The sequence below is a fragment of the Pleurodeles waltl genome, chromosome 1_2, assembly GCF_031143425.1.
Source record: "Pleurodeles waltl isolate 20211129_DDA chromosome 1_2, aPleWal1.hap1.20221129, whole genome shotgun sequence".
Taxonomy (NCBI): domain Eukaryota; kingdom Metazoa; phylum Chordata; class Amphibia; order Caudata; family Salamandridae; genus Pleurodeles; species Pleurodeles waltl.
The window spans coordinates 475957179-476245536 of NC_090437.1; the positions used below are offsets into that span (position 1 = coordinate 475957179).

Here is a 288358-nt window from a genome sequence, read left to right on the forward strand (position 1 = left end):
AAACATGTCAACATTATTTTAGGGTTTTCTAGGCTAAGTCTAAATAATGTCAGTGCAAATTGATGCAGTATAGCTATGTTAAAAAGAACACGCAAAACGTTACCCAAACTTAAGTAACGTTTCTTATCCTTTTGAGAGCCCCTAAATCATGCAGAAATGTCCGGTATTTTTCTCTGACAAACTTGGCAACCCTTCTTTATGTAAGACAGGGACACAAACTGGCTTACTATCTATCAGAGGAACCTCTTTAGAAATAATAGCCAGATGTGCCCCCGGGGCACCAACAGACAGGTACACCACGGTGTGTGTACCTAATGCTTTTGAAACATGAAAAGGGTGGCTTCAGTACAAGCTTCCCTCCTCCTAAGAATAGGTGCCTCCCGCCATCAGCAGTGCAGGCGTCCTTCACAGAACAAGCTACCGCATCGCATTACCACTGAAGGTTTTCCACTTGAAAAGAACAAGTACACCAACTGCATCAGTTGTCAATCTTCCCATTTTCACAGAACAAGTACAGCATCCGCTTTTGTGTCAGCTTCCCTCTCTCTCAGAAAAGGTACAGTGCACCATCAGCAGGGTAAGAGAAGAGACTCATCCTCGTAGAAAAGGTGCACCACAGTAGCACCAATGCAAGACCTCCGCTCATGGCGTAGGCACAGCTGGGCAACAGCAGTGCAAGTTTTGAATGGATCATGTCTGTAGATGGATGGGTCTTTGTTCAAAGATGGGTGATGGCACTGTGTGTGTATGTGGGTAGATTAATGGTCAGTATGTGTAAGTACGTGTCTGTGCTTCGATGTATGTAACTTTGGATGGATTGTGTATTGAATTTTGAGCACAGATGGATGCGTATGTGGATGGATATGGGTAAACGACCTCTACGCTGGTGTTAGGGTGACCACCTGGCACTGAGGCAACTTCTGGACAGGACCGTAAAAATTTCAGGACAAAGGGTCAAACTTCAGGACAAAAATTCAGGACAAAAATTCAAGAACAAACGTTAGTTTTACAGACACACCCAAGAGAGGCCATGTCTCAGTATGTTGTCAGTGCATTTATTTACTCTTTTTTAACACAGCACTATTTATTCACTGTGGTCTTTTTGTGATTGCCTCCTGGTATGCTAAATTCAGGTGTCACATTACATCCTTGTTCAGTAGTAAATTAATGTCCTTCAGTACTGCGACAAGGCCATCACCCCTACCCAAATCTACCTGATCTTTCCCGAAGAGAAAGTAACAGCAACATTTTGATTATGTTTCCGAACATTTTAAAACCCCTGGCAAACAGTGTAGGAAACATTAAGGTAATTAACCTTATACTAGTTTAAACAAATTGAACAAAAATATCTGTCTCACCCTAACTGCCCATGGACTTTCAACCTAAAAAAGAAAATAATGAGGCAGGGCAGATGGTGTGGGTGACAGTCCCACACCTAATGTCAGGGTGTGAGGTACCGACAACTTGGCTGTAGTCTCACAGCACTAGAGTGTATGTCTGGGACTCTACATTTATCTCAGAAATGGGAGCCCGGACTACCAATCAAAGATAATAAAACAGGAGGATGAAATTGAGATCAAATGGGAGATCCACGGCAAGTGATTCAAAGCGTTGTTGCTAAGAACTGGGTAAATAAGGAAGAGACGAACAAGCTGGGACAATTCCTAAAATCAGACAAGATGGGTCCACCAAGACTATCAGAAGGTACTGGGTACCTGGGGATTTGTCTCTGCACACAGGAGAGAAACAGAAGAGGCACTGTCAAGTGGTTGAACAAGCAACACCCATCCCCCTTGGCAAACTCTTCTGGTGCAATGGTCCGCTGTTCGTGCTTGTGAAGGGTGAGCAGGGTTGCAAGGTTGTGCAAGGCAATTGCCTGCTTCGTCCATGTCTTTAAATGGTTTTGAAATTGAGCAAAAGCCAAACTAGTGATCTGGGTTATCCCTAACTGTCAAGTACATATAGAATCTTCAAAATATTTGGGATTGCACAAACAAAAATTAAAAAGTTTAGAATGTAATTAGTGTTTCTTTAACATATGGCACTGTTTTCCCCTTTATATACAATTAGATCTCAGATTAAACTGGGAACCAGTTACCTTTTGATACCTAGTGATTAATATCTACCAGTCTCCCACTGATTTGCAGGATGGAAATCTCGGCAGAGCATCACAGTCCCTCCAAAGCCTGTTTGTTTTTGGTCTTCTCTTCTGCTTTCTGTAGTGGGCCAAGTGGCACTAGTGAAGATGGTGTGCTACCCCAATGATAGTATTATTTTGCAAACCTCCTGCTCGTCCTTCATTCCTTCTTCAGACATGCTACACATCTGATTTGGTCGATGCTTCACCGTCAGGTGGCTCTTTCCACTGTAAAGCTACCCATGACGGCAGGTGGGTTCGGTCTTCTGGACTTAGAATGCTATTATTCAGCTGCACCAGTCCCATGGGTGGCTCGCTGGCTTTCTGCCACCTCCCTGCTTGAGATGGGGTTTATCAGTAAAGACTTTTAAGGAAGGCTTAATGCACTGCTTATTGTTTCCCACTGACCATTCTACGGATCACCATCCGGAGCTATCACGCACAGCTTTCTCTTGCCTTGCTAGAACCTATAAACTCACTGATATGAAGAAACCCTGTGCTCCTGCACTATCTTTGCTAAGCCTTCCCACTTGCACAGGACAGTTGTGCTCAGAGCAACTCCATCAGTGGCATGCTGCAGGTTCTCTTAAAATTGGGGGATTTGTTTCTGGACAGCAACCTACTAAATTTCCAAATCCTTGTGGCAGACTACCATCTTCCCCATGGTCTACTCCTTACTTACAACCACCTCAAATAATCATTAAATGCCCTATTTCATGTCTGTCACCTAGCACTAACCCTACAAGAGGTGTGCCAGAAGCTATACACCATAGGAACTGGTGGCAACTGATAGAATGAGTATACAGACCTTTCCTGCAACATGGAAACCACTCCAGGTCTTCTCGTCATACTACCTGGGTGATTGATGTGGCCAAATCTCTGCAAGATAAGGACTGGACTAAAATACTGGACTCTCCCCACAAAGTATCCCACGGCTGTCACTTTAAGTACATTCATAGAGCTTACTTGGGAATGAATTCTGCCTGTTGCTTGCCATTGGCCTTGTGTTTGTAACTCACATTTTGTTACTTTCAATTTGCTGGCTTTACTTGTTTTAGGCCATGCAGCTTGAGTTCGTCCCTTTCCTTGCCCAAACCTTATTTACAGTATTCTTTTGAGTACGCCATTTCTGTAAACAGGCCTGTAAATCTTGTTCTTATCTTATCACATTTGCTGTGCATTCAAAGAACAAAGTCAAATGTCAGGCTCTGTCTTCGGTGGGAACGTAGTGTTTACTTTTCTTTCTCTGACTTCAAAGTGAGAGGATTTATGCGACAATCTTGCTGGATACTGGGGTTAGGAACGAGTTTTTTTCTATCTCATGACAACATTTATAGAAGCCTCAGAATATATCAGAATTAGGAGTACATTTTTGTTAATTCTGAACTGTGCTGGAAACAAATACCTTTATATGGTTAAAACAAATCATTGTATTAGGTGATGCAATTTCCACACATTATCGTCTGTGCACAGAATAGTTTGATTTGAAAAACTGTATGTCTGTGCAAATGTAATGGTCATTTCAATCTATGTCACTCTTGACACTGCACCCCTCTGCATTACTGCACTCTCTGCCACTCTATTGTATGCCACTCTACTCCACTGCACTCTATGCTACTCTACCCCATGCCACCCTATGCCACTGCACTCTGCGCTAATGCACTCTAAACAATTACACTGTATGCCACTGCCCTCTAATCTGCACCACTGTACTCTATGTCACTGCTCTCTGTGCCACTACTTCATCACTGCACTGACACTCTACTCTGCAACATTGCACTCTCTGCCACTCTACTGTACACCAATCTACTCTGTACTATTGCATTCTATGCCACTGCACTCTATGCCACTCTACTCTGCATCACTCCACTCTACGCAACTGCACTCAACAGCACTATACTCTACTCTGCATTACACCACTCTACACTACTCCAATGTGTGCCACTGCACTCTCTGCCACATGAGTCTACTCTGCACTCTATGCCACTTCCCCACTCTACACTACTGCACTCTCTGACACTCTGTTGTATGCCACTCCATGCCACTGCACTCTAAACCACTGCTTTCTACTCCAATGCACTCTACACAACTGCACTGTACACCACTGCACTGTATTCTGAACCACTACGCCACTGCTCCTATACCACTCTACTCTACTCCACACCACTATGCCACTAACTTATAGCCATGAACAGCAACCACTCTGGTGTATAACATGGCTAAAACACATTGGCAAAGCCAATAACTCTTGCTTAGACAAGACCTATTGGCTTTGCCAATGTTTGTTAGTACTATGAGGCACTGAGGTCCCTGAAAGAACTGTGAATGGGTAAGTTCTTATTTTAAACATGAATTTGACACCTCGTAAGCGGTAGTAAGCGCTATATAAATACAATTACATCATCATATAGGCTGCTACAAAAATGCGCAAATACATTTCAGTTATACAAAAAAAGTGCTTCTCAAATACAGATTTGAATAATATACAGTTTATACCTAGTACTAACATTTTTTAAACAAAAACCACACACTCCACAGCTCACCTTGGAACACAATTACAGTACCTCTCTAAAAAAAAAAAATGTTGCCATCAGAAAGCTTCAAGTGACTCCTTTGATTAAAGTCAAATACATTTCGGTTAAATAAAAAAAGTGCTTCTCAAATACAGATTTGAATAATATACAGTTTATACCTAGTTCTAACATTTTTTAAACAAAAAACACACACTCCACAGCTCACCTTGGAACACAATTACAGTACCTCTCTAAAAGAAAATATATTTGCCATCAGAAAGCTTCAAGTGGCTCATTTGATTAAAGTCAATGCAGGTTTTCACGCCCCTTTGCATTTGCAGATTTACCAGTTACCTACATTTGCATTTCTTTAGAGAGGGAGACCCCCTGGCAAGAAGGCCTTTTCTTATCTGCCTGCCCCTCCCTCCCTCAGAGCACTGGGGGAAATTATCTGCCCTGTTAATTTCACCCTGCTGTCCATTGTCCTTTTGGTGAAAGGCTAAAATTATGGACAAATGCTGTCCCTTAAGACTTTCATCACTGACAACAGAGGGCAGGGCCAAATTACGGGCAGTCTGTGAAATTTACGGACGGGTGGTCGCCCTAGCTAGTATGCTTCGCCCCTTATACACATACTGAGCTGCAAAAAGGGGGACGGGATGTATATCTCCCTACTGGGCATAGAAGCACTGTAAATGCCTGTGATAGCAGGGCAGCACCTCCACCTAATACAGTTGAGACTCACGATACTGCTAAGTGACTTGAAAATGGGCTTATGTGAATTTAGAGGTCACACTTCAGTATTAGAAAATTTTGAAACCGGCAGACACAATGACTCTGATAAGACACTGGGACTTAGCCAGGGCTTTAAGTAGGATGAAAAAAAACTGGAGGATCTCTCAAAGGGACATGTGCTTCTTTCTGTTGTTGATTCCTTAAATATAATACAACAAATAACATTACACCGACAGCAAGCCAGGACTATTGGCTTTGTCAATGGTTCTTAGTTGCATGAGATAAATAGCAACAACAGTGGCTTCGTTGTATAAAATATTGAAAATGCTTCAGCTCTGAAAAGATGAGGCTGTGGAAGAACTATAATGAGTCCCTTTGAGGTTACATCAAAGGCGATGAATGTTGGTACTGCCGGATAGTTGAGAGTTTTTTCACCGAGAGTGAGGGCAAAAACAGAGAGCCCGGTAGAGACGTGTCTCAGAACCTGCTTTTTAGAACTGCAGTGCTGAGCACCGGCAGGACCTGGCCTACTTAAAGCCCTGGACTCGGTCATGGTTGGCTGTAAGACTGAGATGTTGCAGAAAAAATAGCAGTGAGACACCTCAGAAAGAGATATAATATGTTACCTCACTTAAAATAAAAACCAGCGGTGTGCTCCAGTGCTAAGAACACATAGAGCTGTGGCTCCAACACGAACGCTACCCATGTGACCCAAGTCATTAACAGTAAAAGAGTAACACTGAATGAAGCACTGCAAGAACTAATCATTTATATACTAAGTAACTGTGATTGAAGTGTACCTGCTTGTGATATGATCACAACATTACATTTAGAATGACCAGGCGTGGCCCCATCGCCCCTTATCAAACTGCAAAAAGATAGGACGATAGCCTGCTAGGAGCCCTAGGAAAGTCTCCTGTGCACTGCTGAGGCTTTCTGAAAGTGTTAGGACCAAGAGCACCAGGTAACAACTGTCATCCAATGCCCCTCATGAACATATGTGGGGTTGGTGGAGGTAGACCGATACAGCATCAGAGGACACTGAATTTAAAGATCAAAGCTCAGTTGCTAGAGCAGCGTCTCACAAGTGCCTGAGCGCCTGCCTGGGGTGCCAGGACCCCGCCACTGTGCACAGGTCGGGTCACTGTGCAGTCATCATCCCAAGCAGCACACGGTGGAGTGAGAGGCAGGCGGGGGCAACATTAGACCTGAATCCTGAGCCCTGAGCACTGCCTGTGCACCATACGAGCCATCCTAGGGCCATTCAGCAGAAGAGTAACAGGTCCCAGCATCCCCAGCGGCTCAGGGGGCGACTACTCTAAGGGATCCTCCTATCTAGCCCATGAGCCAAGAATACTTTTGAGGCATAGATTGGCAGGGCCCCCTTCATCACATTCTGCAGCAGGGCCAGCCATAGAATTGTGTGTTACCCGCTGGTACTCAGACCTCCCAGGCCTAGGCAGAAGCAAAGGTGCATTGATGCCACATGCTTGTATTTGAGTGGATTCTTTCCTTTGTAGACTGAACCAAGAGACAAAGTGTAAAACATAATACAGCGTCAGCCAGTAACTTAACTGACCCGTAATAGTACGATCCAACGTGTGTGGCTTATGGGCACTACATTAATTACTGTGAAAGTGAATGTTAATTCATATCAAACTGATGTTATATTTCGAATTCGATAATGCTTTATGTAAAGTTGGTTCCTTGTATAAAGGTCAAGTCAGTAGATCGTTTTCAACCAATCATTCATGACAAAACGATAACACCATTATCTTTAGAGAAATTAAGTTTCATCAAAGCATCAGAAGAAAACTCATTGCATTTTATATTTTGAGAAAACAGTTCCGTAGATAAAAACGTTCTTACATAATCTCATTTCTGAAAGGTTTAAACCGAACAAGAAAAGAACCGCCACAACTGATTATGTACCTGTACTGAAAAAAGGGGATGAATAAAAAGATGATAACACCAGGCCTAAAACTGAAATAGACAGAAGGACAGGGCTGGCCAATGCTTCAGAGGTTCTCTTCATTTGCCTCGTACTAGGGTATAGCATATGTTTGAAGCTCTCAGGTCAGAACCTTCATCTGAGCACTCTGTATACATCTTAAATATAAGATCTCTTTTTGTGATGGGTGAACGTACGTTCACAATTAACTGATATAGCGCAAAAAAATACTTGTGGCTATTTTAATGAAGATTTCTCAATTTATATGCTGTCTGGGAATTTTCTATTACAGCTTGTTGTCAACAGAGTGAATGCCGGAACTAGGGCCCGACTGTCACTGCCACTCCGTGACGCAACTGAGAGAGGTTGTTCGAGGGGTGTACCGACCGGTACCCTGAAACTACGCCCTTGAGAACGAGGAACAAGTCTACGTGTTATCCTACGCATTATTTCCCATCGTTATGATGATGCATGCTTGTTAAAGTTTGATAAAGATTACCCAACGGGTCTTTTGCCACCAATGCTGAACCCGCCGAGTTACCTTTTGACCACTGGAAAATATTTAATATGCAGAAGTCTTTGTTCCCTTTACCTACAGCCTGTAGTTTGCAGTGATGTAAAACAAAATGATGACCTACCCCTCTCCCTCCCCCCCCAGATTGTGATGAGGGGCCCTTAGTCATATATTTTAGAGGCATTCGGTCCTCAGTGCACCGCAGGGGCTGCAGAGGCTAGAGTTACGCTCCTGGGCCCCTGGAACTCATGGGCTCACACGCACCACCTGTCAGGTTCCGCGCTAGCCCCCAACAAATACGCGGAGACCTGTACATGGTGGTATTACTCCTTTATTCAACTCCTACATTCACTCTGCCTTCGCGCCCTTTCCCTCATCTATTTATCCCCTCCCACCAATCGTCACGGTGCAGTCTATTCTACCCCGATCGTAGAGGTAACATCGCACTCACCACTTCCACCTCCGCGTGGTGGTGTCGTCCAGCACCGGTGACGACACTACATCCCTCCCCAACAGGGAAGGGAATGATTTAACCAGAACAAACAGAAATAAAATGGGTAACGCGTTTACTTGGCCTTTGTGGCTCTTTTCAGTAGAACGGTTCTCCCCTCTCCTGGAGGGTGTTCTGGGGTTAGTCAATCACAGGCGTAGTCCTCGTATCATCGGGAGGGACCTGGGTTGTGTCTTAACATGTACCTCCCACTCCTTGTCCGGTCTGACCCCTGAGTCTCTTCTGTCCTCTCTTTGGGTGTTGTCGCTCTGGTAGGTTGTCTCCGCCTTTGCTCTACCGCTGGGTGGGCTGTGTTGTGCTCTGGGTCACCTCCTGCTTGTCTGCTCGTGGATTCTGGGTTTCCAGTGTTCACATCTAAATCTGCCCATCCGTCGGTGCTCTCTGTGTCTCTTTCATCGGATGTTGCTTGAGGTAAATGTTTGAAGAATGCTGCGTTGCATGTTACTGTCTCTGGTCCTCACCGGGCTGTTATCATGGTGCCTTTCCTTGCAGTCACAGTCCATGGCCGTGCCTCGAACGGGAGACGGAATTTCCCTCCTGGGTGGCGGTCTTTTACCAGGACGGTGTCGCCTATCTGTACTGTCACTTTGCGGGCTCTCCGTTTTTTGGAAACCTGCGTGTTGGTGCTGGCTCTTCTGGCTGTCGACTTGTCAGGCGGCAGTGGCCTCGCTGCCTATGATGGGTGATGGCGTCATTCACAGCTCTCCCGAAACAGAGTTGGCTGGGGCTGGCTCCTGTGGTGGCGTGTGGGGTGACTCTGTACTCTCTTAAAAAGGCAAATATCGCCCTCTCCGGGTTCTCGCCTTCTGCCACAGCTATGCGAATGACCTTGTTTAGTGTTTTTACGAACCTCTCTACCTCTCTATTTGCTTGTGGCCATCGCAGTGTGATGCGCCGATGTTTGGTGTTCGTTGACGCCAGGAACTCCGCCCATTCGTGGCTGTTGAAAGGGGGCCCGTTATCTGTGCGCACCTCTCCGAAGAGTCCGTGGGTGGCCATCATTTTCTCGAACTTGGGGATGACTGTGTGGGCAGATGTGGAGTTTGCTACTTCCACTTCCGGATAGCGCGAGTAGTCATCCATCACTATGACCATATGCGAGCCATCCGGGTGGCTCGCGAAATCTGCCCTGACTCGTTGCCACAGTGCTGTGGGCCCTTCCTCAGTAAGAATCAGCGCTGGAGGGTCAGGGTTGCCGCTGGCTTGGCATAATAGGCACCGTTTGACTGTATCTTCCACCAACTTGTCCAAGCCAGGGACCCACACTTTGTCTCTGAGGCGGGCTTTTGACTTTATGATGCCTTGGTGTGCTCCATGCGCTAAGGACACTGTTCTGACCATTAGGCTAGATGGAATAACTAAACGGAGACTTCTCAACAGGCAGCCCTCTTCGCTCACTGAGAGTTCCTGCCATACATTAAATAGAGCATGCAACCGGGCTTGGGCTTCTTGTGTTCGAAAGGTGTCGGGCCATTGGAGGGGCTGCCAGTTTCCTGTTCTGGTGGCTGCTATGGCTATCTGCAGGCACTCGTCCTGGGCAGTTGCCGTGATAACTTCGTTGAGTGGTATGGGCAGGGGTCTGGCACGCTCCACTACCATCCTGACATATTCTTCTGTTTCCCTTGCTTCCTCCACTTCCTGGGGCGTGGCTGTGCGGGCATGTTGGGACAGGAAGTCAGCCGGGTTCTTTGTGCCCGGTTGGTATTCCAGTGTGAAGTCGTACCCTTGAAGCTGCAGGATCCACTTCTCTATCCTCGGTGGTGGTTTTGAGGATGAGCCTTTGAACAGTGGTAAGAGGAGTTTGTGGTCTGTCACCACCGAGAACGGCTTTCCGTACAGGTAAAGGTGGTAGTGACGGCACCCCCTGTGTATGGCAATGGCTTCTCGTTCGATTTGCGAGTACCACTGCTCCGTTGGTGTGAGTGTGCGGCTTGCAAAAGCGATGGGGGCCCACTCTCCGCAATCTTGTTTCTGTGCCAGCACTGCTCCCAAACCTGTGGGGCTGGCGTCGACGACTAACTGTGAGTGGCGTTGTGGGTCAAAAAATGCAAGTGTGGTCTCTGCGCAAAGTGCTCTTTTCGTGGCTTGGAATGCGCTTTCTTGTTCCTCGCCCCATTGCCATTGGCGATTTGCTTGTGTGAGCTGCCGCAGGGGTCCCGTGATATCTGCCAGGTTTTGCATGAATCGACTGCAGTATGTGGCCATACCCAGGAAACTCTTTACCCCTGAAACCGAGGTGGGGGCTGGTGCCTCTTGGATGTCCCTGACTTTCAGGGGATCTGGCCCGACTCCGTTTTTTGAGAAGCGATACCCGAAAAAACAAATTTCTTGTTTCAGGAATTCACATTTGTCTTTGTGTAGTGTCAGTCCTCTGCTTTGTAGTCTGGCAAACACTGCTCGCAACCTCTTCAAGTGTGTTTCGACGGTGGGTGCGTGGACCTAAATATCATCACTCACGTTGAGGACTCCCGGGTTTCCTTGCAGGACTTCTTTGATGACATGCTGGAAGACTTCCGCTGCGATAGAATTGTCGAAGTTTAGCCTCTTCTATCTCCAGAGGCCATTGTGGGTGGAGAAGGTGGTAATGGGCCGTGACTCTGGGTGCAGCATGATTTGATGGTATCCTGACCGGAGGTCCATTTTGGAGAACCAGTAAGACCCTGACAGTTCACCGAGGATGTTGTCCATCGTTGGAGTTAAGTGTCGCTCCCTTTTAATTGCCAGGTTGGGGATGCGCATGTCGACACAGATTCTGATGGCATCCGGTTGTTTGGGCTTCCGCGCGTCTACGATGGGGGAGACCCATGGTGTCGGGCCCGATACCTTTTCGATGACTCCTGCCTGTTCCAAAAGTCGTAGCTCTTGCTCAACTTTGGGTCGCAGATGAAATGCCACTCGGTGATGTCTGAGCGCTGTGGGTGTGACCGATTCGTCGATATGTAGTCGTAGCGGCGGTCCTTTGAGGCATCCGATGCCTTCAAATAACGTCTTGAACTCTTGCGTTAAGTTTTGGAGTGTGTTTTCATGGATGGCGAATGCGAAGTGTACTAGGTTTAGATCTTGAGCAGTTCGGCAGCCGAGGAGGAATCCTGTGCCGTCCTTGGAGACGTAGACTTTTGTGGCTGTTTCAGTGCTGTCGTGGGTGATGTTGGTTGTGAAAACCCCTACAATTTCTAGGGGTCAGCTGTTTCCAAATGCGAATATCTGTATGTTCGTGGGTCGGAGCGCTGGTAGTGGGTGTAGTAAGTTGTTATATACGTCCATGGCCATTAAGTTTATGGACGCTCCTGTGTCCACCAGTGCCGGTGTTGGAGACCCTTTGACTATGATGGTGCATTTGGGTAATAGTCGGCCTCCAACGGCGTGAACGACATGGATTGTGTGTTGGTCATTGTCCATGTCGCTGTCTGAGTCTTGGCTCAACATGGTTTCCACCATTTTGACGGTCTTTCTTATGGTGTTTGTTCCTTGCTTCGGTACTGATTTGCAGACTTTGGCAAAATGATTGAGTTTACCACATGCGCTGCATATTTTGCCCCATGCTGGGCAGTGGTCGGGTGTGGTGCTGGGCCGCCGCACCACCTGCATGGTCTGCCTAGTAGCTTCCCTTTATAGGGTTCCCCTTTTTGTCGCGGTGTGTTTGTTGTCATTGCGTTGGCTGCCTCTGTCTTTGCCTGGGTTGTCGGTGCCTGTTCCATGTGGGCTGCCCGAGCCCGCCCCAATTCTTGGGAGCGTCGTAGTGTGAGGATATCCTTCATCAGCATGTTGGGTTGCTGGAGAATGCGTTCTCTGAGTTTTGTCGAGGAGCACCCCTGTATGAATTGTGCTCGGATTTCGTCCTCTTTGTCGGTCAGAGTGCAGGTGCTGGCTAGGTCCTTCAGCCTGGCGTAGAAGACGGCGACGGACTCATCCGTGGTTTGGCGGGCTTGGCGCAATAGGAACCTTTCGTAGTCAGCGTTGGCGTATGGTTCAAAATGCGCGGTAATTGCACCTTTTAGTGATTCATACGTGCGTGGTTGTGCTCCAGTGACGGATTTGAATAATTTGTGGATGTCTGCTCCCCCAATGTGGAGAAGAAGAGGTCTGCGCAGTTCTGGTTTGATGTCCAGGGCTTCAAAGTATGTCTCCAGGCGTAACACCCAGACTTTCCACCTTGCTGCTTGGGTGGGGGGGGTGCCTGTGATGGTGAAGGGCTCTAATGGCGGTACACCAGCCATGGTGAACAGTGTCTGGTTGGGGTGAGAGGATGCAGGACGTGTTTGGTTTGGGCACTTGTGTCTGGGATTGTGAAGCAAAAGGGGCTCCTGCAAGGATAGGGCTCACTATTTGTGCCTTCCTGATGGGCCGGGTTGGTTGTTTTACTTTGTTGCTTTGTTCTTTTTTTTTTTTCTCTAGGAGCACAATGCTGGAGCTGGCCTGTGTGTGTGTCACAGTCCCCCTTTTTTTTTTTCTTTTCCGACGGCTAGGGTAGCTCGGTGGGAGTGCGCCTCCTAATTAGTGTCCTCCAGGAGGGGTGGGGTGCTCCCTGGTGCTTTTTGTGCTTGCGCCGATCCGCACGTGTATTTGGTAGCCTTTTCGGTGGGGCAGGGCACTTCCCCGATGCTTGCCGCCTTCGTGCTGGGCAGCGCGTGTTCTTGGGAGCCTCCGGGAGGAGCGGGGCACTTCACCGGTGCGTGCTGTCTTCGCGCTGGGCGTTGCGTGTTCTTGAAAGCCTCTGTAAGGGATGGGGCACTTCCCCGATGCTTGCTGCCATCGCGCTGGGCAGCGTGTGTTCTCGGGAGCCTCCGGGAGGGGTGGGGCACTTCCCCAGTGCTTGCTGCCCTCGCGCTGAGCAGCGCATGTTTCTGTTTGGCCGTGGCGGGTACCTTTACTGCGGCAGCACGCCGGCTGCTTCTGCCCCCGAGACGCGTCACTGGAGAGGCCGAGTCCTTTGGGGGTGTGCCGCCCTCGGTGTTGTGTCGATCTTGGCACACCACTTCGAGTAGCACCTGCCGCGGGGGTCCGCCGTTTTTACAGACAGGCAGTCGGTTTCTCCTGCAGGTAGCGAAGCTCTGTGGGGCGGTCCGGCCTTTCTGTCTGCCTGATGGGGTACCGTGGTCGCTGGTGGTGACACTACCACTGGTAGTAGGTCGACCTCGTCGCCAAGTGCCAGGTTCCGCGCTAGCCCCCAACAAATACGCGGAGACCTGTACGTGGTGGTATTACTCCTTTATTCAACTCCTACATTCACTCTGCCTTCGCGCCCTTTCCCTCATCTATTTATCCCCTCCCACCACTCGTCACGGTGCAGTCTATTCTACCCCGATCGTAGGGGTAAAATCGCACTCACCACTTCCGCCTCTGCGTGGTGGTGTCGTCCAGCACCGGTGACGACACTACACCACCCTTGTGTGAAGCCACCCTTGTTATCCGTGTAGCTAAGCGCCTACGCGCCTCACATAGGCACATTAAGTACTATACAAAGGCTACATACAATACCAGCAAGTAGACGAGCTGGTGTGCGGTAACAAGATAATGCTATTATAGCCTTAGAACCCGCCGTAGCGGGCTCTACCGGCTATTAAAGGCCCGCGTTAAATGCCTGAGCCGAAGGCAAGGGCATTTAACAAGGGAAAGGGCCTTTAATAGCCGGTAGAGCCCGCTATGGCGGGTTCTAAGGCTATTAGAACATTCTGCCACTTAGGGCAGAATGTTCTATTAAATATAACAAATTCCTCACAGAGCCCAGGAGATTAAAATCCCCTCGGGCTCCGTGAGGCTTTGTTCACAGCAGTTGCTGTGAACAAAGCGAACATTGGAATTTTGGCGCTGCGGGCTTTTACCCGCCAGCAGCACTCCATTGTTTTCAATGGAGCTGCCAACCTTCCAATGTTCTAATAATATTTAAATGAGGGACGAAGCAAGCGGAAGTAGTGTTTTGGAATTTCCATCCAATACTGCCTTATGAAGGTGGCCATTGTTTGAGGGTTTATAGGATGAGTGAACAATGCAACGGGCTTTCCACTGCTGACCTGATCAGTCCACCTGCTGTGGGGGGTGGGGGGAGGGGGGGAGGAGTCTGCCGAGCTCCGTCCTTATCTCTTCCTTTGAAGCGCTGATTCCCGTAAAATGAGGCTTTTGGGGGAAGCGCTTGGGTTCAGGCTTGTTACACATTGCAGGGCTGCTGATTTTCCAAATAAGCTCCTCGGTAGTATATTAAGATCGGTTAAATATTAAACCGCCTGCATTTCATGTCCGAAAAGAGTACCCCTTTCCTCACCACAGAGGAAGAGCATTCACCATGAAAGCGCTGCAGCTGCTCTGTGTGCTCCTCGGCCTGTCACTGGGCGTCCGCGCACTGGCGGTGACCACGGTAAGTTTGTTATTGTTTGCAACGCAAAAACCTGTACTCTATTCAGCATTTATATAGCGTGTCACAACCAGGGGCGTAGCTTCAGGGGGTTGTTTGGGGATGTTACACCCCTCTAAAAATGCATGTTGGGATGAATAGTTGGGTACAGGTGATTTAAGTCAGGTAGGGTGCGGTGTGTGTCCGATTTCACCGGGACTTTTTACACACACACACACAGACAAAAACGAACACACATTCTCTCCCTCTCTCTGTTTGGAAAATGTTGGTTATTTCACAACATAACGTGTTTTCTCTCACTTAGTACGCTACCAAGCCGCATTCCTATGCTTTTCCGCTGTCCCTTACGACCTTGGGCGCCCTGCTTGCCCTATAATATATTTTAACATTATGTCCCACCGTAATTGTTGGGAAATCTAACCACCCCCCAACCCAACCCCAATATAACTGATCAAGCTACGCCCCTGGTCATAACCTGTATTTTAAAACTGCGATTTACTTACTGTGGGTCGTTGGTATAGCGCTACGTATAGAGCTGAAAGTGTCTGGGCTCTTGCTGAAAATTATCACTGTAAAAACATGAAAGCGCTGTGTAAACTGCAAACTTAGGCAGTGTACAGTCGCGTTCTGGAGGGGTGCGTACTGCGTACTTCAGTCCATCTCGATCAGTTTTACTGGGCGAATTACAGACTTGTCAAGCATGATTCATAAAATATTTGCTTCTGTAGGGGGGGGGGGGAGGGGGCTGCAGACCTGTAAATGAGGTGCTTTGGCCGAGCTGGTTGTGAGGATTCAGCTACTGGGATTGATTGAGACAGGGCTGCAGGACAGGCTGGGGTGGATTATCAATGCCAGAACTGCTTGTGTGTAGTGCAGTTTTTTTTATGGTGGTTGGTCTCCCTACTAACAAAACTAAAACGTTTCTCCTGGGAGCTAGTACATACCGTAGACTCCGGTATTCTCATACCTAGATCTATTGTCGATTATTCTCTGAACTGACGCCCTTTGGTTAATAAGAAAAAAGAGGATTTTGAATGTGCTAATGCTGTTGTGTTCACATTTCCTGCTCGTCTGGAGGAAAAGCCTCCGAGGACTAAGCCCCAAGTGTAAAGAGGAAAAAGTATTTTCGAAAGTGGTGTGTGGGAGTAAAGTGTGGGGTTACAGCAAGCATGTTGAGATACAGAGTGTGAGTTAAGTCTTTCCTACGCAGACTTCTGAGTGTCCCCCAAGGTGTCCCCACCTTCTCTGGTCTATATTACGGATAAGATAGCATTTCGCCTTGTCTTCCATTAGCTGGATATCTGACTAGGCCCGAGGCCAAGTTGAATAAGGAAACCTTAAAATATTGTTTATCCCTTAAGGATACTTAGCAGACCTTAGATAGGAGTGAACTATTCCATACACCAGAGTGTATAGTCAATGTGGACCAGCTGCTTCTTAAAGCCTTTTTCCTACTGCATAGTGCCCTGCGAGATTACAGTTTTCGTTAGCAAAGCTGAAAGTCCGTACTCATTTCTTGTTGAAAAAAGTCCCCGCTATTGATCCCTATCTATCAGTGATAGCAAGCGCTGATGATCGCTTTTTGCTCACAAGATTTAGATTAGACATGTTGTATCTTCTATTAGCAGTCCCTCGGGGGCGTACGTGGAGGCTGAGTTTGGGGCCCTGTGGTTGCGACGGTATGTCTCTGCAGGACCACCTCCATTTTATGATGTTTTGTAAATTCTTTGTGGCCCCCAGAAGGACCTATGTTATCCCCATTTTGAAGCAAGCAAATTTTAACCAACTGCAACCAGCACTTACGTACCTTCAGGTGCTCCCTGATGAAATTATTTTTAGTGTGGTTAGTTTTTAAAAGCCACAGTAAGACTAAGAACCTTCTATGATCTATAAGGTGTTATTTATTGGATGGATTTTATCTTGGTTTTGAGTCTATGAAATGTTGGTTTGTATAGATTTTTAGTGTTTTTTAAATACTTTCTAACATCATGATCATGTGATTTTAGCCTTTTAACGTGAATTCTATTGTCAGTTATTAGTTACACTGCTCTGTATAGTGATGCTTCTATGGTCTTTGCATAGATGAGCATCACTAGAAAGGAGCTTTGGTTTTGCCTACATGTTGGGAGCCAGGATTACATGTTTGGATTGGGAGGAATATGTGTGTTTTCACAAAAAAGTGCAAGCCCTCAGCAGCTGTGATCATTTTGTGAATTTATCTAGCTGACTAAACATGACTTTTAAGGGGCCCACACATGACATTGGAATGCTACTAATGTGTTTTAGATAACATGATAATTTATGTTGTCTTTCTCTTGCAGTATTGGAGATGGGATGAGGTCACTCTTTAACCTGTATGGCTTTTTAGGTCTGGCTTGACAGTGCAACTGTCACATGACCGTTTAACCTACACCAATATTATTCTACATTCTTTGCTTCTACACAAATACGTGTCTATTCCCATGCTATTACCACACAACAGTAATTTAAAGCCAGACCTACTGGCATTGCCAATGCTTATTTAATATTATATAGTGCGAACTCGACCAGAAGATATTGGAGTGCTTTTCATGAGCACCAGTTATACAAGGGCACATTCATTTTTAGGCACGTGGAGACTGTGATTTGTCCAGAATCAAAAGATGTGGAGCCGATGCTACGATATGGTATATGCCATATTATGTTATATGTTATGTATAGGTGCACAATGTACCCCAAGATGTCTTAGCACTGTTAAAACAGCATGATTTGAATTATGGAAAGTAAGGCGGTAGAAAGAACTCGACAATTTACTGATTAAAAGGGAAAATAGACTTTTTCGGACAAATACAAAGACAGAACTGATTGCTGCTTCAATGGAAGCTCATTCCATTCTCTGGCTGCAGCACCGAAAAAGTTTTGACACAAAAGAAACCAGTTTTAGTCCTTGGTGCGTCCAACAAAGAGGGCACAAAGCTTAGGGAAAATATTGTGGGACTAATAGTCATATGACATGCCTGATGAAGTCACAGGAAGTGATGTCATGCCCTTATACTCATCCTCACTTTAAAGGTCACTGGCTTATTTTACAAAAATAAATTAACATAAAGACACTTAGGGGGTCATTCTAAGTCTGGCGGGCGGCGGAGGCCGCCCGCCAGACTTCCCCCCTCCAAAATACCGCTCCGCGGTCGCAAGACCGCTGAGGGTATTTTGGCTTTTGCACTGGGCTGGCGGGCGACCGCCAAAAGGCCGCCCGCCAGCCCAGTGCAAAAACCCTTCCCACTAGGACGCCGGCTCAGAATTGAGCCGGCGGAGTGGGAAGGTGCGACGGGTGCAGTGACACCTGTCGCGTATTTCAGTGTCTGCAATGCAGACACTGAAATACAAAGTGGGGCCCTCTTACGGGGGCCCCTGCAGTGCCCATGCCATTGGCATGGGCACTGCAGGGGCCCCCAGGGGCCCCACGACAACCCATACCGCCATCCTGTTCCTGGCGGGAGAACCGCCAGGAACAGGATGGCGGTATGGGCTGTCAGAATCCCTCATGGCGGCGCAGCAAACTGCGCCGCCATGGGGGATTCCCAGGGCAGCGGAAAACCGGCGGGAGACCGCCGGTTTTCCACTTCTGACCGTGGCAAAACCGCCGCGGTCAGAATGCCCTGCGGGGCACTGCCAGCCTGTTGGCGGTGCTCCCGCCGACCCTGGCCCAAGAATCACCCCCTTAGTATTTCTGGTTTTACCTTTTTTATAACTGTTGTAATTTTTCCATATATTGCGTAACCGAGCTCGAAAATGGCTAAAAGTGACAATATTTTTAAAGAGATGAATCTTGTTAATTACATTTCTAGACTGCTTTCACTAAGAGAAATACTGGGTGGGACTCGGTACGCGTTCGACCCAGACGTGTGCCCTGCCAACAACACTTGATCAGATGCACTCATATATTTATTACTGGAATTTATCTGTCAAGAACGGGTAAAAAGAGTGAATTATGCGATGAAGAAATACCAAAAAGGTTTAAGATTACCCCTTTCCTCCGAGGTAGTCAGTGAAGGTGTTTTAGAATGGGAGTTTCGAATTACAGCAAGCAGGGTGAGTCAGTGCTAGGTCCATGTTAACTGTAACTTGTTGATCAGTGGCAATATAAGGAAGAAATATCCTCAGAGGCTGAATTTGCCGAAAGCGGTGCTTACCACTTTGGAGATCTGAGGCTCCAGGGACAGGCTGGAGACAATATAGATGACAAGATTAGAGTATGGAGCAGGTGGAAGGGGGGGGGGGGCGCATTTTTTCATGTCATGACTTGTTATCAGTGTAATTTGAGGCCATTTATTTGCAGACAAAAAAAAAAGGATATCATGATGAGATTCTTGGGTATTAATGTTAGTTAGAGAATACCTGCTGGCATTAACTTGTTTAAAAATCGTTGCATGTTGTCTGTGTATATAAAAAGTTGCACAACTATGGAGTGAAGGGTGCATACAGGAGAAGGAAAAGCCTAGATTTACGGGGCACACCACAGTTAACTGATTTATTTTTCCTGCCAGATGGTCAGTGAATGATCAGAAAGGATAGGCCCTACCTCCCCAGTGACACTTTTTCTGGGATGATAGGCCAGGGGACAGCAGGGCATGATTGAGGCACATTTGCATAGTTTGTGAGAGCACCCTCATTAGAACAGGAGAGAGACGGTTTATCTGTCAGGACTGAAGCATCGTGTCATAGATATTGTTTACTGAAATATTGTGTTCCTTTACTTATATTGTAAATGAAAAATACATTTTGGAACAAAGGTTACAGGGACAGTATAGTTAGGCTCAGATTTTAAACTTACAAAAACATAGAAATTCATCAATTAGAGTTACCTCAAGTAACTCTAACTCGTGCCTTAGGTAACTGCAACTCATGCCCCTGCCATGCACCTTTTTTTCGTTTTTTTTTATTTTTATTACCAATACTACATTGATATTATCAATGATGTTATCGAAGGTGTCACGAGTGCCGTAATATGTATGTTAATTAGCAGTGCCTGGCGAGGGCACAAGTTATAGTAACCTTAGGGCACAAGTTATAATTACTTGAGATTACTTTAACTATAACAGGTGAATTTCTATGGTTTTGTATGTTTAAAATGTGATCCTAACTACAACGTCCCTGTAACCTTTGTTTTTTTAAATGAATTTCTACTTTAAAAAAAAAAATCTATTTCTGAACTATAATGTCCCTGTAACCTTTTTTTTCAGTGAATTTCTATTTTTTTAACGTATAGTAATTTTCATTACTATACATTAATCCAACCACCGTGGTGCACAGCCTTTGGCTGTGCGAAGCGGCGGTTGGCCACAGGGCTTGGCCTGCAGCCAGACCCTGCGGCCAACCCCCCTGATCACCCAACCCCATGGTGTGCACGGCCCTTTGGCTGTTCGCAGTAGAAGTTGTCCTGGGCCTCTCTGAGTGTGAGAATAGGTGCGAGAGGGTGTATCTGGGGGTGAGAGTGACTGTGAGAGTCTCTTTCTGGGTGAGAGAGTGTGTACATCAATGTTTTTGTGGGTGCATCAGTGTGTGCGCGGGTCTGTGAGTGTGTGCGTAACTATCTGAGTGGGTCTGTGAGTGGGTACGTGAGGGTCTGAATGGGGATGTGAGTGGGTGCACAAGGGTCTGAGTGGGTCTGTGAGTGAGTGTCTGAGTGGGTCTGTAAGAGGGTGTGTAAGTGTCTGAGTGGGTGTGTGAGTGGAAGAAAGATTGAAAGAGAGAGAGAGAGAGAGAGTGAGAGGGAGAGAGATAAAGACCATTTTTTAGGCTTTGATATGTGATATACTTAGAATGAGATATTTCTGGACAAATTGAAAAGAAAAATGAATTTGTCATTTAAGAAGAGTAAGATCTCCTTTCTGAAAGAGCTTTAAACATTTGTAGTTAAAAAAAGGAGGGAAACAAGTACAGCTGGACTCTATCCTTCAACGCTGAGTGTGAAGGTCTCTGACCTCCACACTGACCTATTCTTTTTTTTAAGACAAGGTTTTTTTTAATCCCTTTTTGGGCTATCTGGGCCCACAGAGGATCCGTCAGGCCCTCCCTCGCAATCCCATTGCTTCAGCAACAGCTACATGGTTGCTTGAGCAAACCTTTCATCTCTGTTCCCTGCACAAATACCTGCGTGTAGGGGCAGAGATGAAAGCTCCACTTTCTGACAGCGGGACCTGCATGACAGGTCCTGCTCTCAGAAACTGAAGTGTTTGCTGTGGCTTGGCTGCAGCTTCAAAGCTATGTCCTGGGGTTGGGCAACCCAGGCATAGCAGGAGCCGGCACTGGGTGATGACGGTCCCCAGGGCAATCAGTGGCTCCTTGAGGGGGGTTGCGCGGCCTCCCACTGTTGTGGAGATAGCTCCAGGAGGGGGTGGTCCCCAGGGCTTATCATTATTTAGTAATTGCCTGGGGTAGTGGTGATCCCCGGGGCTGCGGCCTCCCCACACCTTCTTTGTTAATTACCCCAGGGAGGTGGTGGTCCCTAGGGCTGTGAGGGGGCCTGAGGCCCCCCCACACACAATTTCTATAATGCCCCAGGGGGTGGTCCCATGTTTTTTTCATCCGGGGAGATGGTGGTCTCAGGGGCTATAGGGGAGGCCGTTGGGCCTCCTCCACATATTAAAAGCATTTTGCCTTGGTGGGGTGGTGGTCCCTGGGTGACGGGGGGCTGCGCAGGTGATCACACATATTTATTTAATCGTCCGAAGGCAATGGTGGTCCCCGGGGCTGTGGGGGAGGGTGACAGACCTCCCCCAATAATTTGAGTAAAGCCCTGGAGAGGTGGTGGTCCCCGGGGCTACGGGTGGGAGTCATAAGGTCCACCATTAGAAATTAAAATTGCTCGTGGGACTTGACCCACCAGGGGCTTGAAAAAAATGAAATGTGGGAGCCAGCGCTTTAGCCTGGAAGGGCTAAGGTAACAATAACTCATGCCCTCGCCATGCATTTGTTTGTCAAAAATATTACCTCAGATATTATCAAGGATGTTATCAAAGATGTCATGAGTGCCGTAAATTGTGGGGTAATTAGCAGTGCATGGTGAGGGCACGAGTTATAGTTACCTTAGGGCACGAGGTATAGTTATTTAAGATAACTCTGACTGTAACAGGTGAATTTCTATGGTTTTGTACGTTTAAAATGTGGGCCTAACTATAATGTCCCTGTAACCTTTGTTTTTTTAAGTGAATTTCTATGTTTTAAAAACAACCCTAAATCTTAAGTTTTTTTGGGTGGATAATTATGATGAACTGCTCCTGAGAGGTGGATGTCCCCAGAACTGTGTGCGTGGGGTGTGAGGGGGTGGGTGTGCCCCCATATAGAAATTGTGGATTCCCCTGGAAATTGGCCCACGCTGGGGCTTGTAAAAAGCAAGCATGTGAGCCCGTGCTTGCTTAAAAAAAAAAAATTACAAACAAAAAAATGATGTAAAATATATACAAACTTATAAATAATTTCCCCTACCCATTAACATTTCAATAAAGTGGTAATGGGTAGGGGAAAACATAAAACCTAGTACTTGCCTTTATTTAAGGCCCTAACCCACAACACCAGCAAAGTATGCTAAAAACAACATGGCTGCCTTTTAATTCTGTAAAGGCAGCCTTAGCCAATCAAATACTGCCTGGTCATGGGCTAGTACCTCAAAATATTTGTGGATATGCCACAAATGACCGCAGCATGATATATCACTTAGGGCCTGATTAAGATCTTGATGGTGTTACTGTCAAGCCGCGTTGGTGGTGGGCCGAAAACACCGCCAAGTCAACGGTGTTCCCCTCACCTTAATTAGATGTATTGCGGTATCACCCAGAAAGTACAGTGGTACTAAAAATACTTATAAGAAAAGAAATATGTAAAATAAATTAAAACTGCATTGTACTACAGTAAATTTCACAAATATAGTGAACTACAATGTATTTTCAATTTTTTACATATTTACTTAAAAATAAAAATGTTAACGAAGTACTGCAATATTACCTAGAATGTACTGCACAACTTTACACAAAAATTACAAAACAAAAATTGATTTGTAAAAAAAAACTACACTACATTGCATTTCACTAATATAGTATACTAGATTCTGCTTTTCATTTTTTACATATTTCTTTTTGTTAACTTTCATTTAACTACCACGCTACTTTGTAGGTACTATTGCAGGACTGCATAAACTTAAAAAAAAAATACAAATAATTACTAAATATCCATACCTATTTACAGTTTAATAAGGTGGACATACAAGGGAAACAACAGTAGAACCTGCTAGTTACCTATATTTAAGGACCTAAATGCAACCATTAGCCAATGGTCAGCACATACAGCAAAGTTACAGCTGAATATTACAGCACAATATATAACTAAACATTTTGTCACTTATAATTTTAATAGTACTTAATTTACACCTAATACCAAAATTACCCTTTCCACCCCATAATATATCTTCCTACCACATTTCATCTACATCGGTTCAGCCACTTTCATGTTATGGGGCATATTTATGAAAAGTGGCGCTGCACCTAGTGCAGCACCACGTTTCTTGCGCCCTTTGTGCGCTGTATTTACTATACGGTGCGCCATGGCCGTAGATAGGGAACTAGCATCAGAATTTTTGATGCTAGTTCGGCACTTTGCAGGATAAGTGTAAAAAATGTTGACGCTAATCCTGCAAAGCACTGAGAGGCCTGTTGTAACCAACGGAAGGCTCCTTTTTATGCCTGCTCAAAGCATTAAAAGTGCTGAAAAAAAATGACGCAAAAAATCTCTTAGATTTCTGTGCGCCATTTTTTTGGCCCCACTAATGAGGGAATGCCCCCTTTGCATACATTATGCCTGGCACAAGGATAATGTGGCACAAAGGGTAACAAAGTGGCGCAATGTATGCATTGTGCCACTTCGTAAATATGATGCAGCGTTTTTGGCCTTCTAACTCCACATTAGCATAAATAAAATGACACTGATGTGTCGTTAGAATGGTGCTACGCCCTCTTAAATATGGGCCTCTGGGCCTATGTCTCTTTAAATTGTACTCTATTACACCATAGACAACTCCACTCTATGCCACTACAGTCTATGTCACTCCACTCTATGTCATTTAGTTCTATGCTACTCCACTCTACCCCACTCTACCCCACTCTACTCTACACCACTCCACTCTACACCACTACACTGTATGCCACTTCACTGTACGCAACTTCACTCTAAACTGTTCAACTCTATGGTATTCCAGAGATGAAAGGGTAGCTCGTTTCATGTCTTTGCTACTAGGTAGAAGAAGGAATGACCTCTGCATCTCCTATGTCAGATACGGGGGTGAGGGATAGAGAAAGGGAAGAGGAGTAGAGGTATCTGGTGGGCTGATGGAAGTTCAGGCGGTGGTTCAAGTAGGCAGGTACGCAGTTGTGTAGGGCCTTCAACTGGCATCGTTTCTGTACAGGGAGCCAGTGGAGTTCCCTGAGGCCGGGGGTTTTGTGGGTTCATCTAAGGGGATCCAGGACGAGTCTGGCTGCAATGCTTTGTATGGTCTGTAGTCATTGGAGGAGGTGATCTGCGATCCCTGCATAGAGGACGTTGCTGTAGTCCAGTTGGCTGAAATCTGGACATGGGTGATTGTGCATCTTGAGCTTTGGGGTAATCATTTGAATATCTGATTGAGCATGTTTAGGATGAAGAAGCAGGAAATGGAGACAGAGCGGAGCCATCATGGTTAGCTTGTTATCCAGAATGATGCCTAGGTTCCTAGCGTGGTCAGTTTGGGTAGGAGTAGGTCTGAGTTCGGAGGGTCACTAGGATGAAACCCTTGGGGAGCTTTCGTTTCCTGAAAATCATTATTTCTGTCATGTTCATGTTGAGCTTCAGGCAGTCCTCCTTCATCCAGTTGGCAATGTCTGTCATGCAGTCGTGGGTGTTGGTCTTGCTGTTGGTGGTGTCTTCAGAGAGGATGAGTTGTGCGTAGTTGGCCACATGATATGATGTTGAGTCCATTGGTTTTGGTGCTGCTGCCCAGAAGTGTCATATAAGTGTTGAAGAGGGTGGGGCTGAGACAAGATCCATAGGGTACTCCACAGATGAGTTCCCTGGGTTCGGAGGCGAAGGCAGACATTTTAAATTTTTCTGGTGAGGAAAGAGGCGATTGATCTGAGAGCGATTCTTTGGATACATATTTTGTGCAGCCTTGTGATGAGTGTGTGGTGAGAGACCTTATTAAAGGTTGCCGAGAGGTCTAAGAGGAATAAAGCTGCAGTCTTCTCCATTGATAAGGGCTTGGATGTTATTGGTAGCCATGATAAGGGCTGGCTCAGTGCTGTGGTTGCTGTAGAATCAGGATTGGGAGAAGTTGAGATGGAGGTTCCATTCTAGATGTGAGGAGTGCTGTTGGTTGATGGCTTTTCTAATACTTTGGCTGGGAACGGGAGCAGGGAGATTGGTCAGTAGTTTCTGAGTTTGCTGGGGTTTGCCAATGGGTTCTTTAGTAGTGCGTTGACTTCTGTATGTTTCCAGTCCTCGGGGAAGGTGGCCGCGTTAAACAAGGTGGTGAGTGCATGGCTGATTCCGGCTCCGCCTATGTTGAAGATGTGGTGAGGGCATGGGTCAGTTGGCTTTCCTTGATAATGGAGGTGGTGTCCTGTGGGGGGGCTGACTCCATTCTGTTAGTTGGATGTCTGTGGGGTGGTAGAGAGGTTGTTATGCTGCTTGAAGAAGTCATTGGCTTTGAGCTGGGGTTTGAAGTTTCCATTGAGTGTGGCAATCTTGTCATTGAAGAAGCTTGCAAGGTTGTCGCAGAGCTCCTGTGAGGGGGTAATGTTGCCTGTTGAAGCCAAGGGGTTGGAGAATTCTTTGATAATGTAGAAGAGTTCTTTGTTGCATTGGAACTTGAATAACTGGGTGAGGCTAAGCCCTTTTTCTTTGATTCTCCCAACTGTATGTGGTAGAGGATGAGTGCTCTCTTGAAGGCAGTCTTGTCGGTCGTGTCCTTGCTGGTGCACCATCTCTTTCCAGTTGTTTACTGTCATTTAGTGGTTCTGTGGTCTTCAGTGTACCAGCTAGCCTGCTTGGCAGACCTTCTGTGGATGTTTTTGCTGAGGGGAGCAACCCTGTTGGCGTAGTTGGTGATTCAGGTGTTCACATTTCTGACGTTCTGGTCTAGGTTGTTGGAGGAGATGGGGTGGGTGGTATTGCCACTGCACTGTATGCCACTCAACTCTATGCCTCACCACACTATGCTATTCCACTGCCTGCTATTCCACTGTATGCCCCTTTATTCTGAGCTATTCCACTGTAATGTATGCCACTCCATTATATGGCACTCCAGTCTACGCCCCTACACTCTACGCTATTCCACTGTACACTTCTTCATTCTACGCCCTCCACTCTACACTAATGCACTCTACACCACTCCAGTGTTCACCATTTCACTCTTCCCCACTGAACTCTTTGCCAGTCCACTTTATGCCACACCACTCTACGCCAATCCACTGTCCACTACTCCAGTATAAACTATCCTACTCTATGCCACTTTACTTTACACCACTCCACTATATTCCATCACACTGTATTCCCCTACACTCTACGCTACTGCACTCTACATCAGTCTACTGTATGGTGCTCCTCTCTACACCACTCCAATGTAAGCCACTCCACTCTACTCTATGCTACTGTAATTTACACCACTCCCATTTACGCAGGGAACTTCCCAGAGTTCTCCTTTGTTTTTTGCATAATTTATGCGTCACTCTAACCCTGAAAGGGCCTTGGTTTGACATATAACTATATATATAGATATATATACTGAAAAAAGTAAATAGGTGAAAGATTCTGTGGCAACTTAATGTTTTAAACACAAAACACTGGAATTCACCAGCTATAGTTATCTCTAGTAACTATAAATCATGCCCTAAAGTAACCATAACTAGCTTCCCCACCATGCACATCTTGTCATTAAAGATGTCGTTTCAGATGTTGAGGGGTGATGCTATCAATGATGTAATAGAGAGTGTCATGAGTGATGAAATATGGGAGGTAATTAGCAGTGCATGATGAGGGCGCGAGAATCAAAAAAGTGTATGAAAATACACGTGGATTTTGTAGTTTGGGCTCCCTTTTTGCTCTGCCCCCTGCTTGGTGAATCACCTTGAAACTTTTCATCTACCGACTACACAAAAAGTAGCACTTTTCTGGAAAGTTTGGTGAAGATTTGCCAAACTGCGTCAAAGTTATTAGCAAAACAAAAAGGTATTTCCTATGGAACACTGACCTTATCTATAACTACCCAAACGCGATATCCACTAAGTAATATATATATAAATATATATATTCACTTAAAAAAATCAAAGGTTACAGGAACGTTATAGCTAGGCTGACATTTTAAACGTACAAAACCATAGAAATTGTAACCTTTGTTTTTTTTAAGTGAATTCCTATGGTTTTTTAAAATTCTTTTTCCTAATTACAATGTCCCTGTGACCTTTGTTTTTTTCAGTGAATTGTTTTACAGTTCTGTTAACCTAAAGTAATTTTCATTACTATACGTTAATCCAACCACATCTGCGCACAGTTTGGCCGTGCATGGTGGCGGTTGGCCACAGGCCCCGGCCTTTGGCTAGTCCCTGCGGCCAACTCCCCTAACCACCCACCCCGAGAGAGAGAGACATAGAGAAATTGAGAGATTGAGAGAGAGAGCGTTTTAGGCTTTGATAAATGATATACGTAGAATGAGATATTTCCGGACAAATTGAAAAGAAAAATGTTTTTGTCAATTAAAAAGAGTGAGATCACCTTTCAGCATGCAACTTAAATCATTATAGTTGGAAAGAAACTAAAGCAGGAAATGACCACATACTCACCTAAACTGGAACTCTTAACCTTCAGTGTGCATGTCTGAGACCTTAACCACTAGGCCAGAGGTGACTCCTTACTGTGCAGTATCTAGACTTAGCTATGACTTCAGTGTTCCATCACTAGGAATGTTTAACAGTCACAACACTAGAAAATAAACACACACTGACATCTTGCTAGTGTGATGCTTTGACGTTATTGCATGGAATGACCGTTGCGATAACGATATATCTCTTGCTTCCATCTGATAATGAGATAGAAGCAAGAGAAAGAGAGAGAGTGACAGGAACACAGGGGAGAGTTTCAAGGCCCTCGCGGCCCTGGCCAGCTCCCCGCATCCTGCAGGAGCTGGCATTGCTCCAGTTAGCAGGGAGCTGCTTTAAATAGCAGTTCCCTTCTTGGTGGAGCAATGTTTTTATCTGTTTCCCTGCCCACACGTTTGTGTGCAGGGAAAAAGATGAAAATGTCACTTTCTGCAAGTGAGAGCTTTTTGACAGCTCGCACTTTCAGAATGTGAAGTGTTTGCTCTGACTTGGGGGGAACTGTCCCTGCGGGGTAGTATTCCCCAGGGCCATCTATGGCTCCTGGAGGGGGGCTGTGCAGTCCCCTTCCAATGTAAAATAGCCTAGCACCAGAGCTAATGGGTCTGGGTGACTCTACGCTGGCCTCTTTTCTTATTTTTTTACTTTTTTTTGTGGAACTCAGCTGAAGCCAAGTCCCAAGATGGCTGCCAACACTTCCTGCTTGAAGTATTGGCAGTCAATCAGAGCTCTGCATTTCCATGTATGAGCTTAATATTATTTGCAAAGTCGTCGCGGCCACATATATACAAGTTTGGATTTTGTTAAGTTTCTCAACAACTACTGAACAGATTTACACCAAATAAGAAAAGCATAATCTGCATACCGAAAACTATCTTGCTGCCAAATTTGGTGTAATTCCATCCAGTGGGTTGGGCTGTAGTCTTGTTCAAAATTCTATGGAAATTAGCATAGGAAATGCATACTTTCTGCCCTCCCCCCTTTTTCTCAGCCCCTGAGATTTCCTGTGCAAAACATAGTTATCCTTCAGACAAAAGCTCACTCTCAGCAGGTTACAGTTTATTTTGGAGAGCAGCAAAGCCAGTACCATTCAAAGAACTCTTTACACATTTTCCAGGCCTTAAGCGTTTCAGACATCTCGTCCTTGGCTTTCCGAAACAAAATGCAAACTGCAACCTGTTGGGAGTGCGCTTTTGTCCGGGACAACTTTGTTTTGTGTGTGTATGTGTGTGTGTGTGTGTGTGTGTGTGTGTGTATGTATATATATATATATATATATATATATATATATATATATATATATATATATATATCAATATGTGTATTAAAGTAATATCATAAATATATAAAAATCAGATTAAAAATACATTTTTGTAAACAAAATATAAACATTTCAATATTAAATATTATTAAAACATAAAAACAAATCAAATTCAACAATAATATAAAAATAATTCATATAAAACCTTTCTAATCACCACAAGGTACAGTTTTGGACTTTGACGGGGTTAGATGTAATATTTCCACTCCAATGGAAGCAACAATAGGGTCGATGTTGGCCTTTGGAGCGGTTAGATTGACTATTTTCACTTCAGTCTAAGCACCTGCAAGGAAAGTGCTAGGCTTTGGAAGGGTTAGATGTAGCATTCCCACTCTAATCCAAGCACCAGTATGGAAAGTGTAAGGCTCTGAGGAGTTAGATCCACTATTCCTTCTCCAGTTTAAGCAGCAGTAGAGAAAATGGACTTCTGATGGGTTACGTTTACTATTCCCACTCCGATCCAAGCAACAGTAGGGAAAGTGTTGGGCCTGGAAGGTGTTAAAATTACTATTCCCACTCCAATCTGTGCAACATTTGGTAGAAAACATTTAAATACCTAACAATGGAACTTTTAAATCATATTTTTTTATAAAAAATAAATACAGATGATATAATAAAAATAATAATTTAAAAATGCAAAATATAGACCAAAAAAATTAAAAAATTAATTATTCGAAAGGAAATTCACTTCCCTTCCTACAACTAATTGTGAGGATCCTGGTTGTAGAATAACAATCATAATTGGCTGACAGGAACAACTGAGGTGCGTTAGAAGAACAACCTGTGATGGCTGCACTACTGGAACACCATAGAAATGGATTGCAAGATCTCTTTGTATCGCCTACGAAAATCTTAGGAATGTTGTATTATACACACATTTTTGTGCTAGGACTTGTATTTTGATTGAATACCCCAGTTTTAGTGTTCAGAAGCTTCAGCTCAGCGCTTTAAATGGGCTGAAAAAGTGGGCATCACTAAAGGTAATGTACCCTAAGATGCATAAATAAAAAACATACAGGGGATGTGACCACCCTAATTAAGGCCCTATCCTTATAATGAACTCTACAATTAAACTGGCTTTCTCTGCCTCTTTCTTTTTTTAGTCCTCCTTTTGCTTTTTCTCCTCCTCTTGGGCCTCTGTCACTTTCTCCCCCTAATCATACTTTGCCATATGGTTATGTCTGATCTTCCCATATGTCAAAGCGTTCATCATGGACCTCCTCCTACTACTCCTGTTCTCAATCCACTAGACTCTCCAGATTCTGATCTTCTGACCCTGGTCCTTCTTGTCATTGTGGGTCTATGTCTTATAGTGGCACTACTTCTACTAGACACGATCCTTCTAACCTTGGGCAGTATTTTTCATAGGTCACTTCTCAAACCTATTCTGTACTTCTGTGCAATCATCATATAGGTGGTCATTCTGAACCTGGCGGTAAAAACCGCCAGGGCCGGGGACCACGGAAGCAGCGGCAACAGGCTGGCGGTGCTTCCAGGGTCATTCTGACGCGGCGGTGAAGCCGCAGTCAGAAAAGGGGATCCGGCGGTTTCCCGCCGGATTTCCCCTGGCCCGGAGAATCCTCCATGGCGGCGCTGCTTGCAGCGCCGCCATGGGGATTCCGACACCCCTTCCCGCCATCCTGTTCCTGGCGGTAAAACCCGCCAGGAACAGGATGGCGGGAACGGGTGTCGTGGGGCCCCTGGGGGCCCCTGCACTGCCCATGCCACTGGGCCCCACAAAGATTTTCACTGTCTGCTTTGCAGACAGTGAAAATCGCGACGGGTGCTACCGCACCCGTCGCACCCCTGCAACTCCGCCGGCTCCATTCGGAGCCGGCTTCATTGTTGATGGGGCTTTCCCGCTGGGCCGGCGGGCGATCTTCTGGCGGTCGCCCGCCGGCCCAGCGGGAAAGTCAAAATGACCCCCGCGGTCCGGTCTTTCGGCGGTTTCCGACCGTCGGGCGGCGCCCGCCGCCCTACGAAGTCGGAATGAGGGCCATAGTCTTATAGAACTTGGAGTCCAAGTACATTTTAGACTTAATCATTCAAATCCACTATATGCTGGTGTACCTAGTGCCTTAGGCCATGTTTTAATTGATTTCAAACACAACTGTTCATCTGGTTCATAACCTACAAAAGGAGAGCATATGTTATTGCTAGAAGGTCACGGCATCTTCTAAAAATGGCAACTAAATTGAAATTAAAACATTATCCTTCCTTCCGATGGCACATTGTAATAAGTTCTCTCATCCTTAAGTTCATACAATACTTCCTCTTAAAGATCCCCCTGTTTTCAAAAGGTAACCTTCTGATAATCCCAATGTTAAAGCACCAAGGTCAGGGAGATAACTGTTCTGTGCTGGAGTTTACAAACTCTAGACAGTGTCTCCAACCTTTTCTGAAGTAAAAGCAACTTATGTTCAATGAAAATGATCCTGAGCTACGAATTTTATAAGAATTTTAATACTGACCACATCAGACAAATTTACATGTTTGTTATAAATATACACTTTTTAGTTTTTGTAAGCAGGGCTACACGCAGGGGAGCTACTTATGGGGAGCTCACAAGCTACTTGTTGGAGAGACCTGCTCCAGAAAAACTTGCTGAGGAATTTATGCAGTGAAGCAAGTCATCTTTAATTCAGGAACCCCATCAAAGATCATATTTTTTGCTAATTCTGCCTTGGCGCTTAGCAGTTAGGGTGGTGATCACTGCAAAGGGATTAATAAGTGCTTGCTACATAAATGATCAAACTCACACCAGGTTGTCCTTTTCTTGGTCCCCTTGGCCGTGATCCTGTTGTCCTCATATAGGTCCTAGTGTCCTGGTTCCCCTGGTCTTGGTGCTTGTTCTCTCCTTCTGCCTTTATCCTGGTGCTGCTGGGCCTGGCACTCTTGGTTCTGGTCCTCCTTTTCCTACCAACCTTGCTCCTTGAGCTCCAGATGCTGGCCCTCCTTATCATGCTGTTGCCAGTAATTCAGGTCATTCCTATGAGATACACACCCATGTATACGTTCAAGTCTATGCCATACAAAATAAACAAAATAAATAATAATAAGAATAGGAGATCAAGTCATGGTTCTTCATGAACATTCCGAGCTACCTTGGCAAACTCCACTCAATTACTGTGATTTATTGAAAGCCACAAAGTCACTTTCAAAGTTATTTTAATAAATTGAACGTGTACTAGTTTCATCTGGTTTCTCAATGAATTTGCTTTGTTTGTTACCCAACTATCCGCCGTCTGTTGCAACCAGTTGCCTAACTCACAAAATAAGGCTGTCAAAGGGCACCTGCTAGTTTGCGTCCAGTTGCAGGGGCGGAAGAGGATCACTGGTAAACGTGAGTGAAAGTTTAGACAAATACAAGAGGGCATACACCCACACACCTACCCCCCCAGACAGATAGACACACTCAAACACAATGTAGAACCTGGCCAGTGGACAGATTTATAGAAAAGGGGAAGTGTCTTGAGTGACAGAGTTCAATGTAAAGGGCCACCAGTCAACCATTAATTAACTACCCAAATAATCTGCATTGCGCCTGACATTTGGAATTGCTTCTGGTTCCAATAAGTTTTCCTTTAATTTTTTTAATCAATATCTACGTAATACTCTGTTTAATTTTAAAGAACCTCATGAAAAACAATAGGGCTTATTCACAAAAGCACTGGGAGTAGTATTAAAAGAGTAATTTTTTACATACTGCAATATACCTTGTACCTGAAACATCCCACTCCCAATTAGTAGACTGGCAAAAAGACACAGCCCCTCATTATGACTTTGGCGGTCTTTTCAGAAAACCGCCGAAACCACGGGCTCCAGAAGACCGCCAGTGCAGGCGATCTTCCGACCACCATATTCAGGTACTGAAGGATTTCTGCAACAATTTGGGTGGAAATCCTCCAGTGGTCATGCTGGCAGTCGGAGGCGCAGGGGCGGTTCCACCATCAGTTCTGCACCCTCAAAACGACTCCACCAGCCGTACTACGACCTGTAATACGGCCTGGAGGTGTCCTCATGGTGGGGTGCTGCCAGCGGTGGAAGCGTCTGTTCCCGTTCTCTGCCAGACGACCTCCTCGCCCTACAAGGTAAGTCGATCATCTGACACGGGAGTGGGGCGGGAGGGTGCATGTGTGAGTGGGTGTTGTCTGCATGTGTGTATGGGTGTTTGAATGCATGTTTGACTGCATGTGTGTATGAGGGTTTGAATGCATGTTTGAATGCGTGTGTGTATGGGTGTTTGAATGCGTGTATGATCGTTGAAGTGAGTGGGTGTTCGAATGTTTGTGTGAATGCGAGTATGGATGCATGGGAGTCAAAGCGTGTATGTAAGTGTTGGTGAATGAGTGTATGCAGGGTGAGTTTGGGTGTGTGTGTATGCTGGGGTGCTGTACTGGAAGAGGGTGTGGGGGTGCTGTACTGGAAGGGGGAGGTGGAGGTGCTGTACTGGAAGGGGGAGTGGGAAAGGGTGGTGCTGTACTGGAAGGGGGTGAGGGTTGTGGTATGGAAGGGGGTGGGGGTATTGGGTTTGCAGGGGGTGTTGTGGGAGTCATCTGCTGGTAAAAGGAAAGACATTTCCTGTCACTGGTAGCCTTTCTGCCAGGGTTTTCATGGCCCTGGCGGTCTTAGGACCACCAGGGTCATAATGAGGGCCACAGGTTTTCTATTTGTGCTAATTGTGCATGATTTTGTTTTTTAGTATTCCCATATTAGATGTTTTGGGGTAACTTACAAAGGTCTTTAAAAGTACGGAAGAGAGTAAAATATCAGTACTACTTTACATACTCCAAAATACCTTTGTTAACAGGCCCCAGTGTATTTGCATCCCTAGCCCATCACGTGTGATTGATAAAGGCTCTTTCTGTAATAACCAATATTTATGGATTTTGTGTCAATTTATTTTTTCTACAAGCAAAAACAAAAGACAAAGAAATTCAAGTGGCACTGTCCCATTTAACCAAATTGATCATGCCCTCAATCCATAGGAAAGGGCTCTCTGTTTCAAATACAGTCATTTAGTTAAGTGAGAGTGCAAGATTGTGAAATATTTTGGTTTTTTTTCACTTGGACCAAAAATTGCAATAGTATTGCTCACACATTTTCCTCAACTGAACAAAACTGTTGATGCACTGCATTGCACCCTTCCTGTGGGAGACTGAAATTTAGTGGAGTTCTTCATCAGTACCGGGATGCTTAGTTCTTTGCAGTGTAAGCATCACTGGTTCGAAAAAGGGGGGTGGATTACGTGGTCACTAAAGCAGTCTCAAGTCCATTGCCACACATTACATCAAGACCACCATAGACTTCAAAGAAGTGGTCCTTATATAGGATGCCTAAAGATGATTTGGATGCTGTGCAGAAGATGAGGGTCTTCCTGGGGTTATTCCTCAGTCCACGGATAAGATGGGGAGAAGCATTGGACACAGGGGTCAGAGTCCCTTGAGGTCCTCTTTGTGCCAAATAAAGCCAAGAAGCGGCTGGGCAACTGATCTCAGGTCACAGTGGGTCTAGAGGTATCCTTTCATGAGGGCTCAGAACACCACAGCCAACATGAATACCATCTGCTCTGGAGCACCCACAGATCCCTGCTCCCACCACTTCCTCAACCTCGGGAGCAAGGAAATCAGCAGCAAACTCACGAAACCCTCTGCAGACCCAGTGAACTCTAGACCTACCACCCCATCTCTTTTCTCCCCTTCCCTGCCAAAGTCCTTGACAATGTCATCAACCACCAACTCGTCAAACACCTGGAGAGAAACAACCTGCTGGACACTTCCCAATCCGGTTTCTGCGTCAACCACAGCACAAGATCTCCCTGATAGCTGCCACAGATGACATCAGAACCCTCCTCAACCTTGTGGGAAACAGTAGCCCTGACCCTCCTTGACTTTTCAGCAGCATTCAACACTGTATCCCACCACACACTCAGCAAGAGACACCACCACATTGGAATCCAGGAAGACGACCTCAAATTGATTGCATCTTTCTGCATTGGACAAACCCAGAGAATCCTCCTATCATCCTTCACCTCAGAACCCAAGAGCACCATCTGCAGCATCCCTCAAGGTTCATCCCTCAGCCTCATCCTGTCCAACACTTACATGATGCCCCTGACCAACATCATCATGACCCATGGCCCTAACATAATTTCCTTTGCAGCCGACACCCAGCTCATCCTCTTGCTCTCAGAAGGCCCCTCCACCACCATGACCATCTTCCACAACTGCATGACGAGTGTTGCTGACTGGATGAAGACCAGCTGGCTCAAGCTCAACACAGACAAGACAGAAGCGCTGATTTTTGGGAGAAGCACGTCTCCGTGGAATGACACATGGTTGCCCTCTGAATTCAGACCCACACTGACAAAGCTTACCCGCAACCTTAGCTTCATCCTGGAGAGCAATCTCACCATAAAGAAACTGATCAACACAGTCTCCTCCACCTGCTTCCACACCTTCTGCATGCTCCAAAAGGTCTTCAGATGGCTCCCTGTCAGCACCAGGAAAACTCAAGCCATAGTTACCAGGCGACGGGACTATGGCAACAAGCTCTACATAAGAATCACAACTCAACTCCTGAAGAAACTCCAGATGATTCATAATACAGCTGCCAGACTCATCCTCATCCTCCCCAAATGGACCCACATCCCAACCCACCCCAGGAATCTCTACTGGCATACCATCCTGAAAAGATGCCATTTCAAGATGCTAACACATGCCTACAAGATCGTCCACAACCAAGGAACGTTATACATCAGCCAACGCCTGCACTTCCACCAATCCACCAGGCACCTGTGATCAGCCTTTCTCCGCCTCCGCCTCCCTTGTCCTTGCATACATTCCCTGCTTTTGACAAAACTACAGTGGATGACAATCCTTCTCCCACCTCACTGCCAAAACCTCCAAATAGCATCCTCTCTTCCAGAATCCAGAAAGGGACTCAAGACCTGGCTTTTCATCGGATGACAACAAGAACTCAGAATCTGGATACCCTCTCTGGTGATATAGACGCACTCTACTAATCCGAGTTGATTGACTGATTGAGCCCTTCTTGCCAGTTCCAGGAGTCAGCAGGGCTGCCCTTCTTTGGTCCTCTTTCGAGTCCAGATGTGATCTGAGGTTCAAGATGCAAGGGGTGCCATATTTATGCCCAGAAATTGCCCTGAGTGGATGATGTGGTTGCTAGCCAATTGACTACCATGATCTCTCTGGCCTTATGATGACTTCTAGCTATGTTTGCCGTCCAGAAAACCCAAAGAGGGCTATTCTTCCCACTCTCAAGATGCAAACCCTCCCTTGGATAATAGGTGCTTGGTAACCTACCCTAGAGGTGTAGCTACCTGGGGGCCCATGGAAAAAAACAGTTAGCCACTAGTTTTCCCTCTATGTTCCCACCTCCAGCCAGATTACCTGAACAGAGGGCAAGCCCTACACATGTGTGATTGCCACATACCCACCAAAGGTGGCCTCCCCCCTTTGAAACTTGTCTTTTGGGCCAATGCGCAGTTTGGCTTTCTGCCCTGCACTGGGGAGGTAACACCTCCCTCTGTAGCAGGCTCCTATTGTTTCCGGGTCTGGAAGTCATTCTCACTACTTCCCAGGAGGGCAGAAGGCTGTCTTGGGCAAGTAACTGTGAAATGCTTCCAGATAAACTAGACAAGAGTGTGGCAACTTTCTAAAAGTTGCCTTTCTTTAACAGTGACACTCAATTTGACTTAGGCTTCGGGTCAGGTTTAATTCTATGGGTATATGATACCTTGAAGTACCCATTTTACTTGTCCCATTTAGAAGTTAGCAGGACCAAGATGTCAGCCTGTAACTTAATATTAGCTAATGGGGCTATAAATCTTACAACAGTAAAATCAGCAATTTGGAAGTTTCACTGTCAGGAGATATTAAAGTATATTTCCTAATTAATGATGTTCAACTTCCTGCCTTAGGGCACCAAAGGCCTGCCTTCGGAGAGACATATTTTGTGAAGGGAAGTGGGGGCTTTGCCATTGGTTTAAATGGCAAAGTCAAACTAGCAGTTTTAAACCTTTTCTTCCAGGCTGCAGTGGCAGGCTGGGAGATATTTTGCTGCAGTCCTGGGTAGACACTCTAACATAAATACCTTTGGTACCAAATACTAGGGGCTTGTAAATAAGTCAGCTTCATAGCTGCCAAGAATTCAGATGGCTTATGTGTGACATTTCCAGACTTTCAGTGCAGTTATGAGTGACATTCAGCTGCCTAATGTTTGATAGTCAGACTGCCACTTTCTCATAGTTAAAACCAAGTAATGAAGTGCATGGCAACATATATATTTTGTTTTAAGGAATGAGAAGATCGGAAAATATTGTGAAATTGGTGCAAAACCTCAGAAATATCAGGTTAACCCTTGATTTATAACACTAAGGGCCTCATTTCGAGTTTGGTGGACGGAAAAGTCAATCCACCAAACTCCCGACAGGGTGGCTGCCACCTCCGCGGTGACCTCCCTATCGGAATCATTGAGAGTTTCCCGCTAGGTCAGCAGCCAGGAACCTAAATTTCAAGGTAATCGAGCCGGCAGCAATGCTGTAGCCAGCCGGGTGCACCAGCACACTCGCAATGTTCTCTGTCTGCAGAGCACAGTGGGGTCGTCCAGAGAACCCTAGTGCCTGAGAACACAAAAAAGTACAGGCAGTGGGTGACCATTAATGCACAGAGGGTGGAGGCTGTGAGAGACACAGGAGCCAGTATGACTACAGTGAGGAGTCACCTTCTGTCTGAAGATCAGATAGATCCCTGTGTACTTCACCAAGTAGTTGCAGTGGACAACTCAGAGCGCCTGTGCAGAGTGGCACAGGTTCCCTTTGAATGGGAGGGGGTGTCTCAGGTTCCTTGAAGGTAGCTGTGAGTCTAACCATGCCTGTGGATTGTTTGCTTGGCAATGACCTGAAGGATTCCCCTTGGAAGTAGGTGGAACACAGGTCACACTTGGATATGCTGTTTTTGCTTGGGTGGGTATGCGTATCCACCAGGTCAAGGGCAGCCGGTCAGGGTGGTCAGAAGCCCCCAGAGTCTGAAACAGTGGCCCAGGGCGCGCCAGAAAGAGGAAGGGCAAGGGGGCAGGAAACCAGCTCCAGAAGTTCCCGCGGTCCGGGAGGAGGGTGACGCGCCGGAGCATACAGGGGAACAGGTGGCTGAGGTGGGGAGGTCCCTGAGCTGTCACAGTGGCAGCAGGAAGGGGGACCCACCAAGGAGGCCTTCTATGAGGCATAAAGGACATGCCCTACTCTAGTGGGTTTGCGGCAGCAGGCTGCAGACCAGGCGGCTGGCAAGGAGCCAAGATCTCACGTGATTTGTTGGGAGGATGGTCTCCTGTATAGTGAGCCTAAGGTTGCTGAGGAGTGCTGGTGGTACCCCAGTGCTTCATAGTCTTCCGACTGGTTCTGGCTCATGATGTGCCTTTAGCTGGACGTTTGGCGGCAGGACAAGACCTTTGAACGTCTTGTCACCCACGTTTACTGGCCCCTAATGTGCAGGCGCTCAGATGCTCATTGCAGGTCTTGCCAGACTTGTCAGGCAAGTGGCAAGGGTGGGGGGAAATGTAAGGCTTCCCCCCAACCTTTTCCAATAGTCAGTGCCCTCATTGAAAGGGGTGATATTGACATTGTGGGGCCTCTGGATCCCAAGACAGCCACGGGCAACAGGTTCATCCTGGTCTTGGTGGACCATGCCACCCAGTACCAAGAAGCCATTCCTCTGAGGTCAATCATTTCTGCTGTGGTGGGTCGTGCGTTGATGGGGGTTTTCCCCCACATGGAGTTTCCCCAGGAAGTGGTATCTGATAGGGGTACCAACTTCAACTTTACCTGGTAAAGGTTAGGTGCAAAGTTACTTAGTGTGTGGGCACCCTGGCACTAGCCAAGGTGCCCCCACATTGTTCAGGGCGAATTCCCCGGACTTTGTGAGTGCGGGGACACCATTACACGCGTGCACTACATATAGGTCACTACCTATATGTAGCTTCACAATGGTAACTCCGAATATGGCCATGTAACATGTCTATGATCATGGAATTGCCCCCTCTATGCCATCCTGGCATGGTTGGCATAATCCCATGATCCCAGTGGTCTGTAGCACAGACCCTGGTACTGCCAAACTGCCTTTTCAGGGGTTTCACTGCAGCTGCTGCTGCTGCCAACCCCTCAGACAGGTTTCTGCCCTCCTGGGGTCCAGCCAGGCTTGTCCCAGGATGGCAGAACAAAGGACTTCCTCTGAGATAGGGTGTTACACCCTCTCCCTTTGGAAAATGGTGTGAAGGCAGGGGAGGAGTAGCCTCCCCCAGCCTCTGGAAATGCTTTCATGGGCACAGATGGTGCCCATTTCTGCATAAGCCAGTCTACACCGGTTCAGGGACCCCTTAGCCCTGCTCTGGCGTGAAACTGGACAAAGGAAAGGGGAGTGACCACTCCCCTGACCTGCACCTCCCCTGGGAGGTGTCCAGAGCTCCTCCAGTGTGCTCCAGACCTCTGCCATCTTGGAAACAGAGGTGCTGCCGGCACACTGGACTGCTCTGAGTGGCCAGTGCCACCAGGTGATGTCAGAGACTCCTTCTGATAGGCTCCTTCAGGTGTTGCTAGCCTATCCTCTCATCCTAAGTAGCCAAACCCTCTTTTCTGGCTATTTAGGGTCTCTGTCTCTGGGGATTCCTTAGATAACGAATGCAAGAGCTCATCAGAGTTCCTCTGCATCTCTCTCTTCACCTTCTGCCAAGGAATCGACTGCTGACCGCGCTGGAAGCCTGCAAAACTGCAACAAAGTAGCGAAGACGACTACTGCAACTCTGTAACGCTGATCCTGCCGCCTTCTCGACTGTTTTCCTGGTGGTGCATGCTGTGGGGGTAGTCTGCCTCCTCTCTGCACTAGAAGCTCCGAAGAAACGGACGCCCCCTCTGTCCCCAGACGCAATTGGCGACATCCTGGTCCCTCCTGGGCCACAGCAGCATCCAAAAACGCTAACCGCATGACTTGCAGCTAGCAAGGCTTGTTGGCGGTCTTTCGGCGGGAAAACACTTCTGCACGACTTTCCACGGCGTGGGGGATCCATCCTCTAAAGGGGAAGTCTCTAGCCCTTGTCGTTCCTGCAGAATCCTCAGCTTCTACTGTCCAGTAGCAGCTTCTTTGCACCCACAGCTGGCATTTCCTGGGCATCTGCCCATCTCCGACTTGCTTGTGACTTTTGGACTTGGTCCCCTTGTTCCACAGGTACCCTCGACTGGAAATCCATCGTTGTTGCATTGCTGGTTTGTGTCTTTCCTGCAGAATTCCCCTATCACGACTTATTTGTCCTTTGGGGAACTTTAGTGCACTTTGCACTCACTTTTCAGGGTCTTGGGGTGGGCTATTTTTCTAACCCTCACTATTTTCTAATAGTCCCAGCGACCCTCTACAAGGTCACATAGGTTTGGGGTCCATTCGTGGTTCGCATTCCACTTTTGGAGTATATGGTTTGTGTTGCCCCTATCCCTATGTGTCCCCATTGCATCCTATTGTAACTATACATTGTTTGCACTGTTTTCTAAGACTATACTGCATATTTTTGGTATTGTGTACATATATCTTGTGTATATTTGCTATCCTCATACTGAGGGTACACTCTGAGATACTTTGGCATATTGTCATAAAAATAAAGTACCTTTATTTTAGTATATCTGTGTATTGTGTTTTCTTATGATATTGTGCAAGTGACACTAGTGGTACTGTAGGAGCTTCACTCGTCTCCTAGTTCAGCCTAAGCTGCTCTGCTAAGCTACCATTATCTATCAGCCTATGCTGCTAAACACCCTATACACTAATAAGGGATAACTGGGCCTGGTGCAAGGTGCAAGTACCCCTTGGTACTCACTACAAGCCAGTCCAGCCTCCTACACTTACCACCCCCAAAGCAATGGTCTGGTTGAGAGATTTGACCGCACCTTGAAAGGCATGATCATGGGCCCTTAAGGTGGAAGTGGGGTGTCCTCTTGCCATGCCTTCTGTTCACCTACAGAGAGGTGCCTCAAAAGGGGCCCTAGTTACTGTATGGCCACCCTGTTAGGAGACCCTTGAGTCTGGTGAAGGAGGGCTTAGAGAAAGCCCCCAGTACAACTCCTCAAAATGTATTTAGCTACATGCTGGCTTTCAGAAACCAGAATGCCCGCTTCAGAGCTGTAGCACAAGAAAACCTGGAAGCAAGCCAGGCAGACATGAAATGGTGGTATGAACAAAATGCCACTCTGGTCAAGTTTCAGCCTGGGCAAAAAGTGTGGGTAATGGCGCCAGTGGAGCCTGGGTGGTCCAGGACAAGTGGACTGGGCCATTTGCAGTAGTGGAGCGCAAGAGTGAAGTCACCTACCTGGTGGACTTGCGGACTCCCAGAAACCCTTTAAGGGTCCTGCATGTGAACCGTTTCAAGCCACACTTTGAACAGACTGAAGTGTCCATGCTCCTAGTGACAGTTGATGGGGTGGAGGAAGAGAGTGAGCCTCTTCCTAACCTCCTGTCTGCTGGAGAAAAGGATGGTTCTGTGGAGGAAGTGAACCTCTACCCCTCACTGACTTCAGAACAACAGAGGGACTGTTGCCAGGTATTAGGCCAGTTCACCTTCCTGTTCTTCTTGATCCCAGGAGTCACACACTTGTACACACATGATGTGGACCCTGGGGACAGTCCATCCATTAAACAGAAGGTTTACAGGGTGACTGATAAGGTCAGGGCTAGCATCAAAGATGAGGTGTCTAAGATGTTATCCCTAGGGGTAATTGAGTTTTCTAGGAGTCCTTGGGACAGCCCTGTGGTCTTGGTCCCAAAAGCTGCTGCTCCTGTTGCCACCCCAGAACTCTGATTCTGTGTGGACTACCAGGGTCTCAATACAGTCACTAAAACGGATGCGCACCACATCCCCTGAGCTGATGAGCTCATAGATCGGATGGGAGCTGCCAAATACCTCAGCATGTTTGATTTGACGTCTGGGTATTGGCAGCTTGCCTTAACTGAGGGGGCCAAATATAGGTCAGCATTTGCTACCCCAGTTTAAAGTGATGCCATTTGGCATAAAGAATGCCTCTGCCACATTCCAGAGGTTGGTCAACCAGGTGTTGACTGGGCTGGATGACTTCAGTGCAGCATACCTGGATGACATTGAAGTGTTCAGTTTCACTTGGGAGGAACACTTGCAGCACCTCTGCAGAGTGTTAGAGGCCCTGCAGAAGGCAGACCTCACTATTAAGGCAATCAAGTGCCAAATAGGGCAGAGTTCTGTGGTGTATTTGGGACACCAGGTGGGGAGTGGCCATGTGGCACCCCCACAGCCAAACATTGACACCATTCCGGCTTGGGAGCCTCTCAAGACCCAGACTGAGGTGAGGGCCTTTTCTTGGCCTCACTGGCTATTACAGGAGGTTTGTCAAGGGATATGGCACCATTTCTGCCCCCTTGAATGAGTTGACTTCCAAGAAGTAACCAAAGAAGGTGATTTGGACAGAGGCTTGCCAGACCGCTTTTGATGCCCTGAAGGATGCAATGTGCTCAGCACGTGTGCTGAAGGCACCTGACTAGTGCAAAGAGTTTGTTGTGCAAGCAGATGCCTCAGAGCATGGTATAGGAGCAGTACTCTCACAGCTTAATGAAGAGGGCCTAGATCAACCTGTAGCCTTCATTAGAAGGAGGTTACTTCCCAGGGAACGTAGGTCGAGTGCAATAGAGCGTGAAGCTTTTGCTGTGGTCTGGGTGCTGAAGAAGCTAATACCCTACTTATTTGGGACTCACTTCCGGTGATTCTCCTTTACCCTGACTAGAGTGAGGGTCCTTGCTTGGACAGGGGGGTAACCTGACTGCCAACTAAAGACCCAATTTCTAACAACCTGCATGGGGCTGATAATTGCCAAGCATCATTCATGGCAAATAAAGCATAAGTACCATCAATTGCCTGTGTGAATGAGGTCAACCAAAAGCATGTTTTGAGCCTCATTCTTAAATATATATTTTAAAAAATGTGCCTGCCACAGACGTCCTATGCTGTAAAGGCTGTAGCAAGAGAAAATTGACTGGGTGTTAGATCTGGCATCCTAAGAGTGGTCTTACCCCAGACTTTCTGCCTTTACCTCCTGTTTTGTTGCTGTATGGTTTTGTTGGCCTTATGACTCTGAGCACTGTACCACTGCTAACCAGTGCTAAAGTGCATGTGTTTCTCCCCTAAACTTCGTAATATTGGTGTACCCACAAATGACATTCTTAATTTACCTGTAAATCCCTTGAAAAGTGGTATACCATATACCCAGGGCCTGTAAATTAAATGCTATGAGTGGATCTGCCACCAATTGTGCCTCCCACTTAAGTAGCTCTGTAAGCATTTCTCATGTTTGCAGAGACTGAGTGTGCCACCCGACTTGGCATTAAAAACCTCTTGCCCAAAACTCCCCTTTTCTTACATATGTCACCCCTAAGGTAGGCTCTCGCTAGCCCATAGGGCAGGGTGCCATGTAAGCAAAAGGCAGGACATGTACTCAAGTTTTTCATGTCCTGGTAATGAAAAACTCTCAAAGTTGTTCTTCATTACAGTGAGGCCTGTCCCTCTCAAAGGTCAGCATTGGGGATTCCTTACAATACGTTTAAGCTGTATATCCTGATCTGAAAGGAGTAGCTACATTATGTTTAGTACCATTTGAATGGTAATAATAAATTCTCTTTACTGGTAAAGTTGGATTTATTACTATTTCGAACGTGGGCATTTCTATAGTGTCACTGGCCTCCACCTCACAGTTCCCCCACAGCCCCCACCTGCTTTCTTGGTGACTGTGTCCGGGAGCTTCACACTCAGACGCTTTCCGAGAGGAGTGCACCCCGGACATTACCATATTCTGTGGAAACAATGCACACTTGTGCCAAGGATTCTCCAGCACCACCTCTTCTATCCCATCATCGGTTATCAACCTTGTTTTACTTAATTCTCAAAGTGAATATTTAGTCATTGACGAATTGGATCTGTATCATTCTGATCTTGATTAATGCAGATAAGCAAGCTTTATTTTTCTCCATCTATGTGGAGTCTTTGTGTGGTAGATCCTGCTGTGATTACTGTGTCTGTGTTGCACAAATACTTTACGCATTGCAATCTAACATAATCCTGATTGCTCTGCATAAAGCTACCAGAGGGTGAGCACAGATTAATTTAGGTCATGAATTTTGACTTACCCTGGCTAGGATTGTGGTTCCTACTTGGACAAGGTGTAAACCACTGCCAACTAGAGACCCAATTTCTTACACTGCGTAATCAATTTAAACAACTCCCACAGGCATACCTTGTGCTCCTCAGCAGCTTCATCTATGCATCTCACTGAGTGAAGCTTTTCATCTTTACTTTGGCTCTCAGCAAACCAAGCATATTATGTACTTTTTATTTTCAAAGAACAGCCCCAATCTCCTTGTGTTTGTTGTAGAAAATTTGATCTTGGAACAGATACAGCTGACGCTGTCTTACCAATGTTGCCAAGTTTTTTGACAAGCCAGAATGTTTTTATTTGCAACGTTTCTCTACAATGAAGAAAGAGAAAGTCTTTGGGCCTGAATACGACTTTGGTGGTCCCACTACAGGACTGCCAAAGCTGCAGGGAAGACGCCACCGCCATGGCGGCAAAGCCCCCCTGCAAGCATACTACCATGTTCCCGTCCTTGCTGAGTACAACTCAGGCCACCATCACTGTGTCGGAGACCATGCCCCCGGTGGGGACGGTGGTCCCCTCATGGGTCCGCCTGCCAAGGTTGTAATGTGGTAGTCGGACCGCCACAGTTGCGACTGGCACTGCGAGTCCGGCAGTCCTCAGACTGCTAGGCTTTTTATCTATATTCTGTCAGCACTTCGTGATCATGATGGAGCAGCAGAAGACATCCACAGAGACAGATCACTTGCTCTTGGAAATGGCCCACTATGCCCATGGTTTAAGACATACCTTGCTGTTTCTGAGGGCGGTGGGAGTGATCCATGTATGCCAATAGAGCCAATTCAGACAGGAGACTTCCAAATTTTGCAGCAAAAAATGGCTTTATTTCAGCAGTCTCCCACCTGGAATTGCCTCTGCTTCAATATAAACCTATGGAGAAAAGATAACCCTCCCCTTCATATTAAAGTATTGCAGCTTCTCAGCAGCGGACACTACCTACTCATTTAAAGCACTGGGGAGAATGCATTTTCTCCATTGGCTTCTGTTTTGTTAATGCATACAAATTCAGGTTCCAAAGAATGTGTTTAAAACGATTCACTTTTGGTAGCTCCTGATTAACAAAGTATGCTGTCCTCTCTAGTCTGGCCTCTAGCTCCACCTTATCAAATCGAAATGTTGCATGATTACCATTAGACGGAAGGGGAAAGCAATGAGCTCTGTTGACAGCAGGTTAGAGATACTGCTCTCATATTTTAATATTTCTTGCATCCTTTTGGCCTCTAGTTCAAAGGAAAACTGAAGGAAATGTAGGAGGTTTAATTTAAGTGATTTCAGAGTGGGAGGCACTGATTAATCATCTAATCATTATATTTAGGTAGAGGGAGAGAAACGTCATGTGTCTACCCAGTCAGGGCTTGCTCTGTATGGGTTGTGCTCCATAAGATCCTGACCATTACAATTCTCACTGTCATTTAATAGTAAAATTTATAAGTGGTATGCTCGTTCCCAATATCTGGAATGACAGGCAGAAGGCACAGAATGGTTTAGCAAAGGAAAATACCCACTTTCTAAAAGTGACATTTTTAGACTTGCAACTTAAAATTCAACTTCACCATAAGTTGTGATTTTAAATTGTGAGTCCAGGGACACCAAAGTTGAAATATCAATCTTGTCCCAATTGGAAATTACACTTATAAAATGTAATAAGGAAATCCCAATGTTAACCGTTTGGAGAGATATGCCCTGCAGTAGTGGAAAACAAATTGGAGCATTTCCCACTACCAGAACATGTTAAGCAGAAAAGTACAAGTCCTACCTTTTATGTACATTGCACTCTACCCTCTGGATTGTGTAGGGCCTACTTTAGGGGTGAAGTATACGTATAAAAAGGGAAGGTTTAGGCCTGGCAAGAGGTTTATCTTGACAGGTCAAAATGGCAGTGTAAACTGCACACACAGGCTCTGTAATGGCAGGCCTGAGCAATGGTTAGAGGGCTACTTAAGCAGGTGGCACAATAAGTGCTGCAGGCCCACTAGTAGCATTTAATTTACAGGCCCTGGGCACATGTAGTGCATTTTACTAGGGACTTATAAGTAAATTAAATATGCCAATTGTGGATACTCAAATGTTACCATGTTTAGGGGAGAGAGCGCAAGCACTTTTGCCATTGTTAGAAGTGGTGAAGTGCCCAGAGTCCTAAAGCCAGCAAAAACGAGATCAGAAAAATTTAGGAGTTAGGCAAAAAGTTGGGGCAAGACCATCCTGAGGCTATTGGGTCTAACAGGTGGTTTTAGGTATGTCTTCCATGATAAATGGTCTGATTCTTGCCGTGGATCTCATAAAGTATGCATGTCTCATTCAGATGATTGATTCCGTAGGTCCAAATTATATAGGGAACCTTTTTGCCAAATGGTAGTCCCCACTGTCAGAGACTTTTTTAGGATTCACAAAAGGGAGTACTACTGACACTTTTATTTTTCAACATGTATTGTATAATTTTTCATGCATTAGAAAAGGTGTTTTGTCTGCTTCAACGGAGGCCTGATATGTAATTATATAATGAGCATTGATTGGATTTGACTCATTGAGATGTCTACCTCAAATCACTGGATGTGATGCTTCTTAGGAATATAATTTTTTGTACAATTTCCAAAATCCATTCTTGACTCATCTTTGCTGGAGTGACCATTCTGTTTTATTGAGCTCTTAGCCTCTGAACAAAACTTTACTGGTTTTGTTCATTTGGCTAAAATACTTGTCTTAACCATAATAATGCATGCTCCATGTTGTTATTAAGATTGGTGCACATCTGTTCTCAGTTCAAAAATAGTTATTTAAGCATGTTTTTGGGAACCCTCCTATTTAAATTGTTATGTTTAATGCTGCTAGCTCTTCTACAAGTTATACCATGGTGAGAGTTTGTGGATCTGCACAGACGAACCTCTGAGGCAGATGGAGCAAATGAAAGATCTATCTTTCAGTCTCACTCTTCCTATATACTGACAGAGACTGTGAAGACACACATAATATGGGTGCACAACTCTAGTCTTTCATTTGAAGTTGAAAACAACATCGGACTAGAATTATTGAACTGTGCTAATGCCCATTACTCTAACCCCTTCAATGCAGGACATTCACATGACCTGACAACGGCTTGTGGAGGTGCACTGTACACAAATTCAGTTAAACTCAATTCAATAAATGTATTATTCCATTCACCATAAACCATAAAAAACATATATACTAATAAAAACAATCATCCTAAATATACATTACAAAGATGGATAATTCATTCAGTTCTTTAGAGTACTTAAAATAGGTGAGACCTTCAACAAAATATGCACAATAACTGTATAAAATTTAAAATATGAATTCATCTGCAGCATTTAATTTATTGTCTGCTGAAAAACGCTTGCTACAGCTAAAAAGATCTCCAACATTTTTAAGAAAAAAAGGGCAGATATACATTGCTTACTCTGTCTTTCCAGGTAGTGGAGGATAGTACCTCTGCTGCGCTGATGTACTTCCGTCTGTCTAATTTAGAGTTGTCTGACTAGCGCTGAGGGCATCTGTGTCCATTGAAAGGAACTGTTGCCATGGTGGTTCCCTTCAACCTACAAAAAGTTTGGTGGATGTCTGCCATCAGTTTTGACTGCTGTTCACCAAATACTTATTATTATTTTTTTTTTTTAAAAACAAGCCTCCTTGAAAAACAAATATCTAATGGCTTTTTCCCAAAAGCGTGTAGGGCATTCATTTTTTTCTGTCCCTTACTAGCAGGTTTTTTCCTACAGTGATGGACAAAAAAAAGCATCACACCCTCCACCCTAAATAGTGTCGACGGTGCAGTGCCTCTCCTCCTACTGCCCCTGTCCTGTTAGAGGAAGGGGCTCAATTGACAGAAAGCTTATGGTCTGGGGGCGTGGTCTGGCCACCAAAGGAAATGACCACCTGAGAAGAGAGCTCCGCGTGCCGGGCAGGCCACGCTGGAAAACAGAGGGTATCCCCCTGCGTCCCTGACCTCCTGTACAGCCTCCCTGGATAGTGGAGGGGATGGGCCTTCGGGGTAGTGAGTTTGCGGGACACGACCGGCGGCGGCTGTGACTGTGGGCGCCGGAGAGGGTGCGGGCTTCCGATCTCTGCGGAGCCGCGGACTAAAGTGCGGCGCTGATCCGGAGATAGGAGCACGCCGGGAGAGTAGAGGGGCTGCCGCGCCCCGACCGGCCCTGTCCCTCATCGGCTCTTCGGTTGTTGAGACCCTGTTGTGCTACCCTTTCGGACACGGAGTGGGGGCGGGCCCCTGGAGCGAGACGGCGAGGCCCGAAACGACTTCAGCCACACGGCAGGGAACCGGCACATCGGCAAGGAGGCGCCATACCAAGGGAACCACAGAACCCCCCACCCCCGGACCGACGAGGGAAAAAAAAAAACCTGAGGAGCGTCGAGGCGCCGATGCTTGGAGTGGCTCCTGCAACGCTGCTGAGACTCGGCAAGGATACGACCTGCAGTGATTAAGTCACATCTACAGGGGCCCGATAACGGCATACAGAAGCGGAGAGCTACATGGGTGAGATCTCCCAATAATCAATACCCAGCAAGAAAGCCCTCAAGTGAAAAATAAGGGACACACCCCCCCACCCCTCCGCTCCCCTAAACGACCCCCCAGCTCTACTTGTTACAAAGGCCACATACCCAGCCTCAAATTACCGTTTGGTTCTTATAAGACGCGGAAGACTGAGGGACCTGGGCCTACCTTAGTATTGGCCCAGAGAACACCCCTATGAGCGAACATCCTCCAGGACCCCCGATTCCTTGACCTACCAAACGGAGGAAGGAGCAAAGAAAAAGACCCCAAACACATCATCTGCACCTGGAGGGAGAGCGAGGGAGAAGGGAAGGGATGAAAGTGGGGGACAGCAAGAGGACAGCGGAGAGAAATGGAAGGAGAAAAGGAGGAACAAGGGATAAACCCATTAGAAGCAACAAGGGGCAAAGGAGAAAAGAGAGGAGAGGAAGGTCGGAACAAGAAGGAGGGAGGAGGACAGAACAAGAAAAGAGGGGAGCAGGACCCCAAAAGAAACTCTCTCCGTTAACTAACCCAGCCCCTACCTCAATTGCCCCCAAAGAGACCACCGTACTGGGCAATGAAACAGGGGACCCTTCTAAGACAACGCATAGATGAGAAATTCCCCACTGGTACACGCCGCAACTTACCCGAACCCACAGACCCCTCTCCCTATGCCAGTGACCATATTTCCCCCCCGCCTCACCAGTTTTCATCAGCCACTGGCGGATTCTCGGAAGCTGATCATACTATAAGTTGTCTTCGATAGCTCACGCTCTGAGACTTCGAGGGTTCCAACAGGCTAGAGAACCGAGTGGGAACTTTACCCATGGACCCTACAACCCAACGATCAACCCACCCTCGGCAGACGAGGAAACCACAGTGGGTCTGAACAGACTCATACAACCAACGTGCCCTGGTACCATCTTACGTGTGCTTCTTAAAAGTGTCTCCTCTAACCTCCACTCAATGAGAGCAATGCCCAACGACAAGACCGCAGGCAAACATTCCCGCCAATTGCTGTTCTCGGAAGCCATTGCACAACCCAAAACCATGGCGGCACAAACGGCGCCACAGGGGCACGTATCACCCCTGGTAGACCCACCCCTGCTAGAAGCCACAGATCGCATATTTCAAGAGATTGTCTCAACTGGTCGGCGTCTAGAGGTTATGCACCTAAAAATAACAGATCTCACATTAGCCTCTTACTCAATCCGTGCTGAAATAGCTGGCTTCAGAGAGACAGTAACCAACCTGGACCAACGTCTATCGGCAGTGGAAGACCGTGTAGCGGCAATCCCAGATCAGGAAGAGGATCTAAGGTCACTCAGAGCAAAACTCACTGACCCGGAGGACCAAAGTCGTAGAGACAATGTATGCTTTTTCGGTATCCCAGAACAAAAAGAAGGATCCGACATCAAAACCTTCCTTAGCTCGCTTCTGACTGACCACTTCAGTATAGAGTTTTCAGCGCCTCCAGAATTCCAGAGGGTACACAGAATTGCCCCCGCATAAAGCGTCTGCAAATAAACCACACCCTATTATTGCATGTTTCTTGCGCCATGAACAAGCCCGCCAGGTTATCTCTACAGCCAAAACGCAAAGACCGGTATCACTGAATGGACATGAAATTAGAGTGGCAGCAGACTTCTCGAGGATAACGAATGACAGGAGAAGAGCATTTCTTGCTCTTCGCCCACAACTAAGATCCATGGACATCAAGTATGGCCTTTTTGAGTTGGCACGTATGTGGATCACATATCACGGCACATCCAGAGATTTCACTGACCCGAGGACCTCAGCGCTTACTTGAACAACTTGACCTCGCAATCCATGGACACCACCCCCGGACATCTGGAATCCACATCGCCACATACAGAGACTGCTCTCAGCCCACCATCTCCATGGCCTCAGTTTCAGTGCCCCTCTTCACAAAAAAGAGGCCGAATGTATGACCGACCCCCAAAGTCACAAGACGCTCGTGAACACATCCTCCAAGCAGTAATTGATCACACACAGGATGCGGGCAGAGACAAATGCCGCTCCCCCTTGAAGCCCCCACCAGATGATCACCATGCAGAACACTAATGCCACAGTGGAACAGACGAATCGGGGACCCAAACCTGCTCCTAGACCAGTTATCCTTTACCTTCGGACAGCTAAGTGACGAGCTCACCTGCTCTATCTGTTGATTGTTTAGAGGAGGGAGGGGAACTGCCAGAAACACGCCCACTAAATGCTGCTTAATGCAATGTAACGTATAGGAAAAACCACATTCATTGACTGCCAGCTCCACCACAGTAGTCAGGTCAACCCGTATCCCGATGCAGGGCTGGGAGGGGAAGGGGAGGATGGGGGAGAACAGAGGTGGGGGTTTAAAAAACAAGGAAAAGATAGAAATAGGGGGAGAAAAAACATACCAAGAACAACTTTTCTGTTCAATGGGTAACACACCAATAATGACCCCCAACCTCCCTGGCAGGGGGTTCCCAACATGGCCATATCTAAACCATTTGTGTGTCCCCCTAAGGCAGGCGTACACAAACATGAAAACACACATTGCGCTCCCCCGCACCGTATCGTCCCAAATACTATATATCATACATGTAATTCACTGGGGAAGTCACTCTACTACCAGCTACTGTCTCCCTCCCCTCCCCATACCAAGAGCGGACTGGCAGAACATTCAGTACTCTCTGCCCAAGCATTCCCCGCTCATCAGTGCTAATATCACCTCCCAGGCGAACCCCACCACCCCCCTAGGAGAGCCTGCAGACAACTCTAACAGATAGCACCACGCCCCTAACTCTACTGAGGGCGAATCACTGAAGGCACTCCCGTCGAACATCATAGCAAATCCCCCCCTCACATACTAATCATATTAATCATCTTGAAGGGAGTAATAAGATTAGCACAGCCCTACAGGCCTGTGCGCCCCCGTTTGCGGCGGCTCCTGGACTGCCCCGCGGAACGCACTCACGGACAATCACACGGAACTCAGCACCATATATCATAATATACTGCAAGTTTCTATGATCTACAATAATTTAACAATTAGCAAGTACGGAATACCTATTACAACATATCCCATGACTCGCCACTCCCGGGCCCTTCCCCCCCTTTTTAGGCCCCAACGCCTGCCCCGTGCCCGTACTATGACCCCTCAGCTCTCTACACACCCACCTGCACGCTCACATGACTGGGGGGCCCCCTAGGAGGTCTCACAAAACTATGAACAAAGCATGTGCTCCCTCATTACGTCCCAATGATATAATACCTTCCCGGCGCCCGGTCCTTACAGGTTAAGACCCGCAGGTTAGAAGGTTTTAGTAGTGAGTGTTTACTCACCTCGACCAATACCTCTCTCTTATCTTTTTTATTTATTTATTATTATTATTATTTACTCCCTTGTTTTATTGCGGTATTCTAGACCCGCTTTTGTTCCCACCTCTACCCCAGTTCACATCCACGTAGTAATCACTGTTTGCTTTCCTAAGCACTTTGCTCTACCTCCCCTTACCTTCCTCCTCTCTTTCTTAACTATCCCGCTTTTCGTGACTGACGGGGTCCTTTTCAGTATTTTTTTTTTACATCACCCCCTTCCTACATCCCCCTTCCACAACCTATTTAAACAGAAACCTTTGTTGCTTACATCTTAGGCTTGCCCTCATCCACTTCTTAGACCTAGCTCACGGACCTTAACACATCCAGCACACCGTAAACCATGACACACCCTGCATCCATGGAATCGACAACCCCACTCACAGTTCTTTCCTGGAATGTGCACGGTATGACCCACTATATTAAACAACAAAAGATACTGTCTTATCTCCGCTCCAAACATGCCGACATCACCCTGCTACAGGAAACACATCTCTCCCTGGCGGAATCAGAGAAGCTGCGCAGGGACTGGGTGGGAAAGGCATTATACAGCGGAACACCACCCACACTGGAAGGTACACAGGGAACAGGAAGGAGATGTGGAGTGGCAATACTTCTTCGTTGCTCACTGCAATTCCGATAATTAAGACATGGCATGACCCGGAGGGACGATACGTCCTAGCCAAGCTAGTGGTAGGATCCTCCACAATTTGTGTAGGCTCAATGTACACCCCCACCAGCTCCAAGCGCTCTTTCTTCCTCTCTCTTAATCGCTTACTGACACAGATAGGCACCTCACAATATATTCTTGGGGGGGGGATTGGAACATAGTCCAAAATGCTATATTAGTCGGATCAAGTGGTCTTGATATGGGCAACAACGCAGATAGAGCCATGCTAAAATACATCCTCTCAGAACATGGCTTAATAGACTGCTGGCACCTTTCTCATCCCTCCAATAAGGAATATACCTTTGTCTCCTCGGTCCACAGGACCCAATCACGGCTAGACTATTTCTTACTTAACCTCAGATCATTCCCCGGTATTAATAACCCTTGAACTTGGGATGATTACGCCCGGCCGCAAACCCTGGCGCCTCCCTAACCCCAGATAGAGATCCCCAAAAGGGAAGGAACAACTCAAGACTCATATTGCCACATACCTGAACGATAATAGGGGCTCAGTAACCTCACCACAACTTCTCTGGGGCGGGGCGAAAGCAACTATTAGAGGGCAGCTAATGAGAGATGCAGCCATCTCCAATGCACATAGAAGGGCTCAGCAGCGCACGCTAGAAGATAAAATAACCCAGGCCACAAAGAAATATACAAGGCAACCAACCCCCTCAACCGCCGTTACCTGGAACAGGCCAAAATGGAGCTTAATTCTCTTTGTACCTCACAGACAGAATATGCTCTACAAAGGTTGAAGGGACGACACTACGAGCACGGAGAGAAAGCAGGCCGCTTGTTAGCTGCCCAGCTACCTCAACGAGAAACAGCACTGGCCATACCAGCCCTGCGCACCCAAGATAACACGCTCATCACGCAACCCCAGGAGATCGTGGAGGAATTCGGTCGATACTACCAAGCCCTGTACACCTCAGAAACATCTGGGGATACTACCCGACTAGACGCCTTCCTATAGAGGACACAAATACCCCGCCTCTCAGATGAGGGCAGCGCACTTTTAGAAGGAGGCATTAGTAAGGTAGAGATACAACAGGCAATAGCCAACCTATCATATCACAAAGCACGAGGCGAGACATATACCTATATGCGGATGACATCCTACTTACCCTCACCAATTTACCCAACTCCATTACTGCTTTGTGAGAGATTCTAACGGAATTTGAATACATATCAGGATACTGAATCAATTGGGATAAAAGTGAAGCTCTACCACTTTCCCCAGTCACAGTTAGCTCATCCATACAAGGACTACCGGTCAAATGGAAACAATCCCGACTACGATACCTAGGTATTGATATAAATACAGGGCTGGTTAACGTAGTAACAGATAATCTAGACCCACTGCTCAGTGCTATGAAATGGGATTTTGAGAAGTGGAGCCAACTAGGCCTCTCCATGTGGGGAAGGGTACAAGCGGTGCAGATGGTGACCTTACCAAGGTTCTATATGTCCTAGGTATGATCCCTCTGCAGGTCCCCTTACCTGTGCTATGAGAGATAGACCGCTGTATCCACACTTTTGCCTGGGGATCCATGCGCCCGCGACTACCCAGAACCACCCTATTAGCCCGACGTGAGTGTGGCTGACTAAATCTCCCCTCGGTTGAACATTATGCTTACGCATTACACCTCTCACAAATGGTCCTCCCACTCCTGAATGCAAGAGATCCGCCGTTGTGGGTGGAAGTAGAACGAGCACTTACAGGAGCCCCCTATGGCCTCCAGATACTCTACGATGCGGGCCAATGGCCCCCCCGAACCACTAACCCCATGATAGGAGCCATGAGGAAAACCTGGCAACGGGTACACCGATTCCTCAAAATAGACCCTCATTTACATGACAGACTCCACTATGGGGCAACAAAGGGTTCCAGATTGGGGGGAAAATCATTATCTGGAAGGACTGGTGCCAACAAGGTATCATGCGAGTAGACCAACTTATATTAGGGGATACCTGGAAAACATTCAGGGATCTCCAGGTGGAATTCAATCTCCCGGAATGTTACTCATGGCGCTACCTCCAACTCTGGCATTGTCTGATACAAAGATTAGGTTCCCATCCCCGACAACTCCCACGCTCTCCTGTATTAAATTATCTGGAAACTTGGGGACAACTGAAAGGAGTGGTATCAGGACTTCAGACATTGTTGAATCGTCATCTTTTCTCACTCCCACTGCTGACCTCCCTTAAGAATAAATGGCAGACGCGCCTACGAACCGAGTATGACCTAGAGGACTGGGTTGATTTGATTGAAGCCAGAGATCGCGGAACACGTGAGGCTCGCCTAAAATTCTGTCTCATTAAGACCCTACATGACTGGTACTGGACCCCACAGAAACTACATACGGCAAGACTTCTTCCCCATGCAAACTGCTGGAGATGCCCGCACTCGCACTGTGACTTACTTCACATTCTACACGATTGCCCGGCCATACAACCTTTCTGGCAGTCAGTGGGAAATACCCTTCGGGAAGCTCTACCTCTCCCACCACTTCTTACCCCATCTCTCTTATTGCTACACGATACTGGAGAACTCTACAAGGTTTCACGAACACAAAGCAGACTACTACACACCGCGCTAGCAACGGCCAAACTATGCGTCCTTAGACATTGGAGTGCAGCGACTGGTCCCTCCCATGACGAATGGTTGGTAGCAATGTACCAAGCAGCCACACATGAACGACTTATTTATAGTCTACAGGATAGAACAGAGGTGTTTCTCCAGACCTGGTCACCCTTCCTCTCGGGACCCCAGGACTAGATCCCCCTCAAAGAACTCTACACCACACCACACAGCGGGAATATGTCATTCCCGATATCATGCCTTACGCAGCCACCCCCTCCCATACTTATCACGCCTTTCTTCCAGAACTCAGGCGGGCTCCCCGGTAGGAAGCTACCACCTAACTCACGGTAAACCCATTATCCACTGGCCTTTCGCTATAACTCATATCTCTATCTTCATTCCGATCCTTAGCGACATATTGCCATCGCCCATCTCGCTGTCCCGCCCCATGCCCCACAATGCTCTGTAACTTTTCTCTATCTCCCTCATGCTGACACTGTCATTACAATAATTTCCTTTTTGAATATATACGACCCCACCCTCGGTCACTATTATTATTGTTGTTATTTTATTATTGTTCTTTTTATTTATCTGATATCATGGATATTAACATAATCCATATGTATGTTTTTTCTTTTCCTCTGCTTTTTTCTTCCCTGTTTTCTTTTCCTATTCCCTCTCCCATCCCCTTCCTGATTTATATTTTTGCCCCTCCCCACACCCCTATTCCTATTTTTATTCTTACACCCCATCCTAATCATGGCCTCTCCTTATATTTCTCAGTGAATTCCTACTCTTCTCTCCCCACCCCTGACCATCTCCAATTATTATTACGAAACATTGCGACTTATATTCCTCAACGACTAGCAGTACACCTTTGAGAGACTCGAGGAGAAGACTATTAGGCCATCTGACTAGTATTGAGACCGACTGCTACTATAATAGGGCTACATAACAAGAACATCATGGAGTGAATGGGTTCTTGTCTTTTTTTTTGTTTTGTTTAAAAAGACTGTTCTAATGAAACGCCAAACGAACTTCTGTTTGTATTTGTATTGTTATATGAGAACTGTCACTGCTTTGGCAAATAACATGGATGAAGATAATTGAGATTTAGAAATGTAAATACCCGCATGCACGGTTTAAAGAAAGCGGATATGTATATTAATACTGAACCACAGAATTTATACCTGTAACTGTCGCTTACGCTAAGAGAAGATACGATCGGAAATAGGAATGGAACAAAATAATAGAATATTTTCTGTAAACTGTGTAATATGGTGAAATTAATAATAAATAAATACAACACAAAAAAAAAAAGCTTATGGTCTGCCTGTCTCTAAAAGAGACAGGCCAACCGAGAGTTTGGTGGACAGGTACTCCGATGTGTTTGCCACAAAGTACCTCATCTGCCAAACGCTAAGGCCCATAGCTATACTTTTTTTGCGCTGCATTTGCAGCATTTTATATACCAATTTGGTGCAAACTTAACTGCATATTTAGACGTTAGACATGTCTAGACATGTCTAACGTCAAAATATAGGAGTTTGCACCATTTTTTGGATGATTGAACCTATCTTGCGTCAATGAGATGCAAGGTAGGCATTCCCATCCAAAAAATGGTACTAGCCCCATATTTATCCCCCCATGCTACAATGACGCACGGGTGGGAGGAGGGGTAAATAATGGTGCTAAACTTTCTTAGCACCATTATTTAATGCCTGGGTCAGACTAGGTGTTAGGGGACCTGTGGACCAATTTCCATGTGGGACTCCATCCCAGGTAAGTCCAGGTAAGTATTTTTTTCTATATTTTATTTTTTTCATCAGAGGCCCTAACTTGGTGCCTCCTGCATGGCACGGGGTGCAATGCCCATGCCCAGGGGACACTTGTCCCCTATGCTGGCCATTGGGGTGGTGGGCATGACTCCTGTCTTTTTAAGACAGGAGTCACGTTTTAGGTGGTTGTGCACCAGGAAATGGCGCTAGTCTGGTTAGAGGCATTTTTTTTGCGTCTAACCTGGCTAGCGTCATTTTCTGACGCACAACCCCCTCCTTCTCTACCGCCATCCCCACCCCCCTAGCGCCTTTCTTGAAGACGCTAGCCCAAGTTTAGCGCAGCCTTGCGCCATCTAATAAATATGGTGCCCTGCTGGCGTTGTGAAATGACGCAAGCTGGCACTAAAATCTTTGCAGCAAAACTACGTCACCTGATATAATGGGTCTGCCTTTTGGAGGGAGTGCTCGCGTATGGATTTTTGGAAAAATGTACATACTGACCATCTCAGGGTGTTTTATGTAAAGGTAATGTTTGTGTTCAGTGGTAATTAAGCCTTTATTGTGCCATATGTCAAGAAAGTCTAATGACCTTTTCTGAGTGTCCAAAGTAGGATTCCTTGGTAGTTTATTTTAGCAGGTAATGTCATCTATTTGTCGGTTAACTCACTTCAGATAATCTTCTGTGTGGAGAATCACAACATTGCCTCCTTGATGGTTATTTCTGGATTGTATCATAATTCAAATATTGCCTTTTGTTGTTCGTTAGTGAGATTGGATGGTAAGTGCAGCGTCTTACACGATTTAGAACAGAACCTTTCTGTCTCCCAACAGATTCTGTATCAGTGTGACATAATCGCTAGAATAGAATAGAATGAAAGCTTGGTTTAGAATGTTGGAGTTCCCAGGTACACACAGAAGAATAAAGATGTGTGATTTACAGCTCTGTGTGTGAACTAGTCATTGGCGGGTACCAAGGCTGGGGAAGACGCTACAGTAAGTATTTGCTCTCAGATGTATATTTTTTGTACTGCTTTTCCAAGCCCTTTTGAACTGCTGTATAGAATAGATCAATTGAGTTCCCTGGTGGTAAGTTGTCCTAAAGGCTGTGAACTTAGTTTTGCATGTGTGGGAGGTAATGAGTCCTAGTTCCTCTGCTGTTGCTTGTAGGTCCATGGTTGTGCTGTGTGCAGTTTTGGGTTCTGAAAGAGTGGTCAGGAAATGTATGTCCTTTAAATCTTCTATTGTTAGATCACTCTTTATGGGGTACAGTGCCATAGTTTTTGATTTATGTGGTTTATCTGCAAAAAAACAGTCAAAGTTTTAATCTTTGGATGAATTTATAAAGATCTGTTTTCATGCTAACTAGATCTCAAACTGGGATTTAATAACAAAAAAGAACAATGAAATCCTCAAGTTATAGATGAATATGAGGAAGATATCATTAACAGCAAGAACAGAAGATCAAGTCGACTACCAACTGCATACCATGCATTTGGGTTCTCACTAATCAAATGGTAGGAAATGTCTTACAGTATAATTACATCAAAGGAGGGTCTTTTGCATCGATTGACTGATTAGAATTTCTATAATGCCCTCTTACCTAGAAAGGTGTCCTGGCTATGTGACAAACCTGAGCCAGAGAAGCCATTTCGAAACGGACAGAAAAAAACAACTTGTGAGATCTTAATGGAATGGTGATGATTAGGTTGAAGATGCTGCAGCAGAGTCAGCTGATTGCAGTACTTAGCTATACAGAGGAGTTTCCACCAACACAGGATCTCCAGATGATTAGTGGAGGCAGAGCACAATGTGCAAGAAGGGTAGAAGAAAATTTGGCGATGTTGCAAATAGATAAGTCTCCTCTTGAAGAAAGAGCTGTGACACATGCACATAGTTTTGAACTTAGAACACTTAGCAATGGGGACGTAATCCAGGTTCAGAAATTCCAGGATTAGAAATTCCATACCTCTTGTATCATCCATACACTCTATAGGAGGCTACTTGTAATGAGGTTATGAGTTTGTATAGGTAAGAATGGGTTTACTAGTCTTAATTCCACAATCCCAGAGAGTTGCAGGAGCAGGAAAAACTGGCAAGTTAATGCTAGGCGCCCCGACTGTCAGCTTCTCAGACTAACAATAACTCTAGGGATGTCTTAAGAGTCAACCACTTACTGAAAATGTTTTGAGCCAGGAAATAGACATTTTGATAAAGCCTTCATGGTGTGCGAGAATATGAACCAAGATAAGGTGGGTTCTGGTGTCAAAGGCTTCAGAGAAATGTTATTGGAGAAGTCCGCCCAGGTTCCTTAACCTCCATAAAAGCTATTTTTTGATGTCTTATAGGATGGCATCCATGCGTATTTGTAGGCAAATCCTGACCAAAGCCTTTCACATAGTCTTGCACATTTAATGAAATATCTCTTTCCATCATCTGTAAGCTAAGGGAGGTTGGGCAAGGTTGTTACATTTTGTAGCTGCAGGAGGATCTATCATTAATGTCTTTAGGAGCTGTGTACCTCTGCCTGAATTTAATGTACTTGTAGCCAATCCCTGTTTGAGGCAGACCTTGATGACTTTATTGATGTTATGAGAAAAAAATGGGCATGCTCACAGATAACAGTGGCAGAACTTTGATCAAATAATGGGAAATAAATATTTGGTTGTTTATTAGCTGTTGAACTGTATACACTGTCACTGAGGGAAACTACAGCAGAGGAGGGTGAAGTTTAATGAAGGAAAAGGCTTCTTAGAAGGGCTCAGATATGGCTTACTTCTACCACTGGGGTAAATAGCTTTAAAATACGGAGGCAATATCTTTGCAATACGTAGATGAAGGCAGGGGTCTTTTTGAAGAGCTACCTGCAAAGTTAATACCTTGTTCAATAAAAAAGAATTGTGTACTGTTTGGCTGGTCGATAGTGTATCTGCCGGCTTTAACAGTCCTATAGTTTTTACACTATGTTGATGTTTCACTACGGGTCTATGATTGTCTGTTTTTTACCAGTATCACTATACAACTTTACTTTTTGAGCTGATGGAGCTCAACAACCTCCTGTTTGCTTTGGTATTTTATTTTACTTAGATTTTGTTTGAATGATATCTTCTATTGCTTTTATATTAGTGCAATAACAGACACTCAGTAATGTAATGCTGTTTAGAAAGAAAAACCCCAACATTGTATAGATTCCCTCCTCCCCACATCTTGAACAAGATTCATTTGTATCGGATCATAAATCTGCAATTCTCGAAATCAAAGCATACTTCACAAACGTGCAGTGTTCTAGGTTAAAGGTGTAGAGGACTGTTCGGTTTCAGATTCCGAAGTGGTGTTCCCTTCTTCTGATAAGGGGGCATCAGCAGTTCTCAAATTCTCCAGGATCGCATTCCATTGTGTAACATTTTCACTGGGTCTTTGCCCTTGTATAGTTTCTTTCCTCAGCACCTTTCCCTCAGCCTCTGCCCATTTTTTCACTGCATTTTGCCACTTAGTCACTTGTGGGCCCATCGCGTTCTTCCAGTGTGAGGTTATCTCTCTTCTAGCTAGAATCAAGGCAAGGTCAATGAACCTGTAGGCTATTTTGTGAGCCGAGGGGCGGGCAAACCCTCCCAATACTGCCACTATTGGAGAGGGGGGTAAGGTTCTCCCAGTACAAGAGGAGATTTTCCTAAAGATCACTACCCAGTAGTCTTCCAGCAGAGGACAGCTCCACAACATGTGTAGTAGACCTGCTGCTGGCTCAGTGCAACGAGGACAGCATGAGTTAGTCGCACCATAACTTTTAGTTATCATTAGAGGAGTTAGGTAGGCTCTATGGTATATATACAAATTTATTAATTTAAATCTTGCGTTTCTCGACACGGTGTATATATGGGAGGTTATCCTGGTCCATTGTTCGTCTTCTATGACAGTCTCCAGCTCTGCCTGCCACTTGGTTTTAAGCTTGTTTAAGGGGTAAACATGTGCTGTTCAGCAGGGATTTATATATACCTGAAATCACTCCTTTTTGTTGCCCAATTGAGCATACAAGGTTGCAACCCTCATGAGTAGATGGTTCTAGTGTGCCCGCTCTCCATTTCTTATTAATAGCTCTAGTTATTGCGCTATGTATGAGGAACATTCCTGGTGGAAGGGCAAACTGTTCTTGTAATTCTGCGTAGGTACATATTCTCCCATTACTAAACAGGTCACCCAATTTTGTAATATAATATGCCTTTAGTTTAGCAATGCCTATTATTATATGGTTTCCTATGGAGTGTGCCAGGCATGTTATGGGGGCCTCAGGTGCGTATGGTGTCGCAATTCGGGTGCGCTTTAGGTACTGCTCCCAGCAATGCCTGGTTGGTTCCCAATCCATAGGAAGAGGTCGATTCTGCTTTTTGGGGTTCAGTAAGATGCCCAGGATTTGTGCTAGTGGGCCGTTCAGCGGAATCTGCAAGTTCTTAGGCGCTGGGGGTTCTGTAATTAATTTTGCCAACCATTGCAATTGGCCTGCCCAGTAGTAGATCTCAAGGTCTGGGACTGCCATGCCCCCCTCAGTGGTAGGTCTCTGGAGAGTGTGCAACGCTATTCTATGTCTACTCGTTCCCCAAATGAAGCTCGTGACCATGGATTATATGTTTTTGAATACCATTTTTGGAATCAAAATTGGGATAGTAGAAAAATAGTAGAGAAGTCTGGGCAAAACTATCATTTTAAGCAGGGCGACTCTTCCAGAGACTGTCAGGGGGAGTGTCTTCTAGAACTGCATACTTGCTCGGATCCCTCTAAGTTTTCTATGTATGTTACCTTCCAACAGGTCTTCTGTGGTGTGGTATATATTAACTCCTAAATATTTAAATGTATTCGGGGTCCAGAGCAGGCCTCTGGTATCTGTGGGTTCTTTGGTGTTTTTAATTGCTGAGAAGATAGAGGATATTTTCCAATTAATGCAGAGATCGGATGTTACTCCATATGTTTCTAACATATCCATTGCTCCTGGTAGCCCCACTTCCAAGTTCTCATGAAAAAGTAAAGAGTAATATGATGCGTCCAGCGATTAATCAAAATACCCTTATAGTAGTCTCCGGTTCTGGCCGTTTGAGCAAGTGGTTCTACTGCTACCGCGAAAAGAAGAGGTGATAAAGGACAGCCCTGTCTGGTGCCTCTACCTGTGGGGAAAGAGTCAGATACATTACGACCCGTTCAGACTCGTGCTGTGGGATTGGTGTATAGAAGTCTCGTCCAACGGACGAAGCCCTCTCCGAGTCCCATCTGTAGCATTATCTGTTCCAGATAGTCCCACCTCTAGCTATCAAATGCTTTTTCGATGTCCACCGATATGATCGCCGCGTGTGGTGTAGCTAGTGGTATATTGTGAAGGATTGAGAGCAGGCGTCTGATATTTTGTGCAGTGCTGCGTGAGGGAATAAAACCGGATTGATCTTGATGGATCAGTGAGATCATATGGGGTAGTAGCCTATCCGCTAACACTCTGCTAAGTATTTTGGAATCAAGGTTGAGCATGGATAATGGACGGTACGATCGGACATCGTAGGGGGGCTTATCGGGTTTCAATAATGGAATCATTATGGCCTCAGAGGTCGACCGAGGTAGATTATTATTATTCCATGCTTCTGCGTAAAGTATACAGAGTTGTGGAGCTAGTAAGTCCTGGAAACTACGATAAAACTCTACTGGGAGTCGCCACCTTGCCCCTCTCCATGCCTTGAATTGCTGATTTGATTTCTGCAATTGAAATAGGTGTTGCCTGTGTCACGCAGTCCTCAGCTCCCAACTTAGGAAGGGCGAGGGCTTCCAACTCTCGTATCTGCGTCTCAGTAATTATATCAACAGGGGGTGCATACAATGCTGAATAATAGTTAAGGAAGCTCGTGTTTATCTCCCGTTGCCCGTAAACATTATTACCTGGGGTGTCTTCAATCTCCACCACGACCGTTTGTTGTGTATAGGGTCTGGCGAGCCAGGCTAATAGGGCACCCGACTTATCCCCTTCTGCATGCTGCCTGCTCAAAATCAAAGCGAGACAGTCTAATATTCGCCTCAGTTATCTTATTTCTAGTTTCGAGTAGTAAAGGGGACAGATCAGGTTGTGTAGGGTGATTACGTTTGAGATCTCTAAGGGCGTCTTCGAGCCACTTGAGTTCTATTTCTATTTCTAACACTTTCCGGACTCCCATATTTTCGCTAATGCATTGACCCCTAGTGACTACTTTGAATGTTTCCCACTCGGTGGATCTGGAGGAGGCAGTTCCTGCATTTTGTTTGAAGAAGTCCTCAATGTTTTTATGTAGGATTTGTTTAAATGCTTCTTCCAGAGCATCCGCCCTTAGACTCCAGGTTGGTATTAAGGGTCTTTCCCCACTCCAGGCTAATGAGAGCATCAGGGGATTGTGATCTGATATGGTGCGACTGAGATATTCAGCTGTCATCACCGTATTGTGCACTTCTGGCGACACCAAGAGGGTGTCCAGCCTAACATGTAAGGCATGTACAGCTGAATAGTATGAGTAATCTCTGATGTGTGGTTTGAGTTGTCTCCAGCAGTCTTTGAGGTGCCATTGTAGTTGCCAATTTTTGAATAACAAGGCAGTTTTGCATATCGGTGATTGTGTGAGAGGTGGGTGCGACCTATCCAATTCAATGTTAGCTATGCAATTAGTCACCCCGATTATTTTGGGGCCCGTCATGAGTGGGCCTATGTCCCGTGATACTTTGTTGAGGAATTTCCCTTGATCTTGGTTTGGAGCGTATATTCCACTAATGGCTATCACCCTTCCTTCTAATCTCCATGCGACTATTACATATCTCCCATCCTTGTCTATGATCTTGTGCAGCACCTGGAAGGGCACCCCAGGGCGGATCCATAACAAAACTCCCCTTGCAAACGCTGAGTTTATTTTACTTAGATAAACGTTTCTAATTTGCTACTTAAATCAAGAATGGAACAACTGCATAGACATTTGCATCTGCATCAATTGCTACATAGAAAGATGGAAGGCCAATTCAGCCTTCCATTCTTCAGCTGTCAGTAAATTGAGAGGTAATGAACTTTGTGATAGTAATATAGCGCTACTTACAACACTTAGAAACAGTAAATTTGTGTTGTGAAGCACCATATAGTTACAGTTACTGCTGTTGTTGTTAAGAGCACTCATTTTCTGGTGTGGTGGACAGGTCTGCTACGGTCAATGGTTGTTTACAAATGGTCTCTGGCCTCATAGAGCTTGCATACAGGATTCACCACATACACTTGTGTTTCTAAATATCGTCAGAGATGCTGGGCTCTGATATTTAGCAAGCCCTCCACGTAAGGCATTATGAGCTGACTTGCTGAGCATCGCTCTTTAACTGGCCACATACATTCATGAGAGTTCAGTTACATCCTCCTCAAACCTTGGCTTCGCAGGCAAAGTTGTGATGGACAAAATCAACAATATTTTTGTAGAGAATGGGCCATGAATAACCCCACAGATTTCCTCAACCAATATGGCTAAAAACCTGGACTCCCTGAAAAGACTAATTGCTGAATTTCATTAAAAAAGATTATCAGTGTTCTCAACTGACTGGAAATTGTTCAAAGGAATAGTATTGTATTGCAGTGATCCCCCAAGAGAGCACAGGTTGGGCTGTGCATCTCCAACATTTTGTTTGAATGTTGGGTGCAGGCCCCTTCTCAGAGGCCATATGTACATATCTGTATCATTAACGAACGGAAACCCAACCCAATATATATTTTATTTATTTAACTTTTTATATAGCATGAACCAGGCTCACCAGGGCATGATAACACTTAACAAAGGGCGAGCTGAGCATGTGTCCTAATAATATTCTGTTTGTCTTTAGATAGGAAAGAATGAAACATCTGGAGGTGAACAGAGCCACCCTCAGCAGCAGGAGACAGAGGGGGTCATTCTGACTCCCGCCGGACGCGGTCACCGCGCGCCCGGCGGGAGCCGCCAAAATACCGTACCGCGGTCGGGGTATTTTGAGTTTTCCCCTGGGCTGGCGGGCGGCCTTCAAAAGGCCGCCCGCCAGCCCAGGGGAAAACGACCTTCCCACCATGAAGCCGGCTCGTATTCGAGCCGGCGGACTGGGAAGGTGCGACGGGTGCTACTGCACCCGTCGCGTATTTCACTGTCTGCTATGCAGACAGTGAAATACAAGCGGGGCCCTCTTACGGGGGCCCCTGCAGTGCCCATGCCATTGGCATGGGCACTGCAGGGGCCCCCAGGGGCCCCGCGACACCCCCTACCGCCATCCTGTTCCTGGCGGGCGAACCGCCAGGAACAGGATGGCGGTAGGGGGTTTTCAGAATCCCCAAGGCGGCGCAGCTTGCTGCGCCGCCTTGGAGGATTCTGACGGGCAGCGGAAAACCGGCGGGAGACCGCCGGTTTTCCTGCACTGACCGCGGCCAAAGCGCCGCGGTCAGAATGCCCTGCGGGGCACCGCCGGTCTGTCGCCGGTGCTCCCGCCGACCCTGGCCCCGGCGGTCTGAGACCGCCGGGGTCAGAATGACCCCCAGAGTGTTCAAATTGTGGGGGAGCAGGGATATCCCCTCAAGACTTAACAATAGTCCATGTGGACCACGTTCATTCTGTGGCACTGCCAGGACAAGCATGAGCTCAAATAAATTAAATATATTAAAGTCAAAGGACTCTAAAGTAATTATGATAGTTTACATATTTAGATACATAGTAGAACAAGTCTCCTGCTTCATCAATCTAGTCCCAGAATATGCCTTATAAGAAAGTTCACCTGCAAAGGTTCCAGGAAAAGGACAGAGACGTTTTGTATCTTTCCATATGAGGGTGTGTCAGAGGAAGAAAGAGTAGAACTAGGACAAATAAGATATGAGAAGAGCAAGAAAGGGAAGTAAAGAGACTAGGGAGAAGAAAATAAATGTACACATAACTTAGGTAAAAGAGTAAAGGGACAAGATCATTAATAGTATATCACACATTTTCCTTTTTGAACAAAAAGCAGATTGAGCCAGAACATCCACCAAATTTCAACAATGTGCAGTGTCTCCTGTAACATTCACCATGAAGGTTTTGTAATCCTAGATTGTTTTCTGACCTTCTCAGATTCTGGACTTTCAACACCAGTTTGCTGGGCCGTATCAACAGGGTGGATTGCAGTTGGCTATTTTATCATCTCAAAGATCATTAGTAGACACCTGTGCACCCACACTGTCGGCCATGTTGCATGGCATGTTCAAAATGTGTGTCTTCATTACTAGTTGAGTCTCCCACTTCCACAACTTTCCATTGATCTAATATAGCCTTATAACTCTTTGTGGTGCCGTAGACCTCCCAATAAAAGCCTGCTCCAGTGTTACATGTCCTACCTGACATGCAATTGTTCAAATGAAGAGCCATTTTATGATATCCATCCCGAAGAGACCGCAGGTTAAACAGTTAATCTGTGCCATTTTTTTTTAATGCTGGGTGCAGGACCTTTCTCCCTGGCCAAAAGTACATATTAAGCTGTACCATTCATAAACTGAACCCCAATATTTATTTATTAATTTATTTTACACTTGTATATATTGTGAACAAGCCCCACCTGGGCATCAGAATACTTTACAAAGAGAGAACTGAGCATGTCTTTAGTGTCCTATTAATATTCTGTTTTTGTTTAGATAGGAAATAATGAAACAGCTGAAGTTAAAGAGAGCCACCAGCAGCATGACACAGAAGTGGAGGGGGACGAAGAAGACATAAATACAGTGAGTTTTCAAATGTTGGGTAAAGGGGATATTCGCTCAAGACTTAGCAATAGTCAACCTGGACTATTTTCATTCTGTGGCACTGCAAGGACAAGCATGAGCCGCAGTAAAGAGGGCAAGCCATGAACTAGCTTTGGACATATATAATAAAGCCAAAGGACTCAAGAGTAAACATAATAGTTTTAGCATTTGAGGTATATAATAGAACAAGTATCCAGCTTCAACAATGTACCCCTATAGTATTCCTCAAAAGAATGTTCACCTACCAAGGTTCCAGCAAAAGAACAGAGACGTTTCTTATCTTCCCGCACATGGGAGTGTCCACAGATGGAAGGGTAGAAACAGAACAAAGAGGATATGAGAAGAGCAAGAAAGGGAAGCGAAGACAGCAGGGAGAAAAAAAAATGAAAACATGACTTAGGTGAAAGAGGTAAGGGGTAAGACGATGAACAGTAAATCCTATATTTCCTTTCATGAACGAAATAGCAGATAATGCCCGAATGTGCACCAAAATTGAACCATACTCAGGATCACTCCAGTAACATTCACCACAAACGTTTTCTAATAATAGCAGTCTCTGGACTTTCAACATCAATCTGCTGGGCCATATCAACTGGGGGCTTGAAGGGGGTTTCAGTTGGCTATTTCATCAGCTTTTCTCAAAGATCTTTGATTGAAAAATGTGGTCCCACATTGCCTGTGATGTTGCATGGCATGCGCCAAAAATGTGTTTCTGCATTACTAGTTGAACCTGCCAGCTCCACCACATCTTGTTCTCTGATGAACTCTTCTTCTGACTTCAAGAACATTGTCACTCCCGACCACTGCAGCTGGGAGCTGGGCTGAATACCATTAGATTTGCCGGCACAGCATCCCCTTGACGAAAGTATGACTATAAAGGACTCCATCCCCCAGACCACGAGGCTAGTTGCTTGGTACAATTAGTAGTGTACCTGCTTATTAAGGTAGGAATTACCTGTTCTTTCCTTCTTTTACTTGGTAATTAGGATTAGGCCTAGTTTCCCGGATCCTTTTGGCCCTGGTTAATGCCCAGGACCTATTAGACCTTTAGAAAGGGCAGAAACATGTTGGTCTGAAGGGATGGCATGAGTCATTGTTTTCATATACCAGCCCTCAAAGGTTTTAATTATACCTATGGTCCCAAGTTAATAAAGGTGATAACCTGGGTACCAAAAGGAATGTTTAACTCTGTCTGGATCCCCATCACTATCCAGTTTAATTTATCTAAGAACTCCATCCCCGGACATCGAGTTCCCCCCCAGGTGGCATTGTCCTACCCGAGTGGGGAGAGGTTGCTGGTGATGAGCATGATACTACTAGTGTGTGAGGCCTTTTCTTCCATAACACACTTCCGTGTTCTGAGGGCTTAATTATTGCTTTCCTGCATGCCCCTGCACCCTGTTGTGATTCGATGCTCTCAATCATTTGCCATCTTCATTTGTTCACTTTGATCACTACTATAGCGCAGGCAAAGGTTTACACCGTTGTTGTTGTAACTAGGAATTAGGATCCTCACAACTTCTTCCATCTTTAGTCAGGCTACATAGCTTTGTTCGTCCTGTCATTCAGAGACTTTAACTTCAGTTTTTGTTTGTGGTTACAGTGGATTTTTTCTTAATGTTTCCTCAAACATTGTCTTCCCCCAAGAAGATTAAACCTACTTGCTCTTCTGACTGATTACGAACTGATCTATAAGCCTACATCCTTTTGCTTTAGAATGTCTTTTATGAGTATGTGAAGTTGTATTTCAGGTTTTCTACTTCACAGTCATAAACGCCATGTTTATTTGCCCCTTCAAATTTACCGCCTCTCATTTATACATCACTGCTTATTACCAGCTGAGATGAGCATGCATTCAACACCATTTGGCAGTCAACTAGTGTGTCATCTGTATCATTTCTCATACATGTGAACAATAACACAGTGCTGCTAGTTTACTGTTACTTCCAACTATTACTTCCCAGCCCCGTCTTCTACTCATTCTGTTTGGTCTGGGCAAGGCAAATTGTTCAGACGTTTCTGTATTGTGCTCTATTAATTTATTTCTTCTTCTAAAGTTGTAGTGCGTACTTTAGAGTATTCTCCACTGATGACTTTCATTCATTGAGGGTGATTCACCATGCACTTTGAAGCACCACAGAAGTTCTGTAGAAGGAAGATTTCTCAATATATTGAGCGACCATTGTGGCTGACAATGTTAATTGTGTAGACAAACGCACAGTACTACATTATTTTGCAGTGAAGGTGAATGGACTTTGAAATTAGTGGGAGTGTAAATTATCTTCCAGGTTTAATGGTACGAGCAAAGAGAACCAGATAGACATTCGATAAACCCCCGTTGACAAGTTGAAAACACCTGGGACAAATGGTACATTTTAAAACAGGTGTTTCTACAAAATAGCAAAAAAATCCAAGGATTCTGAATGAATCATTCAAGTATTTTTTTTTTCTATTCCAGGCGAACCTTAATATCCTACGAAAAGTTTTAGAAAATTGTTGCAAAGCAGTAGATTTTGAGGACAATTTACATAATTATTAGCTTCAGACAAACTCACTAAAGAGCGTAGGGGCAGATGTACAAAAATTAGGAATAACGATTTCCTAATTGCGATTTAATGTGAATCGCAATTAGGAAATCGCTATTCCTAATGTATGAAACCCAATTGCATTTCATTAGCGATTTCTAATGAAACTCAAATAGACCTACTTTATGCAAGTTAATGAGATAGGTCAAAATTTGCAACCCACTAGGACTTGCTGCCATCACAGGGATGGTACAATACTCATCAATGGGGTAACCCTGTGTTCCTCAGAACCTGAGTATAATATTCAGTTCCTGTCACTCATACAATGGGCAAATTAATTTCTTCTATGCGCGAAGTCCAAAGTCATGGATCAAAAAACACATAGGTCTGTCATACTTGCTTAACAACATTTATTATAGCCTTATAGGCCACCGTAGCAGGCTATACTGGCCATTAAAGCCCCACTCCAGCTTTATCAAGGGAGTTAGTCTTTAATGCCAGTATAGCCCAGCTACGGAGGGCTATAAGGCTATTAGAACATTCTGCCACTAGACGGCAGAATGTTCTAATAAATAAAACAAAGGCTTCAGGGAGCCTGAGGGGATTGGAATCCCCTCGGGCTCCCTGATGCCTTTGTTCACAGCAACTGTTGTGAACAAAAACATTGGAATGTTGGCATTCCGGGCTTCTACTGGCCATTAGAAGCCTGGAGCTCTCCGCTGTTTTCAATGGAGCTCCCAACATTACAATGTTCTAATTGAAACATAAATAAGTAGCATTAAATGTAAACGTGGGAGCTACAAACAGTGCAATGATGTGGAAGTGTTCATAAAGTAGAATAAAATTAAAACATAGACAAAAAAACATACTACAAATCAAAAACACAAATCAAGGGAATGTGCTTAAACATAAGTCTGTCCAATATATAAATGTATCTAGTCTCTACTTAATTGTTGGGCCTATTTATTTAATTTATCAATATGGGCCCAAACCATGGAAATTCACTACAGGTGGATATAATTTCATTGACGTTTCAACCCTCTGAATTTGCGTGGTTGTTTTATACATCTGAGCGGATCTTCATCAGGAGTCAGTAGATAGCAACCTTATAATACGGAAAGGCAACAAATGAGTTTCTTTCAGTCAAACCTGATTTTACCCAGGTATTCCTTCTTTACTAAAACAATCCTGCCTCACAAATGATTCATAGTAAATGCGGATAATTTTCAACTTTCTTATGTGTCTCATTTTCATTTACAACTCATGCTTGTAAATGCCTATGCGATTTAATAAATGCGTTTTAAAATCAATTTGTTGTAAATGATTCATAGTCAATGTAACATATTGCTAAAAGTGAATACTTAATGCTTAATGTACATTGCACTGGTAGGTGTTTAAGAGCTAAGTAAGATGTTGATCTTTAATGTTGCCACTTGTGATAGAAGGTGCATTCCTACACTCTGAATCGGTTTAACAAAGTCATTTATATGAGTAAATCCAAAATACACAGGCAGATGTCTTCAGCTTACCAGTGAACTTCTGATCATTTGACTGATTTGAGATTTTGAAGTCCTGTTCAAGCCCAGTTGTGCTGAAATATGTTTGGAGTAGGATTTAGGATTCTAGGGAAAGGATAGTTCCTGGATATCACCCTATCTCTCTAGCCACTGGACAGTCTCAAAGTAGGTCGTCAGGAACAGGAAATACCCTGGGTATAGGAAGGAAGGAACAACCGTGAATAAAGAATCTTTAAGACCCACTTTTATTGGCCGTGTGGCATGTATAGTACCTGACAGCTGAACCTGACAATATGTACTGCGGTGTGATAAAGCGATGCCTGAAATAGTATTTGTGATGTTCTGTTTCAGCTAGGGTCAAGAATTGTATTACATGTGTATGGTCTCAATTAGTGTTTTACATGGCTAAGTGATGATGCTTTTGCCCTGGAGCAGAAGACTCAGGTCACAGACCTCTGAATCATAGAATAGGATCCTGACTCTTAGTGGGGGCGTATTATTCGATGTTGATGGCAAGAGAAGAATGAAGAAAAGAGAAAAATGATTAATTGATTCAGAAGGGTTTGTGGCTCTCACAATAGATTCAGGAACACAATCAAGCTGTAAGCATGTGTAGTCCAGTTCTGGTGCTCATCAGTGAGGTAGGTAAGCTGGTAGTGATCTGCCCAAACCCAAAACAAATAGAAATTATTTTGTGTAGTCCACTGAAGGCCTAATTTTCAAACCCACAGTACAATGTTTAGTCTGAAGAGGGTGCTGGTGAAGCATGCCAGTGCACAACAGTGGCTGGAACACAAGAACCTGTTTCAGTGTTTGACTCACAGGGTTATTTAGAGGGAAGTTTTGGCTCTATTTATTTAAGACCAGGAGAGGGATTTCAGTCCTTGTGGTTCAGCAGTTAACTTGTTTTCAAAGTGTTGGGCAGAGCCATCTTTAATGGCTCTTCTGAAGGTCAGGTGGTCAGCGACTTCCAAGAAACCAATTTAAGGAAGCACCATCATTCTGTGGTTTTCATTATCTCATAACTGTAGGATTTGGGATTTCACCTTTATATCACTGTCTCAAAGTTTTCATGGAATTTTACTTAAGTTTAATATACATTTCTTCTGGAGTGCACTCTTTTGATAAGGGGATTGCTAGTTGTGAAAGCATGGTCAAAGATGAGGTATCGACTTTCATGGGGAATGCCTCTTTTCTTTAACACTTTACCGTGGATGTTTTTCTCATATTTTTTAAACACCATAGGCTTTAGCACTTTACCGTTGATGTTTTTCTCATATTTTTTAAACGCCATAGGCCATATCACGAAGTGAGCTCTGGGAGGTCTAATTTAAGGCACTGTCTCTGCCACTGTTTTGGACTGATTGGTGTCCTATACAGTTAAGGAGATGGGGTAGAGCTATTTTTTACCACCTTAGATAATGGTAAATCGGCATTTAAAGGGGAGGGAAGGACAGCAAGTCACCTTGACTGCACTCAGTCCAACATACAAATGTGACACCTTCCGTGACAATATTTATGTGTCAAGCCTCCAAAGAAAAACAGAGAAACTTTATTTTGCAACAAGGGGAAGAAACATCTCCCACCATAAGGAACAGACAATGAAGCACTGTTGCAGCACAATCACCACCAAGCAACCATCAGCACGCATAACACAAAATAATAATAGATTTAGGGCCTGATTACAACTTTGGAGGAGGTGTTAATCCGTCCCAAAAGTGACGGTAAAGTGACGGATATACCACCAGCCGAATTACGAGTCCATTATATCCTATGGAACTCGTAATACGGCTGGTGGTATATCCGTCACTTTTGGGACAGATTAACACCTCCTCCAAAGTTGTAATCAGGCACTTAATTACATACCTGGTAATCTGCAATGCAGTACGCCGTCATCACCATGGCCCAAATCCGTACGATACAACCATTCATGATTGAAGGGGCCCCTTCAGCCCAAGCCTCCTGCTGGTGTGTTTAGACAGAAAGAGTAGACATATTCTTCAAAGCAACAATTGTAACCAATGAGAGAAAGTGCACCATTATCATCCACATAGGGGGGGGGGAAAGCAATCCATAAAATAGCCAAAACCCTTATTGAGGACACCCCAAAAACACATCGAACACTCATAGCTTCGCACAATGCATATTTTTAGCCCACCACAAAAAGAGACTATGAGTGTTTCATATTTCACCAGGCATGACAACTACCAGAAGAATCCATTGATACCTTCTACACAAGATTAAAGGAACTAGCCAGAAACTGTGGAATCCAAGACGGAAATAAGGAAATACAAGAACAAATGATCCAATGATGCGTCTCAACGAAGTTGAGAGAACACATATTACAAGAATTTGGTAAACCACTAGCAGCCATCCTCACCATGGGGCGGTCAAAGAAACTGTCTAAAGTCCATGCCTCTCATATGGAAACGGCATTACAGGAAGCAGTGAAAATGGAATCAGTGAAGCAGTCACACCCAAAAGAGGTGTTGACAGGCCTAAGAAGAGGGAGAAGGACTTGTATGGCTGGGTCTGCCCTCCTTATAGCCTATGTAACATTACAAAAAAAGCCCAGCCAAAGGAACTACCACAGGTTGGACAAGGAAAAATGATTTTTCTTTTAGAAAAACCCTCACCCACCAGGGTTACCCCTTGGTGGAATGCTTCATCATTGTGTTTCTTCTCGTTTCATTGTGGAGCGGGCCTGCTGCGACCGATGGGATACGTGGGAGCAACAATATAATCTTGTCAATGTGAATCAAATGAGGGATAGGAGTGGTGGCATCTTGGATAAGTTAAAAATACCTGCCTCCTAGTGGTTCCAATGGTTTAATACATCTCCTAAAGATGGTATGGTTAAAAAGGGGCTATGGAAGTTGGGTATATCATGTACGTTACTTTCTGATCTACATGTTTCAGAGACTTACACCTAGGCTCCTCTTCAAGACCAAGGTTGACTCCCTGGTACCACTCCTAATATGACTACCACTAATGAAAGCATCAATAATATATACTATGCGATACGGTGCAATTCACCTAACTAATGTGGTGTCTTTAAATTATGCCTATCATGTATGATGTCCATCACTGATACCTGTGAAGATATAAAGGAACATAGTTATCATAGCCCTCAATCATATTTGTGCTGCTATATGTATTGCTTGTGGGTGTGAAGCTCCCTATTTGCAAACTACACCCCACTCGTGGGAAAGGCACTCATGATTATCAGAATGAGAGAACCAATGCATTCTCATGATGGACACTACAAGACAAACTACACATAAAAAACACATAAAGCACACAACAACGCACACGTGGTGCATGCGTGTCCTACTCAATAGTATGCTGACTATTGTATTATAGATCCTCCGGGTGGAGGGGGGCATGTAGTCACACTCTAAAGATTAGTGAAAGTGTTAGGATGTACTCATCTTACTTCTTGTCAGCGTCTGTGACGCGGTGTGAAAGTATTTAAATGGCACTTACTTCCTCAAAGCGACATTCCTGCTAAGTACCTAATGCTCACCTCCCCGGGGTCTGAGTCTCAAGGGCCCGTATTGGAGCCAGGTCTAATGAACTGCGGTCTTCGCGTCTCAGTGTGCTGCAACGTGATGACACGTCACAGCACGGGAGCTCTAGCTTACCAAGATGGCGGCGTCCCATGGAACAAAGTGAGGTACACAAGGGCCCTGGAGGATAGGTGTCCCTGAGAGTACCTGTTATGACACAGAGGTCTTTATGGGCACTATTGTGGACCGTGGAAGCAGTAAAAAAAGGGGGGTACCCTTTTGTGTATTGTAATAATATTTATGTGAGAGTAACAGAAATTGCTTTTCTTATATTAATGTAAGGACGATTGATTACTTTTGGTGGCACTGTGAAATGTAAGTGATAACAATAAATGGACAAAGGGTAAAATCATATTAAGCATCTAAGGTATATCTATCACTATCATGGTGTATATCTGAGTAATAGTCATTGTGATGTTAATGCTTCATCAGCTGGCTCCAAGGGAAGTGTTCATTGAGTCCTATTTGTTGTGTGCGTAGTTTGTAGACCCACCGTGGTTCTCTTTCAAACAGTATGGACTCACAATTAATGTCTTTATGATGTTCTAGGATAACCCATTGGTAATCCTCCACTGTGTGTGCTTTTTCTATGTAGTGAGTGGACATTTTAGTAGTAGCCCGTCTGCATCTCAGGTTACTACGATGTTCACAGATGCGAGTCCTAACCTTGCGGGTGGTTATGCCACATAGTGTAGATTACATGGGCAAGTGATCATGTATACTGCTTGCTGGGTGTTACAGTTGGTGAAGTCTCTGATGTCCCATGTTGTATTGTCGTTGAAGATGACCCGTGTGGTAACTTTAGTTAGGTGGCAAGGACCACAACTCCCACATGGATAGTATCCTGTGGGTGGGGGTAAGTAGTTGATGCCGTCCGGTTTCTTACCAAAATGATGTGGACAGGTGTGCACAAGCATGTCTCTAAGGCTTTTACCCCGTTTATGTGAGAACATGTGTTTACTTGATTGGAGGCTATATTAAATGTTGTAATGCATATCGGTCTTTCCTCCTCCTTTTGAGGATAGGTATCCAAAAGGGCTTCTCTGTTGTTATTGCAAGCTCGTGTCATGGCTCGATTGATTATCCTTGGGGGGTATTTCATTGTCTCCAGTTTTGATGCTAAATTCTGGGCTTGCTTTTTGTAATCCGATATCTCTGAGCAGTTTCTTCTCAATCTGATGAACTGTCCAAACGGAAGGTTCTCTCTCAAGTGTCGGGAATGGGCACTATCATACAGTAGCAGGGTTACCAAGGGGTAAGCCTGGTGGGTAAGGGTTTTTCTTTATCCTTTTTCCTTGTCCAACCTGTGGTAGTTCCATTGGCTGGGCCTTTTTTGTAATGTTACATAGGCCTAAGAAGACAACAGCATCTCTTCAAACATGTGGCTACTGTGGAGGACCAATACGCTGGTCCGCAGACTGCCCAGCGAGAGGCAAACGATGTACGATGTGTGGAAAGTTTAACCACTTTGCGAAAGTCTGCCGATCAGGTAAGAACTGGACCCCTCACAAGACTGTCAACACACTATCAGAAGTACCAACAACTACCAGCAACGTGGATGATGATGAAGAAGCCGAACACACTATACACTCCGTGTTTACAATAGGCACCACTGCCAAGACCCACATTCACCTCCCGCAATGCCGGATCCAAGTCGGAGAAAACAATGTCACCACTATTGCGGACACCGGTGCCTCCATCAACATTATGTTGCAATGACCTTTGACACAAGCACTCCTGTGCCATCCCTGCAAGGGCAGCTGTCAGAGTCTTTACACATGAAAAAGATACCCACTCCCAATCCAAGGCAAATTCCAAATGCCAATCACTCACAGATCACAAAGAGTAAAGGCCTACATCTACATGGTGGAAGGAGACAATGGCATCCTGCTGGGTCATCACACTGCTGAAGCCTTAGGGATCCTTTGGTGTCCAGACCAAAGTGTAACCCTAATACTTGCAGAATTTCCCACCATATTTAAAGGGATGGGGTGCTTCAAAGGAAAAGCAGTGAAGCTTCACACCGATCACTCGATCCAACAGGTAGCATTACCTCATCGTTCCATTGCCTTCCATCTGAGGCCACAAGTTGAAAGAGAACTAGCGAAACTGAAAGCTGTAGGAATAATAGAGAAGGTGTCAGGCAACACCCCCGAGCATCGCCCATTGTTGTACACAAAAACCGAAACAGTCAGGCGAGGTCTGCATCTGTGTCAACATGTGGCTCCCCAGCATTGCAATTGAAAGAGAATGACATTTAACACCCACCATCAAGAACCTGATTGGTGAGCTGAGCAGAGCATGTTGGTTTTCAAAAGTCGATTTGAAGTCAGGCTATCATCAACTGCCTTTGGACAAAGGATCGCAATACATCACCACATTCTCCACTCATGTAGGCCTACAGAGATACAAGAGACTCAACTTTGGGATCTCAAGTGGTGCAGAAGTCTTTCAGAATACTATCCAAGAACTACTGGCCGGGCTACTAGGTGTGATAATGTCAGCAATTACATCTTGATATACTGCCAGTCTATGCCAGAACACAATGCGAGGCTCAGAGGAGTCCTCCGTAGACTACAAGACTTGGGACTCACACCACACAGGGACAAGTGCGAATTCTTAATGTGGAAACTACAGTTTTTTGGATATACCTTCTCTGCCGTCGGGGGCATGCCAGACCCGAGAAGGTGAAAGACATTAGCGAAGCACCACGGCTGTCTACAGTATCAGAAGTGAGCAGCTTCCTGGGGATGGTAAACTACTGAGGCCGTTTCATTAAAGACCTGACATCACTGACCCAACCACTCCAAGACTTGACCAAAGTCGGTATCCCGTGGATGTGGGGTGAAGAACAAGAGAGATCCTTCAACGCTATCAAAGACGTGTTATCATCAGACACAACATGTCTACTATGACTCGAGTAAAGAGACCACCATTACCGTAGATAACAGCCCAAAAGGACTAGGAGCTGTCCTGATGTGTTGACCGGAAGGCAGCGAGTGGGCACCAATGGCATATGCCAGCAGGTCTCTGACCCCAACAGAGCAAAGGTATTCCTAAATTGAAAAAGAGGCAATTTCAATCCATTGGGGCTGCTGTCATTTTCATCTATACATGTATGGACGTCCTTTTGTGGTCATTCCAAACCATAAACCACTGATCCCTCTTCTTCTGAGGGACAGCGTTGAAACCACTACCATGTATAGAAAAGTGGAAGCTACAACTACAAGAGTACAATTACAACTACCTTTCAAGACACCCACAAGCAGTGAGACCTGAAGAAGCAAAGGAAGCCAACGAGACAGAGAAGCAAGTCCGGTACGTAGCCAATCGGTCCCGCCCCATGCCTATGTCTCTGGAAGCCATTGCCCAAGCTACAGCCCAGGAACAATGTTTCCAGAAAGCGCTGCATGCCATACAAACAGGGCAACAGCACACTCTCAAGACCCACTGAACACAACGCACATCTGAGGCACAACAATTTCTAGCTAGCCTTCACCACGTCTGACATGAGTTAGCAGCGGACTCAAGCATCTACCTCCTGCGGGGGCACCGGTTTGTCATCTCGAGCATCCTCGCCAACCAAGCAGTTCTCCTAGCACACGTAGACCACCAAGATATGGTCAAGACAACGAGTCGCCTCTGCTCAAAAGTATGGTTTCCGCTGATGGGGAACCTGGTGGAGACAGTAGTGTGATTGTGCCATGGTGCCAAGCGTTGGGAGGACCCTCCCCACCTGCTCCAGTAGTGATGTAACGTGAACCCTAGCAACCCTGGGTGAGAGCAAGTCTTGATTTTGGCAATCTCCCTGATGGCAGGTCCATGCTCATCCTCATCAATGACTAAACCACATATCCACAGGTAGAAATTGTCAACTCTCAAAGTGCACATGATGTGTTACCCAAACTAGAGAAGATGATGGCACCCCATGGCCTGCTTCAAGAATTAAGAGCTGACAGCGGCCTGACATTTCAAAGCCAAGAAGTAGCAGAGTACTTGAAATCCCTCAACATCACCCACAAGAAAGTCACACTGCGAAGGCCTCAAACAAACAAAGAGGTGGGGAGGTTTATGAAGACACTAACTGAAGCCATCTAAATTGCACAAGCCAACCAACAGCCCTTGGAATGGTCCATACGTTTGTTCCTGAGGGGCTATCGTCAAACGCAGCATTCCACCACCAATCAACCTGGTCATCTCCTTAAGAGGAGCATCACCAAGGACTCCATACCACACCTCTCCGAGTGGCCCCCAACTCTCTCTGATGATAAAGGCACCGGTAGAAAATGCAAAGCAACTAACAACAGGGCTAGCCGAAACAGAAATGCAAAGGAATCTACCCTGAAGGAAGGCGACAGGGAGCAAATTTTGCCTCCCTTTTCACCACACCCTTGGGCGATCACCCAACGCAGAGACGCCAAAGTGACAGCCAGAAGAGGAAATGAAGTAATCTCAAGGAATGTTTCCCATTTCAAATGATTTCGTTCACCACCAAAAAGTGCAAGAAATGAAGACAGGCCCAAAGAGAATGACAATGACACTGACAATGCTTTCACAGAGGACGAGAGGTCCGAAGAGAGAGTGGCTCCGGAGGACAGGAATTTCCACACAAATGTCCCGGAAAACATTACAGGAGAACATGATGACTCTGACCAGATGAGCATACCACTGGTCGAAACAATCAAATCAGGTATGTACTGAGGAGAAACCCTGCTCCATCCTCCTAATGAAAAAAATATGTGGTGTAAGGTAATGCTGGAGATGCTGACCCCTGCAATCAGGTAACTGATTATTGTTGTGCCAATAGACTGTTCTACCTTGTGGTGAACCTACCACAAATCCTAAAGACACAAATGACCTGACAGGCAATTGTTGTGTATTGATTCATTTTATGTTCCATATTTTGTTGTTGATTAAAGTAAAGGAGGAATGTAGTGTCCTACCAGTGAGGTAACTGGTGGGACAATCCAAGCGATCTTTCTGGGGAGAGAAGAGCTGCGCATTTTTCCCCGGAGAACAGCAATGTAGTGGCGTACCCCCGCACCACGTGATAACCTCCAAAAATTGATTGTGGCAGTCGGGCAGAGCCTACAGACTGCGGCCGATGACTACTGCATCCTAGAAACTCATTTGTGCTGCATTTTTATGTATAGGCTAATAATTTACTTCATGTGAGTGCACTAAACACACTGTGTGGGACCGACATTACAACGGGCACACAACATCTTTCTCAACAGATATTTATTTTCTAGCATATGCCATAAGATAACTGGTATTTTTTTATCTGCAGAGAAGTAAAGCAAAACAAGCCGCTGGAAAAGAGCAAGGCCCAACGATCAACTTGAAAAGGCTGGACAAAGAATGTTTACTGAAAAACTTTACGCAAGCCTCTTGCCTCAAAGTTTTCTGCCTGCCGTGGGAGAGGTGTGTGGATGGAAAATGTTTATGTAAACTGCCTTATCAGTGTCCGAAGAATGCAACTTCCCAAGTGTGCACTACCTCTGGCCGTGCCTTCCGAAGCTACTGCCAGCAAAAGAGCTATGAATGCCAGAACACCAATGAACGCTTCTCCGTGGCTGCTGGGGACTGCAAGAACGCAGGTAAGAACAAGCGCAATATACAGCGTTTTTCTAAACCTGGTCCATCTTGAGGGCCACTGAGCTCGGTCCACATCCAGTGGTGTAACCCGAAATGATAGCCACACTGCGGAATGTGATGAGGGGCCTCTGAGACTCCGATATCTCACTGATATACGTTGGCTTTTAGCGGAATGGAGGCCCCCTAATGGGTTGAGGGACATCCAGGGTCAGAATGGGACAGAAAAAAGACCTGCGCAACAAAATAAAAGTGGCCCGCCTTAGCAAACAGAATAACTAAAAAAGTGGCCCACATTTGCAAATTAGGCCAGTTTTAAACTTGTTATGACATGCTGTATGAGTATTTTGCAAGGTATGGGAGACTGCATGCAATTGGGAAATGTTTGTTTTAATATCAGGGAAGTCAACAGGAAAAACCTCCCTCCTAGCCATAAAACAGGCCCACAAACTGCCGAAAAAAACAAGCATTAGCAATGCAATAGTTCGCACATTTGCTTGAGTTAGCGTTATTGGTGTTGTAATTGCATAACTGGACTTTTCTAGCCACAAAAATTAGTAAACACTGCCGCATAATTTGGTCCTTTCTGGCAAATAATTCCAGTGGTCCTGCATATAACTAAAGCACTTCCATATACCTTCTTCCTCTATCTGCAGCAAAAAATGAATATATTATTTATTATATTTATATTATTATTTTGGGGTCCCCCTCAATCTAGTGTGGGGACCAAGAGATGACCTAGACAGAAAGAGCACGCTGTGCTGGCTGTTTTGATGGTAGTCCCATTGGCATAGGACCACCAAACTGTGATTTATGGGCAAAAATGTTTTGTAAAAGGAATGTCCCGCAGAGCTTTATGGGGCAAGTTTCCGAGTGCAGCGAATATTGTAGCAACTTGACTGTAGGCCTAGAGGGCACCACAATAAAAATAGCATTTGTAAGAAGCATGGTCATGTAACCATGTAGTCAGTCTCTAGAGAGCATAACCACATGAAAACAGAATGGCAGAACGTAATGGAGTCATAAAGACATCTCTTTTTACATATGGTGCAGTTAATTTTATGGTTCGCCAGTTACTATTAGTTTATAGGCTTTTTTCAACATTCAACCTGTGGGTGGCCTAGAGGTGGGACAGATGCCCACAGGTTAAGAATGTAAAAGAATCCGGATGTATGGGTGACAATATATCATCTGATTAGCTTAAATAGGCCAGGTGTCGGTGGAACTGGGCCTGTTGCGAGCGGACCATCAGAAACTAGCAAATAGGGTCCGCTGTGCTGAGACAACGTTTACAGATCTGGCCCAGGCGCAACAGGAGATTCAAGCCACTGTAGAGCAGCTCACGGACCATGTTCAGCGACTGGAACGCTGGGCCGAAGACGCTGAAGGCCGGAACCGGAGGAACAATGTACGCATAATTGGGAGCTGAGGGTACTGATGCAGTGACCTTTCTTGAAAAATGGCTGCGGCAGGAGATTGCCCCGGGTCTGCTTACCCCTTTCTTTGCCTTGGAGAGGGCCCATCGGGTGTCCTCAAAACTAGTCGCGGTGGGACCGCCCCCGTGAACTGTGGTGGCTAAACTGCTCCACTATAGAGAAAGAGACATCCTGCTGTAGCGAGCCAGAGAAGCTGGTCCCTTCCGAGTGGACAATGGAACAGTGACCCTCTTCCTGGACTTCACTGCAGAGGTACAGTCCAGGCAATATTCGTACGCGGCGGTGAAAAGGGCTATGAGGGAAGCGGGCATCCAATACTCGCTCCTATTCCTGGCTAGGCTGAGAGTAATTCTGAAGGGCCACACAATTTTCCTTCAAACGCCGGAAGAGGCTTGGGAGTGGCTGGAGGTGCACACGGCGACCCGGTGCCCAGCTGGGACTATCACAAAGGCAGGACCACAGGAGAGTAAGGAGGAAGCAGAACAGTTCCCGCCCGAGAACGAGGCCAACTCCAGCCCAGAAGGAGCTGGACAGACATGCTGCCTTTGAGGCGGTGGCATCGCTGCAATGGGTGACCTCAGTTGACAAGGCTAGCGGAGGTGAGTCAGATCACCGATCCCACTCCATGGATTCAGACTCCCATTACTCGGATGCAGCTCCAAGAATGACTCCCCGAAAGGCAGATGATCTGTGACAAGACTTACTGAAGGGCATCGACTCCCCACCTGGGGCCACTGTTTGATTCTGGGCCCGCAACGCCCACGGTCCCCAGCCCAGATTCTCGACCGCTGTTTACTGAATGGCGAGAACTCTATATGACTCAATGTTATTGGCATATTTGCTTTTTATATGCTGGACAACCGCCGTTGCGGTATTGCCCTGGGAAGTGGGAGTTGGGGACTACGGTTTCCTTATCTTAAAATGTGCAGGAGCTTAGCTATTGCAGACCTAACATTTGCAGTGGTGCGTGTGAGACATGGGGTGGTTCTGAGAAATGTACATCACGGGGGAGGCGGCCGCCCTCTCCCGAACTGGTTTCCATCCAACGATTGACTACAAGCTGATAACGTGGAACATCCGGGGGATGGGGTCACCTGTTAAATGCCACAAGATCCTGGCATAACTAAAGAGAAGGGGGGTACATATTCCACTGCTCCAGGAGACGCATCTCATCGCTCGGGAAGTAGACAAGTTAAGGGGCAGCTGGAGGGGGTAGCTTTTTGCCACCACGCACTCAGCGTTTGCAAGAGGTGCTCTGATCTGGGTGAGGGCTGGAGTCCCATTCAAACCCCTCTCTGTAGACTTGGACCCCGACTGCAGATACGTTCTGGTGGAGGGCAGACTGCAGGGTAGACTCATAGTGCTGAGCTGTGTGTATGCACCTAACCAGGAGCAGACCCCCTTTTGGCAGGCCTTCTCCAGGCGCTTGGCCAGATCTTTGAGTGGGCGATTCCTGATTGGGGGTGACTTTAACTGCATACTAGACACTGAGATGGATCGTTCCCTTCCACCCTTGCCTGGGGCTACAGCGCACAAGATGGCGAAATATCTCACTGACTGGCGCACTGGGGGTTAGAGGACGTCTGGCGGGTGCAGCATCCCCGTGATAGGGATTACTCCTTCTATTCAGGACTGCACCAGCTACACACAAGAATAGATTGGGTGCTGTGTACTGGTTCCATCACCCACGAGATCGTAGGCTCCGACTATTTAGGCCGTACTTTATCAGACCACAGCCTGTTGCTTATCAGCTGGCGGGGTGTGGGAGTGAGAACACCTACGCCATCATGGAGGCATCAGCCGAGGGCCCTGGAGGATCCGGTGTATAGGGAGTGTAGGAGGCTGGACTGGCTTGTAGTGAGTACCAAGGGGTACTTGCACCTTGCACCAGGCCCAGTTATCCCTTATTAGTGTATAGGGTGTCTAGCAGCTTAGGCTGATAGATAATGGTAGCTTAGCAGAGCAGCTTAGGCTGAACTAGGAGACGTGTGAAGCTACTACAATACCACCTAGTGTCATATGCACAATATCATAAGAAAACACAATACACAGTTATACTAAAAATAAAGGTACTTTATTTTTATGACAATATGCCAAAGTATCTTAGAGTGTACCCTCAGTGAGAGGATAGGAAATATACACAAGATATATATACACAATAGCAAAAATATGCAGTATAGTCTTAGAAAACAGTGCAAACAATGTATAGTTACAATAGGATGCAATGGGGAAACATAGGGATAGGGGCAACACAAACCATATACTCCAAAAGTGGAATGCGAACCACGAATGGACCCCAAACCTATGTGACCTTGTAGAGGGTCGCTGGGACTATTAGAAAATAGTGAGAGTTAGAAAAATAACCCTCCCCAAGACCCTGAAAAGTGAGTGCAAAGTGCACTAAAGTTCCCCTAAGGACAAAGTAGTCGTGTTAGAGGAATAATGCAGGAAAGACACAAACCAGCAATGCAACAACTGTGGATTTCCAATCTAGGGTACCTGTGGAACAAGGGGACCAAGTCCAAAAGTCACAAGCAAGTCGGAGATGGGCAGATGCCCAGGAAATGCCAGCTGCGGGTGCAAAGAAGCTTCTACTGGACAGAAGAAGCTGAGGTTTCTGCAGGAACAAAAAGGGCTAGAGACTTCCCCTTTGGTGGACGGATCCCTCTCGCCGTGGAGAGTCGTGCAGAAGTGTTTTCCCGCCGAAAGGACGCCAACAAGCCTTGCTAGTCGCAAATCGTGCGTTTGGTGTTTTTGGACGCTGCTGGATCCCAGGAGGGACCCGGAGATTGCAAATTGGACCTGAAGAGAGAGGGGACATCGAGCAAGACAAAGAGCCCTCACTGAAGCAGGTAGCACCCAGAGAAGTGCCAGAAACAGGCACTACGAGGATGCGTGAAACGGTGCTCGCCGAAGTTGCACAAAGGAGTCCCACGTCGCCGGAGACCAACTTAGAAAGTCGTGCAATGTAGGTTAGAGTGCCGTGGACCCAGGCTTGGCTGTGCACAAAGGATTTCCGCTGGAAGTGCACAGGGGCCGGAGTAGCTGCAAAGTCGCGGTTCCCAGCAATGCAGCCCAGCGAGGTGAGGCAAGGACTTACCTCCACCAAACTTGGACTGAAGAGTCACTGGACTGTGGGGGTCACTTGGACAGAGTCGCTGGATTCGAGGGACCTCGCTCGTTGTGCTGAGAGGAGACCCAAGGGACTGGTAATGCAGCTTTTTGGTGCCTACGGTTGCAGGGGGAAGATTCCGTCGACCCACGGGAGATTTCTTCGGAGCTTCTGGTCCAGAGAGGAGGCAGGCTACCCCCACAGCATGCACAAGCAGGAAAACAGTCGAGAAGGCGGCAGGATCAGCGTTACAGAGTTGCAGTAGTCGTCTTTGCTACTATGTTGCAGGTTTGCAGGCTTCCAGCGCGGTCAGCAGTCGATTCCTTATCAGAAGGTGAAGAGAGAGATGCAGAGGAACTCGGCTGAGCTCATGCATTCGTTATCTAAAGTTTCCCCAGAGACAGAGACCCTAAATAGCCAGAAAAGAGGGTTTGGCTACCTAGGAGAGAGGATAGGCTACTAACACCTGAAGGAGCCTATCAGCAGGAGTCTCTGACGTCACCTGGTGGCACTGGCCACTCAGAGCAGTCCAGTGTGCCAGCAGCACCTCTGTTTCCAAGATGGCAGAGGTCTGGAGCACACTGGAGGAGCTCTGGACACCTCCCAGGGGAGGTGCAGGTCAGGGGAGTGGTCACTCCTCTTTCCTTTGTCCAGTTTCGCGCCAGAGCAGGGGCTAAGGGGTCCCTGAACCGGTGTAGACTGGCTTATGCAGAATTGGGCACATCTGTGCCCAAGAAAGCATTTCCAGAGGCTGGGGGAGGCTACTCCTCCCCTGCCTTCACACCATTTTCCAAAGGGAGAGGGTGTCACACCCTCTCTCAGAGGAAGTTCTTTGTTCTGCCATCCTGGGCCAGGCCTGGCTGGACCCCAGGAGGGCAGCTGCCTGTCTGAGGGGTTGGCAGCAGCAGCAGCTGCAGTGAAACCCCAGGAAGGGCAGTTTGGCAGTACCAGGGTCTGTGCTACAGACCACTGGGATCATGGGATTGTGCCAACTATGCCAGGATGGCATAGAGGGGGCAATTCCATGATCATAGACATGTTACATGGCCATATTCGGAGTTACCATGGTGAAGCTACATATAGGTAGTGACCTATATGTAGTGCACGCGTGTAATGGTGTCCCCGCACTCACAAAGTTCAGGGAATTGGCTCTGAACAATGTGGGGGCACCTTGGCTAGTGCCAGGGTGCCCTCACACTAAGTAACTTTGCACCTAACCTTTACCAGGTAAAGGTTAGACATATAGGTGACTTATAAGTTACTTAAGTGCAGTGTAAAATGGCTGTGAAATAACGTGGACGTTATTTCACTCAGGCTGCAGTGGCAGGCCTGTGTAAGAATTGTCAGAGCTCCCTATGGGTGGCAAAAGAAATGCTGCAGCCCATAGGGATCTCCTGGAACCCCAATACCCTGGGTACCTCAGTACCATATACTAGGGAATTATAGGGGTGTTCCAGTAAGCCAATGTAAATTGGTAAAAATGGTCACTAGCCTGTTAGTGACAATTTGAAAGTAATGAGAGAGCATAAACACTGAGGTTCTGGTTAGCAGAGCCTCAGTGAGACAGTTAGGCACCACACAGGGAACATATACATGCACACCTATGAGCACTGGGGCCCTGTGTGACAGGGTCCCAGTGACACATACATATAGGCCACAAACCTATGAGCACTGGGGTCCTGACCAGCAGGATCCCAGTGACACATAACAAACATACTGAAAACATAGTGTTTTCACTATGAGCACTGAGGCCTGGCTATCAGGATCCCAGTGAGACAGTGAAAACAGTGACAAACACCCTGACATACACTCACAAACAGGCCAAAAGTGGGGGTAACAAGGCTAGAAAGAGGCTACCTTCTCACACAACCCCCCCCCCCCCAAACGAAGGACAATAAGGCTAACCTTGGCCAGTTGAGACTTTATTGTCTAAGTGGTGATAAGTAGAGAGTAGCTCTGCAATAGATTGGTTACTCCCTTTATCATCCACTATATGGTTACTTCCCTGTGGGGATGTAAACCACCCTGTTTGAAGTTTTTTAGCTAAGCAACAATGTGAAGATGTATTTTCAGAGTTTCTATCAGTAAGTTTTAGTTTAGAGCAGTGGGAATTGTCCACTGAACCTATTTGTAGTGATGGAAATGCCAGACAGGGATGCTGTCTCAATAAAGCCATAGTTGGGCAAAAACTTTGTCCATTTGGCTGGAAGAGAGAACAGGGATGCTGTTTCTCTTGAGTTGGAGCAGGGCAGGGATGCTGTCCTATGAGCTCCACACTAGGGCAGGGATGCTGTCCTAAGTGTTGTGAGGCAGTGCAGGGTTTCTGCACTAAAGTTTCTCTGGTAGGGTTGGAGGGATGCTCCATGTTAACTAAAATGGTGCTCTTTTTGTCACCAATGTTAGTTATCCCACAGAGAGGTACTTCTACCTCAGGGAGTCCAGCTTTGCCAGCTGATGATTCCCTTGGAACAGGTGCCACCCCAGGAGAGGTTTCTCCCACCACAGGAATGGTATCCTGAATGGTAGGGTGGTTAGGGGATACTGTGATACCCTTTTTACCTGTTGCTGGAGAGGGATCCTGAGTTTTCAGGCCTTCTCTCCTTTGCTTTTTCATTTCAGTAGAAATGAGAGGGAACAATTCCTCAGGGATGCCCAGCATGGCTGCATGGGCATAAAACTCTACATCAGCCCAACCTGAGGCCTCTAGGTCATTACCTAAGAGACAATCTACAGGCAAGCTAGGTAATACCACCACCTGCTTAGGGCCAGTAACTCCACCCCAACTAAACTGAATTATAGCTAAGGGAAGAAACTTAGTGGAGTTATGGACATCAATAATCTTATACTGTTGTCCAATGATGTGTTGATCAGGGTGCACTAGGTTTTCAGTCACCAAAGTGAAACTGGCACCTGTGTCCCTGTAGGCCAAGGCCTCAACACCATTTATTGAAACTGTCTGCCTGTACTTATCCATTGTAAGGTGACAAGCAGCCAGTGTGCCAAGGCCAATGCCACTAGGTGTGACAGAAACTGTCTTGGGACTGACTACCCCAGTTTCTACTATGGACCCAAAAGTGAACCCAACTACACCCTTAACTTGACTGTTGCCAGCAGTCCCACCACTAGTACCACTACTGCTAGGGGCACTAGAGCTTGATGTATTAGTGGTGGTAGGCTCAGGGGGTTTACCTGGACAGGACTTATCCCCTGGCCTATGGCCTCTGTTTTTACACACAAAGCACCAAGGCTTTTTAATGTGTGCAGGTTGAGAAGAAGAGGAAGAATTAGTTTTATCCCCACCCTCTGAAGAGTGTTTAAGATTTGAAGTGGGATCTTTGGTTTTACCCTTATCCCCATGCTTATCTTGAGATTTTTCACCATCTTTCTTCTTATTGCCATCTTTGTCACCCCCTGTATGAACTTTTCTGTTCACCCTTGTTCTGACCCATTTGTCTGCCTTCTTTCCCAATTCTTGGGGAGAGGTCAGATCAGAGTCTACCAGGTACTGGTGCAACAAATCAGACACACAATTATTAAGTATATGCTCTCTCAGGATTGTGTTATACAGGCTTTCATAATCAGTAACTTTACTGCCATGTAACCACCCCTCCAAGGCCTTCACTGAATGGTCAATGAAATCAACCCAGTCTTGTGAAGACTCCTTTTTGGTCTCTCTGAACTTTATCCTGTACTGTTCAGTGGTTAAGCCATAACCATCTAGGAGTGCATTCTTAAGAACTGTAAAATTATTGGCATCATTTTCTTTCACAGTAAGGAGCCTATCCCTACCTTTTCCACTAAATGATAGCCATAGGATAGCAGCCCACTGCCTTTGAGGGACATCCTGTACAACACAGGCCCTCTCAAGTGCAGCAAACCACTTGTTAATGTCATCCCCCTCCTTATAAGGGGGAACTATCTTGTGCAGATTCCTGGAATCATGCTCTTTTGCAGGATGACTATGGGGAATACTGCTGCTGCCACCATGGGTATCTAAACCCAACTTCTGTCTTTCCTTCTCTAATTCAAAAGACTGTCTATCCAAATCCAGCTGTTGCTTTTTAAGCTTCAGTCTGGTTTGTTCCACCCTCAACTTATTGAGTTCCCTCTCTAACATTCTGTCATCAGGGTTGGTGGGAGGGACATTCCTAGAAACAGAGCTATGATGGGAATGAACAGAAGGAGACCTGTCCCTTACAGAAGCCACCCTAACAGCTTGGTTAACAGAAACATTGCTACCAGTATGGTGAGAATAAATGCTTTTGCTATGATGTGAGACAACACTATTTATATGGTGTGGCTCATCATCATTACCATCTATGCTAGATTGTCTAGTAATGGGCAGGCTAGGAAGTTTCGTTCCTGAATCTTTTCCTGGGGGAGTCCCTGAATCAGATTGGGAACTATTAGGTACTTTTTCAACAGATGGGGCACCTATGGCCTTATCCTGTTCTCTAAGCATGTTAAGTAACAGTTCCAAGGAAGGATTTTTCCCTACACTCAAACCTCTCTCTATCCAGAGACTCCTTGCTCTTTTCCAGCTAAGGTTGTCATATGCAAGTTTGGACAGATCAACAGTTTGGCCTGTGCCAGACATTTTTTAGAGAGAGTTAAAGTGATAGAAAAAGAGAAAAAAGTTTTCAGAACTTTTTGGAAAGACAGAAAAAACTTTTTAAACTTTTAAGAACTTTTTGAAAGTTTTAGAAGTACTTTTCAGCACTTAGAAAAGAGTGAAAAGAGGAAATGCAAAACTTTTTGGCTATGTGTATATACACTGACCTTGTTTTGTATATTTTTCTCTTATGAAAAGTACAATGACAAGAGTGGTAAGTAGTCTCAAGCACTTATCCCACCACTGCACAACCAATGTAGGAGGCTGGACTGGCTTGTAGTGAGTACCAAGGGGTACTTGCACCTTGCACCAGGCCCAGTTATCCCTTATTAGTGTATAGGGTGTCTAGCAGCTTAGGCTGATAGATAATGGTAGCTTAGCAGAGCAGCTTAGGCTGAACTAGGAGACGTGTGAAGCTACTACAGTACCACCTAGTGTCATATGCACAATATCATAAGAAAACACAATACACAGTTATACTAAAAATAAAGGTACTTTATTTTTATGACAATATGCCAAAGTATCTTAGAGTGTACCCTCAGTGAGAGGATAGGAAATATACACAAGATATATATACACAATAGCAAAAATATGCAGTATAGTCTTAGAAAACAGTGCAAACAATGTATAGTTACAATAGGATGCAATGGGGAAACATAGGGATAGGGGCAACACAAACCATATACTCCAAAAGTGGAATGCGAACCACGAATGGACCCCAAACCTATGTGACCTTGTAGAGGGTCGCTGGGACTATTAGAAAATAGTGAGAGTTAGAAAAATAACCCTCCCCAAGACCCTGAAAAGTGAGTGCAAAGTGCACTAAAGTTCCCCTAAGGACAAAGTAGTCGTGTTAGAGGAATAATGCAGGAAAGACACAAACCAGCAATGCAACAACTGTGGATTTCCAATCTAGGGTACCTGTGGAACAAGGGGACCAAGTCCAAAAGTCACAAGCAAGTCGGAGATGGGCAGATGCCCAGGAAATGCCAGCTGCGGGTGCAAAGAAGCTTCTACTGGACAGAAGAAGCTGAGGTTTCTGCAGGAACGAAAAAGGCTAGAGACTTCCCCTTTGGTGGACGGATCCCTCTTGCCGTGGAGAGTTGTGCAGAAGTGTTTTCCCGCCGAAAGGACGCCAACAAGCCTTGCTAGTCGCAAATCGTGCGTTTGGCGTTTTTGGACACTGTTGGGGCCCAGGAGGGACCAGGAGGTCGCAAATTGGACCTGAAGAGAGAGGGAACGTCGAGCAAGACAAAGAGCCCTCACTGAAGCAGGTAGCTTCCGGAGAAGTGCCAGAAACAGGCACTACGAGGATGCGTGAAACGGTGCTCGCCGAAGTTGCACAAAGGAGTCCCACGTCGCCGGAGACCAACTTAGAAAGTCGTGCAATGCAGGTTAGCGTGCCGTGGACCCAGGCTTGGCTGTGCACAAAGGATTTCCGCCGGAAGTGCACAGGGGCCGGAGTAGCTGCAAAGTCGCGGTTCCCAGCAATGCAGCCCAGCGAGGTGAGGCAAGGACTTGCCTCCACCAAACTTGGACTGAAGAGTCACTGGACTCTGGGGGTCACTTGGACAGAGTCGCTGGATTCGAGGGACCTCGCTCGTCGTGCTGAGAGGAGACCCAAGGGACTGGTAATGCAGCTTTTTGGTGCCTGCGGTTGCAGGGGGAAGATTCCGTCGACCCACGGGAGATTTCTTCGGAGCTTCTGGTGCAGAGAGGAGGCAGGCTACCCCCACAGCATGCACAAGCAGGAAAACAGTCGAGAAGGCGGCAGGATCAGCGTTACAGAGTTGCAGTAGTCGTCTTTGCTACTATGTTGCAGGTTTGCAGGCTTCCAGCGCGGTCAGCAGTCGATTCCTTATCAGAAGGTGAAGAGAGAGATGCAGAGGAACTCGGCTGAGCTCATGCATTCGTTATCTAAAGTTTCCCCAGAGACAGAGACCCTAAATAGCCAGAAAAGAGGGTTTGGCTACCTAGGAGAGAGGATAGGCTACTAACACCTGAAGGAGCCTATCAGCAGGAGTCTCTGACGTCACCTGGTGGCACTGGCCACTCAGAGCAGTCCAGTGTGCCAGCAGCACCTCTGTTTCCAAGATGGCAGACGTCTGGAGCACACTGGAGGAGCTCTGGACACCTCCCAGGGGAGGTGCAGGTCAGGGGAGTGGTCACTCCTCTTTCCTTTGTCCAGTTTCGCGCCAGAGCAGGGGCTAAGGGGTCCCTGAACCGGTGTAGACTGGCTTATGCAGAATTGGGCACATCTGTGCCCAAGAAAGCATTTCCAGAGGCTGGGGGAGGCTACTCCTCCCCTGCCTTCACACCATTTTCCAAAGGGAGAGGGTGTCACACCCTCCTTCAGAGGAAGTTCTTTGTTCTGCCATCCTGGGCCAGGCCTGGCTGGACCCCAGGAGGGCAGCTGCCTGTCTGAGGGGTTGGCAGCAGCAGCAGCTGCAGTGAAACCCCAGGAAGGGCAGTTTGGCAGTACCAGGGTCTGTGCTACAGACCACTGGGATCATGGGATTGTGCCAACTATGCCAGGATGGCATAGAGGGGGCAATTCCATGATCATAGACATGTTACATGGCCATATTCGGAGTTACCATGGTGAAGCTACATATAGGTAGTGACCTATATGTAGTGCACGCGTGTAATGGTGTCCCCGCACTCACAAAGTTCAGGGAATTGGCTCTGAACAATGTGGGGGCACCTTGGCTAGTGCCAGGGTGCCCTCACACTAAGTAACTTTGCACCTAACCTTTACCAGGTAAAGGTTAGACATATAGGTGACTTATAAGTTACTTAAGTGCAGTGTAAAATGGCTGTGAAATAACGTGGACGTTATTTCACTCAGGCTGCAGTGGCAGGCCTGTGTAAGAATTGTCAGAGCTCCCTATGGGTGGCAAAAGAAATGCTGCAGCCCATAGGGATCTCCTGGAACCCCAATACCCTGGGTACCTCAGTACCATATACTAGGGAATTATAGGGGTGTTCCAGTAAGCCAATGTAAATTGGTAAAAATGGTCACTAGCCTGTTAGTGACAATTTGAAAGTAATGAGAGAGCATAACCACTGAGGTTCTGGTTAGCAGAGCCTCAGTGAGACAGTTAGGCACCACACAGGGAACATATACATGCACACCTATGAGCACTGGGGCCCTGTGTGACAGGGTCCCAGTGACACATACATATAGGCCACAAACCTATGAGCACTGGGGTCCTGACCAGCAGGATCCCAGTGACACATAACAAACATACTGAAAACATAGTGTTTTCACTATGAGCACTGAGGCCTGGCTATCAGGATCCCAGTGAGACAGTGAAAACAGTGACAAACACCCTGACATACACTCACAAACAGGCCAAAAGTGGGGGTAACAAGGCTAGAAAGAGGCTACCTTCTCACAGGGAGGGACTCAGATCTCACCTCTTGGAGCATATTAGTGTTAATAGAGGCTCCACCGCATCACGCTGTGTGGAGTGGGAGACTTCAAAGGTGATGATGCGTGGTCACTGCCTGGGACAATCAGTAGGGTTCAGACGTACCATGGTGCGTGAAGTAAACCAACTGGAAAAGGAACAACATGATAGAGAGGTGGAGTAGGGCCCAGATCTGATCACGCAGCGTAGACTCCACCAAACGCGGGAATTTTTTAATCAAACGTTGGAACGGCTACAATGCCATGATTACCGTCAGCATATGATGTCCATACAAGAGGAAGAGGGCAGATCAGGCAGGCTTCTGGCCTGGCTGGAGCGGACAGAGGGGGGAGTACTCCGATCACAAGTGTGCGGGCGTGGATGGGGAGCATGTCTATGGCCCGTCTGAGATAAATAATGCCTTTAAATCCTACTATACATCCCTCTATATCCAACCTGAGGAGAACCTACCGCAGTCGTTAAACTACTACTTATGGTCCCTTTCACTGGTCACACTGCAGCTGGAAGATCGGGACCCTCTGGGGCAGCCGCTCACCCTGGAGGAGGTGAAAAACGCTATTACACAGTTAGCCGCGGGCAAGGAACCAGGCTCGGATGGACTCCCCATGGAGTTCTACAAGACATATGCTGACCTCCTGGCTCCTGCTCTAGTTGATCTCTATGCAGAGGCTTATGATACAGGTATTTTACCTGTGACTCTGCGGGAAGCATTAGTGGTTCCTCTGCCTAAGACCAGGTCACGAGAAGCGTCGGTGACTGATTTTAGGCCCTTATCCATGCTGAACTGCGACTTCAAAATCCTTAGTAAAGCCCTAGCCAATAGACTCCTGCACCATATTCCTCACCTCATTCATGAGGACCAGAATGGTTTTATACCCGAGCGTAATACCTCTGTGAACCTGAGATGGCTCTTCACACTCCTACACCTGCCACATGAGGAGCGGCACCCTGGGGCCATGCTCTCATCAGTGGACCTCGAGAAAGTATTTGATTTAGTACGGTGGGATTTTCTGCGGGCAGTGATGGCCCGAATGGGGTTGGGCGAGAACTGGATACGATGGGTTGGGCTTTTGTACTGTCTCCCAATGGCGAGAGTACGGGTGGGTGGGGTGATATCGACCACTTATCCAATATTCTGTGGCACCAGACAAGGTTGCCCTCTCTCGCCTCTGCTATTCGCGTTGGGCATTGAGCCTCTGGCGGCACAGTTCCAAGTGGAGGGGTGCGGTAGAGGGGTGCCATGGGGTCGCGAGGAGCACATTATATCACTCTACGCGTATCACCTACTAATTTACCTGCGGGATGGTGTGTCGGGGATTCCTTGGGCACTCACTGTACTTGAGGGATTTGGTGACGCGTCTGGTCTCTGGGTGAATAGGAGAAAGACATATGTTTTCCCACTGACAGAGGCCATGGAGCGTCCCTCCTCCTGTCCAGCTGATGTTCCTTGGGCTCCCCGTACTTTTAAGTATTTGGGCACACAGGTCTTCCATGATCCACATGATCTCCTTGGTGGGAATCTTGGCACAGCGCTCCGATCCCTAAGATCCTGTGTGGTGTTTTGGCACCCCGTGAGGTGCTCAATGACAGCTCGTGTGGCATTGTCCAAAATGATTATGTTACCCCGCCTACTATACTACTTCACCATCCTCCCAGTGACTATATCAGCGGGCTGGTTTAAGGACCTGAACATGCTTCTTAGGGGGCTCCTTTGGGATGGGGGTCGCCAACGGACATCCCTCTCCAACCTCCGCCAAACCACATTGGAGGGAGCCTTGGCAGTTCCAGACTTTGAGCTATATTATTTGTCATGCCAACTCCAGTGGGTGGCTAGATGGCTGTCGGGGAGGCACCGGCTGGACCTGACCATACCCCGGGGTGTGATCCACCCAGACATCCTCCTGGCCGGCTTGCTCGGCGCCAAGTGTGTCCTACCTAAGCAGACCATTTTGCTGATGGCGGCCCTCTCCTGTTGGAGAAGATGTCTGAAGTGCACTGGAACAACGGTGGCTTACTCCCCTGGGATACTACTGAATGGAATACCGTTGGGGATACAGGGACACACCTTTACACGAAGTCGGATGAGAGCCTGGACCCAGGCGGGAGTGCTGACCCTGGGAGACCTCTTCAGCGAGGGAATCCTGCGCTCCTTTGTGGAGCTAGTAGAGGAGAAGGGGTCCCGGGGGGCAGTTTCTGACGTATAGGACACTGGTTTTGGCTGTGAGGAGACTATGGCCTACTGTGAATGCAGAGACACATACCATACTGCACCTTTTACTGACAGCGGGGGAGGACTCACACTTGATCACCAAACTTTACGGGGCTCTTACAGCGGCTACCCTGCCATCTTTACGGACTCTGCGGACGAAATAAGAGGTGACAGTGGACATGGCCCTGACAGACGTGGAATGGCAAAAAGTGTTAGCGTGCCCCCGGAGAGTTTCCAGAAATACGCGCTTTCGATACATTCAGTATAATTTTGTACATAGAACATACCTCATTCCGCATAGGCTCAGAGTAATATATGGTGAAGAGCCCAGGAGCTGTCCCAGATGTAGAACGGTAGACCCGGATTTCCATCACATGGTTTGGGAGTGCCCTGACATACAGAGATGCCGAAAGGGAGTACTGGAGGACCTGGAGGGAACACTTGACACACAATTGGACTTAGACCCCTACCTGTGCCTGCTGGGTTTACATGCAAGGCCAACCTCCAAGAGAGTGGGCAGTAGGTTCCTGGACCTCGCTCTGGTTCTATTCCGGTTGTGGATCACCATGGCCTGGTGATCCCCATTAGGCCTGCATTTAGTGGACTGGAGGCAGGATGTGTCAGTGAGGGCTCAAGCCGAATTACAGGCACTGCGAAGAGAGGAGGATCGGGGAGTTAGGACACGACTCTTGGCACCACTCTGGAATGAGATATTGGAAGACTGGGTGGTTCGGAGGCGGGAGCCAGGGGAGGTGCGAGAGACTAGGGAGGACGAGACGCTGCTGGAGGGGGAACAAGGTGACGCTTAGGGGAAGATGACGGAGCGGGAGAACACGGAGGGTCACAGTGCACACACAGGAGACCTCACTATTCTTCCACATGAGGGTGGAACATTGGACGACTATACCAGCACTACTGTACGTGACCCGATAATTTGACATACTTTGGGGGCTAGCTGAGTACAGCCAGGACTAAATGACACCACTACATTAGGATGGGGGATGGGCGGGTGCCAAATTTGAATCTCCCGGATAGATAGCCTAGTTATGCATGTACAAGCCCCACAGTACCACTGCCTAATAATCCAGCACACTGCTTAGATGTTTGTTTTACTGTTTCATTTTTTTTCTTTTTTTTCTGATTATTGACCAAGTTAAAGGTTTATATGGTACTGCTTGAGATGATATGGGAAACCGAAAGACCGCACTGTAAAACGGCCAATGGAACCAAGTATGGATAAGATGATGTAGGGTACATATTGCTAGACTGTATAAAGTCCATGAGAGGGGCGGAATGACTAAGCCACTGTTTATCATCCAATCATATTACAATGTATAAATCCAGCTCGCCGCCTTGTGTTGAGGGACCCACTTATGTACCGACTGTTAATCAATTACAGAAATACCAATAAACAAAGTTTAAAAAAAAATAAAAATCTGATTAGCTTCTGTCTCACCTACTTTTAGCAGTGTCTGTGAATGTGATCTTACACAGTTTCATCCCTGAACTGTCAGTGTTCATAGGCCACTTTAGTGGCCCACATTGTGATTTACTAAAAAAAAAAAAAAAAACTTAAAATCAGCATAACGCTAACAAGTGCTTGCCCGTTATCCAGGAACTGCTTTCCTGTCACCAACTTCTCGCGGCAAGCAGGTCTTCATGCTCCAGGCATTGTAAACTGGAGACTTCATCAGATGCTGCATATTATACAGCTTTCAATAGCTGAAGTGGTAAAGGAAGTGACAAATCTAGGAGGACAGCAAGAGAAAACAATTTTTATGTAACTTGTTTGCGAAAACAGGTTTTCAGACTTTCGCAACAACTGAAGTTTTGGGTAAATGTTGCAGAGTAAAAGAAGTACTGTCAAAGCCAATCGGACCTACCTTTAGGACCTATTACCTTTTGCTTTGGTTTTTGTCATGCTGTATAGCATCCCTGGTACCGTGCAGCATGATTTAAAAAGGTGAAAAAAATGTCTATCACTTGGCTGCCATGTCATTTTGTAGGTGCATGCAGCAAAAATGCATGTGCCTACAAAATGACACAAGCATTTTTCTATTAGTTTACCCATCTGAATTGGATTGGTCAACAAATGAAAAAAGAGTAGCGTGGGTGGAGTGAGGCAACTCAAAGGTGGAAGATTGGAATAACAGGTTCGGAGAAGCAATACATGGGGTGGGTGGAAGCAACACAAGGGCGTGGGGTGGGTGGAAGCAACACAGGAGTGCGGGGTGAGTGGAAGCAACACAAAGTTTGAGTAAAGAGAAGCAAATCGAGAGAGAGAAATAAGAGGGGGGAGTGGACAAATGGATGAGAGAGCACAATGTGGAGTTGAGAGAGAGAAGCACGCGGCCGAGAAAGAAATGCAGGGAGGAGAAGCATATGAGGGTAAACCCTTCGCGAAGGGGGGGGTGAAGAGAAGCATGCAGGAAGAGAAAGAGCTACATGAGCTCAATGGCAGGGGACACATGAGGGACACCACTGGAAAATATGTGATGTTTGTGGAGTGTTTAGACCAAAAGAAAACCAAAGTGCCTGAAAAGTGAGCAGTGGAAGGATACAATCAACACATCCATGCTTCAGGGGAAGGACAAACAGATGAAAAGGAAGGAAAGCCCACAGACGTTAACCGATGAAAAGCAAGCAAATGAGAGTGACAATCAATCCAACCAATGGTAAGCAATGTGTGGTCTCTAAGCCCACTTTTAGCGGACAATAGTTTTTTTTCGCCAACAGAGAGCTTGCATTGTATGATAGGTGAGACGTTAAAAGTTCAAAAGAGAAAACTACATAAATATTGCATATTGCATATTGCCTATATATAACAGACATTAGGAATTTGTTTAGCAACTCCCTCTTTTTAATATCATTGAGCTGATTAGTCACTGATGTAGTAAAACAAATTAGTGCAACCACAGGTTAAATGTACTTATCCAGCCTGAAATGTAACTAGCGGAAGAAGACAATGGGCCAAAGCATATCAACATTGTCAAATTCCAAGTTTATGCTGCTTTTAAATAATCCTATTTGGATTTCTCTATGAAAAGATGTTGCCATTCTCCACAGAATACAAAATGCAGTGGTATGGGTACTTTTTAAGCTGACAAAATGTGGCCACATTTAATATCAATAAAATTCTTACATGGACTGCAGGTTGTTAAAATCTCTAAGCTTTCCTTGTAGTTTACTATGGGGTAGGTCCAGGTTTTAGTTGATCAAAACTGGCTGAATATGTGCTGAACTGATCTGTCAAATCAATCTATGTCACAATTAAAAGTCCCTACTTCAAAAGAAGCACAGAGAGAGAGAGTGAGCGTGAGAGAGCGTCTGCCTATATTCTTTCCCTACATCTCAACTCAGAAATGGAACAAGCTACCCCTGGAGAACTGAACATCCTCAGTACGAAGATGCCTTTTGGTGACTGCTGTGCTTACAAAATTTAGTTCATAATGTATTACAAAAAAATGCAATATATCATATTAATTGCCCATACACATGTCTGTGGGACAACACTGCAAATAAAGGTTCAGCTTGGAAAATATATTTAGCCTTCAAGACTGGGAACTGAAATCGTAGGTGGTGAGGGAACTGTATTCTGGAACAGAAGCATAATCTGATTTGATGTGATTGTTTATTTGTTGAACAGGCTTCTTGTAACTAGAAAAAAACTAGTGAAAGAGAAAATTACTACAAGCTCTCCGGCTTTTCTTGAGGGCAATGTGGAAGACAATCATTCCTCTCTAAAGAGGCAAGTTATTCCAGAATTTTATGCTCAAACCGCAGTCTGTGGGGTAGTCTAGGTGCTTGAGATATGGTCATAATCCTTAAAATGGCAAGCAAGGCATACTGATGCATTCTGTACACGCTAATTGTCATTCTGCATAGATTTCAGATCCAGGATTTCGTAAGAAAACACTCTTGTGATTGCAGTTGTCAACAGATTTGCCACAAAAACAAACCTTGTGGAGTTGAGGTATTTGTTGAGCTCACCTGCTTTCTTTTTGCAGCAAATTCTTCATTGATTGAGGCCATGAAAACGTTTTCTTACAAGGTTCAGGATTTAATATGTCAATTCCATCTGTCTCCTTGGAAGGCTTTGAAAATCACTTGAAAAGTTGATAGTTGCATTGTTGGTGCCTTGGGGTGAGTGGTGAAAATTGTCTCTCCCCAGCAACTTCAGAGATCTTTCAGATAGGCTGGTGTTCTGTGCATTCATCAAAGGACTCTTTTCTCTAATTAACCACACTGGACTCAGTTTCTTCATCCTATACTCTTGTTTACCTTAGATATTCTAATTGTTAGATATTTGCTCTGAATACTAGCATGCTTCAGCTCAGAAGGTTAAGCAATCACTGCTGAGGTATGTAAATTCTAAGTTACAAGCTCAGATCCGGGATGGTGAGCATATCCATTTATCCTTCCTATGTAACTGAAATGAGCATCAACTTAGATTGCTAATAATTATTGCACACAAAATATAACAAGTAAAGCTTTCAAAAGCTTTACTTGAAGAACATGTTGCAAGTAATTCTCTCCAATGTGAAAGTGTAAAGCTTTTGTTTCCTGTTAGTCATTAAAGCTTATAAGTACCTCCTTCTGCACATTAGAAAGGTAGTGTCATCAGGCTGGTCATCAAGTTGGCCTCATCTTGTTGAGACAAGAATATTGTGAGGGAAGAGTAAATGCTGGGAAGTTCCCTCTGCAATAGTTAAGCTTTCCAATGGACTTGAGACTTTTGAGAGAAAAAGCTGGGGGACTACAGAACACAGAAAGCCACACTGAAAATGCACGTGTTAGCATACAATAATCATACAAGCTAACAGTCTTGATGGCAGAGAACCACGGCCCAGATTTTCTAGGGCATTACAACAGTGCTAGCATGATGCAAAGTGGAGATTGCTATTTACTATCCATAACTAGAGATATTTTCAGCTAGGAAAGTGAACTTTTTACAGTCCAAAATGCCTTTGAACTTCTTTTGTACCACTTTTCATCAAGTGGTACCACAGGGGCAGATCAGTTATAACTTCTATAGATGTTAAGTCAAAGGCTTATTTAAGAAAGCTAGACCAAGCTTTCTGTAATAAAAAGAAATAGTGCCTATTAGAAGCAGGTGCAAAGAGGTGAAATATGTTTTAATTAAAAAATAAAAAATGACACATTACATGTGTACTACAGTGCCATACATGTCAACATATATAAGAAGAAAGTGGGATATTTTGAAAAACAAATTGGGGAAATGTATTTTCCCCAGTGACTTCTATTGAAGCAGAGGCAATTTTAGGTAGGAGACAGCCAAAATAAAGCCAATTTTTACTTAAATACTGGGAGTTTCCCACCCAAATCAGGTCTCTTGGCATGTATGCGGTGCACAGCACACACAGACCCAATATGCAAGAATGTTCTGACAATGACTACACATAGGAATTTGTAATGGAAGGATATGCCTCCAGTATAAATACTAGTATAGACAGCGCTCACTCGTATCTGCACCATGGTGTCATTAGGGTAGACTTATTGGGTACCAAATCAAGGCAGCAAGCCAGTTCAGTTTTAGTAGATACGACTCAGAGTTGTATTTTCCTCCTTCCACAAGGCAGTACCTCCTTACATGACATATTAAGACAACTTGGCCACTCAGGTGAGGCTCAATGTAAAGCGGACATGACACCTTTCCCTTGTGCCCCAGCTTCAGACTGAAGGTGTCTGCATAGCCTCACTAACAATAGTGGCGGGACACCATCTTCTTCCTACACACATCAGAGCACAACTCTAAATCAGTCTGTTATGCAATGTAATATTCAATGGCCTGAACTTTATTTTATCACAGAACGATTCCTTTAATATTTTGAAAATGATTCAAGTAATGGCTGCTAAGTGGTGATAACAGATAAGAATAGTAATCTCTTTTTATTTAAATTTTATTTATGAGGAAGAAATCTCTTTTTATTTAAATTTGTGCTATATTCTGCATGACAGAGAAGTTAGATTATCGATGTGGTAGAATTAAACTTGTCTCTATAGTCTTGCCTGTAGGATATATGCAAAGACTAAGCAATCCTGCAGTGGAGATACCTAGGTATTGCGACTGGTTGCTTGTTCAATTCTTTTATATTTACTGCCTCGTTGTACAGAATCCAATGAAGACTTGAGTGTCTCATTAAAAACCGAATGGACTACATGTCCCAGTAGTAGCAGCTACGTCTGTAAATGGAGAACATGGCCTGCCCCAGCGAGGAGGGCAAGTAAAAACTACAGCCACCCCACAAAGTGAAATCAGAAAAACAACCTCCCCTCTCACCACACACACACACACACAAATATGCAAATCATGTAAATTCCAAAGTGTTCTTCAAGCTCACTTGTGTATGCAGCACTCACGGAACAACACAAGCATTTTCAAATCAATAGGTCTTGTATTTGCAAGAGTTACAGCGACTGGCTATGAAATTACCTTTACAGCCCTGTTTACACAAAAGGGAAAATACAGAACCCTCGCTTCCAAAAGCACATGTTGGATTGGCCTGAAAGAAAAGAAAACAAGCAGATCCTGGGACCCACATTTTGTTAGGTTTTAATGGTGGAGCAGATGTCCGAGGAGACACAGTGAGACGAAGACAGCACTGGGATGAATGCAAAAGAATGTTGGCGACATGGGAGGAGGTGGGAGGGACAAATACTGCAATAAAATTCAATCAGCTATTGGCCAGAAACACCCACAGTGTAAGAGGAGCAAGAAGGAATTGATAAAATAGACCGTCAAAGCAAGCGATAAAGAACCAAACTAGAATTATACAGTAGTTAGTCCCTGCTCTGAAAGATCAAAAGGAGGGACAAAGAGGCAGGACTGACCACTAGCAAGCAAGGATTTTAAAGAACACTGAAACAAAGAAATTAAATTTTTTTAAAGCCTCAAGATGTATACTAAATAATGCAAGAGGTCATATGCATACGCTTAACCTAAAAACTGGCCCACAAGGATGTGTGACAACAGCCTATGGGGCACTGCCTCATTGTTCTACCCCCCAGTTTGACCGGTAACACTTTCATGGGATGGCCCACCCCACCCACCACAGGAGCTTCGGGGGCTCGCGTTATGCCCCTCTGAGCCCGCTAAAACCTAGGAGTGAAGTTATTAGATGTCCTTCTAACATATTGTGAGAAAATGCCTCTTTTTAACATAGTTAGCCCCCACTTTTTGCCTGATTTCTGATGTAGCATAGAAATTGTAGTGCCCAGGGCCCCTGCTAACCAGGTTCCCTGGGCCAAAGCTCTTTCCGTAAGACCAACAAAGAGTCTTCTTAAGGTCCCCAAAAACCTGCACAGGAGGGTGGGCCCAGTGACTCCTCACAGTCCAGGCGTGTGTACAAAGGTAGACACTTTGATCCCAGCATGGCTTGGTGCAACTACTGCAGAGCTAAAGGGCACCAAACTGGAGACAGTGGCTGTGAGTACGAAAATAATGCCTTTAGTCAATCTGCAGTAAATGCAGTTGCCAATCTCCAGATGGGGTCAGAGGTATGGCTTGACCATTTCAGTGACCCCCCAGAGGCAGCATTAGTGACTTAGGGTGGGGTAGAGTTTTCCTGTGCGGCCTGGCCAAGTAGTATGCAGGAATACAGGCAGCACCTTTTGATTCATGAGGAGAAAGTAGAAGCACTGAGGGACACAGGAGCTAGTGTTACCACGGAAACTCAGCACTTCGCTCAAATCAGTTCCTGGTAGGGAAGTCTTATCCTGTTACCAATGCTGACAATGAGACAACGTTCCATCCCATGACCATGGTAACTTTTGATTGGGAGTTGTAGTAGGGCAAAAAGAAGTGGTTGTGTCCTCATCCATCGCTGTAGAATGCCTGCTTGGAAATGACATGGAGCATTCCCCCTGGGCTGAAGTAAAACTGAAGACCCATGCAGCAATGCTAAAGATCCCTGAGTGGGCACGTGTCAAGACAAGAGCACAAAGCAAACTTAAGAGAAAAAAAGGAGAGCTGAATCTTGACATAGTGGACCGGCCTCCCAAGAGAAAAGGCAAGTAGACTGGCCAGCTTCAAAACAGATCCTAAATCAGGACCCCTCTTGTCAGGAGGAGGAGTCAACCTCCTTGGAGGGAACTGAGCCTAAAGAGCTTGGGCCTTACCTCCTAGCGCTCCTGGGTCTAGGGGGACCCTCTAGGGAAGATCTGTGCCAAGGGCAGAAGACCCACTCTTGAAGGGCCGAGGCAGCAAGCTGCTCAGGAAGAGTTAGGGAATGTCAGTGGTACCCACAGGGGTTATTGGACAGATGGGCTTCTGTACACTGAGGCCAGAGACCTCAAGCCTGGTGAAACCAGAAGGGTGGTAGTGCCCCAGACGTTCAGAGAATTCCTTGTCACTCTAGCCCATGACATCCCCCTAGCAGGACATCTGGGCCAAAACAAAACTTGAAGTTGGTTAGTTAACCACTTTTATTGGCCAGGAATCTCCCAAAAACTGAGGGGCTTTTGTCAGTCCTGCCCTACCTGCCAGGCCAGTAGCAAAGCAGGTGGGTACTTAAAGGTCCCCTTAATGCTACTCCCAGTGGTTGGGGTACCCTTTGAAAGGGTAGGGGTCAACATTGTTGGCTCCCTTGACCCTCAAACTGTGACGCCGCGCACTAGTCCATGTCGTCCCTTTTGCGAGCCACGGTCAGGGCGGTAGTCCGTGCCTTGAGACGCCGGAACTGCTGCGGCTCGTCTTTTGTTATTGGCCTGCATTTTTATGCCGCAATGTGGTCCAGGAGTCTCGTTTCAAGCTCCGGTTCGCGCATTGGGCACTGGCAACCTCCCTGACCTTCCTCCCCATTTACCTACTCAGTTTTTTTCCTTTTTTTTCCTTTTTTCTTCTTGTCTTCTTTCTTCTTGGGTCTCCATATTGTCTTCTTCTGTCTTACCAGCATGCATTGCGTCTTTCCTTTTCTACTTGGCTTTTCTTCCCATTCATTTCTATGTAGCCTTTCCCAGTCCAAGATGGTATTATTAGTTTTCCTGTTTTGTCACTTCCTGTTTAATGTCATATAAGCACTGCAGTTCCTTCTTTCTTTGTGTTGCAAACACTTCCGTTTTAGTGGTGATTCTCGCTCCTGTTTCCAGTTTTCTACTCGCTCCTGCTTCTTCCCTGCAGTTTTGACCTCTATTTTTTGCCTTTTTTCATTGTTTTTCCACTTTATCAGGAGTTCCTGCGATAGAGGTTTTTTTCCCATTACTTGGGTTTTTCCTCTGGGACTCCTTCTGGAGGGTACAGTCTGCATTGGCATTTTTTTCCAGTCGGCAGCACCGTGGCTACTAGAAGGGGTTGCCCTTATCTTGGCCAGTCCATAACCAGTAAGAAACTAGGTGTCCCTCCAAGTACTGCATCCTACGGCGGTAAGAGACGTGCGCAACGTGACACAAACAGCATCAGGACACAGATACATACTAGTGGTAGTGGATCATTACTGCACCACTTGCCAAAGCCCCCCTGGGTATCTTCACCAGGGTAAGGTTCCCTAAGGAGGTAGTATCTGACAGAGGTTCAAACTTCATGCCTGCATACTTGAAACACATGTGGCAGAAATGTGGGGTGACTTATAAGTGGACCACCCCATGCCACTCACAAACCAATGGGCTGGTTGAAAGATTTAATCAGACACTTAAAGGCATTATTGGGGGACTCACTGAACAGCTCAGAGGTAGATGGAATGTCCTGCTTCCTTGCCTGTTATTTGCCTACAGGGAAGTGCCACAAAAGGGAGTAGGTTTCTCTCCATTTGAACTTTTGTTTGGGCACCCTGTTAGGTGACCACTAAGTCTTGTTAGGGAAGGCTAGGAGAAGCCTCTCCAAGACTCCAAGCAAGATATTGTGGACTATGTGCTTGGCCTATGTTCAAGAATGGCTGCATACATTGAGAAAGCCAGCAAAAAGCTTCAGGCGATCCAGGAGCTTAAAAAGCTCTGGTATGACCAGAAAGCTGCTGTGGTAGAGTTCCAACTAGGGCAGAAAGTTTGGGTGTTGGAGCCTGTTGCTCCAAGGGCCCTCCAGGACAAATGGTCTGGGCCCTATCCCATACTTGAAAGAAAAGGGGAGATCACTTATTTAGTTGACCTGGCAGTTGGAAACCCCCCAAAAGAATCATCCATGTCAACCACCTATAACCCTTCTATGATAGAGCTGATGTGACTATGCTTATGGTTACAGATGAGGGACAGAAGGATGAGAGTCAACCTCTCCCTGGTCTCCTCTCCAGCAACCCACAAGATACTTCTGTGGATGGAGTAGTCTTATCAGACACCCTCACAGAACAACAGCAAGCTGATTGCAGGCAAGTCCTCAACCAGTATGCTGAAGTGTTCTCTCTGACTCCTGGAGGGACAAACTGGTGTACCCATGATGTGGACACTGGTGATAGCTTACCTGTCAAGAACAAGATTTACAGACAGTCAGACCATGTCAGAGAGAGTATCCAAGCAGAAGTTAAAAGGATTCTGGATTTGGGTGTCAATGAACCCTCTGAGAGTCCCTGGGCTAGCCCAAAAATGTTAGTCCCCAAACCTTACTCCAAAGGGGAACAAAAGGAAATGAGGTTCTGTGTGGCCCTCAGGGTCCTCAACTCTGTGACAAAAACTGATGCATACCCAATTTTAAGAGCCAATGAGCTCATAGACAGACTAGAGGAAGCCAACTATCTGAGTACTTTTGATTTAACATCTGGGTACTGGCAGATTGGCCTGACCTCAGGAGCAAAAGAGAGGTCAGCATTTTCTACTCCTAGTGGGCATTATCAGTTCACTGTTATGCCCTTTGGACTAAAGAATACACCTGCCGCCTTCCAGAGATTGGCGAACCAAATCCTTGCTGGACTGTAAACTTTTCGTGCAGCTTATCTGGATGGCATAACTGTCTATAGTTCCACTTGGCAGGATCACCTGATCCACCTAGGGAAGGTCCTTGAGGCTCTGCGGAAGCAGGCTTCACTTTCAAGGCCAGTAAGTGCCCGATAGGGCAGGGAAAAGTTGTCTACTTGGGTCACCTGGTTGGGAGAGGCCAAGTACAGCCCCTCCATCCCAAGATTCATACTATTCTGGCTGGGGAAGGTCCCACAACCCAGACACAAGTCAGGGCATTCCTTGGCTTGACTGGGTACTATAGGAGATTTGTGAAGGATTATGGCACTATAGTTCCCCCTCTTACAGAACTAACCTCCCAAAAAATGTCCAAAAAGGTTAACTGGACAGTGAATTGTCAAAAGGCCTTTTACACTCTAAAGGAAGCTATATGCTCTGCTCCAGTCCTATAAGCACCAGACTACTCCAGATAATTCATAGTCCAAGCAGATGCTTCTGAAATGGGGTTAAGTGTGGTCCTTTTCCAGAAAAATGATGAGGGACATAATAAGACAGTTGCTTTTATGAGGAAGAAACTACTCCCCAGGGAACAAAATTGGACTGTCACAGAGAGGGAAGCCTTTGCTGTGGTTTGGGCCCTGAAGAAGCTGAGGCCATACCTGTTTGGCTCTCACTTCATAGTTCAGACTGACCACGGGCCTCTCGGATGGCTACAACAGATGAAGGGTGAAAAGCCCAAACTGCTTACGTGGTCCATCTCCGTACAGGGAATGGACTTTCAAGTGGAACACAGACCTGGGACTGCCCATGCCAACGCAGATGGCCTTTCCAGGTCCTTCCACTTCGATGATGAAGACTTACTAGGGAAAGTGTAGGCTTATCCTCTTTCGTTTGGGGGTGGGGAGTAGTGTGAGAAAAGGCCTTTTTGTGACATGGTTAGCCCCCACTTTTTTCCTGATGTATGATGTAGCCTAGAAAGTGTAGTGCCCAGAGCTCATGCCAACCAGGTTCCGTGGGGCAGAGCTCTTTCCCTAATGCTGTTGTGATGCATTGGCACAATTGAATACACCCTTATCTCTCACTACAAGTCCCTAGTGAAATGGTACTCAGGTACTCAGTGCATGGAGTGCTATGGGTAGGCCCCGAGGGCAGCAGCACTGATTGTGCCCCCCTCTAGGGCCATGCATCCAGATGCACCAAGCACTGCCATTGCAGGCTGAGTGTCCTGGTGCAAACCTAAAACACAAACTCAACATGGCACGCTGCCTGTGTTCCCTGTCCACCGCACACTGCATTTACTATGGGTAAGACATCCATCTGGCAGACCTTACAGCCCTAAACCAGGGTGCATCATATTATTTGTGAGGGCATAGCTCCATGAGCAATATGTCCCCTGTGCCCTTGCTAAACCTAAGACATAGTGAGTGAACAGAGCAACCATTTTAATACATGTGCTGGACACTGGTCAACACGAGTTTTCCAGCTACATGATGACCACTCTAAACCCTGTGTTGTTTGGTATCAAACAACCCAGAATGATAAATCCAAACTGGTACCAGTATTGGATTTATCCATAAATGTACCCAGGAGTCACCTTAGAGGTGCTCCCTGCAAAATCTAACTACCATGGCATGGTTGCTGACTGGTTCTATCCAGCCTGCCACCTTGAGACACCCAATCTACAAACCTCTACAAACCTTGGGAGAGAACCCTGTTTCTCTGGTTTGTGGAACAATGCCCTTCCTGGATGGAAGTGCTAACACCGCCGCCCTCAGGATGTGCACTGCCCTAGCAGCAAGCTTCAAAGGGCTTACCACTTTTGAAACTCGACTCCAGGCCTACTGCTAGCAGCAGATGGTCAGCCCCTTTGCAGATCCCTACTTTTGGCGGGAGCAAAGGCGGAAAACCACACAAATAGTAGGGGCCCCACCTGGCATGCACCACCCCTAAAGTGTTGCCTGCAAGGTGGACACTCCATTTAATTTTCATCTTAGATGGAAGGAAAATAGTCAATCAAGGATAGGGAAGTGACCCTTCTCACAGGAAGTTAGCCACCCAATGGTAAGTGTCCTATTGAACACTACCAGGATCCCCCCTAAAATGCCCACTAAATTCAGTATTTAGTGGGCATTCCTAGATCAGATAATCAGATTTGAGGGACACAAATAAGATCAGCAGCAAGAAGGTCCAAAGCATATGAACTGTGGAGCTTCTGCACAAAGAAAAGGCACCAAACCCTGCCTGCTGCATCCAGGACCCGACAGTTACCGATGAGGAGCTTCTGGACAACTGGACTGACCAGCCTTCGCCAATCACCCAAGAACTCCCCCCAGAGTGGAGGTACTACTCTGCAACAAAGAAGATACCAGCAACCCAGTGAGGGTCACTTCACTGACTGTCTGCTAACTCCCGAACCAGAAGTCACAGCCAGACCAGACAACACACCAATGACCTCCAGGACAAACCCTGCAAGTCTGTCAAGTTTGGTGGCACTGTGCCTTCCAGTGGCCGAAACATACCAATACCCTGGGTACTGGTCATCTGACATCAGACACTGAGAAAATCAGTCCGCCTGGGACTGAAAAGAACCAGGAGGAAAGCCCCAGTCGAGGAACTTCAGGAAAACTCTGGACCTTCCACCAGAGTGCCCCAGTTTTCCTGCAAGTGACCCTTAAAGTGACTTACCTCCAGATCCAAGGGACATCTTTGCGCATATCTCCTGGCTCACCAATTCGCTCTGCACCCGGACATCCTGTGCCCTGTAATGAAGAACCTGCTGAACCCACGGGTCCTTCACCCCTTGTGACCTCAACACTCCGAGGGGACCCCAAGAAAACACCTTTAGATGTACCTGTGCACTGGTTTTCCAAGTGGTCCCCTGCAGTGGCCCTGCACCAACTCCAGAGACTTTTCACTGCTGCTCCTGCCAGAACCGGGAGCCACCCAAACTTCTCCAGCTGGCACAGTGTGCTCACCGATGACCTCGACCAACCTGCAAAACAAGAACTTGGTAAAGCAAACGTGTGATTTGATATGTAATTTTTAAAGGTGACTTTCCATTGATTCAGTGGTGCGTAATTACACACAAAAAGACTATGACCCTCATTATGACTTTGGTGGTCTCAAACTGAGACTGCCAAAGCCATGGGTGCCAGAAGACCACCGGTGTTGGTGGTCTTCCGCCGCCATAATATGGTTACTGCTGGATTTCCACCACATTTAGGGTGGAAATCCATCAGTAGCCATGCTGGTGGATGAGGCACCTGGGCGGTACTGCCACCTGCACTGCCAGGCCAGTAGGACAACACCAGCTGTATTTTGACCATACTGACATCCTGGTGGCGTCCTGCTGGCGGGGCGCTGCAGCGGTAGCAACTACCCTTCCTGTTCCCTGCTGGACAACCTCCTCGCTGGACAAGGTAAGTCGGGCATCCGACAGGGGACGGGAGGAGGGGATGTGGGGGGGAAGGGAAGTTGGGGGGTGTTGTGTGTGAGTGTGTGGTGTCTGTGTGTGTGTATGAATGTGTGTGTGCATGTGTGTATGTTACAGTGAGTGCGTGTCTATATGGCAGTGTGTATGCATGTGAGTATGTGTGAGTGAATGCGTGTGAGTATGTGTGAGTGAATGCGTGTATGTGTGAGTGAATGCGTGTATGGATGAGTGTGAGTGAATGCATGTATGGAAGTGGTGGTGCATGGGTGCATGCGTGGTGCATGTGGGTGTGTGTGTGCATGATTGCGGGGAGGGGGTTGGTGGGTTGGGGGCTCTGTGATTCTAGGGGGTGGGGAGTTGGGGGGCGCTATGATTCTCAGGGTTGTGGGGGTGGGGAAAAGGGGAGGCACTATGATTCTAGGGGGGACGGGGAGTTTGGGGGGCTGTGATTCTATGGGGGTTAAGGGTTCCCTTTCACCGGTAGCCCTACCGCCATGGTTTTCGCTGCGAAAACCATGGCTGTAAGCTGGCTCATAATACCGCTGGCAGTAATGTGTGGACCGCCGGGTCGCAGATGCACATCTCCGGCCCGGCGGTTTATACTGCCATGGCGGTATGAGTGGTGATGTGGCGGGTTGGCTGCGGCCAGTCCACCACACTCATAATGTGGCGTTGTACACCGCCAACCTGTTGGCGGTGATACCGCCACATTAACCCTGGATTTCAAAAGACCGCCAGGGTCAAAATGAAGGACTGTTTTTCTTAAACTTCAAAAATCCATATCTCAAAAAGCACTTAACCAATTTTGATAATCTTGGTCTTATAAATTACAAAAAAAGTAGAAGTATTTTCTATAAATTGGTCTTTAGCTATTCCCTCAAATGTGTGAGTTGCAGTGTGATTGATACTGTGAGTACAACAAATGCTTTGCACTTCTCCAATATTGGCTTAACTGCTTGACCAAGACACCATAAAAATTAGAGCATTAAATGATCTAGTTTTTACCTCTGTAAACCAACGTCTGGTTGCCTGGACCCCCTGCACAGAGTGCCTAGCTTTGCAAACTACATAGAGGAGCAGCCTCCTACACAGATGATCTCAGTTGTGGCATCCTGCTTCGGTATGATAAAATGGAAAAGGAAAGTGATTAGATTTCTCCCACATACAGCTAGGAAGATCGTGATACACACCCTCATTACCTCCAAGTAGACTATTCTAACGCCTTTTACCTAAGTGCTCCTGTTAGTCTTATTCAGAAACTCCAGTTAGCTCGAAATGCAGCAGCCAGGCTGTTACTCAGTCTTCCTAAAACTGGCTCAGTTTCAACCAAACCTAGGGAGTTTCACTGGCTACTGTTAGAAGTGGGGTCGTTTGTTGGCAGTCAGGTTACCACATGTCCAAGCAAGGTGTCACGGATTTGGGCGGGTCTGATCAGGACTCTGGTTGGGACACCCCTTGAGGTCACAGAATATCCTAAAGAGGTAGTGTACTGGGGTAGAAGAGCAGCTAAAGGCATAACCGGGAAAGGACAGCTATGGACAGGCACAGGAAACAGGAAAGTAAAAGCAGAGCAACCCTTGTGTGAGCAAACAGGGAACAGATTACTAATGGACAAACACACTGGGGTTGTACAACGGGTAGGGCGCAGAACCTCTCACAGCAACAGGGAATATCAATGCCTCTGTGCAGTTTGCTCTTACAGATAGTCACCCCGCCAGTCCCATAGAAAGGAGGCAGCTGAAGTGATTCTGTCACTGGACCCTAGAGCACCAACAAGGGTAGTTCTTACATACACAAAACTCGCTCATTTGGGTCCAGCTGGAAACACAGTGGCAATTCCTGACACAAATACCGAGAGGAAACAGAAGGAATAAACTAAGAGGCAGAGGCAGGAACTGGGAACAGGCTCAGGCTGAAGCAAAGGCAGGACTAGGACTGGAAAACAGGGCACAAACTTCTGGCTGGAACAAACAGAGACAGGAATGGGAAACAGAGAGCAGGCTCTGGCTGGAACAAGCAAGGACAGGGCTGGAGTACAGGGAGTAGGAATAAGCAGAAAACAGGACTTGGAAACAGAGAGCAGGTTCAGGCTGAAACAAGGCAGGAACAGGACATAGAAACATGGAACAAGCTCTGGAAGAAACAAACCGGTACAAGGCTAAGAGATAGGGAGCAGGCTCTGGCTGGAACAATCAGGAGCAGGGCAGAGAAACAGGAAACAGGTTAAAACTTGAACACAACAGGAACAAGACTGGAACACCATCCGATAAGGGGTCTGTAACAAAAAGGAATCGAACTCCAATGCACGATGAAGGATCTTAAGGAAATTACTGCTTATAAGTGGTTCCAAGCTGCAGAAAACCCCAGGTGGAATCACATGACTGGGCTGCACAGGAGAGGTCTCAGGTGTGTGTGTAATTTCAGACACTCGCAAGTCCTGGAGGAAAGGATCCAGTGAAAAGGAGCAACTGGATTTGTCCCATAGAAAACAATGTAAAACAAAATCTAGGCTTTCCTGGCTACCAGGCTGTGCATTATGGGATTTGCAGTCCCAGGAACGAATGTAATACTACAAAAGAATACCATGGCGAAAAGAGAAACAAACAGGAGTCAGCAAGGGACTCTAGATAAGTGTTCAAGGTGATTCCCAGGCTTCTGCCAGTCCCCTTACAGCACCCCCTAGAAATGGGATGACAGAGTCGTAACACAAGGCCCCTCACTCTAGTCAGGGTAAGTCACACACAATCGAAATTATCCTGTGCCCACCCGCTGGTAGCTTGGCACTGAGCAGTCATGCTTAACTTAGAAGGCAATGTGTGAAGTATTTGTGCAATAAATCATACAATAACACCATATAGCACCACAAAAATACACCACACAGTGTTTAGAAAAATATGTAATATGTATCTGGTTAAATACAAGTCAAAACTATTAAAATGCAATATGTATATGATGAGATATCACTGTAAAAGTGATATAAGGTGTCTTAAGTCTTTTGAAAGCAATCAAAATCTCTTTCAAACACAAAGTACGTGGTTCTCGTGCAAAATCTTCGCAAAGAACTGCAGTGGAGGAGATGCGTGGAAACAAAGGGGGTGTGCATTGATTTCTCTGGCCGCACACGGCGATGGGTCATTTAGTTTTCACGCAGGGGCAGCTGTGTGTCGATTTCCGGCACTCTGTCGTGGATCCCCTTCGGGTTGCATGGGTTTTCGGACATCCCTGGGATGATGCGTGGATTTTCTGTGCTGGCAGGATGAAGACACAGGAGCTGCGTTGATTCAGTGGGCGTTGCGTCAAATTTTCTACTGCACAACAGGCGCTGCGTCGATTCCTCTCTGGAAGTCAGGCTGCGTCGTTCCGGCTCGGTGTGTGGTGAAATTTTCACGGTGCAGGCTGTGCGTCGTTTCTGGCAGGCTGTGCGTCGAATTTCGCCACACAAGAAGTCCTTCTTGTGGAGATTAATTATTTTGGGTCCTGAGACTTCAGGGAACAGGAGGCAAGCTCTATCCAAGCCAGAGGAGAGCACTTCTTCACCATAGCCAGAGAGCAGCACGGCAGCACAGCAACAGCAAGGCAGCAGTCCTTCACAGAAAGCAGACAGGTGAGTCCTTTGGGCAGCCAGGCAGTTCTTCTTGGCAGGATGCAGGTTCTGGTTCAAGTTTCTTCTCCAGGAAATGTCTGAGTTGGTAGGGGTAGAGACCCTGGTTAAATACCCAAATGTGCCTTTGAAGTGTGGGAGACTTCAAAGAGTGGCTTAGAAGTGCACAAGGTCCCCTTTCAGTTCAATCCTGTCTGCCAGGGTCCCAGTAGGGAGTGTGGTAGTCCTTTGTGTGAGAGCAGGCTACTGTCCTTTGACATGCAATTGTCAGGCCCTCCACCCTCCAAGCCCAGGAAGACCCATTCAAAATGCAGAGGTATGCAAGTGAGGCTGAGTATCCTGTGTTTGGGGCGTGTCTGAGTGAATGCACAAGGGAGCTGTCAACTAAACCCAGTCAGACGTGGATTGTAAGGCACAGAAGGATTTATGTGCAGAGAAAGGCTCACTTTCTAAAAGTGGCATTTCTAAAGTAAATTAAATAGTCCAATTGGGTATGATCCAATGTTATCATGTTTTAAAGGAGAGAGCATATACACTTTAGCACTGATTAGCAGTGGTAAAGAGTGCCGAGTCTTAAAACCAGTAAAACCAGTATCTAAAATTTGGAGGGAGGCAGGCAAAAAAGTTAGGGGTGACCACCCTAAGGCTGCCAGGTCTAACATGGCTACTAATAGGAAAGAGCTACCAACAAGACTGCATATTGTCTCAATCCAACCAAGATTTATGAAATAATTAAAAACTTGGCTATTTACTGCATCTTAGCTTTTTGGGTGCTCACTTGGCTGGCCATCTGTCAGAGGTTAGTAAAGCACGCATTAAGGTACGATGGCCAAAGCCATAATGTCATGTTAACTGTCTTTTTTTTTAGATGGAAAGGTAAAAGTATTTTACTTGTGGTTTAGTGGACATGTGTGGTGTAGCTGTAGAGGTGAATGATAATGCCTCTGTTTCAGGTTGAAGCTTACTCCATGTTCTGCAAGACTGTTTGGTGGGTGCAGTGGAGGTTGGCTGCAGGGCCTCTGGCCAGGCCCTGAAGGCATAAACCCACCTTGCGGCTAACCATTGCTACAGGTAACTTTTGGTTGGGTGCGACAATAATTTACCAGAGGCTACCAACCACTTATGGGGCCAATTGTCAGCTGTACATGCAATTTGATAGCTTAACCCAATTATGGTATAAACGATTTGTGCAGATCTTTAGAATGATGCTGAAACCCCTGTACCTCCCCATGCATGAGTTATCTGAAATCTGGGATCTCTGAACTGGGTTAAACATGACATACCACTAAGAAACTAAAAACAGGAAGTTACTGATACATTCTAACTAGATTTATCAATGCTACAAACATTTTAGCATATGAACACATTTGAACCATCTTCAAGCATGCCCACCTTGTTCGATCTGCCTTAACCGCACCACATCAGAAGTAAGCTAACACATGCAGAGTGTCTGCCAAATTTTATTCAAATCTATGAGATGCCACCAAAGGTATTTCAAATAAAATATGTATGATCCCGACTTTATCTTTGTTCCTCCCTTGTCAGATCTTTTTTAAACCTCAAGTCCAGCACTGGGCTTAATTTACCAACTGTGTGCAGCTCCATTAAACAGCACCAAAGTTATCAACCAATAAACCCTTTTTTGACTTCCACTTTTATCGCGTCCCATGGATTTGCATGAAACTGAAACTATTAAGAGTAAGCTAACATGATAAGGGTTTGAAAAGTGTCATGCAGATCTGTGAAACAGTGTCAAAATTGTTACGAAATCAATTAATTTTTAATCCCCAACACCCTTTTTAGGGTCGAGCCTGTGTCGCATGCGCTTGTGCATGCGTTTCGCTAGTGAGAAGCTTTAGGTATTAACAAGCATTTACAATGCGACGGGTCTCGCGTTTGCTCATGTTAGAGCTGATCGCTTTGTAAACTTTTAACCCGACTTTTCACCTAGCGGGCAAAAGTGTATTTATGTACACAACCCGAAAAAGTGAATTCAAGTATGTAAAGCGCTCGACTTCTGCCAAGCGAGATCGCGCTCTAAATTAGAGAAAAAAAAAGTCCACGAGCCTGATGGAAAACAGCGAGCCTTGCATGTTTTCTGTACTTGGTTGCTGCGCTCGAGGAGGGCTAGCCACCGGAAAAGGCATGACATATGGGTGCCTTCGACTAATGAAAGCAAGAAGATTTTATTAGGGAAGCCCACCAACCAATAAAAAGCACTGACATGAAGTTGACAGGGCTCGGAGCCCTTTTCTAAATACAAAAGAGTCTCCCTGCGTTACGCATGCGCGAGCGCATGCAACTCAGGCTCGACCCTAAAAAAGGGCTTGGAGCCCCGTCGGTGCACGTTGGCTTGCCTGTTAGAATCTGCTTGCTTTGATTAGTGGAAGGCACGCATACGTCATGCCTTTTCCGGTGGTTAGCCATCCTCGAGCGCAGCGACCAAGAACAGAAAACATGTGAGGCTCGCTGTTTCCAGTCAGATTTGTGGACTACTTTTTCTCTATTTTCGCAGCGCGATCTCGCTTGGCAGAAGTCGAGCGCTTTGCATACTATCGACCGTGTTACACAGTTAATTTCACTTTTGCAGGTTATGTTCATAATTGCACTTTTGCCGATAGGTATTACTACGAGTGAACTGTAGCAGCGCGATCGTGCTGTTTTTTTTTTGTTTAGGTTGGTATCAACCAAGCATGTGTTTTAGGAATGTTAGCTTTTGTTCCATTTTAACAGTGACATTATGCACACTTCGGGCTGTGTTTTTAAAAAAATCCTAAATCTGCAACCTTAATTGCTTTCTGACTTGAAAGCAAACACTCGCCGTGAACTTTAACCTGCACTGTTCAAGTTTGCGTGTATTTAGCAGCCCTTTTGAAACAAGCCTCCATCATAAGGGATTTATTGTGCACCAGAATGTTTCTTTTTTTCTTATTACATCGCTTGTTGCTGAAAGCCAAATTTTTGGGGGTTAACAAGGCTTTCGCTTGTTTACGTTAAAGGAGAGAGAGGTCTGCGTTATTTTAGAACGAGACGTAGCTATCCCGCTGATGTGTGCTGCTGTGTGCCGCGCGCAGGCACTTGTCTTAGTTCTTGGTGTTTGAAGTGCGCCATTAGACTAGCCCTCTCTTTTAATAAGTACTTGGAAGAATTCTGAAATCTTTCTAGCATTTATTTCCTATGAAATTAATACAGCAGCGACGGAAAATGTTGTTAGGGTGACTAATATTCAGACTTTTAGGAAGGTTAAGGTATCGCTCATTGATAAACTGATGAAGCCACAGAATTATTAATGGAGCCTTTGGGACATGCTTAAAAAATGGCTAATTTAAATTTTAAAAGCGTACGACACTGAAAGCAAAATGTTTGCACAAAGAAATACACTTTGAATCAGTGTATTTCAGATAATACCATAATTACAGGACTTTTTAATGTAGAGTTTGCAGAGTGAAAAATAGCTTTCATACTGGGACACATCAGCAGTGTCTATCTTGGTATGTTCAAGCACACAGTATTCAAAATACAATCTTCCATGTCTTATGTGTGTGATTGCGGTTTGATGTGAAACACCTATCCCAGATATTTTCTAAAGGTTCCTCAGAAGGTACTCAGTGTGCGATGTAACAGCCTTTGTGCATATGTGGGGAAAAAAACACTTTATCCAGTTGTGTGGGAGATATCGAGAGAATTGAACACATCTTTGTCATAAAAAAGAAAATAACATTCAGTTTTTTCCTTTATAATTAGGAGACAACACACTAATTAAGGAGATTTTGTGATAAAATTAGTGTGTTTCTGTAAGCATAGTCTGTATTCATAGTATATTTCCCTTTGTGAATAGCGCTTCAAGGACACGTGAAAACATACTGTTTGCTGCAATCTAGGGGCCATATATTCACCGTTTGCTATGTGAGAATTTGCGTGTAGTTGTAATTAAAACAGAATCCTGTTCGGCAGGGACTCGTGATCCTAAATGCATTTTGGCTTTTTTGAACGTAATTTTGTGCATAATCCCCTTTAATGCTACTTAAAACACTCTCAAAGGGAACTGTATGACAAAGTGATGTGAAACACGCACAGACCGACCACCAATTACAGATGCGCACACATTCACATAGATACAACAAGCATTCACGGACAGCAGAGAATAAAAGCAGAAATGTGCGCACATTTGGAGCAAAAGGAAAGCTTTTCAGCATTTGCCTTTGGTCTGTATTGCCCTAAAATGGTTTTCGAGCTGAACTTTATTGCCCCAATAAGTTTCCTGGGCTGAGGCTCCCGCTGCTTCACACTTCCGCCCACTGTAGAGAATTCACACTGTTTGGGATAGCAAGCATTTGCAATGCAAGGGGTCTCTGGTTTGCTGGAGTTAGAGCTATTAGCATTGTAAATTCCTAACTGGACTTTTGTTGCCACATAAATTGAAAATGAAAAGTAAAACAGTTGACATAAGCAAGCCGATTTCAGGGATACATTTCAGCGAAGTTCTGTTTCCTTTTGTGTGTTTGCTTTGCTCTCATGGTGGCCGTCAGCTCACTTATGTGAAACTGTTTTACTTTTCAGTTTATGTGGCAAGAAAAGTCAGGTTAGGAGTTTACAAAGCTAATAGCTTTAACTCGAGTAAACGTGAGACCTGTTGCATTGCAAATGCTTGTTAACATTGCTTTCACTTGTTTGCTCTGCAAGAAACCTATAATTCCTGCACTAAACTTAACATGCAAAAATGCAAAAAAATCCTGCAGATTTCATGCATATTCACTAAACAGTACCAAAGTTAATAGCACATGAACATGTCCCCCTTCAACTTTGCCCCAGGCCTGAAACGTGCTAAAATGGTAAATTAAATGTCATTCGTAACTCATGTAGATTTGCCAAAGCATGTTCCAGTTAGCAAATGATCATTTTTGTCCACTCCTATTAGCCTTCACCCTTGACAGATATGCACACATTTTAAATACCAGAAGTAACCTAAACTGGGTCAGAGAAATGCTGTGCATATTTGTCAAATGGCACTAAACAATGAACTCGGCGGCAATCACTGCTGACTGCCGTGCTGATGGTGAATAAAAGAGCGCCAGTGGCGGTGACCTGTATACCGCTGTATAATGATGCCAAAAATTCAAACCTCCAAAAATCTTGCAACCTCCTCCCACTGCCAGGGCCAACAACAGTGGAAAGCCAGTACCCCTCACTCTGCCACCGCCATGCCGACAAATCCCCCACCCACCAAATAATGATGCACAAATCAGCTCGGCGGACAGTGAATGTCGAACAACCATTAGAGGTACAGACTGCCACCACCAGCAATGGGACCCGCTAACAAAAAATGCACACAATGGCAAGTTCGAAAAGTGCACACCTCACACACATCCACAACACTTTAAAAACCATACATACACACCCCACAATCCTTCGCAACGCTAATAGAACAGATATTGACAACACAACACGCATACACTGAACTCACCATCACACAAGTCACACGCACACAAAAAACACCCAAACACATATATTGCTCATCCATCATCACAAGCCACACACCCAACCACCAAACAGAACCCTCACCAATACATCTACAACACACCACCCACAACACACACCATGGCACCCCCTAAGCACCCCTGCTTCACAGACAGGGAACTAAGGACCATGGTGGATGAAATACTTGCGAGCCACACCTATTCGGGGCACATGTGCAGCAGACACCCTTAGCCAGGAAGCTGGAGCAATGGCAGAGGATAGTCAACAAGGTCAACACCGTGGGAATCCATCCTCGGACAAAGGGATGACATCAGGAAGAGATGGAATAACCTGTGGGGAAGGTGTGTTCCATGGCATCCCGGCACAACATCGCCATACAGAAGACTAGTGGTGGTCCCCCACCTCCTCCCCCCGAATACACCGACTGGGAGGAGAAGCTCCTGGCGATCCTGCACCCAGAGGGCCTCACTGCTCCCACCCACACAGCAGGACACACACTTGACGCAATTTTCACCTCAAGCCAACACATAACCTACACCCACACCACCAAACTCCACTGGACTGACCACCATTGCGTCCACTTCTCCTTCACCAAACTCCCCACACACCACCAGCAACACACCACGCCCTACCGCATGTGGGAAAAGATCCCCACAGAATGCCTACACTCCCATCTGGCTCACAACCTCCCCCCCCACACCAATGACCCTAACACAGGAGCACACGACCTCTCCAAATGGATCACTACCTGCGCAGACACACTAGCCCCCTCAGAAAACACATTGCCACCCGCAACATCAAGAACACCCCATGGTTCACCCCAAACTCCAAAACTCCAAGCACAAATGCCGCCAAGCGGAGAAAATATGGCGACAAGAACCCTCTACAACCAACTTCTCCACCCTCAAAACTTCCATCCACACCCATCACCAACTCATACGCACCACCAAAAGAGATCACTACAAGACACGCCTTGACAACAACTCCCAAAATAGCAAAGAACTCTTCACCATCATTAAAGAGCTAGCCAAACCCAAAGCCAGCAACATAGACCCCACAAACACACAGCCCCTATGTGACGCCCTCTCCAACCACTTCCACCACAAAATCCTGGACATCCACAACAGCTTCATACCACACACACTCACCACACATAACCCTCACTCACCCAACTCAACCCCCGCTCATGACCCTCCCACCACACTTACCACCTGGGCCCCTACCAACACGAAGAAACCGTAAAAAACATGATTTCCATCCACTCCGGATCCCCCTCCAACCCCTGTCCTCATCGCATCTACAACAAAGCCAGCCCAACCATCGCCCCCATACTCTGTGACATAATCAACTCCCCTTTCGACTCCGCCACCTACCCAGACCCCTGGAAGCACGCAGAAATCACCGCTCTCCTAAAAAAAAACAAAGCTTACCCGGAGGTCCTCTCCAACTATCGCCCCATCTCCCTCCTCCCATTCCCCACCAAGGTCGCCGAGAAACTAGTCAACGCCCGCCTATCCCACTTTCTTGAGGAAAACAACACTCTTGACCCCTCACAATCCGGGTCCCGCAAGAACCACAGCACGGAAACCGCCCTCATCGCATGTACTGATATCATCAGGATCAGAGTCGACAAAGGCGAGACCGTCGCACTCATCCTCCTAGACCTCTCTGCAGCTTTTGACACTGTCTGTCACCAAACACTCCGCACACGCCTCCACAACACAGGAATTCGCCACAAAGCCTTAGACTGGCTCACCTCCTTCCTTACCGACCGGACCCAAAGAGTCCGCCTTCCACCTTTCCACTCCACCGCTACCAAAATCATCTGCGGAGTCCCCCAAGGGTCCTCCCTCAGCCCCACACTCTTCAACATTTAAATAATCCCCCTAGCTAACATACTCCGACCACATGGAATCACTATCCTCTGCTACGCAGACGACGCCTAACTCATCCTCTCCCTCACCCGCAACCCCACCACCGCCAAAACCAACCTACACGCTGCTCACCTCGACACCGCTAACTGGATGACAACTATCCACCTCAAGCTTAACTCCAACAAAACCAAAATCATCATCTCCGGCCCCAACAAAACCATATGGGATGACTCCTGGTGGCCCACAGCCCTAGGCCCCACACCCACCCCCGCAAACCACGCTCGCAACCTCGGCATCATCCTGGACCCCTCCCTGTCCATGACACAGCAAATCAATACACTAACCTTCTCCTGCTTCCACACTCTCCGCACACTGAAAAAATCCTTCAAATGGATTCCCCCAGAGGCCAGGAAAACAGTCACCCATGCACTCATCAGCAGCAGACTAGACTACGGTAACGCCCTCTACGCTGTCACCACACTCAAACTCAAACACAAACTCCAGAGAATCCAGAACATAGCTCCATGCCTCATCCTTGGCCTCCTCCGCCATGAACGAATCTCACTGCACCTTAAATGCCTTCACTGGCTCCCCATAGACAAGAGAATCACTTTCAAAGTCCTCATCCACGCACACAAATCCCTCCACAACACCAGCCCAACCTACCTCAACGAAAGAGTGAACTTCCACAGTCCCACCCGCAACCTCCGATCAGCCGACCGCGCACTAGCAACAGTCCCCGCATCCAACGAACCACCACAGAAGGCAGGGCCCTCTCTTACCTCGCTCACACAACCTGGAACTCCTTCCCACCAACCTCCACAAAACCAAAGACCTCCTGCTCTTCAGAAAAAACCTCAAGACATGGCTGTTCGAACAGTGACACCCCCCCTTCAACCCACCCACAAGCGCCCCGAGACCCTCACTGGTGAGTAGCACGCTCTATAAAACTTTTTTGTTTTTTGATTGATTGACTGTACTCACTGGAGGACTGGACTCGCATAAGTCAACTACAATACCTTAACAGTCACCACATCTGTAATGCATGTATCACCCCCTCCCTCTCACTACCACTATGCCCCATCCCCTACCCAGTCCACAACACCCACACACTCACATCCAAGTCACCTGCATGCCCACAATCCCACATACAAAGCACCTTCCAGTCCCCTGTGCACAGTCACCAACCCATGCATGTAATCCCAGAAGCTGTACATCACCCACAATGCACCATCACCCCACTCAATAAATGCATCAAAATGTACACGAAGGGACCTTGCATGCCACTACATGGGAATTCAACCACCAATTACTGCTGACCAGTGCTGCAATTAACAAGAAAGAGCAGGACACCCACATCTCTATTCTCTCACACACAGGTACCACCACCCATGCCACCTGGATGGAGACGTCAAGGAGTACCAGTCCTCCACCTGAAGATGAAGGCCCCCCTCAGGAGAGTGCAGAGGGATGTCTGGACACGGAGGAAATCCCTGGCCCATCCCACAGCCCTGGACAGTCACCCTCCATAAGTTCCACCCAGGACACCACTGACACCCCTACCACTCAGCCACCACCATCAGCTCTGGCCAAAGGAACCCACACCAGTGTCACCAGGCCATGGACTGGCTGCCAGCATGTACAGAGGCCTGAGTCTCCACCCTCCACCAGGCAGGATGATGAAGGGCCAACTGCAACTGCCAGACCTGTGCAGAGGGCACAGGAACAGGGGGCCAGGGCCAGTGGGAGGGCATGAGAGGCCAAGGGGGTGGCCCAACGAGGGATGCTTCTGCCCATGAAGTGATTTCTGAGGTCTTGGGAGCACACCACCATTTACAGGACAGGATGGGCCAGATCCTGGCAACCTTGGAGCAGAATCAGAGGCTGCAGGTAGCATACCACCAGGAGGCCATGGAGCAATGGAAACAGCTCAGTACCACCATGGCCTCCATTGCAGGGGTGCTGCAACGCTAGACAAACATCCAGCCTGAGCCCTCCAACCAATTGCAGGCCCCTTACACTAGCCGGGACATTGCCCTGCTATCTACATCTGCAGCAGCTACTGGACTGGTGGCACTGCCAGAGGACTCACAGGACACCAGCGACCCCTACCCCTGCAGACCAGCTTCACCCTCGCAAACGTGCCCTCAGACCCAGACATCCCACTGAAAAACCAGCCAAGACCAAGCCCACCGTCAGGAGGTGACTCTGCCCTGAACTGTCTACCTTGTGTGCCACTGAGCTACCTCGTTGACATGCCACTGCCATCTCACCATCTTCTAATGGCCCCATGGACGATACCCCTGTGCAACCAACAGCTGAGCATTTGTACCTGAGTATGTTGGTCACCATGTGCCCACTCCCTTCCACTGTCCCAATACTCATGGATGTTTGGACTTAGAATAAATACACCTGTGCAGTCAAAATATCTGTCCTTAATCAATATGAGCTATCAACTGTGAATGCATTAGCCAGTTACCATCATAATGCCACTTTTATTGCAGGAGGAGGTCTAACAGACTCTAGGGTCTGAAGTATGTCACACTGTACATCCCATTGCGTTAACCAGCACCTGCGACTTCAGTCATGATTTGGCCTTATCACTGGTAAAGGACACCACAGTACTTACTACATGAGTCAGCCTGAAACAATGCAGTGAAGCCATCAGCATCATAGGAAATGTACCTGAGAGTAACTGGAAGTATAACCGGATTAGCTGGGTCCTGAAGGTGATGTCTTCCCCTTCTTCTTCACCATCACTCTCATCCCTCCTCTGAGGTGGCAGGGCTGGTTGGACAGCATCCTCCTCTTCCAGATGTGGGAACGCTTTCCTCACAGCCAAGTGTGCAGCATGCAGCAGGCCACCACTATCTTTCACACCTTGTCAGGGACATAGCACAGGGATCCTCCAGAGGGATGGAGGCAACAAAATCTTGCTTTCAGGAGTCCTATGGTCCAGTCAATCACCCTCCTAGTACGACCATGTGCCTCATTATAATTCCTTTCTGCATCTGTCCTAGGATTCCTCACAGGTGTCAGGAGCTATTGCATGTTGGGGTAGCCAGAATCCCCTGCAAAAGTGGGCAAAAGAGGTTTGAAACACACACAATGTTCTTGCCTACAGCCTAGCTGTCAGCTATGTAACTGATCCAGTGTCATACACACTCACCTATGAGCCAAGCTCTGTCCCCCTGTAGTTGTCCCATCATGTGTGGCACACTGCTGTTTCTCAGGACAAATGAATCATGGACTGATCCTGGGAACCTTGCATTGACATGTGAAATGTACTGATCAGCAGTACACACCGATTGAACATTCATGGAGTGATAGTTTTTACGATTCCGATACACCTGTTCACTTACTTTTGGGAGTATGAGGGCTATGTGGGTACCATCAATGGCACCTATCACATGGGGGATATTTGCAAAGGCAAAGAATCCAGATTTGATGGCGGTGAGGTCAGCCATTTGGGGAAACTGGAGATAACTTTGCAAGTGTTGAACAAATGCATTCAGGAAATTGGACAGGATGTGGCTATACATTGACTGAAATACCCTGGCTGTCATACCCACTGTCACTTGAAATGAGCCTGTGGCCAAAAAATGGAGCACAGATAGTACCTGGACAGTTGTAGGTCTGGCATGTTGATTCCTATTAGCCGGCTTCAGAACAGGATTCATCTCTGCACAGAGGTCTAGGATTGTAGCTCGATTAAGTCGGTAAGTTATGATGATGTGACGTTCCTACATGGTGGCCAGATCTACCAGGGGTCTGTAAACAGATGGGGTTCTCCCTCGCACATGGATCTGTACCTATGGGTGATGAAGGAGCACATCTTGAGTCTGGACATACACTTGCATCACATGGTGACACAATTCATGTTTTCAATGCGACACATATGTAACGCACACAAACACAAAGAACAAGGTAATCCTGTCAGGCTAATGTGTGGTGAGGTGTCTCAGTCATAATGGCATCACAGTGTAGACAGACTTCCCACCATGATTACATGTGGGGGACCAGTACTCATGTCAGTACTCGACTAAGGGGAGAGGCAATGGGGTCATGGGTGAGGGCCCTGGCTAGGCCATGGAGATGTGGTGGATGCAAAATGGCAGCCTCCTGCCATCCAGGTAGTGTAGTGTGTAAATGACTTCATTCCGCTGGCGTAAATCGTCATGGCGGTAGGCCATGTTCACCGCCGTGCACCTGGTCATTGGATAACATGATTGTCAATGGGAAACCTGGGCCAATCATGATCCCCGCCAGCGGTGACAGTGCACAATGCTGCGGTATCTACTGCCATTTTGACAGGCCCTTGACAATTGATTCCTGTACTACGAGAAGGGAAGAACTCCACTGCATGTGTTGCTGTGTCCTGACTCTGGTCCCTCAGATGTACGTGTCAGGGGAATGGGCCCTGGCCTTCACTGCGGAGGAGCTGGAGAAGCTGGTGGATGGGGTCCTACCCATGTATGGCAAGCTGTATGGGGGACCAGAGGAGAAGGTGAGTTGCTATTTGTCCTCCTTAGATGTATTTGAATGTGTCGGATGCCTGTATGCGTTTTTGTTCACTGTGTGCATGCTCACCCGTAGTGTGTCTGGCACTTTTTGGCTTGAAATTTGTCCATATGTATGTCTCCATGGGCCATGTCAGTTTGAACGGGCATGGCATTTGTGTATGGGGCACCTACATTGACGTCTGTTTCTTTACTCTGTGTGTCCCTTGCAGGTCAGCGCCCATCAGAAGAGGGGACTGTAGCAAGCCATTGCCAAGGAGGTGCAGACCTTGGGGGTCCACAACCGGAAGAGCACCCACTGAAGGAAGCAGTGGGAGGACCTGAGGCACTGAGCCAGGAAGACTGGAGAGGCCTAGCTTGGGAAGGCCTCCCAACGAAGGAGGGGTGCCCGTCGGACCCTGACTCCCCTAATAGCCTGGATTCTGGTGGTGGCCCATCCGAATTTGGATGGGCGTTTGAAGGCAGCACACCAGCCACAAGGGGGTGAGTACCAACACTGTTGTGATGCCACTATGATGAGATAGTTAGATGCTAAAGGGTGCATGCATAGTAGTGCCAGGCACATAGACAGGTGTGTCCCTGCAGTCCTGTCCCCTTCCACGTCCGTGGGATAGTGTCATAGCTAGTTTTGGCAGAGTCTGTACGACTGTGAGTGGTCCCCTGTTTGGCCCATTGTATTCAATATAGCCTCATGAACTTGCAGATGTGTTGGCTTGGCATCGCCTCTCACTGGTTCACTTCACAAAGTGTATCAGAGTAGTGGGTCAGCATGGGAATGTAGTGTACTGTGGAGTCATGCCTAATTTTCAGGGGCACATTCATAACATGTGTTGTGTCTGCTGAGGGTTTGTGCCTGAGCTGGGTGGGAGTGTATGTGTCCCCACATGTACATATTTCCTGGAATTGACATACTTGTTTCTTGCTCTGTTTCCCCACCCCTGTGCTCTTGCGTCCCTGTTTACATTAGCATCATCTGGCAAGGGAGCTGTGGCCCCGCGAGGCAGAGTCCACTGACGCCAAGGGAACCAGTGGGTTGGAGGGCGAGGGGAGTACCACGGGGGAGGCAACTACCACTGGAGTTAGTGACTTCGATACATTCTCCGATGGCATCTCCCTGGTGGTGGCGGACCCTACTGGGCCCACCCATTCTTTGTCATCTTCTGCCACCCCCATACCGTCACCGCCCTCCCAGTTGCTCCCCACTGAGTTGCCCGTGCCTGCTCACCCAAGAGGGTGGGCATCTCCTTCGCCCCAGGCACCTTATCCCCTTCCCCAGTCAGCTCTGCTGCCCTCATGAAGGAAGCTATTGACCTCCTGAGAACCATCTCTGTAGGGCAGACAACCATTGTGAATGCCATCTAGAGGCTAACATCCCAGATGCAGCAATGCAATGCATACCTGGAAGGCATTCACAGTGCCATGTCTGGCGGACAGAGATCTTTTCAGGCTCTGGCCTCCTCCTTGATGGCAGCCAGTGTCCCTGGTCTTTCTGTCCCCCCTCCCACCACCACCTCTATCCGTTCCAGCCCCCCGCTGCCTTCACCCACCCCAAGCACACATACAGACAGCCATGCACACAGATCAACACACAAGAAGCACACTGAGAAACAAAAGCACTACACTTCCGTCCACAGGCAGGCACACACCCAACATACCAAAGCACACACAACAACATCCACCTCCCCCACTGTGTCAGCCTCCCCTGCCTCCCTGTCACCTCACCATGCACACCCACATGCATTGCATCCTCAGTCACTGCTGCTGCCCCCATTCTTGGAGTCACCACAACAGCTGACATCCAGTCATGTACCCCAGACACCACACCTACACTCACCACGACTACATTCACATACACTTTCAGCACACTCACCAAACCTGCAGACACCCACACAACATCCATATACACTGGCAGTCTGTCTTCTCCGACTGTCTCCACCCTCCTCCTCCCAAAACCCTCAAGCCCTCATGCTCATCCACACCACACACATTCACCATACATAAGCAGACTAAACACGCAACTGCATCCACGTCCAGCACACCTTCACCTCGTACCACCACTCCCTCAACCTCCACTCCCAGACCTGGCTCCAAATCCCCTCCAACTGCACCTATGAAGCTTTTCCTCTCCTGTGTTGACCTGTTTGAACCCACTGGCCCACCCCGTCTTGTCCCTAAACATTCCCATGCCCTAGCCGAGTCCACTCCTTCCTCGTCAAAGTCCTCCCCGGTCCGCCATTCCCGTTCCTGTGCCCCTTCCCCAGGGAGGAAGGAGCCCTGTGTTGCCCCAGGTCCCTCTACCACCTGGCCAGTCCAGGCCCACTCCCCTTCCTTCCAAGGGCAAGCCCAAACCCTCTCCACCTCTGCCTCCTAAACCTAAACCAAAGCCCAAGACCCCCTTTTAAAGACCTGACTAACCACCCCTGCCACCCACTGCCCCTTCTCAGTGGAGTATCCTTTGCCATTGTAGGAGTCAAATATAGCCTATATTTGGCCTTACGGGACAGGCCTATGGCCTTGTTTGGAGGTTTTATAATATTTCCTATAAATAAATTTCAGTGCCCAGCAGAGCTGTTGGTGCTAAATGGAGCCGTTGTGCAGCGTTTCACTGTGGGGGTGTGGTGCGCACAGGTGTGTGCATTGGTGCAGGTATTTGTTGGCTTGTGTCTGGTAAGTACATCTTGTTATGGTTTGTACGGCTTGGGATGGTGGGAGGGGTTGGGAGTACGTTGCCGTGTGGGTGGGGTGGGTGGTTTGTGTAACTGTGCCCTTTCCTTCCATGTGTACTAGGCTGCGGTACATACCGTTGTTGTCTTCGTCACGGTCCTGAAGAAATATGGCAAAGAGAAGCACTTGGATTATTTCCAACTCTTGCTCCATGTCTGCGTCAGCATTTTCTGTGTGCCTAAGGTGAGTGTTTCCCTTTAAATGGGTAGTTTCCACCACGCTTTGCCTGGCGGTGGTTCCTGCCCCGGAACTGATTGCAGTGTGATGTTTCATCATTTGGTGGGTGGGTAGAGCCTTTCAGCCGGGGTGAGGGTGCCCTCCCCCGTCGTTGGTGGGACTACCAAAATGGCAGTCAGTGGATGGCCCGCTGCTTGTTTCTCATGTGCTTCATTATTTGGCTGACTGGACGGCCAGCCTGTTGGTGGTAGTTACCTTCACTGCCGGCGGTACAGTGTTTACCGCCATGTTCATAATGACCATCTAAGTGTCAAGCTATCACCAACATTTAACTGTTCAAAGCCCACTCAACACCTTTTGTAACACTAATATCTCAAAAACCACTGACCAAATTTACAACAAATCAACAATAGGCACCACTCCAAGTGGTAGTCTCAATCCACATTAAGTGTAATTCTGTTCAGTGTGTTCTGTAGCAAAGATTCTCACGGGACCTAAAGTAAAAAACACTCTTTCTTTGACTGCATTAATTTTGCCCTCAGCCCCAGGACAAACCTGCACAAACCTGGCATGCCAAAACTATGGCTGATTTACTTCTATTTTGGAAACTTTTGTGCCGGATTGCCAAATGGAGTTAAAAATATAAGCAAAGTTAGGGGTTGGGTCTGCCACCCATCCTAGCTCTTCACATACATTAATCTGAAAAGAGGTTTGTGCTTATTTTACTGGAGGTGTGCTACCTGGTCCTCGGTTTCTGGTTTATTAGGGAGGAAGTTTCCATTCGGGTTTTCACACAATTTATGGGGTAGATTTTAAGAGGAAAGGTTTTGTAATGGTATTTGGGACATGACATAATATGATGATAGTCTGTAATTAATGTTTCTGTTTCTGTCTGTATGATTATAGGATTATAGTCCTGTTCCAGCTTGGTGGCTCTTGAAGTATCAGAATAGTTACCTAAAGCAGACCCAACCTTTCTTACTGCTTGCACCTACTGTTTTATCATAGTAGGTGCCCAAAGTAAACTAAAGTATCTTACAGCGAAGCCTTCCCTTATATAGGTCATTTTGTTGCAATGAAAAAGCTAGAGAGTTAAAGGAATATGGTGCAGACAAAAAGCCAACGCTGTTGCTCAATATTATGTTGTATCATTGGCAGCAGTGGTAATATCTTTACTATCATATCAACGATTTGTGCCCCTGTATCAAAGAGAAAGAGCCCCCTTACTTTGTTATGGTATTTGCTGTGGCCCTTTCCAGGAGTTGCAGGTACACCTGATCAAACATATTTGTGAGAAAGCAGTGCAAAATGGTGTATTCTCAGTACAATTTTCATGCAAAATATCTAACAAACTATAGGAGATACAAATATTTAAAAAAAACTACAATTTCACCCATCAAAAATACAATTTCACCCATCATTTAACGAAACATTAATCTATAGCTCTACATTTAACCCTTCCAACTAAATTCTGAATCATATGGTATGACTGACAATATCCTTAAAAGAGTCATGGTGAAAAGTGTATATACATATATATCTATATATATATATAAATAAATATATATATATATATATATATAGATAGATATATATATATATATTTATCTATGAAAGTTATAGTTCTTTCTAGCTTTTATAGAAAACATGTTTTTTGTTTTGCTAATAACGTTGGCGCCATTTGATAAATCTTAACAGAATTTTCCAAAACAATACAACAGTCATTTCAGCATCTGTCTGGAAAGTTTCAGGGTGATCTGTCAAGCGGGGGCTGAGAAAAAGGGGGACCAAAAAACGCTTTTTCCCCATGCATTTTTCAATAGGGATGTTGAACAGGAATAGCGCCTGAACCACTTTCACAGAAAGGTAGCTCTTGCTTCAGAAAGCAACCTTTTGTTATTTGGTGTGAAGGCATTCAGTATGTGTGGGGGGCCCGAGCCCCTACAAAGCCCTGGGGCTAAATTTAAATAAGATACGGGGGCAGTTTCGGGCCCACTCAGCCTCATGGACCACCACATCCCCTGGGGTAAAGTGTCAATTGTGTGCAGGGGGCCACGCAGGCCCCTGGAGCACGGGGATTGCCACCTCCACGGGACAAAGTTACAATTGTGTGCAGAGGCTGAATAGCCCCAATCAGCTCCAGGGACCACCACCTTTCCAGGGCCACAATACAAGAATGAAGGGTGTCCACTGCAGACCCACGGGGATCACCGCCTCCCCAGGTCTACTTCACATTGGAGGGGGGCCTTACGGCTCCCCTTGAGAAGCCAATGATGGCCCTGGGGACCCCAACCCTTCAGGGCAGACTCCTGCTATGCCCCGGGGTGCCCACCCCTAGGACATAGCAGTTTGATCTCACTTGACAGCTCCCACCTAGTCAGAGCAAACACTCCACTTTGTGCAAGTGTAGCTGTCAAACAGCTCCTACTTCCAGAAAGTGGAGTTTCATTTGCTTGATGAAAACATTGCTCCAGCTCTCAGGGAGCTGATATTTAAAGCACCTCCCTGTTTGTGAGAGCAATGCCGGCTCACACAGGAGTCTTGAGCCGGCTAGGACTGCAGGGCCTTGAGGCACCCCCTCCCGGTTCTGTTAGTCTCTCTCTCTCTCTCTCTCTCTTCCATGCCATAAAGTGATGGAAGAGAAAGAGTGAGATTGTTATTGCAATGGCCACTCTTTTCAATTACTTCAAAGCGTCACTCTAGCAGGATGTTTGGCTGGAATGTTATACTTACATTTTGAGGCACTTCTAATGGTAAAGCTCTTGGACTGTCAGTAGCTGAAGGTTCCAATCATTATATGTCATGGCAGTGCGTCTGTTTATTTTCCAGTGTTTTGACTGTTAAACATTCCTAGTGATGTAACATTGATGTATTTTTCCACTCAAAATCTTTGCGCTCAGTGTCATAGCCATTTGGCAGAGTGGTTAAGGTCTCAGGCCCGTACACTAAAGATTGAGGGTTCAAGTGTATGTGTGTCTGTGGTCATTTCCCTGGGTCCTCAGGGCCAAAATTGGCTGGGGTGGTGGTGGACTGCTTGGCCCCTCTTCCCCCAAATAAGAAAATCTTAGAAGGCCAGGCCCCGGGGGGCAGGGCCAAAATTGGCTGGGGGAGGAGGGGCCACATGGACCTGTGGCCAACTCCCACTGTGCATGGTCAAAGGCCGTGCACAGTGTGGGGTTGGGTGGCTAGGGTGGGTTGGGTGCAGGGTCTAGCCGCAGGGAAGGCCCTGAGGCCTAGCCCACCACACATGGCCAAAGGCTGTGTGAGGCACAAGGTTGGGGGGTTGAGAGGGCTGGCTGCAGGGCCTGGCCACACGCCAGGTCCTACAGCCAACTGCCGTCACACAAGCGTGTCCGACCGTGGTTAGATTAATGTATTTAAATGAAAATTACTTTACTTTAAAAAACATAGAAATACACTGACAAAACCAAAGGGTACAGGGACGTTATAGTTAGGAAATAGAATTTAAAAAGACATTGAAATTCACTTAAAAAAAGAAAGGTTACAGGGACATTATAGTTAGGCTCACATCTTAAAAGTATAAAACCATAGAAATTCACCTGTTATAGTTATAGTTATGCAAGAGAGAAAAAAGTTTCACTTTATTAATCTATAATGTCTCTGGATGGAAATGGCATCTGGCCCAATAAGACATCTTGGGCACAATGTCAGACGTTGAATACAATTCTCATGTTCAGAAAAACAACAGCCGACACGTGTTTCGTCAGGGTTGACTTTTTCAAGGCTGTGAACATATACAGATGTAATACGTCAAACACTGATGTTGCTAGTGTATGAAAATAATACACTGTCTAACGAGAAAATGATTTATGAACAAGTGAAGAGGCCCAGCATCACAGACAGTTGACATATATTGTTTATGCCGTAAGTGTGAACATGCTAATTTCGTGACGCCTATGAGAAATAACGATAATCCTATAGTTATTGTGTCAATTGTCTTAAACCAAGAGTGCCTATAAAAACATGCCTCAGTGCACCGAAGCATAATCACCAAGAAAGAGAGCCCCAGTGCTTATATTGTTAAAGACAAAGTCTGTGTGAGAAATGTGATAATGGAGAGGAAAATTATTAGTTTTCAAAAGAGAAAATGAGTAGGAGAAAAGAGAGAAAGAAGAAAAGGAGAGAAACGGTACATGCTGGTCAGTGTATAGTGTAGAAAGGAGCATACCTCCAAAGCATAGAAGTATCACAAGGTGTTCCGAAGTTCCACTGATCGCTAGTCTATTACAGGATGATATGCTGAGTGGTGAACGGAGTATCTGAAGACCATGATAAGCCTGAATATGAAAAAGGGAATCATGCAAACGTAAAAATACAGTTCTGAAATAATGGCCATAGGGGCAGAGGAAAAAAACAAGGATGTGGGTAGTGGGATGCAGCTAGGTCTAATCAACCAACAAGAAGCTAATTATAGTTATCTCAAGTAACTATAAGTTGTGCCCTGAGGTACCTATAACTCGTGCCCTCGCCATGTAGTGCTAATTACCGCACAAATTACCACACTCGTAACATCTTTGAGAACATCATTGATAATATCAATGTAATATTTGCAGTAAAAAAAAATTACAAAAAACTGTGCATGGTGGGGGCCTGAGTAAAAGTTACCTTTGGGCAAGAGTTATAGTTACTTAACATAGCTCTAACTACAACAGGTGAATTTCTATGGTTTTGTGCATGTAAAATCTGAACCTAACTATGGGGTTCATTACGACCCCAGTGGTCTGTGGTATAGTGGAGGTATTACCGCCAACAGGCTGGCGGTACCTACCTCCACTATTATGACACTGGCGGTTTGGCCAAAGCCAAACCGCCAATATACCACACTGACCGCCACGTCGGTAACGACCGCTGGGCTGGAGACTTCAGTCTCCAGCCTGGCCGCCGTCACTAGGCCACCCATGGCATTATGACCCCGCCCACCGCCATGGTTTCAGTGGTTTCAGTACCGCCACTGATACCATGACAGTCGGCACTATCAGTGCCAGGGAATTCCTTCCCTGGCACTGATAGGGGTCTCCCCTGCGTCCCTCCCCAGAGTCTTCCCCACCCTCCCCCTCCCTCTCCCGACCCCCGCACATTTACACAAATACACGCACATAAACACATGCATACACACTTTCAACCACGCATTCATACATTCATACACACTCACAGCAACACTCATGAACATACATCCAGGCACACATGCAATCTCACGACACAACATACACGTACACTCACACCCACTCATGCACACAGGCATTACACAAGCATGTATGCATTCACACACAGTCACACACACCCCACACATGCACACAACACCCCCACCCCCGCTCCTGTCGGAAAACCCGATTTACCTGCTTGCAGGGGGTCCTCCGGCAGGAGACGGGACCGGCGCAGCTGCTAGCAGCAGTGTCCGCCAGCAAAACACCGCCAGACCGTATCATAGAACATGATATGGTATATGGTGTTTTGCTGGCGTGGCGCTGCTACTGGCAGCAGCACCACCTTACCGCCATCCGCCGCCATGACTGTAGACGGAATACCGCCAGCCTTCTAGCGGTATTCCGTCTACGGTCATAATGGCGTGGACGGTCAGTAGTCACGGCGATGGTATGTTGGAGGCCATCGGCGTGGCGGTAGGCGGCATTTGCCACCAAGGTCCTAATGAGGGCCTATGTGTTTATAGTGACGATGCTCTCTTACTGCTGGTGTAAGTGTTGGGGATTGACCACACTTCCCACATTTATTGGTTAAGCAAAAGATGAAACTGCACTCAGAGAAGTCCATATTTCCGAATATTTAATAAAGATTGTCTTTGGCATTACACCAAACACCACCCATGCGTTTCGACTAACGTCTTGTTCACTGTGATTTGCAATTGCGTGTGCACTATACACTTGAAGATGGCTATAATCTGGATGGAGGTGGACTTCAAATACGCCTTGTGACAACTCCACTTCAAGGCCCATCTCACCAGTAAAAGTGGTTGTCCGTGGATTCACATCATTGGTATCGATGTGGCCCATACATTTATCAAATTTTCTTATTTTAATTAAGTACCCACAGACACAACTGCAACACATTGATCTTATGCCATGAATACCTAGAATATGCCAAGAATTGCCAAAATGCCACAAGGTCTAATGGTAATGCATGGTGGTACACAACACTGTGCAAAGAAACAAATAAAATAAAAATATTTAAAATATTATTCTAGGGCATGCAGCAGTTCAAGGGTGGATATCATCACCATGTCATGGATCATCAAAGTATGCCATCCATTAACAATATTAAGCCAGGGCCAGTATAATACCAAGGGTGAGCAGTTAGTATAAATGACCATCTTATGGCATGAATTACCATGAAAAGCATGCAAAAGCAAAAGCATGGGTGGGCACATTCATGATATGGATGTCTACCCTATGCCAAGAATTGTCACCAAAATGCCAGTTTCAGCATTTTGCTAGAGTGGGCACCATTATACTAATAATTACCACATATGTGCCATATTCAGCACTCTCTTAGCACATGCACACAAACATAAAGAGCAAGGGTGGGATTGAGGTAGATTGGGGAATGGATGGCCTTCTTCAATCCATCTCCTAGGTCAGTTTGGATTAGATTCTCAGGCCATGCCACAAGCTGAGACAGGGTATGGGATCTTGCTGTTGCTCATCCTCCAGCTTGTAAATGGTTATGTGGGCCTTTGGTAAGTGCCCTAAGGAAAGCCCAAAATAGGCAAGCTGTCTGCTGTGGATAGTGCCTATGTGAGGGGTTTGATACTGAATTACGCATTAAACATGCACTTCAGAGAGCTACCTGACTAGAGTATTCTTAAACAGCACACTGCAGATCAACCATGGTTCAGACCTTAGCCCCTTCCCCATTATTTCTGGCATGATGATGTTCTTTTGGCTGACATGCACATTGGTCCTGTGCATGAAAACTTGATCTGACTAATAATTTTTTCATTTAGTGCTGGCTGGTTACTGATTCCTTGGTACTGGGTCAACAGAACACTTAGGCAGAACTACCATCCGCAGCTGCTTTTTATCTTTAAAGAGACTGTGATTTTATCACTCCTTTATGCATTGTATTTGTGTGTGTTGCATGTTTTGCAATAAACATTATATTGTTTTTAAAGCTGCCTTGTTTTGATTTCACTTTCTTTAGTTATCTTTTCAGTCCTTTTCTTCTATTATCTTTTTTTGCATAATTTAGTGTAGACCCTATTTAATGTATTGTTAAGTGGTTTGGTGAAAAGTGCTACATTTGACAAATAATACAGCACTGCTCGGTTTAATTTGATGGTATTTTCTATCAATAAATTATTAGAACCATTGATTCAGCCAAGTATATTTCAATACTGTTTATACTAAACCTATCAGAATGCATGTACACATGAATATTTTCTCTCTCCTGAAATTAAATCCATTGTAGGTGTCAGACAGGGATGCGTGATGGCTCCCTTATTGTTTCTCATATACATCAATGGCCTCAAACCAAGCCTGTGCAAACCTGGTAAAGACCTCCCCAATGTGGTGCCAATGGCCTTGCCTGTTTTATTATATGCTGATGATGCAGTAATTATTTTGAGAACTGCAAATGGTTTCCAATGCCTTTTAGACTATTTTTAAAGTTTAAGGGGCAGCTACATTTGCATACCAACCTCAGCAAATCCTTCACCATGAGCATTGGTCTATAAAATGTCAAAACCTGAACATTTAATCTGAGTGGTATGGAAATTCAAATGGTCAAGACTTTTAATTACTTAGGCATCCCGCTTGACCAAAATTTATCTTAGTGCAGCCTATTCTTTAATAGGGTAATTCAGTTCCAAAGAGCCATTGAGGTGATTTTCACCTTTGAATGGTGTGAAAGATGATTAGCTTCGTATAGAGCAAGTGTGTGGGGGGTATAACGATGCTGACCCTCTTGAAAAGTTTGCGAACAAGTTCCTTATAACACTACTTGCTGTTCTGCAAGCCACTTTTATGTGCCACTCAGAGGTGGGATTTACTCTCTGGGGGACAGGATTAAGTTGTCCCTTTGCTACTCTGGGTCACCATTTGGGAAAAAGGGGACTTCTCTTTCCTAGATGCTCAGAAAGTCTCTCCATGGATCATGTTTTTGAGATCCCCGGGTTTAATTATATCAAAGTGGGGTTTCTGGACTTAGGTCTCATAGACCTTTACTTCACCCGAGAGATATTAAACCTGCTGTGATGGCCATGTTGAAAGAAGCATTTAGGAAAAGACAGTGTAGACTCCACCAGATGAACTTTGACAAAGTAAGTAGTAGTGCCAACTATAACTCTCTTAAAACATCGCTGGGTTGTGAATTTTAATTGATGTCAATTTCTGATGCCAAAAGTGGGTTTTTGCTTACCAGGCTGCGTTTTAACCTTCTTTACTTATTAGTAGTCTTCCCCAAGGAAGCACACACCTTTGCCAAAGTGCCCTTGCGATGACTTATCAGAGCAAAGCACTATGCACTTTACCTTATTTTGTCATTTATATTCCCATTTCAGGAAGTGCTTTTAGAGACCACTTGTTTGTTCATTCATGATCAGATCTCATAGAGAAGCGCTGCTTCTCTATAAGATCTGATCATGGATGAACAGCTATGTGAGCTGGATCTCTACGTAGCAGTCTTAAATTTTATTTGTTGGGCAAATAGGATCAGAAACCTCTATGGGGCTGTGTGATGAATGTTCCCGCTGTTATGTATTTTTTGTGTTCCTATGAACTGAATTTGATCCGTTGTAATCTTTTTTTACTAATTGTATGTAGTTTTTTTGATCATACTGTTTTATTCTGTGCCCTTATGGCTCGAATTCAGCGGAATAGAAATCTTTGACTGACTCACTGAATATTTATGTCATTTTGCGACCCATGACTTTCATGCTGATGACGTCATCAAAGTGTCAACAAAAATATGTTTTGACACATGTAAATATATTGTCAGTCACTGAACGGTATCTCATACATCAATGCATTACTACATTTCAGGAAAATTCAGCATTTCTTTGAAAAATGAAGATGAAAGTGCATCAAACAGTATCGTCCAAGTATATTTACCAAAGAATGAACATGCACAATTCATATGCAAGAAAGAATGGACCACTCAAGAGGCAAATGCAGTCTGTAGACAGCTTGGATTCAACAAGTAAGTGTATCTGACTGCCTTATCTCTAAGTATGATTATGCTAACTGGGATAGCCATTGTTTCTTGATCAATAACGTTTTGTATGAGAAAATGAATCCGTTCCATAATGGAGGAGCAAAAGAGAATAAGCAAGGATTTGAAATTAAAGTAAGGACAAAAGCAACAATAATGTAGAAAATGTTAACTGAAAATAACTCATGTTTGGTGAAAATGTATGGTTAAAAAACCGAGATGGACATTAAAGAAAACAACAAATAATGTTAGGAATGTACATATAGCTTTACAGAAAGAATGAATAAAAAGTTATATTTTTGTGCATGGAAACAAGACCATCAGTAGAGACTGCAAGATTATAAATAGAAAAGGAAAAGGCTAAGATTATTTTCTGTACCCCCAAAATATACACATAATGCTGTTTCAGTTTTATTACTGAGAAATTTGCATATGGAAAGGTACAATTAAAATCTGCAAAGATGTTAATTCCTTATCATAAGGAGTCTTACAGAAGGGACAGTGAACCCTAACAAAACAGTGAATGATGATGACAGAATCTTTTCACACATATGGGACAAAGTACATTTTAACACCATATTCTATTGACATTCCATGTCACCAAAGAGGTTTGTGACCACATAGATGAAAGAGACTAAAGGTTGGGTTTGGCAGCACAGCATACATTGTAAGGATAGTGATTTACTATAGTCTTGTAACATAATACATATGATATTTTTTTCCGAATAACCCATGGTCACACCACCCGCTCTTTTTAACTCTTGAGTTCTAGCTTTTTTCACTTAAAGCAACCATGTGAGTGAAACTCAGTAAAATAAATGTGTACTCTGTTATGTGAAAACAAGCAGAAAAATCTAAATTTTGTAATTCATTGCAAAATACATTTTGAGCAGTTCAGTTCCTATAGTTCAGGATGTGCAGCTGCATTGCAGTTTTCTTGTGATGAACTCCTGTAGTGCAATAAAAACAAGTCTCTTCTTTAAACAGCATAGGTTTGACATAGTCACTGGTACTAAGCAACTGATGTAGCTGCTCAAATGCAGTAATATATTGCAGTTGAGCTGTGAAGACTTATTACCTTCTGCTAGAGCCAGTAAGAAGGTATTTTAGCAGAATTAAAACTGATGTTTATACAAAGTGAAGGAGAACCATATTTTCAGCTTTTCTAATCTGTTTGTCTTCAATAAATGCACACTTGCGGAATGGACAACTTTATGATAGAGTGTTTATTTCTTGCACTGCCATAGCTCATTGCATGTAAGCCGGTACGTTTTTGTAGGTCATCACACATTTCAAACCACAACCCTTTTGAAAGACTACTTTCGTTAAACTGCTTATAATATGTTTTTGCAACAACTGCTATCTTTATATTGGCATGTTGAACCCTTCGACTGCTGAGGCTATTCTGCCCTTAGTGCTTTTTTAGGTCTGGTGTTAGCCAAGACCTTTTGATTTAACTTAAGTTATATGCATGATTAACTTATTTAAATGGGCTTTCAGCCACCTCTCGTCATCAATTGGTCTGTGTGTTGTGTTGCACATTTTGCTTCCACCTACTACCCCATATAGTATGGGGCAATGGCTCAGCCTACTTCAGCCACTTGTTAACTTCACTTTGAGTGACTGCATTTTACTCTCTTACAGTGAGCACATCCTCACACGTGGTAGTTAGCTTCAGTGCCAGTGTTTCTGTTTTTACTTTATAATTACTTTAGTGTTGCCTCTGTGGTTAATGCCTGAGGTGGATGCAGGAAGCTTTATAACAGATGTAAGCAGAGGCTACATTCCACACTTTATCAGTTCATTTCATGTCCGAGTGCTGTTGGAAATTCCTTTTGGAGTGTCCTATGTTTATTTGACTTCACACCATTACAGCCTGAATCCATTTGAAACTGTTGTGCAGCTTCAGTATTATATATGTGAACATATATGTACATTTTTAAGTATACAATTCATTTATTATGGACTCAGTTTCTCCAAAGGTTCTTTAAGTATATTGCCAAGGAAGAAAACTGGCCTTTATCATGTTTAATCTGCGGTACTTGTAAAGCGTTTTTTTTATGTATTTTGGTCCTTCCCTCCTCCTTCTTTCTTTCTTTTGCTCTTTCTTTCTCTCTTTCTTTCTTTCTCGTTTCTTTCCTGCATTCTTTTTTCCTTCTTACTCTCCTTTCCTTCTTTCTATCCTTCTATCTTGATTTATTTCCTTCTTTCTCACTTTCTTTCCTTCTTTCTTTCCGTCTTTGTATTCTATTCCCTTCTTTCTTTTGCGCCTTCTTTCTTTCTTGGCAGACAGATTGGCTTTGTTAGGTCTACGTTCGCCTAGACCTTTTGATTTTATAAAATTAAATGTATGACATAGTTACTTATAGGAATCTTCAGCTACACTTTATCCATTTGTCTGTGGTTGTGTCATTCACATTTTTCTCCAACACACTTGAGTATGCATCAAGGACCAATGCAACACCCCACTTCAGCTATTGGCTGACTTCACTATGTGTTATGACATGCTGCCCATTCACAAGGAGCACACCCACACACAAAGTCTGTTCGCCCACGGACCACTGCCTGCTCTCAAAAAATGAAAAATAACTTTTCATTTTGTTTTTGAAATACATCTTGTTTTTCTTTAAGGAAAACGGGCTGCATTTTTTTTTAAAAACTGCTTTATTTAAAAGCAGTCAAAGACATGGTGGTCTGCTGTCTCCAGCAGGCCACCATCCCTGTGAGGGCGGCCATTCCCAATGGGGTCGCAAATTGCGACCTACCTCATGAAAATTCATAAGGTAGGTCAGTTGCGATTGGGAATTGGGAATCGCAAACAGTGTAAAGTACTCTCTTGTACATCTGGTTTTGCGACTCGCAAATTGCGAGTTGCTAAGACTCGCAGTTTGCGAGTCACAAAACCGGATCTTTGTACATGTGGCCCCTGGATTCCATAAATCACTGCACTGTTTCATTCATGACACTTCATGTTATGCTGCACAGAAAAATGTTCTCTGTAAAGCTTATGAAGTCTCTTGGAGCTAGGTCTTTCCTACATTAAATACCTTAAAAAGATACTTAAAGCATCCACATATAATGGTGTGTTGAGATCTCACTTTCGCTAACGAGTCAACGGATATTCTTGAATGGTGGTAAATAATGTTTTTTAAAAGTATTTGATACGTTATTGCTTTTTTGGATCTCTCATTTATCAACTTGAGGTGTCATATCATTGAGTTTAGTACTACAACTGAAAGTATATTTTTGCATTCATAGAGGTGCTTATCCACCAGTGGCAAAAAGCTTCTCCGCAGAGCCCATGTCTGATCTCTCCTGTCTTCAAGTAAGATGTCGTGGTCATGAGACAAGTCTTGCAGAATGTGTTATTACTGATGGATTGAAGAAAGACAGCACGGAGAATCCTGTTGCAGTCCAGTGCTACACAGATACCAGAGGTAGGTGCTCTGCCAGTGCCTAATTTGAGTTGGTGATTGCCAGGGGGGGGCACCTGCACTTATTTTTGAGGGCTGGCACTTATTTTTCTGCATCAGGAAATTACTGCTAGCAAAAGGCATATGGGAAATATGGAGGAAAGAAAGGAGGAAAAGCGTCACAAAGGGAGACAGGAGAAAACTGCGAGAGTGAGATGAAATGGCAGGGGGGCGGTAAATGGATTAAAGGGGCCCAAGGTGACTCTAGGATTACGCTGCCAGAGTATTCTGTTCTCGCACATTTAAATGCAGCAGCCGTCTGTATAGAGGAGAGCTTGGGCACCGGCACATTTTTATTTACAAATTAACCACTGTGCTTTGCTTTCAACTACTCTGAGAGGACATCCACTCAGCAGGCTATAAAACCACAAGCTCTTTTTGCTCCATTGAACAATCGTCAAGAATACCCATAAGAGACTTTATGGAAAACCACATTTCAGAATGTAATATCTATAGTTGTCCTTACTTTGAGCCTTTGAACTACAACATTTAAAATTGTAAAACTTTCTATGCTCAATAAGTTGTAATGTGAAGATTAAGGGTCTGATTATGAATTCGGCGGACGGGATGACCTGCACGTTGAACTTCCGACCGGGAGATTGTTGCCTTACTGGCTACCTTCCCGCTGGGCCCATTCCAGCTTTCTCGCTGGACTGACGGCTGGAGCCAAGGTTTCAGCCTATCAGCCTAGTGGGAAAGAGGTTGCAGCATAGTCGCCTCATAATTGAGCCGGCGGCAATGCTGCCACCCGCAGGGGGCACTAGCACCCTTGCAATGCTCACTGTCTGCATAGCATAGAATGCAGCGGACATTGAACATTGAGAGGGTGCTGGGCAGGGGACCCCTGCACTGCATGGGCAGTGCAGGTCAACCCCTGTGGCTCCCTGCACCTGTCCTTCACCAGCCACCATGAAAAGGCTGGTGGAGAACCAGGTCGTAATCAGCAGGTCAGAGCTGCATTGATCGTCACCCTGGCTGATTGCCAAACCGTCAGGGTCACCGATCCCGATAGAGATGGCAGTACCCAAGCAGCCTGACCGCATGGTCGTAATGTGGCGGTTGGACAGCCACAGCAGCGGCAGTCCTGACTGCCACCACAAGTCTGGCGGTCTAGTGACTTGTAATGAGGCCCTAAATCTGTTCCCTTTCTGTACCTGGATATCTCACTGCTTTATAGTTCTAGGGCTGAATGTGTTGAACAAGCAGAGTACTAAAATAAGGTGGAATGCGTTGCAGGATGATTACTGTTTGGAAGGAGCAGCTGTGATTTTTCTGGATTTCTCTTGTCTTGGTTTTGTGTAGATTATTGCATTTTTTGATTGCTTCACCAGTGGCAAAAAACATGATCAATGTCTGTTTTCTGTGAATAAAAACAATACCTTGTTTTTATACCATGCGTAATACCGTAGAGTTGACAATTCTAAACACTGCAAATAAAAGTTTTCATTACTCCTTTTTGTAGTACTCAACTTATCAGTCTGATGAAGCCTTTGGTTGCCTTACTGATATTCAGGTTGTGATGTGCAGATCACATCAAAAATCACCCACACACACTTAACTTGCTGGGCCACTGTGCTATTTTAAAATCAGAATAGAAATAATGACAATTACAACATGCTCATAATTTGGACTTGTGTATTTATTGAGAAGCCCTTCTACCAGAAACTGTATGTAAGCACATACTTGGATAAATAGTTGATTAAGGGCTTCATTCTGTCTCATGCAAGAATCTTGATTCAGGCACTTTGAGCCAGAATTCAGATTCTGAATTTTGTGGCGATTACCCCACTACTGAGTTGTTACACTGCATGATTTTCTTCAGTTTAAACTCCCATTGATTTTCTTCAGGTAAGAACTACAATAAATTTTCAATAGTCAAAACATGCAGGGACGTATTAAACAAACTATCATGAAGTGCAGCACAGCAAGCAACTTCCCTGCGCTGCACTGCATTTAACATTATACTGCACATTCCTGCTCTCTGCCTGCCCTTAAGCACAATGTACTGCCTGGTGCCAATGCAAGTACCCTTGCAGCATGGTGCAATGGTGCCTGCATTGTAGGCAGGATTGTTCTGTGCAGGAAGGAGCACCTTCCTGCACAAAAACAATCCGTAGAGGCATTTTCCTATTTCTATGTGTGCTGCAGAATGCAGCACACTTAAAAAGAGGAACCAACAAAGAGAAATAAATATACTCTCCTTGTTGCGCTTCTTGGGGGAAGGCATACAATTCTGATGCATTTTCAGGGCCACCACTTTTAGTATATCTGGAAACTTGTCAGACTACATGGGTGGATGCTTGGAAACATCCACGCTCCACTCATTTTTAAAAAAATGTATTGGAGTTTATTGATTTTAAACTACCATCACTATAATAGTTGAAGAACAAAAATGGACAGTACACATCAGACACATTGCAAGTTCAGTATAAAAAGCGCAAGATATGTTCCACTACAATCTCAGTCAGGGTGTGGGAAGTTGTAGATATCTACTGAGTATAAGCTTCAGGTTGCATGTCTGTCCGTAGGTTGAGAAATAGATGCACTGGCTCATAATGAGGTATAAGTACTAGAGTCTCTCAGCTGCGTGCCACTCTATAAAGTATCACTGTGACTCTGCATCACTCTACGTGTCCTGGATGGATAACAGCGGTCCAATAACTAACAACGTTTAAAAAGCGTCCGACAAGAGGTACAGAAGACTAAGGAGAGGGGTAGGGTTTGGAGTTAGGGAAGAGGAACCTGGAGGGGTACAGGCGACAGTGGTGTGATGAGGCAAGGTAAGATGCGGAGGATTGGCGGACCGGGGGACATCACATGGAGGTGGAGGAGTGGGCGTGGGGACAGATGTCTGGGAGGTGTATATTCGAACAGATCTTACAATAGCCATCGTGGGGTAAGGGAGAGGATTAAGGCCTTAAGTGGAAAGGTTGGGTTAAGTCCCTGCAAAAACTTGACTGTGTTGAGATGAGGGCCACAGCAGTTATTAGTCCCTGAAGTACGCCGGAGACTAGTGGTCATTATGTTTGGGGTGGTGTGGAAGGGGAATCCTCCTCGTTTAGGTCCCTAAATTGCATGAGCATGACATCCCAGGGTGTGGAGATATAGCACTGGCGTATCCCACTCTCCGCTCATGTAATGCCCTCACCATAGAGTGTAGCGCTGCCTTGCATTACACTAGATTTACCACGCCATGCAGAGCTGCGCATGGTGGCCTTGCATGGCCTGATGAATCTAACTGTAGGTTTTGCATCACCCTGCATTGCCTTGCGTGGCACAGGGTGACACAAAACCTATAATAAATATGCCCTACAGTGTCATCCTGTGATCCTTCATTTAAAAGAGCAGAACTTGATGTGGTTTGGGTAAATCAGTGTACGGTATTAGCCCATCAGTTTATAGTGGTTTGAATGGTGAGATATTGGTATATTACTGTGGTAACAACGATGCTACATCTCACATACATCAACTAAGTGACATTCCAGGTACAAACTCTAAACACATATTATGTATCAGCGCATCTTGTTTTATTGGGATCGCTCGTAGATATACAATTTTCACATATGCAAAATAGAGCGTCCACTAATAATCTGTGATCTTCCATTTAACAGAGTGCAAGCAGAACGAATTCCAGTGCGTAAATAAGAAGTGCATTCCCTTAAAGAGAATCTGCAATGGCATCAATGACTGCGGAGACTTAAGTGACGAACTGTGTTGCAAAGGTAATTCAACATTTTCCTAATGCCAAAAACATCACTTTCTTGTCTTGACTTGATCACAGAAAATAAGCAGCAAATGGAAGAGGTGGAAAGATACAGTTAGATTTTAAACAATGAAATAGATGCATGAAAACAAACAGAACAATTTTGTGCGCTATGAATATTTCAGTTAAATGCACAGTTTGTGGGAAATAACAAAAAACAAACCATAATTACTCAGAAAACAAAGAAATGTGAGATATGTACATATAAGTGGCAGAGAATCATAGGGCACAGTTCAGTACACATCTCTATGTTTTCTGAATTACACAATTACAGAGCTAATTCAGGATTCCCAAAAAGAAGTAAATGGTTACCACGTTGTGTAAAATAGTTATTTTCTAACCTTAACATAAAGACTCTTCACCCTTCATTGAGTCGTTCAAGAATTCCGATTCACGCTCTGCAGAAGCCAAGGTAAAAAGTTAAAAGCACCATTTGACCAAAATCAATCAACTTAAGACCATTGCTACTTTTTGCTTTTAGGAAATTTTCTAAAGCATATAGGCACACTTTCTCCTATAAATGTCGATTCAAAATACTAAACTAGAAATAATAAATATTAATGAAGCAAGCATATCTTTGATACGAGCTCCATTTTTTTCATCAGGGCACAGGAAAATCGAACCTGCACCATATCCCACTACCAGAATTTGACATGGTGTAATATTTATTTAGTATAATTTTCTAGGCTTCAAGGTTATAGTTTATTATCATCGAGTCTTTTTGCATTTTATTAGGAGGCTAAAGTATGTCTATAATGATAATCTGTGTCTCCAAAATCTTGGACCTTTACATAGGTTTATGTACCAGCTTGTACATTCATAAATGTTATTTTGGGGTGTTTAGGAAGTTCTATTCCTGAGTTTGAACCCACCCTAAAGCTTAAAAATGCCCTTGCCACCCAATCATCCATACCCATCTAAAACCCTAAAAACGACATTGCCACCCAAAAACCCATACTCACCCTAAACCCTAAAAATGCCCTTGCCACCCAAAAACCCATACCCACCCTAAACCCTAAAAACCGTCTTGCCAACCAAAAACCTATACACACCCTAAAACCTAAAAATGCCCTTGCTGCCCAAAACCCCAAACCAACCCTAAACCCTAAAAAAGGACCTTGCCAGACAAAAACCCATACCCACCTTAAACCCAAAAAATGTCCTTGCAACCCAAAAACCCATAGCCACCCTAAACCCTAAAAATGTCCTTGCAACCCAAAAACCCTAGCCACGCTAAACCCTACATATTCCCTTGCCGGACAAAAAGCCTTAGCCACCCGAAACCCTAAAAACGCCCTTCCCACCCAAAAACCCTTGCCCACCCTAAAACCCCAAAAATAAAAAAAATCCCTGCCACCCAAAAAATCATAGCCTCCCTAACCCCTAAAAACGCCCTTGCCACCCAAAAACCCATACCGACACTAAACCCTAAAAACACCCTTGAAACTCAAAAACCCAAACTCACTCTACATATATATCTATATATATAAATATATATATAGATATATCCACAACTACATATATTACTTAGTTGCGGTCGCCACTAGGTAGTTATAGTTACGACCATGTTTCCATAGAAAAAGCTTTTTTTGACTTGCCTATATCTTTGGCACCTTTTGCTGAATATTCAAAAAACTTTCCAAAACAAGTGTGCCAGTGATTCTTGTTGCTCCCAGAAAGTTTCAGAGTGTTCCGTCAAGCGAGGACTGAAAAAATGAAGGTGGGGGGTCAAAAAAGTTGCGTTTCCTATGTTAATTCCAGTAGGACCTTTAGACACGACGACAGCCCAAACCACTAGACGGAATTACACCAAATTTGTCAGAAAGCTAGCTTTTAGAATGCAGATTATGCTTCCACTTATTTGGTGTAAATCCGTACAGTAGTTTTCAAAGAATTTAAAGAAATCTAAATTTGTATATCTCTGCCCACACTGACGTCGCGAATGATGACGTACTCATGCAGGGATTGATTGGCTGCCCACAAAAAAGTAAAAAAGATAAAATAAAAAAAAGACAAGGGACCAGGGTAGAGTCAGCGACCCCTTAGCTCTGAGCAAAAATATTACATTTACAAATATTTTTACTGCAGATTTGCGACAACCTCACGAATTCAGGTAAAAAATAAAAAAAAAAAAAGTGTGGGCTTTCACGCTTGTTTTATTGAAGCCCCTGAGTGGGCTAGGTCCTGGAGGCATTAACAATTCCTATGCAGGGGTGCCTCCAGGCCCTCCTGCAGCCCTGGGGACCACCCCCTCCCCGGAGACGTTCATCAAAATAAGCCCCCCCCCCTCTGAGCCCCGGGGACCGCCAACTCCCGAGGCTGTTAACAAATGTGGTGCGGGGGCTGCATACCACTTCAGGGCCCGGGACCACCACCTTCCCGGGGCTACAATAAAAAAGTTAAGTAGGTTTGTTCCCCACCACCCTGGGACTACTAATGTTGGAGGGGGGGTGCCGTGCGGGCCACCTTAAGGAGCCACTGATATACCTGTGGGCTGCCAACCACCCAGGGCTGACTCCTGCTATGTCCAGTGATGCCCACTCCCAGGACATAGCAGTTTGCTTCAACTTGGAGGCAGCTTTGACAGCTGCCGCCAAGTTAGAGAAAACACACTGTTCGGAATGAGCTAGAACTGTCAAACAGCTTTCGCTTGCTCAAAATGGAGGTTTCCTCTGTTTCCCTACCCGCCTGCATCTTTAGCAGCTCCCTGTCTGCAAAAGTTATGCCAGCTCCTGCAAGAGGCTAGGAGCTGGCTGGGACCGCTGGGGGCCTTGAGGCTTACCCAGCGGTCCCCAATGCACACTGGGGTGATGGGAAGGCCTCGGGGGATGGGGTCCCAAAATCAGCCCTGATTAAAAAAAGAGTGAGGCTGGGCCCTGGGGGATGGGGTCCTCGGAGCAGAAATCAGCCCGGTGAGGGGTTCCAAGTAGCACCCTGCCCCCAAAAAAAAAAAAGTGAGGCTGTGCCCCGGAGGATGGTTTCCCCGGGGCTGAAATCAGGTGGGGTTGGGGACCACGAGGACCCCACCCCCAAAAAGAAGTAATACAAAAATAATGCTGAGGCCTGATCCTAGGTGATGGGGTCCCCGGAGCCAAAACCTGTGGGGTGGGGGGGCCCTCTCCCCAAATATAAAAAAATAAAAGGTTGAGGCTGGGCCCCCGGGGGATGGGGTCCCAGGGCCGAAATTGGACAGGGAGGGTGAGCAGTGTGCCTCCCTCCCCAAATACAAAATAAAATAAAATAAAAAGGTGAGGCCGGGATGGGGTCCCCGGGGCTGAACTCGTCCTGGGTAGGGGGGGCAGCACGTCCCATCTTTCCCAAAATAAATAATTTTTAAAAAGTGTTGATGCCTGGCCCGAGTGATGGTCCTCGGGCTGAGACCAGCCAGGGGAGAGGGCTGTTCTGCTTTGCTTCAAACTAAGAGGAAAATGATGCCAAGGAATGCAGTACTAGTTTGAGTAATGAATTTATTAAGGGACTTCCTAGATAGCAAATAAAAGCACACAAAAATATGAACATGAGCATTTAACTTGAATGCAGTAAAACATGTATAAATGTCAAAATGCTCAAAGCAGTTAAACAATGACAGGCATAAAAAGTGCAATACATCAACAATGAATATATGCAGTGAATATATATGAGTATATATTCACTGAAAAAAAACAAAGTTTACATGGACATTATAGTTAGGTTCTGAATTTACTTGTACAAAAATTGTAGAAATTCAGCAGTTATAGTTACCTGGACTAACTATAACTTGCGCTCCTGTAATGCACTGCCTATGACCTCACATATTACATCACTCATGACATTGTCAGTGACATCACTGATGACAACACTGATGACATCTCATATGACATCACTGACATCACTCATGACGGTCAGGCTCTGAGGCCCACCCTCTATAAGCAACCAACCTTGCACTGCCTTCTCCCATGCGCAGTAGGGTTTGCCCGCAAGGGCTGGCCTGCAGCCAGTGACTGCGGCCAACCCACCCAGCCCAATTTCGTGCATGGCCCTTTGCACATGCATGGCCAAAGTTAGCCATGGCCTCTGTGGGTGTCAAAATAGGTGTAATTGGTGTGAGAGGTTGTATCTGGGGTTAAGAGTAGCTGTCAGAGTGTCTGTCTCGGTGTGAAAGTGCATACATCAGTGTTTTAGTGGTTGCGTCAGTATGTGCGTGGGTCTGTGAGTGGGTGCATCAGGGTGTCAGTGGGTGTGTGAGTGGGTGTGTGATGTCTGAGTGGGTGTGTGAGTGAGTGCGTAACTGTCTGAGTGGGAGCATAAGGATCTGACTGGGGTTGTGAGTGAGTGCATGAGGGTCTGATTGGATCTGTGAGTGACTACGTGAGTGTCTGAGTGGGTCTGTGAGTGGGTGGGTGAGTGTCTGAGTGGGTCTGTGAGTTGGTGCATAAGTGTTTGAGTAGGTGTGTGAGTGGGAGAATTGATTGAAAGAGAGAGAGAAAGAGAGAAATAAAGTTAGAGGGAGGGATAGAGTTTTTAAGGCTTTTATTTCTGATATACTTAGAATGAGTTATTTGTCTACAGTTTAAAAAAAAACATTTATTTGTTTCTTTTAAAGAATACATCTTTTTTTATTAAAAAATGAAAGAAAATGGAAATTAGGCCAGCTGGACTCAAACCCCCATAGCTCGTTGTGAAGGTCTGCAACCTTCACACTGAGCTATGGGGGTTTATTTTTTAAAATCTTTTTTCAATTTATGTAAAAAAAAAAAAAAAAAATTAAAAGCCCTTTAGGGGCTATCTGGCACCACGGGGGAAGCCTGGAGGGCTCCCCCCTGGTCTCTATACATATTTTTAATTATATATATAGATTAAAAAAAAATTAAATGCCCTTTACATGCTGTGTGGGCCCGCGAGGGAGCCCTCAAAGACTCCCCAGCAGTCACTACTGTTTTTATTTTATTTATTTTTTTAATTAAAAACCCTTACGTGCTACCTGCCACTCTGGGGGAAGCTTTAAGGCTTCCTTCGCACTACCAATGCTTCAGCAAGCACTGAGCTGCGTTGACAACAGCACTCCATGCTTGCTGACGCATTTCATCTTGGTCCCCTGCACGCGTGAAGAGGACAGAGATGAAACTTCGGATTTTGGCAGTGTGACCTGCTTTAGAGGTCCTGTTGTCAAAACCCAAAGTGTTTCCTGTGGCTTGGCTGCAGCGCTGCAGCCAAGCCACAGCAAACAGCTATGTCCCATGGGTTGGCACCCCCTGGACACAGCAGGAGCAGGCCTTGGTGTGTGATGGTCCTCAGGGCTATCAGAGGCTCGATGATGGGCCCCCCTCCAACAGGACATAGTCCCGTTGGGTGGTGGTCCCGAGTCGTGGGGGTCCCTATCTTTTTTTTTTACACTTTGTCCCGGAGGTGGCGGTCCCCGGGGATGGGGCCATGGGCCCCTCTGCATATTTTTCAATGGATGCCCTAGGGCCTGAGGGGCCATGGGCCCTCCGGTATTTATTAAATTGAAAGGCCTGGGGAGGTGGCAGTCCCCAGGGCAGCGGGGGCCCACTGGCCCCTCACATATAAAAAAATGAAAGCTCCGGGAGGTGGTAGTCCTCGGAGCTGTGGGGGGCTTCAAGGCCCCTCCACACTCAATTTTTAATGCCACTAGGACCTGGCCCACCCGGGACCTGGCCCACCCAGGGGCCTTTAAAAAAGAAAATAAGCATGGGATCCTGCGCTTGTTTTACTTTTCATTTTTTTGCCACAAATTTGCATACATCACGAACTTGCAGCAAAAAATAGATTTTCAATTTTTTTTTTGCTCAGGAGGGGTCAATCTGGGCCCCACCCCCACCAGTGCCAACGGGTCAGGGTGTCTCTAGCTGCTTCTGTGCCAAGGTTCCCCACCGTATATACCTTAAACAAACTTAAGACGAAGATTCTAGCAATCGACCCCTCCCTTTGGTTATTGATTTCAAATGCTGGCTGTACTCGGTCTGGGTTGAAAACACGCAAAGGAACGGGCCCTTCCCCAATGTGCATTTCAGAAACAGAGGAGCAGTACTTTTCCCTAATGAAAACATTGAAAACATTCCCACGCTAAGACTGTTTTATCACGTCTACCGTCCACATCCCCCATGATATGTTGCTGCACAGTGTAACCCGGTACTGATGAGAAAAAGCGCGAACTCGTTCTATGTGGAAAACAAGCTTGGTGTGGAAAAACCCTGCACCATCGATGTGACAGCAGGCACCTCAAGCTAAGCACAAAATGGAGTCAGTGGTCAAGATGGAGTTGGTGGTTAAATATAGATAGCATTACAGGGGGATACATTGCCCCCACCTTTAAAAAAAAATGTAAATAGTTATTTTGGTCCTGGGGCATGGGGTCCCGAGGGCCAAGATTGGCCTGGGGAGGGGGGCTGCAGCACCCTCTCTACCCAAAAATAATGTATTCATTAGGCTGGGCCCCGGGGTATGTGGTCCCCAGGGCTGAAATCTACTGGGGGAGGATGGCATGCGGACACGTGACCAACTAGCACTGTGCATGTCCAAAGGCTTTGTGCAGGGTGGGGTTGGGTGGTTAGGGGTGTTGGCCGCAGGACTGGCCATAGACCAGGCCCTGCAGCCAACTTCCGCTGCACACAGCCTCCGGTCATGCTCAGCACAGGGTTGGGTGGTTATAGGGGTTGGCCACAGGCATTGGCCACAGACAAGGCTCTTTGGCCAAACCCTGCTGCACATGGTTGAAGGCAGTGAGCAGCGGAGATTTGGGTGGTGCTAGGGGTTGACCGCAGGCCCTGCAGCAAACTGCCACCACACACAGCCAAAGACTGTGTGTGCTGGTGGTTGGGTTAACGTATAGTAATACAAATTACTTAACGTTAAAAAAAAACAAAGAAATTCACTGGAGAAAAACAAAGGTTACAGGGGCGTTACAGTTAGGAAACCGAGTTAAAAAAACATCGAAATTCAATTAAAAAACAAAGGTTATAGGGACATTATAGTTAGGCTCACATTTTAAACATACATAATCATAGAAATTCACGTGTTATAGTTATAGTTATTTCAAGTAACTATAACTCACGCCCTAAGGTAACTATAAGTCGAGCCCTCGCCACTAAGTGGCATAATCATTGCAGGTGCTTTGTAATGCGTCCTTGCTCACCTTTTAATATTATTAAGGGTTCATCCTAATTGGCTAAAATAGCCCTGTTTTTTAACCACCATTTTCTAGGTGTAAATCATCGCCCCATATTACATACCAATACTGCATATATAAGGAAAAGCGAAAACTTTGAAATAGTGTGGCTAGAGGAAATTTTGATATCAAACAGTATTCATATAATCTTTCAGTTATAAGCAACTGTTCATCAATCCCAGTAACAAGCTATAGTATCCATCATGTTTCCACAGTCTCAATTTCCTTTCCGTTAATGACAATCATATCATGTTCATTACATCAATTGAGGCCCTGTATCAAAATTAAAGGTAAATAACTATATGTATTATTTTAAATGATCAAACAACATTGTCACGTCCTACGCAATGCCCAAATCATGATTACTTGCATCAATTCACCTCCAAGAAACAAAAAAGTATATTGTCATAAAAGAACCTCAGACCGGTAAATTAAAATCCACTGCTGAATCCTACATATATGCGGCCAACCCTTTGTCCGCATTCATCCCTTTCGGAGTTATACTTCCGGCTTCTAATATGAATCTTGACTCTGTCCTGCGTAATGCAGCTATCCTGTCACCTACGCTACTAGGTTTTGTTATTGTGTCTATTCCAAAGAATTTGGATTTAGTCCTATCACTATTGTGTTCTTCTATAAAATGTTTAGCTGTCCCATAACATAAATCATTGTAAGAAATCGCCTTTCCTTGCTCCAGAATGTGTTTTTTCACTGGGAATGTGGTGGACCCAATATACCATTAATTACATGGGCAGGTAATCACATAATCAGTTTTACAAGTGATGTATTTCGGAATTTTCCATTTTTTCTTAACTCTCTGAAGTATTGCTTCTTGTACATTAGTTACTGTATTTGCAAGCCATACATTGTCCACATCGTTTAAAATCAACCCCTTCTCTGGTTTTAACCAGTTAGTTTGTTGGGGTGACAGATGGCTATGTACAAATAAGTCTGTCAAGGAAATGTTTCTCCAATATATCACTGAGGGACACAACCCAATCATGTATTTGAGAGTACGTTTCTGTGGTAAGATCTCCCACCTTTTGTTCAAAATTATTTTCACTTTACCTGATTGAGGTGGAAATGCAATAATAAAACAAATTGGTTCCTCTGTAATGGGTTCCACTTTGGATTTAAACAGTATCTCTTCTCTTTCCTATATGTATATACTTCAGCTGCTGTCTTGAAATTTTTGGGGTGATTTGTCAAGCAGGTGCTGAGAAAAAGTGGGGTCCCAAAACACGTTTTACTCGTGCCATTTCCCATAGGGATTTTGAATAAGAGTACAGTCCAAACCACTGGATGGAATTACACCAAGTTTGGCAGAAAGGTAACTCTTGGTCCAGAAAGAGCCCTTTTAATTATTTTGTATAAATTGATTAAGTAATTTTTGAGATATTAAAGGAAAAAGAAATATAGATAACTAGGAACGTTGGATTCTCCTTGGATCTGCCAGTCCATGTGCTGATTTCTGATTGGCTGCCAACGATTCAACCATGAAGTGATGGCAGACATTTTAGGACTAAAACTCAGCCAAGTCCCAAAACAAAAAAAACCTGAAAAATAAAAGAAATGAGGGCAAGGTTGAAATAGTCTGACACTCTAGCCCTGCTGCTGGGGTCCCCCAGTGTCCCTGCTGGATGCCAAAAACCGTTTCCCCCCAATTTTGCCCAGCCATGCACAGTTTTCTTTGCAATAATTTTCTCCTCAGGGAGGTGGTAGTCATCGGGGTCTGCGAGGCCCCCGCATTACTGTTTATTTAGCCCCAGGGAGCTGGTGGTCCCTGGGGCATATTAAAGCCTGCATGCCCCCTCCTTTATTAAATAAAGCCCCACGGAGGTGGTGGCCCTGGGGCTCAATGAGCCCAAGGGAGGGTTATCTGCATGGTCCCCCTCTTTTTTTTTTATTAAAGCCCTGGTAAGGTGGTGGTCCCCGCGGCTATAAAAAGCCCTTAAAGGGGGGTCCCTTTGCGCCCCTCCACTATTTTTACACTTACCCTCATGTCCCTGGGACCTGGCCTACCCGGGGGCTTTTCTGTATACAAGCGCAGGAGACCACACTTCTTTTCTTTTTAACTTTTGCAGCAAATTTGCTGACATTTTGCGGCAATCGTTTTAAAAAAATACTTTTTTGCCCTGATGGGGTACCAAGGGGACCCCAGCACCAAGGCTAGAGGATCAAGGTATTCCTACCCTGCCCCCTTTTAATTTTTTTAAAGGTTTTTTTTGGGGGGGGGGCTCATGTGAAACTGAGTCCCAAAATGGCTGCCAACACTTCCTGGCTGAAGTTTTTGCAGCCAATATGATAACAGCACGGAGACTGTTGATTCCATGGAAGATCCACATTCCTATATATCTATATTTATTTCTCTATTAATATCCTAAAGACTATTGCACAGATTTACACCAAATCACAAGTAGCACGATCTGCCCGCCAAGATCTAGCTTGCTGCCAAATTTGGTGCAATTCCGTTCATCAGTTCGGGCATTAGTCATATCTAAAGACCCTGTGGGAAAATGCATGAGGAAGATGCATTTTGGGCCCCACCCTTTTTCTCAGACCCCACTTGACAGACCACCCTGAAATTTTCAAGACGTTAGCTGAACTGACTGTGGTGTTAGTTTTGAAAGGTTTGTGAGGATTCATCAAATGGCGCCAAAGTTATTAGCAAACCAAAAAACAATTTATCTATGGAAACCACGTCCTAACTATAACTACCTACTGGCATATATGTATATTTATATAAAACACCTATTACTTACCTGTGAAATACTTACATTTACCTGTGAATCTTTTACCACACATATGCCTTTACCATTCAAGCCTTTACAACAAACTTTGTTGTAAATGCATGTGTGGTAAAGGCATATTTGTAGTAAAATCCTGTGTTGTAAAGGCATGCATGGTTCTGACCACGTTGTAATTGCTGGCCCCCCTGATCTCCAAGGGGCCCCCTCAGCATAGTACACTGTACATGGGTGGCATGCCCCTGGCCTAAGAGCTCTTGACTGGGTCCGGTGGAGTGGGGGGACCCCTCCATGTACTTTGCAACCCCCACCCCCAGTTTCGTTACACCACTTCACATGAGGCAGGTGTCAGGTTTGCCTTTCTCACAGGCAGTGGGAATGCAAGCAATCAGACACATCAAAGCACACCGTTATTCAAATCATTGTGTAGAATCCTTTTTTCAAAAGTTGCACTACTGGATGAACCAGCGTCATGTTAAATGGAACTTCCCATCTCCAGCAGCATTTATGAGCACAGGGAACTCACGACATGCTGTTAATATTTCTGTATAAATAAGTGCCGCATGATAATGATGCATTTTTTCTATAGCTATAAATACTGAATTTCCCTTTTCTAAGCACTAAATAATAGTTGTTACTATAACCTCCAATATATAGGTAATCAATTTTCCAACCTCCAAAGAATAGAAGGCCAAGCTTAGCTTGTGGGGATCTGAGCTCATGCAGCTAACACCAGATGTTAACAGCAACACTCATTTCTAGTGATACAGTCTCACGCTTAAAATATTCTCTAGGTCTTGCTACCTGGAACCTTGACAAAAGAAAAACAAAAAATAATTTTGCTTCCTGCTTGTTTCATCATTTACGCAAGGTCTTCTCACTTTTTGACGCTGAGCAGTACTGGTTGCTTTATGTTTCCTTTATTTACATGTTTGCACTTCTCTTCTAACAACATTGTTCTTATATCTAATAGAATGCTCAGAATTGTAAGCTTAAGTATGTAATCACTGGCTACACAGACAGCATCTGAAAAGTAGGTGATTAACATAAATGAAAAGGATCCAACATCTCCTAGAACTAAAAATGGCTCAATCAAAACAATCCTAAATATTTTCTGAAAACGTTTTTCTTATTTTTTTATTGAAAGCCAGCTGGGGGAGTTCATATATTGTGTTTCACTGTGACAAAACAGATGATGAGATCAAAGAAGGTGCCTTTTTAATCTAACAAGCAAGTTATTTTCTATTTGAATAAAACACAAAATAGTTCCTTTCTGTATGTTTAAAGGACGCAGGCTTCCAGTGTGGTGGGGTTTCGGCTGCATGGTCTATTTAATAAAAGGCAGGGAGAACTTCACCTCCCTGTCTCCACTCTTGTGGGAAAGGGACATAAGTTTGCTCTCACCCAGCAGGGTAAGAATAACAAGCTGCTCCTGCCCGGTGTGAGAAATGCCAACCTAGAGATGGTTGCAGTCAGAGGAGCCAGCGGGCCGTAGTGGCCCTAGAGCTCCCCCATGGTCTGCTGCCTCCAACTGATGTGGGTGACCTGAATGGGACTGAGGCACTCACACCATTTTTCTATGTGTTGCGGCTCCGGGATGGGGTCCCCAGGGCTTTGTAATGGCTTGAACAGGGCTGCATGCCCCCTCCCCTTTAATAATATAATGCAGCCCCTGTGATGGGGTACCATCGGCCTTGTAATGGGTTGGGGAGGGGACCGGCACAGCCCCTCCCCTAACATGATAAAAAGTAAACCTCCCCAGCCCTGGCCCAGCTGGAACTGGGAATTAAAACTGAAGAGCGCATAAAGAAATAACATACTGTTTTTACTACCAGGCTAAGGGAGCTAGAGTATTCCTACCCTGGCCCCCATATTAGTTTTTACTTTTTTTCTAAGACAGGGGACTGAGTCCCCGAGTTCTAAAATGGCTGCTGCTACATCTTGGTTGATGTAGTGCCAGCTAATCAGATCTTATCTTTAGATCTGTTGGGCCTGTGAATCCTCCACGGCGAGATACATACATACATTTTGAACCTTAATTCTTAAAATACTCCTGAACAGATTTACACCACAACACAAAAATCACACTTTCTGGGTCAAGATCTAGCTTTGTGCCAAATATGGCAAAACTTTTTTCTGAATGTTTTGTGCAGATTTGTCATACTGCGCCAAAGTTCTTAGCAAATCAAAAAATCACTTTATTATAGAAATGTGGTTCCTTTAACATTTGTTCTTTTTTTGTGAATTTCTGAGGTTTTATTATTACCATCCCTAACTATAACTTCACTTTAACCTTTTGTTTTCTTTTTTTGTTGTTGTGAATTTCTATTTTTTTTACCAGTAATTCCAAAAGGTTGCCTGCACAAAGGGGTTGGCTGCAGGGCTTGGCCATCTGAATACAAAGGGGTGTCTTTTAAAATAAGGCAAACTTACTGGCTTTGTCAAAGGTCCAGAACAGTATATAAATGGTAGGCCAGATCAACATATATAAAGCAGACCTATTTCCTATCAGACGAGTACCACATTTAATGAATCATTTATATGTCATAATTTTCCAATAAAACCAATTTAATTAATAACCATAATTCAGTGCACTCATTATTAATACATACATTACAATGTTAATAGTAATTGTCACTAAAATGTTTCACATACAGCACTCTAATGGCTCTTCCCTCACCTTTGAGTGCAGCATCCATTGTGGCATTTTCTCCCTGGCTCCACCTGGGACGTGGCTTGTTTCCCTCTTGCATGTCAGGTCGATCATGCCCGCACAAGGGATTATGGTGCGATTACCTTACTGCAGGGTGCTGTCTCAAAACACTACACACAGTAGACATTTTATTGATACTACAGTCTTCTTAAATGCCACTAATCACTCTTGATCTTTTAGTGTTATTCTCTACCCATGAAATAAATAAATACATAAAAAAATATATATACATATATTTATATATATTTATATATATATATTCTATTGCTGATATTTTTGCTGTTTAATCTTTACTCGATTCCCAACCCAATGTGTTCAAACCTCTTCTGGATTACATCACAACCTGTTTGCCATTATATAAGGGAAGTCCATTTGACTCAATTTGTGTTTCAATTGTTTTTGTATCACTGCTAGCGCATTGGACTCAGTAGATTCTTTTCCGTCTGTTGCTGTTGTTTTTCTCCTGTCCTTCCCCTTACTGCTTGGCCTGGTCAACTAGAGGTCTTTTCTGAACTTCAGCTTTTTCCCTTCTTGCTGGAATTATTTTCTGCAGTATTATGAAACTCCTAGGTACAATCTGGTCCCTGGCTCTATCTCTGAGGATAGAAGACCATATCTATGTACCAAGAAGGCTCCCCTAGCATCACCAAGAAGACCAGCATTTACAAACACTTTTAAAGAAATATGTGTGTAAGTCTTTCTTTGACATTCTTCAGACCACATGACGCAGCCATAGGATCAACCTCATGGAATCACCAATATTCATATTAGAGAATAGAGCTTGATGTGCTTTGAAAATGATAGAAAGCACTCCTGGGGTCATGTTTTTAATGACCCAGGAGACTTACTGCAATGTTTCTTAAATTTCCTGTGGAGGGGTTACTTTGCCCCGGCAAGTCCTCCCTTAGCATTTGAATAAATCATTAGTGGTGTCCCATTCCCTCTCTTGGGCACCACAAAAAAAACAAAAACATTCAAAGCAAAGCCCTCACATGGCATTATGTAGTACAGTATGTCATTTCTTTCATTTTTTTTGTGGGTGCCCCAGTGCCTCCCAGGCCCCCCATATTTTATCCTTGTGTAAGGGGCCACAGGGGGAGGCCCTAGGTCCACAAGAACTAGCTGGCTGTCCTGCCAGCACTCATTTTGCCTGCTGGTGAGAACTAGTCATACTTTTTTTAGTGAGTACCCTCATCCCACTCAGGACACCGATAACCCTTCTTTATCGTGGAGGCTGCAGACTTAGACTCAGGGCTCCCAGAATGCTTTCAACTCTCCAACCAGCACCAATTATGTGTACCTGTGGGAGCCGGCCATAATTGTTATTTTGTAGGGTGAAGCAGCCCACCTACTTTTTCCTGCTTACTAAAGCTGTTCAGCAAAACCCATTTGTTTTTTAACTGTTGACCCTTGGGGTGCCTCTGATCCTTCCCTCCATGCCCCCACCCCTCCAAGGTTTAGGTGGCCAGGACATCCCTCCCCTGGCGCCTGTGAGTTCCTTTCCTGGACAATGGGACCGAGTCTCTGCGTCCTAAAATACCCACCCAACATCTTTGATCTGCCGGTCCCAGGAGGAGTCCTGCTGTAACAGATACCTATTAATTTTGAGCTTAACTTCTCAAAAACTACTGAATAGATTTACAGAAAGTTAAAAACAGCACACTTTTTGGTTAAGATCTAGTTGTGCTACAAATTTGGTGTAATTATGTTGTGAAGTTTTGCTGTAGCTTTGTCTAAATTTCATGGGCAAAGCATGTTTTAGAATCCCCCCTTTTTCTGGGCCCCTGCTTGATGGATCACCATGAAACTTTCCAGGAAGGTTCTTAGGTGAATGATTATTTTTCAAAGTTTTGTATTGATTCATTAATCAGCACCCGACGTGTTAGCAAACAAGACAAAAATGCCCTTCCTATGGAAAGTCTGACCTAATTACAACTACACAGTTCACTGAAAAAAGCAAATATTTATAGTTAGGTGTTGAAATAAAACAAAAATTAATGTTTAAGAACAAAAACAACACTGAAGTTCACCAGTTATAATTTACTGAAGTAACTATTACTTGCACTCCTGTCATTTAATATGCCCTGAGTGATGTAATATGTGAGCTCATAAGGCGTGTATGGCGAACCGCAAGTTTAGTTGTCTCAGTAAACTATAAGTGGAAAATTTCAGTGTTTCTTGGTTTTTTAATTTATTGTGTTATTTCAACAACTAATTACAACTTTTTCCAATACATTTCTAGGGTTTTATAACCATAAGTTAAGGGCTTATTACAATGCCAAACTGTAACACGACTTTAAACTTTGGTTTTCTTTTGTGAATTTCTGATTTTCTTTTTGCGTAAGATAAGATCTTATTGCCATATCTAACTATAATGTCACTTTAACCTTAGAGATTCTAAGTGAATTTCTGTGTTTTTTTATCATATTCATCCAAGTCCCCTGCTGATTAAGACTTTCAGCTATGTGCACCAGTGGCTTGGAAGCAGGGCCTGCTCTCCAGCCAGGCCCTGCACCCTGCCCCGCCACAGACAGCCAACCACCTGTTGTGCGCTGTCTTTGGGAAGTCGGATTTTGCTTGCAGTGCCGGACAGACACTAATCTCCCCGTGGACCTCCAACCCACCATTCACTTATTTTATTTCACTATAGTCTCCACTATGGTATCGCTAGTCAAGTTTCAACTCCATGGTACCGTGGAACTATAAAAGCCTCATTTAATGAAATACACACAGTGCTGTGGTACCATGGAGGTAAACTTGAGCGGAGGCTCCACAGGAGTGCTGCATTATGTCACAAGAGGGCCATGCCGGATCTTGCAGGAGTACTTTGGTACTACTCACTTGAAAAAATATATTTTCAAAGCTTTTTGCTTTGGGGGGGACTCTGGAGCCCTCCCACAAGTGCTAGTAGGCCAGGATATCCTTGCATTGCCCCCAATACCTTTTATTTTTTATTTCCGGACATGGGGACCAAAACAGCTGCCAGGTGAAAAAACTCTGTTCTACCTTGGCAAATTAGATGACCCTATGTTTTTTAAATTGTGGCACCCCCATGGGGACAACCATCCAGACATACCTAACTGTTTATCCCCTTCATGCCCACCGAGTATATCTTTAAACCCTAATTTCTCAAGTATGGCTGAATGTATTTACACCAAATAACAAAAAGCATGTTTTACGAGTAAAGTTCTAACATCTTACCAAATAAGCTGTAACTCCAGTCAGGCGATTTGTTTCTGTAGCTCCTTTAAAACTTTCCTATTGAATTGATATATGAAACCAATGTTTTGGGACACCTTTTTCTTAGCCCCTGCTTGACAGATCACGCCAAACCTTCCCAGGACGGAGCTGGGGTGGATGAACTTTTCTTTGGAAAGTCTAGTGTAGATTCATCAAACAGCACCAAATTTGTAAGTGAAACAAACAAGCATTGGCAAAGCCAATAGGTCTCACGTCTGTTAGAGCTACTGGCTTTACCAATTTATTTTAGCCATGTTGTACACCAGAGTGGCTGCTGTTCAGCACAGCTAAAAGTTAGTGGAGTAAAGGAAAGTGGCGTAAGCAGAGTAGAGTGAAGTGGCATGAAGTGGCGTACAGTAGAATTGAGAGAAGTGAAGTGCAGCGTCGTGCAGCAGCATACAGAGGGTCATTATGCGTTTGGCAGATGGAAAAGGCCGCCCAGCATTCTCCCGCGGTCAGATTACTGCCAGGGCGGTCCACTTCCCGCGAGTCCCATTAAGAGTTTCCCACTGGGTCAGTGGTTCCAAGAATGCTTTCAGCTCAACAGCCAGCACCAATTATGAGTACCTGGGGGAGCCGGCCATAATTTTTATTTTGTTTGTTAAAGCAGTCCACCTACTTTTTCCTGCTTACGAAAACTGTGCAGCAAAACCATTTTTTTTTTAAATGTTGACCCCTGGGGTCCCTTTGGTACTTCCCTCCATGCCCCTACCCCTTCAAGGTTTATGTGGCCATGACATCCCTACCCTGACCCCTGTGTTCCTTTCCAGGACAACGGGACAGAGTCACAAGTCCTAAAATGGCCACCCAACATCTTTGATCTGTCGGTCCCAGGAGGAGTCCCACTGTAACAGATACCTATTAATTTTGAGTTTAACTTCTCAAAAACTACTGAACAGATTTACAGCAAGTTACAAACAGCACACTTTTTGGTTAAGATCTAGCTGTGCTACAAATCTGGTGTAATTCTGTTGTGAATTTTTTGCTGTAGCCCTGTCTAAATTTCATGGGCAAAGCATGTTTTAGAATCCCCCCTCTTTCTGGGCCCCTGCATGATGGATCACTGTGTTAGCAAAACAAAACAAAAATGCCCTTCCTATGGAAAGTCTGACTTAATTATAACTAAACCGTTCAATGAAAAAAGCAAATATCTATAGTTAGGTGTTGAACTAAAACAAAAATTAATGTTTAGGAACAAAAACAACACTGAAGTTCACCAGTTATAATTTACTGAAGTAACTTTTGCTTGCACTCCTGTTACTTACTATGTCATGAGTGATGTAATATGTGAGCTCATAAGCAGTGTATGGCGAACCACAAGTTTAGTTATCTTAGTAAACTATAAGTGGAACATTTCAGTGTTTCTTCGTTTTTAAATATTAGTTATTGTATTATTTCAACAACTAACTATAACATTTGTTTTTTCCCAAAAAATTCTGGGATTTTATAACCATAAGCTAGTGGCTTATTACAATACCAAACTATAACACAACTTTAACCCCATCGCTGCCAGGCCTTTTCCCCCCTCAGGAGCCAGGCCTTTTTTTTGGCTTTATGAGGCAGGGCGAGCTTAGGACCTCATAACTCTTTGTCCACATAAGCTACCACACCAAATTTCCTTTTCTATCCTTTTTTTCCAACATCCTTGGGATTCTAGAGGTACCCAGACTTTGTGGGTTCCCCTGAAGGAGGCCAAGAAATTAGCCAAAATACAGTGAAAATTTCGTTTTTTTCTTTTCAAAAAAATGGGGAAAAGGGCTGCAGAAGAAGGCTTGTGGTTTTTCCCCTGACAATGGCATCAACAAAGGGTTTGTGGTGATAAATTCACCAGCTTCCCAGCTTTCACGAACAGGCAGACTTGAATCAGAAAACCCAATTTTGCAACACAATTTTGGCATTTTACTGGGACATCCTCCATTTTAATGATTTTTTTGTGCTTTCAGCCTCCTTCCAGTCAGTGACAGAAATGGGTGTGAAACCAATGCTGGATCCCAGAAAACTAAACATTTCTGAAAAGTAGATATAAGTCTGAATTTAGCAATGGGTAATTTGTGTAGATCCTACAAGGGATTCCTACAGAAAATAACAACTGAAATAAATAATTATTGAAATTGAGCTAAAATAAAACAGCAATTTTTTCTCTACGTTTTACTTTTTAACATTTTCCTGTAATGTCAGATTTTTTAAAGTAATATATTGTTACGTCTGCTGGACCCTTCTGGTTGCAGGGATATATAGGGCTTGTAGGTTCATCAAGAGCCCTAGGTACCCAGAGCCAATAAATGAGCTGCACCTTACAGTGGGTTTTCATTCTATACTGGGTATACAGCAATTCATTTGCTGAAATATAAAGAGTGAAAAATAGGTATCAAGAAAACCTTTGTATTTCCAAAATGGGCACAAGATAAGATGTTGAGGAGCAGTGGTTATTTGCACATCTCTGAATGCTGGGGTTCTAGCATGTGAATTACAGGGCATTTCTCAAATAGACATCTTTTTTACACACTGTCTTATATTTGGAAGAAAAAATGTAGAGAAAGACAAGGGGCAATAACACTTGTTTTGCTATTCTTTGTTCCCCGAGTCTCCTGATAAAAATGGTACCTCACTTGTGTGGGTAGGCCTAGCGCCCGCGACAGGAAATGCCCCAAAACACAACGTGGACACATCACATTTTCCCAAAGAAAACAGAGGTGTTTTTTGCAAAGTGCCTACCTGTGGATTTTGGCCTCTAGCTCAGCCGGAACTTAGGGAAACCTACCAAACCTGTGTACTTTTGAAAACTAGAGACCTGGAGGAATCCAAGATGAGGTGACTTGTGGGCCTCTCACCAGGTTCTGTTACCCAGAATCCTTTGCAAACCTCAAAATTTGGCCAAAAAAAAAAACTTTTTCCTCACATTTTGGTGACAGAAAGTTCTGGAATCTGAGAGGAGCCACAAATGTCCTTCCACTAAGCGTTCCCCCAAGTCTCCTGATAAAAATGGTGCCTCACTTGTGTGGGTAGGCCTAGTGCTCGCAACAGGAAATGCCCCAAAACACAACGTGGACACATCACATTTTTCCAAAGAAAACAGAGGTGTTTTTTGCAAAGCGCCTACCTGTGGATTTTGGCCTCTAGCTAAGCCAGCACCTAGGGAAACCTACCAAACCGGTGCCTTTTCGAAAACTAGAGACCTAGAGGAATCCAAGATGGGGTGACTTGTGGGCTCTCACCAGGTTCTAATACCCAGAATCCTTTGCAAACCTCAAAATTTGGCAAACAAAATACTTTTTCCTCACATTTCGGTGACAGAAAGTTCTGGAATCTGAGAGGAGCCACACATTTTCTTCCACCCAGCGTTCCTCCAAGTCTCCAGATAAAAATGATACTTCACTTGTGTGAGTAGGCCTAGTGCCCCTGACAGGAAATGCACCAAAACACAACATGGACACATCACATTTTTCCACAGAAAACAGAGGTGTTTTTTGCAAAGTGCCTACCTGTGGATTTTGGCATCTAGCTCAGGTGGCACCGAGGGAAACCTACCAACCTTGTGCCTTTTTAAAAACTAGAGACCTAGGGGAATCCAAGATGGGGTGACTTGTGGGCTCTCACCAGGTTCTAATACCCAGAATCCTTTGCAAACCTCAAAATATGGCAAAAACCCCCCACTTTTTCCTCACATTTTGGTGACAGAAAGTTCCGCAATCTGAGAGGAGCCACAAATTTCCTTCCATCCAGCGTTCCCCCAAGTCTCCCGATAAAAATGGTACCTCACTTGTGTGCGTAGGCCTAGTGCCCGCGACAGGAAATGCCCCAAAACACAACGTGGACCTATCACATTTTTCCACAGAAAACAGAGGTGTTTTTTGCTAAGTGCCTACCTGTGGATTTTGGCTTCTAGCTCAGCCGACACCTAGGGAAACCTACCAAACCTGTGCATTTTTTAAAACTAGAGACCTAGGCGAATCCAAGATGGGGTGACTTGTGGAGCTCTCACCAGGTTCTGTTACCCAGAATCCTTTGCAAACCTCAAAATTTGGCTAAAAACACACTTTTTCCCCACATTTCGGTGACAGAAAGGTCTGGAATCTGAGAGGAGCCACAAATTTCCTTCCACCCAGCGTTCCCCCAAGTCTCCCAATAAAAATGTACCTCACTTGTGTGGGTAGGCCTTGTGCTCGCAACAGGAAATGCCCCAAAACACTGTCTGGATGCATCAAAATTATCAAATACAAAACGACCTGTTTTTGCGGGTGGGCACCTGCGTTTTTGGTCCTGGGCAAAAGCCATCTAGGGAAACCTACCAAACCCAGACATTTCTGATAACTAGACACCCGAGGGAGTCCTGGGAAGTGTGACTTGTGTGGATCCCCCAATGTTTTCTTACCCAGAATCCTCACAAACCTCAAATTTAGCTAAAAAATTATTTTTTACCCACATTTCTGTGTGGGATCACCACGCCAGGAAACATTTCATACCACCCAATGTTCCCCTCAGTCTCCCGGTAAAAATGATACCTCACTTGTGTAGGTGGGCCAAGTGCTTGTGACAGGGAAGAGCCAAAAACATGTCCAAATTGAGGGGGAACCAAAGTGGGTTCAAAAGGGCAGTTTTGAAAAAAAACATTTTTAGGCTGACAAGTGCAGCAGACAGAATTTTTTATCAGTATACGTGAGAAAATGCTGGGTGGTAGGAATTTTGTGTATTCCTGCAGATTCCGGAAGGTTCCATCACAAAAATGTGGGAAAAATGTGTGCTTTCTAGCAAAGTTGCAGGTTTGCAGGGCATTGTGGGTAAGGAAATGGTGTGGGGTGCATGTGAAGCACACCACTCTGGAATCAACTAGATGTTTAGTTTTCAGATGTGTCTAGGTCTTGTGGATTTTTCTACAAGTCAAAAAAAAGTGCAGCCCTCACCATTCCAAGTGGGACGATTTTGAGAGTTACCAAGCTCTCATGGCCCAAATGTAAAACAAAAACCAAAACTAATCAAATGTCCTCTTGCTTGTCATGGGATAAGAGCGCTGGGGGAGCGCTGGGGAGAGCTGAATGACTGTTAGCCCCTTCAGTTTGGGTGGGGGCATAACCAGGCCCATACTGGTTGATAGCACCACCCCACTATTTTCTTTTTTTTTTTTATTCCCTGGCATCTAGTAGACTTTCTGTCCCCCTGGGGCGTGGATCGGGGGTAATTGCCCTATCTGCCCACTGGTGGGCAGAACAACTTTGGCCCCATTTATTTGGCTGGGGTGTGGAAGTTTGAGTAGGTCTGTGAGTGGGTGCATGATGGTCTGATTGGGGCTGTGAGTGGGTGCATGAGGGTCAGAGTGGGCCTGTGAGTGGGTGTGTGAGGGTCTGAATGGGTTTCTGAGTGGGTGCGTAAGTGTGTGAGTGGGTGTGTGAGTGGGAGAAAGGTATTGAAAGAGAGAGCGAGAAAGAGAGTGAGAGGAAGAGAGATGGAAAGTGTTTAGGCTTTGATGGATGATATATTTAGAATAAGATATTTCCGCACAAATTGAAAAGAAAAAAGTATTTGTCAATTAAAAATAGTAAGATCACCTTTCAATATGAGCCTTAAACATTTTAATTTAAGAAAAATAAATAAAGGAGGGAAATTACCAAGGATACGCCTGGACTCGAACCCTCACAATGGAGTATGGTAACAGTAGCCTGCCCCCTTTTCTTTTGTTTTCTTTTTTTGGAGACTCGGCTGAAGCCATGTCTCAAAAGGGCTACCAACATTTCCTGATTGAAGTGTTGGCAGCCAATCAGATCTCTGCCCTAGATCAGGAGTATTTGCGAAGCCTTCGAGGCTCCAGATACACAAATTTGGTATTCTTTTGATATTTAAAAAATAACTGAACAGATTTACACCAAATAACAAAAAGGCTTCTTTCTGGACCACAAGCTACCTTTCTGCCTAATTTGGTATAATTCTGTCCAGTGGTTTGGGCTGTAGTCATATTCAAAATCACTATGGGAATTAAAATGGGAAATGCACTATTTTTGACCCGCCCCTTTTTTCTGAATCCCCCTTTGACGGATCACTCCAAAACTTCCCACGCACAACAAAATTCTCGGGCACACTTTTTTGGGAAAATTTTGTGAAGATTCGTCAAATTGTGCCAAATATATAGGCAAGTCAAAATATATATATATATATATATATATATATATATATATATATGCCACAAACTGTGTCACTACTGGCCATACCTTGTCTGATACTACATCTTCTCTAAACCAATGTAGAACCCGTGTCAAACTTTGTGGTAAAACATATGCTGTTGGAGGTCGCATGTGGTGGACCTGCTGGAAGAACTATGGAGAAAGGACATATTCATGACCATTTGAAGATGGCCACTGCAACTGCTGGATTAACCATAGAGACTTTGTGGTAGACTATAGCATTTAAGTGATTGGTGAATAAATGCAGAGCAGCCCGCGCCCGCTATTCTAATGGCGCTGCTATGTAAGGCTGCTACCTGACTGCCGGAATTCTCTTTTGCAATCCACTTTTTATCCAGGGGAATCTCTGTCCCCGCTGGGACTGGCGGTTGTCTACCGCGGCTACCGACCATAGATCATCATTTGAAGACCCGCTGTGTGTTGGTGACTTGGCATTCCACTGTGAGTTGGAGGCCCTGCAGACCGCTGTGGTTGGGCAGTTCAACTGTAATTTTGTTTTTATCTCCTCTGTTTGCCGCCTCACGCTTTACATGCTTAATCATTTTCATTGCCGGCATTTGCATATTATCTATTGTGCTACTGAGCCTGATGTCCATCTAAGATTTTGCATGCATATTAATTTTGAGTACCTAAGCTTATTTTTCTCGAATGAAGGAGTGTGTACAGTATTGGAAGGTTATTCCTGTGCTGTAATTTTGTGGAAATCCACACATGCCTTTTGTGTGAAACATTATCTGGAAACACTTTCTTTGGAGACATATATTGGCTGAAGTATTAGTACTGCTGGGTCCTTCTGAACCATTATGGTCAAGTATAGATGACTTTTCGTTGATGCTTCTATGTTTTTGGCTATTCCTCTGCAGCAAGAAACCATCCTGGTAACAGAGGTGGTCAAACATTAGTCTGTTGGCAATTATGATGATTACTTTCATGCATTTATTTTACTTGTGAAACTAACTAGTCACTGAAATGCAGTCCAGTGGTGACTAGTGTTTCTAGTGTATTATTTGTTTCTTGACCATCAGATAACATTCCGTATAGGATATATTAATAAATGTGTGTGTTTATAGTTGGGTTTTTTTAACAGCTCTCCTTCCCAGCTCAACCCTCCACAATACCCTTCCCCCGTTTAACTACTCTGCTTTTTCTGTGTATTATATACAAAGCAGAAACAGAGTTGCTAAAAGACGGTGGAATTCTGGGAGGGTGCTGTTCCTGAGGATCCAAGTTCAATTCATGATTACATATATGAGTTAGAGGTACCTCAAGGCACAGGTTATACTTACAGATGAAAACATTGCTCCAGAAGCAACGGAGCTGTTACTTAAAGCAGCTCCTTGGTTGCTGGAGCAGTGGGACTGTGGGGTGTCCTTGATGCTCCCCTCCCCCCGTCCCAGACAGCCCATAAAGGGTTAAAAAAACATAACAGCACTATGCTCATGCTATTTAACTACCCCACAAATTACAGCACTAATGATATCTTTGATAATAACATTGGTAATGTCACTGTAAGATATGCAGTAAAGTTACTGATGAGATAACTGTGCATGGCAGAGGCAGGAGCTATATTTACCTTAGGGCACAAGTTATAGTTACTTGAGATGACAAACTATAACTGCAGAATTTCCATGATTTTGTATGTTTAAAATGTGAGGGGAACTATTACGTCCCTGTAAGCTTTCTTTTTTTTAGTTGAATCTACATAGATAGATAGATGTAAATATTTATACATGTATATATATATACTCTCACACACATGCACATATATATATATGTGTGTATAAATATATATATAAATATATATATATATATATATATATATATATATATATATATACACATATTGATTGGCTTTCGTATCACCTCGTAAATTCACTTTAAAAACAAAGCTTACAGGGACGTTATAGTTAGGCCAAAATGCTTTTTCCCTATGCATTTTTCCATAGGGATTTTGAACAGAAATAGCGCCCAAATCACTGGATGGAATTACATCAAACTGAGCAGCAAGGTAGCTCTTGGTTCAGAAGCGACCTTTTAGTTATTTGGTGTAAATCCGTTCAGTAGTGTGTGAGTAATTAAAGAAAAAGCATATTTGCATGCATAGGGGCGCAAAGGGTCTGCGAACCCTCCCGATCTTGTGCTGAGATCTGATTGGCTACCAACACTTCAACCAGGAAGTGTTGGCAGCCATGTTGGGACTCAGCTTCAGCCAAGATTGTAAAAAAGAAAAGGGATACCCTGACCCCTTAGCCCTAGTGCAGGGGCCCAGAGGGCCCACCAAGAGCAAAAAATTATTTGTAAAAAAATTTCAGTGGGAGACGCAGATGATTCACTGAACATTTTTTTAAAAAAGCATGGGCTCCCGTACTTGTTTCATTGAAACCCCCAGGTGGGACAGGTCCCAGGGGCATTGACATTTTGAATGCTTTATCAAAGGCAGTGGCGCCACCCGCCCCCCCCAGTGACCGCTGATCGGCCTGGGGAAGGGGGACGCTTATTTTTAGGTATTTGTGTTTTTAGGTATATTTGGTTTTAGGTTATATATACATATGTATATATGCTGCGTTCAAAACTCCTTAATCGGCGCCCAAACAGGAGTGGCACATCATACGGTGGAGACAACCGTAAATCATAAATCCAAACAGCCACAAATGTAACTGAAAGACTTGCACTCAGGCATGTAATGCGCATCAAAACTTTATTGTGAGACGCGTTTCGACTATAACAGTCTTGTTCACTACATACAAGTTCGGCCATTGTGATTCATTTATAACACTCAAAAATACAATTGCAAGTGCAAAGGGGACTACATCCCCACGTAGACCAAACCTATTGTTATTTTTTTGGTCTACTTGGGCTACTTGGGGCAGTAGTCCCCTTTTAACTTTCCATTGTATTTTTGATGCGCTTTACATGACCGAGTGCACGTTTTCAGTTACGTTTGTGACTGTTTGTGTGTATATATATATATATATATATATATATATATATCTCAGCTGACGTGTTACAACGGTTGTGGTCTTACTCTTAGCCCAAATCTTTACGGATTCGGACTAAGAGTAAGACCGCAATGGTTGGAACACATCAGCTGATACATAATTGCCAGTAATGGATACACAATAAACTTCTGAGTGAAAGCAGTTTGGAGTGCCGGCTTTCCTTGCTTGGAAAATTGCCCAGACAGTGCAACTGTCTAGGTATGCAAAAGACATCTTGAAGAGTCCCAGAAAGTTGACCTGGAAATACATTCTGCCAGTTGCTTGCCATTGCCTTTGTGGTTTGTAACTAGCATTTTCTTGTATTCAGTTTGCTGGCTCAGGTTTTTCAGATTCACTTCCTCTCTCCTATGCTGAAACCTTAACAACTAGTATCCTTCAGAGCGTGTAAATAGGCATGTAAATGTTGTTTTGATCTTGTCACATTTGCTGTGCATTGAAAGACAGAGGTCAAATGTCAAGCAGTGTCTTCCAGAGAGCTGCTTTCGGCTAACTTCAAAGTGAGGGATTCATAGCAAAGAGGAACGCAGATTTTTTATTAGGCACAGAGAGATCAGTGACTTGCCCAAAATCACAGGATGTTGCAGGGGTGACACTATCTCTGCTTATTATTATTTTCGTATTGTTTCTGTGAAACATGCTGCCATTTATCTTGACTGACTATGGAATGAAAATATTTACTCACTTACATAAAATGTACAATGCCCTCTCTGATGGCATTGTGTTACATGGGTATTTACATATGGTGAGCTACTTTCTGTCTAGCATTGTTATAATCATGCATATCACACACTGGTGAACTCCGGCATGGTTCACTGAAAATAAAATAATTCTGCATAACATATATAATAAATTAAATCTTAACTGCGCAATTTAAGATACTGAACAGACACAGAAGTTGAGGACCCTGGTCTAGTGCGAATGTGTGTATAAAAAACAATTAAAGTTTAATCTATGTTTTTCCTACCCTCCATTGTTTTAGGCCTGCATGTTCGATGCTTCCTCTTCTCCTATTAAACGTCCATGTAATAAACATAAATTTGTCATAGAGACCTATTTAGAAACATTGTCACAGAGACATACTCATGTTTTAATTTCCTACATTATCAATGGAATATCAAAGCCTTCCAGTTAAAATTTGAGACTGGCACCCTATGTCACTGCACCTATGCCAACTAATTTGCAACACTGTAATGTATGCCACTATACTCCACAAAATTGCAATCTATGCCACTGAACTCTATGCCACTAAATGATATGTCACTGCACCATTGCACTCTTTGTCACTGCTCTCTATGCTACTCTATCCTACTTTGCACCAATCTACTCTGTACAGCTCTACGACCCTACACTTGACTCTGCATGACTGCACTCTATGCCAGTGCACTCTACTCTGCACAACTCAACTCTACGTCACTCTGCTACACTCTGTACCACTGCACTCTACCCCCCAACACTTGACGCCACTCTACTTCACTCTACACCATTGCACTCTATGCCACTGCACTCTACTCCACTCTAATCTACACTTCTGCACTTTATCCTGCACTACTCCACTCTTCCCTGCACCACTCCATGCCACTTCACATTGCACTCCTTGCCACCACCATATACTCCGCACCGCTCTACTCGATGCCACTATACTCCATGCTACTCTATGTCAATCCACTCTATACCACTTTGCTCAGAACCAATGCACTCTAGTCCCCCGCACTCATCCCCAGTCTACACTGTGCCACTTCACTGAAGGCCACTCTACTCCACTCTATGATATGCCACTCTAAGATGCTCTATTCCATTACACTCTGCTCCACTGACACTCTACTCCACTCAACTCTATGCCACTCAATTCTATGTCATTCTATGACACTACTGCACTCTACAATGCACCATACAGCTTCCTCTATGCCATTCCATGCAAACTTACTCCACTCTATTCTATGACATACTACACCACTCTACTCCACTCTATGACAATCTACTCTGCTCTGTGCCATTCTACTTTACAGCTGTGTACTCCACTCTACGCAACACTCTCTACGCCACTCCACTCTTCTCTGCACCACTCCACGACATTCTATGCCACTCTACGACTCTCTACTCAACTCTCACACTGTACTCCACTCTATGCCACTCAACTCTACGCCCTTCCACTCAACAACACTCTACTTCCTCCACAACACTGTGGGTCTCATTACTACCCTGGTGGTCTTAAGACATTGGCGGCGGTCCGACCTAATATTATTACAGGGGGCAGAAAACCACTAGACACCAGGGAGTTTTTTGGGGGCATATTTCAAATAAGACGAGCGGCCCCTTGGGCAAGGGCCGCTCCCCAGAGGGGGGAAATTATTTCTAGGCCATTTCTGTCCCCCCTGGGGGCAGATCGGCCTAATATTATTATTATTAGGACGATCTGCCCCCAGGAGGGGCAGAAAATTACTAGACACCAGGGCTATTTTTTTGTTTTGTTTTTGTTAAATACCATTTTTCAGCTTTATTTCGGCAAAACAATACCATAAAAGCATACTGACAAAATTCTTACATTTCTAGAAGGGAACAAAAGCACCTTTGAAGAAGACGATAAAGTCAGATCAAGACCAGAACTCCCTCAGGGCCATACAATACAAATAGGCAAGTTGTGTATATGAGTGTTAAACAAATAAACAATTAATCAATAAAAACACTATAAAAATATAAAATACACATCATCATACAAATCACCATATAAATATTATAAAATACCTATAAATATAAATCTTTATACAAAAACAGTTAAGATTGCTATCCCACCAATAGTGGCAATGACTATGTACTAGCACAAATAGTGACCATTATAAAAATAGGGTTCATGTTTTTAGGAAAAGATGTTTGCGTCTGGCATATCATAATGCCTCTAAAAAACCTGGCAAAGGGCATACCGTCATCAGATGAGGGGTTGTTTAGCTAATTTTTAAAAGGTAATTGACGGCCCCTAGGACCCGACGTTTTCTATCTTTCCTACGTGCCTGTATTCATTTAGAAGCCGTAAAAGGGGTACAAACAGGTAATACAAATGCACATTATTCCAACAGCAACTAATATTCTCTTAGCTACTAAAAACAAATTATCTGATGTAGGTCTTAAAAGCAATAAATAAGAATCAAGTACAGTATTTCATTTATAAAACCCATAAAAAGGTACCTCCCATGCCATCAGGCACTTCTTTGCTTAGCTAAGGGGGGAATTTTTAAAATAAAAGAAAATGAATAACTGGATCCAAAAACTAGTTTCATACGTGTCAAACGACCATTCTAGGTAACTTAAGAAACCTCTCCATAGCTACGGTCCTTGTGCCAATTGTCAGTTTGGGGACCGTGGATTAACTGTGGAAGTTTTGCCTGGGTTAAAGCGCTTACAACCTCAGGCCTGCCTTGTCTCTGATGAATGAAATTGCTAGTAGAAACCGGCTTAGACCAAAAACAACATATGGTAACGTACTGGATCTCAAGAGTCTTGCTGCTTCATTGCAGTTCCTAATTCCAACGTTCCTGCAGATAGGTCGGATCCATTTCCTCCTCTGTTTTTCATAAGCAATGCAGTTTAAAAGAACATGATCCATCGTTTCCGGAGTCTCCATATTACACAGCTCACAGGTCGCCTCATGAGTACTCCCATTCGGGAGGCCCCATTTGAAGGTAAAAGCCTTAACCTGGAGAATCCCATATCGAAGCTTCATATATAAGACTTTTGCTCGTCTAGGTTGGATAGTATCTATCCAATCCTCAGCACTCGGCAATGGTTTGTAATCCAGGAAATTTAGGGTTAGTCTACCTAGATCCTTGTTATAAAAAGGGCTACTAAGAGTAAAGTCCCAAAATACTTGTTTTAGACGGATCTTGGATTGAGTTGTGAGTGTATGCGGTTCATCCCAATAGACTTTCGGCCCTAGATTATAAAAACATTGCCTAACATAGTGAAGCCACGGGAGGGAGATGGCCTTGTCCAAACCCATGATCTCTGTTAGTGCTTGCCTGTATTGGATCAATTCAGGGGTTGTCCAAAGTCTACACCAGTAAAGCAGGGGCCTCAGGGCTGCCAGTTTGCCTATTTGTTTCATGTTAATGTCATAGGCTAAAGGGATCAACGGAGTGGATGGAGGTAGACCCAGTACCCCCCTCATAAAATTATTTTCCTGAGTAACCAATGGGGTTAATTTTGTAAACCCCCAGAGTTCAGCACCATATAGAGCAGCGGCCTGTGCTTTGCACCTATAGAACTCAAATACTGGTGACACAATGCTCGTCCTTGAGCTTTTATATTTTTTACTAATTGCCATGGAGCTATGAGTTAGGGAGATAGCAGCTTTACTGATGTGCGGAGCCCATGACAATTTGGCATCAAGCAGTATCCCTAGGTAATTGAAGTTTTTTACTCGTTCCAGTGCCTGCCCTCTAATCCGAATGTTTCTCTTAAGTGCTTTGTGGGGGTTAACAGTCAGGTATTTGGTCTTATTTGTATTTATTTCTAATCCCTTCGAGCTGCAATACTCACTAAATTTATCTAATAGAGATTGCAAGCCCATGGGAGTTTGAGATAATAGAATGGTATCATCTGCAAAAAGGAGGGCGGGGACTGGAACATCATTCAATCTTGGTGAATCATGGTTACTTTGTTTCAAATGCTGTACCAGATCATTGATGTATAATGAGAAAAGTGTTGGGGCCAGCACACAGCCTTGTCTCACCCCCCTCTTTATGGGTATTGGGTCTGTCAACTCTCCCTTTGGCCCCCACCGAACTTTTGCAAATGTATTTTCATGCAACCTCTCCAGCTGGCCCAGGAGGTTCCTTGGCATGCCCTGTTTACCTAGTGCTGCCCATAAGGAGTCTCTTGGCACCAGATCAGATTGTTTATTTTTTTATGTTTGGGGAGCGACCCCGTAGGCAAGGATCGCTCCCGGGGAGGCCAAATTATTATTAGGCCATTTTTGCCACCCCTGGGGGCAGATCGGCCTTGCGATCTGCTCCCGGGGGGGGGGGCAGAAACCACTATAGACACCAGGGAATATTTATTTTATTCATAGTTGCGCATAAGGGGAGCGGACCCTTGGGCAAGGGCCGCTCCCCAGGGGGCCACATTATTTTTAGGCCTTTTCAAACCACTAGACACCAGGGATAATTTTTTTTGTTTATTTTTATTTTTTTATGTGTGGGGAGCAACCCCTTAGGCAAGGGTTGCTCCCCTGGGGGGCAAATTGTATTTAGGCCATTTAGGCCCCCCTTAGGGGCAGATCGGCCTATTTTTATTAGGCCAATCTGCCCCCAAAGGGGGCAGAAACCTCTAGACACCATGGATTGGTGGGTGTGTATGTGTGTGTTTTGTTTGGGGGGGCAGCCCTTTGGGCAAGGGTCGCTCCCTATGGGGGCACATTACTGTTGGACATAACATAACAGTCTCACAGACCCACTGACAACCTCATGCATCCACTCACAGACCTGTGTACACACTGACCCACCCACTAAAACACTGATGTACACACTCTCACACCCAGACAGACATTCTCACAGCCACTCTCACCCCCAGATGCACCCTCCACACCTATTCGCACACCCAGAGAGGCTAGCGGTCAACTCCCACCGGGCATGGCCAAAGAGCTGTGTGCAACATGGGGTTGGGAGGTTAGGGGGTTTGGCGACAGGGTCTGGCTGCAGACCAGATCTTGCAGGCAACCTCTGCTGTGCACAGGCTAAGGCCATATGGAGGAGTATTGCCCCCTCCTGCTGTGAGCGCAGCAGAAATCATAAATAAAATGGGCATTGCTATTTTATTTTAAAGCATCCCTGGTCCCGTCCGAGTGCGAGCATGCGGCCATTCCTACTGGGTGGCAGCAGGGATAACTCTCTTAAAGTGTGAATTTCGGACTGGCTGGCTGTCTTGTGACAGCCAGACAGACATCCTCACTTCATACCTCATCAATCCGAGCTGTTCTAAATAGCCAAGCTTATTGCAGACACATGTCCCCAGTCTCAACAGGAGCACTGGGTTAGCCCACTCCAGCCAATCCAGTAAACCTGGCATTGCTCCCTTGACGATTACTACTATAAACAGCATGAGAGCAGCTCCAGGAGTGGTTGTTGTAAGGAAAGTCAAACAACTATGGAACTGGATCAGGCTATTGGCTGCTCTCGGAACACATGATCAAAATGATACACAGGTCCGGTGGCAGTATCAATGACCAACTACTTAACCAAATAAGAACAGAAACAGGGAGTCTCTTCAGCAAAAAATGGTAGTGTGGAAAGAGGGGCATTGTTCAAAAACACATCTATGACAGCAGCACATCAAACAAACAGTTAAGGAGACAATACCAGCTTCATTACATGATTTGTGTTGTTAGTGCTTCCCTTTGACTACAGAGTTGATATTGAAGACTTATTCACATAGATTACCAAGTAAAAAACAATTTACTTAGGTGAATTAAAACTACATTGAACTTCTGAGCAATAGCAGCAAAACCGAGCGCACATAAACAAACCTTCATAGGTTTCTGCAATTAGATTTCATAATTAAGTTCAACTAGGCCTGGTATTGTTGAACAGGATGGTGGTTGCAAGCGTTTTAGGGTCTTCTTCTTCCAAATAGTGAGACAGTGGCACTTTAAACATTGTACCATGAGACGCAAAACAGCAAAGGCCATTTTTAGGGCTCAGCTGGATAGCACATGTGCTGTCTCAAAGAGTCATTTTGTGTTCAATCTGTGGTCTTCGGCCCACCCATAGGCTCACCATTTGCTTACTCCATCGTTGCTCCCATATCCTTTATCCCCATTTGTCCATTGCATGCATGCGTCATGCCTCTTCTTGTGTTTAGCCCTCCCCAGAGCATGGACCAAGTGTCCATCCACTGCTTCTGTTTTAGGAGCTACGTTTTTCTTTGTGTTTGAGCACTTCACAGGAGTGCTTGTGTTTTCACTTGCTCCTTCTCCTGCTCCTCTTTTCCCCTCCCATCACCCCCATCGAAATCCCAGCCATATAACTCTCACATCCGAACATGCTGCTTTAACTGCCAGGAATTGATCTTAAAGCAGCAAACAACACCCCGGTCTTAATCCCCTTGTGGCGTCTGGTACAGCCTGACCACTGCTCATCCAGACAATCCACTTTGCTGTGTAATGAAATTGCAGCTGTTTTGTCTGTTATATTCCAATATTCTCTTGCAATCTCTTCATCAACCACAGTTGGGACACAATTCTACCTCTGCAGTCTCACACATTGGTGACATCTCCTCAATTCCCATTTATTATTTATTCTTGTTTGCTCCTTCTCGTGGTCTTCGTTCTGCCCTTTTTTTAGAGAGTAATTTTGGAGATCATTAGGCCGCACAGACGATGGCTTCCACATACCCATTTACTTGTGCCTAGCAAAAGCCTGCAACAGGGCTGTGCCAGTTTTACGTTAGAGTCCATGCCCACTTGTCATACATGAAGCAGACGTAGAAGTGGCTCCACTTCTACGTCCTTTCATACTTCCTGTTTTTTTTTCTTTTAAACAAACAATGCTATGGCGCTTGTTTTCTGTACAGGCTTCGTGTAAGCACACTTTCTGAAAAGAAGAAATACTCAGAGAAGCCAGCTTCGCATGTCCTGGTGGGAATCACTTTTGACAGTCTGATGAAATCAATATTTGAAATGTATTCTGTGATGTTTTAATTACTTATTGTACTAAAGAACAATGAAAGAGTGAGGTGTTTGAAATCTTGCTTTCAGCCAGGGTCCTTAATCGGGCATAGTTTTGCCAAGTAGTTTGTTTTCAGTTTCAATGGTAAACATTTTCGGTTGTATAGAAACTGCAGAAACCCCTTTCGACATCCAAATGCACAGATAAAGACCAACAATTGAATTGCTCCATAATACAGTTTCCAATTCTGTTTTCATTGTTCACCTCAGTCCGAGGATGTGTACAAAATACACTGGAAAACATTACGCTTCACTTTTTTTTGCTTATAGGTGTCCAAAAAACGACCAAGAGGGCATCATTTACATTCAGTTTTAAATTTACTTTTATTCCAGCTTGGACAATGCTTCCTTTCATTTGTTATGCTAAACAGCTTTAAACAATATTTGAGACATGCTCCTGAACCACAACCTAAGCTTTATTCCCCTCGAACACTGCTGCCTTTCAATTCTTATGTCAGACACCTTTAAACGATAGTTGTGACTGCAAAAACACAGGCCGTGTGCAAGATACACTGGAACATGTTACCCTTTACTTATGTTAGCTTATGGGTATCCAAAAAACAACCAAGACGGCAACATTTATAGTCAGTTTTAAATTTACATTTATTCCAATTCCGACAATGCTGCCTTACATTTGTTCTGTTATACAGCTTTAAACATATTTGCAACTGAACCTCAATCACAACATAGGTTTTATTCCCCTAGAACAATGTTGCCTATCAATTCTTAGGTTAGACTTAGACAGCTTTAAACAATAGTTGTGACTGCAAAAAACACAACGTGCAAGATAACTAGAAAATGTTACCCTTCACTTATTTTAGCTTATGGGTGTTCAAAAAGCGACCAAGAGGGCAACATTTACATTCATCTTTAAATTCACCGTGATTACAGCTTGGAAAATGCTGTCTTTCATTTGTTATGCTAAACAGCTTTAAACAATATGTGTGATCGCTCCTGAACCACAACCTATGTTCTATTCCCCTCGAACAATGCTGCCTTTCAATTCTTATGTCAGACACCTATAAATAGTAGTTGTGACTGCAAAAACACAGGATGTGTTCGCAGTACACTGGAAACAGGGGTGGCTCGTCTGCTAGGGTGGAGGAGCGTCACCCCTAGAACACTCCCCCCCCCGCCAGCAGAAGGAGCTGTAAAACTTTTATAGAAACAACATAATTAACTCAGTTTATTATGTTGTTTCTATAAAAGTGGGCACGGGTGTGACGTGGTCGGAGTGGGAGTGCACAGCACTCTCCCTCAGTTCGCAAGTATATTTGGGTGGCCGTCTCCGGCCAGCCAAACACACATGCGCACTGTGGTCTCTCCAGCCTGACACTGTGTTGCAGGGCTGAAGAGAGCCTACACAGGCTCCCAGTCTGCCTGGGAGCGCCCTGGTTTTGAGCAGTGTCAGGGTTGGCCTCGTGGCAGGCTGGGAGCCTGTGCCTGCAATGACGGAGCAGAGCGGATGGAGTGGCATGGGAAAAAGATATGGTTTATTTTTTGGTCTCCCCCACCGTCCCTGCCACGTAACGCCCGCCCCTTTTCCCTCCCGTGAGCTGCGACTGACTGGAAAATGTTACCTTTCATTTATTTTTGCTTATAGGCGTCCAGAAAGCGACCAAGAGGGGAACATTTAAATTCAACTTTAAATTTACAAGAATTCCACCTCAGACAATGCTGCCTTTTCATTTGTTATGTTAGACAGCTTTAAACAATATTTGCAACTGCACTTCATCCACAACATAAGTTTTAGTTTCAACTTTACTGTGCCAAAAACAGCTTCAAGGACACACTTCTGCTGTGCTTTTAAAAACAAAAGGCATTCATTCTTGGCCATGCACACAATATCACATTAGAGGAACTGCTTGCCAGTTATGAAACGCATACTGTAGCATTATTTTTCCTTTGTCATAACAAAATGTGCTTACCACCACTCTTCACTTGCAGTTGTACGTGGGAAATGTCCTTAATCTTTTTTACATGTGCACTTTAATGACTTTGCACCATTGCTATCAATTTAAATTCAATGATTACATAAATTAAATTTAAGCGGTCCTTTCCAATAAACATGATGCATGTTTACTATCACACTAACAGTTATCCACCTTACTTATTACCAACCACTATCCATCCCATTCTCTATAGAAAGCACCACCAATTCCCCATAAAAAAGAGTAGAGTTCACCATATTATAATACTTTTTAAAGATATCTGCAGTTTGGGTTGCTACTTCCCTTCCCTTACATTTCAGATTTTAATTCACAGCTCATACCATCCTTCACACATTAATAAATGACAAAAGAATAATGTCTGTTTCACAGCACGTTAGAATAAAACTTTAAACATACTGTACAACCACAGTACTGTATAACATAGCTAAGATAAAACCAATAACTCTCGAAACGCCTGGACCTGTTAGCTTCGTCAGCAGTTGTTTGAAATATCAATAGTTTTACATGTTGTTTATCCCACATTTCAGTGACTTCTTGTTATGCAATTATTTGCCATATTTTGCCCTGTGTCAGATACTACGAACAAGATCCATTTCTATCTTCTACTTAAAACTCCGAAACTCTCAATTGACAGGAATAATACTGCGGGAACACTGTCATATCTTTTTCAACTCATGGATATGCAGTGTCCCTGCTTTCAAAGATTTATGTCAGACTTTGGTGAAGTGAGGTATTCCACCATTTTACATAATAACATGCCAAACTGGTGTTATTGAGCACATCCAGTGCTCATTCAAACAAACTGGATGCAGCAGAAATTCCTCTGCTGTTTAAAATGCACAAGACGGATTTTCTAACACATTCTGGGAGGAAATCTCCGTCCAGGAGAGAGGTGGCTTATTTTCTGAAGAAGATTATGGTCATCTCGTGGATTATCTTTTATTTAAGAATGGGTGATTTGGGCCCACTCTGCTGTAGCAAATGGTCAGCTCTCAATGACATTTAAACAGACTTACGCTCTTTAACTATATCTAACTGCTCGGTGAGCTGTGGAATTGTCTTTGATCCTCCTGCAGAAACCAAAAATGAATGTGTTCTTGTGTAATGTAACTAGTGGTCATGTGAAGCGCTCTAATAGTATGGCAACATTAAAGGTGAAATGTGGCATACAGCCTCCTTATCAATTAGTTTATTCACAATCCCAGGCCCCATAACATCGGAGCAATTTTTCATTCCTGATCACCCATCCTTTGAAGCGAGTCACACCAGGAGTGCTAAGTGTTTATTCCTCAATTGAGAGCTCTGGAGCTGAGGCTAAAGGCACTCGGAGTTTCTCACAGTGCCTGCCAGTCAGTGTAAAATGTGTTCAGAATACATGACCATCCACTCCTTGTCCTTTCTGCAGAGAGCACAGGGTAGTGGTCACGTATTCCTGCAGTAATTGTGATTCTGTTCAAATGGATGCGATGGAACACCCATCATGGGGGTACACAGTCTTCAAAATAATAAGGCACAAGGGAAAGAAAATGCAGTGCTCGCTTGCTAATTAAAAGTGATCCCTGGCTTTTATTCCCCCCACTTTCAAATGTTACTAGCCGCCACTGCCATCTTTGCTCCAGATGTCTCCTAGCGTGGGCATGCCTTTCAAATCCTATTTGGCAAATCCCTCCAGATGACCCACCTCCTTGAGGGCATCAGTAGTCCAAAGCAGAGTCTGAAGTGTCATTTTTTTATTTTACCCCAAATATCTAGTGGTCTTTTGCCAAACCCTCGTAAGGGTATGTCTCGGAAAGTTTGTTTGGGATCTATTCCTGTATAGCATGGCTGGCACAAACTACACTTCTAAAAGTACTATTGCCATAAAGGTGACAAAACAGTAGTACATGTACTCAAACTCAGCCTTGGAATAAGTCTAGCACCATACTCGGCTACTCACAGGTAATGCAGCATAATGCCATATAAAATAATGGAGAAAGGGACTTAATAAAACCCCCAATAGGAAATAATGTTAAAATAATCAAATTGTTTCACTTCTATATTATGTATATACATATTGTTTTAATCTTAAAAATCATGCAAAATTAATAATTACATATTTTATTCATTAATTTAAAAATTAAAACGGCATTTAAATGCACTAAACACAACTTTTAATTACATTTACTAATTATTAATTGAAAATCAAATTGTTAGGTAGGGAGTTTTGTTTTATTTTGTTTAAAAGATAACCTTTATCAAATGAATTAATAGGTTTCAAATTATGTAATTGTTTTGTAAACATTTAGTTTGAAGTGGTAATGACCTCTAACATTTTATTTTAATAGTTCCAAGGTAAACATAATTATGTTAATTTATTTTGCATTTATATTTTACTGTATAGATATTGTGAGATTTCCACTCCAATGATGAACATCCCCATCAAGTTGTTGGTGTTCTCTGCCTATATATGAAAAGTTACAAGTAGTACATTTGCACTCATATTTAGCTCCACCCCTGAATTCATTAGGTGGACACGTGTAAATCTATACTTTATGTAAATTTACACTTTGAAATAGTGATCAGCCAAAAACAGTAAAGTTACTCCAAAGTGTAAGAGGAAATTTACAGGCATAGACTTACTCTCATATAACTTTACCTTTGTGACTAGGCCCCAGTGTTCGCACTCTCACAACTGTAAAAACTTGAATTTGTGCTAAGTGTTTAAAGCTCATGTATTGGCTATCAGATACTCAGGCTTCATCCTGGAATCCACTCTTTTACCCAAACGTCGTAAAATAAATCAGCACCAGAACCAAAGTTCATTTTAGTGTAAAGCATTTGAGCGCAATTTCTTCATCCAACAGAGCCTTGCATTTATTTGCCACTGAAACCATGGGAAATAATCAAAGGACTTTGCCACATTCATAAACCCATGCAAACCAAAGTACCATTATACGGATGCAATTGTCAGTAGCACACCAAATGAGGATTTGTTCTAGCTTAGACCTCCTCTCATTCACACCAGAGTTTAGATACTTCTTTGTTTATCAGCGGTGAATCCAATGGTATCAGATATCCTCCAAGGTTTGAGTTTCTCATTATGCCAGGAAAGGTAGTATAAAATGCAGACAGGCAACTACCTTTGCAACTTGAGCGGCACTCAGTGAGTTTTTATGGCCATGGAAGGCGAGAACAGACACAAATGTCCTTATTCCAATACAGTGATATTTTGAGCATCATACCTTTAGATTGCATGGAGATGGGCTAGTTTTATTTCATAAAAAGACTGAGGAGCAAGAACTGTTTTTTTCTCCAACAAAGAGCCTATACGCTTTAGTTGTATGCTATCATGTTATGTTATATTATGTTGTTATGTTTTATGATATGTATGTTATGTTGTTATGCTAAATCATGTTATGTTATTTTAGGGTATAATACGGTATGTTATGTTTTATATATATATATATATATATATATATATAAAGCACTACATTGTCACAAGTATAGCTTTGTTTGTGTATGTTTACATTTTTGAAAAATTAAGCCAAGCTACAAAAACCCGCCTAAGCCTTTGTTTTCCAAATGTATGGCTACTCTCCTGAAATGTGACTATATTTCCCACAATACTATGATGTAATATATAGTACTACATTTGTAAAAAAATAAACAGCCAAAGTACATTCAGTTGAAAATACATGTTTAATTTCTTTAACAGAGTGCAGTGAAAATGCTTTCCACTGTCATTCAGACACGTGTATTCACAAGAGGTATCTCTGTAACAAAGAGTTTGACTGTATTAATGGAGAAGACGAAGTGGACTGTTCAGGTAAGACCTAACAATATATTTTTTGTTTGATATTTATTTGTGCATATCATGTCAAAGCTGCTGACTGCTAACTTCTAATTTAAACCTTTCAACTTCTGTGAAGTACGAAATTCCTCGCATGGTAAGAGAGCCTGTGCCACCAGACGCCTCTCAACTTTTTCTGGTCTGCCTTGTGATTTTTTTCCCTCAGTGGTCATTACTATCTGTTAGTCCAAACACAATGCCTCATATTACGTTAAGTCACCCAGTAGTGCACCAGTTTATTCTGATATCAGTGTTTATCCAAAATACACAGTCCATCCATAGAGTAGATGGCTACTTCCCTTTAAACCAAGCTATGCTGAGACTGATGGTTGATGAAATACTACAGCGAGGGCTTAATTTGTGCAGGTTTTTGCAGGCAGTGGGCCCCAGCACTCGTTTTGATCTTTGTGCCTGGTTTAGAGTTTGGCAGACGAGACCCTTTCCACAATATTACAAGTGTATTATATCCTATGACAATTCGAATAAGTTACACAGAATATCCGGCACATTTGTGACAGTGTACCCGTCCTCTGAACTCTTAATCTGGCCCCTATTAGGTCTTGACAGAGACAGCACAATCTCTGTTGCTTGCAAGACATTTTCTTCCTTAAAGAAAACTAAGAAGGGCTTACAACCCACCCATTACTTGTCGTTGGTAGGCTTCCTCATCAGTCTCATTTCCCCTTTTCTTCTCATTGGTCACCAACTTCAGGAATCACTTCTTCTTGGTGTGTTTGTCTGATCCGTATGGATCAAAGGATATTTTCTTTTGGTGCCCGTTGTCCTTCCACTGGGCATGCACTTTCAGATGTACTTTCTTTTTATTTTACTTGAAGCACTCCACAGGAGTGCATATCTTTTCAGGCAGCCTCCTATCCTTTTGGCTCTGTATCATTGTTTGCCCGTTCCCCTTCACCCTCTTCCTGTTGTCCGTTGTCTTTCTGTCCCTTCAGGCCCTCCTCCAAGGGATCTTGTGTTGCTTGTCCCTCCTCTGCTCCTCCTGCTGTCCATTGTTTTGCTGTCCCCTGCCGCACTCCTCCTGCCTGTCCATGTGCTCCTTGCCCCCTCCCACCATCCAGGGATGCCTGCTCAGACTTGCAATAACAAAAAAGCACTATGATGCAGACATATGTGGCCACGTCATAGAGCTTTATACCCTCCTGCGACATCCACATTGCTTGTCCCACCCATCCACCCAAAAAAAAACGTTCACAAAGCCATTTGTCTTTGCCAATGCTGGTTGCCTAATGCTGTCGACTCCTTTGTCACCCCCACCGTGAAGGATTTGCATTTATGCTCTTTATTGCAAGATTCAACACAGGATAGTGCTTGCTTACTCCCAGGCAGACAGACAGGCAGAGCATTTTTTGATTAACAATGGTTAGTGTGTATAAATAGTAGGTAAATGTAGAGGCCCAAAGTTCTAAAGTTCTTATTAGTAACCAGCTGCTGGCACTGCTAAATGCTGGGGCTGCCAAATGTATGCCTCTTTCTTTCACCGCCCTTGACTGCCTGTTCCGTAGGTTCACTCCTGAGGTTTCTTTTTCATCTTTTTATCCTTTGATACTGTGTTCCTCTTTCTTATTCTCCTTCCTTCTCTCTTTCTCTCTTGCTTTGAGTCATCTTCTGATGATGAAAAATGAGTTCTGGTAGGTAGCCAAAAAGGAGTGCTGGTGTACTTCTAGCGCCACTGACACACAACCTCCTCACCTAATATTTTACAGGATCACAGCTCTCTGCTTCTCCTCACTCTGACCATTACAAAAATATATTTTTGAGCCTTTTGACCTTTCGAGGTAGAGCTAGCTCTTTACTCTTTTCTCTTGTTGAAAACAAAAGCTCATTTGTTTTATATGTTTTGTTTGTCTAATGATCAGTATTATTTTGTGCTTTGGCCATAAGTCAGAGTTTTGGGATACCTGAGGTGATTTTACCACAGTGTAAAATTGCAGCACATTTTCCATTTCCGTGAACAAAACTTGCCCTCGTACCTTGCAATTATGAGTAAAACTCCATAGAATGGGGAATCGCCATGTGAGGCCTAGTTTGCCACTTGATCGGTGAAGGAAACATATGTATGCAGGGCTGGTGTGTGGCTTATGGGCGAGGGAAAGAAGTGGCATGAGTAGTCAAGACAAGGCCATTTTTTTTCTAAAGCAGGGGAAAACATTGTTTTCTTCCCCGTTAGAACAAAAAGCTGCATGAGACTTGGCTGCTACTGCGGGCAAATTCTCATTCAATTTTCTGTTTGGAAAAGTCAGGACAAGTTCTTCCACAATCAGTAAATCCGAGTGCAGAAAAACCTAACCACTATTAATAAGGCGGATCGAAATTAAAGCATGGAAGCATGAGTACATTTTTTACCTTACTTGTAACCAAGTCTATGGAAAGATAACTCCGATGATTTATTGCTGTGAATGGTGATTACAAAAATAGTTATGAAGAAGGGAAGATTCAGCTGTGTGAACATTTGAAAAAGGGGTAGAAGAATCTACAACAATGAATTACAAAGATATGGTAAGATGACACATGTATGTTTTTCTCCCATTACTGCAGTCGGATGCACTGGAGGTGGAGTCACTATTTCGGGCAGCTCATGATACTGTTGATACTAAGAAATAGGTACAAAAGCACCGACATCATACCTAAAGAGAAAGGTATGAATCAGTAAGGCAGTGTCGTGACAAAATGATGCTTTCCCTGCTGAATGTGATGAGGTGCCCATGAATCTCCCGAACATTCACTGGTCTTGGGCTCAATGGGGGCCCCTGAAAGGTTGGGACCCGCTAAAGGGTTCGGGACCCCCATGTGCGGCAGGGACTGTTGGTGTGTTATGACTAGAGGCTTCTTTTAGAGTTGGTTTGGAGATTCCACCTTTGGGATTTTCTCAGAAAGCTATGGTCAGAGATTCGAGTACTTCTTCCAGAAATCAGAGGACTTCCCATCACAGCCCAGCTCTAAAGCATGCCAGAGACCTTTGGCAGGTGAACCACTGAGTTACCAAGATATATTAAACATTGTAAATTTGGCAATCGTGCTACATGATGTAACCGACCATAGTGCTGCACGAGCAGGAAGTTCCTTCTCCTTTGGCAACAGGTAAGGGCGGTGGCGTGCAGAAAGTTAAATAAAAGTACTCCCTACTTGTTATTTTCCATCGTGGACGCCAAGGAGTATTTATTTGCGCTAATAATTAAAGGGGATGGAAGCCAATTCCTTAGTCTTTCCCAGGCACTCTCCATGTTATTTAAAAATGTAGTTGATTTATCAAAGGAGTAACAGAGGCTGCAGCTCAAAAGACTAGAGTGAGTCAGATTAGCAAGAGGGACAATGTTTCCTTATTCTCGGTAGGATATTTCCAGACAGAACGAGATTACATTGTTCTTATATTTATTATTATGTTACATACACGAGGATGCACATGAGATTACAGCACCAGGCTTTTCAGCAGCGCTTTCCGTGAACACATAAAATGTGTCCTAAAGCAGATTATAATTGGGAGTTTTGCAGTGTATATTTCTTGCACACCTTTCTTAATTAGAGCAGTTAAGCAGCACTGTAATCAGCAAGTGTAAGTCCACGTCAAATGTCTAAAAGTTTGAAGCAGAAAGGTGCTACAGTAAACTTCGATGATGTCAGAAAATAAATGAATGGGAAGCTAGCTAATGAGAGCCTGATGACTGTAAGAAAAGGTCCTCGAGACTTTACAATTAAAGGCATTGCAGGGCTATTACTGTTGCTGGACGACCATACGGCGCACATGAGGCTGCCCCTGTGCTATGCCCCGTGTTACTGAGTAAACACAATCGTGCACTGCGTGGGCTTCTCTCTACGCTACTTTCGGAGCAGCCGGCAGTGAGTGCAGCACTGATACTCAGAGCAGTGGAAGACTAGTTTCTTTGTTGGGGGCTGCTTTCACGCTAGCAGGGACCCTCAATGCCCACTAATGTGTGGGAAGCAGTCAGACACAGGACCTCATTACGGGTTTGGCGGGCAGAAAAGCCCGCCTGCCAAACTCCTGCGGTCAGGTGGTCAGGTGGCCCAGTGGTGTCCAGAGCACTTCTTTGAAACACGCGGCTGCTGCAATTGAATCTGCGAGCACAGAATACTGAGGCAACGTAATCCTGAAGCCATTTCAGGCCTCTTTAATCCATTTAAATGCGCCCGTCTACGCCAGGTCGGGCGAGGGGTCAGTCCCCCGGTCCGTCCAGTAGTTTGGGTTGGACCTACACGTCAGAAAGGAGTCTCAGACCCTGTCTGCCTGACACTTGCCAGATATGCCCCGATTTAAGGGACAATACATGGTGCTGCCCCTCCTGTAATTGGGCACCTCGACATATGGGATCCATGGTTTCCATGGACAATAATGCCCACATATCCTTCTTGTTGGTAAATTGTAGATCACTACCAGCACATAAACTGGATATTAATATTTTGCTGAGCGATAGTGCCCCCACTGCCCTGTTCCTTGCCGAGACGTGGCTACATGAGGGGTCTGGACCCGATATAGTGCTGGCCCTACCCCCAGGGTACCGGATAGCAAGGACCGATAGAACCACCTCCAGAGGAGGAGGAATCGCAATCATATATAAGCATGAATTTAAGTTTAGCTCTTGCCCCCTGCAGTTAATGGGCTGCGAAAGTATGCTCTTCTCGCTGACTCTGAACCCAACATTCACCTTTACAGGAGTACTGCTCTATCGTCCTCCGGGGTCCAGCGACAATTTGTTTAATACCTTTCCAGACCAAGTAGCCGATCTAATATGTAATAAACCCAATCTTACGATTCTAGGTGATTTTAACATTCAAGTAGACAATCTGGACTTGGTATTGACTAAACGTCTTTTGGCGGACATGGAAGCTCTCATTCTAAGACAATTAGTTACAGGCCGGACACATGAAAAGCGGCATACGATTGACCTAGCCTTCAGTAACCTGTCAGTGCTTTGCCCCATGCCCGCTCTTCTTTGGCTTGGTCCGACCATCTATTAATTCCGCTAAAACTACATATCTCCTCGGTAAAAAGCTCCTCCCAGCTTATAGCTCGGAGAGTGAGGCAGTGGCATAGTCTCATCGCGGATTAATGGATCAAGCTTTTAGACAGCCGTAAATCGACGTATTTCAATCACATTCAGATAGAAATTGAATCCTTTAACGATTGGATCACTGAATGTCTTGACACTCTTCTCCCCTATAAGACAGTAACCGGGCTCCCAAGGAGAGTCGAGGCCCAGTGGTTCACCCCTCATCTGTCAACACTTAAAAGGAAGTGTTGGTGCTTTGAGAGAAAGTGGAGGAAAACTTTAAACCCAGTTGCAAGGGAAGAATATAGGCAATCCATTAGGCACTATCACACAGAAATTAGACTAGCACAAGGTGCATATTATTCTGGTAGAATTGAACAGGCAGCAGGCTCCCCTAAAGAGGTTTTTCAGGTGCTTAAAGAGATTTTTCATTCTCCTAAAGCATCTGACCCAATTGAAGCCTCAGGAGAAAATAGTAACAAGTTAGCCAAGTTTTTTCAACAGAAGATCAACACCATCTACTCTAATCTTCCAAAGGACAAAGCCAAGTCTGAGGCCCAAGATACAACCCCCCTAATAAGCACAGTCACTCTATCACATTTCTCCCCCTTATCTCAGGAACAGACTGCCTCCTATCTTGCCGCTTTAAAGTCAGGTTCCCTGTTGGACCCAGCTCCCCCTCACGTGTTAGCTCTTGGAGCTCCAGCTATTATCCCTGTTCTAATCGAACTACTGAACTCTCTGCTGCGGAGCGGCTGGGTCCCGGGACAATGGAAACATGCGATAGTGAAGCCTTTGCTAAAAAAAACAAATTTAGAGACCAGGGATCTTAAGAATTATAGGCCCATATCCTACTTCCTTTCATGTCTAAAATATTGGACAAATACATTAACTCCCAACTCTCCATTTGTTTGGAAGAGAATAATATCTTACACCCTACTCAGATGGGCTTTAGGCCTTTGCACAGCACAGCATCAGCCCTGATAGTGGTCACGGAGGAGGCTAGGAAACAAATGGAACAGGGCTATATGACAGCTATCATACTTTTCGACCTAAGCGCTGCCTTTGATACGGTAGACCATCATCTCCTGATTCAAAAGATAAAAGCAACGGGAATTGATGGCTCCGCACTCAAATGGGTCTCCTCTTTTCTTGAGGAAAGATAATTTCAGGTCTTAGACCGCTCTCATTTTTTTTGATCAGTACAAACTGAGCTGTGGGGTCCCACAGGGATCATCGCTTAGTCCCACCCTATTTAATATATACATGGCCCCCTTGGCAGAACTAGTGGAGTCCTCTGGACTGTCACTGGTTTCCTACGCAGATGATACTCAGCAGGTGGTGTCCTTTTCCACTATAGAGGGGGCAGATGGATCGGCATTGACGTCATGCTTACAGGCAATATCTAGTTGGATGACCTATAGTGTGCTCCAACTTAATGGAGATAAAACTGAAATAATGATCCTCAGCCATCACTCAAACCCTGGCATTAATTCCTTGGCCATGGCCTCTTTGGAGTCCCTGCCATCCCCCAAGGATCACATCAAAAGTTTGGGAATTTGGCTTGATCCCCAGCTCACCCTGGAATACCAGGCCAAGAAAAGTGCTGCTGCTTGCTTTTGATCATTGAGACTCTTGAGAAAGTTTCTGGGAATACTCCCGCCTTTGGCGAGAAAACTCGCTGTACAAGCAATCATTCTGTCGCGGCTTGACTACGGCAATAGTCTATTTCTCGGCTCCCCCAAATATGTGATCAACAAATTGCAGGTGGCTCAGAATGCAGCAGCGCTTCTTCTGCTTGACATTCCAAGGCATAGTCCGCACTCCACTGGCTTCCGGTGGAACAGCGGGTGAATTTCAAGACTCTTTGTATCACTCATAGAGCATTACATAACAGAGGACCCCATCTGTTAAAATCTATGGCAACTTTTTACAAACCTGCCAGAGCTCTCAGATCGGCATCGACTGCCTTTGCCATATTTCCCATCGTCAAAAAAGTCAGATGGGGGGGGGGGGCTACAATATAATATCTGGGAGCCAAACTATGGAATTCCCTCCCTCTAAATATTTGATTAATTAGTTATGAAATGAACTTTCAGAAAGCTCAAAACCTGGCTTTTTAAACTCTAGTTTCCCGTCCCTGGTTCCTGTTGTTGTTCTTTAGTGCTGCAAGGCCTCCGGGTAGTTTGGCGCTTTATAAGTTCATATAACATAACATAACATTTACATCCACTCCCTGTCCCTTCAGTTCACTCTTGCAGCTTTCTGCTTTCTCCCTTTGTGACGCTTTTTTGCTTTTCCCTTCCTCCCCCTTTCCCATATGTGTCTTTTGCTTGCAGTAAATGCTTGAGGCAGAAAAATAAGTGCGCCTGCACTGGAAACCACAGGCTCAAATTAAGCACTGGGTTTATTCATCAAGACTTTTAGCAATATGCATCTGAAACTGAACAAGAAATGAAAACAATCCACTAGAAGGTCAAACTCTGTAAACTCTTGTGAGGGACAAGAATTAAGCAAGGTTTGCATTTTATCACTCAGGTATACTGAACAACCCGGTCTAGGGGCAGAATTAGGTAAAATGTTTGAAGAAATATGAGTTCTCTAAAAAACAATCTATTAGAAACATGATAAGAAACAGCTCAGTTGTTCTGACGGGCTTTATACAGTATTTCAACAAGGCGTACTCTTGTGTTTTTTATAGATATAGGAACAGTGCTACGTGCTAAGCGGTTCCGAGCGGACTAGCAGAGTAGTGTAGAAAGGGTCAAAGGACAAGTAGAAGTTTGTGGTGCAAGGACCTTATACATGAAGCAACTGTTTTCAAAAGTGTGCAACAAACCAATGCAGTAAACTATGTTAAAAGAAGGGAGCTGCCAATGGATTCTTTGGATGAAGAGCTAGCTAATGAATCAAATATGTCAAATTGCTCACCGTCTGTGTGGCTGTGACTGAAACAGAACTTGAAAATAAAATCAATCACACATGATGATTGTTAAAGAAAAATAACACATCTGTGATTGATTTCTTTACATTGCTGGCTACTAAGGAGTCTTATAATTTGCATCGCTCTCGTTAATAAATGTATATTTTTATTCTGGTCTGGTCAGATCCGAATTATTGTAGCACTTGATATTTTAATTTGGCTGATATGTGGCTGATCTCATTAAAATGTTTGGCTACTGGAGACTTTTTGATTTTGAATCTGATGCTGCTTCTGAGTACTTGTAAGTGAATGTTGGTGTATTTATTTCACCTTTTCCTAGTATAACTTTCTGTAAGGGCATTTTAGCAGGTAGACACAATTTGTTGTGTCACAAGTGGATCTATCTTGTATTTTGTGTTTCTTCCAGAATATGCATGGGTGACCACACTTCCTGGTATAATGGCATTACAGTGAATACCGTTGAGGGAAGGGAACATTTCACGTTTTTGTGTGGTGCTCCATTTAGGATCATTTCTAATTTTTTAGACTTCTTTTTCTAAATTAAAGCTCAGTTGATAAGCGAAAATAACAATTCAAGCAACCTTTCAATTATATTGGAAAGCTGTGATACCAAACCAAGCACAGTGCTTCACAAAAGCTCGCCAGTCTCTAAAATATTTTACCAGATTAGAAAAGAATTGGCACAATGAAGGATTAGCCCTCAGAGGTAGCCACCTTGCAAATCTATCACCTCTTACATCTCATATTCTTCCGTAGGTCCATGCCAGTCACTAGAGAGCAGTAAAGAACAAAGCTAGTCTAAGAAGTAAAGTCTGTTTTCCCCAACTGGAGAACATGGTAGGAAAAATGATAAAAGAATGCCTTGTGTGCCTAGCAGCTGGCCCACATGATACTCCGCTTCTATCACCACTGTCAATCTCACCAGTGGGTTTGAGACACTACTATGTTTCCTGATAGGAGAAACCTCCTAATAGTTATCAGTGAATATTGCAAGTATACAGTATTAGAAGCCAGCCACATCTGCTGAAGAAGTCATTCGGCCGATAGGAAAGATTCTGGCTAACAATGAGTTGCTGAAGAATCTAAGACTATTGTAAACACCTTACTCCATATTCGGATGAACAGTATTTCCAGTCCTGAACTTTTTACCTACAAATAATTGCAATTAGATGAATTACTTTAGTTCAGTCGAAGCAAACCACAGCTGCAATGCCCAGAATGCAACAGGCTGCCATACAAAAGCCAAGAATAGAAAGCGTGTTCATAATTTGAAGTGAAGTAGTCTCCCCAGCTACGAGCTAACAATGGTCTATGATCTCAAACAGAGCTGGCAGATTACCTCCCTTCTCAATAGGATCAATTACCTTTGGTTCACACTCTGGTGGCCTCGGGCCAATTATAAAAATGAGAGCTTCATATAAACTCATACTGAAGGATTCAACCTTGAATCTACCATGAACTCATTCTTGAGTGAATACCACAATACCCCTCATCCAACCATTCAATGTGCTCCCTTCGAACTAAGCATTGGCATGGCATTTGCTGACAGTCTCACATAATCATGCCTGAACTCTGGCTATCCTCACAATTAGGCCACTTTGTAAAGACGACCGTGCCCATACCAGTCTCCGAGCTAGAGTATCTGATGTCAACATGGGCGGTCAAGAGTTAGTCAAAAACAGGCATCTCAGGGACAATTTTTGACTTCCTTATGTGGGTGGTATCTGACATGCAGGGGACACTGATTACCACTAAGGACCAGATCTACAAGAAAGTGGTGCATCGGTCCTGATGCACCACTTTCCTTATGCCGCCCCTGCCCCACCTAACAACACCATGATAACGCTGAATTTACAATACGGTGCACCATGGTGCTCGTTTACACAATAGCTTCATAATATGCTGTTGTGGTGTTTTGCTGGATTAGCGCCATGAATTATGGCGCTAGTGCAGCAAAGCACTATGTAGCCCCGTAGGCTACTATGGGCCCGTTACTTTAATGCCTGCCTCGAGCAGGCGTTAAAAATGATGGAAAAATTGTTGCAGTGAAATCCTGTTGATTTGAATGCGCCATTTTTTTGTGGCCTCCCTGCGTGGGAATGCCCCCCTTGCATACATTATACCTGGTGCAGGTATAATGTGGCGCAAGGGGTTACAAAGTAACGCAATGCCAGTATTGAGATAATTTGTAAATATGGCGAAGAAGAATAGCCTCCTTAACGCCACACTAGTGTAAAAAAAAGTACACTAGTGTGGTGCTTAGAGGCACTAGGGCCTTTTAAATCTGGCCCTAGGAGACAGTTGAAAGAATTATATCCTTCTTCCAGGGATCGATGTGGCCTGCCATCTGACAACAAATGATTTCAAACAAGAAGAAATCATGACCTGGGATCAAGAAGATTCTATGGCTATGTTGCCCTTTCCTCAGGGTCCTATGGCGAGGCATCAGATCCTTGCTGTCCATTTGGAAAGATTACTGCTGAGTAACCATATGACCTTGATCCAAATGACTCTCAAAGGGTTTGTATCATCTCAAACTCATCTCTAACTGTAATTCAGGACTGAGATAGCCAGACTAGACTCGACATGAGATCTAACCCCTAGCCTTCGCAGAAATACCAAGACTTTGAAAAGGTTTGTAAGACTAGGTGGCTGATATATTAAATAATGTTTTGACGTGGTTTGTTTTTTAGGATTTGTTACCTTCTGTTCTAATTTGGGGATGAAGGTGCCACATGTGCACAATAGGTAGATAAACACCTCCAGTGTTGGTTTTGTCCATTAGGCAAGCCAGCTGTGAATTAAAAGACCCAACCAAGAAAATCAGATGTGACATATACTCATTATATAGAACACAAGAGGTCAGTCTGAGTCTAAGTTGCAATATAGGTCTGTGCAGGTCTGATACGATGTCTCATCAAATATTACACACAGGTTTGTGGGACATTGACATAGGAGGCATCACTTTCTCTTGGTTTGCTTCTTTTCTTTCTGAGAGCTCCTTTCAAGTAATTTCTCCGCCGTATAACTCTCAACCCCATGCACTACAGTATGGCATCCCTCACGGCTCATGATTAAGCTCTACATTGTTCAACTTATAAATCCAGCCTTTAGGCCAGGTTGTGGAATCCTCAGGGCTTACGCTGGTATCGTGCAAATGATACTCAGCTTGTACTTTCATTATCGGACAACCAATCGCAAGACAGGTCCAACTTTAAAAAAGGTATGCTTAGGGTGGCAGAGTGGATGACAGCTGTCTACGCTTCAATGCTAACAAGACCGAGATTATTCTGCGAAAACAAACAAGCTCCTTCCTGGGACAACCACTGGTGGAGTTCTTCCCTTAGGCTTCACCCAAACCTAAGTCCTCCATCAAAAACCTAGAAGTTTGTATTGGATAATACCCTCACCTTCGAAGTCCAAGCTAAATCGGTTGTTGGCACCTGCTTTGGACTCTTGAGATGGCTTAAAATGATCTTAGGCCTTTTTGACCCCTGCACCGGTCAAACCATCATTCAGACGGTCATCTTATCCCGATTGGACTACTGTAACATTCTAAACCTAGGAGCCAATAAATCAGAGACTACAGCTTGCTCAAAATGCTACTGCTAGGCTGCTCTTCTCTCTTCTGAAGTTTTGTTCTGCCTCTGACCATCTGCACAGATTACACCGGATCCCTGTGAATAAGCATATCTACTTTAAGACTCTCTGCATCACCTACAAGATTTTTTATTCCCAGGGGGCCCAATCCAATTGTATCATCCCACATGCTCCCTGCATTATTCCACAAACCTTAACCTGGCCATTGTTCCTCGAGGCAGGAGAGTCAGAGCGGGGGACAGTTCCTTCTGTGACCTGGCCTCTCTCTCTGGAATGCACTTCCTCTCTCCATCAGAAACCTCCAGAATCATCTAGTTTGGAGGAAATCTCTCAAGAAATGTGATTCTCCATCAGCTTCTCTCCCCCTTCTTGGGGTGCTGGCTTCTGCAGTTGTGTATTCTATAGGCCTAGCGCAGGGAAGCCGTAATGGTGGGCAGCTACCCACTCTACAAATACTACAGCATAGCATATAACATAGTTTGGCTATGACATTTTCCCAGGACAATATTAAATCCACAACATTCTCATAACGTAACTACCACTGATTCACCTGTCTGATGCTTTTTGGACCTGTGTAGTTTGAGTACAAGTACTGCACCATGGAACTGGGTATTGTCTAATGCCAAATCAGCCATCCCCTATTTGTCTGTAATTTTGAAAACATTGAGGTTCCAGTAAACATTGAGTCAGAGTCTACTTTAAATAATATAGGCTCATCTCTTAAGAAGCAGATGCCCTTTCAACATGCCAATAATCTTCTCAATAATGTAGCCATCGTGAACTCTATCTGTTCAATATCTTTTCCTTTTATCTACCCCAGCCTTCCAGATTGCTCCCAGCCATTCTTCTACCAGTTGAGCATTAACCCCAACCATTTTCTAAAGAAAAATATTTCTTCTGTCTTACCTGATAAAACAGCTGACTCATCACTACCCAACTTTTCAAGAATTTCTTGCAAGCTTGATGATAGATTTTCCTACTAAAGCCAAAAAACAAATTGCCTAGTGCCAGTGGTGGCTGGTGGATTTTGGAAGTGGTGGACCCCTCAAAGTCCAACAGCACTCTCAAAGTCAAATAACTTCACAGGTTTTCAAATCGCGCACACACATACACTTAAATACATGCTTATTAATACAGCCAAACACACACACAGTTGCAGGCACACAAAACAGTCACACGGGCATACACATGCACACTCCAGCAAACACACAAATACATGCTCAGGATTCTAAACACATAAACTTACCTAGCGTAGCCACCAACATGAGCGTCCATGCTCTTTGTCTGCAGGGCAGGTCCATGATTTCTGACTCCCATGTCTGTCTGCTGCATACTAGAAGAAGGTCATTGAGCTTCCACCCAATCAGAAGCTGGGTTGAAGGTACTGATGAAGACCTTTTTTAGGTCTCAGCTAGACAGCACTTGGGCTGTCCCTTGAAGACCTGTTGCATATACTTTGCGGGTTTCAGCCTACCCTTAAGCTTCCCATATGCTGTTTCCATTGTCGCTCTCCTTTTCTTTCTCCCCATTTGTCCATTTTTGCATTTGTCATGCCTGTTCCTGTGTTCAGCCCTTCCTGAGAGCAGGGACTAAGTGCTATATAAATACACTGGTCACCATTTTAACATCTGTTCACGGACAACGTTTTTTCTTTAATCTTGAGCACTTGAGACAAGCACTCATGGTTTACGAGGCTGTGCTGTAAACAGGGCTGTAAATCTTGTTCTCATCTTGTCACATTTGGTGTACATTCAAAGACTGAGGTCTGTTTTCTGTTCTTCCCTCATCCTCTATGCTTCCTATTGTCAATGCTTTCCCGGTTTCACTTGTTCCCCGACCCCTTGTTTAGATTAGACACACACATCGTACTTTGGTTCTACTTCCCTTGCTTCTATAACAAGCTGGTGCTTGTCTTGTTTTTGTTTCTGATTGGAATGTTTGTCGTATCAGCATTGCTTCAGTTTTTTTAATGGTTTGTATCAGCATGTTTCCTGGCCTTTATGTTCGCGTGTGCTGCATGTGTCTTCAGCTGACCATTCACTTAACTTGACCCGGGGTGCACCTGTTACTGAGAGATTTGCATTGTAAAAACAAGCCAAAATTACCAACAACTCCACTTAAACTTTCAGTTCTTTACAGTTAATGATATTAGGGGTCCCAAACGGATGAGTCTGGAGCTTTCCAAACAGATGCTGCACATGCCTGTGTGCTGAGAAGGGAAAGTTTTCTTGGCTGACTCTATTATCCCACTCTCACTCCTCTCATGGCAACAGATGGTCAGCGGTGACAGTGGGTCTCATTTGGATGATCAATTGGGCCTCTATCTCCATCCTCAACAGCAAGCAGTGAGCCCTGAAACTTAAAGAGAGCTTCAAGAAGCAGCCAGACTGTGACTTCCACACCATCCAATGTAAGAAACTGGCAGAACCCTGTCTGTCCAGTGACAGGGCATTGGTAAAAAGGGTAGCATAGCAAGGAAGAGTGTTAAACAACACCTCTTGTTTGCCTCAAAGGTCACATAAAATTCCTAAGTTATTTTTAATGCATTGCATTGTTTTGTACACAAAGCACACACCTTTTTCTGCCAGTGCTACAGCTGCACAGCACTGTCACAGCACTGTAATGCAAGTATATTGCAGGTTTGTCTCTGGATAAGTATTAATTTTTATAGGATGCAGCCTGTGATTTTGAGAGATTGTGGTGTAATGGTCAGAGCTGCCGACTTTGAAACAGGAGAACCAGGTTTGAGTCTTGGTGTTGGCTCAACATCATGTGATTCTGTGCAAATGACTTAATCTCCCCAATGCCTACAGACAATTAATGTGTCCAGGTGTAATGTAACTGCTGCTAATGTGAAGTGCTTCAATGCCTTCAGGGTTGAATTCAAGCTATATAAAACTGCTCAAAAAAGTACAGAGGATTTTTTTCCAGAGTGCTTTTATTAAGAGGGAGCAGCATTGGATTTATTAACCACTGAATGAATGTGTCACTTCAGATGAGTGTTGAACCCTGTGATATTCGTCCATGCTCCTATCTATCTATCAATCTTTCTAGCATCCATTTTTAAGTCACTTAAGCACTTACTGTTTCATGTCCTCCCAGTTTTTGATCAGCTTGAAACAAAGTCCAAAGGTTAACTGTTCGAGCGACTATGGCTAAACATCGCTAAAAGACATTGGCATTGACAGCGCCAATGCCAATACCTGGGATTGCCGAAGGCCAATTGGCTTTGCCAGTGCTTGTTCTCTATTCCAGCTTCTGACAAGGCAGGAGAGAGTGTGATTGAAAAGCGCTGAGGCTGCATTATCTGACATGCTGCATTGCCTGATGCCGTCGCAACCTGTCAGATATGGATCGTATCTGTGTAATGCCTGGATGTAGTAGCCCTGCCTGACACATGCACTATACAGTAAATGGAACCCTTTTCTCCTGGCAAGGTAATATCACAGTCTTTAAATGCAAAAAAATGATACCTGAGACCGTTTGTTTTCATGTAAAAGCTGTAATATGCTAAGCATTAGTGGCACATCAAAGGCAGTGGGTCGATGCTCTGGTGCCCTCTGTGGGCAGTCACCACTGCCTAGTGCACAGAAATCTGAGGCATTAGTACTGAATTGGCTTCTACCTTAGATAACCCTTCCACAGACCGTTCTCTACTGCAAATGATAGATACCACCCATGCCTACATGTCTGTATTGCCTCAATGTTGATATTTTGCTACCACGGGGATGGAGGAAGAGTGGCCAATACTCCAGGTTATCACTACAGAAGGCAGTTATTGTCCCAGTTCTATGTCAGGCAACAGAGACCAAAGTAACATACCTCAGTGTGTGTGACAAAATAAAGCAAGAATGAGTCAAGCCTCTTTTGTGTTTTTTAGATAACACTGAGTCATGATATGAGCTGGAACTTTTCTTCCATCTACGAAGGGTACATGAGGGGGACCTGTGACTACATGTTTCCATCTACACTGCAAACTAGAAAGTGTGCCTGCTCCTGTACAGGTTTGCACCACAAACTAACATTCCACCCTAGAGGGTGGAGGTCCAGAGCAAACAAACCAAGGCTACATTGCTGATTCATGAGATGTCACTCTACTGACAACCTTTCATCCCTCTGTACCGAGTGGTGTACATCTGCTCTGCCCTTCTCTTGGTGTACTTGTTCTTGGGAGTCAGCCCTGATAAAACTCCAAGACTCAAAAGGGCTTACCTCACTCAAGTGCCACTTTTATGTTTCTTACCCCTCTTTTTGCCTAGTTGGCTGCTGTTTGTCTATGGACCATATCCTAATATCATACACATATTTGGGACACGGCCAGCCCCTGCTTACACCCTTAACCCCCAGCAAGCTGGTTAGATGAGTCTCAGGCTCCAGTGCATGCTGAGATCTTCTCCCGTATTGCCTCATGACTGAAATGCACCTTATTGGGTGTTCATTCTCAAGGATCACCTGGCCAGGCCTCCCCAAGCCCTGTCCTCTATGGAAGCATGGCCCAATGTAATTCTGGTCTTGCACACACCGCAAAATGTTTTCCCCTTTTTACTGAGCTTCCAACAGGATGTTGGTTTTTAATAGGGAACTTCTTGGAGGCACCAACTATTCCAACAATAAAGACTTTAAACCTATGTCTGATGGCCAAGGAAATCTAATTTGCAATTGGCTTAAAGCAACTATTAAATAACTGGTCTTCAAGCTAAATGCTTCCAACAGTCTGAGGCCCACTGTTAAATATGCCAGGTGCCAGATTGCGTACATTATAATGATGTAAGAATTTGGGATATTAGTTGAGTGTGGTGTGTACCCACCTCAAATGTTCAACACAGTCCTTGTCAGCGGGTACCCCCAAGGTCAGTAAATCAACTTTAGCTCAACCCCTTGCTAGTTATGGCACAGAGCAAATGGGCTTAACTTTGAGGCAATGTATAAATCATTTATGCAGTTGTCAAACAGAAATAAAGTGAAAGCACAATGCAATAAAAATCCCAAACCAATTAAGATATAGAGTAAATTTTAATAAATAAAAGGGTATCAAAACAACAAAAATCCAATATTTTGAACCAGAAATATGATTTTTTTTGTATTTAAATTAAAAAATTGTGCAAAAAAGCATTAAGCGTCAACCTTAGTCATCTGGTTGCACTGGACTGGTACAAGGGTAAATTTTAATCCAAACGGGGAATTGGTCAGATACAAGGCTCAGGTTCATATTGGTCAAAAAAGTTACCTTCACTCTAACAAAAGTTTATGGAGCAGAAAATCGTTAGCAGATTAAGGGCTTAATTTAGATAGTGACAGACGATTACTTCATCACAATAGTGACTGATACCCCATCCCCCTAAATCTAAATCTCATTATATCCTAAAGGATTTGGATTTTGGCGGGCGGGATATCCATCACTGTTGTGACAGAGTAACTCATCTGCCACTATCTAAAGCCGGCCCTAGGGCAGCATGCTGTGGCCAAAGATGGGCTCATCAGCGACAGGACGCCATAGGACAAGGTCTCTGGGAAGCCACCAACAAAGGCAGGAAAGCTCAGATCTGGAAGAATTCAGGGTTTTTGCCAAAACAGCCCTCAATGTCAAACAGATAGTCTGATTGAAGCTTTCTGCCTTAGTAGTTCAAAACATTTCAGGAATTTGGATTTCCTCTACCAGGTTAATTAAGTTCCTGGGCAAAGCCCAGATGGTCAGCTTGCCAGAATAATAGAACACTGCACCACACCAAAGGCCTGTGCTTTCAATTCTGGAGCTTGTTTCATAAGCAGAGATACAAACATTAAATGTAGTATGCTTTCTTATGAGCCTGCTAAGACTCCTAGAGAATATAGTTATAAGGACTAGGCCATGGGCGGAGTTAACAGGGTCCGACTCCACGCAGTTCCACAGAGTTGAAAAAAAACCTCTGTAGAATTCCGCAGAGGTGGAGTTCTGTGACCCACGGAGCCCCCCTGGATGCACCCAATCTCGGAAGCGCTAAGCTTAGCGCTTCCGAGATCGGGTGCGTTCAGGAGGGCCGTAGTCAGTGAAAGGCGATTCTTTTTCAGCAGCTGCCTCCCTCTGGTCTCTGCTCCATTGCGCGCTGCAGCCCATAGTGGGCTGCAGCGCGCACTGGGTGAGCTCCGCTCCAGTGGCGGAGCTAGCTAAGTTTTTGGATAACTCAGCACTCCAAGCGGAGTGCGAAGTTCCAAAAACTCCGTTAGCTCCGGCAGCGGAGCAGAGCTTCCGGCACACCCTTAGTAAGGACATATTTAACATTAAACCTTTACATGCCCTAATTTTAAATACCATTCACCCTGCCTTATGGGCATTGAGGCCAGCTTAGCGGGGGGGCTTAATAATATTTAAAACAAGAGTTTAAGCCTGTCAAAAGGGGATATTTTGATAGGTCGTATTTGCAGTTTAAACCTGCACAACCAGGCTACTGGGGGCATGCCTGCAGCCATGTTTCTTTTGCAACTAATGTGCATTGCACAGTGTGTGCTGGAATCCACTTGTGACATTTAACTTATAGGTCCTGGGTACATTGTGGTACCATATGCTGGGGATTTATAGGTAAGTTAAATATGCCAATCAGGAGTCTGCCAATTTCATCATGTTGAAAGGAAGCGCACTTTACAGCTGGTTAACAGGGCTAAGGTGTATACAGAGCTCTACAACCAGCAAAAGCAGTCCCGATATATGTCTGTGGTGGTACTAAGCAAATGATGGTCATTTGCAACAACTGGTGATAAGCAATATTGCACCAGGCGGGAGCTGACATTATCACTGACCGAATGGTATAACATTTAGTTTTTGCACTGGTCGTTTTAAATGTCATTTTGCATGGGCCATGTTTGCCACTGGTAACTGAGGCAACTGTCAGTGCTAAATTGTCAGTGCTTTTGCATGGCACCAGTGCGAAGTTGCTCTGTGCAATTTCTTATTGTCTAGCTCGAGAGCTCATACTTACAATTTAAAGTGGTGTTTGATTCGTTGTCCATCAGTTTACCAGCTGAAATTGTCTCATGCTTCAGAACAGACGTTTTCAATTTGCATTGCTGAGCAAAACAACGTGGCTTAAGAATAATTTCAGCTCCTTTATGCTTTTCAAAAGAAGCTTATGTTTACCTTGCAAACATGATTTCCTTCTTTCTCTTCACAGATCCAGAAGAGGTAAAAAGCAAAGGTAAGTGATTACATAAACTTAACGCAATACTTTTGTGAAATTATGAAACTCCAAAATGTTTTTCGAAATTCTGAATGGCCTTTATCACCTCAACAACCTCCTTAGACGCTGTTTTAGGAAATACAATGTTCCACTCTCTCAAGGAAGGCCTGCACACCCCAGTCGCAAACTAGGAGCCAATGGCTACCGCCTCACCAACCCTAACCCTGCTTGATATTCACCAAAACCAACAGGGAAAAAAGTCTTAAAAACAAACTGAAACAGAAGCTTGCCTGCCCAAAAATCAGGCGAGGACACCCTATAGATACCAGCAGAAAGGAGTAATGACTACAGGTTCCGTCAAAACAAGATCCTCTGTTCACAGAAAAAAAGATGCACTTGCAACCAGCTAGTAGTAACAATACTTTGAAAAAAGATACTTCTTCCAGGCCTTGAGAACCCTTTCTTGCTGCACATCAGATCCTAAATAATGTTTAAAAAATGTCGTTTTGCATACTAGGGCTGTCTTGGCTTGTATTGTCCCTATACTTGGTAAAACGCCTTTCTCTAACTCTCCAACTGACTTCTCACTTAGATTACATACACCTCCAGGCAACAGAAAGATTGGCCGCAGAGGTACACGGTTTAGACTCTGGAACAGCCTGAACCCTGTGTCACATTTAGGACTTACCTCAAAACCTTCTGCAACACAAGAGTAGACCAACAAACCACTACACTGAAGAGGCTGTGCTAACATTTATTTAAAATGCCTCTTGAAGGGCCTGCCTGAACACCATAAACTATGTCAAACCTAAATCAATATGTATGTTCTTACTGGCACTTGCTCGCTTCTCTGCGTTGGGAGCGCTGGTCATAATTTTAAAAGAATCCAAGAGCATGTAAATGCGATTGCAATGGAAATTCATTCCATTGAGAAGAACAATATTTGTATTATTACTGGAGTTGTGTTGCCGAGCAAATTTTGGTGACACCCAGTAGAATTCTGTATGCCCGCGTGAGGATGTTCCAACGTACCATCCAGAGTGGGAAAAGCAGACGACAAGCTCTACCAACTAACCTGACATAGATTGATCATAAGGAACAGATAGGCCTTCCCAAAAATAACAACCATATTTTTCTGAGTTCCCCTTACCTTTCCTGGGAGATAACCTGCATCGAAGACATCTGAACTAGTACTATCTGGACAAGTACTGTTAGAGGAATTTACTAGAATGATACAAAACATATGCAAAATAATAACAGCAAATGTCACTGTTAAATTGGCAATAGAGAATATGAACAATGTTATGTCATGTCATGTTATACAATTTGTAAAGCGTGACTGTTACCTGAAATCTGGTAGTGACGTTGAAGGAGATGCCATGCAAGTAGAATCAAGCCTGTGAAAAGAGACAGGTTTTGCATTTTCATTTAAATAGAGCATGGCAAGAGATAGCCCTTGTGGTTGTAGCCAAAGAGTTCCCCAGCTTTGCTACAAGGAATGAGAGTGAACAGCTGCTGGTGCAATTGCGATTGAAACAAGGGGTTACCAGAAGATGTTTGAACGCTGAATGGAGGGGACGAGAGGGAGAAAATTGCATTTATGATATATGGGACCAGTGTTGGTTATGGCTGATCCAGACCAAACTTTCTGAATACTAGACATGTACGGGAAAGACACCAGTATAATCCCTTAATATGAGAGGAAAGGGAAGAATCAGGGAAAAGACTGAAGACGAGGTGGCCGAAGCATTTTGAATAGATTGCAGGCGGTGGGCAAGGTAGGCAGAAATTCCTAAATAGAGAGTCAGTACATAGACAACTGTCCTAAATGCCTCAAGAGGAAGAAATAGCAAGAACTTTTTCAGCATTCTGAGCATGAAAAAGTAAATAGCTTCAACTCGATTTAATTGGTTGGAAAAGGTGAGTGTCTCAATATGGAAATCTAAATTCCTAGCACAGGAACAGGGACAGGGGTGGGCCTAAATCCGAAAGCCATCAGGATAAAGAGCAAAGTGAAGGCTGTTTACCGACTTAAGTTTTGACACTTTTTTCTTCAAGCAGTGCGCCTTCATCCAGTATGCAATTAACGACATACATGGTGATTCCTATAGTCCTGTATAAATATATACATGTCAAACAGCACTAGTCCTAAACAAAACACTATACTGCATTCAATGATGTATGCTATAAAAATCAAATCATACTATCATAATAAAAAATTAGGACACATACTTTACGTGGGTATTTGCATTACTCAATAGAAGCAATAAAAAACTGGTGGCATAGGGCCTCAGGTGATTGGTGGGCACTGATACAAACCAATGTCTAAACACCCAACAGAGTGACCCCAAATATATACCCTTTTGCAAGTGGATCTAGCACGAGGTATGTGTGGTGTGTGCTATGGGCAGAGGCGAGAGGTGTAATAAAGTGGAAAAATATTCTAGCGTTAGGCGTATATTCATAAAGTATTACATTTATTGTTCATTTCATTACAACACTTTTTATCTTTTGCAGATAATGGAACACCAGCAAGGTTGAACATGGATGATGGTGAGTAAACTACTACTTAGTGCAGGGTGCTTTGTGGAAAACTGACATAGCTACATTTATTAGATTGTTTTTTTTTAATATACATTTTTGCATATTTCTTTCTTGGTCATGCATACATATTCTTCATTCACCAAGCATAGGCAGCGCTTCAATTGGCATCAATTTGCTGGGTGCATCTGGGTGCATATTCTTATGTAGACGGTCGTGAAAAATTTGCTGTATACCAACATAGTTGATTGATAACAGCACCTCACAAATCTAAAACAGTTCCTCCCTTTATTGATAAACACCAGTCTCCAAACTCCCCGGTGTTCAAACCATAAATTATTAATTGTATCTCATTTGTATATGTTACATTTAGCAATGTCACATGCAAGGTCTCAACAATTACCCAAGGTACTTAAAGACACTCATTCTTCTGACTCACTCATTTTAACTTTTCTTAAAGAAAAGCTGTTGAGATACTCAGGCCACCTCTTTAGATGACTGTTGCTTCTGTACCCCCATTGTGTTTTGTTGTTCAATCCCTTGTTTTTCCTTTTTGTGCTTCTTCTACACTGCATCCATTTTAGACAAGGTGACTTAGATGTGGAATGGCCAATTGTTTCACTCTTCTTTTTCTTATGCCAGGGTGGTTGTGATATGGGTGGCCCTGGGTATTCCTTTTGTGCCCAGTTATGTGGAGGCTGATGTGTAGGGGAAGTATGTTTAACTTCAGGGTAGGCTTGATGGGAGGGCCCTTACAGTACTCAATATTTATGCACCCAATATGGATGATCCTCGAGTTTACGTTAGGCTGCAGGACTTGATGGGTTCTGAGGTGGATAGCCCTTTTATATGGTTGGGAGACTTCAATAGTTTCCTAGATGGGAAGCAGGATAGGTGTCCTCCAAGGGCTGATACAAAGTCACGTATGACTGAATCATTAAGTTGTCATGCCAAATTTATGATTCCTGGACACATGGAGGGTTTGTAGCAAAGTCGAGAGAGTATTTACCTGTCATTCACTTACCCAACATACCTACAGTCAGCAGGATAGGATACTTGTGGCTGGGTTCCTGATGGAGGGAGTTCCAAGGGAGCATCACTTGGCCCATTTTTTGTTGGATCATATGCCTGTACTTGGGGATATGGACTGGGGAGATGGTATACAAACTCGGAATTGGTGCTTTCTGGTGGATGTCTTGGCTGACGCGTTGGGCAGAGATATATTATGACAGTCTGTGTCAAACTATTTGCAGTCTAATTGGGGTTCCACCAGTACCCGTGCGGTTGACTTGCATGCCATGAAGGCTGTGATCCAAGGGTAGTGCTTGGGGTTGACGTATGGGATGAGCAGGCAGTTGCTGTGTGAGTTATGCGCAGAGAAGGGTAAGGTGGTGGATTTGCAGAGGTTAGACTTCACTGATCCTGAGACCCAAAGGGAGGAGCTATGCACACAGGAGTATAGCACACAAATGGGATAGCTTAGATGCGTATATGCTGCACCAGGAGGGGGACAAGTCCAGCAGGATGCTCACTTGGCTACTCTGGAGGGAGGCCCTCCCATGATACAATTGGTTGAGCCAGATTGAGGATTGCGTCCTCCAGGGTAGGTTATGGAGGCCTTTCAGGGGCACCTTGACGGGGATGCATGGGTAGCTGAGGCCAAACTGAATGGCATGGCGAGCAAAAAAACTGATGGATTAAACCCAGATCTGTGGCTGGGGGTGAATGTTTGATTTGTTCCACATTCCATCCGTCCTCTGATCTTTTTGCATTAGTCGCCCTAAGTGAGAAGGGTATGCCGGACGTGGGTCCCGTACTGGCTATACCACCAGATTCAATCTAGCCTGGCTTATGAGGGGGTGATACCCGAAACCGATCCTAGGATGCTTGTTTGTAGTCCAGGGAAGACCTGGCCTGGCAGTTCAGGCTGGACTGTTCCCATGGGGAGCAGGGTCAAAACTGATTTGCATATAGCTGATTCCAAACTGGAATGGTATGGCAAGCAAAAACAAACTGATGGATTAAACCCAGATCTGTGACTGGGGGGTGAATATTTGATTTGTTCTGCATTCCATCCATCATGTGTTGTTTTTGCTAATATAAAAGTGAAGGCAGCAAAGAAACATGATTCTGAAAAAAGACTAAAACTCATACATGGTGCTTAAGAGTTAGGGAAACACTGAGTTAGGCCTTCCCTTCATTGCGAGTGGTCCCCCTCGGAATCATGAAATCCCTGGCAAACACTGGATCTGTTTATTTTCCTCTGGAGATTTTGGCTGCTTTCTCTGGGTGAAACTAAAAAAGAAAATGAGGAATTATTAAGGGATTCAGATTTGAATTATGAATTGCCTGGCTAAGTCCTCATTTTGCAGAGGCACCTGGGCATTCCATATGTAGTCGCTCTGTACCTGCTGTGGTCGCCTCCAAGTACTGGTATCCACAGTTTCAGTAACTCTGGTGGGGCAGACATTATGGGAAATAATCTGCGTAACTCGTGTTGAGGACCAAAGCAGGGGATCCACTTCTCAATAAATACAGCTAAGTACTGATTGGAGTGACTGGGTGACCTTTTTCTGACCTTACACAATAACAATAAAAATGTTACTTTGAGCAACAAATTTACATGTTTTTTTTTTTTTTTTTAAAGAAAGGAAAATGATAAGGTCGAGCCTGCCAACCTTAACTTGTGGTAAAGAGTTCCACAGAGGTAGGCGTGTCAAAAGAATTATTGGAGGCGACAAGGCTATCAAGGTAAGACACAGAGCACAATGTGTTCACCTGTGAGATTCAACTGCATTGTGTTTTGAGACTGCAAAAACATGTACACCTGGTGCTGATGTAAATGTCCTGAGTGTGACACAGACGAAAATGGAAAACAGAATCCGGTAAGAAAGTTAATGGTGTCAAGGTTATCTTGTGGGAGTGGGAGTACCATTGACATTGAATAAACAGGGCCCGATTCACTTTATGGCAGTGCTTAATTTGTAAATAAAAAGGTGCCGGTGCCCAAAGCCCTCCACTTAAACATGTGGCTTCTCCAATTAAATGTGAGGAACACGGAATACCGAGGCGGCGTAATCCTGAAGCCATCTCGGGCCTCTTTAATCCATTTAAAGCCACTGCCTGCCCCTTCAGCTCACTCTAGCAGCTTTCAACTTTCTCCCTTTGCGACGCTTTTCCGTTTTTCCCTACCTCCGTCTTTCCGATATGTGTCTTTTGCTCGCAGCAAATGCTTTATGCAGAAGAATAAGCGCCAGCCCTCAAAAATAAGTGCCGGTGCTCAGCACCGGAAACAACAAGCACAATTTAAGCACTGCTTTATGGTAGTGATGCTGTGTTTAGCTTCGAAACGACCACAAACGTGTCAGTTTGTGGATCTTCACAAGCACCTGTCTGATACGTTCCCACCCTGGCAAAGGTCAGAGAATTACTTCTCTTCCAGAGCGGGAAGGGGAAAGGAACAGCTCTAACTTTGGAGGAGCTTAAGGGACGTAGTTTCTCCTCTTCCCTGTGGAGAAACAAAATGTGCATTTGCTCAGCACTTTACATTTTCCCAGAATGGACTTGCACCCAAGGCTGGAATGGCAATTTAATGGATCTAGCGTGTGGATGGGTCACTGGAGACACTGTAGGCCAGTTTTTGGCCTCAATCTCTCCAGCTCAACAGATTTACTGCAGCAGCACAGAGAAGACATGATAGGGCGAAGGGCGGAGGAGAGGGTGAGGGGCAGAGGAGCGAAAGAGAAAAGAGAAAAAGAAATAGAGGTGAAGGAAAGAGAAGAAGGAAAAGCCTGAGATGGTGGAGTGACATCAGACCGAGAGTGTGAAGAGAGGAGACAGAGAGAGACAGAATAGGTGGATGCAGAGAGAAAGTAAAAAAGAAAGTGTGTGTGTGTGTGTGTGCGTGTGAGAGAGAGAGAGAGGAGGAAGGAAGTGGGGATGTTTTACATTTTTGCCAGGGGGTGCTTTTAGTGCCCAAACAGCCCCTGGTTGGACCATACATATAACCTTCCATTGGGGAAGAGCGGATGACATAAACCATCCCTCAGCTGGAAAGCTGTGACAACAGAGTGCGGAAGGTGCTGCAGAATAACCTTGCAGGAGTTCAAAATTAGAATTATCAATAAAGAGGCCTTCACACTTTGTTTTTACCTTCTAGCACTTTCTGTGCATTCAGTGACGGAGGTAAAAGTTCAAGCAGTGCCTTCTCACAAATAGCCGCTTATTCTGTTTTCTAATGTGGAGACCGTTGCTTAAATTTCCCTTGCTGTAAAGTGGGTGAATTTCGCAAAGGAGTGCCAATCCTCGTGAGGTACAGAAAGTGTGAAAAAAGACTGCAGTAAGTCAATTGTTTTCTAACACACAAAAACATGAAAATGCTTTTATATGAACTGTACAAATATTTCAAAATATATAATCTGCAAACAAATGAGGATTATTGTTTTGGTAATACTGAATTGTGATGTATACTAAGATTTTAAAATAATTAAAACAAAGCAAGACACTTTACTTGTTTGATAATTAAGCACAGCCACCACATTTCCACAAGTTATTGTTTGTGCTTCATATACGTTTAGCAGTGGCGCTGCATGCCTGACGCAAATTTAACGCTATTTCAAGAAAACATTTCAGTGAAAAATGTGCTCTCTTCATATGGTAGTACCCTACCACTCCATGTTTTCCTCATACATATTGAGCAATGTGCTTCAAATACACAATTAAACACATATTACAACCCTACTGGACGGACTTCGCTCATTTACTACACTTGTCCTTTATGTAGCGCTTTGATCTTGCACAAACTCTATTACTTCGATGGTAGCATCCACAGTTTGAAAATTGCTCCAACAGTTTTCCAGACATACTCCTGGAAGTGTCTGTGAATTCCATACAGTTGTACATTTACATCCATGTAGGAGTACATTTATATATGGGATAGTCTGACTTTTCTTTCTGAATTGGAGCAACGATATACTTACTGTGTTCTTCACTTTTTCAATAGAGGACACATAAGTCCTGATTTAAGAAAAATTGGCATATTTTGGTACTGGGATACAGTGTGGCTAGAAATAACATTCCCAGGTGGTATACCTGCACCTAATTACACCTAGCACGAGTAAATTCCCATGAATGGGGCTGAACTGTGTAAACCTATTTTTCTTAACAGTATTCACTGCGGATTTCTCAGTTCCATAGGCACTGATGCTCACATGTTCTAAGATCTGGAAGAAGTGAGTGAGGTGCTGAAGGGCAAGGACTGGGGAGAGAGGTATGGTGGCTGAGGAAAGAAGAGGACGTTACCTAGTAAGGGGAAGTTTTACGTCCAGTAAAATAAGAACAGTTGTTCCTCATCCATGAAATCCAGGAGTTTGGACATCAGGCCACTTATAATTGAGTGAAGGTTTATCCCGCCTGGGGATTCCGCTCCGCTCGTAATCAGGGTCCTAGAAAGTAAGGATGCCACCAGCAGGAGCCGCACACCGTCTTAGGTCAGCGTCCCTCTATCCCCAGCCAGCTGCCAGACAGCATTCTACCTGGAAAGATAAGAACAAGTGTATAGTATTATTCAAGGCAGATGGTTACCGAGCAAGTCCAGGCACACTTTCCACATTTTGATTTGACTAGTTCGCTGACCCTTGTCATCTCCCCAAGACGATCATCTGCACATGTGTCAAACACAGAGTTATACCATATATTCATTCATGACACGGTGTGGTAGTGAGTAGCATCTTAATAAGTTATGTGATGCAACAGAAGTAAAAAACATCTTGCCAGCTTTGTATCTTCCAACCATTATCCGAAGTGCAACTCTCCCTCCTCTGGTCTATACATCGCACATACATGTCAGCATTGCGTTATTCTTCATGGTTCTATCAGCCATAGCACGCGCAGCACGGGGTATGTTCCTCTACTTTACACTGACTGCCAATGAGCATATGATCATAACTGTCCACTTCCTTTACACAAACCTTTACAACAACTCCACACACTCTCTGCATAACAAATTACCAAGCAGCATCCTGCGCCAGCATCGCAAGACACATAATCAAACGCCTCAACTGGACCCTGAAAACTCAAGACAAACCAACAAACCTCCAAGTTTGTACCACAGGATTAAAAAACTAATACGATCCCCCTTTCGGACTAAATCAACTTGAAAGGACAGCAACACATACAGCAAATGGATCACAAAAAATCACCAATACATACCGCGGTCTGGAAGTTGTGTGAAAGCACACAACTTCCACCTGCAGTAAACACACACAACACCTTTCAGCCTGACTAGCGATGACACACAAATCAAATGTAACCAAATATCAACCTAAATTGTTTTTATGACCGCCTTCGTGCATGCACCCTGAAACATAACCACCCACTAAATGGGAGCCAAGAAGCATCAACACCCCTAAGCACCTCCTTGTTTCTTGGAAAGTACTTGTAACCCTCCAGAATGTTGCAACACAGTGATGGCTCTAATACAGACTCACCGTCGTAACCGGTCCTAAAATTCACATGGAATGGTCCACTGCTATGGTGTGCAACCAGACCTGCAGGGTCCACTCACAGGGCTGCAAAAACACTGCACTTGTGGTACAGTTGGGCTAGTGGAGCTACTTAATAACTTAACTCTATCAAGCACTCAGAGATTAACATATTACTTGTGGTGCCCTGGTGCACACTCACACCACTGCACATTGATAACAGTTGAACAACCGCGCTCTGGCACACAATAAACTAGGTTTTACCTGGAGGAATGTGTGCGAAGCAAAATGGCCTGAAGAGGAGCTTTGCAGCACCGAATGGGAAAAAAGTGTGTGGAGAAATAATCTAGAACATTATTGCCGAAGGTAGTTACCTCAAGGTGAGACGTCGGTATTTTCCTTCTGATTTTACGTCATGGAAATACCACAGGGCATGGAAGGGGTCCTATGGATTGTACTAGAGTAAATGTATTTAAAAAAATACATTATGGTAAACATCTTGCCTTCCTTTTTTAATATAACCTTGATTCTTTTGATTTACAGGATCAGTTTCCATGGCAAGTGGCAATTAAAGATGGAGAGTCAGTAAACTGTGGAGGGATTTATATTGGTGGTTGCTGGGTGCTGACTGCTGCACACTGTGTAAGGTAAACAAGCATTATTTTCTGTCAAATGTCTACTTATTCCTATCTTTGAAATATGACTTGAAATAATGGAGAAACTACAAAGGTGGACTAATCTATAACAATATACAGGGCTCAATGAATTGGCCTTCAATTCTTTGTGAACTACATTCCAGCACTTACCGAATATAAACATATGAACAACTCATAAATATAACACTCTGATTTCTTAGTGTCCAAATAGTTATGGAAAGAGAAGATACAAGTGTTCTAGCTTCACGGTGAACGTGACGGGTGTGTGCAGGAGTAGCCCTCCTTTTTTCTTCTATGTTCTCCCTTAGTGAGATAGGTGCATGGGTATGCTGATGCCAGTCCAGTGTGACTTGCCAACTGTCCTGTTGTCTTTCTTCCTGTATGGCATGGGTGGGACCAACCGGACTGGCAACATAAGGGCTGACAATGTGTATAAGTAAGAAACATTGCTAGTGTTAGAGACATGCCCCTGCGCCTTTTTTGTCCTCCTGATTCCGGCCTTTCTGGGCCCTCACTGAGCCAAGTTCTCTTAAAGGATACATAGACTCACAGGCTCTGTGTTGAGTACCGAGTTATCCCGCAGGTGAAACAAAACTGTTAGGGTCAGCTATCACATGCCAGAGCTATGTCTGGTTAAGCAGATGTCACAGTCTGAGGGTTTGCATAGCAAAGTCATCCTTTAGGTTACAGTGCATCTGTTGGATGACTGTTCAAACATCCCAAAAGTCAATGAGTGGGTCCCCCAGAATTCCCCCACGAATCAGCAAGGCTCGGACACACCACATTTGAAGCCAAGCCGCTAAAGTGCCTCTCTGATCCCTACCATCCAGTCTCAGATGGATGTGATCCTGGGGTTTTCAATATTCAGATTTCACTTGGGGTATTTGATCATGTGTATTGTTTTCCACCATGCAGCAAACCTCGCTCTTGGCATAGTGCATTACCAGTCAGTATCTTTATTTACACATGTGTGGTCATTGGGAGAGCCAACAAATGTTGGCAGCTGTCCCTTCTGCCTCCCTCACGCATCCTCCCACTTGGTGTGCAAGGAATGGTAGTTTTCCTGATTACAGAGCGACTGCCCTGCTCATCAGGAACACACTTTGCTGGGCGTCTGCCAGTGTCCATAGCGTCAGGTGCCCTGCCAGTTTTCTTCAATCTGGGACTGCCATGTGAACCATGACTGTACTGGGTGAGAAAAATTCTGGTGTCCACCAGTGCATCAGGGGCATTACTGTTTTATTTTCTGAATAGAAACCACTGGTCTCGGGTTTGTCTTCAGAAAATAAGCAGTCCTGCGTTCAATATTTCTTTTTTAATCACAGTGCCTTCCACCACAAGGGTGAGCCCCCCCTCGAACAAAAAAAAACAAAAAACTGGCAGACTCAAAAGGTATTCAAAAGGTATACATATGATGTGTGGGATGACAGAGAGGCGGTGTCTGCCTGCCCCAGTCGTTTGACTGCCAAGGTGCCAATCTCTCAATGAGCTCTTCAGTCTTTAGGCGCACTCACTTAATTACCTTATATCTTTTTTCTCATCCTTCTCTCAAAAACAGCGTGATTGACCTCAGGTGCTCTGTGTAAAAGTGCTTCTTATTCGTTTCTTACCATGTATGTATTTTATATTACATTTATATTTTATTTATTTAATTCTTAAAGTGCGCATACACAGAAAGAATTTATGACCCAGGGAACAGGCCACCCACAAAAAAGGAATAGCAAAATATATATGTTTTCAGAGTTCATCTAAAGGCCAAGTGTATCCATGTTTGTGAGCACTAGAGAGTTAATTCCGATATTTGAGTGAAAGATGACGAAAGGAGCAATCACTAGACTGTGGCGTCAGCGCTTGTGTCACAGACCACAAAACTGATATTTATAGAGTCAAAAGCGAGCAGGGATGTAGGACAGAGAGTTCACATTTTTCTTCTTTATAAAAAAGATCCTGTGACTTGTAAATGTTTTTAAAATGCAACTCTGAGCCAGTGAACACCACCCTGAGCTACCAAAACATGGTTCAACTTTTACAGGTTCCAGCAGCCCTTTCTGCAGAATTCTGTTCACGTTGTAAATTAGAAGCAAGTCAGGCAGGCAACCCTAAGAACAGAAATGACAATAATCTATTCTAGATGATACGAAAACTGCCACAACCAGATTGTGTTTGTGTTGGGGGAGAAATGAATTAATATTTCTTAAGGTAAGCAGCACATAACATGAGGACGTTGCAGCCTTTTTTTAGTTAAATATTTTTAATTAGAATACAAGTTAATACATGGCACAGTAAATAGGAATAATCATACAACCTAATATAAGTGAGGACATATGAGCACCATAATAATGGCTAAATAGAAGAAAATACACGTTTATAAATGGAAGGTAAGAAAGAAAAAAGGAAATATAGGAAAGGAAAAGGGGAAGAAAGAAAATATATCGAAATATATGTAAAATATATCAAAGAACCACATTAATAGCCAAAAATGTATAACAATTGCATGCAATATGAAATAAATAATATATAAAAATTAACAATTGCTATTAAAAAAACACATGCATGTTTAGGACATAATATTAAACCTTAGAGAATCTGTAGTAAAAAGGATTAATGGGAGCCCATAATCTGTCACGTTCGATTGCTAATGAAGTTGCATAAAGATGCTATGTATCTAATCTAAGATATGACACATTAAATTCCACCATTGTTGCATTGGTACATTGGTATATCTTCCTTTGTTCTGAAATTTGATGTGGTTATCTGTGGAGCTGTAGCAATCAGTTTTCCAACAAGATGATCATGAGACCAAATATTATGTAACCCTCCCAAAAACATTTTTTGTAATGAAAACGTTGAAACAAGATGGCAGCCTTAGTATGCAGCCTCAGTGACGTTTCCCGATCAATCAGCGTCTTGAGATATGTTGCTTTTGAGACAGGTTTAGGAGTTGGTATGAACTGGCCATGTGGATAGGTTTTATCACGGCAAAGACTGTAACAAGCCTTCCCATCTCCTTAGAAGAGTATTTTTTGGAAGGGGAGACTTTTTTAGAAGTGTTGAATCATATTAGAGACGAACTGATTTACATAAATATCAGCTGAGCCAAAAAGAGAGACATTGTGAGAGGAAGCAAGGCAGTGGAGAGAGACAAGAGTGAGGAAATTAGGCATGTTTTGTTGCAAACATAAACTCACACTCTTCTCTATCATGTGGTGGGCATGTATTCTGTGAAAAAGGAGAGACTTTTGCATGGCTTTTAGGAGAACAAATTGATGACCTACCTACTGGTGTGGCCCTCTGATAGAGCGGAACGTGGTAACAATTTACCTGCGTTCGGATGCTCTTTAGGTCGATGAATCTTTTGGCTAAGTGGGAACTCTCTGTACTCTTAATTGATCAATCACCTCTTATCGATAATCAATAACGAACGTAAGCAACACCTTGAACAACATAACACTTAACAATTAATCCAGAATACATTTCGGCGAACCCTGACCTTTCAGCCAGGAATAACCACACCAGTTTATTGCAAAGTTAGTGAATTTATTTCCCTATATTAACAAAGCTAGCACAATATAAATGTGCCTCAACACCAAATGATAAACATAAATGAACATTAATAGCTGTCCATATCGTCGAAACAAGTGTAATCTATGTAGCATTTGAATCACAAGGCATTCGATAGTGGCAATGCAAAGCACTAATACGATAATCTGTAATGGGCTAATTGCGTACATTTAGTCAGCATAACAAGATCTCCAATTGCATCGTGTGACATATGGAATCCTCGTCTAACCTCAAATTAGCATCAGCATGTGGGACTTCATGCAAAACAATTTGGCAACATCAATTTAGAAAACTCCTAGCTAGGGCCCTTATCAAAAATCAGCAGTTGGTTACCTAAAGGAAACACAATGCAATTTTACAATTTCCTTTCATATTTACCAATTCCAATCAGCAATCAATGAAGTCTTCGTCTCACAGGTACCGTTTCTCGATCAGCATGGGACGGGACAAAGGGGCAGGGGTGAACGGGGCAATTGCCTCACGGCGGCAAGTTAAGGCTACTACTTCATGCAAAGGGACAAATCAAAGTTAAAGTCTCTAGGGCAAGAATCATTAAAGTCTCTTTCTCTCGACTAGAGAAAGCATCAAAGTCTCTCAAAATGGCGTCGCAGCAAAATGGGTCATAGTAGTTACAAAATCAAAATGGCAGGATGTCCGAAGATAGAGAGAGCTTCCCTCTCGTGCACCTGGGTTTTATAGGCAACAGTTCAAGTCCTGTAGGGTCTCCATTGGTGGGTTCATAGGTTAGCTTCAAATTGACCAATCAAAAACGACAGTTCTCAAGCTTTTACTTAAGCATACATTATCCTTGGAGATGGGTACGCAATTTGCAACATTGTTTCTCGATTAGCTTACTCTCAGAGGCTCCATTGTCCGCACCTGCAAGCCGACCTTGAATTTAAGAGAAAATATGCCATGCTGGCACCAACTTTAAGATAAGCATGCGAGCAGTCTCTGTGGAAAAGTACAGCTTCAAGCAGAAATACACGTTTAATAGCACAGTGGAAAAATACGAACGTTTAAACCGTGAGACCAGGCAACTAGGCCAAAGCCTCCGCTAAAGTAATGCTAAGCTAAGGCATTTCAAATAAGCAAAATCGTAGCACACGTTTATGATTATGTCGAATTAGTGCATTTCTAATACACCACGTTATATAAAGCATGCGTATAAATGATGGCAAACTACTCTGAGGGCACATTTTGTCCCCGTACAATCTTTATTAATTCGGTTAATGTCACACATGATTATTTCAGCACTACGTTTATGCATTAAAATCAAAACCTTCATTTTCTGCTTCATCAATCCCTCCTCTGATGACTACTTGTCATCACACAAATTTAGCCCACAAATTTTATCTCATTAAAATTCTGTCAGCTCCCTTTTCCTTTTAGTTCCCCTAGTTTGCTCTTTGTATTCTTCTGCCATTCTTTTCATTATTTTCTCCTCCTTTCTTCTTTTAATTCTCTCCATAATCATTATTATTCCCCTTTTTATTCCCCAAATTCCAAATACACAAATTATCACTATTAATATCCCTTCTATTATTTTCAATAATATTCCATTCCAAATTCCCCCAATCCAATTTCCCACTGAAGCAAGTCCCTTTCCAACCTTCTCCCACACTCCTGGTTCTTTCAGTTCCTTCAAATCTGCACTTTCTTTTGTTAGATTAGCAAGCATAGTTTTAATTTTCACACTATTATCCGGTATGTAGGTGCAGCAGTGACGTGCACCAATCATTTTGCAAACGCCTCCATCCTTGGCTAAAAGAATGTCTAAAGCAAGCCTATTTTGAAGAGTCATAGCTCTTTCCGCTGCAAGTTCAGCATCCATCAGGATTATAGCACCTGAAAACTTTGTCAGCATGTTATCCACTATAGTAGACAACTTCCTTATTTTGATGGAATTCAGCACAACTCCCAATGAAGGAATCATGGCTCCAAATATATCACCTACCACAGCAGCTGCGGTCTCTCTTTTCTGGATACGGTGTGATCCAGGTGTCTTTTTAATCATCGATATGTCATCCAGTTGATAAACCTTCGGAAACACTATACCCAAATAACATCTTCCCCACCATCCCTTTGGAAGACGATAATAGGCATTATGCCCACAAATGTAATACACCCCTGGAATGACAGGGTCAAGTCCGTCCATCATGAATGTCCATTTGGCCTTAAAAATAAACGTATGTTTGCATTCACTCGCTCCTACAAAAATATTGTCATAGTAAGATTCACCTCGATATATACAAAACTTCCCTACATGCCAAGCATCTAAAGCTATTTTCCCTTGTGTCTTTATAGCAGCAAAATCATAATTATCTACTGAAGTCCTCTTATGCAGTTCTTTTTCTAATTTCGCCTTCATTTGAGCCCTTCTATCATCTGTGCGATCTAAAAAACTTATTTCTACAGCAGAGACGGAGCAAGTAAGGTTCTCCCTATGAGCATGAGCCGTTTCAAAAGGTTGCATTGGCTCGAAAAAATCCCTCATAATTTTGTAATCCCAATATTTTGCAGTCTCGCTTAGCTGAGCTATTATAGGAACATAAGCAAAGGTAACATCATAATTTGAGAAAAAATACTGTATGTTAGATTGACCATAAAACCTAGACATTACTATACTACATGTAATTCCATATGTAAGAGGCATGTGGTGATAAGTCACCCCTTCCTTTACTGATGTCGGTATCTGGGTACACACATAACAATCTTTCGCATCCATAGTCTCAATATACTCTGTTAGTAAGCGATAGAAAACGTTATACGAAAGCTCTTTCTTATCATGCAAGAGCCTCTCATCCATTGCTAGTCTTTTCAATGGTGTTAGTTCAGTGACAGTAACAGGAACAATAGTAGAAGCAGTAATAGTCTCATTCTCACCTTTCCCATGCATTCCAAACACAATTGACATTATTATTAGTACACATGTTAGTACTAAACCTATACACACGTATTTACAATACTTCTTTCTATTGTTTTGCATAGCGTACCCAGGCATGATCTGTATAGAATCAGAGAGCTAGAAGCACCTATAAATGAAGCTACTTAGCAATTCAGTTACAAAGCTGAACGAGCACAATGTTCACACCGTCTTCTTCAAAAAGGCCAGTCACTTTTCGGTTAGCAGCATCTGTCTCAATTCGGTTTTAGCAATGTCTCAGCTGGTTGTTTATCTCACGTTAGATTGCAGCAGGCAATGCCATTTACTTCCGTTTCAATCAACAGAGTCTATGAAACTTTTCTTTTCTATTTGTATCTCTCCTTCTTCTTCGTTCTCGATGCTTAGAGATACAAATTCATCAGTCCAATCATCATTGACTGCATATGCCCATTCAGGACCGGAATACCTCTTGTTTGGTATCCTTTTCCTTTTCAATTTTGCTTCTCTCTTTGATTCTGCTTCGCTGGCACTCTCCTCCTTTGCCAAGTCCTTTTCTTCACTTGACGATTGTTCCACGACAGTCACTTCCTTTCTTTTCTCTTTCACTTTTGGCCTTCCTCCTTCGTTCAAACCTTCTTTACCCTTTTCTTTTATCGGTGAGATACTTAGTCTTCTTTTTGCACCGTGTCCGTTTGATGGACCTGCGATCTTTTCTGTAGATGTTTGAGCTCTTTCGTTCTGCTCTTCTTTGTCCCCACCTCCAGGGGAATCAGTCACGTTTTCTTTTTCTTTTTCTGTATCGTCTATTTCTGGGAAAGCCCCTTTCTGTTCAGGCTTTCCTGCCTTCTCACTCTCCTCGAGCCCTCCGTCACCGTTACTTTCTTCAGGCTCTGTATCACTTTCAGCTGCTTCAGGTTCTTTGTCACCTTCAGCTGCTTCAGGCTTTTTGCTACCCTCAGCTGCTTCAGGCCCTTTGTCACCTGCAGCTTCGTCGTCGCTGTCTGAACTTTCTCCTTGGTCTTCCCCAAGTGAGTCGGACTCTTCGTTCCCCAATGATATCTCTTTTTCTCCTGCTGTTGCTTGTTCGCTTTCAGTTCGCTTTTGTTCTGTCTCAGCACTCGGCACCGTTTTATCAGGCACTGGTAGTTTCAGCGCTTCAACTTCCTCATCTGTGGGACACAACACCTTCTTTGTATGACTGGCGTGAATCCAGTTGGGAACCCCCGCACACTTCACAGCGGTTGTTGTCGTCAGGATCACTTGGAAAGGGCCTTTCCAACGGGGTTCCAGGCACGACTTCCTCACGTGCTTCTTTATCACGACCCAGTCACCTGCTTTCAGTGTGTGTCCTGGACCTTGGATCGGTGGCAAGGTGTTCGCCTCCACCTGGTGAGAGAAAGAGCGAACTACGTCAGCCAGACCTTTGCAGTAGTCTAACACCATATCATCTGTAATATTCAAAAGCATGTTTGCGGGAACTGTAGGAAGTCTCATGGCCCTGCCCATGAGAATTTCGTGCAGAGACAATCCAGTTTTCCTATCCGGAGTGTTCCTCATTGACATCAGCACTAAGGGCAATGCGTCAGGCCATTTCAAATTTGTTGATGCACATATTTTTGCCATTCTCGATTTCAGCGTACCATTCATCTGCTCCACCAGTCCTGATGCCTCAGGACGATAGCTACAGTGCAGCTTTTGCTCAATGTTCAGTGCTTCGCAAAGTAACTTCATCACCTCGTTATTGAAGTGACTTCCCCTATCTGATTCTAAAGAGATCGGGAATCCGAAACGTGGTATTAACTCCCTCATTAATAGCTTGGCAACTGTAAGACTGTCATTTCTACGTGTGGGGTATGCCTCAATCCAATGACTAAAAATGCACACAATCACCAACACATATCTTAAACCTCCATGCACAGGCATCTCAATGAAGTCCATCTGCATTCGGCTAAAAGGACCGCTTGCCCTACCAATGTGGCTCGCGTTCACAACTGTTCCCTTTCCTGGGTTCATCTGTTGGCAAGTGACACATCGATGGCAAACTGCTTCCGCAGCTTAGCGAAATCTGGGGTTAAACCAATCAGTTTTGAACAATCTTATCATGGCATCTCTCCCTAGGTGAGCTTGCCCATGATAGAACCGCGCAAGCTGTGATAAGAGACTATTTGGCAAAACAAATTTTCCCTCATGTGAAACCCATAGCTCGTCTTGTCTTTTTATGCATTGTGATTTAATCCAGGAATCTCTTTCATCCTCCCCGACATTACTTTGTAGTGCTTTTAGTTCTTCTATTGTATCTACGACCTTCAAGGCAAATGCTTCAGCTGGTTCGAGTTCTGGTTCACTTATTGTATTCCAATCATCCCTTAATAATATACAGTTCAAGGCACAAAATCTTGCGACTTGATCTGCATAGGCGTTTCCCAAAGACACATAGGCCCTCATTACGAGCCTGGCGGTCTGTGACCGCCAGGCTCGCGGTTGGCGGGAGCACCGCCGACAGCCTGGCGGTGCCCCTTAGGGCATTCTGACCGCGGCGCTTTGGCCGCGGTCAGTGCAGGAAAACCGGCGGTCTCCCGCCGGTTTTCCGCTGCCCGTCAGAATCCTCCAAGGCGGCGCAGCATGCTGCGCCGCCTTGGGGATTCTGACACCCCCTACCGCCATCCTGTTCCTGGCGGTTCGCCCGCCAGGAACAGGATGGCGGTAGGGGGTGTCGCGGGGCCCCTGGGGGCCCCTGCAGTGCCCATGCCAATGGCATGGGCACTGCAGGGGCCCCCGTAAGAGGGCCCCGCTTGTATTTCACTGTCTGCATAGCAGACAGTGAAATACGCGACGGGTGCAGTAGCACCCGTCGCACCTTCCCACTCCGCCGGCTCGATTCCGAGCCGGCGTCCTCGTGGGAAGGTTGTTTCCCGCTGGGCTGGCGGGCGGCCTTAAGGCGGCCGCCCGCCTGCCCAGCGGGAAACTCAGAATGCCGGCCGCGGTCTTCAGACCGCGGTGCGGTATTCCTGCGGCGCAACTTTGGCGGGCGGCCTCCGCCGCCCGTCAAAGTTGTAATGAGGGCCATAGTCCTGTCCTTTCGTGTGAGCACTGCACTTTACCACTGCAACTTCAGCTGGTACTTGAATGGCATGTAACAATTCCCTTATTCTCTCCCCATTTTTCACTGGGGATCCTGAAGAAGTCAGGAAACCTCTCTGTGACCACAGTTGTCCAAAGTCATGCACAATCCCAAACCCGTATTGGCTATCAGTGTAAATGGTGACTTTCATCAATGCAGACAATTGACATGCTCTAATAAGGGCTACAAGTTCTGCTACTTGTGCAGAATAGACTCCTTGGAGCCATCCCGCTTCCAAGACCCCTGTCACAGTACATACAGCATATCCTGCTTTCAAAATTCCCACCCCATCTCTTAGACATGAACCATCAACAAAAAGAATTTGGTCATTTTCATCAAGTTTTGTATCCTTGATGTCCGGTCGGGGTTTTGTGCAAAATTCAGTCACCTGAAGGCAGTCATGCTCGACGTCTTCAGCGTTCTCAATTTCAGCCTGTTCTCCAGGAAGCAAGGTAGCTGGATTCAACGTGGTGCACCTTTTCAGCTGCACATTCGGTGAGCCCAGAATAGTTGTTTCATACCTTGTGAGTCTTGCTCCAGTCATGTGCTGTGTTCGGGAGCGGGTTAAAAGTATCTCAACTGAGTGAGGGACCATGACTGTTACTGGGTGTCCCATCACTATTCTTTCACTCTGAGTGAGGCTGATACCAACTGCTGCTACGGCGCGCAAACACCCTGGGAGTGCTGCTGCAACCGGATCCAGAGTAGCTGAAAAATACGCTACTGGTCTGTTTACGCCACCATGGGCTTGAGTCAAGACAGACAAAGAACATGCATCACGTTCATGGCAAAACAAGGTGAAAGGCTTTGTGTAGTCAGGCATACCTAAAGCTGGAGCCCTGCACATGCATTCCTTTAATTCAACAAAAGCATCCATCTCATCCCCTTTCAGTTCAATCTGATCCAAGGCATCCTTCTGGGTCAATTTCAGTAAAGGCTTTGCTAGAGACGAGAAGTTGGGAATCCACTGGCGACAGTATCCCACCATTCCCAAAAACTTCCTCACCTCCTTCCTTGTCTTTGGTGGACTCATTTGAAGTACACTGGTAATTCTTTCCTTCATTATTTTCCGTGACCCTTTCTCTATCTGGTGACCCAAGTATTTCACTTTCTTCTGACAGAACTGCAGTTTGGAAGGAGACACTTTATGTCCATTCTCTCCCAAATGGTTCAACAGAGCAATGGTATCGGCTGTGCAGCCACTTTCTGTCTTTGATGCAACCAGTAAGTCATCAATGTACTGTACTAAGGTTGACTCGAATGGCAACTCTAACTCTTCCAAGTCTCTCTTTAGAACCTGATTGAATATCGACGGTGACTCAGAAAACCCTTGAGGAATTCGGCACCAACTGTACACTCTGTCTAGGAATTTGAAACAAAAGAGGAATTGGCTGTCCTCATGAAGAGGCACAGAAAAGAATGCTTGTGACAAATCGATGACTGAGAACCACTCAGCCTCGCAAGGGATCTGAAACATTATCACAGCTGGATTCGGTACGACAGGGCAGCACTTGATTATGATGTCATTTATTTTTCTCAAATCCTGTACAAGTCGGACTTTCCCACTTGGCTTTATTAGTCCCATTATCGGTGAATTACATGGGCTGCTTAATACTTCTTTCAGTACTCCCTGCTTCACGAATTCGTCAATAAGTTGGGCAACTTTCATGAGGGTATCTTGTGGCATGTGGTATTGTGGGTTCTGGGGAAAGATCGCATTGGGCTTTACCATCACTTTTACTGGTTCTACTCCTTTCATCAATCCCACCTCTTTCCCTGTCATGTCCCACACTTTCTCTCCGACTGTTTCCCGTAGTTCTGCTGGGATATCTTCTTCAGTTATCATTGGTAAAAGACAAATCAGAGGATACTCTTCGTCAACTGTTTCTATCTCATCCCCCTCTACACTGTCCTCGTCTTCCCCATCATTGCTCGTTTCTATTGTTATTCCTTCGTTTGAACACATGATCGAGCAACCCAATTTACACAATAGGTCTCTTCCTAACAGTGCTATCGGGCTTGAGTCACACACCACAAACTGATGTACCCCTTGATAGTTACCAATGTTGACTGGTATCGGATCTGTTATTGGGTTCGTCAGATGCCTGTTTGCTACTCCCACCACTTGAACTGTCCTCCCTGAGAGTGGCAAATTTGGTACTTCACTGCTCTTAACAGTTGAACGTGTGGCTCCCGTGTCAACCAAGAATGAAACACGATGACCCATTACTCTTCCTTCTACGTACGGACCCTTTTGATCAACTTCTAGGGATGCCGCAAGCACACAATCTCCTTCCTCTTCTGAACTTTCACTCTCCCATACATTGTTTATTCCACTCTCACTGTGTAATGGGAACTGTTGTATTGTGCCGTTTGTGCCCATTACCTGACCCGTTACCTGTGGAGGAACCATCATTTGCTGCTGACTCATTGGTGCCAAAGGTATTTGCATTTGCTGATTAGGTACCATAGGTAACTGCTGTTGCATCGGCTGCATTTGCGTCATCTGCACACGGGGCATCTGCATCTGCTGCGGCTGCATAGGTTGTAATCCCTGCAATTGATTCATGGTCTGAAAATTTGGGTTTGGACCCCTCATTTTCGGTCCTCTCATTGTCTGAAATGCATTGACATTATTGTTTTGCTGACCAACACCTACACCTGCACCTTCCTGCACCACCATTGGGCACTCGCGTTTCCAATGACCTACGTTTCCGCACGCGTGACACGGCATCACTTTCTTCATTGCCTGCACACCTGTCACAACAGTGTTCAAATCCGGACCATTATTCACAAAACCTCCTCTACCTCTGCCTCTGCCCTGTGGCTGAAACGCCATGTTTCCTTGCGACTGCGGCTGCTGTTGCTGAAACACCATGCCTCCCTGCAACTGCGGCTGCTGTTGCGGTACCTGCTGTTGGAACCCTTGCATCCCTGGCAACCCTTGCAGTCCCTGCAGACCTTGCAAGCCTGTCTGAGCCGCCTTAAGCTGCATCATCATCACCTTCTCTTTCAGCCTTTTCTGTTTCACCTCAATTTCGTCGCTACAGTATTTCGCATAAGTCAAGACTTCATCAATCGGTTTCGACTGCCAGCAGATCAAATGTGATTTTATCATCTGACTTATATCTGGTCTCAGCCCTTCCACAAATCTGAACACAAAATGAAGCATATCTTTCGCCTCTATTGCTTCTGTGCCACTGTAATTCTTGAACGCCTTCAACAATCTCTCATAGTAACTATGAATCGATTCTTTAGCCTCTTGGGCAGTTCGATCAATTTTCTGCCAATCCACATTTTTCGAGGCAACTTTCGTCTTCAAATGTTCAATCACCTTATAGTACAGACACATCACCATAGGTGATGGTGCACCCGTCTCTCTGTCTCTCTCTGGTTCACTTGTCGGCCAACCTACAGCTCTTTTGCAATCCTCCCACAAATCTGCCGGAACCACAATCTCGAATAGAGTGTTCAGGTCTTCCCAGAGACATTTTGCAAGCTTCACAAACCTATCAGTCTGTTGATACCACTCAATCGGCTTCTCTCTTAGTTTGGGAAAATCATTCGTAAAAGACTGAATATCGCTCCTGTGCCATGGTACATGTACTAATTTTCCCCCTGCTGTCTCCCTCATTGGTAACATAGTTACTGTATCACTACTCTGTGGCCTTTTCTCATTGTGCTCTGTGGCACTGTCCCTCCTCTTATCCTTCCTCTTTACCCATCTGCTTTCCCATTTGTCTAAACACCTCCACACTTGGGCACTCTGCAACAATTCTCTAAGGTGTGCCTTCATGCCTGCTGATCTCATGTGTTCAAAATCTGTGGTTCCAAAATCCAACCTGTAGCTCCTGCTCAAGTGTTTCGTCTTGCCTATGTCAATCCTGTTCCTGTCTGCCACTTCCTGCAAACTTTTATGTACCTTGTTTACCTCCTTCGTGATCTTTGGACATAGATACCTCAACTCCTCTTCCGTGTAGGATTCTAACCTGTTCACACCCATATTCCCTTCCACCAATTCTTGTGCTTCCATGTTCAGCCTCATCCTGCTCAAGTAATCGTCTCCTTTCCCACTGTCTGAACTTTGTGTTGAATTTAGACTGTTGAACCACTGTGTCAGCTGTTGCGCATTTACCCCCATCAGTGTAGCATTCACATCGACTGCCATCGATGGTTGTGGCAACTTTTCAGTATTCGATGTTAAAGGTATTATCAGTGGGGGGCTCGACCTCACCAGTGTTGATGGAGCGCATACGGGACTAAACTCCATCAAGGACCCAGACCCAGTTGGCTGAGCCACTATCGGGGTTACCCCTGGAATGTTTTCTATGCACCTTCTTTCTGTCCCATTCTGCAGCATCTGTCCCTGACTGCTCATACCTAAGTTAGGCTGACTATACAAAGGTACCACTGGACCTACAGTAATGGGCAGTGATATCGCATCTGGATTTTGTCCATTTCCCATATTCTGAGGCATGTTCATCCCCATATTATGGGCCATCATTGCCGGCATGCCCACCTGACTCCCCGTCATTTGAGCATGAACACTTCCTCCCTGCATTTGCTTTTGAGGCATCATAAACTGAGTTGATTCAGCTTGTGCCATTGTTGGGTTGTAACCATTCTGTACGCCCCTTACGGTTGGATCTAGAATCATTCCTCCACTGTTATCACTGCTGTAGTACCCTGACATCTGCGGCTGATAGTGTTCTGCTGGTTTCAACACGGGCACATCTGGATACATTCTCCTGATCTGCGGTATCTGTGGGGTGAGCAGTAGGCTCGGATCCTTAGATCCCGATGGTGCTCCTGTATTCTGCGTTTCCCTGTTCTGTACCGACGCCGGAGGGGCAGAACTGGTACTTGGACCTTGTCCATTCTCTGCATAAGGTGGTGGACGGTCGTTCAGCAACTCCATTATCAATTCCTCATCCTCTAGCTCCTCTTCTTTTCTCAACTTTTCCTCGTCCTCTCTGTCCCTGGAGCACTTCCTGTCTGTCTTACAGGTAGCTTTCTTACCTGTCTCCTCTTCATCTTTAGTAATTGCGGGGAACAATTTTATTCCCTGCAATACGTCTGACCTCCACACCTTCTGTGCATTATCCCACCTAGCATCCGCTAGTGTCTTTTCTACCTTCCTCATCCTTGTTTCAAACTTGTTTTTCTGTTGCTGCCTAGCCATGAGTTCCCATATTGCTAGAGCCTCAAACTGTGCTGGCCTTGGAGGTACTTTCATGTCATACATCGTAAATCTCAAATTCTCTAGGACCCTTATATTGAATGTCCCATGTATCGGGAATGCTACGCTCCCATGATTCTCTGTCCACTTGTGCCATTGCTTTAGCCAAAGACACGGAGCTACCCCTTTTTCCTCCATTACAATGTAAGCTGGTGTACCCTCGGGCGGCGTCTCCTCTCCTACGCTCGCTTTAATGTAAGTCTCCCCCTTCATCGCACTCCTAAATGCTTTAAGGAATTTCATTTTCTCGTCTTTTAATTCACAAAGTTTATAATCAATAGATCACTGTTATTCCACAAGATTTGTAATCAATAGGTGACTTTAATTCCCGGAATACTCTTCACCTGCCTTTCCCCTTCCAATCGAGTGTCACGGACTGCGTCCAATCCGTGCGCGACCCTTCTCTCCAACCAACCTATCCCAGCGCGGCTCTTAGTGACGTCACACTCACACACACTGCGGCTGACAAAGCCTCGCGGCTAATCCTCCTTCACTCAGTTCCTCCCGTAACAGCTTTTGCATGTATCGCGAGCTACCAAAAACTAAGACAGATCTGTCGGTTTACTACAGGAAGGGTAACACAATTGCTTCAGGACCTTAGGGACTTTTCACTAACCTCGACCACTATTCGATCTCTTTCACCAGCCTCGGCCGCTATTCCGTCTTTCTCAATCCCCACATTCGCAAGCAAATCTGACCCGCAGACCTACTCTCAACTTGTCAATGATCTGTTCTAGTGCACTTAGAATCTTGTCAAAGCCCGAAGTCGAAGTTTCTTTCACTCCCTTAACACACGTACCGACTCGTTGACCACGCCCGATCAACCTACTAAACCGCCCAGACCACAACATAAAACAACATACTCCGGAGTCCCTTGACCTCGCAGGGCCCGTCTCAACAACAACAACCACGTGGACCTTTTTATGCACAAGCGCCAGACGCACATGAAGTTCGACGACTTCCCTACTCTCACACTCGGAGCCGCACCTCCGTTACTTTATGAAGTTCGACGACCTCTCTACTTCTACACTTGGAGTCGCTCCTCCGCTATCCTTAAAAAGAAAATCCTCGCAACCCTTTCACACACCCTGCGGCAATAAGCTGTGCAAGCGCAAAACCCTAACTTCACTCATACCATCACTAGTACCGCCAACGCTGTTTCCACATCTCCTTTCTCTCCATTCGCAAGTTCCGAGATCCCGGGAAAGTCGCGGTGGACCTAGCCCATCATCATCTTGTCAATCAGTTTTATCCAGGAAAATCTAATTCAACCTTTCGAATGGGGTCTCAAAAAATGCGTAACCGTTAATTCGACACCATGTACTCTAATGGTACAGGGTCCCAAAAGACGTAACCGTCCTCTGCTACCATCTACTGATAGAGCGGAACGTGGTAACAATTTACCTGCGTTCGGATGCTCTTTAGGTCGATGAATCTTTTGGCTAAGTGGGAACTCTCTGTACTCTTAATTGATCAATCACCTCTTATCGATAATCAATAACGAACGTAAGCAACACCTTGAACAACATAACACTTAACAATTAATCCAGAATACATTTCGGCGAACCCTGACCTTTCAGCCAGGAATAACCACACCAGTTTATTGCAAAGTTAGTGAATTTATTTCCCTATATTAACAAAGCTAGCACAATATAAATGTGCCTCAACACCAAATGATAAACATAAATGAACATTAATAGCTGTCCATATCGTCGAAACAAGTGTAATCTATGTAGCATTTGAATCACAAGGCATTCGATAGTGGCAATGCAAAGCACTAATACGATAATCTGTAATGGGCTAATTGCGTACATTTAGTCAGCATAACAAGATCTCCAATTGCATTGTGTGACATATGGAATCCTCGTCTAACCTCAAATTAGCATCAGCATGTGGGACTTCATGCAAAACAATTTGGCAACATCAATTTAGAAAACTCCTAGCTAGGGCCCTTATCAAAAATCAGCAGTTGGTTACCTAAAGGAAACACAATGCAATTTTACAATTTCCTTTCATATTTACCAATTCCAATCAGCAATCAATGAAGTCTTCGTCTCACAGGTACCGTTTCTCGATCAGCATGGGACGGGACAAAGGGGCAGGGGTGAACGGGGCAATTGCCTCACGGCGACAAGTTAAGGCTACTACTTCATGCAAAGGGACAAATCAAAGTTAAAGTCTCTAGGGCAAGAATCATTAAAGTCTCTTTCTCTCGACTAGAGAAAGCATCAAAGTCTCTCAAAATGGCATCGCAGCAAAATGGGTCATAGTAGCTACGAAATCAAAATGGCAGGATGTCCGAAGATAGAGAGAGCTTCCCTCTCGTGCACCTGGGTTTTATAGGCAACAGTTCAAGTCCTGTAGGGTCTCCATTGGTGGGTTCATAGGTTAGCTTCAAATTGACCAATCAAAAACGACAGTTCTCAAGCTTTTACTTAAGCATACATTATCCTTGGAGATGGGTACGCAATTTGCAACATTGTTTCTCGATTAGCTTACTCTCAGAGGCTCCATTGTCCGCACCTGCAAGCCGACCTTGAATTTAAGAGAAAATATGCCATGCTGGCACCAACTTTAAGATAAGCATGCGAGCAGTCTCTGTGGAAAAGTACAGCTTCAAGCAGAAATACACGTTTAATAGCACAGTGGAAAAATACGAACGTTTAAACCGTGAGACCAGGCAACTAGGCCAAAGCCTCCGCTAAAGTAATGCTAAGCTAAGGCATTTCAAATAAGCAAAATCGTAGCACACGTTTATGATTATGTCGAATTAGTGCATTTCTAATACACCACGTTATATAAAGCACGCGTATAAATGATGGCAAACTACTCTGAGGGCACATTTTGTCCCCGTACAATCTTTATTAATTCGGTTAATGTCACACATGATTATTTCAGCACTACGTTTATGCATTAAAATCAAAACCTTCATTTTCTGCTTCATCACCTCTAACAAAGATGAAAGCAAATTTGAGAATTGTAGGAGCGAAATTGTTTGAAAATGAGTCAGGAAAACTCAAAGGGAGAGAAAATTGGTCAAAAAGTGGTCGAAACTCAATTCAAAGGTACTGGTAAACAAAAATAACGAATTCAGACTGCTCTAAAGAATGTGTTGTTGCTACCAGCACCTGAAAAGCTGAAAATCCTGTGCCCCAGAAAATGTCAAATGGTGTATTTTAAAATACAGTGGCCGAGTGACATTGGCTCAAAAACGATAGGCTTTAAAGACTACTTTAAATAACCTTTGCGAGACAACCCCCTGGAAAATTTCTGAACAATTGAAACATTCATAATAGCTAGTACGTTGTAAAGTACATTGGGTGAGTAACATTTGTAAACAAAGAACTTAAACAAGCAATATTGCATTTGATATGGAGTATTTTTATCTTCTGCCATAGAAACTAATTAAGACAGTACTGAACATACATAGGTAAGGCACTAGTTTGTATTTTACTAACTATTTTGATTTTCTGCTGATGGCACCCATGAACTCTGCAGTTTGTTTTTGCTAATATTGCGTAAATCGTACAGATAGGATGAATCATTGTGGCATTCAAGCCAAAGACCTCTGCTTGCAATGTTGTACAAACAGTGTAAATAAATTATTATTCCCTGTGAAATGGCATTAGCTATGGTGATGACTAAAGTATGTAGTGCCTTCATTTTGCAGTTCTTCAAGACCACAACAATACCTGGTAATGGTTGGGTTGTTGGACCGGTCGGACTATGATAAAGACGTAGACGCGTTCCCTGTGGTAGAAGTCCGGGTTCACGAACAATACAATCCTTCTACATATCAGAATGACATAGCACTGCTTCTGGTGAAGAACATATATAACGAGGACAAGTGCATTGGAGCAGACAACGTTGTGATGCCTGCCTGCTTACCGTGGTCTGAGTATCAGTTCAGAGCAAGAGACACGTGCAAAGTTTCTGGCTGGGGACGGTCAGATGGTAAGTAGGCAAACAGTGTGTTTTACCCTATCAGTTGCAGTGGGAGCACTGCACGTGTAAGACAATGTGGCCCTGATTTCGAGCCGAAGTGCTATTCACATCACACTTGATAAATAACGATACCACAGGGTAAGTTATTTATCAGGTGCAATAAATGACACCTGTTACGAGTTGATGGGGGATTACGTGGATTTCCTGTGTTTAGCACACCAAAATCCACATGGCAGGGTGCCCAAGCTTTTCCCCAGTTACATTTCAGCATGTTTAACCTGACGAAATTTAACGACGGTTGAGGTATTTAACGCATTTGATGATAACTGGATGTTTAAATACCCACCTATTCGTAATTCAGACCCGTGTGTAAAGAGGGGGTTATGCATGGGTCGGAATACACCGACCGCCTCGTAATCAGGCCCAAAGTGTTGTCAGCTGTATTCTACCGCCAGAGGTGTTCATAGCCGCCATATCTTTCCATACTGTTGGAACTAACACATACCTTGCCTACCACTTGCTCTAACAGGCTAAGCAGTGGTAATTATAGTATAACACGCAATGCAGTGGTAATTATAGTAGAGTGGTAATTTTATAACAACGGTTTTCCCTCATTCACAAAGATAAACAATGAGCCTCATTGCAAGGTATAAATGTCAATAAAGCTCGCTTATTTCCTTACCACGTTTTGTCGGCTTACATTATAGTTACGTGGACATGTAGGATTGTTCAGACCACTACAGACAGCCTTTTGGCCCATTGTTTGCTGTTCTTTGACGGTATATATTCTGACTAAATTAAATGTAATTTGACACAGGCACTAACATTGATTACTTGAAAGTGGAAAGTGTAGTGCTCCGGAGTCTCACAAAAAACAGTCCCTCATAAAAAAAAAATAGCGAAATGTGTTATAACGACAACATGGTGTTTACTACATTGGTTGGATGTGGGGAGGCAAGGATATGTCGAGGGGTAAGGAAGGCATTTATTTACATAGCCAGTTGTTTATTAGTCTGAACTCTGCATTTATGTTGGCAATGTCCTAAAATGTGGCAAATATATATGTATATTATTAACAGCAGTCAACACCATCGTAAAAACCATGAGTATCATTTATAGTCTGGATGTGAGACAATGCAACTATCTCTGCCAAGGCAACAATGTCAATTTTTAATAGCTTATTCTGCCTTACCAGCTGAAGTTTCACTACCAATGTGCCCATATCGGCATGTGAGAAAAACTGGTGGAAAAGCTGCCAATGCCCATCACTGTTGGTAGAATGCCCTCTGTAAATGTGAATGGCAATAATGTGTCCCCAAAGTGGTCACACATGGTGACAGATCAATAACACTAGTTTACCCTTAGCAACAGCTGATGGCCGCCACAGGAGTGTAGGAGTAGCATTTGCATGACCAAGGGTGCACTTACTGTAGGTGATACACAACCACAAGTGCGGATGGAGAATCAACTGTTCTTTAAATTATCCACTACTGCACATTCTACACCAGTCTTTATATTTTGTGTAATTATAATGCAAGGGATCATGATTTGTGAGATAATGCCATTGATGTTTTGGGTTACTGGTTGGACTGCGGCATGTTTTATTCCCAGTGATTCCTGTATGATTCATAGCCCAGTGGGTTCCTACTAGGGACCTCATTACAGGTAGGCAAGGTAAACTGTACAGTAATTTCACCCTGAGGAAAATCCATGACACGCTTTGAGTTTTGCGAAATTACTGCATAGTAATATGCTTTCATGTTCGGAAAGTGTGGAACATGAGTTATTGCCTCCAGTTTGTGCACATTTTCCTCCTTTTCAACACGTTTCCCCATTCATATTTGGCCAAGCGTTATCTTGCAAAATGAGTCCAAGCAAAACCTGCATGTGAGCAGAGGTGTAGCAAGCAATGTTTGCACCAGGTCCTGCTTTTTGTGACCTAGTTGTAATAATTAAAGTGGACGCACCATTAAACCCAATGCGAACTTGGGTGATATAAAGAATACAAGAACAATGGGTTCCTGGGATTCAATCTTAGTCAAATGCATCAGTGATTGCATTATTGAACTTGAAAACATATAGGCCCATATTTATACTTTTTTAGCGCCGCATTTGCGTCATTTTTTCACGCAAAAGCGGCTCCAACTTAGAAAATACCATTGTATTTTCTGTGGCGCCGCTTTTGCGTCAAAAAGCGGCGCAAATGCGGAGCTAAAAAAGTATAAATATGGGCCATAGTCACTTGAAAGACATTATCTTAAGATTCCATTCAAACAGTAACAACAGGCATTTTACACAAAAGTAAAACAGAATCAAATCGTGAATCTAAGGCTGCAGTGACCTGAACAAATCAAATCCTCTATTCTCCAGGTATTTGTTTGTCTTTGCATAAAACAGTCTCAGTTTTACAGTGTCAACGTTTTGACCCAACAAACTGTGTTAAAGGATCTCCTCAGGACATATTGACCTTATGTCTAAAACCTGAACAAATATATTAAAATATACAAAAATAAATGAAGGGTGTAGTTAACGTAAAAAAATCAAACTATTTGTTTTTTTCAAGTTATTCCGCACTAATTGATTGCGTATTATTTGTATACATATTTTTACTATTGTACGTATCACAGAGTGCTGCAACAGCTACACTATTCTTTCTTTTTACAATTCATGATATGCTATTGATTACAAACAGAAACAACTGTCGCTTGTGTAAGGCCTAGGCCCAGTTCGATGACAATCTGTTTAAAGTTCATAATCTGATCTTTGGCTACAAATGAAACTCAGAGAACCACTGTTCTCGAATACTTCTCTGCTTGTAATGAGGGCCCAAGAAAAAGCTAAACAAACAATAGGAGAGGTCCTCGCTATGTTTTTTATCCGAGAGTCTTGGAAGAGTTACCATAGGAAAGTATTAAGTCTTACTGGGAAAAAACAAGATGTGAAAGCAAGCGCAAAGAAATACCTAGACCACTTGTTGGTTCAATAGTCTCCTACTGGAAATTAACATATTAATAAAATGTGGCATTAGAGAGACGAATCAAACTGAAGAGTAGTCAGCATAAGAAATGATAGACATATTGGGAAGGAAACCTTGTGGGCTGGAAGAGACACAATTGTACAAGGAGGCCATTTAGGGCCCATTGATAATGCAGCGGAGTGGAAAAAATGTCCAGATACTGATAATCATGTATCCTTGGATGTATGTGTACGTGTATTACTGTAGCACAAACTGTGCCAAAAGACAACTGAGTACTGCACAGGGTCAAAGGCAAAGCATACAGTCAACAAGTCACAGAGTTGGCAGCTGGATTCTGGAACAAGTGTGCCGTTATTGCATTCTGATCTAATGTTTTTAAAGAGATGCATCTTCCGCTCTTGTCTGAATTGGATCAGTTTTGGACATGATGGATACTGGGTTGTTATTCCAATTCTGGGAGTATAGATGAAAAAGGCCTGCAGCCTTGTTTTTTCCCTTTTTACACTTCATTGTCTCTAGTCTGATAGTTTCCTAGCTTGTGGGCTTGGGGAGAGCTGCCTTAAGTGGTGAGCTAGTCTGCAAGATAAGCAGGGGTACTGGTTGTGATGGCTTTGTAAAGGATGCAGCTTATGTTGCAGCAGTAGGCAGGCAAAGGAAACCAGTGGAGAGACATCAGGATGGGGTGATGTGATCATATTTCATCAGGCTCCGGAAGAGACGTGCTATGACATGCATGATGCTCCTACTTTGGGGCAATAGTGGAGCCTGGGAGGCCACAGAACAAGGTATTACCACTATCCAAATGTGAGATTACAAGGGCTTGAACAGCAGTTCTGATGTTGCTTTCTTGAAGAAATAGTTTCACTTTCTTTATAAGGGGGAGCTGGTACCAGCCCATCTTCTTTTTTTGGCAATGTGTTTCTTGATGGTGAAGTTGGAGATCAGGGTGAATACGAGTGACCTGGCATTCAAGTAAAGTTGGGGTTCAAAGCTGCTAAAATTCATGTCAGTGAGGCAGGTTTCTGCTGCTGTGTGTTGATTGTAGGAAATTACACAACTTCTGTCTTGATGAGCTCAACTTCAGGTCGGTGCTGGATATCCAAGTTTGGATGATGTGCAGGCAGTGTTTGAGGCATTGGATGTCTGGAGCAGAGAATACTTTTAACTAAGTTGTGTATTGTTGGTATATTGGTAAAGTTTGATGCTGCTATATGTGACTAGAGCCCAAGGGGTCACCATGTAGACATTGAATATGAGAGGGCCCCCTAGTGTATCCTGCAGGTGATGGGGGTCTTCTGGGGCCTGGAAATGCCTTTGTTAATGTAAGCTTTAAAAACATTATCAGAAATTTGCAAGTGGAGTAACAGTGATCCCATACACCACCTAGAACTTTTCAAGAAAATCTCCAGCTACCTCTTGGCTCCAAGAGGAGAGATGACGAAACGACTGGTGGCAACTTTATTATTTTGTTTATTCACCTATTTTCCCTGTGGCCTTCTAAATTTGTCTCAAATTGCTCCTCAAATTGGCAATGTTTGACAAGCCTCTTCCTCCATTTTGACAGAGCAGATTCCTAAATTGTGACATAAGAAGCTAATTCATCTATATGGCCATGGATATATGGCACCTCTGTTTTGCCCGATGTTGGTATATGTAAGACATTATCCATACTATTTCAGTAAGGGTCCAGGAGCACAGAGGGGCAGCTCCTGGCAAGTAAAAAATAAACAGATGTTTTTAGCATACATTTTATTTAAGTAAACATTTTAACACAAGGACCCAGTTGTGGTACCTGTCAGAAATGAACACAGACTATCTCTTTTTTCAGGATTTGTCAAAGTATTTTACCTGAAATGGGGCAACATTCATCTAATGGCAAACTGTTCAGACATCTACAAGGAACGTTACTTCGAAAACATGGAATGTGCAGGTAAGACTTTTCACTAGTGCTGTTTTTATAACAATCTTTTATAGGAAATTCAGTGTATGTCCTTGTTTCTAGTGTAAACAAGCAGTGGATCTGAAGGTACCTTTTGGTATCCGTCACTTATAAGTTGGAGACCTTTCTAAACCTCAAATTGTGGAACTTCTAATTATGCTTAGCAAAGACATTCTGAGTGCTAATCAGGTCTCCAGCCATTGATCTGATGCCTACTTCAGATTTTTAGACAATCATTAGGGGAACTATGATGACTTTTTAAACATCAATGAAGATCTCTTGTAAGTGATTTCCAAGGGCCTATGGTCCTTGCAAAAGTCTTAGAATTTATGTCTTGAAAACTGCAAATAAGCGCCATATTTCAATTTTTTCCTAAATATACACACTAGGTGTATGCCAATCAAGTATATTGAAACAGAGAACTGGTAAGTTTTTATGGTCAAAATCTTGTTAAAATAAATACAGTTTCCAAAAGTCAACAGTGCAGTTTTTGGGTGCTGCAATGTTATCCTGTGGGGGAAAATATGTACTGCATTAGGACACTTCACAGAGACTTATGGGACTGTTCTCCAGGACTTAAGGTGAATATGGGGCAAGGTCCAAGGCTACATCCAACATCACAAAATAAAATGATGGGCGGAGTGTTGAAACTTTTTAAACACTCACCCCCAATCACAGATCTGTGTTTAATACATTGTTATTTTGTTTGCCATGTCACCCCAGTTTGGACCCAGCTATATGCAAATCAGTCTTGACCCTGCTCGCTATGGGAGCAGTCCAGCCCGAACTGCCAAGCCAGATCCTCCCTGGACAGGATTCAGGCATCCTGGGACCAGTTTCAGGGTATCACCCTTCATCAGCCAGGCTAGCTTGAATCCCGTGGCACAGCAAGCAAGGGACCCACGTCTGGGCATACCCTAGCCACTTAGGGCACACTAGGCAACATCACAAAATAAAATGATGGGCAGAGTGTTGAAACTTTTCAAACACTCACCCCCAGTCACAGATCTGGGTTTAATCAATCGTTATTTTGCTTGCCAAGTCACCCCAGTTCGGACCCAGCCATATGCAAATCAGTCTGGACCCGTCGAGCCTGAACTGCCAAGCCAGGTCTTGCCTGGATAGGATTCAAGCATCCTGGGACTGGTTTCAGGGTATTACCCTCTGTGTGCATCTATAAATAAATCCAATCACTGGAATCAGTGTCGATTTATTAATACAAAGTGTTTGATACAAAACATCATAGGTTTCAGTAAAGCCATTATGTAGCAAGGGAACTTGTTTTGACCAGTGCCCAGTACAAACATGGCTTCCCTATTCACTTGTACTGTCATTATTTGAACTGGCCAGCACATGGGCATATCTGGTCATGCTGATCTGTCTTCATACGTAATGTAATGCACCCTGCCTTACGGCCGTAAGGGCTGCTTTAGGGGTAACTTACAAATATTACATGCAGTGTTAGGTTACTGGCACACAAGTGTGTGTCATGTTGTGTTTTCACTTTTTATAGCACCTTTTCATGAAGCCTGAGGTGGCAGTCTTTATGAGTTTGGTGCTGGATCCCTTAGAGTGGCACAAGCTATGCTGCAGCTCTTAGGGGACCTCTTTAGTACCTATGCCTTAGGTACCAGAGGTACCACCTACTAAGAACTTACAGAGATGCTGAAGGCAGGCCACTTGGGGATCAAGTGACCTTTTATCTTGTTTTTGGAGAAGGAACACTGGCACTGGGGACCTGGTTAGCAGGAACCCAGTGCACTTCAGTCAAATTTGCATTGAATACCAGGCATAAAGTTGGGGTGGGCTGATGCACACAGAACCCAGTTTACTATAGTTATTGTAGTTCATCAATTGACATACTGATAATGTAAACTAAAGTAACTCTTCGTCCATCCAATTTGGAACTCTCAGGGTGGGAAATGAATTTAGAAACTATGATGGAAAGTTTGAGAGTATGTCAGGACAACACTTTAGCACCAAATGAAATACATAACAGATAGCTTCTCTTCAATGTTCCAAAATGATGCTTACACACACATTCCTAATCAAAATTTCCTCCCATCCACTACCTATATGGAAGTGTCAAAGATCCATACATTTCCGGTCATTATCAAGCACTCCGAGAAGAGGAGTCACACTCACGCTGGCAGTTCCACCCAGCATATGTTGCACACTTGGGCACAAACCCCTCCTCCTAAAACACAAGGGCCCATATTTATACTTTTTGACGCAAAACTGCGCCAACGCAGTTTTGCGTCAAAAAAATTAGCGCCGGCTAACGCCATTCTGAAGCGCCATGCGGGCGCCGTATTTATTGAATGACGTTAGCCGGCGTTAGCCGCCGGCGCTGTCTGGTGTGCGTTAAAAAAAACGACGTACACCAGGCAGCGCCGGCGTAGGGGGAAAATGGCGTATGGGCGTCTAGAAATGGTGCAAGTCAGGCTGAGGCAAAAAATTCGCCACAACCCGATTTGCGCCATTTTTTTACGACGCCCATCCCCCATTGAAATGACCCCTGTCTTAGCAAAGACAGGAGTCATGCCCCCTTGCCCAATGGCCATGCCCAGGGGACTTCTGTCCCCTGGGCATGGTCATTGGGCATAGTGGCATGTAGGGGGGCACAAATCAGGCCCCCCTATGCCACAAAAAATAAATAAAAAAATACTTACCTGGACTTACCTTAATGTCTCTGGGGTGGGTCCCTCCATCCTTGGGTGTCCTCCTGGGGTGGGCAAGGGTGGCAGGGGGTGTCCCTGGGGGCTTGGGAGGGCACCTCTGGGCTCATTCTGAGCCCACAGGTCCCTTAACGCCTGCCCTGACCCAGGCGCTAAAATCCGGCGCAAATGCGGGTTTTTTAGTCCCGCCCACTCCCGGGCGTAATTTTTGCCCGGGAGTATAAATACGACGCATATGCATCGCAGTCATTTTTTAAGACGGGAACGCCTACCTTGCATACAATTAACGCAAGGAAGGTGTTCACGCAAAAAAATGACGCTAACTCTATGAACTTTAGACGCGTCTAACGCCAAAGTATAAATATGGAGTTAGTTTTGCGTCGAATTTGCGTCGAAAAAAACGACGCAAATTCGGCGCAAACGGAGTATAAATATGCCCCAAGGACCTTTCAGCACCCACTTTCATTTACAGAAACCGTAGAAGAATTAATAGTGCAACTCAGTATGGGATTTTTTAAAGTTAGACCTGAAAGAAGCAAGTTGAGTCTGCATTTAGCATTTATCACATCTGGTCCTGAACGAGCAACACAGCTCTATTTGCCTGGAATGTCTGCCTTTTTATGCTGTATCAGAAGACAAAAAAACACTTTCCTACAGTGCCAATGGAGGGAGATTAACCAACAGAAAAAAACCTTGTTGTTTTCTTCCCCCACTGATCCCCCACATTGCGATTGGTTGCTTAAGTACTATAGACATATGTAGAAACTTCTTAAGGACCCATCAAAAAGAAAAATGCTAGCATTCAATAATTGTGTAATGTTTATTTGTCAGGAGCTTTCAAAGGAAGTAGAAAAAAAAACGTGCTTTACCTCATTACCTTTCATCTGGTTTGGTATTCGTTCACTGTCAACTTTGATATCTTAAACTGCTTTTAATGCACTGTCACCGACAACAGGTAGGGACTGTCTACTGAGATGTTTCTATGTACGCAGGTTATAACTGTCTCTGCCTCTCTCCATCCTCCCCCCAACCTCTCAGGTACCTATGACGGATCCATTGATTCTTGCAAAGGAGACTCCGGCGGACCTTTGGTGTGTGTCGATAAGCACAATGTCGCATACCTCTGGGGGATCGTCAGCTGGGGTGAAAACTGTGGAGAGGCTGGATACCCTGGCGTTTACACTAAAGTGGCCAAATACTTTGAATGGATAAGCCGCCATGTTGGAAGACAGTTCATCTCCAGATATAATGTCTAAGGACAGCAGTAGAACATACATAACACATACATATATTAGTCATGGTTGTAGAGTATACAGTAGAAATATTCTCGACTTAACAACACAAACGGTGCCCTGGTGAGTCATTTCATATCCACTTTCTTAAACTCATTTCGAGTCAAAAAATAAACACATTTGCTCATCAAATATTTTTGTAATGAGCTGCTGAAATTGGTAAATAATGTGTTTCTAATAAAGGAATGAGCATTAGACATGTCTCAGTGTAGTTAACCACCTTACATTTCTGGAGGGTAACCAAAAATGTGACACCCCTATCTGTTCTAGCAGATTGGCAAGTCACTACAATGCAGCTATTGAAACAAACTTCTGTTTTTTGTGTGTATCATGAGCATTTCAAATAAATATTTACTCCCAAAAGACACAGATTTTATGCCTCCAAACCGTTAGAGGTAAATTATAAATATACCCACATTGGCTTTTCATTGTTTATTAAACTACTGGTTACATAGCTTACACATAGACACCTGAACAGCCTTCCAGAAGCAAAATGTATTTTGTGACGATCACAGATTGGTCAGGTACATTTGTATTCTTTGAGCAATAGAAGTAACCAGCATTTTAAAATGAATTGAATGCTTAGAGCTTTGTTGCATGGTGAGTAGCTATGTTTCAGAACACTAACTTTCAGTTTTCAGTTTGTTTGTGAGTGTGTGTGTGCTCTTGCACATACACACTTTCTGTTAATCATGGTGGTTATGCATGTGTGTGTTTTTGATTGACCTTCCGTTTCCACGATAGGGTGCAGAGTGAAAAATCTGTGAAGGAGAAAAATAAATAATGAATGTCTTGCTTATATCCAGGTATGTGTGATACTGTTCCTGGTATAGTGTCTGCACCTGGTAAGGTACTCCACCTTACCCCTGACACTTCAAGCAAACTATGGCATCTGGTCGACACTGTGACATTTGGGTTTATTTTTGCCATGATCGGGCCCAAACCTTTCATAATGTTGGCCGACATATTATAGGCCCTTTGTGCATGATGAGTTTTGTGGGCAGCCTGTGACGGCTAGTTTGTGAGAGGGGGGAGACTGCAGTTCTGTGAGGGGTGTGAGACTACTGTTAGTTGTGTGTAGCTTCCAGTTTGTGTGAGGTGGACCATTGCTGGTGGAAAAATTGAGTTGATACTTAATATTTTGTTTTTCCATAAACAGTGTTATCAGTTACTCTCAGGTTTTTCTTTGAAGTCATGCTTAAAGACACACTGCATAGTTATTTAAAAACGGTTGACCCTAAGTCTTGGAACAACTATGCAGCAATCATTTCTAAGCAGAGTTGTCTTTCTCTGCTTGTGAGTACTGGTGATCTGCTTTCCCTAGTGAATCTGCCAATAATGGATGGGGCATTAATGACCCAAGCTGTCAAATTATTTACTTTTCCAAAGCCCTTCTCTTCAGTTTGCCACAGAATTTACTTTGTCACTATGGCCCTCGTTATGACTGCGGCAGTTTTTTGCCAAGACCGTTGTAGACCTCTGTATTATGAATGCCACCGGATATCCTCACCGCCTGCGGTCGGATATCTGGCGGCATTCATCACTGCGGTCGGCAGCGCTTAGGCAGTTCCACCGCCGGCACCCCCACACCAGAAAAAGACTGGCCACAGAATTATAACCAGTAATTCCTTGTGGTGGTCTCCTGGTGGCGTGGCGGTGCCGGCGGTGGGAGCGCAGGCCCCGTCCTCTAATGGAGGAGCACCGTTAAGGTAAGTGCCATCCATGAGGGGAGGGGATGTGAATGGGTGTGTATGGGTGTGTGTATGCGTGTCATGGATGGGGGGGTGTTGGTGCGTGCATGCATGTGTGTCTGTGTGTAAATGTGGCAAAGGTGATGCATGTGTATATGCTTGTGGATGGGTGGTGCGGGTGCATGGGTGAATTTGTAAGGGGGAGTGTGAGTGAGTGCATGCAGGTGTGTGTATGTATGTAGTCGAAGGGAGGGGGTGAGGGATGGAGAGTGTATGCATGCATGTGTGATGTGTATGGGTATGTATGCGTATCTATGGGGGGAATGTTGTGAGTGCGTGTGGGGGTGTGTCTGTGTGTGAGTGTGTGGAGGTGTTTGTGGGCTATCCTGGTGACAGGAAAACAAGTTCCTCTCTTCGGGATACCTTACCGCCAGCATTTTGTGGTGATGACACCACCAGGAAAATGCTGGCAGTGTACCAAGTCGTAATGACCTCAGCAGTCATCTGACTCCTGCTGGGCTGCAGGTGGAAACCTCCAGCCCGGTGGGCCGCTGTAAAGCAGCAGCACGGGAGGGGTCGCAGCGGTTTGGCAGTGGCCAAACTGCCTTTGTCGTAATATGGTGGTCTGCACCGCCGGTCCCGCGGCGGTGAGACTGCCACAGTCATAATGAGGGCCTATGTGTCAGAGTTCACATGCAAAGCCCCTTCCTACTGTGTTTGACACAAAACCTATATTAAAAATGTCTATATCAGTGATGAGCAATGGAACAACTTTATAGGCGGGCTAACACAACTGCTGCCCAATAAAACACCCATAAGAAAGGACCTCGACAAAGGGGTGAAACAAATCATTGGGGCCACCTTACTATTGGTTCCAAACTAGGAACCAAGTGTACTACTTTAGTACTTGGTCCTCAGTTTAGTGAGGCAGAACATTCCAACGTTTTAGTCAGAGAGGTGGAGTGGGCTAGAAACTGAGAACTCCACTAAGTGTGCAGTAACACTTAAATAAATGTCCAACCGCTGACTTTACTTTTCAAAATAGTACTGTAATTCAAACTCTAGTAAATACTAATCACTAAACTACAATGTAAAACCCCTTCTACTTTATTTATCACAAACTAACACATGCAACACCCACTACTACTGTACGTGGTGTGGGATCTCTTGACACTCTCCTTGTTACTTATTGGCAGGGGAATTACTTCAGAAGTTGGCTAATTCAACTGCTGCCCAATGAAATACTTATAAAGATGAAGATCAATAATGAGGAGGAATCAACCCCAGGAAGCTGTTTTACTAATGGACTGAAACTGAGAAGCAAAAACACCCCTTTAGTTCTTGGCTCTAAGGGAAATGAGGCAGAGCAGACAAGGTCTTACTGTGAGATGTGTTGTAGGTTAGAAAGTCGGACCTTCCCAAAAACACTGATTAATGCTTCAAACTGCAAGAATGCCTAATAGGGCAAGATACAACCACTGCATCTACTCTTAAAACATACTTTATTTCATCAAAACGAACCACAATTCTCCATCCCTACCTTAAGTATAACTCTATGTAGTAAGGTCTCTCAGTGTTTCATAATTGTCACAACTGAGTTCACAGTGTAAAACCACCTCCCACTGCCTTTGTCAAAGTTCACAATAAAACAGAGAGCTCACAATGTAAAACCTATTCCAATTGCATTGAACAAAGTTCATAATTTAAAACTCTTGTGAAATGAAATTCCCCAAATTATTTCTCTAAACTTCTCTCTTGTATGTTCTCAGATATTGGGCAGAAGTCCTTAGCCAGTACAGGAGCAACCTCAAAGAGCACTAGCCAAATTGAGTTCATTATCAATCTGTCCTGCTTCTAATCTTGTCGCTCAGGCTTTTATTTCCACAACTTTTAATCTGAAGGGAGACTTTGAGAGGGGGCCAGATAAGTACCCACTTCAAAGCCTAGTTTTTCTTATCATTACTAGTGCTCAGACCAGTGCTTAATGTGTACAAACAAATAATTGTAGGGGCTCAAATGTTTTCTTAAAAGCCTGATGTCTGGGTTGACAAATACCAGGGGTGACTAATCTTGATTCTACCTGGTAATATGAAGCATCACATTATGAGATAATGCACCAGGCAAGTTTTATTTTATTGATTTTCCATTCCTGTCACCACACTAATAACATTCCCCCAACCATTGCAGAACTTGCTACCTGTAAACACAGGGCATGCTGCAGTGTGTGTGATACACAAAGGACATAATGTGTAAGGGGAAAATATCAGCAAGGGATACAGAATAACTGATACAGAAAAAGTAAAATGGAATATTATATCTTCTCCCTCCTTTAGAGAATAAGGAGACTAATATAAAAACACATTTACTGATTCCTAAATTGTGATTCACAGTGAATCCCAAATTAGGAAATGCTAAAGATTACTTGTGCACCTTTGCTCTTGGCAAATAGCAGTTCATAACCATTTAGCATCTTAAAATACTGAATCGTGAATGCAATATGGTATGAATCACAACTTGCGAATCTTGCACCTGCAGCAAAAGATGACCACACCAAATCCAGGAATTTCTGTAGTAGGAGCAGAAGTTTCCAGACTGAGTTCTCCTCATAGCCTAGGAGTATTTGCTACCATATCCTTCCAGAAGCCACAGTAGAAGTTGGGGAGGAAAAGAAAAAGAAAATGTAATGATTGTGATCTGGAGATTTTATTAGAGGAGTATATGGGAAGCGCATGATAGACTGGTAAAGCTTCAATGTCTATACCAGAAGCCAACAAAAAAGCACATTTTGACCAGGATACAACAATGCATCAATGCAGTTGGAGTGACCAAAAGGTCAGTCAAAGAGATCAGGAAGAGATGGTATGACGTGAATAGGAGATAACAAATAGAAGTAAGGAGGCAGCATCTACTGGGGGAGGACAGACCAAGGAACCACCACTCAACCCAATGGAAATAATGATATAGTCCACTTTACAGGTAGAAGCCATTTCAGGAGTCTCTAATATTGACATCTCTGTACCTGTATAAGATGCTCCATGGTTATTTATTTTTGCAGTTTGCATTAATAGATAGTTTGGGAATATTTTTTATTTAAACTCTTTATATGATAGATAAAAATAAGTTTCCAACATATTCTATTAAATTAAAAAACACATCAAAACGTTTTCAACGAAATTCAAACAATATTGCATAAATAATATATTTCAAGTTTGGTATTCATGGTGTGCAGTACAGTGCATTGTTGGTAATGTGGTCCTGATGCATAAATAAAATATTTTTGCAAAACAATTTACATTTGACATCTGTAGGGCCATGGCACAGCAAGAAAATACTGTTAATGATTTATGTAGTTGTAAAGGATTCCTGAAATACAAATTTGAAACACTATGTAAGTAACAATGTTAGACTTGAATTTGACATATATTGATTATAAATAATAAAAGACTAGTGTAGGAAGCTGGATCTTTATATAGTCGTCCAAAACGAGGTACACTGTGTAAAGAGTCCAGGCAAACCTCAATTGGCTGACAGAGGCAAAGAAAATGATAAGCTAAATACTCTTTTTTGTGGTAGTGTGGGTGAGCAGGTAGACTTGTCAGAGGGTAGTGCTAAGCACTTAATGCACACACAAAAGCAGTGAGATATACATTCAATAAAGAGACCTGACACCACTTTATAAAATAGTACAGAGCTTTATATAAATGTAGACCCCTAGATCATCGTACTCGGGTAAGTACTTTTTGAGTTAGCACTTTTAAGTCACAATACAATACACAATGCGGTATTGTTATCCTGTAGGAAAAGGCACATATACTGCATACGGGTACATAGCAGCGACTTACAGGACCAATCTTCTGAAATTAAAGTAAGTTGGGGCCAGTTCCAAAGCAGGACCAACAGGTCACTTTGGGAGGCACTGGGATGCAGAAGTGCTGTTCAGCATTGGGTGCCTTAATTTTATCTTATGGGAAAACAATCATATACTGCATTCAGGCACTTAGCAATGACTTACAGGACTTTTCAGCTTCAGGTGTCCTAATGTTATCTGACAGGATAAAAACAGATAGTTCATACGGGTGTTTAGGAACAACTTACAGGACTGTTCTTCTAGAGTTAAGGTAAGTATAGGGCAAGGTCCAAGGCAGCGCCAACAAGTCACTTCGGAAAGCACTGGGGCACTAGGTGCAAAGGTGCTTTACAGCTTCAGGTGTCCCATTCACTTTAATGGGAAACGGTCTTAGGGAAAAGAGGCTGCAGGTCATGACTGAGTGACTAGTCCGGCTGAACACAAAGGGGGGCTCAAGTCTTGAGGACTTTGGGCACTCAGGAACACCATCAGTCCACAACAACTCGGGTTAGGGGGTGCGTGTGAAGTGGATCTTTATCCAGCGGGATAGCCCTCCAGTTCTTTTCTTGGTTCCTGAAACAAAGTGTTACACCGTGGGTAGGTAATCCACCTGCGGCGCCCCATTCTCATCCCACGGTCCACTTTTTGGTGCGTCAGGCCTGCCGCGGGACGTTTGTTCGTCCACATTGTCCAACTCTTGTGTGGCAGTGGGGTCAGACGGCCCGGGTTCGGGCCGCGGATCTTGCCACGGTCGCAGCATGCTCTACCTTTGCGTTGCGGGTGACCCCCGCGACACATATATAATACTTATCTGTTTCCTTGGCTTTTGGCTGTCCACCCTTTTGGTCATGGGGGCCATGCTTTCTTGGTCCCAAAATGCTTGTCTATTTCAGCATGCCCTTCTCTTTTCTTTTACTAGTACCTTTCCAAGATGGTGTTTCTCCTATTTTGCCTTATGGTACTTTCCCAATTTAATATGGTGTTTTTCCTTTTCCTGTTTGTTCACTTCCTGTTTTATTGGTATATAAGTGGCTTGAGTTTCTTTCTTCTTTGTGTTACAACACTCTGGTTTGGTGGTCCTCGCTCCTGTTTGTTCCTGCTGTGGATTGCTTTCTGCTTGGTTTTCCTTGCAGCTTCCTGATGTTCCAGTTCTTGGAGTCCTGAGTTCTACTGTGCCTTTTCTGATTTTCTAGAGCTCCTTTCTGGACGTTTTTTCCCTGGTGGTTTTTCCTCTGGAGCTCCTTCTGGAGGGCACGGAGTGCTTGGGCTTTCATCTTGCCAGCCGCACCATGGCTATGGGAAGGGGTCGCCCTTATCTTGGTCAGATCAGGACGTACAATATCCGAAGCCGTACTCCACCTACATCCGAGAGTGGTGGTAACAGAAAGGCGAATCGTGACAAAAAAAGGCTTCAGGTGGTGACTCAGGGAACAGTCTGGCTAAATCCAGTGGTCCAGCTCTGAAGGGTATCAGGACCTCAGTGGCACAATTGGCCCACTTTGACTTGGGCAGGGGGGCTCGGGTGCAGTGGTGCTTCTTGGTGTCGGGTTTTCATGTGACTGGGGGCTCTCACGGTTCTTCTTGGGTGCCTGAATGGTGCTGGAAAGTGGCCCGCTACTCCACGGGAGATGCTGGTTGTTCCTTGAAGTACTGGCAGTTCTCCCAGGGCTTTGGAGGCAATACAGCTGCAGGATGAGTCGACTTTGGCACAATTGACGAGGCCAGCAGGCAGTCTTCGTCGGGGCCAAGTGAGTTGCTGCTCCTCAATTCTTGCTTTTTGCAGCTCTTTGGTGTCCTTCTGCTTCTTTGGTCCAATGAATCTGAGATCCTGGCATTAGGAGTGCCACCTAAACACTGTATTTAGATGTGTTATAGGGGGTGTCAGGTAGTAGCCAATGGGATACCTACAGTTAGGGTGACTACACCCTCTGTATGACCACTTTCTGTGGGAATTGGGCATAACCCTGACCCAGAGGACCTAATTTCATCAAAAAACAAGATGATGACTAGCTAATTTCCCCACCTGTCCTGGTGGCAAATTGGCCCTGGGCAGGGGGTGGCATTTCCCTTGTCTGGGGGAAGCCAGGGTTGCATATCAAAGGTGGTGGAGGTCTATCAAGCCTCCTGCCTTGATATGCTGATTACCAGTCATCCTGCTTGAAGAGGTGACAACAGCTCCTGCCAGTGCAGGCATTGTATCCAACCTCAGAGAGCATGGGATCTCACCTCCAGGGGTCAGAAACACACCTGTGGTGGTAGACTGGACAGGAACAGTCGGTCAATACACTAGTGGTTGGTAGGTTTTCAGGGGATACTTCAAATATACACTCCGGATGCATGTATTGAGAAATCCATCACTGGAATCGGTGTGGGTTTATTAATACAAGATGTTTGATACCAAACACCATAGGTTTCAGTGAAGCCATTATGTAGCTGGGGAAATTCGTTTTGACCACTGCCCAGTACATACTTTGAAAAATGTTTTACCTGTTCACTTGTACTGTCAGTAGTTGAACTGGCCAGCACAGGGGCATATCTGCTAATGCAGATATGTCCTCACATGTAATAGAATGCACCCTGCGTTAGGGCTGTAAGGCCTGCTGTGGGGTGACTTACAAATATTCCATGCAGTGTTAGGGGACATGGCACACAGAGTGCGTGCCATGTTGTGTTTTCACCTTTTAGAGCACCATGTCATGCAGCCTGCAGCCACAGTTTGCAGGAGTTTGTGCTAGGTCCCTTTGAGTGGCAGAAGATATGCTGCAGCTCTTAGGGACCCTCTTTAGTCCCTAAGTACTAGGGGTTCCACTTACTAGGGACTTACAAAGGTGCAAAATGCCTTGCCAACTGGGGATCAATTGACCAGTTACCTTGTTTTGGGTAAAGAACACTGGCACTGGGAACCTGGTTAGCAGAAACCCAGTGCATATCAGTGCAAGTTAAATCAATTTAGAAGGCACAAAGTGGAGGGACTACTGCAACAAAAACCCACTTTCCTATAACTAATTTAATTTTCTTCCAAATTACAGCAGCTCAACATACTCATACTACACACTCACAAACAGAGGATGTGGGTGAAAAATCGAGTCACACTGAAGTTGACACTGCAAAAAAATGTGAATAACATTCCTACAAATACTGAAAGTAGAACAAGCACCCACAACAATACAACTACAATAGTTGAGCCAACTACATATATTGCATCACCAGCAGAAGCTGAACACCACATGAAACTATCAATACCTATATTAAAAAAGAGAAAGAAGGACATCAAGACCTACTGTAAGGTCAAGAATTTGGGGACAACTCACCTACTCCTGCACAATCCCATGTATTGGAGTAATTCATGCTGAAATTACAATGATTGGCAACCTCAGAACTGAGTTGAAGAGTTGGCAGATTAGCAAGAGCCATTTCTGAGGGAAATGAAGTAATGAGATCAGGCCTTAAGGAGTTAACAGTGGCTGATCTGGCCACACAAATGGGTCAAGACTGTATCACACAGGCAGGGACGTAGCTTCAGGGGGGTGCTTGGGGTGTTACAGCCCCCTAATAAAGGTATTTTCTTATAAATAGTTGGATACAGGTGCTTTCAGTCGGGCATGAGGTGTCTGCCAGATTTCACAAGGAATTTGTACATACACACAGACAGAAACACACACAAACTCTTTCCATCTCTGTTTTGAAAGTCCTAAAAAATGTTGGTTATTTTACAAAATATTGTCTTTGCTCTCACTTAGTAGTCCTACCAATCTGCATTCCTCTCCGGTTTCACTACTCCCTAGGCCCCTCTCATGTACTCTGCTTGTTGGATAATGTATTTTAGCACTATATGCCAGCCCTATTGTAGGAAAATCTGAAGCTCTCACCCACCCAACCTTACTGACCAAGCGACACCCCTGCACACAGGCGTTAACAGAGATATAAAACACTCAGTTGTAAACATTTGGCCGGTCTGTTGAAAGGTTGGCTACAGTGACCTCAACTATGTGTAAGAGAACATCTAGCATGCAGGTGGAGTTAGAGCACCACAGTGGTGATATGGCAAAGAGCCTAGCACAAATTACAAATGCAAACAGGTAATGCAGGAAATAAGCATCCAGGGGCATATTTATACTCTGTTTGCGCCTGAATTGCGTCGTTTTTTTTACGCAATTCTGACGCAAAACTAACTCCATATTTATACTTTGGCGTTAGACCCGTCTAGCGCCAAAGATCTTGGAGTTTGCTTCATTTTTTTGCGTGGACACCTACCTTGCGTTAATGATATGCAAGGTAGGCGTTCCCGTCTAAAAAATGACTCCGAGGCATGTGCGCCGTATTTACACTCCCGGGCAAAAATGACGCCCGGGAGTGGGCGGGTAAAAAAAAAATGACGTCCAGCCGTTTTAGCGTCATTTTTTAACGCCTGGTCAGGGCAGGCGTTAAGGGACCTGTGGGCTCGGAAGGAGCCCAGAGGTGCCCTCCCATGCCCCCAGGGACACCCCATGCCACCCTTGCCCACCCCAGGAGGACACCCAAGGATGGAGGGACCCATCCCAGGGAACTTAAGGTAAGTTCAGGTAAGTTTTTTTTAATTATTTTTTTTGTGGCATAGGGGGGCCTGATTTGTGCCCCCCTACATGCCACTATGCCCAATGACCATGCCCAGGGGACATAAGTCCCCTGGGCATGGCCATTGGGCAAGGGGGCATGGCTCCTGTCTTTGCTAAATAAGGCGCCCGCATGGCGCTTTGGAATGGCATTACATTTTTTGACGCACAACTGCGTTGGCGCAGTTGTGCGCCAAAAAGTATAAATACGGCCCTCAATGTCTGTTGGGAAAACTGAGGAGGGCTCAAGTGTGCGCAGTATTTTCATTGCTGAACGAGCTACATTAAGGAGCACACGAGGCCAGAGGTTGGAAGGGCATGAAAGGGCCACCAAGAGTTCAATACAAAGACCAAGTACTGGATATCAAAGGCGTATGATACTGAACGAAACAGTGGCACTACTTATGTAAAAAGAAAGTAAAACGTAACTTGATTGGTTTAATTTTAAAGAACATATGTATCGAAAAAGACTATAATCTGTGAATAAGCAAAAAAAGTTTAATTACTCAAAACATTTTGTTATTTGTATTTTTTAAAATTTCTAAAACGTTTCATTTTCCTTAAAAGTAGTTTGTGATATCAACTCTGTATGCACGTCCTTCTGCAGCTCTTGCAGCATCAGGTTTTGGAGGTGGCAAGCAAGGGGGAATTTCTTTATTGTCTTTATCTGACTCATTACTTGCTGGTTCCATTGGTAGACAGCTGCGTTATGTATCATATCACATGTGGCTGTCATTGTACAACACTTTGTGGAGGCCTACTTAGGGACCCCCCCCGACCCCACTTTTGTGCTGATATCTGCATCTGCCCTTGAGTAAGCGAAAAGTTATTTCGTAGTGCTCCTTGTTTGTCTGTGGGCAGCATTGTACCTCCTTTGTCTATGGGCTCCAGGTTAAAAATGGGGCGTCATAATCCATGACCTTAATGAATATGCACTACCACTTGAAAATTAAAAAAAGCTGATTTAGTTGTCAAACACAACCTACAAATGTGAAAAATAACTTTAAATGGCCTAAAATTACAACCGGCCGTCTCCAAACTCTCCTCTGGATAGCCACTCATACAGTCTGCAGTATCTAACTATATAGGAGTCATGAGTGTTCACACAGTATTTCACAATTAGGTCTGGGATCAAACATTTTCCCTTACATAAAACTTGTATGTTTAATCTCTTCGCTACTGGGCCATCCCCCCTCACCTTCACCACTCTCGCCAAAGTGCTGAGCCCTTTTTTGTTTTAGCAATTTGGGTTAGTTTGTGCTTAGGCCTCCATATCTTTCTGTCCATATAAGGTAACCAAAACAAATTTGTACCCTTTTTTCCGACATCCTGAGGATTCCAAAGGTACCCAGAATTTGTGGATTCCCCTGGAGGGGACCGAGCAATAGCCAAAATAAAGCTAAATAAAAACGTGCTCTGGATAAAAGTGTCTGTTTTTTTCATACAAATTACATCAACATAAGGTTTACTGTGCTAAAGTTAGCATCTTCCCGGCTTTCAGGAAAATGCAAAGCTGAATCAAAAAAACTATTTTATTACTACATGGTTGGCATTTTTCAAAGAGGTATTCCTTCTTTCCTATTGTTTGTACTTTCAATTTACTCCAATTTATGGTAGGAACAAGTGTAAAGCCAATGGGTGAGACAGGAAAGTTATGTATTTCTGAGAAGTGGACAGAATTTTAGAATCAGCAAGGGGTCATATGTGTAGATCCCTCAAGGTATGCTCAAAGAAACTAAGGGACAGATTTAAGAAGCCCCTTGTGCAACCTTACGCCACATTAGTGTCATTTTTCTGATACTAATGTGAAGTTAGGTTGGCAAAAATCCTGCGCCATATTTACAAAGTTGTGCAATGCATGCATTGCGCCACTTTGTAAACCCTTGTGCCACATTATGCCTGTGCCAGGCCATAATGCATGCAAGGGGGGTGTTAGGAGGCCCTGAAAAATGATATTCCACTGCACCATTTCTAGCGTAATTTTCAACGCCTGCCTAAGGCAGGTGTTAAAATGAGGATCCCATTGTTTTCAATGGCCCCCCTTGCACTTTACAGGAGTAGGGTCAATATTTTTGGTGCTAATCCTGCAATGCGCCAAACTAGCATCAACGTTTTTGATGCTAGTCCCCTAACGTATCATAAATATGGTGCACACATGGTGGTGCAAGAAGGCGCTTCATAACATGATGTGCCACTGTTAGAAATGGGGTTTCTGGTTGGCTAGGGTATGCACCTAAGCCAGGCAGAACCCACCCACTCTAGTCAGGGCAAAGGAGTTGCACACCCAAGATAACCCCTGCTCACCCCCTTGGAAGCTTGGCACGAGCATTCAGGCGTATCCCAGAGGCAATGTGTAAAGCATTTGCACAACACACACAACACACGTGACACACTATCCCCACCACAAAGGAAACGCAACACTAAGTTATATCAAAATAAACTGTATTGTACACAACATCATTAGACCAAACACAACATGTCAGTAATACCCTGCTACAAAAGCAGTTGTCAGAACGTTACACAGTACTGTTACCCTGCAGAAATCAGCAGTAGTCACATATAACACAGGTTACTCATTATTCTGCAACACAAGCAGTAGTCAGGAAAAAAACTACTAAAATAATGCACATCATAAGATTCTCATAAATGCCCATACCAGAAACATTAGGAAATACATGGCAAGTCATAAAAACAGGTTAGCATAACTGCCCATAGCAGAAACTTTAGCAAACATATGGCCACTCATACAAAACAACAGGTTAGCATAGCCTTCGCATAATGTCCATACAAGGAACATCAGAGAAACGTGGTCCTTACAGGTACCTGTTTGAATTATGATGAAGGCACATCGAGTGCCACAAAGTAAATGCCAAGACGGAGCGGTTTTATGGTTTGGGGAAGGAGGGTGGCCCGCACCCCCTCCGCGTTTGTATCAGGGCCCATCCTGGGGGCCCGTGTCCAAACTGGGAGCCTACAATCTCTGTGGTCCCCCGCTGGGGGCCACGAGCAGCCCTCCCAGGGGGGGCACAGACAAACTGGTAAGGGGGGGCAAGCAGTGCGGCTTCCTTCCCACCCGAGACCTCCGAAACAAATAGGGGCCCGGTGGGGCGGGGTTTCACCGATGAGGCTTTTTCCCCGACCGTCCTTTAATACAAAAGATGAGGGCCCGTTGGGGCAGGGAGCCCCTGACGAGGCTTCCTCCCTGCCCGTCTTGAGAAGGCTGACTCGCCCACACCCGATCTGGTGCGCGAGTCATGCAGCGGTAATCCTCCAACAGTGGGTGCCGGTTGGTGCTCCGGAGGCGCTCCTTGGAGCGTGCGTCGCCCCGGGGGCACTGCTAGGAGCGAACTCACTCCAGGTTTCTTCTCTTTGTGCCCCAGCACACCTGGGGCAGGGAGTTTTCCGACATGCTTAAGATAAAGAATGCCCGGTTCGCTGCGGTGATTCCTGAGCGGCGAAGCCCTCACAAGGCGGTAAGGACCAGAAAATAAATCGCTCAACAGGCACTATGTTCCAGAAAATAAAGTACAGGCAGACCTTTCCATGCACTGCTAACAAGCAGTGGCAAAGGGGTCAGGGGGCACAGCACCCCGCCCATGGAGGACCCGAGGGGAGCACAGGGTGGTAGGACCCAGCAACAGGCCAGCACAAAGGAAATGCAGACAGTGCAGGTCCTTCTAGTGAGCAAGCAGGTCAGAGGTCAGCACAGCAGCAGCAGTCCAAGGCGGTTCCTGGTGAGTCCTTCCAGCAGCATTCTGTGTCCAGTTCCATTAAAGTTCCTTCAGTGTCTCTAAATTGTGGGGAAAAATCCCCTGTACTTATATTCAGTTTTGCAAAGGTTTAACAAAGAGGGGGAGTGGAGGTTCCAACCAGTTACAACTGGTTCTGGGAGTGTCCCCTCTCTCCTCCAACACAGGCTCCAGGCATCAGTTGGGGGTAAAGGAGCCCTTTGTGTGAGGCCAGGGCACAGCCTTTACAAATGCAAGTGTGCCCCGCCTCCCTTTCTCCCAGCCCAGGAAGACCATTCAAAATGCAGATGCACCTCTATGACACCTCCACCCTCCCTTTGTACAAGCTGTCTGTAAAGTATGCACAAAGCCCAACTGTCACTCTGCCCAGACATGGATTGGAGTCAAGCTGCAAAACACCAGTCATAAGCACAGAGAAATGCTCACTTTCTAGAAGTGAAATTTATGTAATAATAATAAAAAATCCACCTACATCAGAAAGCACCATTTCGTACTACCATTACAACCATACCAAACATGCCTACACTACCTCTCATAAATCAGACAATACGCGCTAGACATAAGGCAGGGCATTTCCAGTAAACTTAGATGCCAGATCCCTCTGGCAGTAAACTGTGCACGCAGGCCCTGTGCTAGCAGGCCTGAGACAGGTTTGAAAGGCTACTTCTGTGGGTGGCGAAAGCAGCGCTGCAGGCCCAATAGTACCATTTAATTTACAGGCCCCGGGTATAGGGATACCACTGTACAAGGGACTTACAGATAAATTAAATGTGCCAATTAGGTTTAAGCCAATCATACCAACTTTAGAAGGGAGAGCACATGCACTTTAGCAGTGATAAAGCGCTCAGAGCCCTAGAGCCAACAGAAAGAGGTCAGAAGAAATAGGAGGAAGGAGGCAAAAAGTCTGGGGATGAACCTGAAAAAAGGGCCAGGTCCAACAGTCACTTTTCATAAATTTGCACCAAAGTGTTGAAATAAAGAAATATTGAAAATGAGTAGCAAAAGACAGACATTTGTGACAATGTTTTCATTTGTGACCTTTTGTCACTATGGCCGATTTACAAAAGCAATGTACCATTAGGTTTTCTAGATCCTTTTGGTTCTGGTCATATATAGGATTTGTAGGTTCTCCAAGAACCTGAGGTACCCAGAGCCAACAATAGAGCTGCACCATACGATGGTTTTTCATTGTGTACTGAGTATAGATTATTTTTATGGTGAAATATGTAGAGTGAAAAATAGGTGTCCAAATAACATATATATTTTTCTAAAATGGGCACAAGACATGGAATTTAGGAAAAGTTTCTGTTTGTACATCTCTGAATTTGTGGGCCCCGGTAATAGCATATGATTTAGAGGGTATTTTTTTTAAATGTCTTCCTTCCTACACTCTAGCTTACATTTGGAAGGCACAAACACAGCAACATTGAATTGGTAATAACAAATATTCTACTATTCTATGCTCCCACATGTCTTGTGATAAAAATGATACCTCACTTTTGTGGGTAGGCCTAGTGCCTGTGACGAGAAACGGCCCAAAATGCAACATGGATACATCACATTTTTCCACTCAAAACTGACTTGTTTTTTGCAAAGTAGGTAGCTGTGGATTTTGGGCCCTAGTTTAGCTGGCACCTAGGGAAATCTAGCAAACCTGTACATTTGTTTAAAACTAGACACTTAGGAAAATCCAGGATGGGCTGGCTTGTGTGGCTCTCTCCAGGTTGCTTTACCCAGAATCCTTACAAAACACATTTAACTCATGTCTGTGTTGGAAAGTTTTGGAATCTGTAGGGAGCCACAGACTTCCTGCCATCCAGCATTTCCCTAAGTCTTCTAATAAAAATGGTACCTCACTTGTGTAGGTAGGCATAGTGCCCGCAACAGGAAATGGGCCCAAATGCAACATGGATATATCACATTTTCCACTCAAAACTGACCTGTTTTTTGCCAAGTTGGTAGCTGTGGATTTTGGGCCCTAGCTCAGCCAGCACCATGGGAAATGTAACAAACCTGTACATTTTAAAAAACTAGACACATAGGGGAATCCAAGGTGGGGTCACTTGTTTGGATTCCATGAGCTTTTTTGACCCACAATGCCCTACAAACCTAAAACTTTGACTGAGATTATGCCTTTCCCTTACATTTCTATGATGGAACCTTCCAGAATCTGTAGGAATCCACAAACACCTCATTGGATTCACGCAAGGCACACCACCCTGGAATCTGATGTTAAGATGGGAAAGACCCTTCCCATTAATCATTGAAAATATATAATGCAGCCATACAGTGGCCTTGCTGCCTCCTTTGGGGCTCAGATCCAGGGTAATTACTCTATCTGCCCTGTGAGTGGCAGAAAAACTTTTGCCTCATTTACTGGGAGGGGGCATGGCCATGCCCATGCAGGCAGCCCCACCTACCTTATTTAAAAAAAATCCCTGGCATCCACTGGGCCTTTCTGTCCCCCCTAAAGATTGGGGGTGATTATCCCAATCTGTCCCCCAGAGGGGCAGAAAGGCTCTTTCCCCCTTTTAGTTGAGGTGTTGGCATAACCATGCCTATAGTGGGCAGCTCCCACCCCTTTATTTATTTGTTTTTAAATTTCCCTGGCACCATGTGGACTTTTTCCTCTCTGGGGAAAGAATGGAGGTAATTATCCCCATCTGCTCCCAAGGGGGCAGTAGAACAACTGTGCCCCCATTTATTTGGGTTGGGTGCATGGCCATGCTCATAGTGGGCAGCACTCAGTCTGCTTTTTAGTCTAGTGGGCTTTCTGCCCCCCCCCCTCCGGTAAGTAGATGGGGTAATTACTGCCATCTGTCCCCCAGGGGGTGGGGGAAGGGCAGAAAGACTGTGTCCCCATTATCTGGGGTAGGGGTATGGCCATCCCCAGGGTGGGCAGCCCCACCTCTTTTAAAAAAAAAAAAAAAGATTCTCTGGTGTCTAGCGGGCTTTAGAAGGGGGCAGATCAGGAGTATTTTCCCCCGTATGCCAGGGGGGCAGAAAGAATGTGTTTCAATGTATTTGAAGTGGGGGAATGGCCTTCCCATGCTGGGCAGCGCCCACCCCTCTTTAAAAAATAATAATTCCATGTCATCTAGTGGGCTTTCTGCTCCCCCGAAGGGCAGATCAGGGTAAATACCCCCATCCGCCCACCAGGGGGCAGAAAGACTGTGTTCACATGTATTTGGGGTGGGCTCAAGGCCATGATTCCACCCTTCTTTAAAAAAAAAAATTCCTGGCACCCTGGAGGGTTCTCCCCCATGGTGACAGATCAAAGCTAATTTCCCATCTGCCATCTTTCCCAAGCCGGGGAACTGCCTAGTGTCTACTGGGTGACCCCGAGCTTGGGGATCGTGTTTCGGCGGCCCCAATCATACCTCTCCCATATAAATCAGTGAAACAAGGCCTTAGGCTTGTTTTACTTTCACTTATGTATGTAATGACGTCAGCGCGCTCTGTGCACTACTCACCGTTATATTAAAAAAAAAAACAGTCTGCTCGTGAAGTTCTGAGCTTCCCAAGCCCCTGGGATTAAACAGAAAACTGTCTGGTGCAGAGTACCAGAGCTCCAGAGTGGCCTTTCTAACCCTCCCCAGTGTCTGCCAATAGCCAATGTCTGACACTCGCACTGGGCTCGTTGGCCGACGCCCTACCTTCAGTGTTCAAGAATGTTGGCTCTTTCTGTTACGATACACATTCAGAGGGAGGGTGAATTATGATATGTGTACTATCTACAAGTACATGTGGGAAATGGGCTCATGCATAGAATTGGATTTTTATATTTTCCATATCTGCAGGGAGATGTTGAAATTAAATGTCAGGTTTGTATTGTAGCCAACATTCCAACAAGAACATTTCTGGAAACCTTGCATAATGCTCTTTGGGATACCCCTCCTTCAACGGCATAGTGTATTGATAGTTATGAGAAGCTAACAGGTCAGGTGTAAGCTACACAATATCTGAAAATGTGTATGTATTGCTAGACTGCATTGGGTAGGCCTGCTTATTACAGGGTCCACCTCAATATTTAAACTATTTAACCTGTTTAACCAATATTTAAACCTGTTTTGTAAACCTGTATCTGGCATAAACCTCCTCATTTGTTTAGTGAAACAAAGACACCCTCTACCTTAAAATCCTTTCTTTCCTCCTCCTCAATTCAGCTCCAAGAATCTGCATTCCATCTCACTGTAGTTTAGAGTGCAGTCGTTGTGAAAGTCTGCAAGGCAGTTTGCACCTGGAACCGTCTGTTTTAAATCGATGACATTTTGCAAATGCATTCCAGTGTGTTTTAACAAATGTCCTAATTGCAAATGCTGTGTGCACAACAATTGTGTCTCACTTTTTGAAAATTGCATTGGATATTTCTTACAGCTAACTAAGCATTTGCTATTTATATGGTGTAATGTGCTAGTTTAAGAAATACCACTTTAGGGAGTCTTTGTACATTGGAAACTCCCTATTTAGCAGTCGGTATCCAGTTTGTGACTGGTTACTGCCTCCCTAGTCTTCTGTACATTAGGCCCTTAGTCTGTTACACAATCTTTAAACTTTGCTGGTGTTGTTGGATTTGCAGCCATCATGCCTACCCAGACCACACCACATTCTACAGTGATGATCTCAGCGTTTGATATAGACTTGAATCAATCTTTGGCCCAAAACTGTTCACACTAATTTTGCAGGGTTCTTTGATGTGCCAATCAGCGGTGGCAGAATGTGGGTCATGTGACCCTGATGCACGGATAGGAGTATGGGGGGATGGAGAGGGAAGATTGGGGTTGAGTTTGAAACCATTGTTATTATAAGTGTTGTTCAGACTGCACTGCGTGATATTGATTGCCATATGTGCTGATGTAATTTTCTCGCATTGTATGTATTGTTGCCGGAATCACCACATTGTAATGCCATTGAGGTAAAACGTGCTACATAAAGCAGTGTAAGTTGTTATGTTTGGGCAAAAACTTAATAAAACCATTTAAAAAACAAGTCTCTTATAGTTCTCGTTGTGACTGATTGAATGCAGTTGCTCAGTATAAACATGTTGTTGTGGCAGGACTGCATTATATTATTACTATTATAAAGGCAAACTGCTGACCCTTTGATACCCACCACATGAAAAGGTTCACTGTACCTGTTCTGTGCCACTGTAAGCCAAGGGGCTTGATCCTCTCACTGTTACCCACAGCAATTTTCATTCTTACAACCACTTTTCTAATTTCATTCTGTTTTTTTAATGTATATCTATCTGTTGACCAGAACATAACACTCCATTCTTATTCAAACTCTTAATCATGCCTCACATCCTCAACCAACATCCTAGAGCAGTGTGAGCATAATTTGGCCACATAGTAAATTCAAATTGGGTCTGACCCTTAATATTTTAGGGGCGGTAGAGCTGGCATCTTTGGCATGGTTTTCCCCCTAACGTTTCGCCTTCAGACCTCCTGTTTTTACTGACTTTGTGTTTTGCTGGTCTTACAACTCTGCACACTTTACCATGCCTAACCAGTGCTAATGTGCTCTCTCCTTAAAACATGTTGGATTGGCTTATAACCAATTGGTATATTTAATTTACTGTAAGTCCCTAGTAAAGTGGAACTCCCTGTGCCCATAGCCTCCAAATTAAATGCTACTGGTTGGCCTGCAGTACTGATTGTGCCACCCACTTAAGTAGCACTTTAAACATGTCTCAGGCCTGCCATTGCAGCATGTGTTTTTAATTTTAAACTGCCACTTCAACCTGGCAAATTAAAACAGTCCTGAGGGCAGGGTGCAAATGTATTTAAAAAATAGGACATATACTTTTAAGATGTACATGTCCTGGTAGTGAAAAACTTCTAAATTCATTTTCCACTACTGCAAAGCCTACCTCTCCCAGAGGATAACTTTGAATTTACTTATTACGTTTTATAAGTGTAATTTCCAAATGGGATCAGGTAATCAGTTTGTATTTGGTGTCTGTGGAATTGTAATGAAAAATTCTAAATTATGATGAAGTCGGATTTTAGATCACAATTCGGAAAGTTCCACTTTCATTTTTTGCCTTAGCTATTTGGTGCCTGTAGCCTACCTCTGGCTCACATGACCAGGTGGAGTTGGCAGTTGGGCTTTGTGTATTCCTCCTAGATAGCCAGACACAATTGGGAGCTTAGGTGTGACTGGATGGGCCATCACTGGCAGGATGGGAGGGAGGAGCAGGGCTCAGCCCCACTTACACTTGAATAGGCTATGCCCTGTCTCCACACAAATGGCTACATACTCCTTGTAGTTAGTCTGCAGCCAGGGTCAGGAAGGCAGGGTTCCCCTGTACTTCAAATGCATGCCTCTACAATCTTCTCCTCACATCAAAGACACAACTGGGTATAAATACTGGACCTCAGACATTAACTCTTCAGTACACTTCCGGACCTGTGGATACTCTGCCAGGAAAAAAAAGGACTGATGTGCTGCTGAAAGGACTGCTACTGTGCTGGACTGCTGCTCTGAAGGACTACTGACCTGCTGTGCTGCCTCTTGCCTAGGTGAGAAGAACTGGACCTACATCTCTTGAACTCAGAACCCACAGTAACTCCAAGGGCTAGTTTGCTGGTCTCCTAATCTGAATCTTCAGGAATGTAACAGCCCTCTAAACACCTTGCACCTGCACCTGGACTCTCCCATTTATAAGTTTACTCTGCCATGTGGTGCCACCCAAGTCCTGGACCCTTGGAAGTGGGGTTAAGGTGCTATGCCAGCCTCTGTTGAGTCAGCGGAACTGAAGCATCTCCTCTTCTATGCATCACAAACCTGAGTAGGACCAACGCATCACAGCTGCTGCATGATTTGGACCGGTCGCAAAGACTTGCATTGCCGCCGCAGCCTCATCGGAATCGCTCCGGTGCAATGTGTATTCGGTGCAGGTTGTTCGCATTCCTCATCAACAGCAGCCTCAATAAATACCCCGGTCTCAGCATCCTAGCCTTGCAGCTCCTCGGAACCTAAGCATCGGCTCAACTGCGAGACACATCTTTGACGCACATCCTCCCAATGCTCCGCAAACCAGGATTGTAGTACTTTGTTCAAGGTGCCTAACTGGGTCCCTGTAGTGAGCCTGCACTCCATTGCGTTTGGCCTGAACTTGTGGCTTTGTCCCGGTCCCGCGTGGCCAAATGTCCACAGTTGGCCCGTTATGCTTTTTGGCACTATTTTCACTAACTTCTTTAAAACTGCATGTCTCCGGTTCTACTGGTGGAATTTTTTTTGTTTTGGTCTTGTTTTATTGTTTTTACACTTACAATTTATTGGCAAGTTATCAAAAAGAGAGTATAACACAGAATACACATTTGGGGGACCATGTGTAAAACACACAATAATTCAACAGCATTATCAAATTTTCACGTAGGTCGTAAAATTCCTTAACCTTTAGCGGGATGTACCACGTCCACTCCCCTCACTATATCAACCCATATATATTTTAAAAAAGGAGGTGACTCCCACCCAAGAGGCCCTGTTGTGTACATGTGGGGGCGTGATGCAAGAACCATCATGAATAGCTGAGTTCTCTAATTGTGATGTCCTAACTCTATGCACCCTCGTGGGGGTCGGGGATGTGACAGCAGTGCCGGAAGAAAATAACAACAAAAGAAACATTTAACAATTGAAGTAAACCATGTCCAAATTAAAAACTGCTGCCATTAAGTCAGCAGGGGAACAATGGGGGAGTAATGCAGTAGTTGGGCCAGATGGGGCAGAAGGAGGGTTTCCCATCCGCAGTCCTCACCATCAGCGTCTGGTTGCACACATCTCCCCATTAGTCAGGGCAGTCCTAAACAAAATTCCATTCTGTCTATGAAAGTCAGGCTGTCGCCCTTTGTCTCACTTGCTTATCATCAACCCAGTCTTCCCCAGCCGTAGGAAACTCCCATTCATCCACCACAAGGCTGCTATAGCCCTACAATGGACCCCCTATGTCTCTTCCCCCCATAGTGCCCGCTATTCTACATGGGCCCAAAAAGTGATGCCTTTAACCCAAGTGTCTACTTTGGGCCCTGTGGTAGATTTCCAGTATATGGTTATACGTCTCTTAGCTAGGATTCATGCCAGGTTAAGGAATCTGTTCCCTACCTTCTTGGACATGAGTCTAGGGAAGGTGCTCAAGAGGCAAGTTTCAGGGGTGTTCTCAAGTGTCCGGTCCAGGGTCTTGTTAAGTTTTGATAATATCTCATCCCAAAACCCCTCAAGTCCAGGGCAGCCCCAAGTCATATGTCCAATGTCTGTGAACATGGTTGCACAGCAGGGGCACTTACTAGGATCCCCTCCATAGATACCCCTGATCCTGTGAGGTGTCAGGTATGTCCTATGTGTACAGTATAATCATACTGGATGTATTTGAGGCATATGTTATGGGAGACCTTCTGGGGGTATGCCAACGCCCTCCCCCATTCTGTATCCAACAGTTCCTGCCCCAACTCTTTGGCCCAGTGTGTCCAAAAAGTGTCCAAGGCTGTCCTGGCCAACCAGTTAACACTCTATAACACCAAGTGATCAAGAGGCTGCCGAAGCCTATGGTCAGTAAATGTTGGAAGACATCATGCAGCTGGGGTTCCACCTCTTCCAATTCTCACAGATCTCAAAATGTGTGTGTGAGCGCCTCATGGGTGAGTAACTGGCCCAGTGACAGGCTAGTATGTTCTGACAGCTCCTGGCGGGGATAAGATCACCTGCTTGAAAGCAGTTGCATGTGGTCACTAGTCCCGGCTCTGTCCAGGGACTCATCTGCCCCACGAATGTTAATGGATGACCGTGGTGCAACCCCATCAGCGCGAGCTCATAGGCATAAGGCGTTGTCCTCCCTGTCGTCACACACCATGCCAATAGCACAAAGCTGTGGACAGGAGAATGCCCAGGCTGGGCACCCTCAAAGCAGATCCAAGCAGTTTAGCCAGGAGCATCCCCTGGTTGGTTTCAGAACCCACCAGGCCAAGTTCTGCCAGCCTGGCGCCATCCAGCCACCTGGTTATCCACTGAAGCTGTGTCACCATGAAATATACCTCACTGTACGGGACTCCCAGCCTGCACTCGAGCGGGGGAATACTGAGAGTGGCGAGCGCAACCCCGTTCTCAGAGGAAAACTTCTAAGTGCTGCAACAAGGGGGCCGGGATCCTCACAGGGAGATTCACAAAAAGCAAATTAGCTATGTGAGCATGAGCATTTTGGAAAACGCTATGCGTGCCATGATGGGCTGTTTGAGCTACCTCCAAAAGGGGACACAGGACCTAAGCAATCATAGCCCCTTCCCCACGTTTCTCTCTTGAAGGTCTGTTTTGTGGAAGATCTGAATGCCCAAGTATTTAAAGGTGTGTGGCACCCAGAGAATATTGGGTGGGAAGCTGATGGGGCAGGAAGCTCTGACGACTACCGGCAATACGCATGTCTTGTCCCGGTTCACCCGTAGGTCTGAGTATAAGCCAAATTCTTCCAGGAGCCATAGTGCATGGGTAATGTCTTGCTCACTATTCATCAGGTAAATCGACAGATCATCTGCGTAGAAGGAGGCAATATGTTCTACACCTTCTACCATTATGCCACATCCGCACCCTCCTCAGAGAACCACTCTGCCAGTGGTTCAATGGTAGCGGCAAACAGCAGGGGGCGACAGCAGGCATCATGGCCTGAACAGCTCTTACGTCAAGTCTGGGAACATAGATATCTGGTAATTTCCCCCTCCCCCCCTCTAAATGAGCCTGCCTCCTTTTGCACGCTGCAACAACGAGTCTCTACTTTTGTAGTGCAGGAGTTTGGCAACCACAGGTATTAGTGGGAGATCCAGGGGCAGGTGGCTGAGCAGGGACCCTATGCACGCTTTCAAGATCAAAGAACAGCGTGAGCTGCATCTGAGCCACCTCCATGCGCATCCAGGATTCCAGAAAAGCCACTATGTGTGGCCCTTTTGTGCCCTCAGGAACGCCCACAATTCATGCATTATTACATAAATAGCTTGGTGTTCCAGCCTGCGAAACTGGTCTGTCAGATGAGTAAGCTGCATTTTCATTGCTAGGTGGGATGGCTGTAGATCTGCTAATGTTGTTTCAGTGTCTTTGACCCTGTCAGCCAGTTTGTGGTGGTCAGTGCAGAACAGGCCTAACTTCACTGACTGTACTGATCTCCCTCTGGAGGGTGGTCTTCGTTTCCTCTTTGGCCTCCAGTATTTTCATCCAGTGTAAGTTGCAGAGTCTGAGGGGCTGTGAGGCCTGCATCTCCTGCTGGGGACTCTGCACCTTCAGTTTGCCCATGGCGCTTCCCAGTGATACCTCTAGCAGGTGACAATCCCTTCTGTACTTTATGCAGCACTCTACTCCAGATGTCTCTGCCCTCCAGTGCGTCAGGTGTGGGCGTCTTTTTGGGGACTCCTCGGCCACTCACAATGGTCACCTGTGCATAGGCGCATTTCAGCATCTTCCAGGAATGTCCCACAGTTATTATGGCACCTGCCTGCACTGGCCCATCCACAGGCAACCCCCCTTCCGCACTTTTGATGTGATTCCCCAGTGGAGCGAGTTGTCCTCGTCAGGTGGGGGTCTAATGTCTGGCACTATCTGCACTGCAGCCGCAGGTCCGTCGGCCACCACGCCAGCTCCCAGCCCTCATCAACTTCTCTTCGGGCCTCCAGAGGAATCCCAATATAGAGGTGATGGCCTCAGTGTGTTGTAAGGGGGAGAAGTAAAGAGGAACGAGGAGAGGGGGGAAGCAGACTGAGGGGGTCATTCCGACCCCGGCGGGCGCCGCCTGCCGGGCGGAGACAGCCAGAAGACCACACTGTGGTCAAATGACCGCAGCGGTCATTCTGACTTTCCCGCTGTGCCGGCGGGCGACCGCCAAAAGGCCGCCCGCCGGCCCAGCGGTAAAGACCCAGCAACGATGAAGCCGGCTCCGAATGGAGCCGGCGGAGTTGCTGGGGTGCGACGGGTGCAGTGGCACCCGTCGCGATTTTCAGTGTCTGCCAAGCAGACACTGAAAATCTTGCTGGGGCCCTGTTAGGGGGCCCCTGCACTGCCCATGCCAGTGGCATGGGCAGTGCAGGGGCCCCCAGGGGCCCCACGACACCCGTTCCCGCCAGCCTCTCCAGGAACAGGCTGGCGGGAAGGGGGTTGGAATCCCCATGGCGGCGCTGCTTGCAGCGCCGCCATGGAGGATTCCTTTGGCCAGGGGATAACCGGCGGGAAACCGCTGGTTTCCCTTTTCTGACCGCGGCTTTACCGCCGCGGTCAGAGTTGGCCAGGAAGCACCGCCAGCCTGTTGGCGGTGCTTCCGTGGTCGTTGGCCCTGGCGGTCAATGACCGCCAGGGTCAGAATGACCCCCTGAATCTTTTCGTACATCACCAAGGGAGTACACTGCAATGGCAGGGCGTGGAGCAGGTCCACACGTCGTGTCCCCCAATAAGTGAGGGCCTCAGAGGAATTGGGTTGTGTCAGTTTCTGCCTCTATCCCTCCAGACCCATCAGAGAACTCCAAACAACACTGGTCTCACCAGGCCCCCGGGAGGTTCTCGTACAGAACTGTATAGGCAGCGCCAGTATAAGCACAGAGTCACTGCAGGAATGAGGGAAGTGGGGGTGAACACCTGCACACCCAATGCGCGGGGCTCACTTAATTGACCACAATAACGTAGTCAGGCTCCTACCGCCAGTCTCTACCAAAGGAAGAGTGGGCCACTGCGCACTCTGCGCAGCACCAGCATGAAAAGTCACAGGCAAGCCAGCATGCCCTCGTGGTCCCCAGGCAGGTCCATTTTCTGCTGCTACCACCACACTTGCACCAGCTAGGTAGTAATTAGGCAGGAATGGGGGGCTCACAGAATAAGTTCCAGGACAATGTGAAGAGGGGTCACCCGGGCTCACCAGTATTGCAGGCACTTCAGCATCAAGAATCAGGGGAAGCACACTCCATGTGGGCCAAAGGTCACAACCCCTGCCACTGCTCTGAGCTACTGCGACCTATCGTGAGGGCACTGCATGCTGCAAACATGGGCCACTGCGAGTCCTCTCCTCCTTATCTCTGACAAGTCCACTGCACAGTCTCCAGTGCTGGAGGCCGCAAACATTCTCAGTGCCTCTGCAGTGCCCCAAGCAGACCCCACCAGCTCTGCTGACCCGTCAGCCCAGGTAGGCTCCACTTGATAATTTCTTTCTAGAGGGGGGCCACTCAGTATTGCCCCGAGGGGTTGGGAGAGGGCCCCCAATGCGCCAGCCAACCAATCACTGCAGCCCCAGAGAGCGGAGATGGCCTCTCTGCAGGACCCAGGACCGCAGCTCCACGTCACTGCTATAGGCCACTGCGATCTTGCAGGGCACATGCAGGATATAGGGACCTCTGCCAGTATTGGCTCCCACGAGATGTCTGCACATGCCTGCCATCAAATCTACTCCAACAGGGCAGAGGAAGCAGGCACTGCATGCTGCAAACAGGGGCCACTGCGAGTCCTCTCCTCCTTATCTCTGACAAGTTCACTGCACAGTCTCCAGTGCTGGAGGCCGCAAACATTCTCAGTGCCTCTGCAGTGCCCCAAGCAGACCCCACCAGCTCTGCTGACCCGTCAGCCCAGGTATGCTCCACTTGATAATTTTTTTCTAGAGGGGGGCCACTCAGTATTGCCCCAAGGGGTTGGGAGAGGGCCCCCAACGTGCCAGCCAACCAATCACTGCAGCCCCAGAGAGCGGAGATGGCCTCTCTGCAGGACCCAGGACCGCAGCTCCAGGTCACTGCTATAGGCCACTGCGATCTTGCAGGGCACATGCAGGAGATAGGGACCTCTGCCAGTATTGGCTCCCACGAGATGTCTGCACACGCCTGCCATCGAATCTACTCCAACAGGGCAGAGGAAGAAGGCCTCCACACCAGGGTCGACCTGCCTGCCAGGTCCAAGTGCTACGAGTCCTAGGCTCCAGTCTATCTCCATGGACCATCATTTCCCCAGCCGATCTGTGGCCCCCAGACGGGCACCAGTCATCCCCCAGGGGCGAGGATGACCCCAAGATGTCAGCTAGTGACTGCCCTTCAGCCAAAGAGGGTGCTCAGGTGATTATAGGTCCCAGATGCAGGGCGGATTAAGGCAGGATTCATGTAGGCCAGTGTAGAGCTCTAGGCTCACGTATCCACCATGTCAGCTATCTTGGCCACGCCACCTCTTTTGCTCTTGTTAGATTTATTTTAAAAAGTTCTATTTTTCTACCTTGGTGTGGAATCCCTTTTTGTGTGGCGTTTTCACTTTACTGCTGTTTGAAATGTTGCACAAATACTTTACACACTGCCTCTAAGTTAAGCCTGACTGTTCTGTGCCAAGCTACTAGATGGCTGAGCACAGGTTAATTTAGGATTGTCTTGTGCCTCACCCTGACAAGGATGGTAGCTGCTGCTTGACCAGAGCTCACAACTCAGCGAACCGACAACCCAGTTTCTCACAAGGAGGTAGTGCCATCTGCCGATATGCGACTAGTAAACTCTTTCATAATTCCTACTTCACCAATCGGATTAGTTGGATAGTCTCTTCAAGCAGCTGCTTTGAGAATGAAGTTGTAATCAGTTTTATGTCACTTTTCCTGAGGAAATTGATATCCTTAATGATAAAAATTCCACACCAATGTCACTGACCAATTGCTTTTGGCATCCCTCCTTAAAGAAACCTGTCAGAGAAAAGTTATTAATTTGCTTGGTGTCAACTTTACCCGCAGCCCATTTACTGAAGTAGCTAATAAGAAAAGGTTTTTGCTTTGAAATAGTAATGCGGGATCAACTAGGTCAAAGCCTTTCTTCTTGCGGTTCCCTCTGCTATTATTACTGGGTTCAAAGGGCATAGACAAACCTTCGGAATCTGCTGTGCAGAGCTATATCCATAACACTCAGTAAGCATTTCCATATCATGATCCACTGCTGGCAATCAGTATGACATTCCTACTTATTTTGTAGTTCTTGCGATGACAACAGGGTCTTCAATAATTTATGTCTGTGAGTTAAAGATGGCACCAAAACATCCCTAAGTGCAATCGTGTAATTCTCTATGGCCAATTCCTTATTTAATTTCCAATAAGGCTGTAGATTACCATTGAAAGTTTTTTCTTTTCGAAAGATTTTGACAGTCAGCTCGTTAGCAATATTGTATTCTTAAGTGCTTCAATTGCCTGGGCCCAATCTTGTTTGCTAATTTAATTGAGTCATTTCCCGATGCCCATGCCATAGCAATGCCTTTTTCTTCTTTATTCATATCCTCACTACAATCTTTTCTTCGGTGCTCAAGATAAATAGCCTGGAGCATGAATCATTTGCCAGAATGTGCTCAACAGTAAAAGCATGCTATGTAACGTTTGTCCACACAGTCCGGTACCTTTCCGAAAACTTTACTCTTAAAAAGACCCAGGCTTCTGGTCACGAATGAAAATTGGATGCTTTTAATGTATTGACTGTCCTTATCCCGGAAATCAACCGATGTTCGATAATGTTAGCTTGCGAGATAAAAATGCTCTTTTTATTTTACCTTCTGCTTGACTTAACACTGCCCTCAGGCCTGACTTACATCTCCGGTAATTATTGACTCAAGATACTCATCAAGCAAGTGAAATGGTGATGTTGGCTACATTTCTTTTATGGTTTCTCTCATGCTTTCAGGACATGCAGTGACCAAACAAGGTCTACATCTTTTTTCCACACGCTTCCATTGTGGTTTAGTCTTTTCAAAGTAACCTCTAACATACATATTATAACATTTGCAATCCCAAGCCCAAGATTGCTGGACTTGTGGATACATTGGTGAAGGGTGACTTCAATCTCCGTATAGTGCCCAGGGTCCCAGAAGATGGTCCTGTCGATTGCTTCCACCTGAGTTTGGCTTCACACTACAAAGTGCGTCTTGCAGTCCCGCAGCGCAAGCTGCTGGCCTTCTGGATGCATCGCTGAAGGAGGGCTTCACTCACTGTGGTGCACAGGGCTCCAGGAGCGGTCCTGTCAATCTCTCAAACCTGAGCTTGGCTTCGCCCCACAAAGTGCATCTTGCTGTCCCACAGCGTGGGTTGCTGAACTTGTGAATACTTCGCTGAAGGGGAACTTCAAACACCATTGTGCACAGGCCCTAGGAGGCAGTCCTGTCAATCGCTCCCACCCGAGATTGGCTTCGCGCAACAGAGAGCGTCTTGCAGTCCCACAGCACGAGTTGCTGGACTTGGGGATACATCGCTGAAGGGGGACTTCAATCACCATAGTGCACAGGGCCCCAGGAGGCAGTCCTGTTAATAACTAACTCCCATCTGAGCTTGGCTTCACGCTACTAAGCTCATCTTGCTGTCCTGCAGCTTGGGTTTCTGGACTTGAGGATATATTGCTGAAGGGGGACTTCAATCACCATAGTGCACAGGGCCCCAGGAGGAGGTCCTGTCAATCTCTCCCAAATGAGTTTGGTGTTGCGCTGCAAAATGCGTCTTGCTGTTCTGCACCGTGGGGTACTGGACTTGTGGATACATAGATGAAAGGGGACTTTGATCACAATAGTGCACTGCGCCCCAGGGGGCAGTCCTGTCATCCACTCTCACCTGAATTTGGCTTCACGTTACAAATCGCGTCTTACTGTCCTACAGTGGGTGACGCATGTGGAATGTGCCCAGGCTGGCACCCAGGTGAAGACCTGACAAAGAGCGAGCCCGTCTGCGCTCATCCTCTGCTTGGCTCTAGGATCCTGTTTGCTTTCTGCCCCTATATGGTGTGTTTCAGGTTACCATATCTCAAAATGGATAAAAAGGCCCTCACTGAGTGCCGGATATCTGGTGACAAGGGGTTTTGTCACTCCACCCCAATTATTTCCAAACTCACCTGTGCAATGGGAGCTATCTCCACAGAGCTGGAGATAGTGGAAAGCTGTATAGTCCAAAAACTAATGATAACTAATGATCATACAGCAACCCCTCATGATATAGCAGCGATTACGTCTTCCAACCACCCAAGCCTAAATCAGGAGCCTGCTTCGAGCCCCTGTTCTTCGAGCACATCAATCCCCAGCACTCTTGTTCAAATTACTGATACCAACAAAGAACACTTGACAAATAATATTGCTAGTTTGAATAACAACTCTTCACAGGTCTCAAAACCTCTATCGGACAAAGGGAAAAGGCACAATGTTTTATCTCAGAAATATCTTGTAGGAGCTAAAAAAGCCTCACACAAAGCCTGAAGATTCTCTCTTCAAAACTGATCCCCTAGTTAGTGCTGACATTAAGGCAGCGCTATTGGAGGTATGCAAGCCATTCTGTACGAATTTGAAATCCTTCTTGATGGATTTTTGGCAAGATATTCTCTCCCAAATCAAGCAATTAGGTGATAAAAATGCATGCACTTTTATCCCAATGTCAGTCTAGGCCAGAGGTCTTCAAACTGTTTTGATGCCGAGACCCCCGTCAAAAGTTTTTAGGCGTAAGGACCCCCTTCTGACAAAAATTACTAGAACCTGATACTCCTCATCTTTGCCAACCATAAACACCCCCAATTACCATAGCAAATTATTTTTATGGTGGGGAAATAATATTAAAAAGTGTTTAGCAAACCTAAGGTCAGTGGGTGACAGTGATTCTGTGCCAGAGGCTTCCCACACAGGTCAAATAAAAAGTCTCCTAAAAGAATTACCCAAAAATGCACAATGCTACTTCATTTTTCACAAACAAAACATAATTTGACAAAAAACGTTTGGTTTATAACACCTTCCTGAACGAATATGAAAGCATCCTTGAGATGGTCAATTTGTGGTTGCACCTCATTAGTACCAGTTAACACCCAAATATAACAATAAGCAACAAAAAAGGTGACCAGTCCAGCTTTGCAAAGGTCCTTCTACTGCACAGCAAAAGGTGCCACTGCTTTTTAGTTGCTTTTGAGCTATTTACAGCATGTTTTGGTTTAAATCAGCAGATTATGCAGCAGATGATGGATTTGTGGCAAATGCAGCAAATATATAATTATGTGAAAAGAAAACGGTCCCAAAATAAATTTTATTTTGCTTTCTCCTGGTATTGTTCTGAATGTTCAGGATTTTCTTATTGTTCCCTCTATACTAAGTGATCATAACCCAGACATTCTAGTCTTATCTTGCCCCACTTCTAACTTGCAAATGTAGAACCGCCCTTGTGCCTTACAGATCTCCAACAATAAGGATATTCGTCTTAGATGGGACAAAGTGAATCACAGCAAATTTGTGTATAAATTAATCTCCGAGCAATATGACAACTTCCTGACTTGTTTGTCTGATGAGGCCAATTCTGTACAGGTTGTGGAGAGCTTTCAGGGAATCTGTCAACATGCGTTGAGCCTGTTGGTATTCTAACCGATGCTCAAAGAACCTCGTCCTTTTAACTCGTTTAATTCCAACTGTACCACATCTTTAAAGCAGGCTCTAAAAGCGTTGCCGCGTAATGTGTTCCAAATTAGAGTACTTAGGGCATTGTATACTGCCGCTGTATGGTCTAGAAAATTGGCGATTAGGAAACTGGCCTGGGGTGATTTACAAGCAGCTTCTGCTCTATGGGACACCAGGGCATCCTGGGAAGTTATTAACAGATCTTGTTTCTCAGATGAAAATCAACCCACATTGGACTGCCATATCCCCGTATAGGAATGGGTTGAGCATTTTTTTCAAATTTTTTAGTGATGGGGGCCTCCCCCAATCCACAGTAGTGGCTCCAACTCCATCTATCATAGCTAGCCTTGCCTTTAGCAATGCTAGCAATGTTAATGCTGTAACTAAAGCCATTTTAAAATCATATACTGGTAAGGCGCCAGGCCCAGATGTGGTCCATGTAGATGTTTACAGACAGAACGCATCACTCTGGGTGCCTCTGTTAAACAATGTCTTTGCAATTCAGTAGGAGGAAATATTTCCGACACTTGGAGGGATTCGGTTTTGGTCTCGTATTACTGGCCAGTCTCCCTCCTGGGCTCTTCTGTTAAGATTTTAGAGTGAGTCATTCTCCAACTCCTACAGGACTGGGCTACTCATAATATGTTCGTAATATGGCTTTCACCCGGGAGTTTGTACAATTGAGCAAACATTGAACCTTCTCATGACTGGGGGAAAATATGTTCAGGCCAGAGGCAGGGCACTTTATGTGGCCTTTATGGACCTTTCAAGTGCTTTTGGCCGGGTGGACAGGGGCAAGTTATGGTCAATGATGGGTAAAACAGGGAATAATTGAGCTTTGATTGATCTGTTAAAACATTTTCAGTGGGAAACCAAGGCCCAGGTACTCTACAGCACAAATGATGATTGTTGCTGCTGCGCCGATAAATGCTAGCTATTACTTCAAATTAAATAGTGTATTTCGCGCCTTAGGCCAATGGATCGACACAACATTGATTTGAGGGGATGTCAAAGATGTATGTCATGTTGAACAACAAAAAACAAGAATTTAATGATCTATTCTCTCTACAATAACCACACAAGTTTATGAAGAAGGATTATAAGTTTATTTCCTTATATTAACAATGCTAAGGTCACAAAAACAATTCTCAAACAAATGAAAAGCATATAGAATCATCAACAGCTGATTAGAATGCTTTATATATCTGAGTTTAATAAAGGCAAGTAAACAAATTAACTCAAGTATTATAACACAACATAATAACACAAATATTGTCAACAATGATGTGGTATACATTAGAGTAAAGGTTCAAAGAATGTCAATATAATTAATGAGCATGTAAGGTCAGATTCCCTCACTAACTACTAATTAGCATTAACATGTTGGGCTTCATGTGAAAAGATTTAGAAATATAAATTTAGAAAAATATACTGACTAGAGTTATGCCCAAAAAAATATTATCATTATTACGCAGCAATTAATTCATTAGTTGCAGCTGGTACCTGTGAAACAAAAGACACATATAAAAATACAATTTCATACATTACCAATAGAACAACAACATGCAGTCTACTTCAGCAAGGGGACACCATCAGGTTGTTTTTCATAGGGTCTGGTCTACATCGATAGCTAAACCCTCATCTACGACTCGAACCTCCACTAAGAACTCTCTCATTCCGGAACAGAGGAACTCAGAAAAGGAACAAGGGAAGAATGTCCGTCCCAAGAATAGGCAACCGAATATCAAAACTCCCAAAACTTATGATTGGTAAGGACATGGGGTGTTTTACGATTCAGCCAATAAGCCTAGTGTTAGATAACTAAAGTTACATATTCCATAACACACTGAATTCTATTCAAAAACACTAAATTTACGTAATCATTAACTAAACTTGATTTAGAACAGTTTTCTTCTTCTCTTCCGTCTCATCTGCGGATCCATTGTTCTATCTCGTCAAGACTTCACTTCTCAGGAAGAAATGTTTTACACAGTTGCAATCTACTTCCACCCTCAAGGAAGAAACCACACGTTAGTGACAATTCTAAACAATAGGACAGTCAAACTTGTGTAATGACCTAATAAATCTGACCTTGTAAAACATAATGCAGCAACCCACCAGGGGTAGCTGTCTTCACATCTATTGAAGCAAAAATGGTTTATGGTGACCATTTACAAAAGTCTAGTTTTTAACATATTAGTTCATCAACGATCAGTACATTATTAATCAATAAAATCAACTAATGAAACTTCTGCTCCTGCATACCTCCTTTTTTATTCCAGCAAGGGTGTAAGACAGGGTTTTTATTTTAACTCCCTTTTTATTTGTTTTTTATATTAATACCCTTGAGAAAGAGCTGGCGACAAGAGGTAAAGATTTCCCCAGGTTCAGAAACTGCGCTGTCCCAATATTACTTTTCCAGTTGACGCCGTCTTAATTGCCCGCACAGCTAATAGTCTCCAGCTATTACTGGATATTTTAAATGGTTTTATGGGGGAGCTCAATCTGAAAATTAACAATAAGAAATCTCATATTATCATATGCACCCTGTCCCACAATATAGTGGGGATTCCCATCTCTAAAGTATCTAATTTTAAATACCTAGGGGTTCTGCTGTCCGGCGATCTGAGTTGGGAAAATCTTTTGAATCAGAGAGCTAGTAAATTTGAAGGGACAATCGACTTTTCAGGTTTTCCAAGAGACGTGGTCATAAGCCTATTAAATAACTTATCTCTCTTTACGAGAGCAAATGTATGACTCAGGGGAACCTACGGCCAGGTATTTGGGGTTACATCTCTCCAGGTAACCTCCAAATGATAGAATATATTTTTGCGTAGGTTACTCGCTACAGCTAGGAGTACAGCCCGACTTATTACCCATTTGGAAGCTGGCCTCCCCTTTCTGGAGTACAAAGTCCATATTGCCCTTATGTTATTATGGTTAAAGGTTTGCCTTTCGCTCCATACCTCTTTCTCTAAATGATTACCTTAGAAAAGACCACGTGGCCCCATTCCCTGGCTATCCTACTTCCAAGAAACATTCGCAGCCCTAGGGTTGACAAAATGTTTTCTTTGTCCAAATGAAATTAATGGGAGCTCGAAAAATCTGGTGAAATCTCTCTTCTTCTTTGCCAGAAAGCAACTTAGACTCGCTAAATGTCAATCTATGTCCTCAGTGGCTCACTACTTAGATTTAAAGTAGGTTAAGGGAGTGGAACCCTACCTTATGTGGGTTACAAACTCTGAATGTAGATTTCTTTTATCTACTTTAGATTAGACACCATGCTCTTTCTGGTAGCCAAACCCAAGCAGGGCCTGAGGTTTGCCACCCTACCTCCTTGCCCCTGCGATTGTATTTCCACAATTTCCACAACTTTGCCGGTAGGCGCCACATGGCCTGAGTTAATGTTTCTTACTCATACTGTATTTTTGTCGATATATACAGGAAGTGATAATGGAGCCGCTGGTTTGTAATGCCATTGTATTTAGAGAATTGTTTTACCATGTTTCATCTTTATTAGTATACATGTTTTATGTATCTATGTTATTTATCTTTTTATGGCGTTGTGTTGAATAAAAGCTCTTTGACTCGCAGACTGACTGGCTTATCCCAAGCAAAGTGAATAGTTCCACACGGTCTTATGGTGCTGGAGGTTTTATATTTGAACATGAGTACAGCCTCCATCAGACCCAACAACATACCCACCTTATTCAGTACTACACTGCATAAATGTACATGTTTTTTAAAGGTTAAAACACACTCTTCTATTGTTATGTAACACATTGCATGAGACTTTTAACTGCTCATCCACAGTGGCAGTGAAAACTAGTACAGTGTCTTTGAAGGCAGAGACACCACCTTCAGTGCCCTCAAACAAGTTAGCCATAGGCATTGGAATATAGCTTAGCAGAACATAAACCAAAGGGCACCTAATATAATGGATAGGATCCCTCTTTTGTGATTAAAGGACATCTATATTGATAACATGCAGATGGGAAATCCGAAGTGGTGAACAAGGTTGCCTCAACCAGAATCATTACCATTTCCTCGATAAAGGGAAGTGGTTAACAGTCCACAGCCATCTAACACAGTCAATCAGGGACAGGAAAGGTTCTGTCACCCGGAGGGACAATGAAGATAATTTCCAATTGATGGGCATCTGGGGAATCCACTCTTTTTTATATAGACTACCAAAAGAAATAAGTATTCCCAGCCACTTTAAGAAAAGAAGAGGAACACAACACTAGACATATAAAGAAAAGAAGCCTTTTCTTTGTAAGTAACCCTCACCCACTCTAGTAGTGGCATGCTTCATCATCGGGTCCGTTTCAACCCCTAAAAGCTGAGGTGGGCTCAACCATATTTCAGGGAGCAATTAAGATAACCTGCTAGGGAATCTGAAGATAAAAATACCCATCATGGGCCAAAGGTATCCCTTTATTAGCGCCCTAAATGGTATAGTTAAAAAAACAAAATAGAGGGTTGGTTGGTTCTAGTGGTCCTAAGACCCTCACCTACGCGATCAACATGTTTCAGCACTGTAACTGGCCTACACAAGGTCCTGGACTTTCTTCAGGATGTATTAAATATACAATGGCCCCGGTATCACCACATGAACAAATATACTATGTGTGAAGAAGAAAAGAACAAGGCAACACTCACTATGAACTTGCCGCACATCCAAATGACAAGATATCAGCTTAAAGGTGCTCAATGACACTATAACAGCTTCTGTGTCAAGCATATCATCTTTTTCTTCTATTGAAAATACACTTTTGAGATACTCAATAAACTTGCAAAATGTTAAGGATTTTTTGTTGTTGTGACAGATGAATCATGTCCCCAGTAACAAGTACTTCTTTTCTTCACGTTGATTTTGATCTTCCTTGGACTTGTTGAGTTCTTTGAAAATTCTCTGGGGCAGATTTAAGAAAAGTGGCGCTGCACCTAGTAGAGCACCACTTTCCTTTCACCCCTTAGCGTCCCCCTAACGCCACCATGATTAAAATATGGTGCACCATAGCACAGGGTAGGGGGCAATAGCATATTTTTTTTTTACACTATTGATGTACTCTGCAGGAGTAGCGCAAACTTTTGGTGCTACTCCTACAGAGTACATAGGGGCCCGTTATAAGTAATGGTGTGTCCCCTTTTACCGCTTGCTAAGAGCAGGTGTTAAAAGTGCTGAAAAAAATGGCACAAGAAAATCTTTTAGATTTCCTTGTGCCATTTTTTCAGCCTTCCTAGAAGGGGAATGCCCTCCTTGCATATATTATGCCTGGCACAGGCATAATGTGGCGCAAGGTTTACAAAGTGGCGCAATGGATGCATTGCCCCATTTTGTAAATATGGCATAGGGAAAATGCCACTTTAGTGCTGCCTTAGGGTAAAAAAATTACGCTGTGGCAGTGCTTAGGTGGCGCTAGGGGCTCTTAAATCTGCCCCTCTATGTTTCTATACAAAATTCACCTCGGCTTCATGTAAGTCTTGATTTTCCTGCACTCTTTTCTTAACACAAGATAACTATGTTGTGATACATGAATTGAATCCACAGAAACAAGTACTTCTTTTCTTCACATTGTTTTTGCTCTTTCTTGCACTTGGTGAGTTCTTTGAACGCTCTCTGTTCCTTTACAAAATTGACTACAGCTTCATGTAAGTCTGTTTTTTTTCTAAATCTTTTGCACCTCTCTCTACACTCGTAATAGTGCCATCGTTTATCTCTATGCATGGATCTTAATAAAAATTATTTCGGCCCTCATTACAACCCTGGCGGTCGGTGTTAAAGCGGCGGTAATACCGCAAACAGACCGGCGGAAAAAAATGGGATTACGACTGTGGTGGAAACCGGCAACATAGACAGCCACTTTAACACTCCGACCGCCACGGCGGTAGAAACAAACAGCGCGGCAGTCACCGCCAACAGACAGGCGGGAGACAAAGTACTGCCCACCCGATTACAAAAGACCTATCAGCCACCTTTTCCGGGGCAGAACCAACGCTCTCAAAAGCACGGCGCAAACAGTACACAGAAGGGAAAACACTCACCTCTCGACACCCATCGAGGAACCAGGATGCCATGGAGCCCGAACTACACGTACTGCCCATGTTGGTTTACCTCCTCTTCTAACAGGGGTACGAACGACGGCGGCGGCGACCACGGTGAGTACTGCACCTACAACACAGGGGAGGGGGGAAGGAAACAGAGTGACACACACACGCATCACGCAACACCCCCACCCTCACCCTCACACACAACAACATACACACAAATACATGCAGCAACATTACATATACACCCCCTCCCCCCTGGAAGAACGCACGGACAAAAGGAAATGATTGTAACCATTGTAATCATGAAAAATCTATTAGTCCAAAGTCAAAATCCTGGATATACAAATATGCACACCAACTACACAAGTCTAGATATTAATCAAATCATTGTCCGTGGATCAGTGTCCCAAAATGCATGGGCGAAGCCCACACATGATACCTGACTGGAAACGGAGATAACACTGCTGGGGCATCAGACTGAAAATATACAGGCACCTCAGGGGGAGGGAGGGCACCTCAGACTGATGAACGCACAACGCCACTGCTGCACAAGGGGGCTCCATGCCCATTGGGGCACCTCAGACTGATGAAAGCACAACGCCACTGCTGCACAAGGGGGCTCCATGCCCATTGATGTATCCTGGGGAGTGCAAAGCCACAGCCTCACAAGTCTCTACAGTGGGTGGTTTGCCCACTGCTTTATACCGGGGAGTGCAAAGCCACAGTCGCACAAGTCTCTCCAGTGGGTGGTTTGCCCACTGGTTTATCATGGGGAGTGCAAAGCCACAGTCTCTCAAGTGGATAACAGTCCCCACTGGTTCTGGAGGGGGCCTGGTGCCCAGAGTGCTTCATCCTGGCAAGGACTGAGGTAGTGGATGTGAAACTCCACTGGTTCTGGACGGGGCATTGTGCCCAGAGTGCTTCATCCTGCCAAGGACTGAGGTAGTGGACGTGAAACTCCACTGGTTCTGGAGGGGGCCTGGTGCCCAGAGTGCTTCACCCTGCCAAGGACTGAGGTAGTGGATGTGATACTCCACTGGTTCTGGAGGGGGCCTGGTGCCCAGATTGCTTCATCCTGCCAAGGACTGAGGTAGTGGATGTGATACTCCACAGGTTCTGGAGGGGACCTGGTACCCAGAGTGCTTCATCCTGCCAAGGACTGAGGTAGTGGATGTGATAATCTACTGGTTCTGGAGGGGGCATTGTGCCCAGAGTGCTCCACGTGCAGTGTGGCCGGTACAATTCCCTCACCTGGGTGTGCATGCCACGAGACTGGCGAGGTTCAAGTAGCATGATACGACATGGAGGCAGCGACATACCTCACACTGCTGTTTAAGTGATGGTGTTATGTGTCTGTGGATGCTGGTGTTGTTTTAGGTAGTGTATCTCTGTGGCGTGGTTTCAAATTTCTGGTAGTAAGGGTTTGTGGGTGATGTGGGTGTGTACTTTAGATTGGATTGGGTGTGTGGGTGTGGTGTGTGTATGTGTATCAGGTGTGTGCATTTTGAATTGTCCAATGTGGTTGTGTTTTGTAAATGTGTGTGTATTTTGAGCGCGGCGGTGTGTACCGCCAATGGTTTACCGCAGTTGAAAGACCGCTGCGTTGATTCGTGGGTTGTGATAGTGTGGGCGTATTCCTGTTGGCGTGATGGTGTCGGTTTTGTTATTGTCAGTTTATCACTGACCTTTGGTGTGGCAGACTTGTGTGGGTGTCTGTATTGTGGCGGATTACGGGCTGTGGGTCGTAATACCTGTAGTGGAATTCTGCAACCGCAGCGGTATGCTGGTGGTCTTCTGCACGGCAGTAAGCGGGATTTACCACCAGGGTTGTAATGAGGGGCTTCGTGTCCCTTGGTGCAAGATGTGCATAACACTAGTTGGTCTTAGATCACTCCATTTTTGCCCTTAAAGGAGCATGTGGTTGGCCTTAGTGACTGTGAAGCAGTATAACTTATACAGTTTCACTGCGAGCTTTAAAACAATAGCAAAAAGGAGAATAGAAATGCAATTCCTATGCTTTTTAGCTGGAATGTAAACCTCATATTCTTCTTCTTGCTCACCTTTGTTAGTCAGTGAAACGTGATCAAATACTCTGTCCTTTTACTCGTTGAGAACTGTGAAGAAGTGCTTGTTTTCTGGACGCACTAAGCATTTTGAAGCTTCTGACCCACTACAACGATTTCCCTAAGGTGGAGATGGATATCCTGGAAACCAGCAGGCATAGCAATAGCATTCATTATTACTTCTCCTACATTCAACAGGAAATTTAAATAGTAACATCAATAAAGTGCAAGCACTAATCTTGCGGAAACACTGAAAACGGCAAACTGCACTAGATACAGAATATAAGATGGTAATAATGTGAGCATAGTTTGCAGAGAAGAAATAAAAAGAAACAAAGAGAGCTGGATCCTTTTAATAGTGATTGAGCATGAAATCACATACACATAACAAACGTAGTTCTAGTTTTCACTGTGGCCCAACAAAGAATTGTTGTTCTGCAAACAGAAATTCTGTGCACTCGATCACAAGCAAGATCTGAGTACAGGTAGTACACACCACACAGGTTTGAACGTGACCCTCACAGAAAACCTTTGGAGAACATCGACAAGCACATCAAGCATCACTGGACAGCCTGTTCCACTGGGTGCAAATGTGGGGGAGCTGCGTAAGAGCTGAACCACGCATGCTGTGAGCGGCCGCTTAATAGACCACTCCTGTTTGCTGAGGCAGCGAAGGAAAGTGGGCCAGCCTCACAGCTCTGCCTCCAGGGCTTCTCAAGTGGAGAACTATGATGCAGAGTGTGCTGATGTGTTTGAGCAGCAGTGGATGTGATAGTTTATCCTCCGGGCAAGGAAGAGAGGAGCATCGCTTGCGGTCTATAGAGCAATATATAAGTATGGTATTTGCATAGCAATAATTTGGTGCAACTCTGAGCTCCACTATATTACATATGATGGACCTTTTTCATGAACAGAGGTGAAAATCACAAATTCAAAAACATTGCAATAGCAGTGAGTCAGATTTTGTCTCACAATAAAGACAGAGAGGAGTAAATTTGCAAAGGTTTATTTGTAAATTAGTAAGGTTACAATCGTATTAAACTCAATTAAGCATAAACCAAAATTCACCTTACAGCAGACATGTATATAATCCAAGTCAATAAGTTAGTAATGTGAATATTGCGTTATTAAGGTCAACATATGCAAATCAGAACAAAGTCTTGTTTCCATAAAGAAATCTCCCTAATGCTAAGCTAAGGTTGTGGACAGGCCCGGAAAATTCAGAAGCAGCAAGTGTCAGCAAATATAGCACTGAAAGAAGAAACAAATAAAGGTTCCAATTAGAAAGAATGAGAAGGAATGCCCTTGCTCCTGAGAGTAATCCTAAGAGCAAGAAAATAAAAAGCATTGGTCTCAAGAGTAGGGAAAGGATGTCTGCCATCAAAGGTGGACAGTGGCAAGTGATGTAACATGCTTCACACAGTTAAAACATAAATCCCATCCAAGTAATACATTCTTCAGGTTCCCACTGAGTAAGAACCACTCAAATCCCAATGTTCTCTCCATACTTAGTACCTGCCTCCTTCTCATGAATATTACAATGCCAACTTCTTGTCTCATTGCAGCCTTCACAGTATCTCACAAAAGAGTATTGACCTCAATTTCCCATCCTGTGCGGTTGCTGAAGTCATTCTCCAAACTAACTATTTGCTACATGACAACCTTCAAACTGCAAGCTAACAAAGAATAACATTTATAAAGGAGCACAAGTGCTAACCAAATTTAATCCAAAACAGGATACCTTCAGTTTGCTAAACCTGAATATAAAAAAATTTAAAAATATTATGTGAAATATTTCTGCAAAATAATGAATAAGTCATGTGTAAATCATGTGAGCAGTGATTATGTGTGTTACATGTTAACATACCATGCAAATAAGTGATGGCGACACCGCATCATTAATTCCATCATCTGATGGCTCTGAGAGCCATCACACAAAACACCCACCATTTTCCTTCATAATACCTTCAGAAACTGTCCATTGCTTTTTACAACCAGATCCCTCCAACTCCTTCAACTCATAATGAACATAACACTGTATTGCCTTAATCTCTATTTATTTTCTTTTTACCCCCTGCCATCAGCTCAGTTCTTCCCATTTTTCTTCTCTGAACTTTTCTCCCACTTCATCAACCTAAACCCCTCTATTATCAACAACAAACAGATAACACAGACACCAATAATCAATAGGGGTATTAAAATTGCACCTAAAAGCCCACTATAAAGCTCATTAAGGTACCTAACTGTAGCAGAAAGCCCTTTCCCAATTGCTTCCCAAGCACCTGTCTCTTCCAACTCCTTCACATCTGTTGACAGATCTGTAATATTCCTCATATACATGATGATCTCTTCACTCTTATCGGGTGCATAGGTGCAGAATTGCTGGACCTGCAAAGCATTAGAAATGCCACCCTCTTTTGGTGCAAAATATCCAAAGCAAAACTGTTTTGAGGAACCATTGCTCACAATGCTACTAATTCTGAATTTATGACATCTAATGCACCTGCAGTGTCAGCCACCAGTGAGTCATCTAAAGTGGACAACTTTCTAATTTTCACATTATTCAAAATCACACTTACAGAAGGAATCATAGCACCCAAAATATTGCCTATTACTTGTGATGCACTACATACAGATCTCCTATGTGCAGCTCTTCTCTTGCCTTCTGATTCCTCTACATGATAAACCGTTGGAAACACTATCCCAGTGTAACAACTACTCACCCAATTAGATGGAAGCTGAAAATCACCATTAGTCCCACATATATAATACACTCCAGGAACTTCCAGACAGAATATATTAATTCTTAACTTCTACTCCCTGTACACACACTTACACCATTGTAACTCTAATAGATTCTTAACTTGTTGTCTCACTCTTATGAAGCATAACTTCCATTCCTTTACCATATCCAAATCTAATCTAGGCTACACTCCTGCTTTAACCTCAGTTCTTCTTTCTGTCAATTAACAGCCTTACTATTCTTTGAATTCTTATTAACATGTTCCCATCTTGCCTCTGACTCGTCCATAAAATCCTTTTCATCCCTGTTAATCGTGCAAGTAGGATTCCCTTTATTATAAGACATGTAGCATTGCCATCCAGAAAGTATCATTATGTATTGACACATGTAACTGCAGCATATGGAAGCAATGCCCTAAACATAGGTACTTTGTGATTGGGCATGTCACCGTTTAAAAAATGATAACCTACACTAACTTGTTGATAAAAAAAACTAGTAATAGTGCCACACGTTAGCAGGTATTCTGGTGGAATATGGTACTAACTCATGCTACTAACTACTGATGGTGGCAAATAGGTGCACACATAGTACTTTTTATTTACTTTTACCTGTCAGAAACATGCAATTCCTTAAAGAAAACATTATTGGAAACATTGCTCTTTGCCCTTGGCTGTGCAGAAATTCTTGGGGGCATATTTATACTCCGTTTGCGCCGAATTTGCGTCGTTTTTTTCGACGCAAATTCGACGCAAAACTAACTCCATATTTATACTTTGGCGTTAGACGCGTCTAGCGCCAAAGTTCACGGAGTTAGCGTCATTTTTTGGCGTGAACACCTTCCTTGCGTTAATGAGATGCAAGGGAGGCGTTCCCGTCTTAAAAAATGACTCCCAGGCATGTGCGTGGTATTTATACTCCCGGGAAAAAATGACGCCCGGGAGTGGGCGGGGCAAAAAACCCCGCATTTGCGCCTCTTTTTAACACCTGGGTCAGGGCAGGCGTTAAGGGACCGGTGGGCTCAGAATGAGCCCAGAGGTGCCCTCCCGTGCCCCCAGGGACACCCCCTTCCACCCTTGCCCACCCCAGGAGGACACCCAAGGATGGAGGGACCCATCCCAGGGAAGAAAAGGTAAGTTGTGGTAAGTATTTTTTATATTTTTTTTTTGTGGCATGGGGGGCCTGATTTTTGCCCCCCTATATGCCACTATGCCCAATGACCATGCCCAGGGGACATAAGTCCCCTGGGCATGGCCATTGGGCAAGGGGGCATGACTCCTGTCTTTGCTAAGACAGGAGTCATGTTAATGGGGGATGGGCGCCAAAAAAAAATGGCGCAAATCGGGTTAAGACGATTTTTTTGCCTCAACCTGACTTGCCCCATTTTGAGACGCCCATACGCCATTTTCCCCTACGCCGGCGCTGCCTGGTGTACGTGTTTTTTTTTCATGCACACCAGGCAGCGCCGGTCGGCTAACGCCGGCTAACGCCATTCTATAAATACGGCGCCCGCATGGCGCTTCAGAATGGCGTTAGCCGGCGCTAATTTTTTTGACGCTAAACTGCGTTAGCGCAGTTTAGCGTCAAAAAGTATAAATACGGGCCTAAATTACACTGGTACTGCTCTTCTTCATCGTATAATTTAAGTTTTAAGCTTGATTGCTCTTCTTGAGAAGCAGGAGGTGTAACTAATTCTGCAGTGGAACTCGTTTATTAACAAGCATATCATTAAAATGTTACAAATGACTGATGCAGTGACCGCTGTTGTTCTACACTGATGCTGTGAAAGGGTCGACAGTGTTTCTTGTGAATCAAATAAGAAGATAATACAAACATTAACAATAGTGTAAACAAAAGTCAACAGATGCCTTCTTGTCTGTCTGAATTTGTAAACCTGTCAACTTGTTTAAGATGATCTGTCAGTGGTGAATATCAAGTTCAGCTGGTTCAAAGTCAATCCTTATCCCTACTTTAATCTTGTTCTAAAGTGACGACCTTCCCTTCTACAGAAGTCTTAGCCTTAAAGGTCATCACAAAGTTCAAGCCAAATGTTCAGTCATTCAGAAGTGTCTGTTGACTTCAAATCGAGCAAAAATCAGAATTCACTCAGAGTCAAATGTGAAAGCTTTGATCATGGAAGTTTCTCAAAAACAGTCTGTTAACCATCAGTCTCACATATTTTCAAGTCAGCTTCCGTCACAGCATAGTATGCCCATTCAGGAGCTGAGTACCTTTGATTAGGCACACATTCTCTTTGATTTCCTGACTTCTGACTGCTCACTATCCCTGTAACGTAGCTCACTTGTCTCTGTTTCCTTGTTAATGGTGTCTGGGATGCGTTCTTCTCCCTTTGAACACCTTTAGTTTCTGAGACTCCCTCTGGCCACACCACTTTTACCTTCTCAAAGCTCAGAATCTGCTCTTACAGATTTTTCAGTTTAGGTCACTGTGGCTACTCCAGGATCATTCACCACAGACCCTGCATTAACCCTAGATTGACTTTGAGGCACTTGTGCGCACTCTCCATCCTCATCCTATGAACTCTCAGGATGCACTGAAATTGGCCTTTGGACATTAGAGGTGGCTGTCACCAATTCCTCTCAAGTTGTCTCACTCTCTTGGTATGTGAGGCATGAATTCTGTTTGGAAGGCCCCTTCTTTGAATAGCTTTGTTTGTGGCTAGAATCAATTGGTAGAAACCACGCCATCTGGGGCCCAGGCATGACTTTTTCACTTGCTTCTTCAACAAGACCCAATCACCAGGACTGAGGATATGCCACTGCCTTGGGAGTGGAGTCATCAATTCAACCTGATGACTGATAGAAGAAACCACATCAGCCAGGGTTTTGCAGCAGGCAAGAACCATCTCATCTGTAATATTTGCAAGTGCAGTCACAGTCACAGCAGGAAATCTCATGCTCTGAGCATGAGAATCTCATGGGGATAGTTCTGTCCTCTAATCGGGAATGCTTCTCAGGCTCATTAACAACAGTGGAAGAGAATCAGGCCATTATAGAGATGTAGAGGCACACACTAAAGCAATATGGCAATTTAGCAGTCTGTTTCTCTGTTCCTCAATGCCTGAAGACTCAGGGAGGTAACTACAGTATAATCTCTGATCCACCTGCAAAGATGTTCACAAATGTTTCATCACTTCACTCATACAGGGACTGCAAGATCTGACTGAAGAAATACCGGGATCTCAAAATAAAGGCTCAACTTTCTGAGTAATAATTTGGCCACAGTAAGGCTGTCATTCCTCCTACTAGGATATGCTTCCACCTAGTAGAAGGAGAGACAAATCAGCACCAATATGTAACAAAGCCCATTACAGACAGGCATTTCAATAAGGTCAAGCTGCATGTGATTAAAGGGAACACCTGATCTTCCTATGTGACTAGAGAAGACAAGGGGTCTCCTACCTGCATTCAACTGTTGGTAAGTAACACACCGATGACATTACTCAGCTGCAATTACACTGGGCCTGGGATTGAAATTATATGTGTAAAAAGGATGAATCACAGCACCTCAACCTATATATGTTGCACAATGGAAATAACGTGCTATGGGAGACAACATAGATTCAGGCAACTCAGGACAGCAATATACAGAAACCCATATTTCATCCCCATTCTTAACACACCATGCTCTGACCCATCTCTCCTATTCACATTCTGGCACGCCTCCCTACAATCTATTCACCTCTTCCCACATATCAGCAACAGTGAGCAAAAGATGTAAGGAAGTATCATGCTCTGAATCATTTGAAAATTCCCCAATGAAGGCACAAGACCCAATAACGCAGTATCTAGGAACTTCATGTGGTCAAAATCATTTTCACTCTTGTGTGCCACGCACTTCACAACGGCCACTCCTGATTGTTTCTAATATGCATCAAGGAGTTCCATTATATAGTTGACATTATGGATAGGGGAGTGAGATGAGGTCAGGAAACCCCCCCCCCCCCCCCAGTACACAACTGTCCATTGTTGTGAACCACACCAAAACCGTACTATCAGTGTAGATGGTGACTGTTAAATTGTCAGAGACACATCAAGCTCTAGTAAGAGATCAGTTCAGCCACCTACGTGGAAGTTACATTGCACAAACGGTAAGCTTCCTTGACCCCATCTAAGGTGCAAACTGCATAGGCTACTATCAAAAAACCCTCTTTCATATCTCAAGCAAGAGACGCCTGCAAACAGCATATAACCAGGCTCTTCCAGAGGGTCATCTCGAATGTCAGGTCTTAATTTGGTGCACAACGCAGGCACATCCAAACAGTCATGGTGTGCCCTATCATCATTGCTATCAACAACAGGTAATGCTAATGGTGTAACAGAATGAAGACATGGACATCTTTTCAGAATAATGTTTTCTGCAGCAAGAATTATTTGTTCGTAGTTGGTAAGCCTACTGTTGGTCATGTCATTTGTTGGGTCCCAGTGCAAGTAAGAAAGAGCTCTACTGAAAGAAGCACCATGAATGTAAGCGGTATCCCATTACTATGTATTTACAATGTTTTATTATGACATCAACTAAAGACACCGCCTTTAGGTAGGCAGAGGTCCCCTGTGCCTCTCCCTCTTATGTTAATACGGCGAATTACTGTCTTAACTTAATTTAATTCATATGTGAAGTTTTAAAAATTGTTAAAAAGTGAATCTGAAGTTTGTCATTTTTAAAATTGCACTTGGCACTGGTGTGCTCTAGAAACGAGACGCGCGCTTTTATTAGTAGTTTGCTCCGTTTTTCGGCCGCCATTTTGGGGGGTTAGCGCTCCAGCTTTCAGTGCTGGAGGGCTATATTAGCCACAACAGGAGCGCGGCGCGCACCTGAAGGTAGGCAGAGGTCCCCTGTGCCTCTCCCTCTTATGTTAATACGGCGAATTACTGTCTTAACTTAATTTAATTCATATGTGAAGTTTTAAAAATTGTTAAAAAGTGAATCTGAAGTTTGTCATTTTTAAAATTGCACTTGGCACTGGTGTGCTCTAGAAACGAGACGCGTGCTTTTATTAGTAGTTTGCTCCGTTTTTCGGCCGCCATTTTGGGGGGTTAGCGCTCCAGCTTTCAGTGCTGGAGGGCTACATTAGCCATAACAGGAGCGCGGCGCGCACCTGAAGGTAGGCAGAGGTCCCCGGTGCCTCTCCCTCTTATTTTAATACGGCGAATTACTGTCTTAACTTAATTTAATTCATATGTGAAGTTTTAAAAATTGTTAAAAAGTAAATCTGAAGTTTGTCATTTTTAAAATTGCACTTGGCACTGGTGTGCTCTAGAAACGAGACGCGCGCTTTTATTAGTAGTTTGCTCCGTTTTTCGGCCGCCATTTTGGGGGGTTAGCGCTCCAGCTTTCAGTGCTGGAGGGCTACATTAGCCACAACAGGAGCGCGGCGCGCACCTGAAGGTAGGCAGAGGTCCCCTGTGCCTCTCCCTCTTATGTTAATACGGCGAATTACTGTCTTAACTTAATTTAATTCATATGTGAAGTTTTAAAAATTGTTAAAAAGTGAATCTGAAGTTTGTCATTTTTAAAATTGCACTTGGCACTGGTGTGCTCTAGAAACGAGACGCGCGCTTTTATTAGTAGTTTGCTCCGTTTTTCGGCCGCCATTTTGGGGGGTTAGCGCTCCAGCTTTCAGTGCTGGAGGGCTATATTAGCCACAACAGGAGCGCGGCGCGCACCTGAAGGTAGGCAGAGGTCCCCTGTGCCTCTCCCTCTTATGTTAATACGGCGAATTACTGTCTTAACTTAATTTAATTCATATGTGAAGTTTTAAAAATTGTTAAAAAGTGAATCTGAAGTTTGTCATTTTTTAAATTGCACTTGGCGCTGGTGTGCTCTAGAAACGAGACGTGCGCTTTTATTAGTAGTTTGCTCCGTTTTTCGGCCGCCATTTTGGGGGGTTAGCGCTCCAGCTTTCAGTGCTGGAGGGCTACATTAGCCACAACAGGAGCGCGGCGCGCAGCGGGCGCGCCAAAGGCAAGCCCGTCTGCGCCCGTCCGCGCCAGAACGAGCCAAGAGCCCAGAAATTATGCCCGAGACCTAACCGGAGGGATAGGTATTACTTATTCAAGTGAAGAACTACTTCTTCTTAATAAAAACTCCTCGGTCCTATGCTATAACAGTCTAGACCCAGATAAGGTTAACTTTAGATGCCCCAGTTGTGCCTGGTTACATAAAGCACCCACAAACTACCGACAAGCGAAGAATTATGTTAGATTTCCCATATGTCTAGTTAACTGTCGTTCACTAGGAGCGCATGCTAGGGACATCCACCTTCTAATAGAACAAACTGAACCCCTGGCCTTGTTTCTAACTGAAACTTGGCTGGATGAAAGCTCCTTACCAGATATTGTCATGGCCCTCCCCTCTGGATATAAGATTAGTAGAGTGGACAGTCCTAGCAGAGGGGGAGGCATTGCAGTCATTCTCAGAGACACATGTAAGATCGATTGTGCCCCTACCCTAATTAAAGGCTGCGAAAGTATGTCGTTTGCGATCAATGTAAACCCTCACTATACACTCTCGGGGATACTGCTCTACCGTCCACCTGGTCCCATGGGAGATTTTATAATGTCACTAGCAGAACACATTTCGCAAATAACACACACTAAATCTAATTTTTTTGTGCTGGGTGACTTCAACCTCCACATAGAAAATATAGATACTGCATCTTCCAAGAGGTTGATAGCAGAGATGAATGCATGTGATCTAAATCAACTTATTCAGGGCCCCACCCATGTTAAGGGCCATACTCTTGACCTGGCTTTCTCTAATAATCCTAATTTAAAATTTTTACTATCTTCCCCGCTTGTTTGGTCAGATCATTTTCTTGTAGAAATGGAATTACATCTTACGCACTACAAGACCCCACACAGGGGGGTACCCCCTCGTCGGAGGAAATGGCATAGGTTAAAATCCGTAGATTTTGTCTCCGCACTGGAGAAAAACAGACCAGGGAGCATAAACCCAAATAATATAACTGTCTTTTCGCATTCTGTTAATAAATGGATAGAGAACAGCTTAGATGAGATTATACCTCTCTCCTCGTCTAATTGCACCCGGCGTAAGAAGTCACCTCTGTGGTACAATGCCGATCTACTGGAGAAAAAAAGAGAGTGTAGGAAACTTGAGAGGAGATGGCGCTGCACTAAAAATGAATCCATGAAAAAGGATTATAAAAATTTGATCCGAGACTATCACCTGGAAATAAAAAAAGCGCAGGCGATCTATTATGCAGGAAAAATCGAAGCGGCGGCCAACTCTCCTAAGGAGATTTTTAATGCCCTAAAAGATCTCATCCATCCAAGAGAGGAAGTAGAAAGTAGAGATTCCCCCCAACAACATGTTGAAGAGCTGGCTAGCTTTTTCCTGGACAAAATCCAGAATATTTACCTTGCATTTCCTAACACCCCTAATATAGGACAGGAGAGAATAAACCATGAGGCCGGGGAGGTAATTACTTTTACTAATTTTACTCCCATCAGTCTGGATAGAGTTATCAATCTAATGAGATCAACAAAATCGGGCTCTCCGCTTGACCCGGCCCCTCCCCAGGTCTTATCCTTGGGAATCTCAGTAGTAGGGCCGATAATAAAGAATCTTATTAATAATTCTCTGAGTGACGGCATAGTACCTGATCATTGGAAACAAGCCATTGTCAAGCCACTCCTGAAGAAAACCAGCCTGGACCCTAAGATACTGAGTAACTATAGACCAATTTCATTGTTGCCCCTAATCTCCAAATTGGCTGAGAAACATGTACACTCTCAGTTATCCTCATTCCTGGAAGAA

General features: G+C 44.6%; 1 protein-coding gene across 2 annotated transcripts; it reads left to right on the forward strand.

Moving 5' to 3' along the window:
• Positions 1-14312: 14312 nt before the first annotated feature.
• On the forward strand, positions 14313-238647 carry CFI (complement factor I). 2 transcript variants are annotated; one of them, XM_069241054.1, is made up of 14 exons: positions 14317-14713; positions 66702-66788; positions 79711-80020; positions 136479-136635; positions 139906-140084; positions 143732-143842; positions 182281-182391; positions 201129-201152; positions 203652-203687; positions 206323-206426; positions 210701-210804; positions 229292-229575; positions 234372-234473; positions 238199-238647. In XM_069241054.1, the coding sequence occupies exons 1-14, from the start codon at positions 14642-14644 to the stop codon at positions 238414-238416; spliced, it is 1899 nt and encodes a 632-aa protein (XP_069097155.1). In that variant the 5' UTR covers positions 14317-14641; the 3' UTR covers positions 238417-238647. The 2 variants fall into 2 exon arrangements, with proteins under 2 accessions (XP_069097162.1, XP_069097155.1); XM_069241061.1 differs by lacking the exon at positions 66702-66788 and having other exon boundaries at positions 14313-14713.
• The last annotated feature ends 49711 nt before the right edge of the window (positions 238648-288358 follow it).

Bases quoted from the DNA above. Each gene is read 5' to 3' on its own strand.
- CFI (XM_069241054.1), top strand. From the start codon at position 14,642: ATGAAAGCGCTGCAGCTGCTCTGTGTGCTCCTCGGCCTGTCACTGGGC. The intron at 14,714-66,701 runs GTAAGTTTGTTA...GTTTTTGTTTAG, and splicing joins GCGCACTGGCGGTGACCACG to ATAGGAAATAATGAAACAGC. The intron at 229,576-234,371 runs GTAAGTAGGCAA...CTCTTTTTTCAG, and splicing joins TGGCTGGGGACGGTCAGATG to GATTTGTCAAAGTATTTTAC.